This window comes from Aphis gossypii, chromosome 2 (assembly GCF_020184175.1).
Source record: "Aphis gossypii isolate Hap1 chromosome 2, ASM2018417v2, whole genome shotgun sequence".
In the NCBI taxonomy this organism is placed as follows: Eukaryota; Metazoa; Arthropoda; class Insecta; order Hemiptera; family Aphididae; genus Aphis; species Aphis gossypii.
This window is the reverse complement of record NC_065531.1, coordinates 86,983,335-87,228,420: the sequence shown is the minus strand read 5'-3', so window position 1 is coordinate 87,228,420 and position 245,086 is coordinate 86,983,335. Positions and strand designations below refer to the sequence as shown.

The window sequence follows — 245,086 nt, the reverse complement described above, 5'->3', positions numbered from 1 at the left end:
AAAAAATGTACAGTAATTTTCAGGGTCATGAAAAAAATAAAAATAAATAAATAAATAAATAATATATACCTAAAGAAAAACGATTATTTTTCAGTAAAATCTTTCAAAAATGTTGAATTTTTATCTAATTATACCTAAAAGAGTAAATGAACCAGCATTTTGTTTTTTTCGATAATTTTCAATAATTTTTCTTTTAGAAAAAAAACTTAGTAAGTAGGTTCAAGGTTCCTTAAAAGACGATCTATTTTATTAAAAAAAATTCGAACATAAATCCACAATTTTATAAAAGCATCTGAAGTTAAGATTTTTACAAAATTCGTCATAAGTACGAAAAATTGAAAATTATCTTATAGTAATTAAAAAGTATAGTTCACACTGAAACACAAAACATTTTATGATTTTTCAACTTCAAAATTACTTGCAAATTTTCGCGTTTTCGACAGATTTCGTAAAAATTTGAACTAAACGCTTATAAAAAAAAAATTGTGACTAACGATTTTTAATTTTTTTTAGCTACAATAAGAACAACTTATATAAGGAACCTTGTATTAAATTTTCAAGTTTTTTTGGTTATCCAAAATTTTTTTACCGACACTTCAAAAATAAATTCGCATAAAAATCGAAAATTTCAGTGGTCTATTAATAACTCAAAAAAGTCAACATTTTTTGAAAATTTAACTGTATATAGATAACACTAACATAAACATTTGGTGAAAATTTCAAGTATTTACAGTGATTAGTTTTTGAATTACAACCATATAAAAAAATCGATTCGGTCGAAAACTGGTTTTGTGTAAAAATTCCCGTTTTTCCGTCATTTTTTTTTTTTTGTTTTTCTTGATTTTTTTGAAAACTGTTGGAAAATGTTTATTTTTACCTCTATAATGCACCAAGGATATTCACTTTTCCATTGGAAACCACCCCCGAAGTTTAAAATTGAAGCATTATTTCGACTAGTTATGCTGTACACAGACACAAAAACAAAAAACAAAAAACATATATCATTGTAAAATCAATACATTCATTACTCCATTCAGAATCTAAAATTTTTAATATTTTAACTTGTTTTTGCTAGTACATATAAGCCAATATAGGTATATAACGGCGATAATTTTAGCGGAAAGTCCTAGCTATGATAAAATTGTTATCGACGATAATCGATTGTCGTGCTATATTATTCATAAATCGTACTGTGGGGCGTCGGCAGTTTGTCGAAAATATATTGTTAATCGCAACAGTTTTCGTTCATTTTATGAACAAATTGTGAAAAATGCATTTAAGGTTAATTTTGACAAAAAATTCAAAATAATAATTACTTTAAATTAATCAGCATCGCCCAAAACACATTTTATACTTACGGAGCAACGTTCTTAAACACTAAAAAAAAAAATCCCAGCCCTAGTTATAATAAATAAAAATGATTAGCTTTTAAATAACGAAGCATTTTTAGTGTGTAGTTATAAAGCAGCAGCTTTTTGTGATGGATACAAAGATAATATGCGATGATCATGAGATCAGATTTTAAGGTTAAATTTGCATCATCTGATTCAAAACCTCTCATAACTAGGTATGCTACCAGAAAATTCAGTTTATAAATGAATAATGGTCCAACAATCTCGACTATCAAATCTGGCAAAACAATCGAATCAATTTTTACGCTATATCTCGATAATAATGTTTAGTCTCGAAATTACGAATCGTAGCTATTTCAGTAACCAATTTATCATATGCTATCAAAACTACTATGTTGATTGAACAAAATTAAAATAAATTAATAGAAATTACAGAATTATAATAAAATAAAAATATAGAGTTTTTTTCTCTTTTTTCAACAAATCGAATTGTAATACTTATATTTTACTAAACGAAGGACTGTATTTTATGTTGTATTGAAGATTACTATAATGGGCTTCCAAAAAAATATTTATAAAAGATCAATAATTTTATTTTATTGAAAATTGATTTAACTTTTTGTTTAATATCATTCCTATTTTATTCGATTATAATTAATGTATGAAACTCAAGACTTTAAGAACTCCAAAATAACCATTCTTAATTGTATTGATTTACATAGATACTAGTACTGAATTTCTGAATGCCATGATTTCCAATAAGTCAGACAAATAAACACAAGAGATATTTAAGAGTTTCTTGAGTATAATCATGTAATTATTAAAATTATATTTAATTTCAATTATATAGTTATAAAAATATATTGTGTATACATATTAATATTATAAATATTATACATACCTTTATTAGCTTCAAAAACATTTGAATAAACACAGAACGTGCTTTATAATACTATGACAGTTTGTCGTTAATTATTCAAAAAATGCAAACAGTTTTTTTTTTTATTACATTTTTAATATTTGTTTATGATTTGACATTTTATTATAAAGCTTAATTATTTGAACTTGTATGATAAAACCCACTCATAAATATTATATTTTGATAGAACAAATTATTATTTTAGATTTTTATCTGCCAGTTTTTGTACAACAGTAAGGTGCAAACATTATTATTAATTTATATTGTAATATTTTTAGGTACAAATTAAAAAAAAAACAAGTGGGGACCGCTCTGCTATAGATTAGGTGCCGTGTGAATTACAATTCACTATTATATATAAAAGTGTTATTTGGATCCAATGATAGGTATCATTGCATACGAAAAACGATTCTGAACGGAGATGATTTGGCAGCCTAGAATATATATTTTAAATTGGGTGGTGAAAAAGGTGGTTTATTTTTTAATGATCTAAATACCCCAAAATAATATATTGTACAGAAAATTCCAATTTAAACAACTGGTGTATGTTTTAAGTTTCTACGATTAGTAATTTTTAACTATAACAAAAATCTAAAATTATTTGATATGAAAATAGTTATTTTACGAGTAAATTTTGAATTTCGTAAAAATTTAAACTTAAGATAAAATTTTTTTAATTGGCCAACATGTCAACGTTCAAGTTCTTTAATAGTTATTGTAAACCAAACTTATGGAAAATCTTGTATTCAATTTTTAAATCTAAAAAATTAATATATATATATATCATAATATTATTTATAGATTATATTATACAGAGTGTTGTTTGATAAAAGAATCACCCTGTAGATTATGAAATAATAGTAATATTATACCCATCGTTCAACGGCCAAATGTAAACTCCTACACCAATTACCTTTTTAAAATTTTACCTGAAAACCAAAGATACTGTAATTTCCTACATTCACGATTTTGGAATTGAAAAGCTCAAAAACCTAAAAATGATTATAACTTGAACACTTTAATAGAACGTATTTATACGCTATATGATAATTCTCAAAGGTTAAGTTATATCCACATTATATACTATATTATACGTTCATATCGGCACTTGCAGTACAAAATGTTTTTAAATAAATCAACGATAGTATGGTATCGAGTATCGTCGAATAACGATAAAACGTGATAGTCTCGTCTACATCGAACATTTCTGAACAAATTTGCGTTTATTGCTGATATCGTAGTCCGCTCGAACTGTCTCATCGTCAGTGGCGTATTTACGGGGGGGGGGTCCAGACCCCCCCCCCCCTTGGCTCCATAAATACGTATCTAAAGTCTAATTTATATAATACCTATATTATTATTTTCTGTGCAATTATAAGTTGTAACTTGTAACCACATAAAATACTATTTTTTACGTACCAAATCGGGGGAAAAAATGTTATCATAAATTGTTATGCATGGTTGACACATTTCGCCAGTTGGAAACAGGGTTTGAATGTTTATTTAGTTCAACATTTACTGATGCAGAAAAATATTATTTGAGAATATGGTTGAGTTTTATTTACCACCAGTGGAAAATGATAATGCTATGTTGAAATTAAAAATAGCCAGTCAAGACGTAAACTTCAAAAGTGGGTTAGAAGCACTTTTGAACTGCCCAAAGAATGACTTTTCTGAGTTAGTTTTTCAGTAGACACAAAAAACACATTTTAAATGATTTACTCATTACCTAATCTCACTAAAATGTAGGTAACTTGAAATATTTTTATTTTATGTAATTTGCATTAAACAATTTTTAAAACATTAAAATTCAATGTTTTTTGAATATTTAGTATTTTACATAAGATACCTACGCTTTATTTGACACTGATGTATCTGAGATAGGTCTTTTCACCTTATTGTTCACCATTATTTCAACATACATTTATAATAATAATTGTATTATACAGTTGTAATGTACCTACCTATTACCTAAATTACGTTTTATAAATACAATACCTATGTTTCATAATTTTTAATTTGACTGTGATCATAGTTTAAAATAATTATTCCATAATAAACCTAAAACCTGAATTTGACAGGATAATATTACAAGACCAAATAAAATATTATAAATTACTTTGTATAGTTCCTTTTTGTTTTGTTATGGTTGATTCTTTCAACTTTTTAGTATATATTATAAAAAAGAATTATTCTATATGTTGATGATAAATCGATGATATTAAGTGATAGAAAATTGAAATTTGTAATATAAATGTTGTTTTATATGATTAAAAATAAATAATTAATATCAAAATGGACTTATGTTAATTCATTGTAATAAATTGAATTTCTACATAGAAATATGGTAAATTTATTTAATAAAGAGTAATTTGGGGGGTCTGGGGGACTTGCCCCCTACAGATCTGTATTATGAAAATTTTCTGGACTCTCCCCATGACAAATTCCTAAATACGCCACTGCTCGTCATAACTGGTTAAATGTATTGTTTGAGTTTAGTCTTGTGAAACATACACGAAAAAGAAACTGAATACTTCTTTTCTATATACATAGATAGTAATGTATACATAATACATGTGATACATGGTCCACAACATAGAGAAACGAATAAAACTACTCACTTTCGAAAGGAAAGTCCACTGTCTTGTTCGACTTAAAAATAATGAAAACGAGAAAGGAAAAAATGAAGATCTGGAAGTATTATTTAACAAGCCGAATATTAAATTATTTCTGAAGACAAAACGCTTGGAATGGGTTGTTCACATTTGGCGAGCTTACGAAAGCCTTATAAGAAACGTCATAATCAAAAACCCATCAAAAAGTAACTAAGAGGAAGGCCTCATTAGAGATGGTTAGACAGGGTGAAGAAGGATATTTTAGATACCAACAACTCAAAACGATTGAATGACGCAATGGACCAGAATGGATGGAGAAACGTAGATGAAGCACGCAAAACGCCTTAAAGGTCAATATAGCATAAAAAAAAAGTAAAAAAAAACGTTGTATTATACTTATTATTACCACATTTACATTTTAACATACGATCGACTTAATCTATGAACTTTGTTATTATTCCGTTTAAATACATATCAGCAAATTGATTTTTTTTTCGTGTCAGGTGCATAGTATAATAGTAAAACAAAAAATAATGGTAAAAGTTGTATAGTATAAAATAAACAAATAAATAAATAAAATTAACTTTAAAATAAACATTACACAATATTAATAAATAAGGTTATTGGTGGATTTATATATTATGTTTGATGTTTTCGCAATGGAATCTATAGGTGAGAGATCGGTCTAGTGTTATTTCGAAATATTTTGGACGCTGTGTACTCATATTAGTGATTATCGTCTCATTCCAGTAGACGTTAAGGATACGGTTGACACATCGATTCCTTAGGTGGAAAGCACATACTTGTGTTTTGCTTGGATTGGATTTTAGGTAATTGCGTCTATAGTATTTTCCAAGAATGTAAATGTAATGCGAGAATGTTTTAATTAGTTTACACACACGATTTTTTTTATCTACCCTAATGGTTGTACCATATGGATTTCTTCTTCCAAAACTTCGTATATAAATGTAGTTTTTATATCAAATTGTCTTATTTTGAGATTTTCATTTGTTGAGATTTATAATATGATGGTATATGACGATGCATAGTGCATACCCATATATAGGTATGGTGAAATTATTTTCTAACATACAGTCGATGGATTATTTATCAATGGGCTCATAGTAAATAGGATTTAATGATTTTGTATTTAATTATTAATTGTATTATTATTATCTGTGTTTGTAAAATATAATGAATTACACAGGTTACATCTACCTAAACTGCAATTGAGTAGCTACTAGCTTGTATTTTATTGAACATATTTGAATTGAACTAAGATTATCATCCATTTTCATTTGCTACTATCAAAAATATTACTGTCAATACCCTGTATCTATAATAGAAAGAGTCATTATACCTTATATACATTTTGAAATACCTATCGCTTAATGTTTTATCTGCTGAGAGAAATGTTCGTTAACATAAACCTAGTATAAGTACTGCCAAAAATATAAATATGTAATTGTTTTGTTTTATTTATTGATCATCGATAAAATACAGCGAAGAAAAAATAAATTAGATGTTTTAAACTAGAATAAGTATTAAAGATTAATTTTGTTTTAAATTTAAGTTTATAAGGGTTATATTTTATGTTAATTAAACACTAAATTGTTAATTTGTAATTTAAAAAGGTTATATATTATAATTATTCAATGTCAATTTCAGTTGAATTTTTTTAAGCATTTTATTTTTTAAAGGTATGACGTATAATTTTCATTAAGTATTTTTTTAAATAACATTTTCACTTAAAAATATTGTTTTTAATTTTTTAAAAATGTTTATTAAGTTCCTATCTCCCCAATACTTGGTATAATAGGAATACATTCATAAATTACATTAGTGTTCCTATTCACCCCATCGATGGGTAAATAGGAACACGTTTTAGAACATTTTTTTAAAAAATAACTTTTGGACGTAGAGTAATTATTTTTTATCTCAAAACTGTCCCATTGTTCATCCCTTTCAAAACAACTTCCAAAAAAAAAAAATCTTTTAAACTGAAGGTTTTATTGCAAAAAAACCTCAAAAACCGTTCCTATTCGCCCCATTTTACGGTATGCGTACAACAAAATTATGGAATTAATAATTATAATAGCAAAGTACACAATTGTTATTAATATGTGTACACAACTGTGAACAATTGTCTAATTTATTGTTCAAATACTAAAAGGTAGCTATTTAATATATCATTTTTATTGACAAAAAATGCATTAAAAAATAAAACATATTATATTATTATTATTTATTGTATTTTATTTATATTGTATAAATACAATTAATATTATTTTTATTGTTTTTTTTTATATCTAAGCATTTTGATTAATGTCACTACAGCAGCTAGTAAATACAAATATATATATGATAATGTACATATACTTAATTAAATTATTTTATTTTAATTGTTTTATTTACTTCATCATGTTTTAATTACATATAATAAAATAATAATAAGAGCTGATATACGATACCAACTGAGCCAAGCTCGTAACTGGTATACGGAGTTCCTATAGAATACAGTAAAACCTCTCTATAATGGAATTGCTTAGACCAACAATTTTTTCCATTACAAAGAGTTTTCCGTTGTAGGGAGATAATATTATATTATATTATTTGAATCGGGACTATTGATATTTTTCGTTATAAGGAGGATTCCATCCAATAGAGTGTCCGTTATAAAGAGGTTTTACTGTAGTACAATAGATAATTTATAAAATTTCTTAAATAGTTAAATGTTTAATTTATTTTCTAGATATGCAATAACATTGGTTCAATTATAGGTATCACCAATATTAACACCAAAGTTTCTTAATTATTTATATTTACACATAACATATCTACTTTTTATAATTTAATTGATACACATAATCTCATCAAGGTCACTAACTATTTTACTAACTGTTTTTTTTATTAAATATTTATTAATTGTATCATTTGTTTTATTAGACTGATGCATGTAAAATATATAAACATTTTATTGGGTGTCGCCAGTTTCCACCGAAAATGACCTTTCCGTTTTTCACCAGTAAAAAATTATAGAATTTTAAAGTTTGGAACCCATACATAAAGATTTAATAATAATTTATTATATAAGTACCTAACTGACAAAATAAGTCAAACATTATCATTTTATTATAACACAGTTATCTTATACTGTTGTAACACATACTTAGGTTTACTATGGTTCAATTTTAGATATAAAATGTACCTAATTATAATATCTTATATAGTAAGTTTTTATCATATACTGTATACTAAAACTATAGTATAAGGTAATCTATGGCTTTAATACACTCTCACCTTTATCTTCAAAGAATATATTATGTATCTAATCCAGTGATCCAACCTTTTTAACAATGCGGCACACTTCATCTCCAACAAGTTTTTCGCGGCACACCAATCCATATAATATCACCGAATATCGATAATAATATTGGTAAATACAGACTTATACAATAATTAATAGATTTTTTGCAGCACACCGAATGAGAACCACTATTCTAATCTGTCATCTAATATCTGATATGAAATTTGTTCGATTTGCAGGAACTTATGTTATTTAATATTGATCACCGATCAGCGAATAGTGTGTAATGTGTTTTTAACTAAGGTAAGCTACAGTAATGTGTAACGAGAAAGAACGAGCACCAAAGTAACTGAAACTCTCTGATATACCGTTATACTACAAAACCTAAATCTCACGCGCATGCAAGCTCGAAGGCCTCGCGCTCTTACGTTTACTTTGAAGTACCACGACGCCACGAAGCCAGAATACACTCGATAAATAATACTACACGATATAGATACGCGTACACAATTACTATACGTTGTTAAGTGTGAATAAGTGTCGCCCGAAAACAAATAAATAATAACTAATTAAATCCTGTAAATAATTTACTACAAATATATATCCTTTTAATCATAAATAATAAATAATTAAATAAATAATCGTATATACCGGACTCATAAAAAATATAAAATACTAAAAAACTCTTAAATACAAAACCAAATATTAAGAAAATCATCTTACATCGGATCACACCCAGGTACCTACGGCTCGAAGATAATTCGGCCAAGGCCGATGGCCAGCAGTCAATATCGTTACAAAATTTTTTTCCCCGTTTTTCTTATAGTACGGGTCACGATGATACATAATATGAACAAAAGAATACCCGAAACAAAATTAGAAGCAAAAGAGACAATTCTTGAGATGTGAGAAAAGAAAATATATACAGAGTATAGTTAGAGATGCTGAACAAGGCTACAAAAGCCATAAATCAAGAGATTCATATAAAAACATTATTATGTCCTTGGTAAGGGTTTTAAACCAAATGAATAATTCTTGAGAAATGAAGATAAAACTCTAATAACAAACAGAGAAGTCATAGGTAGTATATGGGCAAAGTACTTCAGCCAGTTTTTGAATTGTGGGGAACCGCAGAACACATTCTTCTTTGAACAAAGAGAACCCAGCATGGTAGAATACCTGGAGCCAACAATAAAGGGAATTATAAAACCAATAAAAATCTTAAAAAATTACAAGGCTCCGGAGAAGATAAAATAACAGGAGAATTATTGAAAAAAATGACTGGTGATCTGATTAAATATATACACAGTACATAATATTACAATTTTGTCAACTTTTAAATACTACCTAAATAATTTAGGTAATATTATAAGAATAAAATTATTATTACATAAAAGTTGGATTTGTATTTTTTAAAGCGTGTTTGCTACAACTAGGATAGTTTTTTGATGCTTAGAAAGTTATTGTAAAAGAAATTGAAGTTGGTTCTCGTCATGGATGATTTTGCAATTAAAGTCTTAGATTAATGCAACTCTTCTTTTTGCCGAGTCATTTGTTACTCTAAGATTTTTTAAAATTTTCTCTGCTTTTTTGAAACTTTTAGACTTGTTCCAGTTTACCACGTCAGATTCTTAGAAAATGTCAACACCTAATTCTATTTTTTAGCTAAATCATGAAGTTGAAATTTTTCTACAATTGTTAAACATACGTAAATTACGACCCTGATATATTATATATTTATATATATATGTAAATTACGGCCAGCGTATATTTTTATATATTTGCTTACCTAAATATTTGTTATTGTTTTGTAAATTATGTCTAACCGTCTAAGAGTTACGAAATCAATATATTCCTTCCCATTTTTCAGACTTATGACTGGTAATATAATTGTATTAATATTAGTATGGTTGAAAATATTGGTTTTGGTGTTTTGTTTATAATTAAAAAATATATTATTAAAAATTACACAGTATATAACTATGATCATTTTTGAGGGACGATATTTACCGACTCCGGGTATTTTACCACCCTATTGCTTATATTTAAAAATAAAATCATAAATTCCAGTAAAAATATACCTTTTTTATTTTTCATTTTTGAACTAACTGCTTTTGCATTGCTTCCGCGGCGTCGCCATCGTTGATTTGAAACAAAAATAGATATTACAGATTCTAATAATGGTGAAAGGCGGGACAGTACCTGCAAATGCCCGTTACATTCTACAGATTACGATTACAATTGGTAAACATTGAAAGCATGTATATATGATATAAAAATAATTGTTATGTTGGCCGCCGTCGTCTTAGCGGGCAGACCGGATTCCGCCGGCCGGGCAGCTTCGTGCTGAGTGTTCGATGCCGTGATTGTCCGTCTCTCCTGTGGTATCATAGCTGGGGGATAAAAAATGGGGTCGGTGACACCTCCAATGTTTCACGTTTGCGATATCCGAGATGAAACCGTTCTCCATCGTGAATCCCAAGTAATCTGGAGGGTTGGGTGCTATCGCTCCGTTACATCCTTCAAGTGAGCTACTCAGACGCGAGCCTGTTCCTCACATTCATCCTTTTTTTAGTCGACAGGATTGACTAAAACCTCCGCGAAGACGGTTCTTTAAAATCTGGTGGAGCGAAATACGACTAGTTGTTGAGCCCTTGCCATTTCGGCCCGTTTTTTTGATGTCTTGTTCCCCTGTGCGTCACACGTTGAGGAAACTTACAGCATCTTGCTGTTGTCATCGGTGCCGAGCAGCGCTCTTTTTGAATAGGAATGAACGCCCAAGTTTGGCATCAGCCAGTAAATGGCCAGAAGCCTTCGAGAAGCCTGTTGGCCGTGTTTCGTAAACGTCAGTCAAAGGTAGAGCACATTTCTGAGGTATCGTATAGATCGCTTGACCGGTAAGGAGTATCCGTCGACAATAAAAATATAGTTAAAATAAATCTATAATATTCAATTGTGTATGCCTATATTATACAAGTATATAGTTGATATAAAACTTGTTTATTTTTAAACTTACTTTACCTTAAAAAAAATTAATATTATAATATTAATTGTTACATTATTTTTTTGTTCAATTAAATTTGATATTTATTACGTGTAATTTATGCTGTTGAATTATATGTATCTATATTTTACAAACTATAAATACTTAGATAGGTTAGTATTTATAACAACATTTAATTTCGAAATAATATAAATATTCGTATCCTCGAATTCCCCTGTAGGTTGGGGTTAGAATATACCTACAGTAACTAGTGCTTATCGTAAAAAGCTATTAAAAGGAGGTAGCGGAGGGAAGCAGTAACCACTACTACCGACCATTGGGGATTTCTGCAACAGAACTAACGGCAATGGAAAGAATTTATGAGGCAGCTTGAAGTTATTACAAGTACTGGCTCACCAATTGCGATGTGGAAGGAGGAGTAGTCCACCACATTAAAATTCCTAGTTAAGAAGTATGGATTTAGAAGTTACAAGAACAGATATACTCAGAAATATCAGTACCGCAGGGAAAAAACTAAGGCTTCTCAGGTCGTCGTCAAACGAAACCCTTGGAAAAACATCAAAACGTGGAATATTAGGACTTATACTAAGTACTAGCAAAGTAGATAATATTAAACAAGGAATTAAGAGATTAGACGAACACATACTAGGGGTGAGCGAAGTTAGATGGTCAGGAAATGGTGATTTTTGTTCTAATGACTACCGTGTTATCTATTCTGGTGGTGAAACACCAGGACGGGAGGGTGTAGAATTTATTATAAATAAGTAATGGGGCCACCAAATAGTGAATAAACGATAGGCTTATATTGACTAAGCTTAGAGCTAAACCAGACGATATTGTATTAATCCATGTGTATAAGTGTATTCCCCCCCCCACATCAGAGGTAGAAGCGACGCTATACAAGAGGTCTATTCCAGTATAGAAGAGCTCTGCAAATTAGCAAAATGAGAAGATAACTTAATAATAATGGATGAAATGCCAGGTGATATCAGAAGATATTAAATCGACTATATCATAATGAGGAAAAGATTCAAGAATCAAGCACATAGATGCAAAACATACCCAGGCACTCACGTGAATATTGCAACCATAATCTTCTCATGATGAAATGTGATGTAGTGTATAAAAAACTAACAAGAATAACTGAAAAAACAAGGAAATATGACTTGAGAATGCAAAAATATAATAATATAAATACAGCCTATACATCCTACACCGACGAAAAATCCGGCGTTACCGAGTGATACTACTGAAGACAAATGGAATAAAATATGAATGCTATACATGATACAACCAGAAACACGTTGAAAAAAAACTCACCAGAGCCTAAGAAACCATGGATAAACGATAACATTATAAGAGATATTGAAAAGAGAAGGAAGTATAAAAACGCCGAGTATACTCATGGAATACGGAGATATAAAAAGTTAAAAAACAAAATTAATAGAGAAGCAATATTTGCAAAAGATAAAAGGTTGAAGAAAAGTGCCAAGAATTGGAACAATTGCTTAGGAATAATAGGATGGATGAAGCGTTTAACACAATTAAGAAATTCTTTCGAGGAAAAACACGAAACTAAACAGTAAAATAAGAGACACAGATGGAAACTTGATACTGGATAACGACAAAATAGCAACAATCTGGAAACAATATCTTGAAGCCTTATACCAGCTAGGAGAAACAGCCAGTCTCAATAACAATAATAATCCAGATATGCAAGGGAAGTAATCTTAAGAGACGAGTTCAACAAAACTTTAAAGTTAATGAAAACATGTAAAGCAGCCGGTAAAGACGACATATCAATGGAGTTGATCCAAAATGTGAGTATAGAATTACAAGAAGAGCTATTTAAATTAGTGAATGAGATATACACTACAGGAAAAATATCAAAAGACTTCAAAGAAAGTATTATAATACCTATACCTAAAAAACCAACGGCTGATAAATTTGATGAATTCAGAACAATAAGTTTAATGGCACACGCAGCCAAAATCCTAGTGAAGATAATATGCACTCGAATTGAGAGCATAGTAGAAAAAGAGTTAATAGCGACGACCAATTCGGGTTCAGAAGGAACAAAGGTACAAGAGAGGCAATCTTAAGTTTAAGAATAAATAGAAAAACAAATAGAATTTAGTAAAGACACAGTTATAGCGTTTATAGATTTGGAAAAGGCTTTCGATAAGGTACCATGGAAAAATCTATTCAATACTTTAGAAGGAATAGGAGTGGACTATAGAGATAGAAGGATAATATATAATTTATACAAAGACCAATCACCTTCAATAAAATCAACAGACAAAATAGAGACAGCGATTATAAGGAAGGATGTAAGACAAGGATATCTACTCTTGCCAACTCTATTTAATATTTATGTCGAACAGTCTATTAAAGAAATTAGAGAAACATTTCTCAGAAATAAAAAAGGCATAAAAGTGGGTAAAGAAATAATATCTTTCTTAAGATTCACCGAGGATATTGCACTCCTAGCCAATAATGAGCATGATTTGGAATGAACACTGGAAGAAATGGCGAGATGTTTCCAAAAATATCATCTGATAATCATCTGGCAAAAAATTAAAGTTATGATGTGTCAAAAATCAGACCGAATTCGTAGAATTAATATCCAAACAAGAATTCAGCTGCTGGAATAAGTGAAACATTTTAAATACCTACCTAAATAGTACAATCAACCAAGACGGAAAATGCATCATGGAAATAAAATCCAGAATCGCACAAGCGAAGTCAGCATTTATGAATAAGAAAAAACTATTATTCTCCAATAACATGAGTATTAAAGTAAGGAAACGCTTAATAAAAGTGTATACATGAAGTGTGGCACTATATGGCTGCGAAACATGGATTCTAAATAAGGCAGAACAATAGACATTCGAAAGATTTGAAATGTGGTGTTGAAGAAAAATGCTGAGAGTGAGTTGGATAAAACACCGTACCAACGAAAGTATACTCAGTGAAATAGGTGCGAAGGAAGAGAGACACTAAAAAACATTAAAAAACAACGCTCGCGACTGAAATAGCTCACTTTCCACCCTTGCCACACAATATACTATTAATTACCTATTTTCTATTTGCATATAATGTTAATTATATATTAATCATTAATAAAAATAAATACAATTTATTGAAATAAAAAAAAAGTATTTGTTTCAGTATTTTGAATACTTTTAAAAAGTATTTGTATTTATAGGTACTTTTAAAAGGACATATTTGAATACGTATTTTAAATACATAAAAATAAAATACATTTGAAAAGTATTCTTAACAAGACTGCACCGCAGGCAGTAAATTACAATAAATGTATAAAATATAATCAAATTAATTATGGAATAAATTATAATAATGACTAAGTCATTATGTCTATTTTCTAATTTGTTTTTATGAATTTATATGTACACATCTGCAAACAATTGCTAAACTTATTGTTCAAATATTAAAAAAGTACATTTTTATATTATTAGCGATTATTATTGTTTATTAAGCGACAAAATGATATCACTGATGTGGACGTACAATTATATAATATACGACTCACAAGTTTAATTGGTTTTAATCCACTATAGCATTGTATTTTATATTTTAAATAATAAAATGAAAACTTTACTGATTAGTTTATTACATCTAAATATTTTGGTCAACGTCATTGCAAAAGCTGGTAAATACAAATTGTTATAACTTAATTATATTTATTATACTTAATTTTATGATGAATAATAAGAATACTAAATATAAACTAATAATGTATAGATCCATTTATAGATAACTTATTACCTATAAGGCATAGATAATCGTTATTTTTCATAATAAAATATAACTATATAAGGAAATAATTTTAGAAAGTCAATAGATAGTAGTTATATTTTTTTCTAATTATTACTGTAATATGTACTAGGTAGGTACTAACCTATTTACTAAATTAGAAACTTTACTTTTTTTGGTATTATAATATTAAGACTTAAAAGTTATAATTAGGGCCCGCATTTTTATGCATTTGCATGTTTTTTTATAATTGTTGTTTAATACACAATATGTAATATTTTGCTAATTTTAGTTAAAATAACGTAGGATTTATAGTTATATTTTTAGTCTGTGTAATTTGATAAAATCGTTTTCTTTTTTCATTCGAAAATCTTAAAAAAATTTTTGTACCTAGTACAAATGTACAATGTAATGCGAATGCTTTTGGTATGTTTAGTCACATAATTTATTTAATACAAATATTTTTAGTATTAATTTTTCAGATTGAAATTAAAATATGTTCAAATAACTTCAAAAAAAATAATATCATTTTATGTAAATACTTATATAAAAAATAATGTAAATAAAATACTTTTTTAATCGATTTATTTTTGCATAATTTTTATTTTATAGGGCATATTCCTACAAAATAAAAGCATAAATTCATATTTTTGAGTGCATATTCCTTAGGTTTTTAGAGCATATAAATCCGGGCCCTAGTTATAATTAATTAAACTTAATCATATGTTATTTACATATGATTAAAAAAATTGCAATATATTTTGTAACTCGAACTGTGTCCATTGGCTCTTTCACTGTAATTCATTCTTTGTAATCCATTCCCACTTGTTACATTGGTATATTATATCTAAATTTATCAGTTATCAAAATAATTTTAAGTTTGATAATTTTAATTTTTAACGGTACAAATGGTACAATTATTTCATTAAATGATTTGTAACATCTCATTAGACTCTAATAGGAACAATCAATATCTAATAATGAATCTTTTTTTATTAGGTACAGTTATGTTTGTTTATTTGAATATATTATAATGTGTTATTCAAAATATTTCGCTTCATTTATGGCTATTTATAGGCATTTGAAATATTCGTTTTTGATTAATTTTAATTTTTATAAATATTTTGGCTCAGTAAAAATACTTAGAAATTTAATACAAAGTTCTTCATGAGTTATTCTTATAGTGGTTCAAAAATTATAAGAATACATAGACACAATTTTTTTTTATTAGCTATTGAAGTTCAAATATTGAAAAAATCTGTCAAAATCAATAATATTTGTAAGTTATTTTGTAGTTAAAATAGTATAAAACATTTTGTATAAGTAGTAAAGACCTGCACGGGCCGGGCTTACCCAGCCCGGTCCGAAATTGGCCCGGCCCGGACGGGCTTTGGGCCGGGCCGGGTTTCTATAAAATGCAAGACGGGCCGGGCCTGACCTTTAATAGGACAAAAGTTACGGGTCCGGACCGGGCCGGACTTCCCCTAAATGGAAGGCGGGCCGGGCCGGACTTCCTTTACATCAAAGGCGGGCGGGCCGCCGGCCGGGCTTCTACATTAGAAATTCACCAATATAAAAAATTTTTTGTTTAATATTTTTAGGGGGGCTTTTAGGCTAAAAAATTATTTTTTTTCGGGAGAGGTGCTAAGCTCCCGTACGCCAGACATTTTGTATTAAATGTGTTAAATATCCTGGCCGAGCAGTTTTTAAAATTACGAACCAAACGTACATGGTTCGGCTTCCTCACCAAATGGAAAATACTATTCCTGGGCCGGGCCGGGCTTTCTAAAAATTTTAACGGGCCGGGTCGGCCCGGGCTGCCAAAGAATATTGTCGGGCCGGATCGGGCCGGGCTTACTCACAATAAACAATTCCCGGGCCGAGCCGGGCTGTAAATTATCGGCCCGTGCAGACCTTTAATAAGTAGCTATAAGAAATGAAAATGTAATACAAGATTTTTCTTAAGTTTGGCTTTTAATAATTAAACAAAAAGTTGAGCGTTGAACAATTATAAAAATGTTATCTAAGTTTAAATATTTGCGAAATTAAAAATGCATGCATATAATAACGATTTACTATCAAATAATTATAAAAATTAATATACATATTTAAAAATTACTATAGTCTTAATAACTTGAAACATACACCAGTTGTTTAAGATTTAAATTGGCATTTTTTGTACAAGATTTAATTTTGGAGTATTCAGGTCATTAAAACATAAACCACCCTTTTCAACACCCAGTGAAAAAGATATATACCTGCGAGGGCACTAGGCTGACAAATCAACTCCGTTCAGAATCGTTTTTCTTATACAATGACAGGTACTTATCGTTGTATTAAAATTTAATAAACTCATTAAAGTGACTGACCTACTCTATATCCGAGGTCAATTGGATATCTACTGTACAGCAGAACGTTATCAACTTGACCATCCTTTTTTTTTTGTGTTACAAAAAAAATATTGTAAATTTTTGATTTTGGCAACTTTAAAGTTCAAATTAAGTTACATTTTCTACATTTTCTATCTAAAATCATTCTCAAAGTTAAAAACCAAAGCGTTTTATCGACTACTTGTCGTGTAAATATTAGCAAAAAAATAATTTTAAATTATTGTAGAACCAATACACTTATCCTTTCGCTTATAATGTATAATATTTTTAATTATAATAGGGAAAAACGAAATATAATGATGTGATTTTGTGTTTATATTTTGGTTTTTCATGAATTAAATGACATTATAAACTATTTACTTTTTCAATCATCTGCTGATTAAAATGATAATTGACGATGGTTGATGAAACATGATGACTTTTTTGATAAGTTTATTAGACAAGTTCTCACTGCTATATTTATCCCAAGGGCAAACGGGGCACGAGTCCAGGGACCCTGAACTAATGAAGACTGAGGTTCCAAAAAACATAATTTACATCCTTATGTTGTAATACATTGACGCAACCTATCAACTAAATATTTGATCATCAGGTTTAACTAATATATAAGTTATAATTTAAAAAAAAAATGTAAATGCTATAAATACGACGATTACTTCTTTATTAATAAATTTGATTTATTGCAAGTTATTAACGTTCAACATTCAATGAGAGGCGGCTACAAGGTTATCTATTCATTATAATTCATTATTATTTAATTGCCGTGATAAAATAATATTTTTTGAACAATGAGGTAGATTTGAAAATATCGTTTTAAAACCCAAGTGTTTGTTATAATTTGAAAATTAGTAGGTAATGTGAAATTATAATTGTTTAGTCGTCGATACCAGTATGAATTTTTTATTTCAATCATATCAATATTATCTGCGTGTATTATCGTTATTGACGTATTACATTAACATTTTTTATTTTACTTCTTAAAGGGTCCCTAATTATGTGGGCCCAAGGGCCCCTTGCAATTTGAATTAGCAAAAACGACTCTGCAGGTTAGGTAAGGTTATATACTTCTTTGAATCATTTTAATTAATGTTTTTTAAAGTTAGGTCGATGATAAAGGTCGAGGTACTTGTACAACTTGTATTTTTTTGATTATGATACGGATCGATAATTTTGGTTTGAATAATAAGTTGAAGTGAATTTTCATGTTCAAGTTTTATATGAAAATAAGATACAATTATATTTTATTTATTTATTTTTTTTTAGATATTGGTTCATCGGCATGTGGATATAATGGTGAAACTGATACCAGTGGTGAGAAGTGTCAAAATCAACCTGTGAAACTAGAGTATATACCAGATGAATGCACATCATTATTTTATGATGGAATAACAATTGATAATGACTTTAATATTAGTCCTACCAATAAAGAAACTGATAAAAGTAAAAAAAAATATTAAAAATATAAGTAATTTATTATAGTCATTATTGTTAAGATATAAAGAATCTGGTTAAAATTTTAAAACTTTAAACTAAAAAATTGATAATATACAATCACTATAATTGATTTTAACCGTACGCTTTGACAATTAATATCAAAAATAGTAGTGGCAATAAGTGACCTAATATTGTAGCACACCAAAAGACGATTAAAATATGTTAAAATATATTGTACCAAGTTCGTTGACAAAATAAAAATTAATTGCTTACATAAGAGGAAACATATTTTTTACAAGTGGCTCACTAGAATAATCCACACTTCTTGACTAATATATTGTGATTTTTTGAGTCAAAAGCCTTCTTGAAATCAGTATAGATTACAACTACCCGAGCATGGTAAATAACCTGGTGGAAATCTATTTATTTCTTCCATCGTTCCATCGAAAATATTATATAAACATTTGGTTGAATGTATTTTAAAATAAGGAAGTTTTTGATATAGGCATGTAATCAATGCCAAGTTAAATAAAAAAAAAAAAATGTCTTCGAACTTAGCAAAGTAGAAAAATATTAACGTTTATATTCCCATCAACTTAAAAACGATCTAATGTATAGATTAATAATTAAATAAATAAGTTTTAAGGTTAAAAATATAGCATCAGACAATTTGTAAATATTATATTTATATTTATAATGAATAATGATAACAGCCATTATTTAATGAAGCTATTAAAATAAAATTAATTGTTATCATTTACTTTTATTATAATTAAATACCATTAACAAGAAGAAAAATATATACCTACAACAAGGGTGGTCAAACTTTTTTTGGCCATTATCTACTAAAAATATACTTCACCTTTGAAGATCGTCTTCCATAGAAATTTTTTTTATTATTGAATAACTATAATTATTAAGAAACATAAAGGGCGCATGGCCCTAAAAATAAATTCTAATTTGATCGACTTTGAAATTGCCCGCGATCGACCGTTTTTCCGCCTCTGACCACAATATAAAGATAAAAAGAGTGGTAACGCTCTGCTGTACTAACAGTAACCTAATGAGTGTGTTAAATTTTAATCTAATGATAGGCATCATAGTATACGAAAAACGATTCTAAACAAAGATGATATGTTAGACTAGAATATCTTTTTTCTCTGAGTGATGAAAAAGGTGGTTTATATTTTAATGACCTGATACCCCAAAATTAAATTTTGTACAAAAATTCCTATTTAAATTTTTAACAACTGGTGTATGTTTCAAGTTATTACAAATAGTAATTTTTAACTATATTAAAAAATCTAAAATTATTTGAAAGTAAATCTTTTATGCGTGTATTTTTGATTTTGTAAAAATTTAAATTTAAGATAACATTTTTTTAATTGACCAACACTCAACTTATTTTATAATTATTATTGTAAGCTAAACTTATGGAAATTTTTGTATTCAATATTTTCAATTTTCAATTCTTAGCTACTTATACAATTTTTTTATACATTTTAACAACAAAATAATTTGCAAATATTCATGATTTTGACGAATTTTCGTCAATATTTGAACTTCAAACACTAATAAAAAAATTTGTGCATATGTAGGTATTCTTATAATTTTTCGCTATAAGACTAACTCGTAAGGAACTTTGTACAAAAATTTTCAAGTATTTTACCTTAGCCAAACAATGTTTTCTCAATTTTTATAAAAAGAAACTTAAAGGGTTGTTTCCGATAATAAATTTAATATCATTTGTGCATTATACAGGTCAAAAGTAAGAAGTTTACAGCAGTTTTCAAATGCGTCTAGAAAAACCACAAAAAAGTGATGAAAAAACAGGAATTTTTATACGAAACTAGTTTTTGACTAAATCGATTTTTTTTATTGTTGTAACATTAAAATGAATCTCTTTGAATACTTGGAATTTTCACTAAATATTTATATGAGCGTTATCTATACACGTTTGAATTTTCAATATATTCTAGCTTTTTAAGCTATTTATAGACAGTTGAAATTTTATGCTTTTCTAATTATTTTGTTTACTATAAAGAAAACTTGAAAGTTATTATAAGAAAAAATGTTGCGACTTATGAGTGTCTGAATTTTAAATTTTTACGAAATCGAGTAACGATAACTATTTATTCTCAGACGAGTTTAATAATATTTGTTATTATTCATAAACTATAAGTCGTAATACTTGAAATTTTCATCATTTATTTAGATTGGCATTTGCTTATGAAATATTCATTTTTTTTTTTTATAAATATCGATAGGGTAACATTTTTTTAGCTAAGTCAAAATACTTGAAAATTTAGTACATAGTTTCTCATGAGTTAGTTTTGTAGTGATTCAAAAATTATAAGACTACATAAACAAAATAGCTAAGAATTGAAAATTTAAAACAAGATTTTCCATAAATTTGTCTAACAATAATTATAAAATAAGTTGAGCATTGGACAATTAAAAAAATGTTAGGTATTTAAAGTTTAAACTTTTACGAAATCCAAAAATCAGTTGAAAAATAACGATTTACTATCAAATAATTTTAGATTTTTATTACAGTTAAAAATTACTAGTCGTAGAAACTTGAGACACACGTCAGTCGTTTAAATTGATATTTTCTATACATGATTTAATTTTGGGGTATTCAGATCATTAAAACATAAGTCACCGTTTTCACCGCCCATTGGAAAATATATCTTGGGCTGACAAATCATTTCTGTTCAGAATCGTTTTTCGTATACAATGATACCTATCAACCTATCATTGGGGCATCACCGTTTTCCGCCAAAATTGACCTTTCCGTTTACCGCCAGTACAAAAATATATATTTCCTTTTACCACCACCACAAATTTCAGTTTCTATATTTTGGTAAACCCTTGGTAATGATTTTTAAAATAACAAAAATAATTAGGTAATTAATTTTTAATTAAATATTAAAAAAACAAAGTGATTGTTTCATCGATGACTATATGAGTGAGTGTCCGATCCAGGCGCGTACACAAGGGGGGGTTTTAGGGGTTCAACCCCCCCCCCCGAAATTTCAGGAAATAAGTTTTATTATTTATAACCTTAGGTTAGATTATATAAGAATAAAAATTTAAAACCCAAACCCCCCCCCCAAAATATTTTTTTGTGTACGCGCCTGGTCCGATCGATGAAAGACTACAAAAGTTTGCTGATTATTTTGTAGAAATATATATTTCTGAAGATTGTATTTATTTTCCAAAACTTTGGGCACTTGCATTTTCAGAAATTATGAATGTAATTTTGATTGCATAATAAGCAGCGTCGGTGAACAAAAAACATTGTGAAACCAAGTTTTAAGACGACAAAAAAAAACCAGAATTTAATTGCCCAATATAAAAGGGGAGAAATATGCCGATATACATTTGTTACGTTTTTTTTTTTGTAAAATCATATATTTAATTAAAAATTGATTACCTAATTATTTTTGTTATTTTAAAAATCATTACCAAGGGGTTACCAAAATATAGAAACTGAAATTTGTGGTGCCGGTAAAAAGAAATATGTATTTTTGTACTGGCGGTTAACGGACTTGGCGGTAAGCCGGTAAACGGATAGGTCGATTTTGGCGGAAAAGTAGATCACCCCTATCATTGCATTACAATTTAACACATCCATTATAGTGATCTAATCTATGTTCGAGGTCCACTCGGTACCTACTGTACAGCAGAGCGTAACCCATTTGACCACCCTTTAAAAAAAAAAAATTTCATAGAATTTTAGTACTAAATTATTTAATTTATTTTGATTATATAAGTTTAAGGTCCACACGCATGCATGAATATTGTACTTATAGTATATATTATATATTGTATAAACAACAAATATCACATTTTGATTCACAGTAATTAATGTATATTTATGATTTTTTACAGAACGAATTTCTATGCTTGTTGATGGTACTCGTCCAGTGATTTTATATTATAGTCGTGCAAACGGCATAAAAGGTTGGTTTGAAGCAATAGATCCTTCAAACGTTGATACTGAGGTTCAAAAATTGACAGATTTTTTTATTGATAATCCTATAGAAGGTTTAGTTCTGAAAGGAATAGATTACCGTTTTGGACTTGTAAGTACCTATCGAAAAAAATTTTACGCTTATTAAATGTATATTAATGATTGAGCATTTTATTGAAATAAGCTCATAAACTTTAACTTTGAACATTTAAGTATTAATTAATAAAATTGATGGCTTTGGAGTATTAGAATCCTGCCTAGTCCCTATACAATAGCATTGTTACTACGTAGTACATAGACCAAACAATTGTATGCTGTTACTGTTTAAGCGTAATATTTTTCAAAAGTTTTTCTGTGTATAATTTTACATTTGTAATAATGAGTGCCGTAATTAATGTTAAATGTAAGAGAAAATGTGTTATAGCCGAGTGTTTAGAATGTAGTAATAGATTTAACGATTATTTAAAAAAAAAAGCTCGAAAAGAAGTTACATAATATAAACAGGTAAATATGAAACATGTTGGCGTTCCTAAAAGCTCTTTCGAAAGTGCAACCGAAACTTCATGACATTTATCCAAACAGATTAAACTACGTAATATTATTCTGGCAAGTTTATTTTCATATTTGTTAATTGTTATAGATCATAATTGAATCCAATTTAAAATTTATAATATTAATATAGAAACAAGGATGTATTGGAGCATTTACTCATAACAACGTTAACAATATTTATAAAACAATGAGTAAATAGGTACACTAATAAATTCATTTTATAATCATATTATTTATATTGTATTGTGTATATTGTAAATTTAGGCAATTAGTATATTACTTAATAATAAAAATTGTATCTTTTATTTTATAAATTCTTGGTATTATTTTACATTGAGTCAAGTTCAACTCAGACAATATGTTATGTTAGTCAGACTAACGTTAAATCTGAAAGAATGACAGAATCTATATTAGACAACTGACAAGGTAAGAAATTAAAATACTATAAAATATATTATTATATAGGATTATTAGTTTATTATGCGTCACAAAATATATTGAGAGAAGAATTTTTCATATAACATTAACTATGCAGTGATAAATAAACTTTAAAATTAAATATTTTGATTTCGTTATATGTTGTGTAATTTATATTATGCTTATATACATAATATTTATCTAGTTTTGGTTAGTAGAATTTTATTTTTGTTTATATTTTATAAAAATTATTAATTTTTAGGTCAGAATAATACGTATATCATCTCAATCAATCTCCATAAAAGATTCAACGATTGTAGTTTACCATGATAAAATGGATGTAAATTAATCATTGTGTGCTGGTTAGTTGGAAAATATTTTTGCTGCAGATTTAAATGAATGTGGTGTAGTTTTATCTAAATTAAAAATTGAAGCATTACCAAATCCAATTATATTTATACCAGAGAGAGGTCAGATTCTTAGCAGAATAAAATCCAAATCTAAAGAATTTTTAAAAAATGCAAATATTTTATTAGAACAATTATCATGATCCAGGTGGTCGAGGGCCAACTATTTCAACTTCACAACCTCCAATGATTAAAAAAAATGAAAAAACTTGAGCTGCATTTTTCTTCTACTTCACATAAAGCATATTTAAACAACTACTACCAATTCATGACTAATTCAAACCACATTCGGACATTGATGTAATTTTGAACAGGAATAATAGAAAAGAAGCAATATAATTAGAGCAAGATCTGATCAACACTGATCACATTATCAAATACCAACTTAAAAAATGTATTTCTTCTGTTTAGCCATTGTTCAAATTATTTTTCTCAACCTTTAGATAAATCAAATTTACTCTTGAAAACATTACAAATTCTCTATCTTTATTTCCACTAAATAGTACAGCTTGTAATCTAAATATGTAGATTAGTCCAAACTCAATACGAAATATTATTTAACATGTTGCAAGATTATTCAAAAAATTTTAAATATCTAATGGAAAAGTCTAAAGAAATCAAACATATTTTACCATATGCCAATTTATTATGTCGTTTGGCATTGAATCTTCCGTTGGCTGTCGTCTTAAATGAGAGGACATTCAGTAAATTAAAATTAGTGAAGACATTTTTCAGATCAACAATAAATTATGACCGATTAAATTTCTTAGTATTATTAAGAATAGAAAAAGATATTGTAGACGAATTGGATATTAACAAATTAGTACAACAATGGTCAAAATTAAAAGACTATATTTTAAAATACTTTATTAAAATAAGTTTAACTGTTATTTTTTTTTTATGTAATTGTTTTTTAATATAATAGCATATATTATGAATTTTTTTTTAAAAGATTAATTTTTAATAAAAAAAAAACTTATTTTATGTTTTATAATATAATATATTTAATATGTATTAAAATATTTGTATTTGAATACCTGTCCATCATAATTGTATAGTACTATGTAATATCAACATAATAAATAATAATTTTATTTTGGTACCTATATTTGGTACTATTTTTATATGCTACCATAGTAAATAATAATTATTTTTGATTGAAATATTTAAAATTATAAAAATTTGAGTACTAAATAATAATAAAAAAAAAGTGGGCAAGTGAGTACCGCTCTGCTGTACATTAGGTGCCGTATGGATCATTATTATATATTATAGGAGTGTTAAATTTGAATCCAATGATAGTTATCATTGTATACGAAAAACGATTCTGAACGAAGATGATTTGTCAGCCTAGGATATAATTTCTAGTGGTTGGTGAAAAAGGTGGTTTAAAAAAACCAGCTTATATTAAAAAATATTTTGAAAATTAAATCACGCGAATTATAAATTAAAAACGCGAATCTTAATAACTGGTAAAATTTTCAAGTATCTACGACTTATACTTTTTGAATAATAACAAATATTTAAAATCGTTTGAGGATAAATCGTTATCGTTACGCTATTTCGTTAAAATTTAAAATTCAAACGCACTTAAAATTTTTCCTATAATGATGCTTCTAGTTTTCTCTATAGATACTTGAAGGTAAACTTATGGAAAACTTAGTGTTGTATTTTTAATCCTTAGTTATAAACACAAAAATTTTTATGATTTTTCAACTTCAAATATTTCGCAAATATTCATAATTTTGACGAATTTTCGTCAAAATTTGAACTTAAAATGCTAATAAAAAAAAATTGTGCCTATGTATTCTTATAATTTTTTAATCACTATAAGAATAACATATGAGGAACTTTGTATTAAATTTTCAAGTATTTTGATAGGGCCAAAAAAATTTTATCGACACTTCAAAAATATTTTTTCAGAAAAATTGAAAATTTCAGTTGTCTATAAATAGCTCAAAAAAAGTCAAAATATTTTGAAATTTAAATCACGTAAAGAAAACGCGAATCTTAATAACTGGTAAAATTTTCAAGTATCTACGACTTATACTTTTTGAATAATAACAAATATCAAAAATCGTTTGAGGCTAAACTGTTATTTAACGCGGTTTTTGTAAAAATTTAAATTTCAAACACTCATAAAAATTTTTTGTCTGAATCCGGTAGAGTTTTTTTTACAGATATTTGAAGAAAAATGTATGGAGAACTTTGTACCAAATTTTCAAAACTTAGTTATAAAAGAAAAAAATTTTATGATTTTTCAACTTCAAAATTACTTGCAAATTTTCGCAGTTTCGACAGATTTCGTACAAATTTGAACTATAAACTCTTATAAAATAAAATTGTGACTAACGATTTTTAATTTTTTTTAGCTACAATAAAAAAAACTCATAAGGAACCTTGTATTAAATTTTCAAAACTTTTTGGTCATCCAAAAATTTTTTATCGACACTTTAAAAAAAATTTCTCAAAAAAATCGAAAATTTCAGTGGTCTATAAATAACTCAAAAAAAGTCAAAATTTTTTGAAAATTTAACTATATACGGATACCACTGACATTAACATTTGGTGAAAATTTCAAGTATTTTCAGTAATTAGTTTTTGAATTACAACCATAAAAAAAAATCGATTTGGTCGAAAACTGGTTTTGCGTAAAAATTGCCGTTTTTCCGTCATTTTTTTTTTGTTTTTCTCGATTTTTTTGAAAACTGTTGGAAAATGTTAACTTTTTACCTCTATAATGCACCAAGGATATTCACTTTTACATCGGAAACCACCCCCATTGTTTGAAATTGGAGCATTATTTCGACTAGTTATGCTGTACACAGACACAAAAAAAAAAAAAAAAAAAAAAAAAAAAAACACACACCATTGTAAAATCAATACATTCATCACTTCGTTCAGAATCTAAAAGATGTAAAAAATATATTAATAATGTTTGGATTAATATTCTTGTGAATCTAGAAAATATTTTCATCGCAAAGCAAAGACTCTACGAGTTGACTATTATTCTATAGTGTCTACACCACTCCCCTAAATATTTTCCGGGACAGCTCACTATTGCAATAGTTGAATAAAGAAAAACAAAAAATAAAAAATAAAAGAATTGATTTAAATTTTAAGAGACAATGACTTGAAATCGATCGTGAAAGTATTAAAAGTCGTTTGGAAAACTAAATAAATTCATATTTAAAAACTAGGTACATAAAATGTTAAATGTTCTCTCACTTTTACCATTAGATACTATAATGTATTAAATTCTAACAACGTTCATATTATTCTTAATTTTTACTTTCTTTGGAATTATAATAAATTAGAAAAATAATAAATAGAAAAGTAAATAAAACATCTACCTATTAATATAAATTTTCAAATTGATACTTAAATGTATTTGAGATTTTATTGAGAACCCGTAAAATTATTTTTAATTATTTCAAGTCTGATTAAAATTTAATTATTATATACATAAACTATAAATATTTAAAACTAACTTTGTTATTCCTGATGGTATAATTAAAAAAAATAAATAAATTATTAAATTTAAATGAAAAATAATATTAATATAATTGATGTTAAATTATTATAACAAGTAATTGGTATAGTAAGGCCGTTTGGCGTTGATTGGTATTTATTATATTTGTGTGTATGTATGTATATATATATACAAATAAATAAATAGTATAATATAAATTATTTATAGTTAGTTATTCAAATACTGAAAATATTATTATAATAAAATTATTAAATATTATTAAAATTTCCGACTCAATGAATCGATGAACCATTGTAACAATACTGGGCCCAACTATATAATACGTGGTATGGGCCACCCTTACACCCCCCCTCATAAAGGCCCTATTTACTGTTAATATTTAAATGTAAATAGTTAAAATATACAGTAACCAACATTTACGATTTTATATAATGTATATTTTTATACCCCTAATTGTATATACCTGATTTATAATTACTTTTTTATTCGTAGGTTCCAGAAAATGAAATTCCTCAAAACTACTCTGAAAAAATATCAAATTATCTAAGAACTATAAGGGCTCAATTTCCAAGTTTGCAAATTGGAATGTATTTAGAAGCAAAAAGTTTGATACATTATGGCGAACTGAAGAGTAAAAGAGACGGAGGGTGTTCGAAGACTCCCACGGATTTTACGGATTGTAAGTGAATAAACTAATATTAACAACTGTTATGAGCTCAGTTGTTAGGAGCTCGTCTGTTAAGTTCTTTTATCGTTCTCCTCTAATGAATGATCAATAAATTATACATCAGGGTGGCCAAATTGCGGCTAACCTAACCTAATCTCATCATAGTTAATTGTGGCTTGCGTCTTATTTATAAAATCAAAATTTACTTTCTAGTTACTATTGTTATAAATTTTAATTTTTCGGTAAGCGTTTATAAAAATTTATCAAATTATATAAAATGTATTTATAAGTATTTTCGCTCTTGACATAATTGTATTTGTCTATGTGGCTCATAAACACGTTCATGTTGGTCACCGCTGTTATACCTATAGGTCCATATACTATTCTTAAAAATGCACGAAACCATTATTTATTATTGGTTACTTTTGAACATTTTTCATTTTGTTAAGTGTAATAACTAATAAGCAAACTAACATACATAATATGGGTTTAAAATTATTTATTAAAAAAAAAAAAAAAAACGTACAAATATTAATAAGTAAATAATAATAAATACATAATAAATAAATGTATTATTTTTTAAAATCGAAATGGTTCTAATTCAATCAATTTTGAATTTAGAACCATATAGTTGATGCATCAAAATTACTTTAAAAAAAAAAAATAAGCCTATCTTAATATGTTGTTTAAAATAGATGTTGTTATAAAAAAAAACATTTTATAACGAATAGGTAGGTACATGGATTGAAATGATAAGGTTTTTTAAATGTATTTTTAAATGTCTAAATGAGACGACAAAGTAGTATTTAAATGTAATGCTCAAAAATAATGGGTAAAGTATACCTAGTACCTACATAGGCCAGATAACGGCGCTTTACATATTGCCTAATAATCCTGATAATCCAGTTAGTCCGTAACATATGAATATCATATACTATAATATGTTATGTTTTGTATAAAGGGTTTAGTTTTGGAATATTAAATAACGTCGTGGATTTCTATCTATTTGGATTTGAAGAGTTTAATGAATGTAATTGTAAATTTTTAAAAGGTGGAATTACTCCTTTGGTTACACCAGATCCAAAAGATCCAAATATTAATACCTTAGTAAGATTCATATCAAATCTTTGAGTCAAAAATAAGATTAAAAATATTATTTTTTTTCAGGTTAGATTTTCTATTGCTTTAAAGGAAGCACCCATTCCGAAAACTAAAACTTATTTAGAATATTTAATAAAGCCTTCGCTGAAGAAAGAGGATGAACTGAAATTTCGTGGTTGTGAAAGATCTTATAACGAGGTATAATAATCTCATTATTAATACCTACTATGTATAAAAAGATTAGAACAATAGATTATGACTAAGGTATGAGATCACATACCTAGTTTATATTAGTATATTTGAATCTGATAAAACGTCAGGTGTCCCTCAGGCTGAGCATTTGTTTCAGGTCCTTTTAAATTTTTCTTTAAATCATGTTTTATTATTGGTATATTTACCTATTAGATTTTGAGAAAACCGACAAATATATTAGATTTACAAAGTATTGGTTTACTGCCTACCATCGTCAAATATTTTGATTTTCGATATTGGGGGAAGGTGGTTTCTGATTGGAAATTTTATTTATTTGTTACTTGTAACAAATAAAGGTATTCCAATTACAAAATACATTGTAATTTTCACAATATTTGTTTACAACTTTGATAATTAATTTATGTAAAGAAAATGCCAATCTAAATAACTGCTGAAATTGTCAAGTATCAAAGACTAATATTTTTTGAATATTAACAAATATTTAAAATCGTTTAAGGATAAATCGTTATCTTTACGCAATTTCGTAAAAATTTAAAATTCAAACGCACTTAAAATTTTTCCTATAATGATGATTTGAGTTTTCTTTATAGTTACTTAAAGGAAAACTTATGGAAAACTTAGTGTTGAATTTTTTAACCTTAGGTATAAACACAAACTATTTTATAATTTTTCAACTACAAAATAACATAAAGAGCCTTTTTTTTTCCTGTTTGAACCGACGACCGGGAGGGGACCGCTTTTGCATTACTTCCTCCCGACCGCCATCAAACATAAGGAGCCTTATGTGTTAAATGTTCAAGTTTTTTTTTGGGGCAGCCAAAATTTTTTATCGACACTTCAAAAAAAAAATATTTAGAAAAACCGATATTTTCATTTGTCTATAAATAACTCAAAAAAGCCAAAATATTTTGAAAATTAGGTTTTTTTTCCGTCCTTCCCTCTACCCTATCCACATCTTTTATTGAGATAAACATGATATTACATAAAAATACATTATATATACATAATAATGAAGGGCTCTACCCCTTCTAATTTCACCTTCGGTGTACAACGTAAGATTACTTAACTAATGGTTAACTACTTCTACTAAGACTTCTCTTTGAGCTTGCCTTTCTTCCTCTTCCTTTGTCCTCAAGACCTCGCCGACGAAGGCCTTCACCGCCTTCCAATTGCTTCTTGACCTTATCATTAACTTTATTACTGAGTCCACTTCGAAGTCTCCTCCTATTTTCACTTCCAGGTCTCTTCTTTTATTCCACCACCTATCACACACGAATATCGTGTGTTCTGCACTATCTTCCACAGCCTTGCAATCCACGCACTCCGGGCTCAGGCGTTTCTTGTATTTATACAAGTAGGAGCCGAAGCACCCATGTCCAGTTATCATTTGAGTGAGATGATAATCTGTATTACCAAATACTCTTGTTGACCATTTCTCTACGTCCTGGATTAATCTGTGTGCCCATCTGCCCTTTTTCGCTTGGTCCCAATCCTTTTGCCATTCTTTATATGTTTTAGCTCGATAATCCTGTTTATTTACCTCTTTTCCTTCTTTGGTATGTATGTACATCCTCTGTCTCTCCCTCGCCAATAAATGAACCGGGATCATCCCTGCGACCACCATTATCGCCTGGGTTGATACCGTCCGGTACGCCATGGCCACCCGAAGGGCCATTTGTCTTTGTGGTCCCAGCAGTGTGTTAACGTTGTTCTCGTATCCTAGAGCTCCTGCCCAAATCTGTGCTCCATATAGCAGCTGATTCTGGACCGTTGAAGCCATAATCCTCCTTTTGCATTGTCTGGCGCCTCTTACATTTGGTAAAATCCGCTGTAGGGCACTCGCAGTTTTCCCTGCCTTGACTGCTGCTGCTTGAATATGCGTACCATACCCAAGTTCTTTGGACAGTTCTATTCCTAGATACCTAAGACTCTCCTTTGGTTGAACTATGGTGCCATTGAGTGTGAATATTGGTTCCTTGTACTCTCTTTTCTTTGTTAACATCACGCACTCTGTCTTGTCGACGGCCAATTTCAAGTCATTCGCCTTCATCCACGTTGAAACTTTTTCCAGCGCCTCATTAGCTCTATCTTCCAGGATATCTGTCGTACGTCCAGTCACAATAAGTGTGACGTCATCCGCGAAAGCTACCAGTCCTGCTGACGAGTGTCCCGTTAATCCTAGACGTTGTGTGTTCAAGTCCATCTGTAAAAGGTCATCGTACATAATGTTCCACAGAGTCGGTCCAAGGACCGACCCCTGTGGTACGCCGCATGTAACTTTCCTCTTCTTACCTTCGCCATAAATTAGGTATCTGTTGTTCAGGTAGTCTTGTATAATATTTCTTAGGTACTCCGGGACTCCTTTGTTTCGAAGTGCTTTTACTATAATAGCCCAATTTGCCGAATTGAACGCATTTGCGACATCTAGTGCCACTAGTGCGCACAGTTCTCTTCTGCGTAAGGGCCCCGACGACGCTGAATCTACCAACTCCATGGCCTTCGATATGGTATCTATCGTAGATCTCCCTTTTCGAAAACCATATTGTCTTTCGCTCAGACCTTCAGAACGAAAGACGTTTGGTTACCCTAACCTAACCTAACCTAACTGTATATAGACAACACTAATATAAACATTTGATGAAAATTTCAAATATTTACAATGATTCATTTTTGAGTTACAACCATATAAAAAATCAATTTTGCAAAGAACTAGTTTCGCTTAAAAATTACCGTTTTTTCGTAACTTTTTTTTTGTTTTTCTTGATTTTTTTAAAAACTTTTGGAAAATGCTTACTTTTGACCTCTACAATGTACCAATAAGGATATTCAATTTGCCATCGGAAAAAAACCATTCCTTAAATTTGAAATTTAAACATTATTTCGACAAGTTATGTTGTACATAAAAAAAAAAAAAAATAACACATATCATTGTAAAATTAATAGGTAGGTACATTCATCACTTCGTTCAGAAAAAGATTTAGGTACCTATCTTGCATTTCATTAATAAATTGTAATAATTCATATTATTAATATATTATTTATAAATGTGTATAGTATTGTGAAAATCCTGATTATAAAAATTCGTGGTGTGCTGACAATCAAGATTCATTCTATGAAAAAGTAATACATTGTAATGCATATAATGATATGATTTACTTACATTTTATCTTTAATTTATAGGGTCAATTTGCTGTCACATATGCACGCGGATTCGTAGCTAAAGATATAGATTTAGTCGATCGTGATAATAAATGTGAATGTAATGATGATAAGTTTATAACTTTTTATATGGTATTAAGTGGTTATCGTGGAGATCCAATGATAACTTGCAGTAAAATTAGTGGTAGCTAAGTAATTCAATTCATTATTATTCACCAATACTGTAATATTTATATTAAATTATAATAAATTATTTAATTAAGTTATTAAATATTGTCTTTTACTGATTAGAACATAAAAATGTACATAATAAATAATATTTAATTTATTCCAATTTTCCATTTATTGAATGAGGATTTAAATGTGGATTGATAAAAGATGGGTAGGTAAGTAATATAAAAAACACAATTAGTAACAATAAATTATAATTTTATTATAAGGCGTATGCTTCAAAATCATTAACAGAAAGTCAATAAAATTTTGTGAAAATTGAAAAAGAACTTTATGCAATAATGATTAGTTGCGACCAAATTTCATAAATATTAGTATAGTCAAACAACTATTGTGCAAACTGATCATAAGGCACTAGTCACACTTTTCGCGAAATCTCTTTATTCTGTTCCAGTCCGTATCCTACTCATGATGCTTAAATTACAACCTTATGATCTCAAATTAACATTTATTCATTATTCCTGGTAGATTACTTAAAATTGCTGATACTTTATCTAGGGCTACAATTAATAAAACTGATATAACTGAAGATGATGAAATTATAAATAATGTAATTTTACATGTTCAAAATTTAATTCAAAATATACATTAAATTTGATAAAAAAGAAACATTAAATAATTCTGTATTTCAATAAATAATTGAAACCATAAAGAATGGTTGGCCAGAGAATAAAAATGCAATTAATGAAATTCTTAAACCATACTGGACTTTTAAAGAAGACGTATGTATGATTGTTGATTGATAACTTAATTTTTAAAAACAATTGTTCTCGTTTCCATAAAGTTTAGACCCGAAATGTTAAAATTAGTTAATGAAGGTCACATGAGTATAAGAGATGAAAAAATTTAATAAAAGATTTGATATTTTGGCTTTATACAAACTAAGATATAAAAAAATATTGTTGAAAATTGTGAGGCATTTATGAAATACAGAAATAATAATTCAAAAGAACCTTAAATTCCATTGATATTTCTCAACTACCTTAGTTTAAATTAAAAACTGATATTTTTCACTTTGATAACAACATTTATTTATTAGAAGTAGACTACTATTCTAAATTTATAGAAATAGCACATTTATCATTGGATTAAATAATACTTGTTTAATTGGGGTATAAACTATAGAGCATGTTACCTACTTCAAGTCCAAACTATGCTCTATCAAATCTGTTAGCAGAAAAATTAATACAAGCAATGAAGAAATTGTTTAAAAAAGTCGGTCAAGTGAGCGCTTTGATGTACATTAGGTGCCGTGTGAATCACTATTATATACTATAAGAGTGTTAAATTGGAATCCATTGATAGGTATCATTGTATGCGAAAAACGATTCTGAACGAAGATGATTTCTCAGCCTAGGATATAATTTCCAGTGGTTGGTGAAAAAGGTGGTTTATGTTTTAATGGCCTGAATACACTATAAAGTTTAAGTTATTTTATAACTATTGTAAGCTAAACTTATGGAAAATCTTGTATTAAATTTTCAACTCTTAGCTACCTATCAGTGGCGCAACTTGATAATAAGGGGCCCATGTGAAAATGTCCAGATTGGGGCCCTTACCTGCTAAAAAAAAAAAAAATAGTCATAAACGATATTAGGTACCTTATTTATTATAACTCTAAAAATATTGTTTTCTCACATGTCAATATGTCATATAATTATTTTTTTAAACTGTTTAATTATTTAAAATTTACATAATTTTTTTTATAAAATCAAGTATAAAAATTAATTTTTCTTGTTTTTATGGCAGCAAAGTCGTTAATTATTTTGTTTATATCCAAGTCAGCTGTTTTTTCTTTTTCTATGTTTAATATACTGATGTTGGAAAGACGATCTTGGCCAATTGAGTTTCGCAGGTAATTCTTTATCAATTTTAATTTTGAGAAAGATCTCTCTGCCGAAGCAACTGTTACGGGTAACGTTAAATAAATAAGACATGCACTTAATACATCACTGTATGTAGTGCTAAAATCATTTTCTAAAATAAATATGGCCAGATCTTTTATATATTTTATGCCTGAAATATTTGCAAACAATTCTTTTATGGATAATAATTGACGTGTAAAATCTGGACTTATGTCATCATGATATAATTGTACAAAATCATAAGAAGCTTTGACTATTTCTTCTTCTTTACTTGAAACTAATATTGATGGATGTAGAAAATGGAAATGGTCATTAACTTTTTTTAGTAATAAACTAATCCTATAATATTATCTGTCTTAATATTTAATATTATTGTCGGTTATCAATACAAGTATTCTATAAATAGATAGGTTTTTATGTTTTATTATCGACAGCCGTACATAAATTGTCATGACTGATAAGAAATTTCAATACTCTATTCACTATTGACTCTATACCCGCATTGTGATACCCACTACCGATTATAGATTACCATTACAGATTATAGTAGAAATATCATACAAGAGATCTCAGAAATTGGGGCCCCCAAAAACCGGGGGCCCCTGTGAATTGCACACCCAACACTCCCGATAATTGCGCCACTGCTACCTATATAAACATTTATATGAATCATACTTACAAAATAATTTGCAAATATTCACGATTTTGACGAATTTTTATCAATATTTGAATTTCAAATGCTAATAAAAAAAATTGTGCCTATGTATTCTTATTATTTTTGAATCACTAAAATAATAACTTATGAGGAACTTTGCATTAAATTTTCATGAATTTTGACTCAGCCAAAAAAAATTATCGATATTTATAATAAAAAAAAAAATATTACAAAAATGAATATTTCAAATGCCTATAAATAGCATTAAAATAAGTAAAATATTTTGAAAAGAAAATCATGTAAAGTAAATGCCAATCTAAATAACTGGTGAAATGTTCAAGTTCTTACAACTAATACTTTTTGAATAATAACAAATATTTAAAATTGTTTGAGGATAAATTGTTATTGTTACGCAATATCGTAAAAATTTAAAATTCAAACGCACTTAAAATTTTTCCTATAATGATGGTTTGAGTTTTTCTCTATAGTTATTTGAAGGAAAACTTAGTATTGAATTTTTAAACCTTTGATATAAAACAAAAAAAAATTATTATTTTTCAACTACAAAATTACTTGCAAATTTTCACAATATATATAAATTTGTAGGTTACATAAAAAATGTATTTTAGATTTTGAACAAAATGATGAATATATTGATTTTAAAATGTATATATGTATATTTTTTGTTTTGTGTACAGCATAACTTGTCAAAATAATGTTTCAATTTCTAACTTTGAAGGTGGTTTTTGATGGCTAAGTGAATATTTTTGATGGTTTATAGAGGTCAAAAGTAAGTATTTTCCAACAATTTTCAGAAAAATTCAAAAAACAAAAAAAAGTGATGGAAAATCTGGAATTTTTACACAAAACCAGTTTTCATCCAAATTTGTTTTTTATATGGTTGTAACTCAGATGAATCACTGTAAATACTTGAAATATTGACCAAATGTTTATATTAGTGTTATATATAATAATTATACAGTTAAATTTTCAAAATATTTTGACTTTTTTTGAAGTGTCAATAAAAAAATGTTGAGTGCTCAAAAAAACTTAATATAATATATAATAACACAATTAATATAATACATAGTTCTTCATAAGTTAGTCTTTTAGTGATTTAAAAATTATAAGAATACATACGCACATTTTTTCTTTATTAGCATTTGAAATTCAAATATTAACAAAAATTCGTCAAAATCATGAATATTTGCAAATTATTTTGTAAGTATAATTCATAAAAATGTTTGTATAGGTAGCTAAGAGTTGAAAATCTAATACAAGATTTTCCATAAGTTTAGCTTACAATAGTTATAAAATAACTTAAATTTTATAATGTATTAATGGCCATTAAAACATAAACCACTTTTTTCACCAACCACTGGAAATTATATCCTAGGCTGATAAATCATCTTTGTTCAGAATTATTTTTCGTATACAATGATACCTATCATTGGATTCAAATTTAATACATCAATTATAGTGACCTACTATACAGCAGAGCGTTACTCATTTGACCACCCTTTATTATAATATAAAATCTAAATTTTAGAGGGAGAATGTAATCCACTAAATTCCCTGTGTACACGATTCATAAAATCAATAATGTTTTATCAACAAATTAATTTAAACTGACATGGTCATTAGTTGATAATGTTGAAGTTTAACTAGTATAAGATAGGTTGTAGATGTATTAACCTTAAATTATTTAACACTAAATAATAGATAATATAATCACAATTTTGTTAAACATTTAACTTGGTTGTAAGACATTTACAAACAGCATGATACATAAAATATATTTCTATAATATATGATAAAATAAAATGTATAATAATCAATGTAACAAATTTAAACTCTAAAAAACAAATATTTAACAAAATATAATTTAAAGTTATTACGTAATAAAATTTTAAAAAGAATATAAAATTTGTTTTTTAATAATTGTATCATTTCGGTCAAAATATTGTACCTTATAATGTTCTCTATCAATAATTTGGTATTTATCACCTCTAAAGTTCAAAAAATCTTCTGAAAGCCTCGCTAGACCATCAAAATATATTTGTAATAACACTGGTGGTGGGTGTTCTACACCAGCAAATTTCGAAACTGTTGTGTAATAATGCATTGCCCACTTTGTTTTACCCAGTGCATGAAGATCCTTTAATCTCTGACCACTAGCCAATCGAGCCTCAATTTCATCATAGGTATCTTGAAGCATTTCTCTTTTATCAGGCAATTTCACACCACCTTCCAAAATCTTTTTAAAAATTCTGGACTGCAAATATTATATAAATGATAACCAAAATATATATTTTTAAATTGCTTAATTGCTCATAATATATATATATATATATATATATAATTATTTTAAATTACCTGAAAATCAAATAAATAAAACCCTGTAGTGTTTCTAGGTACACCAATAAATGCCATTGTTGGATATTCAATATTAATCATATGCTTAAAAAGATTTTTAATAACATTATTTTCAACATTTATTCCACATTCATTACTTAAAAATGGATATTTATATGTATATCCTAAAAAAAAAAATCAATAAGCAACACTGAAAAAAATAATTTTTTTTAACTTACCTGTACAGTATACTATAGTGTCAATTTTTTCATAAGAGCCATCTTGAAAAATAACACCATCTTCAACAATTTCCTTAACATCGGTCTTGTGAAAATAATTAGATGGAATTTTCAACTTCATTAATTGAGGATTATGATGACTCAAGAAAACCTAAAATTATGTTTAAATTATTAATAGATAAGCTTAAAGATTATTTTAAAGATTACCTTGTCCGCTACTTTTGATGCACCAAATGATATATCTAGGCCAGATGCACCACAGCCAATAACTAATACCGAATTTCCTTTAAATAAATCTGCATCTCTATAGCTATGACTATGCATGATTTTTCCTCTGAATATGTTGGAACCCTTAACATTTGGAATAGCAGGGTTGCTATAATTACTAGAATGTGAACAAGGTTAAATAGGTAAATTACATCAAAGTATAAATACATAGAATATATTTATACTTAATTTTTGCAAAAGATTATTTTTTATTTATTTTTTAATTAAATTAACTTTGATTATAAAAAAAAATAAAACATTACAGAAGGTACAAAACATATTACACATAGTGTGTATTTACTAAACAGTAATAAAGTAATTAAATTATAGCCAACAAGTTTAAATGAATAACAGTGTTGAGGAGTAAGTACATAGTTATCAATACCTATACTATATTAATTAATATGACATACCTAATATATACCTTACATAAAATACAATTCTTTAAAAAAATATTTAGGAACAAAGAAGATTTTAATTCAATTAATTATGATAATTATGTGTTTCAGTTAGGTATTTCTTAAATTTAAATAGAATACCTAAGATAAATTTTAAAATTTATTTATTTTAAAAACCATTAATACGTTTACAATTACTTACCCAACACATATCACCAATGCATCAAAGATGTAAGTTTCTTTACTTTGTTGTTGCAAATTGAGAACATTTACTTCCCATTGACTGTCATTGATAGGTCTTACTTTTTCCACATGATGATTAAACTAGACATAAAATACAACAACAATACTTAAGTAGGATAAATATCATAATTTTTAATTTCAGATAGTATTATTTGACTAACCTTAATATATGGTCTTAAATTAAAATGATCAGTAAAATCATTCAGATATTTCTGTATGTATGAAGCTGGAAAGTAGCAAGCATCCCCAACGCCTGTATGTGGAAATCCACTTAATTCCATAATTTCTTTTGGCAAATTTGACCTGATAATAAAGGCAATATGTTGAAACATAAGTACATAATATGACAAGTGTTACCTAACAATTGCAATACATTCACATATATACCTCAGGCTTTTGTACATGCTGGAGTGAACTGGTAAGCCATACTGATCTCGGTCGACATCATCTGTATAGACCCAAGTACCTCCTATGCTGGCAGTCTGTTCAAACGCAACGCATTTGAACAGTGAATCTTCGGCTGCAAAATTTTTTAAAGCCGCTAAACCAGATGCCCCGCAGCCAATGATTCCAATGATTTTTTTGTTTGTTTCTTTAGTACACGAAGACATAGTGGTTAACAGATGTGTTATTTTATTAAAGTATCACTATGTGCTAAAGACACTGAATATAAAAATTCTAGGGTATAGGTAATAAGTATGCGTCCGTTAGGCAGAGAGCTTTCGATTTAAATCAACAATAAAACAAACGAAGCGAGAATTGCCACTTGAAAGTCGAATTGTAAATCACACAATGAGATTATTATCAATTTTATCCATTTGAGTACTTATACTTGTTGAATTAAACTTAAACGCAATATTGCGCGACTCTCGACAAATGATAATTGATAACAAATAATAACGAATAATATTAAGATAATAGTAATTATATAGTATTTTCTAATAATTCTTTCATAGACTTATATTATGTCTATGAATGTGAAAATGAATAAAATATATAGTCTATGAAATATGAATTCCTCTGTGATAGAATTGATAGATTGTTCTGTTGTGATAACACTAGATTTTAACTTATATATTGAATATTCTACCACAGAACAATAATCTACCTAGTACCTAGGTACCTACTTTGTTACGTCATAATATTAACGCCTATATTTCAGTTAATGTCACAGACTCACAGCTCTTAAGGGGGAATATCCGTTAATTTTTTTTTTTTGATTAAATGGTTAAATTGAGAACATCTATAGCTAAAGCTTGGTTTAAGACAAAATTAAAAAATATTAAAAAAAGTTAATATTATTTTCATACAAATATTACTAATATTTGCAATCGTGGATCACGTCAAATTCAAGTAATTACATTTCTAATATTTAACTACCTATTCAAATATCAAAGCCGTATAATACATTGTATAATCGTAAAGTATTATAGAATAGTATAGAATACTATCTATATTCTAAACTTAATAGTTTATAGTGTATAGTTAAAGATTGTCAATAGGTACCTACATTAGAAAGTATTTAGCCATTCAGCCCATTTAGGTATCATTTAGATTTTGATAGGTACGCGTAGTGCGTACACGTCATCAGTGCGTCACACCCTAGAACAATGTCATAATGGTCACACAGAACTACAGAAGGTATAATATTACTTCCGATTTCAAATGCGCAAAAAAAAATTAAATAGATATGAGATAATCGTATAATAGGTAGGCGGAAAAAATTAACACGGAAAAAACCTAGAAAAAAATCTAACGGAAACAAAAGTCTATGCAAGTTAGTCGGCGTTTCTGAATTGCGGACAAAGTGACAAAAACCATGTGAGACGTGAATTGCGGACGAAATCTAAAAAGGTAACATACGAATTGCGGACACAAATATAAGATACTAATTGCGGACAAATGTCCAATTATTTTTTTTTATACAGCGATTGTAGACATTGGGAAATTATTGTTTGATATTAACGATATACCTATATATATATTATATACCTATATAATATAAATGACGATTGATATTATTAGTCATTGGACTAATTATTATTATACTAATAATTTAAAACGAGCAAAAAAACAGTCAAAAAGGTGGCATTTATTAGCAAACAAATTTTGCAATATTCAAGTGGTGAAATGAGTAGAATATCATTTATACAGGTTGTTTCAAACAAAAATTTGTCACAAAATTAAAACTAAATATAGTATAATATAATATTATATTATACAATAACTTTAAATAATTTAACAAAATTTTAAAAAGAACGATTGCTCTTTTGCTAGACACATATTTTTAACCTCACCTACCAATTTCTTGGTAACTTGTCCTAAGTCCTGAAAAGTGGAAATATTTGTGTCCACAATTCACGTGGTTTTTAATTTAAAAAAAGGCTCTGTACGCAATTAATATTATGACAACGAAACTCCTGTCCGCAATTGTTTATGTTATAATATTGACCTGAATAATTCGTCCGCAACTAGTATGTGTCCAAATCAGTGGCGTGCTCACGGGGGGATCAGGGTGTCATAATATCCCCCTTTGAATTTCTTGTAATGATTTATTACCTAGATGAAAAAAAAAATTAGGTTTAAAATTCAAGATTTCAGTAGTAGATTAGATCGCGCTCCATGATTTATCATTTAGACTCAGATATAGTCGAATAATATAATGTAGGTAGGTACCTATGTATATTTATAAAAATAATAATAAAGCAGAGCGCCGGTGGCCGATGTCGACCCGTAGTTTTTTTATTAATGTTGCAGATTGAAATCCTAAATTTAAAAGAGTTAAGTTTTAAGTTGAAGATTAAAATGCTTTTTCTAAGTTTTTCAGGAGGATAATGTAAATTAAAATATAAATTCAGTGGAAAGGGGTATAATGGGGTGAAGCCTCACGGGTCTATGACAAGTTCAAAATAAATATCCCCCCTTTCAAAAAAGCTGTGCATGCCACTGATGCAAGAATCATATAATATAATTTTTCGCTGTTAGGTTAGGTTTTTTCGCGGACCATCACATTATATCGATTAGAAATATCAAAAATGTCATCATTTTTAATTGACCTTTAACTTTTCAAAATTTAAATATTTTTATAAAAAACGCAGCGTCTTACCCTAAGAAATATTGTTAAAATTCAATTTTGTAATTAAGCCTAAAGGTACTCTAGAACCAAAATTGAGCGAGTTCTACTCAGACTACGTAAACGCGTTTTGTCTATGTCGTACGCATGTAAGACGAAGACAACATAATATGCGGGTATGACGACCTCTTAGGTTAGGTTAGGTTAGGTTAGGTTAGCTCCCCCCTGACGGGACCCACCTTGGCGTGGTGGGGGGGCTCACCAACTTCGGTCGGTGCCAAGAGGTTCCCATCTCCCAGGCTCAGACTTTCACTAGTTGGGGCTGGAGCCCTCAGAGCCGCCCCTGACCTTAACTGGTTGGGGGTGGCAGGTATGGTAACCACCTGCTACCGTAAGCAAAAGGACCCAGTAGGTAACTGTAAATCCCCTGGCAGTAGGTAAAATGCAAGTAAAGGAAATCACTCTAAAAACCCAATATGGAAGCTAACAACGGAGATATTGTTACCGCATCAGGGGATTCGGACCCCCAGATGCCGGCAGTCGGGAGTGAGCAAGCGGGCTCCCGGCGGTCGTCATCCCACGACCGCAGGACTCCAGGGGTGAACAGCCAGGCCCCTGGTAGCCCTAATGCTACTAGCGCTGCTAACTGCCAACCGGCCCCAGGTAAGCAGGAAAGGAGGGTCATCGACATAGGAACCTTAGGGGAAAATGAACTCTTGACCATGGCCCGAGGCTACATCTCCTCTATGTTGACCTTTGCGCAAAATACGAGGAACGTGCACAAAGAATTGAAGGAGACGCTCGCAAATACCAACAGGGTCATGGCGCGATACATGGCAGTCAAGAACCATAAGCCTGCCAACACACAGTCTGCTACAACACAGACAGCATCGACCCAGGCCAATCTGGTCAGAAGAGTGTGTGCGGCCACTCAAACATCGATCACCGAAGCAATGCACCAACAGAAACAGCAGCCAGAGCAGACGCCAGAGCAGCAGCCGAAGCGGACATCTAAGCAGCAGAAGCAGCAGAAGCAACCGCAGAAGCAGCAGCCGCAGGAGCAGCAACAACAGCAGAAGCAGCAGCAGCAGCAAAAGCAGCAACAGCAGCAGAAACAGCAACAGCAGCAACAACAACAGAAGCAGCACAAGGCGGCGGGGAGCAGCCAAACTCTCCCACAAAAACCTGGTGAGGCCACAGCCAGCCCGAGTAGAGAGAGCTGGGCGACGGTAGTGAAGAGAGGCGGCCCAAAAAAAGGAAAAAACAAAAAAAAGAAGAAGAAGATAGGCGTGCCGGCACGCCCACCGACCACCATGACCGATCGCCTGTTGAAACGGATACCGAAGACGCAGGCGGTAGCTTTGGGCCCCCCCGGTGAAGGGGACTCATATGCTGGCCTCATCAGGAAGGCGAAAGACGCCGTGCCTAACCTGAAAGAGTTGGGCATCGAGGTGGTCGGCACGAGGAGGGCCGCGAACGGCCAGGTCCTACTCGAGTTGAAGACGGCTGAGGAGGCCGACCTTCTGGCCTCCACACTCAAGGAGAAGATGGGTGCGGAGGCCAACGTCAGGCGGCCGACTAGGATGACCCCCATTCTGGTGATGGGAGTAGAAGAGTCGGTCACGACGGAGGAATTACGGGTGGCGCTGGGGGTAGAGGACTGCGATGTCAAGCAGTTCTTCATCAGGAGCAGCGCCGACGGCTACCGGACCGCACGCATCGAGGTATCCATGCGGGCGGCGGCTCGGCTAACCAAGGCCCGGGTCCTGAAGGTCGGATGGGCAACGTGCCGGGTGAAGCTGCTCCCCGAGAAGAAGCGACTAACTTGCTTCCGGTGCCAGGAGGAAGGCCACATGGCGGCTGCCTGCAGAGGGGAAGACCTCAGCGGTCGCTGTTTCCGGTGCCGGAAGGAAGGGCACTTGGCTCGGGACTGCAGGGTGCCAAGCGGAGAGGGGGCTGAAAACCCACAATGATCCGCTTCCTGCAGTCGAACCTCAACCACTGCAGAGGGGCTCAAGACCTTCTGAGCCAGGCAGTGGTTGAGAGGAGGGTAGATGTCGTCATCATCAGTGAGCCGCATCCGGGAACGGTCACCGGATCCCCGAGCTGGCTGCTCGATTCAACAGGAGGAGCAGCACTAGGGGTCATCAATAATCGGCTGACCGTCGGCGACGTCGAAGTGGGAGACGGCTACGTGGCAGCGAGAATTGACGGAACGTCGGTTTATAGCTGCTATGCGTCTCCCAACTCGCCGATCGCGAGCTACCGCGCCTTCCTCTCGAGGATAGAGGATAGCGTGCGGAGGAGGCAGGGCGACGTCATCGTGGCGGGCGACTTCAACGCCAAGTCCGCCGCGTGGAACTGCACGACCACTGATCTCAGGGGGGAGGAACTCTCTGCTTCGGCGGACGCCCTTCGTCTAGAAGTGGCCAACGTCGGAGCGGAGCCGACTTTTCACGGAAGAGGTGCGGGGTCTGTCGTTGACGTCACCCTGGTCTCGGAGTCGCTTATCCAGCGAACTAGCCGGTGGCGCGTTCTCACCGGAGTGGAGAACATGAGCGACCACTGGTACATAGAGTTTGAGATTGGCCGGCGGCCGGGGTGTGTTGAAGTGCCACGGTCGTCCGGTCGACGAGGCTGGATCACTACCAAGATCGACGACGATCTTGTAATGGCCGGACTGCTGCTCGCAGAGTGGACTAAGAGCAGCGGTCCCAATTGGGGGCCTGAAGAAGCGGCGGTGGAGCTGGAAAGGGGGGTCACCATGGCGTGCGACCTCGCCCTACAACAGAAGCTGCCGCTCCCCCAGGGGAAGAGGCCAGTTCATTGGTGGAACGACGAGATATCGTCGGCTAGGAGGGAGTGCGTCCGCCTGAGAAGAGTCCTCACACGGGCGCGCGCAAGAGCACCCGGTGTGGACGCTACGGCGGAGCGCGATGATCTCCGGGGAGCCCGCAAGCGGCTCAGCACGCTCATCAGGAGGAGCAAGGAAAAGTGCTGGGCCGACCTGACGAAGATGGTGGATGACGACCCGTGGGGAAAACCATACAAGGTTGTCATGCGAAAACTCCAGGGACCCCCGGCCGTCAACAGGCTGGAGCACCAAGTGCTCGCGGAGGTGGTGGACGGGTTGTTCCCGCAGCACCCGCCACTCAACATCGCTCAGACGGATGAAGACGGCTCGCTGGTGATGGAAGACTTCACCCAGGAGGAGGTGGATGCCGCAGTGGACCGGTTTAGAAGACGGAACAAGGCGCCGGGACCGGACTGCATACCCAGCAAGATGTGGGGTGCAACCCACGCCGTGTGCCCCTCCCTACTGACGGGAATGTACAACTCCTGTCTGAGGGCGGGGAAGTTCCCGGCGCGATGGAAGACTGCCCGACTCGTGCTACTGCGAAAAGGCCAGAAGCCAGAAGGAGTCCCCTCGTCGTACAGGCCTCTCTGCCTGCTAAATGACGTGGGGAAGATCATGGAGGAGCTTTTGGCCCGCCGGATAGACGAACATGTCCGGCTAGCAGGAGGAATCGCGGACGGGCAGTACGGGTTCCGCAGAGGCCGGTCCACAGAAGACGCGGTGAAGAGGATGGAGAGTCTGGTGATCCCGCCATGCAACAGGCAGGAGTTCTGTGTCGCCGTCAGTCTCGACATCAAGAACGCCTTTAACAGCGTAGGATGGAGGAAGATTCTAGGGGCACTCGAAGAACTGCAAGTGCCCCCGTATCTCCGTCGCATGGTCCGATCGTATTTCGACGGTCGGACCATCGAGTGCGACACGCCGTCGGGACCGATGCGGAGGGACGTCACAAGCGGCGTCCCTCAAGGATCCGTACTCGGACCCCTCTTGTGGAACATCGCGTTCGACGGCGTACTCCGGGTTCCCACGCCGCCGGGGACAAATGTCATATGCTTCGCGGATGACACCCTGGTGGTGGCAGAAGGGAAGACCACCCCGGAGTTGGAGGTACGCGCAAACGAGGCGGTCGAGACCGTAACCAGCTGGATCGAGCGAGCGGGGCTGTGCCTGTCGGTCGAGAAGACCGAGGCGGTGCTGTTCACGCACCGCTACAAGTACACCCCGCCGAGGATCTTGCTCAAAGGAGAGGAACTGGATCTCGGCAAGACGATGAAGTACTTGGGCCTCGTCATCGACGATCGTTTGATGTACGGGCCGCACTTGAAGAGCGCGGCCTCCAAGGCCCAGGGAATCCTGACGTCACTGGGGAGGCTCATGCCGAACTTGGGGGGACCGAAGCAATCGCGGCGCAGACTACTCGTCAGCGTCGTGCACTCGGTCCTCCTATACGGGGCGCCAGTCTGGAGGCGTACTCTCAAGTACGCCCCCAGAAACGTCGCCGAGATCCAGAAGGTCCAGCGGAGGGCGGCACTGAGGAGCGTGTGCGGCTACAAGACAATGAGCCACGTGGCAACCAACATCCTGTCGGGACTGCCGCCGATAGAACATCTAGCCAAGGAGAGAGAGTCGGCTTTCGAAACCAGGAGATCGGAGGGACGTCCGGCCTCCGCGAAGGAGAAAGCCGATTACCGGAGAAAGACTATGGCCAGATGGAAGCGGCAGGTATCAGAGTCCGAGAAAGGAGAGTGGACCAGGACTCTGATTCCCGACCTGGAACGATGGGTCGGCCGGGCGCATGGTGAGATGACGTATCGTCTCACGCAATTGATGTCCGGCCATGGGTGCTTCAACAAGTTCCTGCACAGGATTGGCAAAGCACCCGCGCCTGCGTGCGCCCACTGTTCCGACCAAGAGGATGACGATGCCGCCCACACGCTCTTAAGATGCGAAGCATGGCGGGAGCAGCGACGGGCTCTCCAGGAGAAGGTCTGCCAGGTGGACCAGGGCAGCCTCGTGGGGAAAATGCTGCAGTCCCCACATCACTGGAAGGCTGTCGAAGAGTTCGCCGAGGAGGTCATGGCCGAGAAGGAGGAAGCGGAGCGGCAACGGCAGCAGTTACCACCGCTCTGAAGGCCAGAAGAAACAATTTCTTAGGTTAGGGCGGGTGGTAGGGTATTGTCCTGCCACCTGCCACTAGGTTAAGCGCGGCCACCGAGGACTGTCGGTGGGGCATGTCCTGCCGATGGAAACCTCCGTGGTTCGCAAGTTGTAATTTTGTTCAATAAATGATGCCGGCCGGAGAGAAGCAATGCGCAAGCAGTCCCTCTCCGGTCAGCGATATCGCGTTAAAAAAAAAAAAAAAAAAAGGTTAGGTTAGCTATTCCCGCATATGTTGTCTCTGTCTTCTATACGCGTAACATTGTTAAAAACTGTTTTGCGCGGGACAACTTTACTCCCTCGATATATTTTATATCAAAATTACCAAAATTTTAAATCGCATTGAGACGTAGGTTAACCTTTACCTATATTGTAGCGTTTTGATAGTGGCTACTAATAAATTTTTATACTTAAATGAAAAAAACCTAAAGTTCTCAAACCGATAACTTTAATTGTATTCATTTTATCAAAAAAATTAAAACGCTATAGCGTCCTCTTAATAATTGCCTGCCAGTGACGAAACATCCGCGATTCAGGATATTATGTAGGTATTACCTAAACAACTAATAGTGTACACTAATGGAGTACTAAGTATTTCTAAGTACTAAAATATCCATTTAAATGGATAAAATACAGTTTACTTAATTTATATTGATTAGTATCCAATAATTTTGTGTCTAAACCATTACATAAAATTAAACTTACACAACGAAAAGGAAACAAATGAGATTAAAAACATAAATGCAATGTTAAGCAGTTAAGCTCAAATAAATAATTTTTTTTTGGGGGGCCTTTTTTTTAGTGAATCTTTTTTATGAGTTTTTTTTCATAGGATTTTCCCGGGACTTGTATAATAACCAAATAGTAATAACACCAGCTTCCACTACGTAATTACTAATTAGTATACAGAATGATCGATTGAAATTACAGAAAAACAGAATGACTTTTTAAGATAAACAAATTTTTTTTTCAAATATACTATTAAGTATTCTGTTTTGAAAAATATTTTTTTAAAAGTTCATATCTAGTTCAAAGTTAGATATTACAAAATAACATTTCTGAAAAGAAATTTTCTAACGTTGTCGTTTTAATATATTTTTCTTTTTGAATAATTAATAAGCATGCAATATACGTTTGCAATTTCATATTCCAAAGACCAAATCAGATTTTTCTGAAAATTTTTATTTACATAAATTTTATTTTTATCTAGTATTCCTAGTCAAATAGTTAAGTATAACTACAATTAAGTACCTACTTAAAGCTTGAAATATGATTGGGGTAGACTGACACTAGCACACTGCATGGGGTAGGTAATATGTATGTATGCAAAAAATGTTAATTAACAGAATACTCCACTCATATAAATTTACTTTAAAATTTAAATATTTATAGGCTTAAAGCAGTACTTAACTATTATTAAAATTACTCAATCAAAATTCGAACAACACAATTTTCCATAATACCCAATTTTTAAAAAACTATTCAACTTTGAAAAACGTAATTAAAAATGTGACCTGATATTCAAAAAATTTAAAATCCTAAATGTTGATAACAAAAAAAAAGTTATTTTATTAATTTGTGAAATATTAAATGTAAGAAAAAATATAGAACTATAAATGTATGCTCTATAGAAAAATAACTACTTCCTAGTAGATACGTAAATATAGGTACTGTTCAAAAAAATAAGTTCATCTGCTTTAAAAAAACTACTTTGTATACTTAATAGACGGTTACATCTATGTAGTATCGAAGGTACAGAGTGATCATCATTTCGCTTATTATAATAAGTTTCTGCAATATCGCATACCTACTTATATCCTATATAACTACATAGATAATATTATGATTTATAACGTTTTAATTTGTATTATATTAAAGATCTAATAACAAATAATAGTCTAATAAGACCCATTTGTATTTTTCGTTTAAATCAATACAAATACTTTTTCACATTTTCGATATGTTTCTGTTATATTTTCGTGGTCCTATTTTTTTTATGATATATTTTTCATTTTAAACAGAAATTCAAGCAAACAGTTCTTTAAAATACCAACACACTAGGTTATCTAATATATTTTCCAAAAACAAATAACTTCTAAATAAGTCGGTAACTACAATAACAATATATGTGACTCAACTTTGACCTTGCAACATATTACTATTATTAAGTAATTAATGGAAATTAAAAAACTAGGAAACAAAAGTACTACAGGCAATACACACCGAGCGGATAAAATAACCTTTAGTAATATTTGCAGTGAATTATAAACAGCTGTTGACTGTTTTTTTTTTTTTTTTTGAAGGGATTGAATATTGAAAGTTATAAATTCATAATATTATACCATTATTTTTTATAAATGTTTTCAATAACATTTAAACAGTAAGAAAATAAAATGTAAAGTACCTAAGTTTGGTAATTAATTCATTATACCTAGTTCATTATTTCTTTGTCAAGTTAAGTTGTTTCTATTTAAGTTTTTTAATTATTTACTTATATAAAAATTACAAATAATATACATCATAATACCTACATAATTATAAAAGAAAGATTTAATAATAAACTTACTATTACAATATTAGTTTAAAAATTAAATATTTAAAAATATATTTAAGAATATAACTGGAAGAAATTAAAAGTACTCTAAAACTCAAGATTGTTTATTACATGGGCGCTGACTGCATGGGTGCTCGGGAGCCGCAGTCCCCATTAAAAAGATTGAAATTTGAGTTTAATTTAAGAGGTGACAGTTAAACATATAGACATATAACTATATAAGTAGTCCACTTCCTGCGTCTCTACTCTTTAACCACATACATTTAAACTATTTTGAAGGGCAAAAATTAAGGATAATAATTAGTAAATTCAGCTCCAATTGGCATTTACAAAACTTGGCGCCTATGGTTTATTAACTTTCAAGTTAAAATTTAACGCTCTTACAATACCTATAACATCTATTCAATTTTCAAATATTGACTAGGTACGTATTTCGTACCATTCGATGTATTAAATTTTCGCGATTTTGACAAATTACGTAAAAATTTGAACTATAAGTGATTATAAAAAAAAATGTGACTAACGATTTTTGATTTAACTACAATAAGAAACCTTGTATTATATATTTTAGTTTTTTTGGCCATCCAAATTTTTTTTATCGACAGTTCAAAAAAAAAATTCTCAGAAAAATCGAAAATTTCAGTGGTCTATAAATAACTCAAAAAAAGAGTCAAAATATTTTGAAAATTTAACTGCATATAGATAACTTTAATATAAACATTTGGTGAAAATTTCAAGTATTTAGAGTGATATATTTTTGAGTTACAACCAAATAAAAAAACCGATTTAGTCGAAAACTGGTTTCGCTTGAAAATTCCTGTTTTTTCGTCACTTTTTTTTTGTTTTCCTCGATTTTTTTGAAAACTTTTGAAAAATGCATACTTTTGACCTCTACAATGTACCAAGGATATATTTTTCTATAGGAAAAAAACCACCCTTAAAGTTTGAAATTTAAACATTATTTCAACATGTTATGCTGTACACGGACACAAAAAAAAAGAAAAGAACACTATGTAATTTTACTATGTAAAATAAGTATATTCATCACTTCGTTCAAAATGCTAAACTTAGAAATTCAGTTAACTAAATGCAATACAAAATTGCATAGATCATTAGGTACCTACCTAAACCTTTAGCAAAATCATAAATAAAAACAATTACAAATAAAATAACAAGTTAATTAGATAATTAGTAAACTACATAATAATAAACCAAAATAATTCAAATTTGAACATACATAATATGTATATATAATTATCAGTATTATATATTGTATAATTATTCTTAATTCTTATTGTAAAAATTGATCGCGTTTGTATGACTTCATATTAAACAATATTTAATCATGAAAATAATTATCATTATAAATAATTTAATTTATTCTAAAATTTAGGTATAGGTAATACAGGTTGCCGGTATATCATACTACATTATACTATGTACGTTGTACACAAGTCAATAATCAATAACTGAATAATAATAATAGTAATATTGATTTAAAATAATATAAAAATAATTAGGGATATAAATACCAGACAGTGAAACGGGATACGATCTTGCGAGATGTAACGACATAACGACAAGGAACGACTGTTCCCTTCAACTGTCTGTTTACTTTTAATTATTATTACATGTATTATTACATGTAATTATTATATGTAGTTTATTAGATTTCTATAATAATTAACGAAATAAAATATACCCAGCAATACTTTAAACAAGTCGATAAAGAACCAATGTGATGCAATAATCAGTGTAAGTTACTAGTTATGTATAGGTATATGCTATATAAATCTCAGCGATTGTTTATATTTTATTGTTTATACGTTTTACCTATATGCGTCATTGATAATAATTAGGTCTAACTATAGTATTCGTTTCTTATTATTAAATATCTACTGTTATTTACGACTTTTATATGTAACTAAATCATAGTTGGAGTAATAATCTATTTTTAACTGTTTTAAATATTTTAATTAAAATAACAAATAATAATATAAGTACAGAATAAACACCTGTTATTCTACTATATTTATGTATATAACTTTATAGTATCATATTATGTTGGTCGAAATTCGATCGTTAAACCGTGTTAATCGTATGATCAATACATTCTAACACTCAATGTCTTATTACACAGTTTCTTATATACAGTTTGGTAACGGCGTTTATAAAATACATCATCTCCTAAAATTCTTCTTTTAATGTACCATTATGGGAAAACAGGTACCTATTTCGCATTTTAGTTATTGAATCTGCAAGTTATAATCGTATTATATGGATTTGAATTTTGATGTACATTTGAATAACAAACAATAATAAGCTAATTTATTATAAATATAAGTTAGGTTATCCGGTTTTTACATTTCATATTACCGACTACGCTCGATATAAATATGTATTATATACTTTTTAATTTTAAAGTTTTATTTTACTGGACTGGTGTATACACAGATACACTCTATTTATAATAATATTTTCATATTTTACTTACCTTAATATCATAACTCATAATAATGTGTTTAATTATATTTTTGAAAATCTACTCTACAATACTTTTACCTTCTTAATGACATAATTTTTTTACCTCAATACTATGTCTATAAATAGAGACTAGATTTATCTGTACAACATAATAGTGCTTCCATAATAGTATATTACTATTCATGTCTTTGTCTAATTATCGTTCAACTATCTAATAAACCATTATAGGTACAAGACAGTGTTAAATAAAAATTATTAAAATATGACTAAGTATAGAGTCTAACGTGTACCTACTTCCGCTAATTATATTCTAATATAATTACGTATTTAAATATATATTATTCGATGACACCTGATGATAACTTTAATTTGGCCATTTGCATAAAACCAATATACATCAAATTATCAAAAGCGGAAATGTTGAAAAACTCGCTGTTTTTTTTTTTACATATATAGCTATTTCATAATTATTGTCATAAGTTCAATAAATAAAATTTTAATATTTTATGTTGAAACAAACATCAACTTTTCATAAAATGCCATTGTACCATTAACGGCTAGTTGAAAGTATTGACGGCACGCAACAATAAACACAATTTTTAAACACTGCCCTACTCATATAGGTATCTATCAAAATCTCACTAATAAATGACTAATCTTCTATCATACTTAATCACTTAGGTTTATTGACTCTATACACTTTCATTTTTCATCAAAAATATTGAATGGACATCTTCAATACCACCTAGGTATTAAAAAAGACTGAAAAGAATACCTATACTGTGAATGAGTATAATCGTAGAGAAATATTGTTATGTGATTAATTACAATGAAAAGTTCGCTATAAATTGTACTGAAATTATATTTATGTACATATTATATCCATCATCCGTGGCGTACTTATAAGGTGAAATTAGAAATATTTCATCCTTGGCCTTTTTTTATGAACGAAGTTAAATAAATAGGTATGTTAATTTTTCATAAATTATATTTTATTTCTTAGATATTTTCACAAACTAAAAAAAAAAAATCACTCAAATAAACCTATTGTGTGTTTAGGATCGTCATTACTCATTCGTATTTCTTATACAGCAGAGGTGACCCAATCAAATGTCTAAATACGAACTAAGTCCCAATATAACCTTTATAACGAATCGAGTCTCGGATTGTTTTAGGGTATAATGGTATATACCAATACAATCCCTTGAAATGTTAAGTAGGTATAATACTAATTGAGTCTGTGTTTAATACTAGCTGAGTGAGTTCCATCAAACTTTAAAAAAAAAAAAATTTACAAATGTAGATTAGGACCTAAGACCTAACTTTAGGATTATATTAGTAAAAATGTATGTATTATAGGTGATGATAAAATTACCTTTTTTATATTATTAAAAATGTATGTGAATGTGATAAATATTCTTTATATTAAAATCAAGTTATTTTATTTCATTCAAAAAAAAAAAAGATATAAATAATATCACTCTAGTTGTTTCCATACCTTTAGTATAGTATTAAGGCACATCCAGACGGGACAGCTTTTGACGCGCGACACAGCTAACAGCATAATAAGTTTGATAGTAATGGCAAGCGGCGTAATTTTCGATGTGTCTGGACGATTAATTTTATATTTCACTCAAAATAATCCTCGGACTCAATTAGCACATTTTTAGTAACCTAGCACCGGACCTAATTAGTACACCCCAAACAAAATTATCTTTCTTGCAAACCACTTAAAAAAATAAAAATGCATTATAATCCAGTTGACCAAATAAAAAAATATGCATCTCCGTATTAGATTTAAAAGAAACATAAACAAAACATAAAAAAATAAAATTAACATATTTTGTAAAACTGTGATAAATCTCGTGAGCTGTAAAATTATTCAAAGAGGACTGTGTGTGGCCACGGATTGACTACCACTGCTATACAGTTTGTTATTTTGTCATGTCCGTTAATGGCTTAATAAATACATATAATAAACATTGCCTACCTTGTATTTGACTATGGTGGTAACGTCTTTGAGTTATATTTTGATGTTTGTTGAAATATATTCTTAAAACAGTTAAGATTGGAACCTTGACGTACGGATTCATGAGAACGAGTCCTAAAACATCATTTATATTTTTCAACATTTTTACAATTAATTTAATGTAGTATGTATATACTATATAGCAAGTGGCAAAGTTTATTGGTTCTATTTAAAATCACCTTCTCTGTTGGCAAAAGTTCAATTTGATTGATACGCAAATTTTTCTCCTTGTGTATTTATACAGTTACCTACAGTCTACATAAATTATTAGTAAACACAATGTAATCGATTACGATTTACGTATGTTTTAACGAATTCAAGTTACGATGTACATATACTTTTAACTATAAAGTAATTTTCAAATTTTCTTGGTTTTGACGAACTTTTTAAGATTGGAATTTCAATACAAAAAAATCGAACAGTTTATATCGTATCCATAATATTTTTATAGCTATAGTAAAAATGTACGAAGAACTTTGTATTTGTTTTTCAAGTTTTATAACTAAACAAACTATTATAGAAAAATATTTAAAGAAAAACCAAATTTCAAATATCGCTATAAATTGTTCAAAAAATATTTGGTGAAAATTTCAAGAATCTGTGGTAATTTGTTTTTCAATTACAATAAAAAACAATTTTATTTTTTCAAAATTTTAGCGTGAAACTTTCGATTTTTTTTTAATTGATTTTTTTCTTAGTTACCTATAAAAAAATTTGATCTCTCAAAAAGTCAAAAGTTATTTACCTATTAGATTCACACTTCTATCAAAAAAAGATATCGAAATTTAAAATCGAAGGATTATTTCTATTATAAATTATGTGTAAGTACTTGGTACATACATAAACACAGAAATAATTGTAAAATCAATACATTTGTCGCTCCGCTCAGAATCCACAATGATATACTATTAATTATTACTTATTAGTATAATAATAGGTACCTACCTAGGCGCGTGTTATTATTATTTTTAGAATTATTAAAATAAATAATTAATGATGGGTATTTTTAATTTATTTACTTTTTGTTTTTTATTTGAATATTATTTATAATTCAAATACATAATAATATAATAATAAATTACCAACTCCAATTTTTTACAATAATTTTTTTCATGTTTTAAAATTTAAATCGATTATTTCTAAATATTTTTTTTTATACATTATGAAGATTATTTGGTGGGAGGGCCAAGAATAACCCTCTCATGATTCAACAGCGTTAAAATAAAATTTAAAATTTAAAATTTCATAACTTATAAAATATTATCTTATTATATTATAATTTATATTCATTATAAATTTATAAACAATATAAACATAGGTAATAACATATTTTAATGACAACGTAATAAATGTATAAAAAAAATGTCAAATGTTGAAATATATATATATATAAGTATATTCTATGTAATTCTTTATATTATTTATTATGAAACAATAAGTAACGATATTATGAGTATATTCATATTAATCCACATTCCGCAATACAAATTTCCAAATTAAGTAATCATAAACATTCATATTACGGTAACGTCTGTCGTCTTTAAAATACTATATTGTTATGTTCTACATAATATATATAAAAATGAGTACATGATGTAAAGACTAATTGTATTCAGTACCTATCATTAATAGGTATTTAGTATTTAGATAGTCAGAGTCCTCAGTAATTGTTAACTATTATTATAAGTAATAACTATTGTGCAAATTAAATCTATCACGTGATATCGTAAAAATTAAAATTACTTCCTTTAACTTAAAAATGTCTAATTAATTATGTACTAAATACTAATGGTAGTAAATAGAAGCTAATATATATTATATTGAACTATACTGGGAATGGAAAGTCTATGAAAGTATATCAACATAAGTTTATTAATATACAGCATTAACTCACATTTCAAAATATAATAAAATTTTTTTTAACTTGTATCTAATAGTAGGTATGTTACTATTATTACTGTTAGATACGAGTTAAAAAAATGTTATTATATTTTGAGATGTGAGTCGATGTATTTCAATAATATTACGTGTATTGTGTATAGACGTACAGCGTATAACAACGTAAATGGGCATCCATTACCGTATTATTGAATATTTTACTACTATGACGTTTGACCCTACAATATTAGCTGTTAGGCTTATAATTAGTAACCGAACAAAGTTCAAAATAAATTCCAATCACAAGCAAGTAAGAGATTCGAATAAATAAAATATAAAATAAGAATACTATTACACTATAATTATACATAGTATTAAATAGGTTAGTAATTAATCTCAAATGCGATAAAAAAAAATGATTTGTGTTCAAACTTACCGGTGTGTTTCATTACTTTTTTTTATCAATGTATTATTATTGTCTACCACGTGTAATAATATGTCAGTTAGGGAATCCACAATATAATAACAAAATTGGTGAAAACATAAAAACATTGTAAGTAATAAATTAATTTTTTCGAGTAGTTTCTATCTAAATGTTTATTCTTTAATATTATATATAGATGTAATCACTAAATCACTCATAACTTATCTTAAAAAAATATTAAATCCATTCGATTCTTATACGCTAATTACTATTATACGGCAATACGAACTTGGCTTTTATCACGTGATTGTTTGTATCTTCTTTTAAAGTAGGTAGGTACTTCCCGGTTATATTAATTTAAAACTACTATCTTTTAAATCTCGCTTATTAAAAAACATGCAGACAAGTGGTGCGACCACGTGATAAATGATTATGATAATATACTTATTACGTAGTCACATATTCATACGTACAATATAACCCATAATTATTAATAATAGTTAGAACTCGTATATTACTGTTCTAAAAGTGTACTAAATTAAAAATATACCTAAACGCTGTTAAGTGTCAATAAAAATTAATTACAAAATAAATCAAAATCATAGATATTTACACGATTAAATATGTACCTACTAATTGTCCATCGAGATGTGATAATATTATAATATTATATAGGTATTTGAATTGTTTTATTGGATTATATTTGATTAAAAATTTAAATCAATATTGACGAATAATTGTATTTTTGAAATAATGAAAAATGATTGTTCACATGTTCTAGTCATCAATAAAAGGGTCACTTCGAAGTTTGTATTGAAAATGTCTATAATTGTGGCTGTGACAGCCCCCCCCGCCTTCAAATTAAATTTAGTCAAACCTGGCTTAGAATTTTGCGCAAATCTATGATTACCAATAAATATATTTAATATATACTTTTACACCTATATAAACTTTGTAGAAACTAGAAATTAGTAGGTATTTCGTCATTAGAAGAATGCAATTGGCGTTGTTTTACATTCAATAAACATAATATTATGTAGGTAGTAAAAAAGTTAGTAGGTAGGTCAAATATTGATCTGTTATTAAAAATTCGAAAATAATGATGATAATAAATTCTTTTGTTTTGTCAAACTTTTTTAAATATTTTAATATAAATATCAAATTCAGTTAGAAAAAAATATAAATATAAACATTACTACATTTATATTATATATTAATATTAAATAAGTTATTTTTAGATTCCTAGTTTATTGCATTATTATGCTACAAGTTGAAGCAAAAATGTATTGTAGGAACCCATGTGTATATAATTAAGATAAGTTTTGAGTTTATCAAGAATTTTGAGGTTGAGTAAGTATTTAAGTCGTTTGGTTAAATATGAATAGCATCCGGTTAATAAGTTTAATAATAAAGTTAACACTATAGTAATTATTTGCATAGATTTTAGCTAACCTTAACCTAGGTATACACTATACGCTTATATAGCCTATATAGCCGAGCTAAGAAAAGATTTTACTCCGACCCTACCCTAAGGGGCTAAATAGGGTAAATGTGTTTTTATGGTGTATCGATATCTTTGGAATTTTGAAATTAATGAATTATACCTCTTATATCCTAAATCATTTATACATAATATTATATATATATATACATTATACATTAATGAATGGTTTTCAGTTGGTACTTGGTTGTCCTAACAATATGAAATATAATTATAAGGGTGGATGAGGGCAATGATATTTTCGTTGGCCAGCTTTGGAAATAAAAACCAAATTCATAAATTTGAAATTCATGAAGATATCAATTGATACAACGTAAAAACATATTTACCTCATATTTACCCCCTAACTAAATAGAGTTGAAGTAAAATCTTTTCTCATCTCATCCTTACACTATTAAAGATTTTTATCACCAAAATGTTAACTCCTTAAGTTCAGTGATTTGGTCTGGGCGTTGATGATTAGTGAGAGAGTATGTATATCGGACATACTAAACAAATTATGTCAGGGTTATTAGGTACATTATTATGATAACAACCGCTATGCTTAAAACTTTTGATTCTCGATATTTTAATTTAATAATTATTGACTTTAAAATTATATATTTAATTTATAAGTAAAAACAAATTTGACGTTATTTAGCTTGTCGTTTTTGCCGTCTCGTTTTTTAATTCCTAGAATCCAACATAAAATATGTATATTATAGATGTATTAGTGATAACTGATAAATCAAAACTATTATGTAACTACTAACTTTACAGCCTATTCCTCTCGCTTTATGCAATAATTTGAATAATTATATCATATTACGTATTGTAGAAGCGGCCAAAAATTAGTAACCAACAACTTACTATATGAGATTTAATAAATTATTTTAAGCACCTACCTATTAAATAATACAATAACTTATTATTGCTTTTGCCTATTTGCATTTTTAATGGTAATGATTACTTTAATACAATAGAACATAAAAATAAAATTAAGTGCACATTTCATTTTAATTTCTTATTAGGTATATTAATGGTGTTATTATATGTGTATTATGATGATATTATATTATATAGGTACTGAGTACGACCTACGGAGTACGGATATACTCGTATAACTATATCTATAAATTGACCTTTTAGAAACATTTCGTCTAGAACATTCTATATAGGTACCTATATAATTGATATTAGTAGTAGTAGGTATTTACTATTTATAATACCAAACTCTCGGCCCTTATACTTATAGATATACTATAACTTATAAGTCTATAACTATAGTATCTACTACCTATAGAATTATGATTTAATATTTATAGGTAGGTATAAGGTATAACTCAGGGCTTGAAACCGTTTTTAAAACCGATTTCAGAAACCGGTATAAACCGTTTTAAAACCGAAACCGAAACCATAATCAAAACCAAAACCGAAAATAATTGGATACCGGTATTTAAGTCAAAACCGAAACCGGCAAAAATTGGATACCGGTATTATAATTTAAAACCAAAACCGAAAAAAATTAAATACCGGTATTAAAGTCAAAACCGAAACGTAAAATAATAGGAAACCGGTATCAAAATCAAAACCAAAAAAAGAAAAAATTGTAAACCGTTAATTTTTTTTTTAATTTACGTGTTTTTAAAATTTTAAATACGTAAATTCCATTAATATGTCCGTGAGATCGTGATTAAAATGTTGATAACCATTTCATTATTTGCAAAATTATTAGTTGTTTTATTAATAGTAATGAATATATTTCTTTTAATTGGTAAGTATTGTTTAATTTTTATCGTTAAGGTTAGGTAACCTAACTTTTTCAACTTTAATTTTATCTAAATCGAAACTGAAACCAAAACCGAAATATATAAAAACCGGTATACAAAACCGAAACCGAAACTTAAATTTTTAATACCGGTATTGAAAAATTAAAACCGAAACCGACACCAAAAAATTTAGAAATTGGTATACAAAATCGAAACCAAAATCGTACAATTTCAAAATCGGTATACAAAATCGAAACCAAAACCGAAATTATTTCAATCGGTTTCAAGCCCTGGTATAACTATCTATCTTATTAGTTAAACTTGGTTGCCTAATAATAACATGTACAGCGACACAGCGTAACGCATGTGGATAAATAGTTTTTGAGATTTCTGATTTGGTGTAGGTATAGATGTTATTTCCAAATTTCCAATACATCAATAAATTTTACATAGCTTTTCGCTCAGCATTGATTTTTTGAACCATTTAACAGCAGCATTTTTATAATAATAATTATGTTTTTTTTTGTTGAAAGATCCAAACTTGATTTCCTTTTCATTTTGGATCAAAAACCAACAATTCATAAAGTTTAAATAGTGCAAATCAAAAACAACGAAAAAGTTATGTAGGTACGTGTACTACAACTGTACTGTTATACTTTTATCAACTATATTTACTAAAATACTAATTTCTAATAATAACTAATAATTGGCCACACGGATAAAAAAATATTTTTATGTGCGTTATTGCCGATTATTTAAAAAATTATGAACTCAATTTTTCATTAACTTTTAGAAACGGAAATAGGCTCAAAACCTACTCCAGTATGTATTCTTTGATTTAAAAAAAAAAAATCAAAATAATCAGATGAGTAGGTCACGGTCAGAGAACATGCATGTACGTGACAAAGATTTCTATTTCCACATTTGAATGTACGTAAATAAAAAAATATTTTAGTTATTGTAACATAATAGGTAAAATCGGTAAGTTACAGTTATACATAATACCTACATTAATATGTAATACTCAGCGCCACAAAATAATAACATTGAGCAAGGCAATTGCACCGCTCACACGGATACGGGTCTCAAGTTTAAAAGGGACTCTTCTGTCTTTTAAATTGTATACTCTTATAGCTCATTTTAAGGATACTGTCAATTTACTTATCTTTATAAATCAGAGAAAGAAATATTGTTATCATCAATAATAATATTAATGGCAGTTGGTAAATTTGGTAGCTCAGTTTTTCTAAGAGGCAGTTGTATTCGAATGATAAAATTGTATTTTCATAATAACTATTAACTTTAACTTTTAATCAAAAATCGCGATTTTGAATATTATGATTTATGGTAGCTGTTATTAGTGTAACTACTTAGGTATCCATTGACCATTGATCTATATATTAAGAATCAATGATAAACTTGTTATTTTATTGGTGTGGAATCAGTGCTTAATATTAGGAGGGACACGTGTACTATGTACCTACAAAACAATTTATACCTCTTTACAATATTTATATTTTTTAGTGTACATAGCAAATTCTAGCAATTCTAGTCCAATAAATAGTCACCAGAATTATGATAAAAAAAGTAATTACTAATTACTAATGAGCTATCATTAGACTAACAAGAAACTTTTAGAATTGTAATTATTTTACAATATTTACAATATAAACTTGCCTATATATAGAAATTTGAATCCAGTAACTCTGAAAATATGAATATCTACGAAAAAAATACTACATTACAATGGAAAGAAGTAAAAATAAGCGGGTAAGTGGGTACTGCTCTGCTGTACATTAGGTACCGTGTGGATCACTATTATTTATTATAGGAGTGTTATATTTGAATCCAATGATAGGTATCATTGTATACGAAAAACGATTGTGAACGAAAATGATTTGTCAGCCTAGGATATAATTTCGAATGGTTGGTGAAAAAGGTGGTTTATGTTGTAATGGCCTAAATACACCAAAATTTAAGTTCTTTTATAATTATTGTAGACTAAACTTATAAAAAATATTGTATTAAATTTTCAACTCTTAGCTACTTATGCAAAATTTTTTATGAATTATACCTACAAAATAATTTGCAAATATTCATGATTTTGACGAATTTTTGTCAATATCTGAAATTCAAATGCTAATAAAAAAAAAATTGTGCCCATGTATTCTTATTATGTTTAAATCACTATAAGAGTAACTTATGAGAAACTTTGTATTAAATTTTCAAGTATTTTTATTGGGCCAAAAAAAATTTATCGACACTTAAAAAAAAAATTTTCAGAAAAATTGAAAATTTCAGTTGTCAATAAATAGCTCAAAAAAAGTCAAAATCTTTTGAAAATTAAATCGTGTAAAGAAAATGCCAATCTAAAACTAGTGAAATTTTCAATTATCTACGACTTATATTTTTTGAATAATAACAAGTATTTAAAATCGTTTGAGAATAAATCGTTATCGTTACGATATTTCATAAAAATTTAAAATTCAAACGCACTTAAAATTTTTCCAATAATGATGCTTCGAGTTTTCTCTATAGATACTTGAAAGAAAACTTAAAGCTAAAAATTACTAGTCGTAGAAACTTGAGACACACACCAGTCGTATGTGCATTTTCTGTACATGATTTAATTTTGGATCATTAAAACATAAACCACCTTTTCACCAGTCACTTTTCCACCTAACCTACCGGAAAATATATCCTAGGCTGACAAATCATCTCCATTCAGAATCGTTTTTTGTATACTATGATATTTATCTTTGGATTCAAATTTAACACATAAATAATAGTGATCTACTGTACAGCAGAGCGTTACTCATTTTACCACCCTTTATTATATTTTTCATTGTATGGTTTCAGTTTGAACTTTTGAGTAGGTACTTAATACATTTTTATTATTTAACATTTTTCTAGTCCAATCATTCAATTTTTTTTTTTTTTTGATGGGGCTAGGAGTGGAGGGATAAACTAAGGACAACAACTGTAGAATATGTGTATAATTTATCTAGTAAGTACCTATGTCACTTATATTATTATGAAAAAATCACAATTGTTATTATTTGTGTGTACTTTTTAAGTAGGTACCTAGATATTTATTTTATGGTGACCAGTGGTATTTACGTTTGGCAAATAAATGAATATGTATAAAATACCTTAAATACCTTAATAATAAAATATCTGACCAAACCTAACCTATACATTTTTTCTCCCGCTACTCAGAATATATAATATAGCTAGCTTAAAAAACCTGAGATTTATTTTACGGTTACCATTAATTACTCATAATTGCAAAATATAGTCCACTTAATTCATAATTCTAAATTTTTCCACTTCCTATTTTAATTTAACAACTTAAATTCAATTTAATAAAATACCACGGAATTATAAAAATAAAAATAAATTATCATAAAACAATATAAATTTTTTAGAAGGTACTATTATATTACAATATAATTTAAGTTTTAAAAAATATAATAATTATATTAATGGATATCTTATTCTATATTGAAAATTTATCTCTACAACATCGTTTATATTAATTTTATTGGCCACTTTTTTGTTCTATACCTAATTCTATACAAACCAGTAACCACCAATATAAGTCACTAAAACGCTGTTTGATTTTGATACCTATTTTTTTTTTTTTGAAATAAAACATATTAGCACAATACATTTATTTTTAAATAGGTCCTGAAAAAATATAAAATATATATAATATAAAACACTTAGGTATATTGACACTTATATTTATTGTTAGCAGGCCAAAATGCATTGAAAAAAAAAATGGTGTAAATACTGTAAATGTGCACTCTGCATCTCCTCTCCCCTAAATGACGACCCTGCATTTAATGATGTCAAATATCTTCACAAAAATATTAATAAATTTATAATCGCTCCTTTTAAAAAATATCGTTTAGTTGAAGTAATATGATAATCTAAATACATGAATATATAATATAAATATATAATATGTTTTGTATATTAGTAAACATGTTTGAAAGTATTTAAAGATAAATATTTTTTCACAAAAGAATTTCAACAACAGTTTAGTTTATTCATAGATTTATTTATTTATTGCTAAGTTTTTAAAATAAGTTTTTAGATAATTATCTTTGTATAATGATGTCATTTAAAAATGGTATTCAATACAAAATACTTCTAATAAATGTTATCAGGATATGCTAATAGGTATTAAAAACAACATAGTTTTACTTGTAAAAAAATTAATTATAATTAAAAATAATAACAAAAATATAGCTAGTACAAAATACCAAATAAAAATTTAATTTAATACAAATCAGTTCAATTATTTAATACAAAACTACTTAACTTAAATAAAAAGTTTAATAACAATTGTATTGCTATATTTTGCATTCATATAGACTATGATCATTTTTATAGCTAAATCGTAATCAAGTTAGGTATAAACAGAAACTTAATCTAAAACAATCTCTTGTCTCCTCATTACTGGTTCTTCTTCATTTGGAAATTTAACCATGTAATGATCTTTATCCAATAATTTGTATTTATCTTCTCTGAAGTGTGAGAAATCACACATAAATCTATCAATCCCATCAAAGTAGATTTGTAGTACAACAGGTGACACTGATTCCAATCCCGATAAAGATGCCAGTGAATCATAATAATCTTTTGATCTACGACCCATCATGTGCAGTTCTTTAGGTCGTAACCCACTCGCCAACCTTGACTCTACATCTAGGCGTGTATCTTCAATCATTTCTTCCTTACTAGGCAATTTCGCTCGTCCTTCTAAAAACGTTTTGGCAAATTGTACCTAAAGATAAAACTCAATTATAAGTATTTAACATATTATTATTTTATTTGATAAAATTCACAAATTTTGGAATTTTTAATTTGTATTATTTTCACAATTACTTGTAAATCAATCATACAGAAACCAGCAGTGTTAGTTGGAATTCCAATAAAATACATAGTAGGATGTTCAATGTTCAGTATGTGCTTAAAAAGAGGCTTTACATGATTATTCTCTACGCGAATACCGCATTCTGGGCTCAGGAATGGGTACTTATAGTTGTATCCTGCTCAAAGTTTAATAAATTATAAATACATTATGTGAAAATATAAATATTCAAGTAAAATAATATGTATAAATTAATTTAAAACTTAAGTTGAATTTAAGATTAGAAATAAAAATTAAATAACTAAAAATTATATCTTATTAGCTCTAGACCTTTGAAAGGTCATTCAAATGAAGAAAATCCAGTATAGTAACATGAACATTTTGATGATATGTGCCAAAATAGGCCATAAGATTTCTTTATAGCCATAGTAGGCCAATTTCTTTATTTTTCTAAAACAAAATAATTAAAATTAATTTTAATAGCTAATATTTTTTTATTTATTTTATTATACATTTTAATATTAATTGTAATTAATGAATAGAATTTGCTTACCTGTACAATATAAAATTGAATCAACTTGTTCATAAGATCCATCTTGGAAAACTATTCCATTTTCTACTACTTCTTTAATATCAATTTTCTGTACCATATTAGATGGAAACTTCATGTTTTTAACACGCTGATTGTGATGACTCAAGTAAACCTAAAATATTTATTATCTTTATTAATATTTGGAATGAAATAAAAAAATAAAAATAATAAAAATATTTATCTATTGTTATTACTTTTTCTGCAACTTTTGCAATATCAAATGAAATATCTAATCCTGAGGGACCACAACCAATCACCACAGTACTTTTGTCTTTAAATATCGAAGAATCTCTGTAATCATGGCTATGAATTTTCATTCCGCAAAATTTCTCTATTCCAGGAACTTCGGGAATTGCAGGATTACTATAATTACTGTAATATTAAAAATTTAATGAAAAAAATTTAAATAATAAATATAAGGCAATCAAATGTATAAATAATTACCCAATACAAATAACAACTCCATCAAATTCTAATGTTTCTACAATTTTTTCTTGCAAGTCAATTACAGTTACACGCCAACGATCTCCTGCTAAAGGACTAATTTCCTTTACATGGTGGTGAAACTATAATTGAAATTGTATATAAGTAATAACTCGTAATATATCTATCAATTATTATTTTTAATTATTACCTTGATATGTTTTTTTAAGTCAAAATGATCTGCATAGTCTTCCAAGTATTTTAGCATTTCATTGGCCGCCACATACGATTTGTCTTCAGGACCTTTGTGAGGAAATCCCTGAAGTTCCATAATTTCTTTAGGTAAATTTGTTCTGAAAACAAAATCATTTTTATTAAAAATGTAAATACTTTTAATAAATATCTATCATATACCTTAAACTTTTGTACATGCTCGAATGAACTGGTAAGCCATATTTATCCTTGCCTACTCTGTCAGTATATACCCAAGTGCCACCAACATTATCAGTCTGTTCATAAGACACACATGTAAATGGAGATCCTTCAGCTGTAAAGTGTTTAAGAGCCGCTAATCCAGCTGCTCCACAGCCAATAATTGCCACTGATTTTTTATTTTCTTTAAAATTTAATTCAACACAAATGTTAATAACTTAGGTATAAAATAAAATATACAATTTTCTATGGACTGTAATGCAATTTGTACAATTTATAAGAAATATTTTTTAAGTAATAAATTCATAAAAAATATTTTTACCATTTAATTTAATTATAATCAAAAAACATATTAAAGGTTGTTTAATTCCAATAAGTTATTACTTAGAACAATTCTAAAATTATTATTTAACTAATCATATACTTATTATCAAATATTATTACATATAATTATACTTAATTTTTACAAAATTATATAGTACCTAAGTATTGAATAACAAAAATTATTTTAAATAATTCATAAAAATATAAATATGCATCTGTAACATGTATTATGACAGATTGTGAAATATTTACAATATTTACATCATCATTACATAAAACAAATAAATACATAGTTGACATTATAAATATGTATAAAAAATAATTAATAAACTAAAAATTACTCACCAAGACGCATTGTTTCAAGTATAAGCACAGATTACAAAATAAAAACTGATGTTTAAAACACAACTAACTATTCATCAAGTACAACAATATCTGCTTTGACTGTTTCAATCTCTTCTTAAAACTTTACAGTTTTATAGAAAACTGTATGCCCCACTTTTTTTTTTTTATTTTACCTATCAGCTATTATTATTTTCATACTTCCATTTAATCAGATAGATTATTAATGACCACGTGATAAATTACTTGATCAAAGATTACCTATTACAGGTACTCATGTAGTCATGTCTGTATATTATAATATAATATAGGCAATTATTTAAATACATTTATATGTATTGTTACAATATATCCAATGGCTATAGTGTGTTAATGATATAATATGCATGATCACTGATAACCTATTATAAATACTCATGCCTACATATAATAATATAGTAAAATTATTAATCAAAACTAAATATATTGTTACAATGTACGTTATAGGTTAGAATGAGTTCTAAATTATGTACCTATTATAATATATAAACTAATTGTTGATATTTATCGATGTACTCCATAAATATTATTGTGCATAAAATACTATTAAGTATTAGGTATTCATAAGTATAATTTATTATATTATGCTTATTACCCGTTAGATAATTATTTTCTAAAAATTGGATTTTCTAGTTAATCATAATATATTTTATTTTGTATTACCTATACTTTTATTAAAAATAATTCAATTGTTATTTTATCTATTATTTAAATCTTAAAAAGTAGTGTGTATTGTTTTTTTTTTTATAAGGTATTAATTTTTATCTATAGATTATTTTAAATAAAATATAAATTTAAACTAGTACTTTTTATTTTCAACACCCAAACATTTAATGCATATGATTTAACTGTAAAAAAATTTTTAATTTAATTTTTTATAAATGACATATTATTGACTTTATTTAATGGAATCTTCAAATTACTTAATTATAAAATAATTGATCTAAGTTCATCAAAAATCGGAAAATTATAATATTAATATGAATATATATCTAATGACATTATAATTTATATATATATATATATTATATATAGAGTGCAATAGTTTGTAAATATTAAATAAAGAATTTCATAATATTATATAAGTATTTAAATTAAATATAATTTATATAATGAAAAAAATTAATATTATTTTACAATTAAGGTAATATAATTAGAATAAAATAAAATAAAATAAAATGATTTAGATTTTCCACTGTAAAAATTTAAAAGAAATTTGAATAAATTTTAAGTAAAATATTATTTTAATTATCATTATAATATATTTTAAAATTAAAGTTGTACATGCTAGTTAAAAATTATATGTATTTAGTTTCTATAGTTTTTAAAACTATTGGCTATTACTAAATGCAATAACAAATAAAAAATAACATAATAATAAATATATATAGTTTTTAGTTGGTTTAAATTAGCTGAATAACTGTTGTAAATTAACTTAAATAATAATATAATTATTTTATATGAAGACCTGATGGGTCACTGTTATCACAACTGGAAAATAGATCACTTAACAAATTGAGTACATATTTAAATAACGGTTTTGAATTGGAAGATTATTAATTTAATTGGACTTTATATTACAATTTACTGTAGGTATTATATTGCGTAGTATTATTTATTTTTTTTTTTTTAATCAGTTTTAGCAATTGATAATTTGTATATTAAGTTTAGTAATATTATTTAACAGTGAAATATCTAAACACAATATTGTAGTTTGTAATGATTCAAATGTGCAGTAATAATACAAAATAATTTTAATGAGTCTCAAATAGCATATTCAATTGGACATTAGACTTAATAATTATTATTTATTAATAATAAACAGGGTCAACCCATATTCACTGTCAGATTTCCATATATCTAAATAGTTTTTCCATTCTATTATATAATAAAGTCTTAACAGGCTACAAAAAAAAAAAAAAAAATTCTTAATATAGAGACATTTGTTAAACATAATAATTACATAGATACATTTGTTCATTTGTTCTTATTTGACTGTGGTTTTTAAAAATATTTTGTTAAATAGGAGTTTACTTTGTAGACAGTTCACTGTAATAAGATTTTCCAACATTTGAGATTCAAATTTAATTAACAATAAACTTTAATCTTTGGGCAAATATAAAATTTATACAACACAATACATAGAACCTCAAAATAAATTTTATTTAAATAGGTGAAAATAAAATTTAATGAAGAAATAAGAACAGCTGTATACATTGAAATTTTTATTAAGACATAAATGATAAGATATACAATACACAATATTTGATCCAACATCTTAACAGGTACAGAATTAAAAATTAATACTATTTGTTGTTATGAAAATCATTTTAATAAAATTTATTTATTTTTACATTAATAGTTATAAAATATTATATAAAAAATAAAATACTTAAATAATAGAGAATAGGTTAATCCTACGATCAATTCAAGCAGATCCGGTAGGAAAGTTAAAGGTTAGATAGTCCCAATTATAATAATTTCTTTGGGTTTGAAAGTAAAATACCCAACCAATAAGTAACACAGACCAAAAAATGAAGCCAATACCTGATCTCAGAACATAGCGCTTAAATTGTGGCTGTTCTTCGAATGGTTCCGCTAAATAAGCATCATTATAATGCCATACAAAATTTACCAACCAAAAAAATGGCAATAAGAAAAATCCGGCAATATAATATATACGACAGATAGTTAGCTTTTCATCCATTTTTATGCTTGTTCTCCAATTTGGAGGTGGTCTATGTTCAGTTTGAACTCCATCGTGCACATGATGATGAATATGAGGATTTTGACGAATTCTTACTTCGGGATACTGATTTTCAGTTTCATTTGCTTGTGAAGTTGTTGGGTTTGATGACACATCTGAAATTAAATTGTGATGTAATTAATTATCATAACAATATTCTGGATTATAAACAAAACAAAAACAATAGTTTTAATTTGACAACTCGATTTAATTTTTAAACAAATTAATACATTGGTCTTTTAGATATCAGGTATTTAAGATGGAATAATATAAAATGAGGTTTTCCCTATTATTAGGTATTATTCTTATAAGGACTATAAAAAAATATATAATTTTTCATCCTACATTTCATGTCTAATTAGTTATTAAAAAATTATTAATCTCAAATGTGTTATATTTACAATTTTAAAATGCTAATTAACTTGCCTTAAAATTAAAATACAAAAAAAAAACTTACTTATAAGGTGCCTTAGTTAACATTTTTAACTTTAAAATGGGTAATAAGTCAATTTATTCTAGTTTCTAGTATAAAAAAAATAGAGTAAAACGGATTCATCTGAGCGTTAAATTGTCTGTTATCCATTAGTAAGATGGAGACAATACATGCAAGTATAACATATTCTCAACACCAAACCCAGGTCCTTACTACACTGCGTTGAGTAGAGTTTAATATTATTAGTTGTATTTAACTTGTTAACAATATTTTGTTTTCTTAAGCACACTGAACACAATACGATACAGTGTAGAATAAACTTAGCTTGTTACTAAATTATTTAATTTGAATATTTATTATTGTTTATGAGTACTGATTAGATATACAGAAAACAATGACACGTATAATATTTTACAATAATTATATAATATAATAATTAAGTCTTTAGTACTATATTTGTATTGCATTTACTAATAAATTAGCAATTTTGTAGGATAGTACTTAAACTTCTGGAGTATGTCAATTTATGGGGGGTATTAAGTTTATCTTTATTAAATATGTATGTTAAATAAAACATACTGTACAATATTATGGTTTAATAAGTAATTGTGATGAATTGATAATATACAATTGTCTCTTACAACTACCTCTTGTATATAGTAAAAAATAATAAATTAATTGATAATAATGAATTTGAACAAAAAGTTGAGCACAAATAGCCAAAACTGAAAATATCAAAAATTGTTTATATTTATTAAGAAATAATTATAAACTCAATGAATTTAGTAGATAGGTAGGTACAACTATTACTTATTAGCATACCACTCATAAATGTTAACTAAAAAAAAGGTTAATAATAAATAACTTATCAGCTTTAAACCTAAATAATAGCTATAACTTTAGTAACATAGGATCACTAGATTAAATTTTATTTATCTTAAATAATAAAATAAACTTTTAGTAAAAATGTAATAACAACAAATAGGTATAACATTATTGCAGGTAATTATTTCTTTAACATTGTTACTGTACAAACTTAAATAAAAAAAAGTAAATCTTACCCATTATTTATGATGTAAATTGAAGTAATTACAAAATATATTAATACATAAATAGAGAATATTGACTAGAGCTGTAAAAATGAACTCTATTTTAGAATTTTAGATCATATAAAATAAAATTACAATAAAATTATAGTATATTAATTAATATTATTATATTATCAAGTATCAACCGTGATGGCATTAATTCGCATGTCGCATACTCGTATGATAAAACATTAAAGTAATCATAATGATATAATACATTTGTCATGATATCAATATACCTATCAAGTACATAAATCTTATCTATTTATTTTATTTTTATTTTTCACTATAAATGTTTATTTTATAGATACATCACACATAATAAAAAACATTAAATAATACAGCCATTTTACTATTGTCTATTATAGAGTATCTGTCGTCTATGATTAAATGTCTTATACATTTATGATTTATAGTTTATAGGTACCTATCACTGGCCAACGAATCGGGAACATTTTCCTCCCATTTTATTTTTAAAAATTTATTTTTTTAATACCTAGGTAATATGATATTTATTATTTATTATGAAATAATTTTTTTTTTTTTTTAAAGTATAATAAATTATAGATGTATATTCATTGAAGCACTCCAGCAATTAAATTTACAAGCAATTATTTAATTGTTAAATATCAAAACTGGTACAGCTTAAAAAAATAAATAAATAAATATGAACAAAGACTAACAAATAAGTGTTTAGAAATTACAAATCAAATATTTTCTACAAAATGTATCACTATACGTCAGATTTTAATAAGTTATTAATTATATTTTAAATAGACAATCTTTTAGCTACCTATTATAAATATACAAGATTACAATTACAATTATAATTTATTATATTTATAAAAAAAAATTTATTATATTATATTATTAAATTGTTAACTTAAAAAAAATGTTCATTTACCTGACCTACAAATGGTCTACATAATATTTTTAAATTTTCATTTTATTGCCCATACAAATATTATACTTAAAATATAGACATCTACACATTGATCTAACATAAGGTTATTTATTTATATTTATATTAGGTCAATGACTTAATTACGCTGTAGATATTCCATGGCTAAATATAGTATATTTAGCCGTGAGATATTCCCTACACTACGATTATAAGTTTATAATCTTTGTCAAATATCATGAACTAAGATATATAATATATATATTATATCTTAATTTATGTCAACTATCAAGCACCAGTCAAATAATTATTATTTATTACATTATGTTGCCATTGAATGATTTGTTGATAAAGTAATGTTATAGCACAGTCTGCACAGAACTATATAGGTACCTAATACAAATTTTAACGAAATTATGATTTATTATAATATTATATTTTTAAGGGTAAAGGGTTTAAAGTTCTGTTACAAATAATAGTAATTATATATTTAAATGTACAATAATTATTATATTTTTGTATTTTATGGCAATACGTTCGACAGACCACAGACGGTTGGATTTTGAATTTAGTTTAGGTAGGGCACTATAGATATAATATATATTATATTATTTTAGTGCCTTAGTTTAGACCATGGCTTAAGATAAACTATCTTTAGGCATGGTTTAGACTTTAGGACGTTTAGGTAGTAACTTAGATCATATACTATGGATGGAGCCATTTCCCGATATATTGAAGCACATATAACGACAAGTCTCTGACATAGATGTATGATGTGCGCATGCGCGAAGCAAACCGTCGCATATTTAGTTGCTGACCGCTGATTGATATTTAAAACATCGCGAGTGTTTCAAAATAAATATGCGACGGGTTTCTTCGCGCATGCGTATATCAAGCATCAATGTCAGAGACTTGTCGCTTATATGTGCTTCAAATTGAGTACACAGTCGAGATGGGCATGGCTCCATCCATAGTATATGATCTAAGGGTAGTAACTAGTAAGTAGTAACTAAATATTATCATAGATTCTATTCCATGAAGTAGTATCATTAAACAATATTATCATTTTCAAGTGGAAAAAATCAGTAACAAAATAAAAATTAAAAACAGATGTTTATCAGGGACCAGAAATTTGGTAACATTGCATTGCATTGTTTATTTGTTTATAAACAATTGGTTCATTTGGTTCATACTTCTGAGTTGTGATTATTCACTATTATAATAATACCATTGTAATATTGTCAATAATTAAAAATTAAAATAAATAGTTCTATAATTCTGTTTCTGTGTTTATTATAATTTATACTTTATAGTTGGATAGTAGTTCGATAACTTGGATTTTTAATACTCGAGACTTATATTGCGAATTGAGATTATTTTAATCTTTTCAATTGTTAATTATTGACAATTAGTATTTGATTTTAAATCTAGATATCAGAATCCTGAATTTTCTACGAGGATAATAATTTAATAGCTGTTATTGGATGTACTTCAAAAAAGAAGCTTTTTCTTAGAAAAATAGTAATTATATTTAAAATTAGATAGTTGTAGTTATGTATTATCATTGATAGTAAAATATATATTATAATATTATATAATCAATTGTATAATACAAAAATAAATATTTTTTTTAAAAATAATGTAGGTAGATGTTTTATTTTTTAAAATAATCTTATCATTTATTTTGTTTGATAACATTATAAATTAATTTACAACTAAATAAAATGTAAGTAATTAACAAATATATTATTTATTTTTAGATTTAAAAGTCGAAATAATGTCCAAGCGAGTAACAAATGATCGCCCTGATTATTCTGACCCCACTGATGATAGTGATGGTAGTGATTTTGATGAAGTGAAGAAAAAAACTATAATGGTAGGTAGTGATTATCAAGCACAAATTCCTGATGGATTGTCCAAGTATGGAGATGATCCACCATACCAAAATGTTGATAAACTTCTCTGGGACCCTCATAATACGACTGATGCAGTTATTGCAGACTATCTTCATCATATTCATCAAATTTCTCATGGTACAATTATATTACCCAAAGGTAAGCATGTACGAGATGATGAAAACGCACTATTTTTACTTTTGCAATGTGGATTTAATACTGAAGAAGCATTGCGTCGAGTTTCATTAAACGATCAAATGTTTGGTCGAAGAGCCATGATGGTTTGGTCAGAAGAAGAATGCAAAAATTTTGAAAATGGCATTCGTTGCTTTAATAAAAACTTTTATCTGATTCAACAACATAGAGTAACTACAAGAACAGTTGGTGAACTTGTTCACTTTTATTATTTATGGAAAAAGACAGAAAGGCATGATGTATTTGCTAGTAAAGAACGACTTGAAAAGAAAAAATATGCTCTTCAACCAGGTATTACATTTTATGAAGACGGAGAAAACTCTGTACTAAATCAAAAGACAAATCAAGTTGGTAATTGTTTAATTTACTGTGATCCAAAACGATTACAACGAATGGAAACATCAGGTGTACATGTCACTCTAGTGGATAACTAAAGGGTTTGTTAAAAATTAGCTTATTAATGTTAATATATTTAAGTATAAATAAGACGTTCCTCTAACTATTTACTATACCTAACTATTTGTTTATTAAGTTATTTAAAATGAGGATATACTACATTTTTATCAAGTATTAATATTTTAACTTCCAAATTACTATGTAATTTTTAAAATTAAAAAGCCATGTTTTATTTTAAATAGGATTTCTATATTATAGACATCTTAGTGGTTAGTAGTATATTAAAGGCAATTTTAAGCAAAATTTAATACCTAACAGGGTAAATTCAACAGTTTGTAAAACTGTAATTTATTTTCTGATATTTTAACTAGTGATTATTATCATAAGCTAATAGAAAACATTAATATATTCAAATCAAATATTTTTAACTGTTAAAATTGAAAAGTAATCAATATTTATTCCGTTACATAATTATTAACTAATTTATTTAATTAATATTAAGAAATCATAACAAATAATAAAACTATATAAGTACCACATATTTACTAAACATAAAATATGCTAGTTTTATTGTGTAAACAGTATAATAATTAAGAGTTTTTAAATTATAATTTAAGATAAATATCTAAATATTATTTATTAATTATTTTTGATGTACCTATATCAAATATATGTATGTATAATATAGGTGTATAATGTATTTATTTAATTTTTTTATAAAAATACCTAACTTTAAACATTTAATTGGTAAAGTAATTCACTTTATATTTAATTTATACCAGTCCTTATAAAAATATACTTCACACTTATTGTCTTAATATAATATTTTTATACATTTGCTTTCTTATTAAAATAGTTTTTTGTTAGTGGAGCGTTTTAAAATTCTAAATATTATGATTATTATGTTTAATCATTAATTCAAATTGTTGTACAAATAGATTTTAGGAATAAAAAATGTATTTGTCCATTATATTAGATAAATAACTCTGCAGGTAGTATGTTTAAAGAAATAAAATATACTATACTTACATTATTTGTTGTAAGATATCTACATTTTATTATCAAATGGTTAGTATTACTTTTTATATTTTTGGTTACAATAGAAATCACATTTATTTAGGAACAAATAATGTTAGCTAAATAGTAATAGGTATCTACCTATGTTGACTGATATTATTTCGACAAAATGTAAAAATAATTTTACTAAATATTACGCTTTTGACCATTGTGCTTTCTGGATTCCTATTTTAATTTCTTAATTCTTTACCTATGTCAATTTGAATGTTATAATTTTTTTCTATTATTCTTGTCTAATGTGTATTTATTTATTTTTTTTTTATTATGTATTTTATTTTACTATAAAGAAAATATGATTGTAACATATTTGTAAATTAAAAAACAACAATTTGTAAAGCAAAATGTACATTTTGTCTTCTATATTTTTTATGAATTATTTTTTACAGAGTACATACTTTTATTTTTTAATATAGGTATGATTTAAACTGATGTTAATCCATTTAAAGTTTATAATTTTGTTTAATAGATTTTATTTTAGTGATTAATAATAAATTTTTTTTTTGAATTTTTTCAATTTTTACTAACATTCAAAATGTACCACTCTTATTAATCTCTGTAATCCCACTTCCATTGAATTATTTATTTTAAGTATTTTAAATTATAACTTACAGTATTATACTTCAATTTTTTTGACATTTTAATTTCATATCAAATGAAAAATACCCACTTAACTCAAAATTAAGGCCCTAACTCCTAAGTTTATATTTCATAAATATATTTTCATAAAATAACTCATTTATACCTAACCATAAAGTCATTCAATATTTAGAGTCTACTGGATTATGATTGTGAAACATTTGATAGAAAGTGTTTTCCTTTAACAGTTGAACTGTATGTTGTTCAATGTTAAAGTATTTTTTTTTTTTTTTTTTAGAGTAAGCCTCGGCAGCGTTGGCCACTGGCTGACATTTGACACATAGTTATTTTACATTAGGAAATAAAATTTACAATTATACAATTTTTTTTAACACATATTATGTTTGCTTACAATAAATTTTCAATTTTAATTTCTTTAATAAATTTAACTGTCTGTTTGATAGTAGACATGTTCTGGCCTAGGGATTTGTGGAGAGATTCAGGAATGTTGTGTTTGGATCTTGCTGCTTCTGTTTGATTGCATTCGATGAGTATGTGTTTGATAGTCAGGTGAACTCCGCATGTTGCGCAACTGGGTTGATCTTCTCTGCTCATTAGTGTTAAAGTATTATGTACTTTTTATTTGAAATTTGGGGTTTATTATATTTTGTCCAGTCATTAATTTATTTGCTGAATCTAAGTTTAGCAAACGTATGGTAACTTATTCAAGTTTATGGTTGTTTGTTTTTGAATTACAACAAAATATTAAAAATTGAAAAAATATTAAATTATTGTACTGGTGAATATCCAATGTCGTAAAATTTTTAACTTAAATTAAAAAAAAAAAAAATATTGTAACTATAAATTGTTGATAATTTTTAATTGCCAATTGGTAAATGAACAACTTTACTTATGAGGAACTTCAAATTTAATTTTTAAGCACTTTTACCTAGTAATAATTATTTATTAGCATTTATAGAATGAAAAATAAAACAATTTCAAAATTTTCAATGTTAATTAATATTAAATTACTTAAAATTATAAATATTATCATAATAATATCATGTATTAAAAATGTAATTATAAACATTTGGTTAAAAATATAAATACCAACTGTAATGTTTTTTGAAACACAACAACAAACAAAATCGATTTAGTTGATTATTGGTTTTAAATAAAAATTCTCGGTCTTGTTTTTAAAAGTAATAAGAATTTTCTATACATTAGACTTTCCTAAGTACTAACTAGATCTAATTTATTACCAGAAACTATTTCCGAAATTGAAAAGTGAAAATCGAATCACTTTAAATATCAATAATTACATAAATTATGAATAACTAATCGCCTTGTATTTGTATTACCTTACCTCCGGGCTTCAATAATGAAATTTCAAAAGTCTCAGGACTTCCTTTCATAGTTTCATTACGATTTACGAATTTACGAATAATTTTCCGCTTCATATTGTTTTTAATAGTCATTTTATTTGATCCCTGTACTTAATTCCTTTGGAAAAAAATATTGTGGGATTTATTTGTGTTCGTTTTGCATTTTCATTAACTGATAATAAGTCAGTTTTGTAATAATAGGTATTAGGTAATTATAGTTGTACAATATTACTTTTGCGTAATATCATACTTGATATTTTAGTTGCGTGAGTTTTTAAGAACATAATATTTTTAGACTCATACCATTTTTCGTCTTTATTATTTTTGGAGAACAAAAAGTACAGGGTTGTTTTACCATTTAATACTAAATATGATAAATCAATAAAATAATAAATACATTGGATGAGGGGGATAGATTCCTTTCCAGAGCCTTATTTTACTAATATTTTGCAGTATTTATAATATTTTTTTCTGGAAGTTTACAGTTTTCTACTAAAATAATTTAGTCCTCAAGAAAAATTCCTATTCACGCCATAATCATACATCGCAGGAAATTCGCATTTTACACGACATTGGCGGCATTTCTAAGGTTTGCCCGATTTTGACTTAGAGTTTAGTGTTAGACCATAATTTAATACACATATTATGCAGTAGATATTTTTACAAAATGTTTAAATACAGTTAAGAGGTAAGCCAATCAATATACAAAAATCTAATGAAGAAAAAACAGTTGAGGCATTATGTACTTAGTAATTTCGTATTGCACATAATTTTGAATTTTATTACCTGATATAGGTAGTATAAATGTATAATATACTATATACCTATATTGTAAATTATAATTACACTATTTAGTATTAGGTATATATATTTTAAACAATCTGGTGAGTGGTGATGGTCGAATGGTTTTATCTCGTCTATTTATACATATGATCACTATGTGTTTTCCCATAATATGTAATATCAGGAATAAACTTATATAATAAAATATAATAATACAAATTATCAATAATAATAAATAGGTAATAATTATTAATAAATTGATGTTTATCTTATACTTGATAGTTGATACTGGACTATTTGCCATTTGTAATGTTGATTTCCTCATGAATCATGATTAACAATTATAAGTATCATTATTCATTATAGATTACTTATAGTAGTATCAATAGATCACGATTCAAGGTTTTTTTTATAGACGACTAAAATGTATGGAACATAATATTAAATGTAATGTGGTTGAAACATTAATTTTAAGTGGTACTTACCTACTTGTTCCTGTTACATTTTAATAATCCATAACAAATTTGTTGGTAAGTAGTAATACATTATTGGGTAGCTTCTTTTAGTTTTTAAGAATCAGTTCCTAGTTTATTTATTAATTTAATATACATATTTTGACTATATTTTTAATTAGGTACTTACTTAGGTATTTTTAAATTTGTATTTGTTAATTTTGCCACTTAATAGATAGATAATAATGTAATATTATTTAATTTGGCAGATTAATCAATAAACAATGTTGTATTATTTTTGATACCTATTGTGTTTCATTATGTAGATAGTTACTATTTATAAATTAAGTTCAAGTCCTAGGTAATTGTATGTCAATTTCATTAGCTAAATCTCTTTCAACCCTAGTATTTTGTGATTTGTAAGTTATCAAAACGCTGCTGTATGGTATAACTTTTTGTTCAATTCTTTGATCTTCGAATTAATGAAAATGGGAAACCATTTTAAATTACTTATTGGTAAGTGTTTTATGTGTTTATTTTTAATTATTTTTAACAGCTAATTACCTTATATCTGAGTATATTGTATTTTTTTTTTTAAATAAAATGTTCATACTTATAATATTTGGACATAAAATGTTAGGTTACCAGCTTAAAAAACAATATAATATTCTAAATTCATAGGTAAAATAATTATCATTCTATTTATCTTGTTTCTCATTTCCTCAAAATTCCGATCATCTTATTTTTATAAAAATTATTTAATTAAATACCTATTAATTAATCTACTAAATTAGGAAGGTACATGGCACTGTCACAAACCAATATACTTTTTAAAGTTTCTATTGTTGTAGTTTTTAATGTTTTTAATGTTAATTTATTTTTAAATAATAACATGACTTATATTATTATTGGTACATGTTGGTAAATAAATATTTAAATAAGTATAAAGTACAATGTAAATTAAAAAAAATTGTAGGTAGGTAGATACATTTTATCTATATTGTCATTATAGTTGTGGTATATAGTATGCCACTTCTACTTTTTGAATAATTTCATTCGTTTAGGCGTACTTCAAGTATTCTAATTCTATTGATAAATTATATTATTTTACAATTTTTTTCCTATTATTAATATTAACCTGGGTTTATAATTTAGTACACTAAAAATCAAAGAAATAAGTGAAAACAATTATAATAGGTTTGTACTAAAAAAAACTTAAACATTGAGTATCTATATAGAATTTTCTTAAATAATATATTCATTTACGCGTGAATAGTTTTAAAAAGTTTAATAATTATATAAAAAGTGTAATTCGTAAACATAAAATATTTTTTACATTATTAATTAAATTAAATTAAAAATTTTTTTTATTATTATTTGTTGTTTTATTGAACAAAATATGCGTTAATTAAATGTTGTGTAGTAGGTATGTATAAATATGCAATGATATTAAAATTAAAAATATAGTGAAGTCATATTATAGAGATTATTATTTTGTCTTACCTTTTTTTAACCTTTCTAGTTATTTATAAAATACTTGATAGTTGGTATACCTATCTAATGTTCAAACAAATACAACTAAATCCATTTTAAAAAAAAAATTCTTAAGACTTATATTATGTATACATATTGCACAGGTTTAGCATAACAACATTGATATGTCTGATAATAATCTAATACTTACCAGTGAAGTAGATGAACAAGAACCAGAACTACAAACATGGATACTTCCCAATTGTGGTATAAAAGATGTATGGGCTAATAATCTAGAAGAAGAATTTGCATCAATACGAAAACTATTGCCAAAATATTGTTATGTAGCCATGGATACAGAATTTCCTGGAGTTGTAGCCCGACCAATTGGTGATTTCAAAACGGCTGCTGATTATTTATATCAGTTGTTACGATGCAATGTTGATCTTTTGAGAATCATTCAATTAGGGCTTTCATTTTTTGATGAAGATGGCAAGACACCCACTGGCCAGTATACAACATGGCAGTTCAATTTTAAGTTTAATTTGTCCGAAGACATGTACGCTCAAGACAGTATAGAATTATTAACAAATTCGAGGTAATTGATCAATTGTTTTTAACTTCTTTTATAATACTACTTTCAAAAAGCCAAATGATATTAATTTATATAATTATAATACAAAATTTATAATTAATGTATGTCTTGATATCAATTTTTGTTTTATAGAATACAATTCAAAAATCATGAAGAGAATGGAATTGAGCCAATAGTTTTTGCTGAATTCATAATAACATCTGGCTTAGTATTGATGGATAATTTAAAATGGATGACATTCCACAGTAGTTTTGATTTTGGTTACTTAGTTAAAGTGTTGACTAATGAAAAATTGCCACAGGAAGAGTCTGAGTTTTTTGAGATGTTTTCTCTGTACTTCCCCTGTGTGTATGATATTAAGTACCTTATGAAAAGCTGTAAAAATTTGAAAGGTGGTTTGCAAGAAGTGGCTGATCAACTTGAACTGAAGCGGATTGGACCTCAACATCAGGCTGGTAGCGATTCCTTATTAACGGGCATGGCTTTTTTCAAAATCAGAGACATGTACTTTGAAGGAATGATTGACAGTAAAAAATACTGTGGTCATTTATATGGTTTGGGTATTACCACTTTGAACAATGATCAATTTCGATATGACAATGAAGGGTAATTTAATTTGTAAATAAAACTATTATATATTTTGTTCCATTGGTCATTGTTTATTTTATGTCCATACCAATATTGTAAGTTTCAAATTGAAATATCTAAATTAAAATTTTATGTTTTCTATTTATTTATTTTATATGAGCTTTGTTCACCAACTTTGAAAAATCATTGAAATATCTTTAGTTTAGAATAATTATATTATAAAAATAAAAATAAAAATGGTAAACTTAATTATACTTTTGTACTTTTTTTGTAAAGTAGGTACTTAAAAATAATGGAGAATTTTCTTCTCCAAAAATAAAATAAAAGAATATTAAGTATATTGGTTTTTGTAGAGGTTTGTTTATATATTACCAATAAGATAATATTGTTTTTCACAAAAGTTAAATTTTTTAAATTGTTGAGATATAAACAAATTAAATAAAGATGATGATTGATTTTAGATTTTGAGAGTATGATTGGATATAACGATTTTAAAGCTATATTTTTATTGTTATATTTTTTTGAGTGTTTGTCATATCTTGGAAAGTGTTAAAATTCTTTAAAGTTTGAGGGTGGTTTTTTGTAGAAAGTTGGATCTATTTGATTCTTTGGAGTATAGATTAATTATTTTTTTTTAAGAGGATTGTTAACGGTGATTGCCTTTATTTATCTAACACATGCGCAACATAAGAAATAAGAATTCAGATGTGTTTTTTGTCCAATGTACCGATTGACACAATAAAGCTATAGAATTCTGAAAACAGATTTGAATTTGTCGTCAAGTCTACTTGATCCAATGATAGGTATCATTGTATACGAAAAACGATTTTGTAACGATTCTTAATGGCCCGAGTACAGTATAAAATTTAAGTTATTTTATAAGTATTGTAAGCTAAACTTATGGAAAATCTTGTATTAAATTTTCAACTCTTAGCTATCTATACAATCATTTTTATGAATTATACTTACAAAATAATTTGCAAATATTCATGATTTTGATGAATTTTATTAATATTTGAACCTCAAATGCTAATAAAAAAAAATTGTGCTTATGTATTCTTATTATTTTTGAATCACTATAAGAACAACTCTTAAGGAACTTAGTATTAAATATTCAAGTTTTTTTGGCCATCCAAACTTTTTTTTTATCGACAGTTCAAAAAAAAAAATTCTTAAAAAAATCGAAAATGTCAGTGGTTTCTTAATACTCAAAAAAGTCAAAATATTTTGAAATTTTAGTTATGTATTAATAATAGTAATATAAACATGTGGTGAAAATGTCAAGTATTTACAGTGATTAGTTTTTGAGTTGCAATCATATAACAAAATCGATTTGGCTGAAAACTGGTTTTGCGTAAAAATTCACGTTTTTCCGTCACTTTTTCTTTGTTTATCTCGATTTTTTTGAAAACTGTTGGAAAATGTTTTACTTTTGACCTCTATAATGCACCAAAGATTTTCACTCTGCCATCGGAAACCACCCCTAAACTTCACATCATTATTGAATCAATACATTCATTACTCCGTTCAGAAACAGACTGGTCGTCCTCAAGTAGACTTGACGACAAATTCAAATCTGTTTTCAGAATTGTTATCGCTTTACTGTGTCAACCGATACATTGGACAAAAAACACGTCTGAATTCTTATGTTGCGTGTGTGTTAGACGAAGACACTAAATAAGAGAAGCTTGTTTTTTAAGTTGATGTGTTGTGATGTGAGTTGATAACATAGTACCTACTACCTAGGCGAGAGCGGTTATTTAAGGCAAGTATTTTGTTATAGGTACGAGTTTCCCGAGTTCGCTGATCTTGGTGTAAGCTTAAGTATAGGTAACGAACATTTTGGGGTACATTGTTGAGGTAATTTTTTATAGTTTATAAAATAAGAATAGATTTCACTACATTAAGTTCTATAATTTATTAAAATCTTTTTCTATTGAAATAAGTTATTTCAAGTAAGCAAATATTTATAAATCGTGTTACTGATTTCTTTTATGTGCTTTAAAATAAAAAAGTATACCTAGATTTTAAAGTTTAGCAAGAGTTGGGTATGAATGTATAATGTTATATTATGCTCTATATATTATTACTGTTGTAGGTTATTACTTATTAGGTACTCATCATACCAATGTTTTATGTATCTATGAATAAATCATAAAATTAATGTGTATCAAATATATTATGTAATAATATAAATATCTATAAGTATGTATTTTTATTACAAGAAAATTGAGTACCTGTGTATAAAATAACAAATGCAAAAAAAGTACTTTAAAACTATTTTTAGTTAAATAAAACAACAAATTATGTAGCTACACTATAATTTAAAGAAAATTAATATTAAATTAAACATTATATTAAATATAAACTCAGCTAGTCATGTTTATGTATAATATTATATAGAATATAGATACATATATAAATTGTATATAAATTGAATCTAAAACTACCAAATATGTTAAAATATTATAAGCAATATACTAATTTATTTGTTAAACAGTAAATTTTACAATTTGAAGTCAAATTATAATATATTCTGTAATATTACATAATATTAGTACATTACTTATTTTGTATATATATATTGATGATGTAGGTATATCAATATAAAATATTGTACTAGTACAATTAGCATTTAGCAATAACGTTATTTTTCATTTTTAAAAATTATATTTTATAGAAAAGAACTGCGAAAAAAAATTTAAAAGAAATTAATTATTGCTATAATATAATAGTAAAACGAACTAACAACAAATAAAATCATTATATGCGAATATAATTATATACCTATTATAACAATAATAATAATAATAATAATAATACGAGTTATACAACTTTAAAAATAATAACACAGCGTAAATTGATATGCTTGACTGCTTAAAAATACCCAAATAAAATATATGCACACGTAACAATGAAATTTTGTGTTTTCCATAACGCTCAATGTGCCACTAAACTTTGATTAAAATTTGCAATTTACAAATATACCCGTTGATCCATTATTATAATGTTGATAAACAATATTGAATTACAACCATTATTCGCAAAACAGTACAACTACACAAAGGCACTTATATATTACGATTATGATTTAAATGTTGTTGTTGTTTTTATAAATAAAAATGAAGAAAAGCGTAATAAGCTATGTTAATAATATGGCATAATAATATAGTACCTACCTAAAAAAATATTGTAAATATTAAATATAAGTGGTTCATTATACGAAGAACCGACAGGCATTATAAAACGCATTATTTTGTTTATAGATATAATGGTGTTAGAATCCCTTTTTTATAATTATGAATGACGTACACTAATGACTAATGAGTTGTGATTGCAAATTATTGTATGATAGTGTAAAATCGAGTTCGTTATATTAATGATACCTATTTATTTATTTATTTATTTTATTTTTATTTATTCTTCAAGAAGATAATAGACTATATGTAACCTATAGTTATATAACATGTATCATGTCATAAAATACTGTAAATACTAAATAGGTAAAAATTCTAAACGATTAAAATATCATATCAGACTATAAAAATCAAAAAGAGATAACTACTTTCCTAATAATTTAGTACAAAATATAAATATATTTTAGTTAGGCTAAGTCGCTAAGATGTAGGTAATCATTTACGAATAACGAATGAGTTGTGTAAGTTGTTTTGTATATGGTACCTACATAATTTAAATGTACTACTAAAATTAATATAGTAGGTATAGGCTGAAGTACCTACTTACCTATATTTTAATCTAATTTCATTAATTCTTTGTATTTTATTTTTATAAATGGTCTAATTCAAAATTGACGAACAAATATTATTTAATTTTTTCTCTCATTTTACTTCTTTCGTATAGATATAAAAATGATTTTTTACACCTTCTTAATCTTAGGATTAATTAACCAAATGTATTATACATTATGTAAGTAGGTAGGTAGGTATATTAAAAAAATAATATTTTTAAATTTAAAAGTAGGTTAATTAGATATATAAACTTATTTTGCAGTATAAAAATCAATGGTTAAGTCGGTAAAGTAACATAATTTCATAGTAAAAATGTAAAACCTAACTCAATTATTTTTCATCAAATTAAACCTAGCATAGATTGAAATAAATAGGATTATGATAATAATAAAAGAAATGTAATTTATCGAAACATGAAAATAAAATCATCATTAGGTAAAATCGTAAATTCCTAAAGTGTATTGAAATTTGAAATTTAAAATATTATTGGTGTAATGCTTGTCAATTTTGGAAGTAAGTATAAAATATGCATGTATATAGTAACTATAATCTTGAGGTAGCTGTAAAGATAAGTTACGACGATAACAAACTTCATACCACCCAAAGCCCGCGGCATAAGTCAACTTATAGCTACTACATCAGATTTTCGAGGATTGAAAATATTTATTTTAAAGTATTTTAAGACATATTTTGAATAAGTATACAATACATGAAACAGAATATGGAATAAAATGATTATAGGTAGGCAAAGGCGTATTTGAGGGAGAGCACATGCGGCCAGTGACCGAATTTTATAATTTTTTTAATTTTTATTACTGAGAATATTAATTTATCTTCACGCATTGGCGCACGGTTAGGTTAATTTGAATTTTTTGTATGTGCCTTCCATAATCCCACAAGACATTTCTAAATACACCCTTATAGGAAGGTACTTTTTCATAAAAGTTACTTTTCAATTGATATCTATATGTATGCAAGAGAGACAGTTAATAATTATTCCATATTTTACAAGTTACCTGCGAAATAATACAAGCAAGAGGGCACACATTTAAATTTATGATATTGACGAGAATAAATTATGTATATTATTGGTATGTTACTGAAAATAATTCACTACGGTCTTAAATTTTGTACACCCATCATGATGTAATAATTGTTGTATCTAATTAGCTGAATAAATAATAATTAAATTCACTTTAATAATCTTTCTAATAGTGGAAAATAGAAATAATATAACTTGGAACAACTCTCAATTTTATTATAATTACCTATTCATAACATTTATTTAGTTGCTTAATTGTTTAATTTTGTCACTTGAAAAAAAATCGATTACCTAAGATTAACGAGTATAAAATTGTATATATTTATATAAATTATAGAACAGGTAGGTAAGTAGGTACATATTAAAAATATAAAAATATTTTAATTTTAAATAAATAAGTGTTACACCTATAATTATACAAGAATGCTTTTATTAATAATTTAATGAAAACGATGTTTTAAGATTTGATTTTAATATGTTTTATATTATTGTATAATAGAAACTCAATAATTATGAAAATATAAGCCACGATGAAATAAATAATTGTAATACCTAACTACCTAAATCGTTAATGAAACCAAGTAAACAACGGCATACACAGAAGTTGTATGGCTATTGGCTATATTACATTTTTAAATTCTACATTTCGATTACGTAGATGGCTTAAATAGGGTATACAAAAATAAAAATTCAATGACTTTGAATACCTATGTCTTGTGTTTTTTATAAGTTATTTAATAATATAAAGGCCAAAAGGCTGTGATACCAGTTTTGAAGTAGTCAATTTTATAGTTTTTGTATTGTAATGTGTTAAAAATATTATAATATAATATGTAATAATGTAATATTTATGCATGCAAATTAGTATTAATTATGAATGTATAGTTTTAAGTTTTAAATCATAAAATTATATTGATTTTATTTAAATAAATCGTTTACAAGAATTTCGATGATATTTACTCTAAAATAAATTGATACAAACGAATATTTTAAGAAGTACCTACTATGCAATTTGCGTCAAGAAAATAATAAAGAAAAATACATAATTTGTGTCACACATAGAATGTGATTTATGTATAATGTGTCATGTGCGTCTTGACTGATAAAGAATATTTTAGACGTATAATTTACGACACAGGGTGCATGTAAATTTTATAGCTGTTGACCTTTTAGAGCCAAAAGTTCATTTTTCTTAAGTGATTTCTCGTGTTTTGAACTCGCGTGGCTCCGCAAATCGAATACCATATTATTATATCTCTTGAATTTCTGTGAAATGCCAAGTAAGGTAGGTCATGAGGTAAAAAAATAAAACTTGTTGTAAAACATGTACCTTAGTGTACCTTTAACGATAACAGAGCATGAAAAATAATTTATATTATATGTGATATTTAAATGAAATTAACTAATAAGGCAATAAATGAAATAATATAATATAAGACATAAACTATATGTCATTAAACGTATATTTACTTAGACAAAAAATATATTATTATTATTGTAATAATTTAAAAATTAATGATATCATGATTTCACGTATTTATTCAAAGTTTCTGGGTACAAAAAAAAAAAAAAAAAATACAGTTTTGTTTATATAATTTATAAAATATGATGTTTTACCTATTGCCAAGTTGATTTTTTCGTTTAATATGATTATGCATGTATTCGTAGTTTTCTCAAATGGCGCAAATTGCATTTATAGGTAGGTACTTAGTAATAAGTACTTTTAGTAGAGTGCTGTTCAAAAAAGAAGAACTTAATACAATTTATTATTATTAATATTATTATTATTATTTCTATACAATAATGTATACTAGTATTTTTATTGTTTTTATTAAAAAAAAAAAAAAAAAAAATCGAAATTTTATTTTAATCGAATGAATAAAAATTTGTGTTAATGTATACTTAATCTTTATTACTTACGTACTGAGTAAAATTAATAACATAATAAAGAATATTTTGGTGTATGATTATATTTTATTTAAATATTTTTAAATAAAATAATCGAAATTTAATATAAATTAAGCTGAAAATGAGTTCATTTTTCGATTATATTCCAAATTTTGAAAGATTATTTTGGTAAACAATTATAATTCTAACGTAAAATAAAATCAAAAATATGGAAAATTAGTATAGTTTGTGTAGATTGTATTAGCTTAGTAGGTATATTAGTACTAAATACTAATTACAGTAAGTACAGTGGCCACGCGTTTTGATGACAAGTATGTATTATTCTTCATTTATGGGTTTTCCAAATAAGGTAATATCTATTTAAACTTTGAAAGTATTGGATGTAAAAATATATACTAGACCCTGTACGTGAAATTTACGCTGGCATTTGGTAAATGTATACGTTTTAAACAAGGCGTGAATAAGGCGGTTTTAAATTATTTTAAAATGTCTAAAAAAAAATTTAGTATTTAGAATAATTTTTGATATAGTATTTACACCTATATTATGTATGCGCAGTGTTTTAAGTTACTGTATCGTTTTAAAATGGTTAAAAGATCCAGACGTACACAATATAATATACAAGGTTCTGATTGTCCGAAATCTTTAACAGATTGAAATAGCGTTATTAATAAAATCTTCATCTATAAACAACGGAATATATTATACCTATTTATATAGATTATTATTGAGCTATGATAATAAATGAAAAAATAACCAATAGAAATTGTAACGATTCCTTATTGGATCAATTATTATTATTCTATTAGAATACTGTATACATGATAGCATATCTATAATATTAATATTACTTATAAATTATAATAAAATATTTTGAAAAAGAGCCTATGTTTTACCTATATTATATTTTTCAACAGTACCCAACAATTAAATATAATTTTATGGTCCATGGCTATGTGACTATTGTCTATTTTAACACGAATGTGATCAAACATTTCAATTAGACGCGCTTCATCTTTACTTTAAATTTTTTTCACGATACTCATTTAAGGAATACAACGTTACGGCGAAATGTACCAAGATATGTATCTACGTCTTATCGTAACGGATAAACATTAATGAAATTTTTTATTATTTTTAGTATCGTTCGTAACTGATAAACCAAAAAATAAGGAACTTATCATATTTGGATGATAAATATTTTTTTGAAACTATGGTAAGTAAGCACTTTCATAAATCATATAAATATTATACAATAAGAATACACACTACAAAAAAAAAAAAAATGTTGCTATACATCCAAGAGACTATTGTTAATAATAATTGATACTTTTAAACAGTGAGACAGCAAAATGAATGATACTTCATACAGGGGAAATTATAATACACCGTATGCGTATTATAATTTAAAATCCCAAAAAGTTACTTATTGTCAAAAGAAAAAAAATAATAGTAGTAGGATAAAAATGAACAAATAAATGCTACTAAATGATCACATGAGTATATGACACATTGGTGTAAATTTACAATAAAATAAAATACGTGAATTATACCTCAAAGTCTACAGTATCTGTGTAGTTCACCTACCCGTAACTTAAACCGTTATGTACCTATTCACTTAGTTAATGAGGTCAATGCGTTCAATGCGTTGATATTTGTATACAATTGTCGTTTGGTAACTTCTGCAGTATACGATCACAAAAATACTGTACGTCTTTATCATTTACCAGCATACCTATTACTTTATAGTATTATATTTATTATATTTTATAATTGATATATTTATCGATTCCTAATGATTAAAAAAATTTGAAAAAATAAATCTTAAACAACGGACAAAAAAAAATCTTCATACCTATAATAATATATCGATATTATGACAATTTATTGAACTCATAGACTAAACGGATAATATTATTATTATAACATAATATATTATAATATATTATATTATAATATAATTATATTATATATTATATATAATATATTATTATGTCAGGTTTAAATTTCCTTACCAAATTTTTAGACGGGTTGGATTATTTTCCAGTTGAGTTTTATTTTCGTGGAGGTAATTTACTGTTTTTATAATTACATTTTTTTTCAAGTGAGTTCTGAAAGTATACTTGTTATAGGTATTGCTAAAATATATATTGATAGTTACATGAGAATTTATGAATTTAAAAATTCAATACCAATGTTACAGTTAAGAAATCTTTGTTAGTATTTTGAATAATAAAATTAAAAATTTTAAATATAGTTAATAGTCATGTTACTAGTTTTATAATTTTATCTAATTAGATGTATTCTAAATTCTAATGGATTTTTTATTGTATCTTTTGTTACGAACAATTAAAACGGTACACTAATATCGTATCGATATTTAATAATACTATTATATTTTAAAGATGTTTTTTTTTGTCCGTGATATGAGATTTTTTTCCTCAAGATTAATTTATTTTGTTTCTAAATCTAAATTTACTTCACTGGACCCTTGAATTTTTAAGTCCAATGTAAAGTTGTAAGCAATACCGGTATTGATCGTATTTAAAATAACATTATATCAAATTATTATTATATTGCTATACATAAACGTTGAGCTTCTTGAGCCACCCGTATAATACATAATAATATGCCTATTGGGACCAATGGCTTGGATGACTAGTGTAATGAATGAAGAAGAATATCAGAAACACTGCGTACGCCGTAGGAAATGTGATGCGAGCGATAACGTCGATTGTCTTAGCGATCCGTATCGGGTGAGGTGGCATTTTACGCTTGTTGCCGCCATTGCTTCGAATATTTTGTTCCTCCTGATAAAAAATAAAAAAATAATACCAACAATATAATTTGACTGTTTGAATAGTTAGTTATAGACATGAGATAGTTTTTTTTACATTTATTAAATTGTATTACTCATTATTATATCGTATGAATAAATTCATTAAAAAAAAAATTATGACTGGTTTGAAATGATTATTTTATATAGGTATGCATTATATTAATTTTTTTTTCAAGTAGGAGTACTACAAAAGTGCCATGTAATAGTGCTATTGATGGATAATTGATTGCAGCTGATATGGTACCAAAACTCTTTTACATAAAATGTTATTATTAAATATTTTTATTTATTTTAAAATTTAATTTTTAATTTTTACTTCCTAATGCAAAGGGTGGGTATTGATATTAAATTCTAGACATAGGTTTTTGAACATCGAGCTCAATACTTGAAAGCTCTAATCGGAGTTCGAATTCTATGTGAATACATATAAATGCTGTTTTAAAATTTTTTTAAATAAAAATCAAAACGGAGAAGGCTTTGTTTTATAAATAAGATGCGGGGAATAGAATTAAAACTTTCAAAGATTTCTTTTTAGGTATTAATAATAGTTAATAACGTGTGGACCTTAGCATGAGTGTCATGGACTCCAGGATTTTGTGGCTTACGGTTTAAAATTCTATAGAATAATCTTCTATACTAAACTATATAGAAATATAGAATAACTTTATTGTTTAGCTCAAAATAGTAAAATAGTTAATGAGGTAATACGAATAAAATTTTTTTTAGTAAAGTTCAAGTTTCATTCTCAAATGAAATACTATAAGTTCGTAATGTCATTTGGAAATTAGATTTATTGTATTTATTATTATTATCAACACAAGTTACAATTTTCCATCAAAGAAAGATACTTATAAACATTGATAAACAAAACTGTATTTTAACCTAAGGTATTGAACCAATGTATACTAATACAATGTCATGGTAAATTAATTTGTAAATAATATAGTAAAAATAAACCTTATACAGGTACCTAAGTAGATACCTAATATAAATAATAAATAGTTTATTCACCAATACTAATTACATACCTATATATTACATATATGTAAATTAACCATGACAGATTATTTAATAATTTAATTTAATATATCTGTTGTAAAAATAGAACAATATTTTTTGTTTAGGTTGAACTTTACATTTTTCTAATAAACGTTTTTATAAGCTTATTGTAAAAGTATAGGTACAATAGGTACATACTGTTTTTGATGGGCAGGTGTTGTGTAATAACGAATGTGTGCACGCCCCTTGCCCACAACTGGAACATTCCCCTTGGGTCTTGTCACTCTAAATAAAAATACAATAATGGAATGAATTATTTTTATACTTAAAATAATACTAACTTTTCTAGGATTTCAATAAAATATTTTATTAATATTAAAATATATTATATTGAATTTAAATGATTATTTTAAACAATTATATATATACAAGTAGGTGTGTAAATACAATGTATCTACATTATAACTATATTTATCTACTTCATAATTGCATATATAATAATGGAGACAGGTAATTAATTAGAAAATAGAAATAATTATATTTTAAATGGTTAATTATAGTTGCAATAGATTACTTTTATAATTCAGACTTCTATAATTTCAAACTCAATAATACTATTATGCCTGTAGTTCTTTAGCAATACGCCAATATTTATACAATACTTAGTTACTGGTCAGTGATCATTTTATGTATTAGTGTTTCTCTAGTTTTTGTAATGAAACAATATAATGTAATGTATACAGCTGCAACATTGTATCCATCTATTCATATTGCATTTTAAAACTTACTTAGGCAGTAAACGAACAAAATGAAATTGAAATAAAACTCTAATTCATCCTTGTAGTTCAAAATAAACTAACCTTACTAACCAAAAATAAAATGGAAATGAACGGAAATAATTTATAGCCATTTATTTTTTAAACGAGTATTACTGATGGGTTGTTTCAAAGAACTAAATATCGCATTTAAGTTTGTTGATTATAGCAGGTGACAAAGAATTATTTTAAAAGTTTGAAAGTACTGCTGTCAATTGGCTATTAAAGGTTTGATAATTAAATAAGCAAATTTATTATTAACAGCTAATAATATAGAAATATGTTTAGCCTAAACGGTTCCCATTTATGTGGGTCATGGGCGTATACAGAGTGATTAATTAAGGACTCACGCCCCTTTCCTTTCTTTAATAATGCATGGAGTTATTCAAAATCTGATTTTTAAAATTTTTAAATATACCTACATGAATATTATCATATTTTCGAGTACTTAAAATTTTTTTTTATCATTTAAGGATTATTCAGTGGAGATACAATTATCTTTTTATTCCATAAATTATTAAACGGATATATATTTTTTTAAATTTGATATATTTAATTAAAAATTTGAATTAAATGTTTCCAAGTTCTTAAAATATAAAAATATAACTAAAATAATAGTCCTTGAAAATTATTTAACATAAATATAAATTAGATTTAGTACGTATTATATCTATTTTTTATTACACTTGGACCAATTACCTATTAAAATATTTTAAAATTACGAATTTCATACCTAACCAATTTTATAAATATAAACAATGAACAGATTGTTAGAGCCCCAATTATAGACACGGATAATTATTTGTTATACTTAAAATTTAACAGTTAGGAAATATAACTATAAATGATTTAAAAAATTTCAAGTATTTAAAAATCTAAACATTTTATTTTGAATAACTTCGTTATTAAAGCGCCCGGTGCCAATGCGATTTTGTACACAAAAATACGCTCTACGGGGGAATAGGGATTCTGTTCTGTAGAATCAACCAAATTTGATATATTTTTTTTTAACTAATAGAGGGTAATATTCTACAGGCTACATCGATCTCCGTTTTCCAATATTTTAATCTCAAACTTTATAAATAATACAATTTTAAGCAATTTTGTATAAATTATATTTTACTATTATTTTGAATAAAATAAAAATCGGAGTTCGATGCGGCCTGTGGGAAGTCTTCTTCTTTTAAATAAAAATATAGTTACCAAAATCCGACAATTCTACAAAGCCTAAGGATTATTCCTGTGAAGTCATTTTTTTTGATATAATACACCCTATTAACCCCCCCCCCTTAAATAGGTATCGTGTAGTAAATTAGTAGAAAAGTACTACACAGATATTATTTAAATGTTTTATGATATTTTATTTTATACCTAAGTGTAATTAATTTTCAAGTTATTGAAAAATATTGTTCAAGTAAAAGAGATATGAAATATAAGTTTAAAGTTGTGAAAAATGCAAATATTTTAAGCACCTATGGTTTTATGAAATAATAAATAATTAAAAGAAACACATTTCTAAAATATTATGAAATGTTTTAAAACAGGTTTTAAACTTAAAAGGTAAGATATTTTTAAATTTTTTTAGATTATTTTAAATAAATAAAATCAAAGTTTGATGCATATACAATAAATATTATTTGTATTTAAAACAATTATCAGAAAAATACTAGTTATAATTTAATTATTTTACATATTATATCATACAATTACCTATACACATATTATTATATATTAGAAATAAATAAATAAAAAAAACATTTGAATATTTTTTTCTATCAAAATTAATATTCCTATGAATGTAAAATTTTTATTTTACACTATTTTATATTTATAGGTACCTTATATCATCTTGTTCATTTAGGTATGTACAAATTGAATTAACGTTGTTCATATAATGTAATGTAATCTAATGCACATAAATATTTTATAAATTCAATTTTAATTTAATTTATTTTTTAAATGCTGTATAGGTACTGTTTATATTTATAAATTTGTTACTTAAATAAATAATGATCCTTGATTTTTTATTTAATATACAATTAGATTTATAAATTATTGTGAAAAAGTGAACATATTTATTATTACATACAATACAACAAGTGATTGATTATCAATAAATTGTGGGGCTATAAATGTTGGCTATAAGTATATATATAAAAAAAATATAATTTTTATTATTGGCAAGTCATATTATTATCAATCATAATAATATTTGAATTGAAAATCACCAGTCCTTGGGAAATCAGGATGAAATGTAAAAATAAGACTCTGCAATAATTAATTATATGTATTAATCGCAGTAAGCATCTAAATCGTAAATGATTTTTATTCGTACAATTTATACATCAAAAACTTTATATTATAAAAGTGGATAATTTGTAAAATATAAACTCTCGGCAATATTTTAAGATTAGATCTGATCATTAATTAAAAAGATGCAAATTATTAGGGTAATACGAAGGATCGAAAAGAGTCTCGAAAAAACCTGCTAACAATATTGTATTTATACTTTAAATATTATGCAGATATGTAAAATCCACAATCTAAAATTTTTTTATTTTATTCGAATAATTTTACATGTAATACTTAATAAAATAAGTACATATGTTTTAAAAATGTAATTGTTTTCTCGTATTCTCCAAGTGTTTCGTTCATTATGCCCAACATCTGTTTACGATTTATATGATGTGTTTAATATAATATAAAATACTTCTAAGACAATAACTATAATAAGTGTTATTTATTAAAATTGTTAAGCATATGTATATAATATGTATATTATAAATTACGAATAGCTTTATTTAGCATTATTAAGGATGTATACCTTTGATATTTTAAATAAGCTTGCTAAACAATATACTGTATAATTTTTTTTTTTTAATCAGTTATTTCTACTGCAGATCAATTGTCATATACTACATAGATAATACGGTACATAAATAAATTGTATCCGAATTCCTACAATATTACTTAATTATTATCCAAAATCTTACGTATATTGAGTATTTTTCGTTATCCACATAACTTTCATAACTAATTTGATTTGCATCTTGTCGATTTAAGTAACGCTGTGGGAATATCGAGATAAAAATTATTTTATTTTGAGAAATTAAGTCAAGAGACATTCAAAAGATGTTTATGTTTTTAACATCTGTATAATTGTGTAAGTGATTTTTAGGTATAATATATAATAGATTTTGTAGGCTGTATTGATACATATGAATGCATGTTTTTAAATTTTTAATCGAATTACTTCAGAAACTATAACAATGTACTTACAGCATAGATCTTAAAAAAATAATTAACTATACATAGGTATTGACAATTTGTTTTTAAATTTATACAATAAATTCAATAAAGACTTGACCAGGCCTTCATGGAAAGGGAAGTCAACAAAAATTATTTATCTATTTCCCTATTGTGACATTGATGAGATGGATAGATGGTACGATATGCCGTTATTAATAACGATTTGATTTTTAGCATTAACTTTGTTATAAATAAATGTAATTAATGTTAAATGTAATTCAAATGAAATAATGCAAGGATGTCATACACTTATATATAATTGGTAAAAGTTTATTTAGTTAATAGGTAAGCAACAGCCTGATAACTAGAGAAAGAACTCATTCATGCATTTGAAACAAATTGTGAAATCATAATAAAGTATATTGAAAATAAATATTTATTATCAGTAGGCAGCCAGTTAGTAATTTAGATCATGACAGACTGTATAGACTATAGAGTACAATACAATTTTTTTCTAATAATTTGTAACGGGTAGTTTTATGAAATTACATAGGTATTTTAATACTTTATGGCTGTGGTAGTATTCATATTAAATTTATGTGCGAAGAAGGTATCCACAAGGGAAGCAGGTCCTCCATATTAAGAAACTGATACTAAATTACTGTAGAATATAAAGTATAGAGCATATTATTATATTATTTATTTTATTAACACTCTTTCGTATGTGTTGACCTTATTTGTTATTTGGTAAGAAATTATATTATTTATTATCATTTTTGTTTCTGATAAATGTATGAAATAATAATAATCGTAATACCTCCTATTAAAGTATCTTAGATTCACCTCTTAGTAAATAAGAATATTAATATCAAACCAAGCATCTGATAAATTAAGACTACACTGCGCTTCTGTAAAAAATATCACTAAAATGACTTTTATAAATGAAGATAGATGTAGTCTAATGTAATTATGACGTCCTCAGGTGTGGAGTTTATATTATGTACCTATATTGTGTATACATATTTTGAAAAACGTGTGTGCACAAATGTTTACTGAGGTGACATTATAAGTTTCATAAAGTTATTATTATGTCATAACAGGATAAAGTATAATATAACACACGAACTTTCTAGACAAGAGGATAGTCGCATATATAGCATTTTTATCACTTTTATATTAAAATGCAAATGTAATAACTTTATCGTATAATATTTTCAAGTCACTGCTACACATTCATTCTGGTACACATCTCGGTAGTTTTAGATTTGTTTATTATTGTTATTAATATTTCAAATTTAAGAATGTACTTACTAGGTTATAATATGAAAATATGTGACAGGTTCAATTTTATTTCCTTTAGTGGTTCCTTTAGGTTGAAATCAAATATGTTGTGAACATATACAATATAGGAGTTTTATAGTAAAATTATTGTTATTTTTAAATGGCAACTCTTCATAATAAAAATATATAATAATTCTATGTTCTTTTGAATCTTTTTTTTTTTTTATGAAATGTATTCTAGCTGATTTTCTAACCGCATTTCTTATCGATTAAAAAATATTTCATCAGTGTTTTGTGAGATAACTACTTGGATTGCTATATGCAAATACGTTTATATTATATCAAATCTAATATTGTGATTAGAGCCTGATGTTATATTTTTATAATAATTATACTTCCTTAATATTTATAATGACAGTCAACTTGAATATAATATTAGCAGATATAAGTAATAAATAACTGTTTGATTGTTTCATTCATTCCTGTAAATAGTCTTATAGTTAAGTATATCTTAATTTTTGTTTATTTTATATGCAATAAGTAATAGGTGAGGACTTATACCTTAAAATAAAGTAGTTAATAATAGAGAAATATAATTAAGTTATTGGTATGTAACTCTCCAGGGATAATGTATATTGGTTACATAATTATTAGAGCATTGCTATTTTAAAGAAGTTGACATCCACGTGATAATATCAGTAAATCACAAGAAATTAAAGTTACTTGAATATGATACGTATCTTACGATATATGTAATAACAATATAAAAATAAAAACTAAGTAAAATTAAACCTTACTTGCGTTATTTGTTTGTAGTCTTGATCTTTATTTTGGTATACAATGGGCAACGGCCAGTCTGAACGTTTTCGCCCCACGTAGTTTACTAATACGAACTCTAATAAACTGGCGTATATACAGCACATACATACGCCATCCCAAACGTTCATTGCTGTTAAATTTGATACCACTGGTAGAGTACTTCGGAAACCGTTCGATGTGGTGAAAAAATTCAACATTGTAGTTACGCCTAAAATATATCAATATAGGTACCCAATATGATGATATATTATAAATTTATAGTATAATATAATTATTTTATATTATATTATTAATATTGTAAAATATGTGTATTATTAAGTTGTTTGCGGTATTTATGTTTAAATTGTTATTAATTCAAGTTTCTAAAAATAGCTTAAGTTTGTTATGAATATATAATTTTATAAAGATTTAAATATTAAAAAATGATCTGTAAAAACTTAAATAAACATTGCAGTGCTAAAACGAATTGTTAAAAAATATTGGATTAAATTCTACTAAAAAATTAAATGTTCAAAATAAAACAAATTATTATATCATTAAAAAAAAAATGATTTGCGATCGAGTTTTTTTATGTACAATTTAATTAGGTACCTATGTAATATTATGTTGGACGCCATCTATTTGTATTATTGTAATACCTAATACCTATATTTTTTGAATTTTGTGAATGATTTTTCGGTTATATTTAAATGAAAATATTATGCTTTTTAACTTATTTATTAATTGAATTTATATATATTTAATATTCCACAAATATTTAACTTAATGATTGACATAAACTTCATTATTAAAAATGCAGGATACTTCATTTGGACTTTTGAATGAAATAATATAGTTACGGTAAATTAAAATAAAATACCTATCATTACTCTTGCTGGCACTGCATTCCATTCAAGAAAGAACGTGATGAATGATGAAGTCACCAATATTATACCAGGTATGAAAACCGTAGTAAAATAGAATGCTCTGTCTCTGGTAAAAATCAAATTCACTTCAAGGCAGCTATAGTTTCCTATAAATAATAAATATTTATCAACATTATTTATTTAAATATTACAATGTAATATAATAATGCAATACTTACATAACGCACAATATTTAATATTAAAAACTATCATACTTTTTCGTAAAATCCAAAATTATAATAAATAAATACTGATTAATAATACTATTTTACAAATAGATAGTAATTTAAAAATCGTAGAATTTACTTGAATTAAATAAATTATACTTGTATTTTTGTAACTTAAAATATTTGAAGTTCTATAAAATGTAAATATACCTAGCTATATATTGATTTGTTGTATATTAAGTCTTCTATTAAAAAATATTTTTGAAATTAAATGAATCAAATATTTAATTTGATATAATGAATAGGTTTTTGAATTGTTCATATTTTTTGTTTTAAATATAGTTGGTAGGTACTCGAGAAAAACAGTAATTATTTTATCATATTAATATGTGTAGGTATCTAAACATGTTTCGTTTAAAGTTTTTTTTTGCAATTATTTAGTTAAGTATAAGAAAATAAAAATGTACATTGCATATTTTATAGGTTTTACTTTAATTAAAAGCATACCGATTTTTTTCTGAAATAATAACAGCTATATATCGATTATAAGATAATTTGTAAACTTAAAATAAATAATTTTACCTCTCCAACTGCCAGTAGATGGACATTCAGTTGTATGATTTCGGTCTAAGTATGCATTTAATGTTTTTAACGATGGTGACTTCTTCAACGTGCTTTCATCATTTTTCCATACATATTTTATAGCTGACATTTCATATGATACTAAACAGAATAGATGACAATCAAAAGAGATAAAAAAAAGAAAGAAAAATGCAATTTCGTTGCCCGTATGTACAAAAATGAAATATATAAGTATAACATAACATTAATCGTATTTACGACTTTTTCATCTCATAAAAATACTTTTTATTAAGTAACACTTCATTACTTCAATGAAAACAAATCAATAACTTTTATGATGAGTCGTGTCGTAAAAATAAGATACAATTCGGATCGTTGTACCTTGTTTACGAAAATCAATTTGTTATTTTATTTATCACTTAATAATATAAACGTTATGAAAATAAAATATTTACTGCTTTCCATTGAAAACGTGCACTGCGGATCATCAAATGGAAATATGTTCAATATACCCTGGCATGACAGGATCAAATGTCGTCTGAAAAAATTGTGATTTTTTTCTATATGAACTGTACCATTGTAAAGTTTGCATGTTAAAAATAAACGATGGTCGCTTTTTGTAATTTTATAGTTGTAGGTAGATAAATTAAATTTACTGACTTAGTGGTTTACCCGCTTTGTCACATCGCTATGAAGTATTTAAGGCCCACGGGATGTCAGTATGATGTGTACCTACTAACATGTTTATTACTGGTCAGGATCTAACGAATGTATGGTAAACCCTACTGTATTACAACTATATGGGTATATTAACAACTACAGAACTTTACAAACTAGTCAGCTATCCCATTTTTGACCTTTGAAATGGGAACCTGTAATATATAGTTATAATAAATTACCTCATCAAATAATGGACACTGCCGTTCCTGTAGATCCTTAGTGAGAAGTGAACTGGTATTAGCGATGCCTTGAAATCGCCGTGCATGATAAAATACGTATCCGGCAACCAAATATCTCCATGATGGTGAATAGCATTTAGAAAATCATATCGACTTTGGTTTGAGTATCGCAAACGAGGGTCATACCATTGTTGTTGCAATAAAAATTCAACCTCGTACTTCTATATGAAACAAATAAAATATGAGCATTCTTGTAGAAAAATGAAAATAGTGTCACTGATGTACATATTATTATTAAAACGATCAATTTATATTGTATTTTTTTGCTTACCAAACTAGACTCGTCGGGCGAGGCTAGACTGAGTAACAGTACACTGACATTTACTAATAAAGGTCCTAAAAATTTATAATTTTATTATAATATGATAGCTAAGTTGGACAGAATTATGGCGCTTGGGTAAATACCTTTACGAATGGGATGTCTATTTGCTGAAGGAAGTATCACTCTTAGGTCTTGAGGTGTCTTCATCCCACAACAAAAATCTTGATCTAAACATGTATATGGTTTTTATATCTTCAAAAAAATTTGTTCTTCAAACATAATATCTACTTAATAACTACAGTACCTAATTATTTTAATTGTTTGTCTAAGATGATAGTAGTGTATTCGAATACAAAATTGAATTTGACATTTATTTGCATTTTAGATTACAAGATTACAAGTAGAGTGATGATTATACAATAATGTGTTTCTTTTTTCGTATCTCGTATTTGCAAAAATAGTAGAAAAAATGTACTAATACTTAACTTTGAAAATGATTTATAATAAAAAATTTAATTTGGTTGGTACTTTTGAGGGGTAAAAATTAAAAATTCTTTTTTCAAATTAATCGGGAGGGAAGGAAGGGCGAGATTTGTATGCATAACAAGTTTTTGACGATATTGATTTTATTTTTTTGGTAAAGGTAATTAAAAAAAAAATAACCATAGATGTTTAAAGTTTTCCTCAAATATTTGAATTAGTATTTCTTACATATGGTATAATTTTCAAATATTTTGACTATTTTTGAGCTATAAATAAACATTTATAAATTTTAATTTTTTTAATATTGTTTTATATAAATGTCGATAAAATTTTTTCGCATAGTTGAAAACCTTAAAAATTTAATTTACTGTTTCTTATCAGTGGTAAATATTGAAAACAAATAATCTAAAAAATATGTAAGCATTAAAAACAATTTTTTTTTTTTTTAGATATTGCAATTGAAAATTGAAAGAAATTCTATATTTAAATAAAGAATAACGATTTTAGTTATTTTGTTATAATTCAAAAATATTTTTCGTGGGAATTTTTCAATGTTATTTTCTATTTATATTTTATACGATTATACTGTATTATTAAGGGTAAAATAAATTACTATAATAATTAACAGTAATACAGTATATTTATATAATAATAGACCAAAAGACAGTCTTCGCTCAGAATAGTTTTTCTTATAAAATAATTTATTATTGAATTTAAATTAAACAGGTCCATATCAATTACCTATTCAATGCCGAGATACACTCTACTACTACTGTTCAGTAGATCAGTTATCTAAGTTCTCTCTTTTTTACGATTCTGAGCATTTCTATTTTCATTGTTAAATTTTTGTTTTCATATATCATGAAATAAATACCTAGGATATAATAGTATATAAATATCTTTTTAAACATGATTATGCACGGAGCTTAATGAAGTTAATTTTAGAAAATTATTTTAGTTGATCTTATTGTTTTTATTGGCATAAGTACATAATATTATATTATATTCATTCCCTGTATATTATAAAATATGTTTTGAAGTTTGTAGAACTGTGGAAGGTAGAAACTGAACCACACTTTGTGCATTTTAAGTATGGGAGACTGAAAATGAAAAATGTCTTATAATATCTAATAAAAATGAATGACGATTGGACTTTCAAGTCCGATAATATATTTTTATAAATTGTGATACTACTCATTTTATTTTAATTACTAAAATTATTTCGTTATTAATAAATAAAGAAAAGCCTAAAATTTTAGAATACTTATATGTTATGATTAGGTATAACTCTGAAATGTTACAAATTATAACTACATAATTATTATAAAATATGTTATGCTACTATTATAGAACCGATCAATGGTGATGCGAGAAAGTTATTATAAGATAACTGTATAACATCTAAAATGTGATAGCATGCAAGTATATTATAATTATAGTTTAGATTAGAATTTAAATAATAATTAATATTAATTTACAGAATAAGTAATTTTGTCAATGGATTTATTAGGTGGTTTTTTTATTGATTGTTGGGTAGAAAAATGCTATAGCATATAATATAATAATAAATGATAAAAAGATAAACTCTACTCATAAAAACATTCCAAAATTAATAACAAACAGGATTAAGCGATTACACTGTAGTATCATCAGTTATTACTTCAATTCCTATGTAGTATAATATTATATTAATAATTTGTGTTTTACATTTTTTTTTCGAAAACATGAAATATTTTTTTCATAAACCATTAAACATTTAAGCTTAAAATATAATGTAATCATATATATATATATATACGTATATATTTACTTCATAAATAATTATAAGTAGTTATTGTGCAAATTATGAGATTAAACAATTCATTATCATTGTGTCAATAGTATGTCTAGGGGCACCGGCAGGAAAATTCATTAATGAATTATTATTCAAAGGTCACATCCCCGGGTGACTATCAAAAGTATAAAAAATAAATAAACTTGAGTATAAAGTAGGTATTATCAAAAAAATTATGAGAGGAACGCAGGCGCCCGTAGGCAAATATATTTTAAAAAGCAAAAAAAAAAAAAAACAATTATAAAATTATGTTCTGATGAAATCGAAGACTGTAATTTATAAGAATTTTTAATATCAAAACACTATTAAAAATTAAGTTTAAAAAACATAAAATTATTCAGATATAACTTAAAGTTTGCCGGAAAAGATATAAAAAATTAATTAACTTGAGTATAAAATAGGAAATAAAAAAATAGTGAGAGGAATAGAGGTGTCCGAAATTAAATTAATTCTAAAAAGCAAAAAAAAAAAAAAATTAAATTAACTCTACAATTATGTTACGTATAATGAAAGCTGTAGATTGTATTCTGTTTTATATATAAACCTAATTGGTTAATACCTAATAAATCTATATTGAATAATTATTCTGATATAAACAATTTAATACATTTGATAATATGTGAAAAAATGGGATAGGGTTTAGAGGTACCTTATATTATTATTTTTTGATTTTTTTTTTTTAAACATGTGATTGAAATTGTGTACGTTGAACATGGTAAACATTCATAACCATCGTACTTACTTTAATATTATCCTTAATATTTATATAAAATAATTTTTTGCAAATTAAAAATGTCCATTAATCTAAAATAGGAGTATACTGTAATTTACCATTTCTACTTTTTGGTACCGTTTTTTAAATTAAATTTTTTACATAATAATCAATTAACAAAAAAAAAAAAAATCAAAAAGTAGTTTCTCAAATCATTATTAAGGTTAAGAATTGGTGGATTTTTAGTTTTGTTGATATAATTATTGTTTAGAGTGAATATTAATCGATTAAAAATTACTTACCATCCACTGGTGGCAATAATCTTTTGTCATATCTGTTTGGGTTCACCAAATTATCTAGTATCTCTTTGTCTGATTTTCCATTTTCAAACCTTAAGTGAGTTATTTAATAAATTCAAACAGTTTGAGTTATTAATAATAGTTATATAATATGTTATAAGTTGCTTTAAATTGAAACTTATTTAATACATTATAATATATATGATCTAAAAACATATACTATTATAAACAGAAAGTTAAAATCCTTAAATTGTTTTAAATTAAACATTAAAATAAACTAAAAAATATAAAGAATTCAATAAATTAAAAAAGTATGAATAACTTTAGTCAAATTGAAGCAAACTGATTTTAAAACTCTATATGTATAAAATTCACAAAATTAGAATTTAATTGTTCTAACAAAAAATGAAGGGATGGTACAGCTCTGTATTCAATTACATGTCTATGTGGCTGCATTTGATTTGCATTAAAAAAAGAGAATTATATAACTACTCGTGATAACCATGTAGTTGGAAATTAATTTTACATAAACCTTTTTATAATCTCAACTGATAATGCGACAGTGATGTTTTTAACTTTTAAAATTTATATTATTTATTATTTATTAATGAAAGCTATAATAATAAAATGTTAAGTGAAAGAATAAACAATCATACACTATTAATGTCAATAAGTTTGCTTTTAAAAAGTTTTTAAATATATGTAATTGAAGATGGTAGTGTTAAAAAAAAAACGAGTAAGTCTTATTTATGTAAATGATAGTTCTTAGCCTGTAAAAGTGTAATTGAAAATGTATAATTTTTAATTATAATTGGGGACGCACTTAATTTTGACCTATCGTGAAAGTTCACGAACACAACTCAGTCCTGACGGTGGACAAAATTATCCACAAAATCATGTATGCAGTTTGTTTGAAATATAATTTTTGGATGTGTTTTTAATGCACTGGTTTTAATGGATAAATAATTTGCAGGTTAATAAAAAAGAGCAACATTTTTAGTGTAAACATTGAGAAAGAAATTATAATACATATAAAAAGTGGTATAAAGCTCAAGTGACTATTAAGATTAGATTAGTTTTTTACTTTTTAGTAAATACATATTTATTGACCAAAGGGTCTTAGTTATGAATACGATAATTATAGTGTATTTTTTTATGATTTTACTTACACATCTGAGCTATTTGATAACACGTTTTGTAGTAACGGCACGAGAAAGGAAGCCGCTTGTAGCAGCCTCCATGTTCGTTCCATTCTATGGCATCTGAAAAAAAAACACTTTATAATAGTATTAATATAATAATAAACCATAATAGTTAAAAAATAATGTTTAACAGTAGTTGAAAAACAACATATTAAATTTAAGATGTTTTTATTGATTTATCAATATTTTTAAGCAATATTAACTATGTTAACACTTTTATTTCATGTTCATGGGACTTTTAATAATAATTAAAAATGACATTCCATAAAAATATAACAACGCAATTTATTAATTAATTTTTAACTAATTATAAAAAGTTGATCCCTATGAAATAATGATATTACATTTACTCATATGTCATAATAGATACCGTTTTATAATTATAAATCATTGTTGAAGATGTTATTTCACATTTGTACAATTTGAATATTTTTTATACTGCATTTTTAATATTTTAAACTTATTTTGCTTTATTAAACCATATAATGTGTATTATATTTAATAAAAAGTATTAGTTTAATTCTTAATGAGTATGTAATAAATATCAATAAATATCTATCTGTAAATAATTTTTTATTTATTTATGCCTATAAAATCATTTAATTATTACATAAAATATGTAGATTAATTTTAATATATCACATATTTATATTATCATGATCCTGTTCACACTGTTTTGCACTAAGGTAAAGACTCAAAAGTTTTTAAGTATAATGCAATCTGGTATAAATTTAAACAATATTATAATAATTAAATATTGATAATATAATAACTGCAATGTTTTCAGTTAAAATTAAACTAACTTACTGGAATATTTATATTAAAAATGTAATTTAATACCTGTAATATTAATGAAAATATACTTAGTGATATATGCTGACAGTCCGTCTCCGATTAGAATTGTTTTTCGTAAACAATGATATATCATTAAATTTAATGCTCCCATTACAACAGTGGTCCACTCACCATTTACCATACAGCATAGTGTTACCCATTTATCTACCTACCTTTTTTTTTAAAAAACTAAAAATGTGATGATTGTAACAATTGAGAAAATTTTTGCAGCATGTTAGTTGTTCTGTAGACGTTCGTTGTAATGTTTATACGTTCAATCCGATTGCGAATTTCATCAGTATAAATATGATTTTTAAATTCTTTGTGATCAGTTTTTGTTACATGTAAAGTTAGATTGCTCAATGAAAATAACTTAGTTAGGTATTATATAACTTATTGAACTAGGGAATAATTCACAAGCTAACATGGGATTTCGCTTGAATGAAGAATTTTAATAAAATTATACTTTCTAATTATTTTAATTATGACAAGAAGTTCCTATGTTTAAGGACTGGTTTTCAAAAAGTTTCCCTCCAAACTCTACATATCTTATTTACGCCTTTAAGGTTGATTTTTTCGTCTTTTTACAATAGAAACATTTTGGTTGTGGAATGAGGACAGAGACTCTGTTGAATGGTCAGGAGCGAAGAGTGTTATGGGTGGTATGAATTAGGTATGTTCAGGTCATTTGGGCTTTAAGGTTATCTTTGTTTGCTAGGTAAATGATGGGCTTCAGCGGACGCATCTTGTCATATAAGCTTACGATAAATCGATCGATTTATGCAACTACGGTGGTACTAATTTTCCAAGTATCGAGATAAATTCAGTTTTTGAACAAGTACTTTTAAAGGCATTTCATAAGCATTAAAGCATAGACTATAATTAAAGAATAATTTCACACTCGGAAACATCTATGAAAATGATTATCACAGACAACAGGTGCGACAATATGGTACATACACAATCGGTGACGACTCTCGGAGATTTTACCTCTACGTTTCCCGCACTTGAGTAAATTGATCATTGAGAGTAAGAAATATAAAAGAAAATGTGTTAGTACTCAGTTCCGAACAACTTCATATAACTGTATATTACGTATTGACGGCCATTACAATACATTTATTATATGTATTTTAACATGTAAGACACATGGCGACAATATAGTATTGTCGTATTATTGTTTTGATTAAATAAAAGGGTTTAAGACCATAAATTGTGTTAAATTTTATTAAAATCGCTTTAAGTTTGACGTTCTATCTTAGGAATTTACAACGACAAAATGTTAAAAATATTATGACCATAGGTATGAGTAAAGTCATACCACATAGTATATAGTGATATCATTAGTAAATGTATGTAATTTTATCTTAACTTAAGTTTAAAGAGCTGACCAAATTGAATTTTGGATTATAATCATTAGCTTAGACTGCTTAGAGTATACTAGTGTAAAGCGAAGAGTCACAATTAGCTATCGAAGACAAATACCATCATAAACAGGCTTACATTTAGAAAAATAATATGAGGTGAAAAAAAATAATAAATAAATAAATAATAATAAATAATGTTTAGAGGGTAAGCAGAAAACAATAAAAGCTAAAAAAAAAAAATTAAAGATATCAAACTTAATAGAACAAAAGGATTAAAAAATAACTTAAAATCTTTTAAGCTTGTATTTTAGTATAATTAATAGGTATATAAGAGATTAGAGAGCACATTTTCAAATTCAACACATTCATTACAGTGGTTTGATTGAACAGCAGAGTATTATCAACTAGTCCACCAATATACAAATTTAAATTTGCATAAATTATCATGTATTATACACGCAAAAAATTTAAAAAATCGAAAACGTAAAATATGAAAGGAATTGAGTAGAGGAAACCTTAATAAATTACTAAACATTTGAGATATTCTATTATGTCGTATAAATTCTTATTTAATATTTTTTTTAACATTTCTATAAGCCAATAATATTTTTGCTGCAGCTATAAAATTTGTCAATTTTGTTTTCAAAAGTCAACCCCTAAAATACGTAGATTCTACGATGAATTTATTATGTTTAGTTTATACTAGTTTAAAAACGGTATGTTTTTACAAGTCATGTCCCATAAATTATATATTTTTTATTAATAATTTATTTACTATCTTGTTTGAAAATATTAAATAAAATAAAATATTCTTATTATAGCTTCAATACATACGAAATAGATATATTTCTGCTCTAAATATTTATATGACGTGAATTATGATTTAAACTATGATAAAATATATTTTATATTTTTTGTTTATTATTGTTGATCATTTTGTTTTAGAAAATTATTTATACTTGTAATTAAATATAATTAATTTATACTTTTATAAAGAGTTTATACCTAACCTTAGAGTACTTTTTGTATTAAGTTTATCATTAAAATTTATAAATTAATAATTATAAATTTAAATGTATTTAAATTAATTAATTTGGTATAATTCGTAATCTCAAATAGAAAAAAATATATATAAATGATGATTTATATTTTTATGTAATGCCTTTTAAATAAAGCATTTTGATAATTAAGGACTTAAGACGTATCATGTACGTATCATGAGTTAGCATTTCTTAACTATACGTGACCGGTGGTATATTGATTTACCGCTAAGGTGTAAAACTAATCAAAACTAAAAAAAATACAAAAACACCTAACCTGTGGGTATAATAATTACAGCAATGTCCCAGGGGGTAAAAAAAATCACAGTGTGTTGTACTAGGTCAGAATTATACTATGTATAACGTTTTTGTTTTTTAATACATGAAAACTTCCAGGTAGGTATATTGTTATACGAAAACATTATTGTGGTTATAGAACATAATGCTGCACGCGATCGTAAGCATAAACACCACGCGTGATGTATGAAATATACGCAAAATTATTAATTTATTTTTATTTTAACAAAAATGTTTAGTTTTTTAATTTTTAATCGAATAATAAGACATGAAGTAGCTTAAATATATTACTTTTAGTTTTCCTCAAAGAAAATCATTACTACAAAGCATAAATACTCGAAAAGTTAGTTTCAATAAAAAAAAAAAAATAAATAAATCGATTGTAGTTTTGTATAAACAATAAAGTTTTATTAGACCTAATATTCTAAATAATCTAAATTAGAAACTAATAGTATGAGACAAACAAATAAATGAAAAAATCATGTGAACGTATATCACAGTTGATTGGCCAACCTAAGTATTCTGTGCATGAGGTGATTATGGCTGAAGGAAGTAGACAGAGTTGGAATGTAGTATGGACAGTGATTTCGAAAATTGTGAGAGGGAACTTTAAATTGGATTTTCGATAGTAGGTCTGGAGAGTCGATAGAGTTTTCGAGGAGAGAATGAATGAACCGTAAATCAAGAAGATTGCGGCGTGATAAAAGAGAGGGTATATTTAGAAAATGGCTAATATCAGAATAGTTATGATTAGGATTTGGTAATTTAAGTATAAAAGCAGCGTAAGAAAGGAATTTATGCTGAAAACGCTCAAGACGCAGCTGATCCTTAGCAAGGTATGGGTGCAAAATGACAATTCTATATTCTAAAATGGATCAGACAAGAGCAAAATATAAAGAACGAAGACAGATAGATGACGAAAAAAGCTTGGTATTACGTTTAATAAAACCTAAAACTTTATTAGCTCGACCTATAATAATATCAATGTGATGGTTAAAAGAGAGAGTGGTAAATAGTAGAGAAGAAAATACCAAGATCTTTTATAATAGATGCGCATTGCAGCAGAATGTTGTTAAGCAGGTAAGGGTGATGAATAGGATTTCAAGATCTAGTGAAGGATATGACATTACACTTACTAATATTAAGAGAGAGGCCTAGGGTGGTTAGTGGTTACCCAATTAAATTGAATAAGTTCATTTGATAATAGTAAACAGTCAGAATAGTTTTCAATTTAAAGGAAAAGTTTTATGTAATCAGCATAGAGAAAGAAATGAGCCTTTTTGAGAAAACTGGAAATTAAGTTAACATAAAGGCAAAACAATAAAGGACTCAAATGACCACCTGAAAAACATCTGATAAGCCAGATGAAACCGCATTTAGTTTAACAAACTGCTTACGGTCGGACAGGTATGAACGGAACAAGGAAAGAAGATGATCTCCAATATCAATACGATCAAGTTCATTAATAAGCAAGTTATAAGGAAAAGTCTCAAAAGCTTTTGAAAAATCGGTGAAGATTACATCAACCTGGGCGCCACTACTAAGTTAGTCACAAATAAAGGAAGAGCAAGAAACGCTATAAGAAATGGTACTTCTCCCAGTGCGAAAACCGTGTTGTTGAGGGATAAGAATGTGATTTAATTTTGGGCCCAAAATAGTTGAATATGATAGATTTGAATATTTTAGCAATGTGTGGAGATATAGAAATGGGATGATAGTTGGTAACAAGAGACGGATCAGAGGACTTGAGAACAGGAGTGACAGAGCAAATTTCCCACACTGATGGAAAAACACCTTCGTCCAAACACTTCCTGAACAAGAGATATAGAGGGAAGAACAAGGAGAGACGACACTGGAAAAGTAAGGAAGCTGAGATACCATCAGGGCCATTAGATGAAACACTTTTCAACTTATCGAGAGCAGAGAGGACGTATAGAACCAATAAAACCAATAGAACAATAATAATAAATGAAAATCGGCTAACTTTTACAAAACTTCTTTTGTACTTGGCTAACTTACCAAATTATTTTGTCAACTAATCTAAAGTTGCTAACTGTAATATCATAATAATATAACATGTTCCACATGATGTATCTATATTATTTCGTGTAACATTGGGAAACACAATTCGTTGAATAATGTATTAAGTATAAATTAACACGTCGCTCCTACGCTAGCTGTAGTGTCGTCTTTGGGATTACAATACATATGTACTTCGATTTTTTTAAGTGTCTAGAAATTAAATTGATTTACTCGATTAACTTAAGTTTGTACAGATACGTAGGTATTGCCAATCTAATACAATTTTGTGTTTTGAATATTTTATGGAATTTTCTAATGTATATATATATATATATATATATATATATTTATAGACTTAACTGTATTATTATTTGTGTAGTCCAATCGTTATTATATGAAAATACGTACAACAAAATTAAAATAATATTATGATAATTCAAAACTTAATGTTAGCTACTATAATATTCTACATTTGGTTATTGCAATTATTTTTATCGTAACTTTCAAAAATGTTTGTTTTGTATTGAAAAACACATTCTTAAATACGATCGATTTGCATAATTCAATTATAAAATTATTTTATAAACTGTTTATAACATATTATATTTATGCAGTCTTAAAACTTTATGAACTATATTTTAAATCAAAAGTGGGTACTAGTTTATATGATTATATAAATATTTTTATCATATATATAATATATATAATCATTTCCATCCAAGTTTGTTGTCAGCTAACTGTGACTCGGTACATTTAAAACTATTTGATTATATTGTACCTATATATATATATAAATAAATGGGTTATATTGTTATTTTTTTTAATTTTGTCAATTTTTAAACGATTGGTGTTAACAAATTCTTTTTTACTATCGTACAATTTTCGATCATTATTATTAGTTATTTACATAATAGTATTAATATGTAGGTAAAATGGTTACAAAAGTTTAATTCACGTGGAAACTTGTTAAAGTATAGGAATATTGTGTGAAATACAATATCAAATACTTGAATTCGTTTTATAATATCAAATAATAAAAAATTGCGTTTTGAATGATCACCGATGTAATACAGATATTTTGGAAGTTTTATGTTAAAAATCATTAAGTATTAATTTACATCACCGAAAGTGTGTCGACAGGCTGAACCTTAAAATAATATTTGACATAAAATGGCAACCACGCGAGATACAAAATTGTCATATATATATATCGATAAATAACAAGTATGTTTAGTTTAGGTTAGATGTTGGTACAAAGTATTATTTGTATAAAGCATTCATAAAAAGTGTATTTACTCTGGTGAAAATAAATTCGCGCGTGCATCACTAAAGTTATATTTTACAAAAACTTTATATATATACCTGGTTACTTGATAAATTAATGTGTTTGAACTTTTTTCAACATACATGTGGTGGTTTTTTTATTTTAAGTAATTGCAATTTGTCAAGTAGAGTCAAAAAAATTGTTTTTGAATTGTAGATATAGTTGTATGTATTAAGCTATATTACTCTCACAACTTGTGTATTTGACAAATATATAATATACATGTTATTTGGTTCATGTAATGTTACCGATAACAATGATAACCTATAGGAAAGTGGCACATGACGATTAATGAATACAAAATATCGAATATTCGTACAAGTACTGTGTTAGGTTATGCTGTGAGTATTGTTAAATACACGAGTCGCGAAAACCTGGTTTAATATGAAGATTATCATAATAATAATTATTATTATTTATTAATTTTAATAATATTTATAACTAATATTAATTGCATAATAAATTATGTAAGTAGTTATCAATTATGGTTACAATGATTCAAAAAATAATATAGGACCAAAAATCATAATGTGATAAACCGAAAAAAACCTTATTTTTTTACAATTTTGAATTTTATACACCATTGTTAAGATATAAGTAACATTTCCAAATGTCAATATCTGTAGTTTTAAAGTAAAATACTAAAAGTTTATTCTGTGCTTTCATTTTCATATCAACTATAACTTTTATATTCGATTTAGAATTTTCAAATTGATTTTAAAATTAAACATAACTTCGATTTAATCATTAATTGAACAATTTTTAAGTGACATGCACATGTCTAAGTTGAATGGAACATGTGCAGTTTTTAAGAAACTGACCAATAACCACAGATGTTAGTTTGACGTAGTGAGGTCAGCGTAGAGTCGGGTGTGGTATGAGCCTAACCGCTAACCATCACGGTCTTAAAAATATTAAAATATTATAGTTTGATGAATTAAATACAATTAATGATTGACACTCCATACATTTTTGTAAATAATATAAACAATCAGTATTTAATAATTTATAAAAATAGTCAAAATATGATAAAAGAATGGTCAAGTGAGTAACGCTCTGCTGTATAAAACACATATCATTGTAAAATAAATACATTCATCATTTCGTTCAGAATCTAAAATAGATCTAATAATATGTATATTATTTTTGTATAATAATTTTTAATGACCATTTTCATAGTTTTAAGATTTTAATAACTGAAAAACTATCCGTTAAAATGTTTAATTAGGCACATAAAAATATTTAAAAGAATTATCCATTAAGTAAATAATAATAAAAAAAGAGTTTTTATTTTTAAAACAGAAGTTAATATCAGACACTTCTAAGTAGTTACTCGTAGTACAAAATATCTCAAGTATTTGAAAAATGGCCTTTGTGTATATTTGAAAATTGAAATATATATATTATTAACTGAAAAATAGGGAGTGATCATGGATATTGAATCACACTGTATACGTACGTAGTCATATATTATTATATGCTATATATTCTAAGTCCTCCTTATAATGAAAAACTGTGTTAATAATAATGATGTAACCGCTATATCATCGTGTTAAAAATATTATATTATTGAAATGAAATGCAAATTATGTTCGTATTGTACTAATGAGGCATCGGAAAAATGAACCTATTGTACCATATGTATGTAAATAAATAAACACTTTGCGTTCATAATATTTACGAAATTCAAATGTTGTATAGCAGAAAAGTAGTTCAATATTCAGCATTCGTGGATTATTTTCTATCTATTTGACCTAGCTGGACGCGTCTGTAGTTGTGTGCTTATATTAGTAAATTAGCTTTTGTGTGTATGTGTATTTTTTTTTTATTATCATTTATACCTATTTACATTTACATTTATTTATATAAAATGCTATCATACTATAACGTATTTTTCTATCGTACATAACTTCATTCAATATATAACATGCTGACGCCCCCGTAACACGATATTATTTCTTTCTCAACTTGTCGATAACAATTTAACATTATTAGAAAATGTATACCTACATATTATCACATTGTTGTATTGTGTTTGTGGCTATTATATTATATTATATTAGGTATGCGAACATGATCGATAAATAACTGTTTAGTAAAAATATGTTTTAACTTTAGAATAAGGGTTAAAGTGCAAACGAGTGTATATTACTATTTCAGCGGGTTACACGATATTGTACACCATTATATTCCATATAAGTACAACTCATTCTTCAGAGTGATATTTTTAAACACAGATTGTGTGTTGATTGTATTTATCACCCAAATGAATACATATAATGTATTTTAATTCCTTATATTTTGTGATAATTACTATTACTGTTTTGATTGTCTATGAAAATATAGTCGCAGTGTACTGATAAGTATTTTTCAAAGAAGTTATACATGCACTGCAACTTGAAAGTCTATTAGGCAAAATTAAGTATAGATATATATTAAAAATAATTTTTAATCAACAAACGTTCATCAATTAATGCCAAATATGTTATAAAATAAAATTGTTTTGTACAAAGCACACGCAAACAGTAAAACACGTTTCAATGCGTATAAAACAAGCGATATTCTGTGGATGCAAGTTTAACTTATGTTTTTTAGTTGAAAATATTTCATACTTATCATGATTCGTAAGAATTTATTTCTCATATATTATACAAGCCTGTCTTTATTTTTGATGAAGCTAAGGGTAGTCTCATTATTTAAATAAAAACTATGCTCCTAAAGTATCATGTAGTCAAGGCTGTAGACTGAAAAAATAAATTTTTTTTTTGGGGGGAGGGGGAGAGGGGGTTAGAGTATAAATTTGTTATATTATGTAATAAAATAAGTAATTATAAAAATATCATTTAAATTTTAACTATTCAATCTTATTTCAAAAAAAAATTTCAGGGGGGGTATGAACCCTAAACCCACCTGGCTACGGTCTTGAATGTAGTATAAAGATATGATGAATAATTGAACATATGTAACTAACATTAGGTATTAAAAGAGAATATTATTTGTATTATTAATCATTATTAGTTCATCAAAAAAGTAAGCCTTTCAAGATTTGTGTTTTTGTGCACAGCTTAAATAGATAAAGTTTAAAATTTTGTTTTCAATTTTTACCATCATTATTCATTAATCATTACAATAATTTATTTTTGTTTTTATAAAACATTATTTATATGAAGATATGAGTAGAATATATATATAAATAAAAAAAAAATAGAGGTTAATAATAAATTTTAATTTTAACCTATTTTTAATATTTTAAATATACTAACATAGTATTTTTTGCATTCTACCTTATACTTGGTTTATTTTACATTTTGAACGATCCGTTTATGGTAAAGTATACTATGATGGTTTTTTTTTATTATTTTCTTTTTGAGCATTAAAAATGTTTGAACCATAAACTGTAAGTATGTTTAGTAGTAAATTAGATCTTATTAGTATTTTAAGGCTGTAAAAAGTAAAAATTATCAGTAAAAATTCTATGAGGGGAAGAGAAAAATAAAAAATTAAGAATGTTTAGTGTTTACGTTATATTAATTTTTCACAAAATAGATTTAGTTTTTTGTATAAATACCAAAAGTGAAATACTTGCATATAATTGAAATATTCAAAAAATACTTAAGTATTTTCTAAACAATATATCACTTTAAAAGTATGTTAGCTATTTTTATACTATAATATTGACAGATATTTTAAATTTTTAACTTTTTTTAGTTTTTTTTTCGATTCATGTACGATAACATTTTTGTTTGAAAGTAAACTAACGTTAATATTTAATATAATGTTTTGCGTAAGTTGGTTTTACAAAATTTAATAAATATAAAACCACATAAGCATCATAGTTTTTCACAAGCGTTTGAACTTTTGTAATTAAAATTTGTACGATACTGAATATTAAAATATATGATAACGATTTATTCCCCAAGAATTTTTGTGATTATATTGTAATAAAAAAAAAAAATATATTAATTGTGGGGGTTAGCATTTTTCACAATTATGTATATAACTAAATTTTTAAAAAGTTTAGATTAATTCTAAGTTATTTTTATCAAGAATTTATTCACGCTTTTATACTGTATGCGGTAGATATTAGACTTATAAGTTAATAACAATAATATATGTATGGTATAATATTATGATAATATATTCTATTTTTTAGCCAAAAAATAATTTAACTTCAACATACTGCACTAGTGTACTAATGTAATTAATTAATACTAGTATATTAATTGGAAATTAAGTTATAATAAAATATCCTGAGAAAGTGAGAAATGTAGACTATCACTCAACTCTTTCAAAGTAGTTTTATGTATATAGCAATAATTTATCATTGAACCCACAATTAACATAATCCACTATTATAGTAACTTACTCAATGACAATGTTTAATCGAAATCTGTTATACATTTGAGGGACTCTACCATGTTTTTAATTTAATAACTTGTAATCTTAATATGATAACTCTCGTTGTATTAAATATTAAACTTAACACCTATACCTACACTTCACTTTTATAATTTACAATATTGATTGCTAAATAAAAGTTCTTTCTATCACCTATTTATGTTTTTAGGGCCAAAACCTTAAAATCATTTAAGATATAATAATTGAATCTGCTTCTAACTAAATTAAACTAAATTTTGTTAAATCTATAGGAATTGTATATTATGTAAGTTTCTGATTGAGTATTGGTACTGAATATTTATTTTGGTTTTTTTTTTTTACGAAAATATTAGTATTTTATAATTTCTTACCTATATTATACATGCATACAGTAATTTCACAAACTTGAATAATGTATTCATCAAACAAAAATGAACATAAAATACACTTAAGATTATAAAAATTATTGTTTTGAATAGTTATAGTTGCTTTTATTATATTATCTATTGATTGAAAATAACTGTAAACATTTAGTTTATAGATACTCTATAGTACTATGTATTTTGGTATTATTGCAACTATTATGAATATATTATTAGACATCATAAAATCATAAATAATGACTTTAAGTTCCTAATAGTAGGAACATTATCTATTTATATACTTTTTATTAAATAATATATACATTTTCCTTATACTATTATTGAACATAATTGCGTTTTTGAAAGAAATAAAAGTTTTCATTAAAAAAAAATATTTTTATGCACATTATTATTTTATATAATAAGTTCGAAAACAAATTGTTTAAGAATGGACTGGTGTTAAATTTATATATTTTTCATTATGATTAAAATAATTTTAAAAAGGGTAATCATCATTTTTCACCAAGGTTTAATTAAACAATGAAGACCTAGTAAATGGACTTCAAGGTGTTTAAGCAATATTTATCAACGAAAAAAACGCTGTTTGTGATCTAAAAAAAAATAAATTAATGTTCTTTTTAATACCTTTAAATAAATTTTAATGATGTTTCTTTATTCTCATTATTTTTCTTTAATACGCTCCTTATAAACCTCAGTATATAATAAACAATTGTTTTTTATCGGTGTGGTTTATTAAATAGTTACAGTAATAAATAATATATGTATATTGTGCTATACTTATTTGTGTATTATATATACTATATATAGTACATTGGTACACACATATTGCGTACATATATTTTGGATTCTGCGACCGTTTACTATCCTGGCTCACCTCTTTTTTATCTAATAGAATGCAGTTAGTTAAATTAAATCAGTTTGTTTCTGAACCCATTCATATTCTCCCAAGTGTTCCTCGAGGTGATCATTTTTCACCTACATTATTTCTTTTATTTATAAAAAATATTAATACGATTATAAAACACTCAAATATTTTATTATTTGCAGATGACGCTAAAATATTTAAAAAAAATTGATTCTATTAATAATTATATTAAATTACAAGATAATTTAAGAAATTGGTGTTACTTAAATGGTTTGAAACTCAATATCAATAAATGCAAAATATTATTATTTAATATTAAAAAAATCTCATATTAATAAATTTTAATTATAAATTTAACAATGTTTCTATTGAACTAGTGGAATCCTTTACCGACTTAGGAATTACATTTGATTTTAAACTATGTTTTAATGGACACATTGATAATATAACTAATAAAGCATTTAAAAATCTTGGTTTCATCATACATATTTGCACACATTTTAATAATTTGAATGCCTTTAAAAATATATATTTCGCATTTGTCAGATTCCAATTGGAATATGTATCCCTTATTTGGTCATCTAATAACATAGTGGTTAATCAGTCTCGAAGCTATTCAGAATCGTTTCTTCATTTCTTAGCATTTAAATTTAAAATCGAACGTCCACGAAATTCGGATTATAATGGAGTATTATCTAATTTCAATATAAAATTGATTAATACTAGGAAAATTAACTTTCAATATTTATTTTTGATAAAATTATTAAATAACACTATTGATTGCCCTTATTTACTGGAACGATTAAATTTCCGAATTAATACCAAATCCACCAGATATCAAGAATGTTTTTTAATTAATAATATCTCTAAAACTTATTTGAAAACATCACATTAAAATATACTGATGGCTATAGGTAATAATATGGATATAAATTTTTGATTATAATTATTTATGGCTGTAAAATTATATACCACATAATATATATTTTTATTTTTATTTTAATTTGGATTATTAATTGAATGTGAATTTTTATTTTATTCGTACCTAATTTTATTTTATCTGTGATACTACACAGTATTACATATTGTTTTGTAAATGGAATTTTTCCGTAAACAAAGATAATAACAATAGTACATTAGTACACATATTATATTCCGTACATATATTTGTATTAAATGTGTGCGAATTTTTTCTGTTCGTAAAATGTAACAAAATATAGGTAAAAGTACAATATTAAGGCCTAAAGTACATCGTGTGTATATTTTTATTAAAAAGTTTGTATTTCAACGTTATATATTAATTTTTGTTAATTATTTTGGAATCTAAGCTGAGCGAGGGTCGAGTAATAAATATTGGTATTACAATAATACGTTTGGATAGATAAATTAAGCACCCAAGAGTATCATTTATGTATGTAGTTCTAACGGGGATCCATTTAAGTGCCTACACTCATTATTTCAGTTTTTTTTTTTATACATTTTTATTTTTTTGAACGACAATACATAATTTTATATTCCAAGACAGAATATTTTTCGGAGTACTTCAATACATAAAAATCGAATTTTGAATAGTCAACTATTGGATTATAAACTATTTTATATCATTCTTTTAAACTTGAAATACTTATAAGTATTATAAATAATTTTAAAACTGCTAGTTTTTAAATTGTATTTTATTTATCAAAATATTGTGAAAAATATTTTGCTTCGTAATATAAAGTATATAAAATTAAAATATATTTTCATTCAAAACTGAAAAACCTTAAAAATATAATTATATATATAGGTATATTATTTAATTATTACATAATAATTAATAATTAATGGTTATTAATTCAATAATAATAAATGTTAATCATTACAATTATTATAGATTTAAAACATTATATTATTAGTTTGTCCTTGGTCTTGTTAACATTTTGCAATTTCTATATATTTATTTTATATATATTTTAAACTACTTCATTAATATAAATTAAGTTTTATTTAAATTTAATTTATAAGTAGTTGAGTTGTATCAACTGTAACTATGAAATTTTGTAAAATAAATAACTTAAAACATAAAATGTGTTAATGGAAGTTTTACAAATCCTCACATATAGGCGTTGTGGTTTTGAACAGTATAAAATAGTTAATCAATAGCATTTATTGTAAAACAATAGCAATAGGGTATTAAAATGTCTTATACAATTTTATCAGTACTATTGTTTCCAAGAACTTGGGTAATTTAGTTTAGAGTTGGGTCGAGACGGTATTTTTCATATTTTCATATTTCTCCAAGTCATGCACACCACAAATTGTATACAGTTATATAATACTTACAAGAATGGAGACAATCAAATAATTATTTGTGTCACATTTCGTTAAAGAGTTTCTCGTCATAGGTTTTTGCTCGTCAAATGTCTACAACCTGACATAAAGTATATTTGAAAGAATAATGTAAAAAAAAAAAAAGTAAAAATTATTTCGTTGGTTTTTTTATGGTGATGGTAGGTGAGCCAACTGTATTAAAGTGTACCCCGTTCTTCCCACTTATACATACACACAATTGAAAGGTTTGGCACTAAAAGCATTTTGCTTACCTTTTCACAAAGCCCGGTCCGACTACGTCATAATCGATACGTGTCCATTTACTAATAAATAGTTACATCCATGAGGTCACCTGGAACAACAAAAGTCAATTCGGATACCGTATTACCGTCATCACTTGATACTTGTACGTTTCCCGTGAATCAATCCATTAAAAACATAATGTTATGGCGAATTATAAATGGTTTCTATCATTTATATCAATACTTGTGTCTTATATTTTGTTTTTGTATTCGTACCTTTTAAAATTTAAATGCGTGTCATATTTATTCATTTAATACGTCATATATTTGTTAATTAACATTGCTCGCAAATAAAAGCTTTTAGACGTGATTCCGGTTTAATAAAAGCATATAACTAATTTGCTGTAGTTTAGTAGTGGTTATTTTTTTATTTACACAAATGCGTAGTCCGGTAGTCAAGTATACATATATATATATTATTTATCCATGTGCATAAAATAGTATAAAATTCTAATTAGTTTAAAAATATTTTCGAAGAGACGTAATTTTTTCTTTACTTTTGTCTTAGATTTTTTGTAGATAAGTGATTATTTGTATTACTACGAAAAATAATTTAGTTTAGATTTTAGATTATAAAATATGAAATTTTTTTTTGGTGTACATGATTTGTTCCTAATAGAAAAATTATATCAATTTTAATCTTTAAAGGTTGTTTCTGGTAGACCTAGTTGTTAATTTTAAAAGGTTAAAATTGATAATTTTTCAGTAATTTTATAAATAATAGAGAAAAATAAAAACAAAACAAACAAAAAAAATTAAAAAAATTATCAAGAACAGAAATTTTTACGCAAAACTAGTGTTGAACAAAATAAATTTTGTTTTTCGTGTAACTCAACAAATAATGAATTAAAAGTACTTGAAATTTCTACCCTTATGCTTATATACTTATATTTTTTGTACTGATAACATTTTTTTAAATGTACAACTATTTTTAATTTATTTATAGACACTTAATATTAATTTTTTCCAATAAATATCTATATTTTACTTCTACTAAATCAACAAATTTGGAAATTTAATACGAAATTCCTCACAAATGTTCATTTATGACATTTAAAAATATTAAACATGGTTACATAAATTTTTTTAACATAGTTTAAAATAAAAATGTTTTCAAAATTATGAACATTTGCAAATTATTTTGTAGTTGAAAGTTTATAAATATTCAATTTTTATAATAATTTAAAAAAATTTTCAATTTTTATAGCTATGATATAAAATTTTAAAATTTAATTTTATGGTTTCTCATTATTAGGTATAATTAATTAATACCGAGACCAAAAAAAATCTAAAAAAATTTATTTAAACTAACTTTATTTTTGTATACATTTTAATTTCAAATTCTGACGAAATTTGAAATTTAAACAAAGAATAATGATTTTATTTATTATAATGTAGTTTAATATTTAAAATTATTTATTTTTAATTCAAAATTTTTATGTATATTATTATATTTTATTTATAAAATTAAATTTGTACATTTAGATAAATTAATATTATTCTATTGCCTATTTATAGTTCATATTATATTTCTAGTAGTTAAATAATTTACTATACTAATTTATATATATTATGTATTGATTATATAATAGGTTGATAGACGTCTCTGCTCAGAATTTTATTTTTGTTTTCTATGATTAATTATAAAATTCAAATTTAACATATACATTATAGTGACCTACATTATATCGAGTTGTACTCACTGAAATACACAGCAAAATAGTTACCTACCTATTTTCCTTATTTTTAATTTGACTCTAGCATCGTGCTTTTGTTTTCGATTTCTTTTATAAATACTTTGTAATGTTAGAAAATAGTTTCAAATGTTTCAATTGTATTATATGTCTAGGTATATAGTATTTGAGTATAATACCCAATAGGTAACAGTTTTAAGTACATTAAGTGTGTTTAACTACGGTGAGCATTTTTATTCTTGAATGGCCATTGTTATTTTCAGAAAATGTTATTTTTAGGAATATTGATTTTATGCAATACTATTTAAAATAATAACTATTATAATGTACTATAATGTAAGAAATAAATGTTATTGTTTATTTAAAAATATTGGGTTTTAATTAAAAATAAATTTGAAAATTGTTTTAATATTCAATATACAATATAAATATATATTGAAAATATTATTGTAGTTATTTTAAACCTCTTTATTAAATAGCTGTTGATATATTTGTAATGCATTGTAACGATCTATCAAGGAAAATAACATTGAATGTAAATGTTTACATAATTTGGTATTCAAATTCGGAGAACTCAAGGCTCAGGTTTTTCATATTTTTTTCATTATCATAATACCTATGATTAATATAGAAATCTAGTAAAAATTAGTTCATGACAGAAATGTAGCCATATTGCCTATCCACATCGCCGTGTTACTAAAAATTGTATTATTTAATTAATGTAAAATAAAATTATAAATGTCTATTAATATTCTATCTTTTATTATTATGCATTATTATTTATTATGTACTTCACGAGTATTTATTGTTTATACCTCTGCGAAATCTGTACTATATATTGTGAGGCTATCACTATAATATATTTTGTGGTCAAACTTGGTTGAATTACCATTTGACACAGGTTCGGTCACTCTGGTTAACGACGTGGACAAACATAAAATTTTTCACTATTATTACCGTAAATTTTCACCATAGTTTCGCTCTCCTACTTGTTTTTCCACCGTTTGGTGTCTACAAAAAGCTAGCCAATTGCGTACACTATTGTGAAAAATTTACGCAATGCTGGATTGTATCAAGTTTCTATGAATGATATATTTGAACGACAATAAATATTTCAGTTTTTCTTTGTTTTTTATAAATTCTAATTATTGTAAAGTACTGGGGTTTTTCTATTTTCATAAGGGAACATTGAATATATTTTTACTAAATTTATCGTTACTAAGTACACAAATTTGTAACAAAAACATCATTAAAATCAAATTGAAGAAAATTGGAAAATTTATTTTGCACTTAAACATTTTAACAGATACAAAAATAAATAAATGCACACTACCTATTGTAATTGGTACCAATACATAACTCGCTCTTCTTGTTATCTAAAATTTGCATCAAAATAGAATATATATTTATTGTATATATTTTAGTTGTGTAATCATAAAATTACTATTAAATATTACATATAATAGTTAGTTATATTAAGACTTAAAAAAAATATATAATAATAATAATAAAATTAGCTTAAAACTTTTAATTAAAAAATAAAAAAATATTTACAACTTAAGAATCTTTAAATGATGAATCACAAACCATGAAGTTATTTTATTTATTTACTTTACTTAAAGCTAAAGCATATTAAAACTGAACGGTTATGTTGATTTTTTTTAGATTTACATGTCAAAAATATCTCAAACCTCATTAGTAACTTTCACATAATTAAGCTAAAATTATTTTTAATTTATTTTAATTAACATAAAATTATTTAATCACATATAGATTAAAGTTTTCTTAACAAATTTTGTTAAACTTATAGGTATGAATTTACATGAAATGTGTACTTACATGATTAAATGTAGTAATTAGTTTTTAAAAAATATATAGTTATTTTACAATTGTAATAATCTTAGGTACATCATTGGAATTTGGAAATAAGGCGAATGTAGCGCGAATACAATAATATTGTTAGCAACCTAACAATAATATAAAATCAATTTTATTCAATCTATATAATTTGATTTTTCTAATACGCATTGTAAATTATAATAATTATTAGGTATCAATTAGATAATTTCAACAGCATACTGTTCAGCAATATGTTATGATTTATTTAAAAATAGTGTTTTATGCATGTTAAAATTATTGAGAGATAAAATACAGAACAATAATTAATAAAATTAATTTTTCAACAAGCAATAATTATATTATTTAGATTTTGAAATATCAATATTATTTCAGTTTTATTTAGCTTTGTTTAAATTTGTATTATGTCTTATGAGTCATTTTTACTATTTTAAGTTTTCTTTAGTATGCTTACTAAAAAAAATATTATAGATGGTCATAAAATTTCAGATGCATCATCTGTGTTCAATTTTTTCTCCCTTGTGTATAAAATGTTTCTATAGTGTTTATAATATGCGGTGAAATGAGACTCAAGGATAATACTGACAATGACAAATAGGTTATGTAGAACTGTAGATAAAAGTTTAAGACAACAAAAAATCATGTTCCCGAGAATATTTAAATCTTGTGAATTCTGAATTCTAAGTAAGACATCGGAGTTTTTATGTCAGAGTAAAAAATAATACCATTGTCGTTCGATAGAACTGAAGAAATTTATCGAAAAATCTTGGACAGGTGTGCACTGCGATAAAACCTGTAACGTGCGAAATGCGAAAACATATTATTATGCACATACTTGATGAATCATGTATTCATGTCCTATATATGGTGCGAAACATATACCTTTATAATCAAACGTAATCGACAATTGTGTTCTTTACCCCAATAGGATTATAGTATAGTCAAATAAATACATTTATAATCATTTATCTTTAGTCAGTTTGAACCGACTGAATACATTTAGGATACATACACATCTATAGAAAAAAGCGATCAGAGGCTTATAAAAAACTAAAGTAAAAAAATCGTATTTGAATTACCTTGCTATTCTAATTTTGTTATAAAATATTATGCATAAATAATATATTTGATGAGACAATAAGCTCATTGATCGGTTTAGCTTTCAAGACACGCAAAAAAAAATGAAAATCGCTTAAAATAATGCTTATTTGTTATTATATAACTTAATTATTCATATTTTATTATAACAACTATCCATCATATAATTATATTAGTATTATATTATATTCTTGTATGTAGAAGAATGCAGCAATGATAACTAAGATTGTTGTCAAAATGACTATAACCAAAACAGTTAAGTCACAATTTAAAAATCGAACGAATTCTTAAATTTACAACAAGATAATATTATAATATAAATATAAAACACAGAGAAAATATAGTATAAATATAATATTATTATTATCATACGATTCGACTTTTTGAGACAGTTGCGAGCTGAAATTTCTTGACCGGACGCGTTATGATGAATAGTATATACTATATAGTACACCATTTTATACTATACGGATATATTATTTTATGTTACGTTTTTGCTCTTTCATTGTACTTGTGTGTGTGTGTGTGTGTGTGTGTGTGTGTGCGTCGATGTGCACGTGACTTGTACACTATTGCTATCGATTGAAGTTTTAGCATTTTCACGGCGACCACGAAAAGAGGGTTTGCGCGGGGTAGAGTGGTAGTGAGGGTTGTACGACAGAAATTGGCAAACGAACGGCACGCAAGACGATCGTAAAAAAGGCGCCCTCACGACGACGACGACCGGTTCTCGTCTCGCCGATTGGGGTAGCGACTCACACGACGTCTAGCGACGTCTCATACAGTGTTTTGAGTATTGACGGGGGCAGTGGCGACGACCGTATAAATGTTATTATCGGCCGCTTCCGCCGCCGCTTATTACTGCATTTCGTATAATACGGCGCCGTTTTCTGATGTCGAGTCGGGTGATTATAGATCGTAATACTGTTTATTTATAGGAGTATAGAAATCAATGACCTTTAAGTCTTCAATAAAATTACCCAAATTAAATACAATAAGAGAGTGCTTATGGTTAGGTACATATTTTTAACACAATAAATAAAAGCAATACTTATGCCAAATAGTTTAAAAACCAATGTGTATGTATTAAGGGTTAAATATTTCAGCAATCTCTATTCAATCTCAAACTCTTCAAACTTCGAAACTTTTGTGTTTTTTGGCGTTTTAACGTTCAAGACGTGTGCTGTAAATAAGTTAACTGTTAATTAGAATAAGAGTCAAGAAATTAGCTTAAATATTAAATACGTAAACAAAATTTTATGATGGTCCTGAAAAATGAAAGTAATCTTTCATGGCAAAAACAATTTGAATGAAAATATTTAATATTTTTTCTTAGTATTTTTTTTTTTTTTTTGATTTTTCAATTAAGTACCTACTTTAGTTGACGGAAATATACTTTTTCAAAAGCAATTCTGTTAGGCGTATGTTTTATCGGTCGGTAAAATGTACTTTATGCCTGTATCAATATTGGATAACAATAGGTACATGTTAAAGTTAAAAACGCAGCATACAATAATATTATTATTTAGATAACTATTTAGATACTTGTAAGGAATAGTCAATAAATCGTGATCCAAAATATTGATCATAACTAACGATTAATTTTAAGACACTGATTTTTGCACATTCTGTTAAGTGTGCGTAACGTGACCGAAATAATAAATGGCCATCGGAATCGAAAGCCAACCATCCCATTAAGGCTGTTTAGACGTTAATAGATAAGAAGGTAGAACGACGACGATGCGACGCCCAGTAGGCGATCAGCGATACTTGCTCGATAGATAACCGAAACGGTACCTTTGCGTGATGGTAATAGTGTAGTAGGTATTGATTATTAATATTATTATTATTATATTCTGTTAATTTACGTATTGAAAACGATTATTGTGTACCCACTATTATCTAATTACCAATTCGAATTATTCATCTACAATCTACATAACATATTGCCATAATAATAACAATAATAATATGTTATATTACATTGTTGTATAATTTAGTGTAAAATGTTTTCATTTTTTGCAGATATTTTAAAAAATTCGTGCTTTGTGACTTATATGTTATATTTGTGCAAAATTATATTTTTGTTTATTGCATATACTCTCCGTTCAACTATAAGTCTATAAAACACCTTATGGTTAGGATTTATTATTTTTATAATACATCATCTTATGTTGGTGTTTTGACTGTTTAGTTAATGACTATAAAATACAGCTGCAATTTTCGTTAAGCAACCAAAATTAATGAAAAAAAATGACTTAGCATACACAGTATAATAAAATATAGTGCATATACATTATGGTTTTCAAGTGTGACTAAAAATAAAGTGAATATTTAAATGGCTCTAATACAGGTTAACGATCCAGATATATAAAATACTTATAGGTTAGATTAATATTATGTTCTATGAGCATTGTATAGCTTTTATGATTAAGATATTTGTTTAATTGATGGATAGGTACGGTTATTACAGGCATATTGTATACAGTTATTACGCTCAAACACATCACACATTTTTGAAGTTAAATTTAAATTCTATTTCCATACCCAAATAAAATAACTATTATTATTGATAAAACAGACAAATTATGACTATAATAAAGTTGCGATCATACGAGTAACTTCAGCCAACGATCATATTATAGAACGATATAATTTGAAATAAACATACGCTTTATTTATGAATTTACTATTCTTTCTCAAACTAAATAAAAATAAATAGTGAAGTTATCAGTGTAGGAGTTAGATCGACTATATAAAATAAGAATAAAACTAAGTTACATTAATACATATTGAATATTTTCGTATTAAGATTAAATCCCAAGTTAATTTTCATAGTAAATCATTAAAAGTATTACTTGATCTATATGCAAAATATGAATTAGATAACGTTTGTTTTAAAGAACTAAATTCAGATACCAAAAAAGTTATGATTTTCTTCTTTTTGTAAAATATGAACAATTAATAATAATGCATTTTTATGTTCTCTTTATTCTGTATATATACAGATTCAGATTAAGTAATAATTTATACATTATGAGGGCTGAAATAAAGAAGGGCCTAATTGAAAAATAGGGGGATGATGGATAAAGTGATTGCTGGAGACAAGCACGTTATGAGAATATGAGATTGTTAAATAGATGATACACTAGTTTATATATTATAATAAATACAAGAGTTTTGTTAAGGTCTATTATTCTTACTTAAAATATGTTAATGATTTAGAAATTTCTCATGTGAATTTGGTTATAGAATTATTATTATTATTTTTTTTAAATTACCTGCTTTAATAATTTACAGGAATAAGAAAAATATTTATTTTCAAAATATAAGTTAGTATTATTACATGATACTTTTAAATTTGTCTAATTAAAATCTAATTAACTGTAAATATGGTCCTTAATTATATTTGAAAATTTCAAAAATCAAAATTTGAATAAATTCATAATTAAAGGAAAGATGAAATGAAGTTTAGAAAATATGGTGAATAATTAATAAAAATCCTACTCTGCAATAATTATCGAATTATGTAAATATTTGAACACGAATTTATTCATTTAAATTTAAGTAATTTAACACATAATTCTCAAGTATTATGTTATATAAAAATAGCTAAGATTAAAGTAATGTTTAAGAAATGTGTATATAATTTTTATTTCAAAAACAAAAATGTTGGTTGTTATAATACTGATATGTCAATTGATATATAAATAGTTAATACGTATATCATAAATCATAATTCAATATTTTATGAGTGTATTAATATTTATGTACCTACGTATTTGCATAATACTTACTTTTTAATTTTAATTATATAATATACATTTATACATATTTCGTATGTAAAACACTGTTAATCATTTAAAAGCCATATATGGTACGATATTTCGTAATTCGTACAGTTAATACAAATAGTGTTCACTAATGAAATAAGTAATAATACACAGTTGTTGTCTAAATGTAGTTTTCAGAGTACCTACATAAGACGCGTTCTCAGTTTCATAATTACCTAGCTACTGGTTCAATAAATGTGACCAAATTAGTTTTTATAATTTGTATATTATACAATATATCTACTACTCACATTAATAATTTTAAAATTCTGTAAAAAGTGATTTCGAGTTCCGTATTATAGTTTCCATTATTTGCAGATGTCTACATATTTTACTTATTAAATTACATTTCTTTTTAAATTTTAAATTGTATAAGAACGAATCCAATTACATTCAAGTTTGTTTCGATACATGATACTTTGTAATTGTAATATTTTGTACATTTTTGATAAAATAATTCAAAGTCAAAGAAATATATAGTTAATAACTTAGGTACCAGTATTTATATATGCACAGATATATATATATATATATATTACTGAGTGACTAATAAAAATATATTTTAATTTAGACCGTTCGTTTTAAAAAATATTGATAATATTCGTCTAAAAAACGCTACTATTAAATATTTTAATCACTTTTAAGTTGCGAAATCATTTTTTTATATATATATATCAGTATTATTTAGTAATTTTCTAATGTCTCGTTTACTACAATTTATTTTAATATTTTTCGATTCTTACGTTTAATGATATCATATGTATATAAGTGATGGAAGTATTAAATAAATATTAAGATAAAAAAAGAATTTAATTAAAAACAAATATTATAAATTTTACAACCATATAAGGGTAATAAATTATTAAGGGTTTTGGTTAAAAGTATTTAGTGATTTTATATCATAATTTTTTAATTATTTTCAAAAATACAGAAATAAATCCTGACAAAATGTTTGCAATAAAATATAATGAAGTTTACGGAAAAAGTACAGTAAATAAACATAATGTACAGTTTTTATTTTGTGGATTAGTCTAGTGGTTAATTATTGTTATAACTTATAGTAATTTTTAAAATAAAATAACTAGTTCTTAAAATTTAAATTTTATAAATATATATGGATTTTAATAAAACAGAAATATATACTTTATGGAGATTGATAACCAAACATTACAGTATTATAGCTTAGCCACTAGTAAGCTTTTAAACCGAATAATTCCATACAATGAACAGTTGAATCAAGACATTTAATATAATATATTTAGTCTTAACATATAACATTACTGATGGAATTGTAGGGGGGGGGTGGGAATAAAATTATAACCTTGTGCTATTGATAGTATTCAAAATTGGGTTCATAAAATTGTAGTCAAACACGTACGAGTATTCATAAAATAGTATCGGTTCATAAAATAAAAAATTAAACATTTGTTTAATTTATCTTGAATTGTAATATAGAAATAGTCATATATTATTAATACTGTAATTAAGTAATACTTAAATTTTAAATACAACATCTTACTTGTGATATTGCGATATAATTTAAAAAATCTAGTAGTAACTTCTTCAATGTCTAAGTCATAATTTAAGTAAATATTTATCAGAGCCAATTCATTTAGTCTATAATATAGGTAATGTAACCAAAACTATTAAAATACTGGGGATTTTTTAAAACAATTCCAATGAGATGTAGCTTATCGATAGTTATTACTGTATTATCATAAAAGTGTTAGAAATCAAGCTTTATAAAAATCACTATGGTTTTACTAGTTTAAAGCTATAAACATTAAACAACGATAATATTAATAATTTAGTAACAGCGATACACGGTATAATAATATAATAATAATATTATTATTATGTACACTAATTAATCTCCCATGGTCATGTCTGTTAAAAAAAAAAGTTTTTTTTTCCAATGCGATTTTAACCGTGTAACTGTTAGTATTGTGCCTGGCACGCTGTGCTACCCTTAATCAGTTATACCATTACTGTATAACACGCCTGCTTTTAATATTTGCTCATGGGTCGCCAGTGCAATGATTTAGTGATTTTACTACCTGAAGATTGTGGCACAAATAAAATTTATATTTTTAAAGTGTATCCGGATATTATATGGATAAATGTACAACACAAAAATATACGTATATAGGTATAACGCGTATTAACTAATATTAACTATTTTTTTCTAATGCATGTTACTTTTTTAAATAATATTTTATAGATTTTACAAATTTAATATACTAGTACTTTAAATTAATTAAACATTTATAAATATTTTTTTTAATACACAAAAATATAAAAATAAAATTACTTTTTTTAAAATAATATAATACAGATTTCGTTTTATCTATTATATTTGATGGCAGCCCCAACTAATCCTATATAATTTAATATTGGATAATTTATTACCTTTTGATAAGACACGCGGTTATTCCGAATTAAGTTTCGTGTGCATTGAAGTGTTAAGTATTCTAGCAATTTATATGTAACGTATTAAATTAAATATTGATTTATTAAAATTTAATGGAAGCCCAATTACTGTATATCTTAAAGGGTTAATTGTTGGCCCAATCCTCGGCCGTCCCGGAATATCTGCTTTTATGATATTATGGAATATTATTATTTATTTATACGCCAAACTGAAAATTTTAAGAATACAATTATAGGCTATAGAATATAGCAGTTTTTATATTTATTTTACGTGGTAATATGGTTAATTTAAGAGAATTAGATTAATATCTATAAGAAAAAAAAAAGGAACCTTAAATTCTGAAAATTGATAGTTAATTTCTTTTACTTAATATATATTGGGCCATGCGATTATTTAAATAATGTATCATATGGTATAGATGTTATAATTACACTCATATGATGATGAATTGAAAAGGATATGGAAAGGGATGTGATTTCTAAAATAGAAGGACATGGAAATTGATATTTGAAAGGATACAAGTAATATGCAATAATCATTAAAAACGGAACAGACAAAGAGGTGATCAGTATCATGGTGACGAAAGCAGAGGTTTGATATATTAAACAAACTTTGTAAGAGTGACTAGCGTGCTGTAAATGATTAACATTAATTAAATAAGTTAAATGTGAGAGGAATTTATTTTGAACATGCTCAATCTATCTTTCTATATAAATATATATATATCAATGTTTTTTCTTTAATTCTATGGATTCAAAAACTAATGAACAGTCTTTAATAAAAGTTATATTAATAGATTTTTTGATACTTGGGTAGAGTTAGTAGCTTCGTATTTCAACCCCAATTGGTTTCATATGAATTTGGTTTCAGCTCATTTAAATGAAATATTTTTTTGTTTATATATAAGGTTGCCATTAGTTACAGATAATAAAATAGATATTATGATTGAATATATCCAAATAATACATATAAATAATATTATTATTATTTTGTAGTAGATATTATATAATATTTTTGTCATTTAGGTTTAGATTTTATTCATAAATGTAAAATTGAGTAACAGATATTATATGTAGGTAAAAATTAATAATCAAAGGGATAAAATGATTTATAAATCATTTCGATGCACATCGTTCGGTTGAAAACGATTTTAATTATTTTAGTCCTACATAAAATAATACTATTATCGCATACGACATAAAAAGTTATATTTTATTCTGTAATGGGCTATAATGAAGTTTGAGGGCTCTTCAAAAATATAATATTATTGACGACTATATGGGTCAGTAATTATATCATAATGGGAACATTTACGTTTGTAATATGTATAATAATCGTGAACGATCCTTTTCCGCCTCTAATATTGACATGTTTGGCACACACTCAAAATTATTGTATTGTGCGTATAATACATTGTACAGGAACAGTGGTCAATTATCGACTATTAGCACTAACGATCATGATGTTGGCGTTGTTATAATATAATATTATAATAACGAATGTCTAATGATTTCTCTGCCAGGGATCTACCGAAGACGTTTGCCCGCCGATTGCATTCACGCCGGTTGTGCAGTCGTGTGAGACCACATGAGTTTTGCTTAATGTATGAAATACGTGTACTGTATAATATTCAAATTATATAGTCTATACAATGTCATTATCATGTATCGATATGCGATATGCATGATGCATTTTAATGGACACATTTACTGTTTTAGTCGATGTCACGTTGACTGTTTGTATTCTGTAGAATATAACTGTATTGTGTAGAACACAACGATGTTTTTATCTTTAAACCATCGTTTATAGTAATAATATATTATCGTCGAATTATGTTCTGATATTATAATATTATAGGTAAATTAGGTATCAAACGTGGCAATACAATTTTGTTTTATCTGTATAGATTAAATAACTAATTTATGGATAGAAGTCTGAACGCCTGATGGGACCACTTCGGGCACACTATTATAAACATAATGCGAATAACTATAGATAGAACATTATTTTGATCGTGTATATTATAATGATAAGATAATGTGATAATGAAGGTAATCGATATTTGTTTGAACAGTGTTATTTGAATAATTCATAAACGTTTGTAATTTTGTATAGTGTAAGTAGGTATACCTAAGTATTTCAAAAACAATTCCTAACAAAGTCTCATAAAAAAAAAATAATAATAATATGCTCCTGTGCCAAGTAGATAACAAAACCAATTACCAAGATACATAATAGTAAAATATTTTGTTTTTACATAATGAAATCCACACACATGTATGTATATATATATTTATTAATCAAGTATAATATTATAAAAATATGTTAACCAGGACCTGAATATTGTTGCATTTAAATAACAGTCGAGTAAACACGTACTCATATGGTAAGTAAATAGGTAGGTAGGTACTTTATAAATTAAAATGATCAGAAATTAATATTACAGTAATGTGTTATATTGTTATAAAATACAGCACCACTATTATTCTATTTATCAATAGGAGTAAATTAATATTTTCATAAATATGAATGGAATCAGTATGTATTATAGTCAATTCGAAAAAAAAACCAGTAAACTCGAGTTGTATGATATTAAACTTAACTCTGTTCCTCATAAATAATTACGTCAATATATGGACATTATAAAAACGTTATTAATTGTGCGTTAGAAATTTTTAGAATTCACGACATTTATCGTTACCGTTATTATGTATATTATTTTTAAAATACTAACATGTACCTACATAATATGTATATTTTGTTATATAAAAAATAAAAATATATTGTCTATATAATACGACGTCATGTGATTATAATTTTACGACTGAAGAAATACGTTACTATTAATATTAATTTTGTAAAATATGAGATTCCGTATTATAATTATTTATTTGTAAATTTGTACGTATGCAATATGGAAATACATTTGACATTAATCAATATTAAGTACCTACCAAGAAATTTTTAAATAAAAGTAAGTGCTTTTATTAACTTATAAAGTTTACTATTAGGTATCGATACATAATAATATTTTAAATATTTTAAATCAATAAATTATAAGTAAGTATGAATAAATAATTTTTAAAATATTATAATTAATATTTCAAACTTCGATTTTTACTATAATCTAAGCATTTATTATTAAAATGTTCTTTATTTCTAAACGTTATAGTTTTGAATATTGTACATGTTACATGTTAATTTCTAGGTATTTACAATAGTAAATGTTTAATTTAGTTTAGTCTAAAAATTGAATTTTTTTTTATTAATTATATATACGTATTTGTATATTTTATATATATGTATTTGTTATGAACTTAAAAACATTTGTTTTAATTAAGTAATTTTACAATTGAATTGTTATGGATTAAACTAAGATGAGTACGTTTTATTGTTTTATGGTTTATGGTTTTTTGATAGTTTTTGACTAAATATAGTTTGTAACTGCCAGTAACAATTATTTAAAATTTTCTAAAATGTCAGAAAAATATTCTACATGAAATTAAATTTTAGGAACAGAAACAAGATACTTTGAAAGTTTTCGTTAAATATTTTATTCACTATTGTATAATTAATATAATAATAAAACTATTAAACTTTTCACTTTTAAACTGTTGAAGATAAAATTAGCAGTTTATTTTACAGTTAAATATATTGATAAATATTTTTAACGTATTGGTTTTGTAAACTATTAATAATATTAAGCTATATTATTCGTTACTATCATAATACAATAATATTATTTTCATAATATGTATTGTTATAAATTATTGTGTTCGTGTTAACACCTAAAAAAATTTTACAATCCATTTATAATTATTATAGATGTAGGAACCTCATTGTCAATGGAAAATATATTTATCAAACAAATAAAAATTGTAAAGCCCTTAAAATAATTTTTGACAGAATAATTGAAATCAATTTGAAGGTAAAAAAAAAAATGATGAAAGCCGTTATAATATTAATGTAATGAATCTAAAAATGACATTAAATAATTAAAAAAAAAGTTCAACATTATACATAAAGTTCCATACAGAGTTAAGCCATAAATTAAATTAAATTAAAATGGTTTATATTATTTATTATTGTTTATTGATTTCCGAAAGTTTATTTATTCAATTATGAATGAATGAATTATTCATAAACATTAAACATAATATTATAACGATGGTCGGATGGTAAATGGTAATTTTCAAGCAAATACATTTTTAATAATATTTTTTTCCCAATGATCACATAATATTATATACATTATGTTACATAGTACGTGTATTTACTAGTAGCATTTCTCAAATTTGTCCTGGAAGAAATAAACAATTAATATTTATTAAAAAATTAAAATTAAGTATAAAAATTAATTAATTCGGTACTCTTGTATTTGGTTTAGGTATAAACCTATTTGGTTTTGATTGGCGTATATTTGTTTACGGGCATATCGGAATTAGTGCATTTAAGGATAGACTTAACATATTATACCTAACCTTCTTGGAAACACAATATTACAGAAATGTATGATAATTCACAAAATCATAAATCATTATTGGAATCAATATGTAGATTACGCACCAGAAATCTAAATAAATCAAGTTAATTTTTAATTTTAAAAACGGAAAAATAAAGAAATAGGTTACAATTAAGAAAACTATTTTATTTCATTAAGGGTTAATTTTCTAATTTTTTGCTTTTTTTTACATAATATTTTACATTAAACCACGGAGAATGGTTCTTACCAATATGCTAAAATCTTGTTAATTACATATACATTTCTTAGATTTTTTGGTTTTCGCATGAGCTACAGTTGAGGAATATTCTATTAAATGTTCAAACTTAAGCTATAAAAATTGAACATATTTTAAATTTTTTACTGAGTACTATTGATAAAAAAAAAAACATAATTAATTTTAACTGGCATCGATGGTGCGTGTGCATTATTTAAAAGTTAAAATAGTATAAGGTTATTCACTAAAATTAAAAATATAATAAAACTTAACTTAGCAATTAAATAGGTAGGTAATACACATTTTCAATAATTTTGTAAGTAATAAATAATAGTTTAGTTTAGATTAATAACGATTAATCTAAATATAAATATAGCACTATAAAATTGTGCCTTATTAAAAAAGTTGCATGTGCCTTCGTTGCTTGAAAAAATAGATAAATAATCGTTTTAATTATAATTTTTTTTATGATAGGTGCATCATCTTTGGTTATCATTCATATAGCTTATTTTTTATTATTATTTTAACATATTATAAGATGTAAAATGAGTATTTACTGGTGAATATTTTTGATAGATTTTTTTACATTATTATATTCCACATGATTAATATATCTAAAATGATTTATATGTCCCTTGTTATACGACCGTTGTTGTTATTAATACTCGAACACATTATTAATCACGTCAATGTCTTCATTCGATACATAAAATCATCAATCTTTGAATGGTTCGGTGAAAATTTAAAACTATACCACGCATATGTATGTTATGCACTTAAATCCTATTATTGTAGCACTTCAGAGAAGTAAATGTATACAATACATATTATGTTGACTATAGTCCATACAGTGTACTATACATTAAAGTTTGCTCTTGATACATTTCACACGCGTAGACATACATTACGGAAACCCTTTTATAAGTTGGCTCTAAAAAAGAATAGGTATAGCCAGAATAGTGAACACTATAGAACTCAAAGACACTTTACTTTCATATAAATATCTACGCGATATTATGTAAGATTTACATTTAGATACATTTAATTTAACATTGGAAGTATGTCGTACTTTTAAATTATTATGATATACGATTATAAATCCGTATATTAGGCAGTCTTTATTGTTATACTGGACTTCGATAAATAAACTATTGTGATATTATCCTTGTGTCGTCCAGATATTGTTTTTAATATATTTATTTTATTTTTCTTAATGATCTTTGGAGATATAGAAATACTTTAAAAATAATTTCCAACCTTTAAAAAAAAAAATGCGAAGGACGCAACAATAATAATTATTGTTTAAATTTAAAATCTAGTTTGATTGTATTTATTTTTATATAAAAGAAAAATCGGAATATTTTTTCACTTTAAACAATAAACTTAATTGTCTGTATTAAGTACATTTAATTATTTAAGTTTTCTCTGGTGGTTTGATACTTTATAGACGATTAATATCTAGAGTACCGTCCATGAGGTATATTTTAAATTAAGTTCAAAATATTTTATTTATATTAAGTAAAATCTGATCACAATCTTATGTTTTTGTTGTTCAAAATAAATGTTATTATTTATTGTTTGTTTTGAAAAATACACTTAAATAAAATTAATGTTTTGTTGTCAAATTAACAATTTAAAATTATAATTTAATTAAAAATGTTACTAGAAGTGTATGTTATTAAAATTTATAAAAATATGAATAAATCAACTGAATCTGAAAAATAATTTATGTTTCATCTAAAATAGCCAAACTTTGGAAATTAATATTCAAATGAAATTTATCTATGCATTAAATTATTGCATACATTTATTACATTATGTCCAATAATATAAAGTTTAAACCTTTTAAGTTACTATTGGCTCATGTAAATTAATAGTATTAATAGTAAATAGCTTCGTCTCAATATTAATTAAATATTTGATGCAAAACATATGATATAATGTGTTACTTAGTAAAATAGAGTTATGATAATCCCATAAATTTTGAACGATACTGATCCAATATCGTATAAAATCGACAAATCAAACTTTTGATAAAAAAAAAAAATTAGATATTTTATATATGAAAATTTTAATTTCTAAAAATTGAATTCATACTAACAGTAATGAGGTACTAGGTATATATAAATAAGCCTAAAGAAATTAGATGTTTATTAAAATAATATCAAATAATGTATTTAACAATAAATATGATGCTTTTATCATAAGTATAGTAGGTACCTACAATTTAATTTGTTCAAATATACAAATATTTACATTTGTTTAAAGAATTTATGATAAGAATCGCTTATAAATTAAAAATGTATATTAATAGATTAAATAAATAGCTAGCTGTAATATAAGACATAAGATATTTTAAATCAATTTAGGAATATTTTAAACTAAACCTTAAATCATATTAAGTAATTATAGTGATTATAATTATCTAATTTAATAAAATGTGGAACAATTTGTAGTAATATTTTAGTATTAAATAATAAACAATAATAATTAGGTATACCAAAAGTTTTGTTGATAGTGATTAATTAAATATGACACGCATAGGTGGCAAAATAATTTAATATTTATTTTATGTTGCTCAAATATTATATAGGTATTAATAGAGTGATATAAAAAAAAAAAATGTTTTTCAAAAGTGTTAAACATTTAAAATTAGTGAGTTAGTCAATATATTTATTTTGTTTTTGGCCAAAACACTCTTTGTTTTGTTCCTAGAATAGTAGAATGTAGTAAATAGGTGAATAATTAAGGAATTTCGAAAAAAAAATATTATAAACTCTTGGAAAATGCTTACATGCTCGTTTCACAGTACGTTATTTTAATAAAATTTAAATAAAAATCTCAGAATAAATACAAAAAAATGAAAAGAAAAATTAGACACTGAAAGATGAATAGAAAATTCCATATTTCTCTATACAAGGATATGAAATCAAGTTTTTCATTTCAACACGTCGTTTTATTTCCCTAGCGTCTACGGTTCTACGTACACATAGAAAAAGGACGTATAGGTACGTACGACTAACTAAATATAAGCAGCATTGAAAGTCATTAGTTATATAATATCATAAATAATTGTATTATGGCGTACACTGAATTAAGTATTATTACAATAGAAATAAATTAGAATGAGCTCAATCTTACTCTCTTATTTTTATTACCGTTATAAAATTACATAGAAAAGTATTGTACTTCAAATTATTTAGATTTAAATTATTTTTAGTTAATTTCAAATTAGTAAAATATTATATGTGTGCATGTTTTTGTATATACCAATACATAAATTGCTGAATTTAAAATTATACTAGCAGCTTTTTTAGTGGTTTTATAATAATTAAAAATAATAGTTATTATAGTTATATATAGTGAAGCATATTCTCAGTTAAATTTTACGGATAAAAAAATGTGTAAGTGTTAGTAAAGTATGAGGTCTTATATTTACTGTATAATTAAGGTTCTGAAAGAATAGAAGTATCTACTATCTCTTATTAATGATTTTAAATTATTTAAACTTGACACGTTTTTTACAAAAAAAAAAAAAAAAATTAAATATAATACACGTTGTATAATTAAATTGATACACTATGTTCAACATTCATAAAAGCGAACTAAGAATTCGTATTCGTAGGTATATTATAATACGATAATAATTTAAATTTTGATTCTGAGTGGATTAGCAATGAATGTATTAGTTTTAAACACCATGGCGTGTGTGTGTGTGTGTGTTTTCATATTCACCATCGCATTTTGGGAAAATTAAAACACTTTAATTTTTAAATTTAAGAGAGGCATATAGTAGCAAATTGAATTTAGATGGTATTTTGGGAGAAGGGTGATAGATTTTCAAAATTAATGGACAAAAAATAGGAATTTTTCTTAGTACCATTTTTTTTTTAATAAAATCTATTTCGCTGTTTTGTTATGTTTTAAAAATAAATAAATATAAATTTTCATTAAATATATATATTTTTCTTTTAAAAATAAATTCTTGGTGATTGACTAATACTGACAAGATTAAATTGCATTTAGAAAACATAATAGAGTGAAGATTTAAAAATGATAATACAAAGGCTACTTAAATACTAGATGATGTGACAAGGTGCCATTAAATATTAGTTATATATTTATTATATACTATTATAGACATTTGAATTGTTTGACCTCTTATTTTAGTTTTATTTGTTATTTATACAAGAAAATATTTTTGTTTGTAGATGAACAACTTTAAAAGTATATTAAAGATACTCAAGGTTCCTCATTCAAGGATTTTTTTTAATATATATTCGAGGTTAAAATGTTTACACAATTTGATATAAAAACAAAAAAAAAATAATAATAATTTTGTTGGAATTCAAAAAATATTACTTGTAGAGGGTTGAATCTGTTTGCTACTTTGTAAAATGAAATTTTTAAAACACTTAGATTAATTATGACTGTTCTTACTTCTTACCATGGACCTTAACATATTCACAACTTTCTATGATACATTGGTATTTACTTATACATTAATAACAGTTAGTAATACTATAATAAAATATATGCAATGTGTTCATGTAATAAATTATTTCGATCTATTGTACTCATCATTATTAAAATACATAAATAACCATATATTAATACATGATAAAATATCTTTATAAATTTATAATATTATTAAAGAACGGTAGGTAATAATATTATATTTTTTGATTTCCGCGTTTTTTTTTTATCAATATGTTGAAAATGTAGAATTGAAATTAATTAAATTATATCTTTGAGGTGACAACATTTTAAATTCTTATATCTGTGATTAACTTGTTAAGCCGGTTTGGGTGCTCATAAATTAGTCATTTGGGGATGATCCAAATTAGAACTCTTCTCTGAAATAACAATCTCATTATGCTTACGATGAATAATTAATTATTGAGTTAGATCTCATCTTCAAAGTAGAGACTGTGTTAGGAATACCAAATCAATTAATGTAGGTTACATCCAACAAACTTGAATGTTATATTTTGTCACCTAAAGATAAGTGTATATAGGTATAACTTCATTCGACCAGGAGAATACCTACATATATAAACATATAATAACTACTAACTGATATAAATGTATTCGTCATTGCTGTAAATAGTCTTATTTATTGTATTAATTACACTTTTTATAAACTATAATATATTGGCTATATTACTATGCAATTTATTATAATATTATATTTTAACTGTTTATTTACTAATATTTTAAATAATAAAAAGAGATAAGTATAAATGTAAATAATTATTTAAAAACTGCCATACAAAAATTGATCAGTTGAAAAATTGAAAAATAGTATTATTTTATTTAAGTAATTGTGTGGAGAGTTATTTTTTAAATAATAGTTTTTTGTTTTGATTATATATATTTTTATTATTATTAAATATTGTTAACATATTTTAAACACTTGAAATGTTTACCGTTAAGGTTACTGTTTTTAACGTTACATTAACCAGATTGGGATTATATTTGGATATAAAAAGGATAAGGGGACAATCGTGAATTTATCAGATTAGATATTCAAAATTGAATATGTTAAAAAATAAGTGTTATTTTGATTTAGATGAATGCAATAATTAATATTATAGTTTGTAAATACATATTTAGTGCTATAGCTTCATTATACTATACATATTTAATTATAATTAAAATAATTTATCCAACATAATACGACTATCGGTATCATTATAATATCATATATTATGTATTCTTCGTTATTGATGTCTAATGAGGAAATCATGTTTAATCATAATATCCTAAAACCGCTTTTAGTTCAATGTTATTAAATATTATCATGCTAGTATACAAGCTAGATAGTATTATAATATAATAATATTATACCTTATGAACACTATTCTGTGCTAAGTTTATATGTTAAATTTATAATAATTATTTATCATACAAATTATAGTTAGATTTTCTAGGGAGATATATTGTCGTATAACTAAATTCAAAGTTTATTTTCTCACATTCAGTAGTATAAAGTAAACTTTTGTTAAATTTTATACATCTTCATTTATACAACTGATTATTAACTATCATCACAATCTATTAAACAAATATCATATAATATTAAATAATACTTAATAGTTGAAAAAAAAAATTTCTTGTTTATGACCCAGTGAAAGACGAATGGGTCATTATAGTATTGAAAGCGAGTAAAATAAAAACGTTAATATTGTAAAAATACTGAGAATTTGATTAATTAAAAATAAAGCTTCATCTGGTGGTCATAATATTTTGTTAAAATCATTTTTGGGATATATGATTTGATATGTCTAACGTAACAATTTTTGGATTGTATTAAGTAAAAGTTAACTATTTTATATAGTGCCTCGAATAATACATTTTCATTCTTCATTTCTATGTCACGTTCGTTTAATTAGCATAATTGTGCGTGCTGAAATAATTGTTGGTAGGGACAAGTTGAAATCATTAACTGGCCTCAATTGAAGAATCTGCAATTCTATACTGTTACACTCAGACTAAAATAAAAACAAAAACTAACTGAATTTTATTAAATGATTTTTATTCTACTAATTTTATTTTGCAAAAAAATTTATATTATATACAGTATTATTGTTTATATTGTTTTTTATTGTGTATATTTTAATTCATACAATCTGTATTATTATATATTCTTGTAAAAAAAAAAGTCACAATGGTGTAGAATGTAAATACAACGCAAAGTAAACAGCACTAAATTATTTATATTAATATATTTTTTAATTTCTTTCTGGTTTATTCATAATTTTAAAAATAAATACTGAATAATAATAGTTATATTCAAACAAAAACTATATACCTAATATAAAACTATAAATATTATGGTTTAAGAAAACAACACAATATGATTGTAATTGTTGAGTTATTGAAATTAACAACGAACCCTATTGAAATGCATACAAGGTCAATGATGAAATAACCCCGGTCTTGATTATACTTATACGTTACCAAATAGAAATTATTCATTTATTAAATTTAATTGATAAATATTAATAATGAATCAAACCAAAGGCAATATTAGTCGTTTTTGTTCAGTTATACATAGGCATATTACTATAATAGTTTTATCTTTACTGTAATATAATATATTTATGGTTAACGCTTCAATGTTTTTGACTTTTCGGGGACGTAATTTTTATCCCGACGTCAATTCTAAAACCTATTTCGGCCACACCTTTTATTTGACACGATTTTCGTTAAGGGAAACTAGGTTATACGGTTTCTTTTGTGAACAAATTTAATTTGAATACTAAAAATGGTATCACCACACTCACTATGCTGCTAGCGAATATAGGTGTACAAGACATTGATCGTAAGTTACCAAAATGTCTCCTGAGATTTTTTTTTGGTTTTTCTATGCATAATAGACTACAGACGCAATATTATATTATGTCTTATTCAATTTGTGTTTGTTCGTCTATTTGGTGTTTGAAGATTACTTTTGAAACGATAACGGTGGCATCAAAAGGCGTAACCCAGCTAAACTTAGTCAATTGTTTCTTTTACAATATTAAGGCATAAAAATAACATCCGTATTCAATGAATTCAAATAGCGATAAAATAGATTAGATTTGTGCAATTGGCGCTGACTTGTCTTGTTTATGAGGATTCTATTTTCTATGACTACCTAAATTAACCTCCTAAAATATCTCCCTATCTAAAATTTAAATAACTGCAATTACATATAAAGAAAATATTTCCATATTTAAAATTAAAATAACTTAACAATTTTTGTAAATGGTAGAATTAATCTATATTTATAAAAAATAATTTTAAAATACTTCATTTCAAATAACGTCAAACTGATTTTATTATTTGTGCATTTATTCTTTCTGGAACCCTACACACCCACTAAAACTCACCATATACAAAACCAAAGCGTTACTCAGAAGTTAATTTTAGATAATCTGTCGTAACTTATGCCTTGTATATATCGCCCTGTATATAGTGTGTGTATGAAATAAGGCAGATATTTAAAATTTAATTTTCAATGATACTATAAGTAGGCTAGGCTAGGATATCTAATCAAAGACCTAATTTTTTTAAGACCTCTCATACAATGCAGTACAAATAACATTTAAATGCATTGTTGTTGACTATCTAAAATGTACAAAGACTAAAAATGAATTTAATACACCAGACAATTTGTAAGAAAAAATTGAACCATTTTAAGATTTAAATAAACAAACATTTTATTCAATGAAAATTAATCTATTATAAATAATCTACTCGTAATATAAACTAATAAGTAATAATCTTGTAATTGACTTGATGTTAAAAAGTAAAAATAAATTGATGTCTATATTGTTTTATAATTTTAATATTGATCAGATATTCATTTCTTTTTTAACAGATAAAAAATTATCAATACAATACAAAAATACAACCAGAAAAGTTTTTTTTTTTTGCAAAGTATACGTATTATGTAGAAGCATTCGAATTTCGAGTCGTTTAGCAGATGCTATCTCTAAAGCCATAATATAAACGTTTTCGAGGTTTAAAAGTTTTCTTTACCTCTTATTTTTTATCGCTGTAATACGAATACGGATAAAAGCGTTTTTCTTCTTTTTTTTTTTGTCGCTACCCGAAAATCTGTACACTACACTAGTACAATACGATCCGACGCTGCTGCTGATAATAATAATGCACATTACAATAGAACAACCAAATTTGTTTATGTGAAATATCCACCCATTAGTTCACGTGTGCAGCTATTGTATAGGTACTTAATAATATATACTTGAATTTTTAAATTTTCAAAAATCGATTTCAATGTATGTTATACCTTGTGCCAGTCCTTTATGACAAAATACCATACATATATTCATCATACAGCAAACGAAAATTGAAGTAGACAAATTTCATATTATATATATTTTTAATATATTATTATTTTTTCAATGAATCGTCTGTAAAGTATTGGTAAGTGGTAATAATAGACATTATAAGATGGCTATCAAAACGCTACCCTAAAAATACTCTATCATACTTAAATCATTATTTGCTATCAAGATATCAAAGTTGTGTTCAGTATAACGAATCTTATGTTGTTATTTTTAATATGGTAGTGAACTAACCGATTATAAAATTTAGAGGTAAGAACATTATCTATGATCTCTCAATTTTAATTTTTAAGTAATTTATTAGTATGGGAAATATTTAAATATGATATTATATTATTATAATAATAATGTTGTTAGACATCTAATTTGTAAAACAAAGACAACATATTATGCGGATATGACGTCCTCTTAAACTAAACACAAATAAAGTAAATATATTTCATTTTCCGTTTGAGCAAAATAATCTAAGTATTGATTTTGTCATTAGTAAGCTTTCTTTCAATTTTTTTTTACAGGTCAATAATAATTTTTGCTTAACCTAACCTGAGGGGAGTTAATACTTCTTTAATCCTCATTCTAATTGCACTTGCGTGCAATCGTCGGTTATTAGTTATACAGTTAAAATGCAATAATTTATAAGACTATAATTTTTCATCAGGTACACAATAATAATGTTATTATGATAATACTGTGTATTATGACATATGGTATGGTGCTCTAATTGTTCATAAAATATATTTGCATTTTAAAGAAACTTTATGAATAATTTATGATTTTCATTGTTTGATATATATCGTTTGATCGACGTATACGCGATAATTTGACAGTATATAAATGAATTTAATTTAATTTATTTTCTGTCATAGTTTATCAATAGCTGAATAATCATTTTTGTAAGCTGTTAATTGAAATGTTTGACGTAATATTTATTATACACTATAGTAGGTATAATGGGTATAATATGTGAATTAGACAATAGGTTTTAACATTTTGTTTAAGCTATATGGATTTATTTATAAACAAAATTACTTATACGTCCCTATATAATTTCATATTATTTACCATGTCTAACTATATTTTTCTAGACTACCTCTACTTTAATGTATCTTTTTCCGCTACGTAAATAACATCGTTACATCACCCATGACCATAATATAATACTACAATAATACATCAATTGTAACATCCTTATTTCATTTTTAATGCATTTATTTATACGTACTGTCTAAAGTAGATAAAAAATTGTACAGAATGAGGCAAAACGTTAAAATAGGTATGTTTATTGCTTTATATTTTATGAGCTTGCTCCATTGCTTTTATGGGTTTTTAAAGAAATAAATGGATAGAAGTATTAAAATTGACGAAGCTTATATATATTACATCATTATAGTATTTAGATAATAAAGTTTATTTTGTAGACAAATGGTAATCAACAATTCAAAAAGTGGATTTTACGAAAATGGTGGAAATTTTATTTTGGAATGAATATACCATGGAAGACGGAATCTAATGGTTGAACGGTGTATAATATTAATAAGATAATACGTTATCACGAAATGTTTTTATTAGATTTGTATGACGTTATATCTCTGGGTGTTATTCTATCAAATTTAATTCTCACTTTCTTGTCACAAAATGAACTTTTTATAATTTGTTGATGGAGTCATAATACAACTGGAAAATTCTCTCCAAATAATTTCCGTAAGTACTCTTTTTCATATATCATCACTGTTTCTTAGATACAAGTAATACGAAAACGTATTACATAATTTGAACGTATTATGTAAAAATTTGTTAACCAAGCTTGTGAGTAATAAAATTGATAAAAATAAACATACAAAAAAGAATATTATGAAAATTACTCGTATAATCCGAGCTTGCGTTTACAAGAATCCGGTAGGAAAATCAGGATTTTAGGAATGAAATATTGTCATTGAATATTAGTTTGTATGCCTTTGAAAAGTAGCTGATATCTCTTTGTAATGATTCAGAGATATCAATCAACGGCTAAGAGAATATTGTAATTCAAACTAAGAGTATGAAAAATATGGTCCAATAGGGTAGAAAGAAAAAAATAAAATTCCTGTGTAAGACTACATTGTTATATTTTTCTAATAAGAATTTTCAAAAGTGGTCAATAGTAGCTGTAATTACTGTACGTATATCACCTTTAAAATGCTACTTCTTTTAGCGGGACCGTGAAATGTTTATGGTTTTACGAAATATTCATTTTAATTTAGCCACTACTATAGATTGGATTGTAACTATTCTTAATAATTATAGACCGATATAAACGCGATATTTCGTAAACTTTAATACCTTTAAAAAATAATTATTCATAACACAGCTACATAAAAATTATAGTATAACTCTATTGAGGTTAGATTAGGTTTATATCCAAAAATAAAATTGATATGCAAAGACTACCTACTACAGTCTTTGCCTGTAGCTATAGGATTTCCGTTCTATGACGTTTCATCGCCAATTGGTTTGTATATTGTCTATGGAGCAATAATATTAACAACAATCTTATGATATAAATTTATGATTTGATAGGCTAGGTTTTGCACAAGTTTGTTATATATTATTTTATATACGGTGACAAATTTTTCTAAAATTATTGTTGAAAATACACTATTTGCCATTTGGTTCGATAATCTTTCTTTTTACAGATTTTACACAAACTAATTAATAAACACTTTAAACTATACCTTCCACTCTTTCTCTTACTTTAAGGGTATATATATAATATATATATATATGTACACTGACATTATTTAGTAATGGATCGTTGTCGTCTATCGGTCGTAGTTCCTACCATGTCTTACGTATACGTGACAAGCCTTTCTATTATGTATTTTGTTATTCTGATTTTTACTACAGATCTATTTTTTTTTGTTATTCTAGTAAAGTGATCACTGTGTTTTTTTATGACAAATATAAAAAAAAATTATTCAATCAATAATTATATTTTCTGAATATAAAAATACATACATATATAGGTATATACACATATGTACGTAAAATGAAAAACGCTACTATTTAATTTAACTAATTGTCGCGGGAATACAATAATAAAATTTGTTAAGTTGGTAGGATACTAGAATTATAATAAATCTGGGGTCATTCATATTTTTCAAAAAATTAAATTGCGTTTAAATTTTGAGGATGTAACCATTAACGGTAATCAGTCAATAACCCGCAGTAATTTTACTTCTCAATTCCGGAGATATAAGACCCTTTAGAAACTAACATAAATCAATATATCAACTAGGTCAGCGATTCTCAAACTTTTTTTTTTCGTACCACTTAGGTGTATTATTAATCAGTCACGTACCACTAATGAGTAAAAATAAAAAGATCCAAATTGTACAATCAAATAATTTACTTTTTAGTTAAATACATTTATTTTAAACAATAAGGCAGTAAAATACTACAATATAATTGTTTTTATTCATTAGTTATTTAAAATAAAATATGAATTAAATAAGAAATTTTTAATGAGATTAGAATCGAATATTTATTTTTAATTTTTCGTTCAACCACCATTTGGCCTTACGCGTACCAAAGTTTGAGAACCGCTAAACTAGGTCATATATGTTTAAGTGAAAATATCGAGAATAAACATAAAATAATTAATAACAAAGATAGTTATTAATATAGTTTAAAGTATAAACTCAATTAAATGGATAGGTAGTAAATAGTAGATGTTGGAAGTCGTTAGGATTAAAATGTATAAAGTTGACTTTAAACAAAAAAAAAAAAATATATCGTCTAAGAATAAATTAATTACCTACATAAAAAAAATATTCTAACGAAATATACATAGGTAAGACTTTTACACAATAAATGAATAATTAAAATTAAAAAATGTCAATATATTTAATCAAAAGGAAGATAATTACTACTGTTGATAATAGTAGTATAATAAAAAATAAATTGCAGTTGAACCCGAAAAAGCTAATGATTACTTTTTCATTGTACAGTTGAAAATAATAATGATACATTTAAAAATAAGGAATATGTGCAATTTTGCTACTAAATTGAGTGTTAATATGTGTTCATAAAATTATTCAGTAGTGGAATATGAAATTAAAAATATACAATTAACATTTAAAAGTTGATAATAAAAAGTGAAAAAAAATATAGGTGACTTTTAATATTGTTATAAAATACTTCAGATTGTGTAAAAGAAAATATTTATTATTTAAAAAAAATACTTTTCGAGATATTGTGTCAGAACCATCAAGTATTTTATATTTCAAAAGAATATTAGAATTTTAAGTTATATGAAACATTCAAGTAGAAAAATAATAAATATGCTTAATGATATAATAGACCCTTCTGTAGTTTTTTCTTTCAAAATTATTGTACTCCTCTTTTTGCATAGATATTGTCATATAAGTATAACTAGTATAAGTAGTAAGTACATCATTATTATTATATGGTTTCATTTGAAATAAACAATATATGAGGACGACTCGGTGGCACAGAAATAGTCACACTTTTTCACACAAAATATTATGCGGATTATTAGTATACCTTCTCAAGAACCGTCTAATTTGAGGTTTTGTTTATTTTTTAATACAAAATATATCAATATTCACCAATCACTTAAAACTGCAATGTCGAATAAATAGTTTGGCTGTGAGGAGGACTTAATTATAAAAAAAAAACTTAATATCCCTAAGTTTTAAATAACCAATAATAATTCTACAAAACAAAATTTGAACTCAAATATAATTTCAAAATTACAATTTTTAGTTTTATAGAAAAGATGCAATGATCATAATAAATAAATGTAAGCTTTTAACAACCGTTATAACCTAACCTAACCAAATAGTTGCTTATAAAAGTATAAAGAGACATTTAAATATGTTTAAAATAGTGAATTTACTCCATAATTAATTTAAAATTATTGTATTTTGTTTAATATTTATTGTAAAATTATAAAATATAGGTACACTATAACCTATAAGAAACCAAATAAATAAAATAACAAATTATCGGATTTTCAAAATTAGTAAAATTTCTTATTACTCAACATACAAATATTGCATTAATAAAAACTATAGTTTTATTGATTGTCTATTCATTGCTTAAAATAATTCGATTTGTGAAAACTAAAATTGGAATAATAACATGTAGACAAAACCTCTAGAAGTTAGAAAATATGGTTTTAAAAATCTTAAAAATTCAAAAATGGTATTACAAAATATTATTTTAACTACCTATTTCAAAGGAATATTATATAATTTATCATTGCTAAATAGCATAATAATATTGTTTTTTCTACTCAAAGTATCTATAATATGTTAACTATGAAAAATAGATACCGTAGACACTTGACAGGGGGAGTATGAAAAAAAAATAAAATTAAACTATATTATAATATAGTGGAATAAAATTTTATATTTTTAATTATTTGAGACTAGGCGGTGTTCTTAGTCGTTTGGTTTAATATTTTGAAAATTGTAGTTTCAAGGTAACTTTGGAAAAAGAAATAGTACAATTTTGAGAGAACAAACGTTTCACGTAGGCTACCTCATTACAGGTCAGTGTGTGGTATTGTGTGATAGGGATGTGTGGTTATGTGTCCTACTCCCCCCACGCATTTGAATGGTTTGTTTGAGATAGATTGCTGCGTACGAGACACCATAAAGGATTAAGTCGTTTCAGTCTTATAGATATATATCATCTACATTCTACATAGGTAGTATAGGTTATAAATTATAGGTACCTTCTAATATATGATACGTGCCGTGGAGAAAAACGAATGTGAGAATTAAGTCCACAGGGAAATGATGCCATTTTATGTATATCCGATATTGTAACGATGAGAAGGAAACAAATCATTTGAACATTGTGCTCCGTTATAGGTACACTTAAATCGAACAAGGACAAATAAACGGGCGCATGTGCATTGTGCACCGTGTGGGCTTGGAACAACAGCAATTCTATTTTATTGTCTTCTGCACCTATAGGTATTCATCGTCTATGTATATATAAATAAAATTCATATTATAATATAACGTTTGTCGTTTTGTCATAGAATTCGTTGTTTGAAATTCAAGTTCAATCATTAAATAATTAAATGCTTGAAATTAAGTGGATGTTCATGTTTTGTTATTAATATACCATTCAAAATTATAGATAAATAATAAGTACTATTAAGACTAAAATCACTCATTTATATTTAATGTATTACTTGAAAAAAAATTTTCTATCACTATAATTCCGTATTATGCATAAATTTAGTACTATGAGTATATATATAAAATTTATTCGATTCTGTTTTCACTAATCAGTTGTCACTACGAAATACATTTTCAATATAAATTTCTCTTTAAGTTTCTAAATATAAATATTAGAATACCTAATAACCTTATTAAGTTTGTCTGTTAGTTACCAATACATAGCGTTATTATTGTTGATATTAAAATATTTATTTTCTGTCCATAAATACTGCATATAAAAATGTATGTAAAATTAAATTTTATTGTATTATACTAAAATAGGTTTAAAATTAGGAAATTTAGCATTTTCATAGTTTGAGTTTTCTAACATGATTAAAAATAAAACGAATAAGACATACATAATAATTTATGCCATTTATATATCATTTTTTCCATTAGATAGGTTATAAATATTGGAAGATAATAATATAATAGACATAGTATATTATATTATAAGGAAAAAATGTTTTTAATAATAAAACAATAAATATAAATATAATAAATAAATTGCAATGGTAATCGTAAAAAAATAATAATTTTATAACCATTTATCGTAATCTAACATAGTTTTACATGTTTTGAGACCTACACTACATTTTTACAGCATAGGTAAATTGCAGCTTCAACCTGATAGTTAAATTAAATAAATTTAAAGGAAGAATAAAAGTGACGGAAATAAAAAATTTCTTACTGTGGCAGGATATTAGATACAAAAATTAAAGAAATTTAATATACTAAAACTATGGCTTCGATACGATTGAGCATAAAAGATCTTTTTAGCAACACAATTGAGCAAATTTATCGGCGTATCAAAGGAAATTGATATACAAATTAACTAAATAAAACAAAACTAAAAACCAAAAAACTAAAACAAAATACCTACACGATTGAGCACAAACAATTTTGAAACGTTACTATTTTCAATTTTCAACTACAATATTACACAAAAATATTTATTCAAATAATTATAATAATATAAAATATCAAAAAATAACATGATTGCATAGTAAATAATATAATTACATTTCACAAATCTATTTGATAATAATAATAATTACGAAAATAATAAAATCAAATTATGGTACCCAGAAGTTTCAATCACATTACGTTTATCTAAATATGAGAATATTATTGCTGAATTGTTATTGTTGATACACTTTTATTTTAAAAGATTATCTTTTTTTCACTCTCCAATTAATTTATATTTGTACAAAATTCACTAGGGCTAATTCTTTGCCTCTTTTTGATAAAATAATTGTTATACTGTCTAAATCCATATCAAACAAATAAAAAACTATGAGAAATGAAAATATGAAGCGCACTATATATGGTGATAAAACACAGATATTACTTCTATAATAATTTTGAAATTGTATCTTAATTGTCTTATATTTGCTTCTATGTTAAATATATCGATAACAATATATAACGTTGATATTATTCGTTGAAGCTGGAATTCGCTAATAATAATTGGTGTAAAAATTAGTGAAAATAATAAATTAGAAAATTTCAGCAACGTCACCATAAAATATTCCATGCTTAACCGTGCTTTACTGATAAATATATATAAAAAAAAATAAATAAATACGGGCAGACACCCCTATAATAAACTACATCCGACATCAACCCTAGACATGCCACTGATAACAAGCATATCCCTGTGACCCTATACAGTGAAGGTGTGAGTATTTGTATTATAACTTAATTTATATGATCATTTAAGATAGTGAAGTTCCACTTATTTATAACACCATAGTAGACATTTATAGACAAGCGTGTACGATAGTTCCACACTTAGGTATTTATTAAAGTTGGTCAGGAATATACAATTAATAATTTCAAGTTGAAAACGATAAATGGAAGAGAATGGTACAAATTATTTTCAATATCGCTTATTATAACTTATAAGTTGTATCACTGGAAATCGAATAATTATGTTATAAATAACCAGAGGATTTTCTCCCACGACCGCTTTCACAACTCATCAACCTAACATTTTACATATACAACTATAAATAATAAAATTATAATATAATAAATAATATATTATAATATATTTAATAAAATTTAATTTATAATAATTATAACTGTAATTTGTATAATTTTTAACAATTTATTTTGTTCACCATAACAATTAAATCCACGGACATATAAATACTATTTTTATATACTTAATATAGAAGGGTTATTATTCCAGCTTAACGACAATTTAAGTAATTGATTTCAAAATTGTTTATTATTTTTTTTTTTATTTTTATTATTTATGTTAAAAATGATAATAAATTTAAATGTTAAAATTGAAAAATTGAAATCAGCTAAAACATAAAGCTTTGAATAAATCAATGATAAATTTAAAAAAAAAATTAATTTTATATATAAAATATATATGTTTTTTTGTTGTCTAATACCAAATACCGTTTGGTTTTTAAATACGATCATATTATTACTTATTATGTTGCCGTATAAACTATAAATAAATATTAGTTAACAATATGTTACTGTCTATATTCAATATTATAATATAATAATTTAGATATATTAAATACACGTACGTCGTGCAATTATTACGATTTAAATAATAAATATAAAACTTATTGCAATACATTTGTTTAAGCAGTAACAAGTTACTATTCATTATTTTTTTTTGTAATATCTAATAAATAAGTAATAAAAATGTAATGTTACGCCTAAAATGTATAATTATGAGTTTCATCGGCATTATTTACTTATAATTTTTAACATTATAAAATTCACAACATTCGTTCAATATGATTACAAATATTAACTTGTTTGTTTAATATAATATAATAAACACTGAAATCGACGAATGGCGAAGTATCTACATTATAAATATATACAAAGACTTTTGTGGAATTAAGTTTTAAAAATTAATTTTATTGTTGTGAAAAATCAATATAAATAATTGTCGACCGTATTGTGCATTTGTGTGCTAATATTGCTGGTTTAATTTGATTAGGTATTGATTTTTTGTTTACAGTCTTGGAAAATGTATTTAGTATTAGTAGTTTGTCTTTGTTTAAGGCATAATATATCATTTGACGCATTAAAAATAATGTTCGAATATAACCTTGGTATTTTTTTAGCAGGAAAAAAAATCATCATCTTGTAAAAATATTACATGCAATTTAAACAATTGGATCCGTAAACAAGAAAAAAAATAAAAATGTAGTAATGCAACGAATGCCCAGAGAAAATCTTTTCCAGAAACTTTTGTACATTTTTGAAGACTATATTTTTTATCTGAATTAATTCATACATATTTAATACACTTAAAATATTAGAAGAGTTTATAATTGAATACAATATCTTTGTGAAATTTTAATTAGAAGCTTAGGTATAATGTAAATAAATTTGTTAAGGTCAATGATAATATTTTGAAATTAACATAACCAAATCGATGAGTAATTTTTGTAATATACTGGAAAGAAACATAAATTCCCAAGATAACTGTTTACGTTGTAAATCATAAAATTAAATAATATACTTTTTAGCCAAAACTGAACATTAACGTTTCTGAGTTAATATTATTTGTTAGTGAATTACGTAAAAAACTAAAACCATATGTACATTAGTACAATTAAGTTTCTTTGATTAACTATTATTTATTTGTTTTTACAAGACATAGGTAGGTAGTAAGTGCTCTTGTGACATTTAAAATAACAAAATAACTCCACTTATTGACAAGTGCATTTGTTTGTTTGCTATTTTAGTTTGCATCTGAACTTTTGTAGTAACCTTAGTGTTTGTTAGAGACGCCACAGACTCTTCTCTCAGCGTAATTTATTCTTCTTTATCAATTTATTTAAAGTTATTGAAATTTTATTTGCGTGTAAAATGTGCAAATCGAGTATACAAATGTGTCAGAATGCCGTTTTAGCACCTAATTCAAATAATATATTATTTATTAGTTAAACAATATTATGTTTTTAATTATAATTTAAAATAAGTCTAGCCAGACTAGGTAACTTTTTAAAATGTACTGGATATAATATATTTTTAATTTAAATGTGATTTTAAGCAAAATTTAAAAATAAATGTATTTCTTATCATAATGTCAATCTGAAATCCATATATGTTTATTTTAAATAACAAAATTGAACCTATAAATAATATGTTTTTTGTTTATAAATGTATGATAAATTATCCTTTAAACTTTAAAGTCTATATTGTTACAAGCTAGATAATATGTACTCATTACCTTCAACATTGTTTTAGTTATTTTATTTTATAGATTTACTAATTTATTATTGAGACAATTATAGTTTTTGATGATGAAAATTGATTAGGGCTTACTTGAGTATTTTTTTTTTTTTAGAATTGCATTTATTTAGAATTTTAAATTCTGAGTGGAAGGATGGAGATAGTGATTTTGTAATGTAGTTTTTTTTTTAAATTTTGTATTTGATTACATTTTTTTTTTTTTTGGGTCTATTATTATCGTTTGAAGTAATAAAAATATTTTAGTTTTATTTCTGAAGGTAGTTCCTGATGCTAATTAGATCTAGTTTTTACTCTTTATAGAAGGGGTCAAAATTAAAATATTCGTTATCCAGTTTTTGAAAAAATCGAATTCATTGTTTTATTGTAAATAAAAAATGAATAATCTTACCTAGGTCATATTATATTAGCATTTAATAGACTTAAAATAATTTAAAAATATTACTATGTAACCAAAACACAATTCTCGAAAATTGTTGACAATGAGATCAGTATGAACAAGTAATAAGCTTAAAAGTATTTGTCAAAACGAATCATAAATTATTTACCTCTTTATAATTAAACACTTATGTAAACGTTGAATAAAGTGTAGCTATTAAGTAGGTCTATTTACACATAATAAATAATATGTGATTAATAACATAATTATTTTGTTAAAACAAATAGTAATAAAAATAATGTTTGTATATCTGAAATGTTTAAAGAAAATTTGAAATACATAAGTATAAAAAAATATTGTAAAAATATTATAATTTTTTTTAGGACACCTTAACCCCTTCAACCAAAAATCCTGTTTTCGTGACTGACGGATATATTGTGTACTTGTCAAATATTTATATATGTTTATTGTATACTTATAATTTAATCAACGTTTCACATAGACAGCATCAGTGGCCGTCAAGTGCTTGAAACGTAATACTATGCATCTACATACGACTTACTTTATATCGCAACCTCTATGAAACATAGCGTTTTACTGTTATTATTATCGTGTCGTATGTACAAGTGCGTAACTATATGCGAATTCTTACGTTGAAACCGTGACCTACATCACATTTTACCGGAAAATTTGAAAGGGTTTGTGTAATTTTCGCAACCGCGGGGATTACGAAGGTCGTAAATTATAACAGGTTAAATGCGCCCCGTCGTCGATGCGACCCCTTTGCTAGTCGTTTATAATATGAACACCATGCGAATTTACAAGCTTTAAAATAATATAATAATATTATTACTATTTTAGTTACCCAGTGATGGTTAATAATAACAAGGCGACGCGACAACAGTATAGTGGAAAATATCTTGCAAAGGCGCCCATGATTATTAACACGCCTCAGCTTTTGCAGTTACATAGTTATTGTAATATTATAATCATCATAATTTGTAGATCACAGACACATTTTTTAAGCGTTAGTCATTGACCATTGTCATTAAAATACCTATAATTGCACTGTTATTTAATACTCTGATGTAATATAATTAATAATTATGATTTTAGCTTTTTATTTTTATTACACAGAATTGGCATTTTATTAATTTTTACATTTTTAGCAGAACGATTTATATATTAGTAACTATTTTATAATGATGTTTCATTATTATTATTATTATTTAGTTAACTTTATGTTCTATTATTAACTTTTATAGCAGTAAAATTAATTTAATCAACAATTTGAGAGTACGTTTTTAGTCCACTGGATTAAATAAACTTGTTACCATCAAAAAATATTTACGTATTAGTATTTTCTATCCATGCCAAAATTTTCAAAATATTTAAGATTTTTTCAATCTATTTATATTTATAAACATTTAGGTTATTTATACATTTTTTAATTAATTGATTTGTTTAGAGTGTGTTAATAAAACTATTTCATTAAGTAAAAGAGCTTAAAAATTAAATGTAAGATTTTTTATTAGTTAGACTTACAGTATTTTAATAGTAACTCAAATATATAACCATAATTTTTTAAAGACACTTAAAGTTAAAATGTTGATGAAATTGGATGACTTAATGAAAAATAACCTTAAAATTTATAATGATTTGTTTATTTTATTTTTTATTTAGTTATAATTAAAACAATATTTCTTACAAAGACATAAAGTTTGTTACCATTTTCTATAGACTATGAGATTTTTAAAATGTTACTAAATTTAAGTATTTATACTATGGACACATTTAAACCATTATTTTTTTTTACTTATAAGTTAATAAAAATGTTATATGATATAGACAATATTCTAGTATTTTAATAATAAATTATTGTACAATACATAGGGTTTTTTTTTTTTTTTAAAAAATTAGTGTTAGTTTAACGTATCTTATTACTAATATAAATATAAATAAGTATAAAATATCTTCAGAAACTGACTTACTTGTCTTCACTCATAATCGATTTTTGTCTATAATGGTGTATTATTGAATTCAAATTACGTAGCTATTCTGCTCAATGGTGAGGTAGACACAAAACCTATTTAATAGCATAAGCGACATTTATATTTATTTTTATTGTATCAATTGCCTAAAAAAAATAATACACAACGGCTATCAACCTAGGTTCAGTTATATTTGTATATTTTTGGGTATTTTTTTATTTTTATGTCAGTTGAAAATTAATCAATCTAAGTAGTTAAAATAGGTCACCTGATTTCACTATGGTTTATGATATGATGATTAGATTAATATATATATATATTTATATTCATTAGGTTGAGCGACCTATTTTTATTTTATGCTCCAAGAATGTCAGTAGCTTATAGATAAATATAAAAATACTACTATAATAAATATATTGAGTAAGACTTGTATTCGAAGTTAAGTTGTTTTTAAATAGAAGATTTTTCCTCAAAATTAAATGTCAAACAAGTTTTTTAAATGCGTTATAGTCAAATTACTGCAAAGTTTTGGTGAAAGTTAGTTTAAAATGTCAATAATTAAAAAAAATAAAGCAAACTCAAGCATTAACGATAAAACAAAACTTTCAATGTCTTATTAGGTTATAATAAATGTTGACATTTTGGCAAATATTTTGATTTTAATTTTTATATGTCAGGTGGGAATTTTATAGTTAGTTTTTAGAAACTGATAAGTTGGTTTATAATAAAACAAGTGGAATAGTTCTTGATTAACGTAAATGAAAGAAACTGGAGAGCAAAGAAATAATGTCAACTTTTGTATATCAAATCAAATATATTAATTTAAAACATAGATCAAACTAAATCTTCAATACATTTTAAATATAAAATAAATGGAAATGTGGTATTAATGCAGAGAGATGAAAAAAATGTGCATTTTTAAATGAAATTGTATTAACGTATAATGTAATTCTAATTAAACAAAATCAACTTTAACTTAGCTTCTTTGAGAAGTAATACACTAATGCCACTTTCCTTTCCACTTTTGAAAATACTTGTGATAAGCACTCAGATTAGACCTTATGATTGATTTCCGAATTATGTTTAATGTAATAAACTGTTTAACAATTATGTCATCTCATTGATTTTAAATTGGGGAAAAAAAATAAATAAAATCGCATGAATCCGGGTCAGGTAAGTTATAAGTAAGATTATAATATATATGATAAATTTGAAATGGTACGATAAACGTAATAACGAACTTAATAAATAATAAGTGAATCGATCAGTTACTTTTCTTTGATTTACACGTAGGGTTACTAGTAAAATAGCAAAGATCCGTCTAGTCATTGACCATTACTAGTCATTATTACATTCTATTTGAAAATGCTCAATTTTAATATCCTTATTATTATAATTTAATACTGCATGAATACCACTTGAGCTTTTTTTTTTCATTCATTATAATTCTAGAATTAATTTTCTAATTGTTTGGACTTTTTTCAACCTTTATGCGTAATATTTTTATTATATACTCTTAAATATTTTGCTTATTTTCTAATAGTTAATCGATGATCATTTAAAATAATTTAATAAACACAAACAACGGTCTTATTTGTTTTAGAGATAGAGGTACCAGGCCATTCATTGTCTTTAATTGATGTTCTACCTCCTTTAAATTGTTTAAACCCCTCTAACACGATGTTTGTCTGTTTATTCTACAACAATGTGTTGTAAAAATTTAAAAGTTTCAATAGATTTTTGTTTGTAATTTATAACAACATTTCACACCATATACGTTGATCTCTAATTATTTGTATAACGAATTTTTTCATACGGTTACATAAAAACACTAAGATATAAAAATAAATAGTATTATTGATTTAAAACTAACGGTATAATTCTTAGAGTTTTTTAGAAGTTATTTTATCGAAAAAATCATTGAGGTTTCGATATCTGTAAAATTTTATTTACAATAAATTCATACACGTTCAAAATAAATACATTTTTTTTATTTCAATCAAGATTTGAACAAAGGATTAAGATTACACATAGTATTTTTAGTTTTAAACTTTTCTCTTGTTATTGCTCAAGAAAAAATTAAAACAAATCGGTTCAAAATTGTTTTAGAATGCGATTGGAAAATAAATCTCTTCAAATACAGCTGTTTGACTGTTTAAGTGGATTTTTTGCATAAAAGATACATTTTAAAGTTTCCTATGTTATGATATGAATTTATATCACTTTCAAAGAATTATTATAACATTTAATTTAGTTGTGACTTGTAATAGGTATAATTATAAATTGTATTCAACGTTTTATATATTTTTTTCTTTAATGATTTTATTTTTAATTAGGTAAAAAATAACTGAGGTATACAAATAAATAATATAGAACATTTTTAATAATTTTATTAAATGTATTAAGTTAAAATTTTGGATAATATTCATGGGAAACGAATAAATTATTTAAAAAGTTTTGTTTAATATATATAATTATCAAAATATACTATATCCCTAATGTCATATTTTAACTGATTTTTTTTTTTATATTCTTTATGTACTTCATAATATATTATGTAGTAAACGTCTATATATATATGTTTGTAATATATATAAAATATTGTGTAAACTCAGAAATAGAAAGATCAAAAAAGGATACAGTTAGTGGGTGGAAATACGATAAATAAATATGATGAAGCAAAATAAGTTCATAAGCCATTTTCAAAAAATCATATATGCTAAAGTCTTTGATCACATCACTTATTATCAACGTATAGAATACACAAACATTTTGAATATATTATTTGCTGCTGGTTTCGCAGATAGAAAAAAATCAATTATTTTAGAAATTCTAGCCGCGTATATTTAAATTTGATAAGTTTATGTTATCAAATAAGCTTTTACTGTTCTTGTTCAATTTAAGATTGCTGTTTTTTTTCAATCAGTCGTAATTATTTATTGTTCTGATCATTTGTTGTCATGTATTGTAATACTGTCTCTACTTGCTTCGTCTCTCTTCCGAGATCTTTGTGTATAAAAGTAAAAATTCTGATTAATTCAGTTAGTTTTCATGGATGATTAAAATTGCATTATCTTGCAACTTTTTAAAATTGCGTTTTATTTAAAATAATATAATAAAAATAACTATAAAATAATGTTTGTTTAATAAAAGGTCATATTCAACAAAAAGTTTAAGGACATTTTTAATTACTGCATTATAATCATATACTATTTTTTAAAGCACTGCCCATTTATTATTGAAAGTTATTTTTTCAAAATAAATTTTATGTAAATTATGATAAATTTATAATATAACTCAATGTAAATAATATTTATTCATACTTAGGGTAAGTATTATGATTTGAGATTACTTATGCTTAAATACATGTGAATAGTTGCATATTATATAAGATTAATTATGATTGTCTATTAATACAATTATTGTGAGCTTTAATACATATATTATATTGCTTAGTTTATTGAAATTATTAATTTTTATTAAGGTCGAGAAACATACACATTATGTATAAATATTGGTATTGAATTCATAAAAAAATTTCTACGATAACGCACAATGGATATTAATTATTAAGAATATTTAATACTTTAATGTTGCATTTTAGATTAATTATTTATTATTATAGTTCTATTATTCTATTGTAGAATTATATTTTTATTTTTTCTAGAGCTTAGTTTCTAAGCGAACTCTTGTCACATTATACTGCTTGTGAAATATATTTAAAAATAGGCTTTTTTAGCCCTATATCGGGCTTAATATTTTTTTTGTAAATTAACTTAGATAGTAAATAAAAAACATAGGAAACAAATTTTTTAAATATACTAATGCCAAGTAAATTTTAATGGTGATATTTAAACATAATAAAAATTACTTAAGATTAATGCTTTAATACTGGGAGAAAATTAAATCATATTTAATTATTTGAGAAAAAACATATACATTTTAGATTTTTTTAAATTTATTCAAGCTTTTTACTATATTGATAATTCAGTAAACTTTCCTTTGTTTCTTGGATTTCCTTTATATTATTTTGTATACAAAACAATACTTAACAAAAGATATATTCGTTTCGTTTCGCTCATCTCAGTCAAGGTTTTAAGTAGTGCATTATTTTTTTACGTATTATTAATAAACGTTTTAAATCAATGATTGATTATCTGATTATAAAAAAATATTAGGTATACCTATGATTTAATTATTTTGAGATTTCTTCAATATTTTTCCAGATTGCTGTTTCTATGTCGTACACTGAGGAAATTGAAATATTTATTCACAAAATTAAAAAATTGTAATTTACAGACTTTAAATTGTATATTATATTACCTAAATTAAGATACAGCTACAAATTAAAATGCAATACATTTACGAGTAACAGTTTAAAAATATCAAAAATATTTATAGTTTATTGAAATAATAAAGAACTAAAAAAATCATTCCCTCAAAATATTCACTTAGTTATAAACAAAAAACTATTGGTGCACATTTACATCTAATTGGACAAAATATATAAATTAACCTTACCGTCAAGTTTTATTTTGGATGCTGGCTTTATTATATAGTATCTTGTGATTTTATTTAATTAAATTATATAATCTGCTATTGTATAACTGTTGAGCTGTATTAGTTGTAACTTAAAGCTATTAAAAAAAAAAACCTACCGTCAAACAAATGAGCTTACAGTTTTATTCTGTTAAAATTTAAAATTGAATTACATTTTATTTTATTAAATATAATATAAACTAATTGAAAGGCATTATTTGGTATACGTTTTTAATCATGATTTGTGAGTAAAAAAAAAAACTAAAAAATATTCGAGTACCAAAAAACATTTGACGATATTTTATATATTTGTCTTCCAACTATAATTCTGATATAATATTTGTAAAGCTTAAATGGTTTCGGCATAGTGTACAAGCAATCAAAGATAAGTATTTGTTTTACGAATAAAACTTATTTTCTTTAGGGACATCGAGTATTTAAAAATTGATTTTTTCTTATAATAATATATAATACTGATAAGCACGTCAAAAAAAATTATATATAATAAACTTCGATTACTCTAATATATGCATTTGCATTGTAATTCACCAAGTATATCCATCCATTTTTTTTAATACCTAGGTTAATTTATCCAAATTCTAATTTTTGGATTTTTCTTAAATATTATTAAATACAATATTTTTAAATTTTTAAGATTTATTTTTACTACTTAAAAGACGTATTATGCAATGATATAAACTTCCACTTTTCAAATGACAACACCTCTTTTTTTTATAAATTATTTAGTGAATAATTATATTGACAATTTTATGAACTTAATTCCAGATGTGCACGATCAATTATTTAAATGTTTATCTAAGAATAATAATGTTTAAAAGAAATATAAAATACATGTAATATTAGAGTGAATGTTTATTATACTTGGACCATTTTTACTAACTATAAATATTGATTCACTTCTAATATTTTTAAGTTACCATAACCATCATATGGCCTGAATTCCTTATTATTGAACTAATAACTCAAGAATTACTCGTTAAAATTTCGATTTCAAAATTTTACTATCATTTTTAGAAAAATTATGCTCTATATAGGTAATTTATAGTTGAAAAAGATAATTTTTGTTTGAAAAATACAAGGTTGTGTAATGTGTATGCATAGAATACTCCTTAAGCAGTAAAAATCTTAAGAATTTAAAAATAGGGTCTAAGTTTTTTTAAAAGTTTTAAAAATTAAATTTTGAATAACTATATTATTGAGAAAAAGGTTGGGTATGTTTGGTGATCACTATATATATATATATATATATGTATAGTATATAATATAAATATAATAAAAACATTATTATAGTATTTTATAGTTTATAACTTTTTTAAAATATTATTTTGCTAAAAAATTGTTTTAAAATCGTTTCATTTAAAATAAATAGTTTTATATACATAAATTCTATATTGGCTTACAAAAATTTAGTAGCCATAAGGTCATGATGATACGATGTAATGTATGTATGCGTTTTTCTCAAGACCTATTGAGGTGACCCTTAAATCAATATTATTTAGTGTGTATATGTTTGAGTATATATTATCACGACGTGTATTGTGTATGAATGCACATTATTATTCTAAAATACAAAGTTCAAGGGCTTTTGATGTTTTACCCCAGTTTAAAAAGTTTTGGAACAATATAATTCGATAGTTTGAATAACTATAATAATGAATATTATGGTAAAAAGCGTTGTCCTTGTTAAAAATGTGATTTAAAATGGTTTCAAAAGAAAGTGATCGAACTATTTTTTACCCGAAGGTTTTTACTGAAATTTGTCAATCATTTATATAAAAAAACCAACAAGTTATAATTATACATTGAGTTTATCGAATAGCTAAATAAGTTAACTAGACCAAATTGACACTTCATTTGGTCACATTTATTTTTTTTTTTAGGGAATTTAACCACTTTATACTCTAAACTAGTTTCTCAAATATCATGCTGGTTTTCAATCTTTTCGAGGAATTTTTTCATACATTTTATTATTATTAAGTATTTGATTTTTAAAATAGTAATGAATTGTTGAAAAAATTAATATTATTTTATATAAAATTTGTTTGATAGAAGACAAATAATCAATAAAAATATGGGACATTTAAAATTTTATATCAACCTATTGTAGTTCAATATGTTTTGTACTAAATAAGTTATTTCTAATTTTTTTCACGAAGCATAACAGCAGAATTCCGAGATATACTCATGCATGCATTATCTGTAAAGGAAAAAATTAAATATACTGAATCTGGATTTTTATATTTGTTTACACAAAAATTAAATTGTACAATATGATGAAATAGATTTTTTTATTATTAATATTTATTAGTTTTGGAGTTATATATATTGACTGTTAACATTGTTTTCACAGTACGGCTAAATTAGTTAAAATTATTTATTAGAAGTGAAAATAATACTAATATAACTTTAAAGGTTTCGTTAAATATTTGATATATATGTATATATTTTTTTTTTTGGTTGTATACATACCCTTTATAATATAACCTTTATATTTATAATTAGGAATTTTACTTTTATGGATTTATTATTTAAATATTTACTTATACATATTTTTTGTGTTAGACAATATTCGCTACATTTCAGTTGATATAGTTGACATTGTTTTTGACATATAAGAAAATAATAGTTTAATACATGTTTTCAAGCGTGAAAATACTTGATAGTAGAATTCTAGTTCACCATTATTAAATTATTTTATAATAGGTTTTTTTTGTTTAATATGATTCGTTATTATATGTAAAACCTTCAAATTTTTTTAAATATAGACATTTTCTAGTGTTACTCAATATGTATTGAATCATGCAGGAATAGCAATACATTAAAGAAAAGATATTCCTTAAAAAAAAATAGTAAATTAACTATTATTTGAATGGAGAAATTTTTAAAATACAGTTTTATTTTTGAGGTTTATATAAACATTCAATTTTAGTTTTCGGCAAATAAGTAATTTTTAGTAATTGAATAGGATAATTTAGAGTTGTTAATGACATGGACATTGGACATGTACATAAAATAATGCTTTAAAAGTTTGAATTTTCAACTTCGCTTGCACTTTGACATAATACTAAATTTTGCATGTCAATTATTATCTTAGTCATGTCATATATCTACTAAGTCATAAAAACACATTCTTAGGAAATGAAGATCATAATATGGTGAAAAATGTAAAACATATCTTTTAAAATTACACTTTTTAATATTTGTATATTTTAGTCCTGCTTACAAAAAATAATTGCTTTCTAAATATTTCATGCGTGTTTAGTAACATGAATATTATATAATTCTTTCAAGCTCAATGAAATAATTGTTAAGTGTACAGTTGTTATTATTGTGCAATCAAAGATATTTCTCCAGTTGTCATGGGTATATCAAGATATAATAAGGAGACATGACAGGTTATTAAAATTCAAATGAGCTCTGTCCAAATATACTATTTACAGCGTTTAGTTCGAGTTTATTTCAATGCAATTTACATAAATGAGAATTCAATATGTCATGTAGCTATTCAAAATGTAGTACAGGTCACAACTTTATTATTGTAAAATTAAAATTAATGTATCAATAAAAATCATTATATATTAATTTTTCCTTATTAATTAAAAATAACTTCATTTCAACAGTATTCATACCTCAATGTCAAATAAAATTACAGTTGCCACTAAGTAAGTAGGTAGTTAAAATAATTATAATTTAAAATACAACGAAGTGAAACATTAGTTATAATAAATAAGTAATGTATATTGCATGTCCTATGCAATATGCATGGCATATATATATTTGAGCCAATAAAATTAAATGTTTCTATTGCAAACTTTTAATATGGAATTAGTTTCAAGAAAAAAAATCTTAACTTATGTTTAATGTTCATAATATATACTTATACTATAGATACTAATGTATTTAATAAATATTATTTTTCTTGTTTTTTTTTTTACATATTGTAAAAAGCATATTACAGCTATTATTTATCTTTTAGAAAATAAAAAAGTTTAATAACTACTTTATTACTGATAAGTATACTCAAAGAGCACGATAATAAATGGATTCAATACAGAAACTTTAGGAGAGAAGTTGTGAATCTTGTGATGGTGTCAAAGGCTGTACACAAGTTACAAAGCTAATGAAGATTATGTTGAAGACCAATTTAATACGACTTACGAATCAAGATCAAATAGCATAACTGCAAGTACCAATTAACACTTCTACAATTCAAGATAATATATTAACGTCAATTCAAACGAAACAAACACATACTGAAAAATGGATACATACGAATCAATTTCATTAAACCGTACTAATTGGTATAATTGTTACGGATAATATTTAAAGACACGTTTGTACATGAAATTGATTGTTATCCTTAATTTGATATTTATTATTTGAAATGCTCAATGCTCAAGATTTTTAATATTCAATTAAGTAAAGCTATAAGTTATCAAGCTATTATGATAAATAATAGTAAGAACGTTATTTTTTTAAAAATATTATTTTGTAAAATCTCAAATTATACATATAAGAAAACATATTTTCTAAACCGTTAATATTAAAAAAAAAAAAAAAATGATTAACTCAATTAAAAAAAAAATATTTTAACAATTTTATTTATATTACTATAAATAACTAATATAACTAATATAGATATTTTTAAATGAAATATTAATATTGTACAGTATACAATTTATATAACAAGAAGTCATTTGAACTTGAATAAATTAGATAGTTTCATAAATTAGTATCAATATTTTACAAAATTGACTTGTTTCAACACTTCAAAAGTTTATTGTTAGTATAATTTTAGGGGTACATTGTAAAATCTTAAATATACTTTATATTATCGGTATTAAAAAAAAAACAGATTAACCAACTTTTAAAATTGCATAATATATAATGGTGAAAAAATTGTACAACAACTGTTTATTGTATTAAAAATAATCAAATATTCAGTATATAGTAAATAATTCTAAGGAAAATAAATTTAACTATAATAAAATATTGATTAAAGTTACAAATTTAAAAAGTAGAAGGAAGTTTGTAAATGATTAAATTCGTTTTTATACTAAAAAAACCGCAACTTTCATATAGAATTTTTTTTAAATTATTTTTCAAGAATAACTTTATGGTAAATTATAATTATAAATTATTAAATACGCTAAATGAAACAGCATATGATAATCCAGAAAGTCATGAATAAGAAATTAAACACATCCTTCAAAAGTACTCCATACAAATGTGAATACTAAAAATGTCAATCCATGACAAGCAGTAAAATTAAAAGTTAACAAGAATTGTCAGAAACGCTTGTAACTATAAATCCCAAAGTTCAGAAAAAACTGAACGAATTGAGTCATGAGTAATGGAGTTGAGTGCAAAACTCAATATTTTTTTCTTCTAGATAGATATAAGTTGTATGGTATGTTTCCGTATTAATCGTCTGGCCAGTTAAATGTGATTTAGCAGCTTTTAAAAGACAGCAAAAATAGTTCACAGCTCAAAGAGTCGATAATTATATAAGAAATAATGAATCATAAAATAAAAGTGTCTTTATGGTTATTAATTGTAGTGTAACAATAGATGCACTGTTGTGGGTATGATTTGAATAGTTTTCTTAAGTATATCAACACTATATATTATTTATAGAGAAATTTCTCTGTTATAATTTAAGTTGCTGACGAATATTCTGATTAATATTTTGGAACAACTATAGAAACGTAACGTTTCATATACACAACTGAAATGTATTGAGTTATAATTTAAGAAAAGAAAAAAAATTATTTTCAGTTAGAAACTAGATACATACAATATAATATTATGCATAAATAAATCGCTCTAAAAGAAAAAACTCCCAACTTAAAATAACAACATACCTAAATAAATATACCAGTTTTGTAAGAATATACACTTAAAAATATCTACTATTTTTAAATTTATATAATTCTTACAGTAAGAGGTTTTCCTCAAACACGATAAATATTTTTTATCACATTTCCATACAAGAATGTTTTCATTTAATAGGTACTTCAAAAGATATACAATTTACTCAAGTAGTAAATGGTACATTAGTACATTAGTTAATGTTAAATACAGAGAATAATAGAACAAAGTAAAAAGTATGCATACATTTTTTTATTTACGTAGGTTAAAGTAAATATTTGTAGTTTATTCAATAACAGGTTGATAGTGAATTTGATATTGAATTTTTTGATAACTAATAGAAATAATTCATTTTAAATAAACATTTTGAATGAAGATTGAATTGTGGAAACATTTTTTTTTATCATTATTAATGTTAGTGACTATAGATTTGTAGACAAGATGTGTAAGACTTAAAAATAGTTATTACTTTTATTTTGTGATAACTTTGTTTATAGATCATCTAATTTTCATAATTGTTAACGATTTATAAATTAAATTATTAAGTGTGAATTTAGTAACTTCAGTATAATATTTCATCTATTAGGGTGTTACACTATACAATGAACATACATTTTCTTCTAAAGTATATTACAAATATTGTAATATTATAATATCATAATATGATAAAGTTAAAATTAAAATATTAAATTAAATACATTTAATATTTTACTAAAAAGTATATCAATAGTATTAAATAGACAAATAGCTACATATTTACTTAACATTTTTCTAATTACATGCAGATACCTACTATAAATTTAACATTATATTATTTTGAAACGCTGCAGATGTACCAGTTGCCCCACGGCGCTGCCGTTCAGCTAGCCGTTTCGTTACTAGTTCCCGGATGAGTGACCACATGGGAATTTTGGCAAAACACCCGCCATGGTCTACCTAACCATAATCGATGAGTTGAAAATTTTATCTAGCTAAAAAAATCTCTTTAAAAAAAAAAAATATATATATATATATATATTATATACTATGTTATAAATATGTTATAAAAAACACAAGCCTCTAATAGGTGCAGCACTATAATGACCTTGAAATATTTATGTTACTGAGTAATTATGATAGATGCGTAAAAAAATCAAAAATATATATTATCAATTACACAGTTATTTTAAAATCATCTATTGCCAAGGTCAGTCAAAATATATGAAAATTTACCTACCTATCCACCAAGTACAAAAACAGTATAATTTAGCGAGTATAGAGATAGAAATAAGATAAATAATTATTGGGGAATTCCACTATGTTACGAAAATACCTAATTTAATTAAAACCTATACGCCTGAAGACGTAACTGAAAGTTAGGTTAGACTTTTATTTTATTTCAATCCTCAAATGATTTGAAAAAGTCTCAAAATATCGCTGTAGTCTATTTATATAATATATTATATCGTATTATATTATGATAACCATATATTTTTATTTGATACTTAAATGGAAAATAACTGTCTGCAAATATTGATTTACTTACCTAAAAATCAATTTGAATAAATTAAATAATAAACCAATGATTTATACATTAGGTATAGTATAACAATTGTTTAAATATTGAAAATTATATACAGGATGAGAAAAAATCTATAATTTATTATAATACACTGCTACATTGACCGTGAGTTATTTTATCAATAGGAATCACATTTTTCTTTATTTTTAAATTAAAATAAATATCAATTGACTTTTTTTATATTTTTTTCCTTTTTTTAATGACGTGAAATATAATTACTTATTTATATGTATGTATCGTACCTACTTGTACTTCAGTTTTCGACGTGAAATCATTAAAAGATTTCAAAAATAACAATGATAGCTTATCAAAACTAGTGATATATAATATGATATAATATATATATCATGCATAAATCAAATTAAAAAATGTTTGTAATCACAGTGGAAATTGGAAAATTTATTTTTTGTCCATCAAAAATTAAATTTATTATTATATTTTACATGTTAATATCGAAATTATTATTAAACAACTATGGATTTATAAAGGACATTAATTATATAACAAAATATCGTTGATATACATTGTACATATAGTCGTAAATATACTTGGAATAATATTTTATCGTAGACTTGTATGTTAAAAAAAAAAAAAATTAAATACCTTGATTCTAGATAAATTATTTCATCGTATTTTACTAGTTTTATAAATTATAAAATATAAGGTTTTGTAATCTCTGTAATGTAGAGCTACGTAGTACATGGTTAATCTTGCAATAAAAATGGGTATAAATATTATAAATAAAATTAGCTGAGCTAAAAAAATAAAAAATTAAATAAGTGGTCACATTATATATGAGTACAATATATAATGTTAATATTCCGTATATATACATTTTAAATCATTAGAGGTATCATACAATAAAATATAATGATAATAATATAGATGTCTTAACTTTTATTATCACTTGTTAATATACGCAAATAATATTGCTAATATAATTAATATTTTTAAGTTTCAGCAGTAAATTGACTAAAAATTATAAACTTTATTTTTCATATAATTAGTTTTATACTTTTTGTAACCTATAAGCAAAATAATTTTCAATAAAAGAAATTGATTTTTTATACTGTAAAGTGTAACGGAAGTAGTAATTGTAAAACTTATAGTCTATAGTCTATACGTTTCACATTTCAAAACAATTGAAAAACTGTGGTTGAACTCAATTCAATTTTCTAAAACCATAACTCTACTATACTTCCTCCTGAAAAATGTTTTTAATATTGATATGAGATGATTTTAACTTATTTATTTTATGCTAAAAATTCTACTTATTCAATATTAGTTTGATTTTGTTTGGTATTAATACATTAACATAGTTGAATAAAATATCTGTCCAAGTATAATAAAACAAATTTAAGGACACCAAAATGATATGTTAATAAGTAAGGCCATAGATCGTTTTATAACATGGTGATTTTGCATTTTAAAAATTAATTAGATGTTTAATTTGTATATATCACTAGCAACTATTATATTATTGTATAATATTAGTTCTATGACATAATTCTCATCAATATAATATTTACCATTTTCTGATAAATAATGAATGAAATTAATATATATTTATAGTTTAGTCAAACGAATACAAGTTAATAATAACTAGGAATTTTGGTGAAAAAATGTAACTGCATTATACTCGTATAATAAATTATAATATACATAGTAAATTATATCTACAAATTTATAATACATTTATTAAACACATGAAACCAAAACATTTTAACCAAGTATCTAATCATCCACTGATAACTAAAATAAGTTTTTCTTATAACCTATCTTTTTTGAGTGAGAAATAAGTTAAATTGTCACAAATAAAATGCATTGATTTTCTGAAAATGATAAACAACAAGGTTTATTTTCCCATAGAAAAAATATAAAATAGTTGCAGATTTGAATATATTGGAAAATTAATCTGAAAACATGATTTTCGATTTATATATATGTTTATAATTGATTAAGAAAATTAATTATTGTTCTCATTTATTGGAATATGAGAAAAATAAATGAGTAAAACAATATAAATGTTACTGATCATTGATTAACAGTTACAGATTAACAGTGTCTGGTTCCCACAGCTAAGAAAGTCTTGTCAAATACGGTTATTATAATATGAATATTTATTATATTTTGTACCTATAGTATTGCTCATAGAAATATAAAACAATGAAAAACATTTACCTCGCACAACAGTATAAATAATCATCAATTATGTATCTAATCTTAATGTTTTTCTTGAGTAAACAAAAAAATATAATAATAGCTGGTTGAATGGGTCAATAACGAGTAGTTGTTTTTCTTATAAAATACCTGCATTTGATATACATTCTAATAATAATATTTCCTTAGGGTGCAAATTCTAGTTTGTATTTTCATAAATATTATAAGTAAAATGATAAATATAAAATATTTTGTCGTAGATATCTCAACTCATTCCCAGTAATGGTATATACTAGGGGTAGTCAAATTTGTATTGATCACCCCTAGTATAAATATACTTCATCTTTGAGGATCAATTTCCATAGATATTTTTTTTTTATTAATGACTCACTATAATTATTAATAAACATACTAGCTACAGCGGTTCTCAACCTTTTTAGTTGTGTGGACAACCAATTTTGTAAAAAAATCTTCGAGGCTCACTAATTGCACATCTATATTCATATGCATATAAATCTGATTTAATATATAATATATATTTATAAATAATAATTAATATTATATGGTTCACGGCCCAGTATCATGCTGCTCGCAGCCCATGAGTTGGGAACCGCTGTACTAGCATAAACCATAAAGTGTATTATACACACTTAAAATAAATTCTAACATGATCGACTTTGAAATTTCCACGATCAACCGTTTGCCCACCCCTGGTTGACGATAGTCAATACCATAAAATATAAGAAATACAAATCAAAAATTATATATTTTATACATAATATAAAACTAAAGATATATTTTTAAATTGTTTACGATAGTTGATTATTTAGTTGAAACTATCTGACAGGTTAACCCTAACGTGTAATTAAAGTTTTCTCAATTATTTCTCATTTGTAGCAATATTAAAATTATAACTATTTAAAATAACATAAGTAAGTATTTACATATATTTAAAATAAGTATTTGATTTTAAATACGTAGATTCAAAGGCACATTACTATATATTAGATATAGAGAAAGTTTTTAAAATTCATATGTACTACATCCTAATATTTTTTTAAATTTACTCTACTTAGGTACAAAAAGTTACATTACAAGATTATTCAAAAGTACTAATATCATATTTATATACAAAGACTTTTGAAAGTTAGACATCATTTTATTTATTCACTCCAACGTTAAAAACTATTATGAGAATATTTTTTGAATTTTTTTAGAAATTTAAATAATCCACATATGAAATTTCAGAAAAAAAAAGAAAGAAACGACGGACTTCACATTTATTTTCTTTATTTTCAAAAATACTAAATAATAATAAAATCCTATGAAATTTAAGTCTATTAGAATGACCTAATCCATCCAGTAGAAATAAGCAATAATATTATAGTATATTGGACTTAAACAAAATTTATTTGGATTGTGGAATACGCGAGACGTGTTCATGTCCAGTTGAAGTTAACTCTGTACCTGTAATCGTGTAATTGTGTGTATGCGCCTTATCACTTATCGGCAATAGCGATAATGTCTTCGATAACCTCTGCTACTACAGCAGATCCAGTCCTCCACGGTTCGTGGAAAACGCACTTCCGAAACTTAAATATTTTGAAATAATTATTTTTCGTATTTTTAACAACGGTAGGTACGACAACGATATTAGTAATAACTATAATAGTAAAAATAATAAATAACACAAAAAATATCGAATTCGGACACCAAGAATTTGACGTCAACGGAACCCCATGCGAATCGTCCACTGGCGTGTTGAGCGTTAAGCTCAGTGTCGCATCGAAGGGATACTGAACAATGAACGCCACCGCCGTCGCCGCCGTCCCGACAGGGATGTAAAACACGAAACAAAAACGAAACGCAAAAAAAAAACGGCAGTGGGCGGGTGCAAGTACGAATTCGACACGTACTTTAACGTCTGTGACCGCAAATATATTGTAGCTGTGCTGTCCACTATGGTACCTATAATAGTTGGTCAACGATTTTCACCTTTATCTGTGTACCTTCGTTTTACAACTCATCGAGTTATGTGGGTGCGTCGGTTAGGTTAGGCATCTTCTTAATAGCAATAATATAATATTATGTTATAAATATTTTAGTATTATATTATTAAATAAACATTTAAGTACAATATAATAAATCCAATATTTTTAGAAAAAAAGATAAATAAATCTACTGTAACATCAATAATACATTGCTATAATAAATTACTTTAATAATAGTAATATTAATAAACATATCATGAAATATACGTCTTAATGATGTAAACTAACAGACAGGCCGTCTCCGCTCAGAATCATTTTTTCGTATACAATGATATAGCATTAAATTCAAGTTCAACATTTTCTTTACAATCATTAAAATATGTAAATTTTATCATATGATTATAATTTATAAACATTTTAGTTTAAAATTTAAATTTCATGTTTTTTTTTTTTTGACAAAATGTCTATAATTGATTTTGTGTTCAATTTAATCTTATGATATATTGCCAAAGCCACCTCAATCAAGTGTTTACATTATTTAGTTAATACATTTATTTAAAGCATGTTATTATTATGTAAATAAATATTTTTTTAATATTCTTAAAATTTAATAACAAGCAAGTTTGAATACATTAAATTCATATCCTTGTTTTATATCAAAAAAGAGTCAATATATTGTATATTATATTATAATTGTCTTTTTGATTTTGAAAGATATGTATTTAATGTATTTAAATTTTTTTGGAGTTTTCTAGGAAAATTTTTTGCTCGGAGTTATCTGGTATTATTTTCAGCTCTATTATCATAATAGTATTATTGTATCATTACTATCGGGCACTTAGCTAAAAACTGTCACAAATCGTTAACTAATGATCGTCGTAAACTCGAAAATAATGTGTTATTTTTAAGGTAAAACATTTACATATACCTATTTGAGATTATTGGAAAAAAAAAATAGATCAGCAGGAAGTTAGTTGCAGTTAAATTTTCTAATGAATCTATAAAAAATATTTTTATATAAACTCAAAAAAAAAAAAAAAATACTAAATCAACGGTAAGATTACACATTTTTTCAGTTATTATGTATACTTATCGTTATTTAAACGACAGACTAATAAAAAAAAAAAATGTAAGATGACACAATATGATAAAAGAAATTTACATCCTTATAATATGTTGTACTATAACCAGATAAAATAACAAAAAAAAAAAACCTTTATATTTTTATCTGAATGAATAGAAATTTTTTCTATATAATAATATATCTCATTACTAGTTAGAAGAGAAAAGTAATAGTCAAATAAAAATGTCAAGTAGGTATATTATTATTATTAGATAAAAAAAATAATAAATAAATAACATATAGTTACTCTGAATTTTATGACGTTGGTACATATAATTTATTGAATAACAGTTCTTTAGTTCCTAACATGTTAACTTATTGTTAAACTACTAGAATAGGTACTATACTTGTATATACATTTTTAACTATTATAATTATAATTTTTGATAAATTATATTATCTACTATTTAGCATATCTATGTGGATAACACAGTAGTATTTTCCTTAGTAAATATACGTTTCAGGATTGGTTTACTACCTTATTAATAAAAGTTGATCAACATAAATACTTGTAGAATTTATTTTTCAATTAAATAAAGCTATTATTTAGAACTTTATTAAATAAAAATATGTTAATAATAAATTATTCATGAAAATGTAATATTGCATGTATAGTACGATTACATTTTAAACATATGGTATTCATTTTTTTCTAGTAATTTTTGAGTTTTATGTACAATATATGTATACGATAATATAATATTAAAATTGTATTAATACATATTTATATTGACAAAGTTTATTTTTGATTATATGTTAAATTCTGAATTATAATATTTTTCTGTAAATTGCTATGTAAAATATCGAATATTGAACCAATAATTTATTATCCATAAGCATTTAGAATTTATATAAGAGGTGTAATATAACAGGGGATGACCTTCGAAATTTTACTGCATTGCTTAGTTTCTCTAAACCTAAAATACTTATAAATAATAAACTAAAGGTTCAATAATCGATAGTGTGATGAGTACATCCATTTGTAGGAAAATATTCTTTGCTAGAGACGCTATAGTATAAAAAATTGTTGTTATTTAAAAATATAATAAACCATTGAAACTTGAAAATGGTATAATTTAGATATTTAGTATGAAAAGCTGAACCAGCTAATTAAAAATATTTTGACAAGTTAATTATAATAAATAGTGCAATACAGTCTCAAACAATTTTAATAAATAAAAATAAATCCAAAAATTAGGTTATGACAAATAATTCTTTATATTTTTGATACACTTACACCCTTTATAACAAGTAACTTTCGAGTAATTCGTTATCTGGTTGATGTACCTTCTTCAAGGTTAGGTTAGGTTAGGTTAACCTAGGTCCTTCACAAATCCTCTAGTTACTATAAACTGTGTAATTTGATATTATATCTCAACCTGTGCTCTATCATCTGCGATATCTTTTTTATAAACAATTTAAAGAATCTATCAATGACCCATTTTTTCTAAATTTATTTTAGATAATAAGTTCATTTTATAAATGTTTGATCTTCTTTTATTCAAACTTTTTTTATCATATCTTTTTCCAACATCAACTTTTTAGGGCTTAGAATAGCATAAAACATTGTTATAGTATTTTTTCTTTTATTTATTATCCAATTATTCCCCTCATTATTAAACCAGAATATCAAAAAATAAAAACTTATATTATATAAATATTTATATGAATTAATTAACTAAAGTATCAGTTTAAGGAAAATAGTCATTGAATATTAAATTATGTTATATATTTATATTTTTTTAAATGTGTATGTAATAATAGAACTTCTTTACATTAAAGTTTTGTGGCATATTCATATATATATTTTTATATATGTTTTTTCAATAATAAACAATAACGTGTGTAAATAAAATAAAATTATAGACTATAATTATTAAATTTGAATAAACTTAAAGTATTCTTGTATTAACTTTAAGCATAATGCATTATCGTTAAAACTTATAAAATAATACGAAACTCTATAAGTATATTCTAATTTAAAGTGATTACTATTACAATGAAGTAGAAATATTTTTAAAAAATTATTTTTCTAAACTCTTATTTAATCTAAAAACTTATAGTTTCTATGATATTATGTAAGAAAATAAAACTTAACTAGTTATAAGTGAAATAAACATCAATAAATTAACTTGGATTAATTTAAAACCATGTAACTCAACTGTATATAATGCTAATAGTTTTAGCATCTGTTTGTTTGCCTTAATTCATTCATATTTTTTATGTTCACATTTTGTAATATTTAATTTAATTAAGTCATAATTTGTAGTTATTACTTTTGTTTTCACAACAATTAACACTTGTATTTATAAATGTCATACGTTTACACGAATAATTTTTTCTTTACTTTAATAAAATATTTTTTTTAAATTACTTTTAAATACTAACTATTATTATTAATCGTTATTTTTTAATCATTGTTATAAATTATAATTATTTATTAATTTTTGATACCTTAAGTCTAATAATGTTTACTGCCTACTAATTGTTATAATATTGTTGTATAATAATAATATTATAGATGAAAAATTGATGTAAGTATGTATAAATATATTTAATACAAATTATCATTAACAGAATCATACATAAATGTGTATATATAATACATAAATATAAGACAAAGATTTTATTTATTACCTCAATTTTAAATTATAAAATATTTTTTTTTTTTGTAAACTATTTACAAAATATTTTTTTCCAGACTTGGAATGAATAAAAACATCACATAAATAGTCAACTAAAAAACTGTTGAGTAAATATAACAAAAAAACACGAAGAAGCTTGTTAATTTTGTAAAAAGCTTTTATAAAGCTAGTCTTGTACATACATTTTGTATTTCGTTTGAAAAAAAAAATGATGCCCTAAGTATGCCAATTATATGTGAAGCGTAATATCAATACGAGTTGTTTTTAATCTTGAATCATAAATTGAAATCTGAATATATAAGAATTCATTTTTTCAGTGCAGAACTGTTGTGATATAGGCTTTTGTAAGAATTACTATATCTTTCTCTAAAGAACGAAAAAAATATAATAATATGTACCGTTTATTACAAACCAAGATGTTTTTGTATTAATAATGAAGTAAATATTTACAATGACAGTTATTTTAAACAACAACTTAACTGTTGTGGCTTCAGAAATGTTCCATGGGTAGATTTAACAATATATATACATTTTTTATGTTATTTATTAGCTTATATTAAACTACTTTCTTTAGGTTATTTGATACATTTAGATATTTTTTTTAACATTTATATTTATGTACATCTGAAAATGGACCGATGGCTTCATGATATTTCTAAAATGGAGAATTCATTTATACTCTGTAGATGTATTGAGTCGTCGATAATGTATTTAACTATTACTTGTACATTGCACAATGGACATAGGTAACATATTATGTTCAGTCTTTGCCATCATACACTATAGTATTTCAAGTAATCAAATTCTGATCATGTTTTATGAAACTTTTTTCTTAGGGCTTAAACTAATAACTAATGAGGTTTGATCTGAGTGTAACAGAGTATTTTATTTATCTGAATTTTCTTTTAAAATAGTATTATATAACATTATGATAAGCTACGTATAATATTATGTCATGTAAGACGTTTGAAATTCAGTACAAATAATATTAATAGGTAACGTGTGATTAAAATTCATACTTATCTAACTATTTATGACATTCCAAAATATATCATTATTCATTAACTATTAATTAGGTGCGTTGAAGCACGTCAATTTTGGACAAATATGACATATTATTACCTCGATGCTATCGGATTACATACACTATTCCAAACGCATGAATTTCAGATCCGGATTTTATACTATAGAATTTATTTGAGGCGAAACACAGCAAAACTGTGTTGAGTATAGTGCTTAAAATGCATTCTGAACTAATTAAAATAATAAAATACTTTTTGGAAAATAAATCAAAATTAATGTAAGTGTACCATATTTTGAATTAATATCTGATCGTCACGAGGATTGTAATAATGAAGCGTACAAAAATAAATTGTAGTATTGAACACAAACTGTACTAGATTTTGAATGGTGTAGAAGTATATTATTAAGTTAAAAACTAAATAAAGTATTTTATGTACTGATTATGTTAGACACGAATCTAATTTTACAACATTATGCGAGTTAAAGCAAATCGCATACACTTTATGTAATTTAGGTTTTGTATCGTCCTAATGTAATAGACATATTTTATATATATACATATAAACCATATTATACTAGAAACATGTTCATTAAATTGTAGCTAGCACCAATCTACGGAGATGGGCAAATTCGCGTTGACATCATCAATTTTGTACGAACGCATAATGAATAAAATAAATTGAATCAGAGCACAAATGATTTGAATTTGGTATTCGTATTTTATTAACAACTATTATACGATATCGAATTATATATACGTTTTTTATGCACTGCGAACATCCATTAAGGGTATCTATTATAATTTTTTACTAGTAGTTGACTTAGTGCTTCTACTGGTGTATTGTCGTATTGATGAACTGTGGTAATCGACGGATATTTACTAATAATAACGAGAACTTAAAATATTCCGTTTCAATATCAACAAGTTACTCGGAACTGACAAATGCGATTACTTTTAGATGTTTTCCCTCCATTTATTTCTATAAAGTACGATGTAACTATATAATATTGACTTGAAAGCACTAAGAAAGAGAGAGTTTTAATGAATTCGATAAACGGTCCCCAGACATTTTTTCTACGGACGTCCGATCAAGGTGCCGAGTTGCAAGTTAGTCTATAGTACCGTATAAAAAGAATAAAAAAAAAACGGTCAATTCATTAGAATTCGCGGTCTCAATGCATTGTAATATTTCAACACTGTGTTTGGGCACATCCGTTTGATTTGTCTCTACATTATTTTCTGTAGCATTCGGTTCACGCACGTGTATATCTATACCAATAGATCCATCATGTAAAAAACAAATTATTAGCAATATATATTATTTTACTACATAAATAATTGAATACATCTACCGATCACAAGTGTAGGGTATTCGTTTCATTTAGTTCAACTCATAATCCTAATTGATGTAGTTTTATTAATAATATGCATTATATATAATTAAGTAGTTTTATATCAAATAAATTACAAAACCAAATAAAAATGTCAATTTGTATTCATTTTATAATATTGTAATAAAATAAAAATAACATTAAATCGTATTAATTATTAATATGAAAATATAATTATAATAAATGTTTAATTATTTGTAATTTTTAAAAATTTAAAACTAAACAATTGTTTAGTGATCGGGAATGTATATAATTAACACCATAAATTATCATAATTTAAAAAAGTATTTAATTATAATTATTTATAATTGAAGTTTTGATTATTCACGAACAAAATATTCTGATTTTCCAACGGCTTCTTCTACAAAACATTTTTTTTACATATAAATCACTAGTCATCCACGCCTTTTCATTTGACCGGTAATATTTATTAATGGTAATCTTTTTAACTATTTAAAAAAATCGTGACTTAGCTGATATTCCGATTATTGTCCGGTTCATTTTTTCTAAACTTGAACATTTGAATTATAGTTTACTGTTTCTTGTTTTGTCAAGTTTCTCTCAATATGTTTTAAATCGGGTATGCACTTAAAAAAAAAAATAAAAAAATTCACTTTTGTTTAATAAATTACAGTATAATACTTTTTTTAGAATATAAACTAGGTGATTCATGAATCATGTATGCCCTTATTTTTTCATTTAATTATGATTTTTTTTAGATTCTAATTTTTGAAATTTTTAAATATACTTAAAAGTAATTTTTTCAACTTTATTAGATTTTTCGTATTATTTAAGTTTCTTTGAATGTTTTGTAGAGATATAAACTTCAGTTTCTCCAATGAAAAATAGCCATTTTTTCTATAAATTGTTTACCATGTATATGTTTTCATGTTATGTTGAAGTATCTAATTCAATATTTGTGTGAGTAGTTTTTAAGTTATTAAAATATTTATATTTAAGATAGTAGTTCTTTAAAATGGTCTCAACAATTATAAAAAAAATGTAATACTGAAACTAGTATAAAATAATTGACGAAATTTAAAAATAATTGCCTGTTTTTATTTTATACACATACTAAGTATATTTTATGCCTTCGGAGTTACCTATTAGATTTTAGACAAAACGTCTACATTGGCGCTGTATTTTTTAGAATTTATTGTTCACATCAAGTTAATAATTAATAATTTAATATTCTGAAATTATGATAACAATACGTCAGTAATATTAAATTAATACTTATAAACATTCACTTATGAAAGCTTAAATCAATAGCATAGTTATAAAATACAACATTTTCAAATTAAAATAATATACACATTACATATATTACATTTAATAAGCTGGTTTAAATTGCTTACATGACATAATTTTTATTTATATTTGATTATTAGGAATGTTTAATTTATGTTAAGACATTTATATTATTTGGTAAACAAATTTATAGTATTATAAGTATATATATTTTTAACTTAATTGGTGTATTTATTTCACTATTTATAATCATTACAAAAAAAAATATTATATTATTTTTTAATAATATTTAACAGATTTTTTACGTGAAAAAATAAACAATTAAACGTTTATAAAAATGTATTCACTAGACAAGTATACATTATTATTTATTAATTATATTTATGTATTTACCTAGTACAAATTACTAAGCAAAAAAATTAATTTTGCGTAAATCGTTCATTTTTCAATTGAAACTTATTTATTGATAAATGATAATCATACACGATGTCATTGATTTAACTATACTAGAGTAAGAATAGACACGTATTATTTTTTAAAAAAAAGGTTATATAAAAATTATTATACTTGTGTATATTATTGGGGAGTTCCGTTCTTTTTTCCATGCATTAGGTGTTTAAAATAATAGTAATTTTATCGACAGTCTTTTAATTAAATAATCAATTATTTTCTAAGGCAGTTCATCAAACTTTTTTACTGGGTTAATTAAAAATTTTCAATGAATATTAATTTTTTAATTTTTTAGTTTCAAGATTATCTAACGGTGATTCTAGTACCCATGGCTTACCACATAATCAATACGTATCGTGAACGAGTTTATGTGTCATGTGGATACCCGATTACACTTCAACCTATTCAAGTAATATTTATTATGCATATACGCAAATATGCATTTATGTATTTTAAAATTAAATTTATAGTTTATATATTATTGCCATAATATTTTTTTTTAATTGTTGTAATTTTATTAGTAAAAAAAAATACAAAAAATTTAGAAAAATAAATGTATTACTGACCTCTTTCTCCCATTGGTAAACCACACCACTAATTGAAAGACTATAATTTGGTTTTAAATTAATATAGTAGCATCATCGAAAAGAAAAAAAGATGAATTAAAAATGACTTTATATAATGATTGAATAAAGTAAAAAGTTCATTGCTATGTACATATATAAAAAAAAACAAAATTAAAAATGGATTTTGATTGATTTGTGGCAATCTCGAGTATATTGTTCCTATTATACAGAAACCATATAAGTGTAATGTGTTGATTATTATTAGACATACAAATTTTAAAAATATAAATCGTCTATAAAATAAATATAACCTATATGTGATATACATTCATGGATAATGCTAAATAAGTCATTAAATATAATAAAAATAAATGAATATAAATTTAACTGAAAAAATATTTTAATCGTTGTTGAAACTTGAATATTACTAATTATACTATCGAATTTATGAAATATTTTTAATGGTTGAAAATAAAATGAAATATCAATAAGTCTTTAGAGTTCCAAATATTATATTATTTTAATACGCTAAAGTAAAAAATCATATTTTATTAAATAACAACACGAATATTTTATCGTGCATATATTTTTTTATTTATTTATTTTAATATAATATAATATATTATAGTCTACGCAACAATTTATAAATGAATAAAAATATTTATATAATGATAATTATTGATTATATATATTATGAAATTGACTGTAGATATGACACAGTTTAACACGTTTTCTTAAGAGTTCATTTTTTTTTTTTTGACATACATAATATTATAATGTTGTACTTAACGTTACTATGTTATGTAACAGAATATGAAATGATCCGGTTATTATGTACTGCAAAAGGAAGTTGCCGAACAATGAAACAGTAAATTTAATCTAGCCGTATACATCATAGGATTACGGAAATATCTTTTATTGGTGTTTTGTTATTATCTATACAAAATAGTTTACAGATAATACAAGCCGAATGAAATCAAGAGACCTAAGGTTCGGTGTCAATGTAACTAATTTAAAACGTGTATAGCGTGGTTTTTCGTAATGAAAAGCGCGCATAACTGTATGGATATAATTCAATGCTTATCCCTCATGATACAGTTATAGCGTCTATACTTCGCTGGAGCAGTTTAAAACTAAATCCCACGATTTGATTGCAATCTTTCCGTGTACTGAGACAGAGCAGTTTGTTCAGTTTCACTTTTTGCACAAAAAAAGTAGCGATTTTTTTTTCATTATACCTACCTGTAGCCCACTCGTGGCCTCAAACGTAATATTTTGTTGTACACTAAACATCACCGCTGGGATTAGAATAAAATGTTGGTTAGGCTGTGTTCACGTTACATTTTCAACGGTTACGCATTCTTTGGACGAATTATGTAATACTTTATACTTTCAGTCTCCGTGTTCTGTCCATAATTTGACAACCACGAAACAATCACATGTTCACTTACAATGGCATTTTCGAAACTTTAAGTCTGCAATCGACCATTTTTTTTTTTTTAAAAAAAACTACGTTTTGAACAGGCTTGTTGTTTCCACTGGCTGTGTTAATGTTAAACTTAGTGAAAACCACTAAAGAAAAACTTTTCGTATAAAAATACTGGCTTTGCGTGTTATAAAATATAGTCAGATTTTCTATAGCGTATAGCGATTTAAAGTAAATTAATCAGTGATTGTTGTACACTATGTATATTTACTAAAATAATAATTATTACACTCAAGATACAACCAAACAACATCATCAGCTACAACAATAGTAGTCACTAGTTAATATAATTTAAATTATGAATGTATAAAAATAGTTTTTTTTCTACACTTGAGTCTTACAATAGCCGCGAGATTTATTTATTTAAGATGTTCAATTTCAATATTTTTGTAAATTTAATAATATGCTATATATTGATTAATATTGTTATTTTACTGTAGGTATATGTTTGTCATGTGAATTATAATTTATTGAACCCGTTCATTGGCGATTGTTCTGTGGTTTTTAATGAACATTAATGTATGTATTAATAACCTATACTTAACTAGTAATACACGATGGGAACCTTGTAAAAATTATATTGATAACGAGATGAATTTGCTGTTTATTTTTTACTGAATTGATCGGGATAAATCACAAGTGCTCCACAGCCAAATAAAAAAAATGCTGTCCAACTAAAAATTGTGTTTCTTGATACTGTGGATTGTCAATGCGATTATTTTCTTAAAAAATAAAATACACATATTATCATAGAAGTATTATAATAATATAATAATTTATTTTGAGCATAAATAAAATCTTTAATTCTTTAAGCCAACAAACCGAGAATACCGTTTTTTTTTACGATTTTATGTTACAATATCATTATTGTTATTTTACCTACCGCGTGTGCGCATCGCTTTAGGCACCTACCTGCACTATTGGTATTCACGTGCATACAATATATTACCGTGGTGCTACGTCACTGTGATTTTACCACTACCATTGAAAAAAAACCAAATCACAACACCCCAGCGGTTTGTCGGTCTGTGAACCATTCGTCGCCGTGTAACATGTTTTCATCGTGAAATTTAACGTCCACGCAGTGCCCTCTTAGCCGTTGATCGTTCACGATGCGCCGATAATTCGTTGAACCATCGCAATAATAATACAACGATAATATAATATATGTAGTTCGATTCAGATGCATATCGATAATAGATACTATACGACCAAGCGTACATACTATTTGTCAAATCATTTTTTTCTCTTTGTTTTTTGAAATCATTTCATTTGCGACGTTTTTATTTACACATCATTTGTTCGTATAGAGCACATCTTCATCGTTGTTCGATTATACCAGACGAGAATATCGTAAAACGAGATCGCGTATATGTGAAGTTCTACTTTTGCGGATTCGTGGATTAACGACGGTTACCTAACCTAACAGAACGGAAAAGGTACGTTAAGTTTATTTAAAAATTATATATATTTTTTTTTTATTTGTTTAATACAGTGAATAGTAACGGGGCTATTTAATAAAAAAACATCGAATTTCTACGTGACGAGAAATTCAATGTACACCATACGCCGTTAAGTAGAAAATATATTATATACAATATTCAGTAATACTGACACATTTTTTTTCTAATAACTTCAGTACGTTATAACTAAGTCAGTAGTAATTTTATCGTCGATATTTCGAATTTGAATATCTCAAAGAATAACAATGAGTTTAAGCGTTTTTATATCTACCCCTCTTGCAAATATCTCTTCAAATGAATTTAATTGTGTAATTTCTAAATTAGAAAGTTATTTTCTTTAATAGATCAACACTTACTTGAATACAAAAATTATAGATAAGTTTGTATTTTACTTTAATTATATTTTAAAACAATGTATAACTACAGAAAAAAAAAAAAATCTTGTGATTTTTATGTGAATTCTGAGTAGTTGAGTATTTTTAAAAGCTTATATATGTAGCTGATATATTTAGAACATTTGAGAAATAGGTTTTATTTTTATTTCCATACAAGAATAATGTATATTTAAAACTTATCAGGTAGTTATTATCAAAGCATTTCATATAAGTTATTATAGTTATGTTTGTATATTATATTTTTTCGTATCAAAAGACACATGCTGATATTGTAACATTTTTTTTGTTATGATTTTACATTAACATGTGTGAGCGATCTCGCAACACGTGTGACAAAAACACAACATTAGTAAGTTATAAAATACTTCTACGGCTATAGTATTAATTTTATTATAGTAAATAATCAATAAAACAAATATATAATGAATAATCAAGCATAAAATAAAATTTGATTTTAAATTATTATTTTAATCGTGAAATTAAAACATTGGCTTATAAAATTCTATATATTCTGACCATGATTACCATATCCATGAAAACATGTAGTATATATTTTGACATGAATTATACATAGCTTCTTCTTAAAAATATATTCTTTTTTTTTTTGATTTCAATAATTTCTACATACTGTTTACTAAAAAATATATATCATACAGTTATAAACATAATATATAAAATCATTTTATAAGTATTGTTACGGACAGTATTATTGTACTTTTTTTTTTATTTAATTAATTAACTATTTCTGCTTCATGTTATACAATCACAATAAGCGTTGTATTTTATAATAATTAATATTCTATTGATATCAATAATAATTAATACAAAATGCTGTCTTTGTTTATTTTTTATATAGTTTTAGAAATAGGTTAAATTAATATTATCTGAAGTTATAAAATATTGTTTATATAGCCGAAACCAACTGATAATTGTATTATTATATTTTTTTATCATCGGTAATAATATGATTTATTATTACAAATTTTTAATACATTTGTATGTATATTTTTTTGTTCTTCGTGCCTTTATTCGATATCCGACCTTCAGTAATTATTTTTGTGTGTGTATTTACTATAAATGTTATTAATGAATACTGTTTGTTATATCCTAATATGTTTTAATTTATTCTTTTTTTTCAAAACATTTAAAATGTAAATTGTTATTAATTCTACAAAAGACCATTATTATTAGGTCGTAAGCGTTTTTAGTTTTAAATAAGGTACCTATTGCAATAATTTAAATTCAATGTCTCTGTTATATTGTATTATTATTTAATAATTTACCCATGTGTAGGTTAAAATCTAATCAATAAAATATATTCCCGTTTTATTTTAGGGTTTGAGTGGAGCGATGAATGTATTGCATTTTTATTTGTGTTGCACTAGTTGTTTTTCTTTCAATAACTATTTTATTTATTTTTCAAAAATTGTTCTTTTTATTGATATTATTTTTTCATTCATACAATAACGTATTTTGTTGATCTTAATTTTTTTTTACTTTCTTATTCCTATTAATGTTTTCTTACCTTAGCTTATCTGATATGATGCATGCATTATTCAAACTTTTTTATCCACTGCACCCTTGTTCAACAATAGATATACCTGGATTATTTATATCATGATCATCTTATAAATAAATCTGCGTTATATCGTTAAAAATAATACTTTTATATTCTTTTATAATAATATTATAGTTTACTATAAGCTGTATTTTTTAAACTTTGTTTTTTGTTATATTTATTATATTGTATAGTTTGTATCATCGTATTTTTATAGCATAATCTTATGCACTGTTTAATTTAGCTTATGAAAATTTTATAATTTTTACTGTTTTTATTTTTTATAAAATAAATACTATTAATATATAAATATTAAATAATCATGTACTGATATACTGGAATAAAAAATATATAAAGTGTATTACAGTAATGTATAAGCATTAAAAATGAAGCTGTATACCTATAAGATTATGTATAATAATGTATAAATATGATCTAACATATATTATAGTACCTGCGTAATTTATTGTTAATTGGTATACACTTAAAAACGACCACAACGGTGGAAGTCTATTAAATTTGTATTTCACACGTGTATCACTACAAAATTATTTTTCTTTTTACTAAAATAGATTTGAAACGTTATTAATATACTTAAAAAGTAAATTAATATAACAACTATTCAATATTTTAACAGTCAATAAAAAATTGACTCACAGCAGAATTTACTGCAGTAAATCAATATTATGCATTAAATAAGACATAGTTATTAATTATTAATTTTTGTGGTACATAAAAATGGAACATTTAGTTTAATATTTAGAACAATATATTAAATGCATACTATAATTTTATGTCATTGATTATAATTTCTAACTATTAGTTTAAAGGCTTGTCAGAAATTATAATTATAATTTATTAATAATTATAAACAATATAAGAACGTAGTTTTATTAAAAACAAAATAATTCAGTTTATTGTATTTTTATCAGATTTTGAAACGATTACCTAACTATAATCGATTGTTTCTATAAGTAAATTTATTTATAATAGATAATTTTGGGAGCTCTAAACAATTATAGTTTGTAAGTACGTAAGTAAATTTTTTTACAATTTTATCATGGTCTAGACTCTTGACTGTCTAGTAAACTCAATAATGAATGTTATTTATATTATTTTATAACTAGAATAATACGTTATAAATTAATATCAATAATAGTACGTACAATAATTAATTTGTATTATTTATTTTATTTAATTCGATCAATGTCATTTTTCATAATCTTTAAATTATAAGTATTTTAGATAATATGTATTAAAATACAGTTAATTTCAGTAAGTTACAGCCTTGGTTTTAACACGATTTCTTAGGATAATAATTCAATGAGATGTGAAAGCAAATAATTATTGTATTGATGTATTTGATCTAGTATTATGTATGAATTGGAAGTTACTTTTACGTGTAAATAAATACTGAGTGAGAACTCTTGAATACTTTTAAACGTAAAAAACTGGTTTCGAAATCGACCCATAATTGAATACTTCTATATAAAATTAGATAGGTAGGTATACATAGTTATATTGAGAGACAAACAAATATTATGTATTTATAACTAATAATATGTCTTTAAATTTTTATAAGTTAACTACCTATAATAAGTTTAATTTTATTTTTTATCATTATTCACACTATACATATATAATATGATACATTTAGTAGTTATTCAAACATTTTTAATTTCAAGGTTAACATTATATTTAGCTAGATCTTAATTTATCGTTGTAGCTTAATATTTCTTATTGTTATTATGGAAGATAATTGCACGATAAATAATGAATCATGTATTTTGTTGTGTCATCCTAATTGTAAATAATTACTTTTTTGTCGAGTTTCCAACGTATATTTGCGTATTCCATTTGCGGAATCATAGTGTATGCAACTTGATTACTCTTTATGTACGATGGAGCTATATTAGTTAGAGTATACAGAAATATAATTGGAATGATTGTAAAAATTGCTATATATATATTTTTTTTTTAATAAACATTCAAACAAACATTTTATCTTTTAGGACAGTCAAAAATTAAATAAGTAAATAATATAGGTAGCCGTCATCTACTTAAATTTATAAAATTTAAAATTATTTATAATGTGTAACCATAGAAAAATAATGCAACTCTAAAAGTAGAATGATTTGGTATGTTTTAAAACATCATCCCAATTACTCTTCCTTATAACGATGCCGATTGGATAAGAGTGCAGGTCGGATGACGAAGAGTGATCGGGATGAGGATGCGGGTTGGATAAGGAAGAGTTATTGGGATGAAGTTTTAGAAAATATCAAATCATTCTACTTCTAAACGATTAGTTGAAACACTTACTGAAATGGACGTCGGTATATTCACTGAGCTAATGCATTTAAATTAAAATAATATATTTTTAAAGTTTAATCAAATTAGGTGCACCGTTGAATGAAAATTTTGTGCGTACGTATATAATGTGTGCTTATAATTGGTGTGTGTAAATAAAATAACAAAAGTTACTATACTTTTCCACTTAATTTAATTTGAAAATGAATATGATAATATATGGTTAAGTATTTGATTGGTTTTAAAAAACATCGTAAAACAAGTTTTTTTTTAATCTAAATTTCATACTAACAATATAATAGGTGCTTTTAAATACAGATGATATGTGTAAGATATTTACCACAGTATTTTTTTTATATAATATACCTATATATTCACATAACAAACGCCATTAAACTATTGCGTTAATCATAATGTAAGTAAGTATTAATTTTTTTTTTTTAACACAATTTAATAGAAATTTGTTAAATCATAGATCACTTATTATAAGGGATATCCACATCGATAGATTATCATGTAACCATGAACCATGTGGAAACACCACGTATGTTGTTATAAATAACAATAATTAGATAACCCGAATCGATTTTTAAATGAATATAGCAGACTTTTTTTTATGAAAAAAGGCCCGTTTTTATATTATAGGTACATTCGAAAAGGGATATGGATATTTAAACAATTAAATATTCATAATATATACTATTCGTCCATTTGCATTTGTATGGTAAAAAAATTTTCTCCAGCGGTATTTAGTAATTTTAAATATGATAATATAGTCATTTGAGTTAATAAATCTATATAAAACCCAACCAGTTTTTGAACACATTTTAATAGAAAAAAGCTAATAATTTTTTCGAACTGTCCAATGATAACTTCTTTATTAGTAATATATTATTGATAAGATGTAATCTTAAATAATAATAAAATTGTTAAACGGTATACATAAAACAGTATATTTTATTGTGGGTGAAAAAAATACTAGAAGAAGTCTAAGGCTTAGGAAGAATGTTAAAAGACTTATGGGTTACATCTTAATAGAATATATACATTTTTAGATTTTGTTTGAAGTGACGGGGCTTTTGATATAGTTAGTTTTTATTCTTTAGAATATAGTTTTTTGGAGCAACAAAAATATTTTTTTGTTTTATTGTTTTGTTAGTAATTCGTTGTTAACATTTTAAAAATTTTTTGAGAAATTCTTAACTCATAAGTATGATTATAATATATATTTTTAATGTTGATAGCTTAGAATAGTTTTTCATATCTTAAGATTCGTTGAAAAATCCATAAGAGAGTTAAGTATACACGCAGTATAATATAATGCACTTCATCGAATTTTTTTTTCATTTTATTTATAAAACAATAATACTTATAGTAATATTACAAAATAAAATATTTAATATAAATTGTATATTTTATACTTATATCTATACTACCTACACTTATATCAACATCATTAAATATACTTCTAGATAATCAGCATAACATTTAAGTACTTACGTATCGTGTTAACTACACATAATATAACATATTTAAATAGTTAACTATAACTATAATTTCTACAGATTAAAATGTTATACTATCAAATCTTGTAAAATTTTAAATTTATTGCGAAGTAATCAAAAAAATATTATTTTAAATGGCTGTTAATTTAATGTAAATAATTTTACTACTCTGTAATTAGTAAATCTTTATAATGTTGTTCTGTATATACGTAGATACTATTTTCAATGGCCTTCAAAGGAATAAGCATAATTATCGTGATAATCAATGTGATATATATTATATATATACATATACATATACATTATACATTCATTTTTTTGTGTGCGTGTGTATATTTATAAGAATTTATAATTCCATAAAATTTGACCATTATAATATTATAGAGTTTGGCATGAGGATTTATCCATTGCGATATATCTTAAAATAATAGAGATATTGCAATTCTGTTTTTTTTTTAGATTTTAATCGAAGTGATGAATATATTGATTTTACAATAATATATGTGTTTTTTTTTTGTTTTTATGCCTGTGTATAATATAACTTATCGAAATAATGCTCCAACTTCAAACTTCGGGGATGTTTCCGATGACAAAGTAAATAGCATTGGACCTTGATGCATTATAGAGGTTAAAAGTAAACATTTTCCAGTAGTCTTCAAAAATATCGGAAAAAAAAGGGAATGAAAACGGAAATTTTTACTCAAAACCGGTTTTCGACAAAATAAATTTTTTTATATGGTTTTACCTTATAAAATAATCACTGTAAAAACTTTAAATTTTCACCAAATGTTTATATTAGTGTTATGTATCCACATACATGGTTACATTTTCGAAATATTTTGAATTTTTTTGAGCTATTTATAGACAACTGAAATTTTCAATTTTTCTGAGTATTTTTTTTTTTTGAAGTGTCGATAAAAAAATGTTGGGTACCCAAAAAAACTGGAAAATTTAATACAAGATTTCTCATAAGTCATTCTTATTTATTCGTAGTTAAAAACAACAAAAATCGTAAGTTACAATTTTTTTTATAGGCGTTTTAAGTTAAAATTTTTAAGAAATATGTCAAAATTGCGAAAATGTACAAGTAATTTTGTAGTTGAATATTCATACATTTTTTTATATTTATATCTAAAGTTAAAAAAATCAACACTAAGTTGTCCATAACTTTTCCTTTAAATAGCTATTGAGAAAACTCGAAGAGTCATTTTAAGGAAAAATTTTGTGAGCGTTTGAATTTTAAATTTTTACGAAATTGCATAACGATACCTAACGATTTATCCTCAAACAATTTTAAGTATTTGTTATTATTCGAAAAATATAAATCGTAGATACTTGAAAATTTTACCAGTTATTTAGATTAGCATTTTCTTTATATGATTTAATTTTCAAAATATTTTTCTTATTTTGAGGATATTAGTAGGTATTTGAAATATTCGTTTTCGCTTAGTTTTTTTTTTTTTATATAAATATCTTTGATACTGTACATTTTTTTTTTTAATTTTAAATAAAAAAAACATTACATCCTACGAAAAACGATTGCGTAAATACTAATAAAACAACTTTACTGTCTTATCAATATTTTTATGACATCAGAGATAAATGAGTGAGGACATAAAATAACTAAATCTCACAATTTTGATACAATTATTCGGTTATAAAACAAATTAAATGTTAAAGAGCAACTTATTCATTTCCTCATTTTCAAAAATAATTTTAAAATCACTTAACTGTGATTTTGAATTATATTTATTTCATGTACAAACAAAAGTTTTAAAGGAGTAGCCGTAGTATCAGATACTTAAAATTGAATAGTTTAAATAAAAACCAAATTATTAAATTTAAACTCTTGTCATTTAACACCAAAATAAGAACTAGAAAACACGCTTTAAAAATTCCAAATGATTTATAACGAAACATGGACATCACTTTGTATCTCAAAAGCGATATATCATTGGTGAAAGATTATTAAGCTGCTGCACCTGTATACGAGCTAATACGTCTTACTTTCCCAGACAAAACTAGAGTTACATTTTTTTTTAAAATAAAGCAAACAATATTCATTAAATATAATATGATTATTCTTTGTTTGGTGATGGATGCAACTAAATCCTATAAATAATTATGTTTTTCTCTTTAATTGATTTAGGATTCTTTACCCAGTGTAGATGATACGTGTACAAATAAATCAATAAATCATTCATATAGTGAGGATTCGTGACTATAAGAACTTGCGATTCACAAAAAATAAATAAATAAAAATTGAAATAGAAATTCGTGTCGCGAAAATCGCATTTGTGAAATAATGAAATTCAAACAGTTCTGACAGGACATAACGGCGTTACGGCACAGCCGTCATAAAATCGAATAATATAGTCGAGCACGTCGTTTTCTAGATTATTTTAATACGCTACTATATAATAATAATAATAATATAATGTTATATGAAAAAGTAGGAAAAAAGAAAGACACCACTAGAGGCATATACTGCATATTATTTTATGCAAAATCGATCACATTTATATATAATATAATAATAATATCGCAACAGCTGTCGACGAGTGCGCTAATTTTTAATTGAAATCAATATATAAATGAACTATGTTTGCATGTCTACATATATTTGACTATTAGTGTGGTTATGATTTATTATCAATAGACTTGGAACAATTTGGACATACACCTATCTTAAAATTATATCGGTATCATCACTTTATTTTCTTATATTACTCATATATTAATTATTGATACCTAGTCATAATCATTAAGCTAATGTTAGTACCCTTAAATTCCAAGGAAACAATAGTATTACAGCATTTAATTAATATTACCTAATGAGTTATACGATATACATATGTGAAAAAAAGTGTGAACAATAAATAATAATAATGTTATGAATATATTAAGATAATATAATAATATTGGTTTTCTAAATTTTAAAGAGTATAGGTACCAAGATAAAGAAGATAACTGAATGTAGAACATAATGTGGTTTTACAATAATAAGAAATGACAATTTACAATTTTAAATGCATTTGAATAAGCTTATGCTAAACTGCATTATATTATAAAAAATGACAGTAATATTTTTTTTTTGATTGGGCAAAATCAGTTCTTAATTTAAAAATTGATAAATTAGTTTTGAGTTTATAACGAGTACAATAAGAATGATTTGGTAGTATTATGGTGTATTTTTTAACAGGTATGATATATCAAAAATATGCTCACTTATTATGCTTGTTTACTTTTTGTTAGCACATTCAATACTGGTAAGAGAGTATAAGAGATTTTAAAAATCAGATATTCTTATACACACAATATATTTAGTTTTATATTTTTTGATAAATCATGGGAACTATAATTATAATATGAATAAACTCATTATAATATAATATATTATGTAATATCAATTTTTAGTATTTTGTCAATTTATTATGATTTTAATTCATAATCAGCATTTTAATTTGTAGATACTAAATAATGTATACACGGTTGGTATACAAAAATAAAAATGAAAAATATACAATGATAATTTTTAGATCAGCATAAAATCTATCTACTCTTTAATTTTAAATAACTACAATTATTATGAAAGTAATGAATAGAATGAATACATATACATATTAAAACTAAACAACGATTATGATTTAATACTAAGCATATTTTTACACACAATTAATAGCCAATTTATAAAAATAATTAATATTCCAATGGTTTTTGTTAAAATATCCATGAAACTATAAAATATGATTAATAATAAAATTATTATTATTATTTTTTTAAATTATGTTATTTTAAATTGTACAATATATTTTTTCATTTAGAATTTAGATTGACTCATACTTCGTATTGACAATAATATATTTAACAAATAACACTGTAACAACAAGATATTGAGTACCTATATTGATTTTACATTAAACTATGATAATATTGTCATTATAATTATTAACTATCGAATTATATATAGATACAAAAAAAGGTAGATGGATATGAAATTCGAAATCGTCATTTAAATTAATTTACTCACAAAGAATATTTACAATTATAAAGAATAAACATTATATTATTATTATCCACACATTTTTAATTATACTTTCATAGTTTAGGTATGAAGTATATTTTATATAATACGAGTATATGTTTGTGTAGGAATCTATGATGAAAAAAAACAGATTATTTTAAACTGATGACCATTTTATACGTTTCATTAATTATCTAACAAAAAAAATGCAGATCTTATATATTCATTTCGAGTTGAATGAAGTTACTGTCATCGGTAGATTTGATAGAAGATCAAATGAATAATTACAAGAATAAAAAACGAGATAGGTGAAGGGGTACTTAGTACTTAGGCCATTGAACTAGGTACAATTAAATAATCTTAAAAAATAGTAATTCATGCTTACTTCCTTCAATATATACATATATATATATATTGTTTTAACAATATTTTATGCTTACTATTGTTTTTTTATACCATCATACGGTTTGATAATAATAGTGTTCCTGATTAAGAAAATGGTATTTCCGCTCGTGTTGTCTTCAAACGTAAAGCACAGTACATTTGAGTTTAGCAGAATCTATTTTATGCTATTAGCTTTAATATTAGAGTCAATTTACCCATTGGCTATTATCAAACTTTAAGGTAATAATTTTATCCATTAGGCCATAGCATAGGTTTTATTGATATTTTAATTTTTAAATGAGTTATAGTTATGTAAAATATTTAAAATGTAAAATACCCGTAACTATATAAGTCCAAAAGCTCTCAACAATTTCTTAACGTATCTAATATCTATAATGAATAACCTATTTAATTATTGTAAAATTATAAGAGTTATTACTTCTATTACTTCCTACTTCCTAATTTTTATAATAAAAATAAAATTTATTAATTATTAATATGCTATATATAGGTATACCGATTTTTTTTTTTTTTACACTTTAACAAATGGATTTTTTAGTTACAGGAAATTAAAAAAAAATACCTCGTTTAATTTCCAGCTGTGTTAAATTTTAAAACCTGTGCCTATATATAGGTAATAGTATAAAACTTAATTTGGCCATTTTTAGACCTTGTGATAACTGAAAAAAAAAATAATAAAATCGTAAGGCCAATAAAGTACTTCACCCCATTCAGAATACATTAAAATTTAGATTTTAATAAAGCGATTCGTTTAATACTATAATTGTAGGTACCTATATCAAAACTGCTTGGATAATTTAAACAATAAAATAGTATTAGATATTTAAAAATTTTTCTTTAGATTTTGAGTAGAGCGACAAATATTTTTATATGTACAGTCAACTCGCGGTATAATGACATTCGATGTAACGAATAAAATTACCGTTCCCTTGAAAATATCGCGGTATAACGTTATATTTCGATCTAACGAAATTTCAATATAACGAATTTTTTTCTTGGTCCCTTGAAATTCGTTATATCCCGAGTTGACTGTATATTCTTTTTATACTTTTGTTAAGTACTTTTGTTTTTCATTTATTTTTTTTAACAAAGAAAACTATTAGGAGTATATTTTTCAAGTGTAATTTGTTTTGACATTTTTTTACCAGTTCTTGAAAATGCCTACCTACTTAACAATGCTCGTTATGAGTTATTCGGTTGCTCTTCAACATTACAAATATTTGTTTTACTCCTATGCATTAATTTTGTTGAGTATAACGGCTAGAAATATGAAGATTTTTCAAAATTTATTTTTAGCTATAAGAAGTTTTGATAAATTTAAAGAGAACGCAATTCTACTATTGAAAAAAAAAATGCTATGCTATATATATTTTTGTTAATCAAACACAATAATGTTTGTGTATCCGTAATCAATAATAAATTTATTTTTTAATATTTTCAATTAGTAATAACATAATAACATTAATAATTAATATTACACATAGATATTATTCAGATATTATATTTTTGTATAATACTATATAATTATTGATCTCGTAAATTGTGATAAACGATAGTTAATATCGTTATTAAAAATGAGATACATTAAATAAAAATATACACACCAACTGTATATTATGTAAATAACAGTTATTTATAACTAACTAGGTAGTTGCTATAAATTAATAACTGACAGTATGTGTGAAAAAATAAGCCAAATATAATATATAACATTCTATTTAATTACATTATACATTCAATAAAAATATTTTTATAACATTTTATTTTTCGTGGCTGATTTTATTTATGTAGAGTATTTGATGTTTTAAGTACTTAGTTGATGAAACATAGTAGGTACTATAAATAATAGACATTACCAATGTATTGAACTTGTATATGGTAGATTTTTTTACAAAGTGTGATAATGAAGTTTTAATATTCTAGTATCCGAAGAAAGTTCGGAACTAGACACGTTTATAGTCATACACAACAATAAAAAAAAAAAAAAACAATTAACCTTCATAAATTAATATTTATTAAGTATAAATGTACATTTCCAGAAGTTTTGAGGTTTTGAGGGACAGGTTATAAATTAATTAAAATAAATTATAATTATAATGAAAAATATTTATAAATTATTAAAGGTACACTATAAAAAAAGTCTCAATATATAGTTATACAATAAGGTATATTATTATTGTCAGATATTATATATTTAATTAAATTAGCAATGAATAACCATTTTAAATAGTGGAATGTTTAGCATGTAGTCATGAAGTTTAGAGTGCGGTTAATAATAATTCCCAATAACAAATAATAAATATATTATGGCAATGTGACATAATACGTTATGGTTTAACATACAATAATATTAAAAGCTACCTAATAAAATTAATATTCACGAATATTTTATAGTAATAGTAAAGTTGAAATCCAATTAATTATTTTTGGTTTTTTAATAACTTTTTTTTTTTGATTTTGTTAACGAAAAAAAAATTAAAATAATACAGAAAGCGAAATCAGTAATAATGTCGAAAACAGTTAAACTTTGTATGTCGTTTTAAGTACATTGAATACAAGTAAATATATCAGTACAGTACACACTTCGTGTATAAAATATTTCAAAAGTTCATTATAATGTGAATAGCGAACACAAAGAGTTTTTATACTTATTTCCCACTGAGTTCTCTTTTATCCAAACCGTTCTCTGCTGCGAATGGAATATATGCAAACATAATGTACATATGCACGTTTAACGATACAATGTTTAATGCATTTTTTAACGTTTGGGAAACAATTTCAATGAAAACAGTCATTTGGGCGTTGACTCAATGGATAAAATGAACGTTGGAAGCATAATATTATATTCACGCCATTTTTTTGAATAGCTTCTAAATCCGGCTAGGTAGACACTTTTATTTTGCACTGCAAGTGTAGTTATTGTATTAAACATGTATTTCTTTAGAAGTACAAAATTTATCGTCGATTTTATTAAAATGTTTCTGAACCACAATCCTCCACCGTCTAATGGAAACGTAGTATATTGTTTCTTTTCTTCTAAGTAATATGTTCTTAAGTGCAGAAACAAAAAAATTAGTTTTAGTGCTTAGATATCGGTATGAGTATACACTTACAAGTTATATTGAATATTGTTTAATATATAGTAGTAAGTACTTCGAATAAGCCAGGTCTATTTTAAAATGTATATTTAAGTATACATTTCATATACTTCCCATATAAGTATTTTAATTGGCCCGTAGTATTGTTTTTTTCGGATTTTTATGTTGGATTATTAAATGTTATTTTTAATCGTATTTGATATAATCGAAAATTTTTTTCTAGCTTACTAAATACGGATTATAACTTATAATAACAAATATTAAAATCATTTTAAGTTAAAATTTATGAACTTACCATATTTCAATTGTATTATTAATGAGGATAATGATAAGCACTAGACAGATGGTAATTATTAACTAATCATGCATACATATATTATAGGTGATTTAATGATTTATTTTTATTACACGTTTATTTAAAAATTATTATGATTCATATTAAAATTAGCCTATTATTACGATGTTTACAATCAATTATTAATGTATGACAATAGTCATATAAAATTCATAACAGTAATAATTCATTTGTTGACTTAATCAAAATACATTTGCTATACCCAAATTTGTAAATGTATGTATATGTTTATTAAAAAAAAAAACATAATACAATTAAATTAATGTCGATATAGTGTTTCATTTTATAATATATACATTTTAGTTATTGTTTAATCACAGCTGATTTGTTTTGAACAAATAATAATAAATTTGATATTAAACATAACGACTAAAATAAATATTGTATTGAAAAAATATAAAAATAAAAACTCGGTAATGGAAATAGATATTTTTTCAATCCTATGTTTATTGACGAAAAAAAAAATAAAGAATAATATATTCTTATAAATATCGAGTAAAATAAATTCATTCTAAAAAATCTTTGCCAAAATACATGAAAAATAACCATTTACATAGTATAGGAGTAAAAGTGACTGAAAAACAAGTTTAATAAACAACTTAAAATGGTAGTAAAAATGTGAGAGGATTAATTGTGAAAATAATAATTAATCCAGGCCAGAAATCGATTAAATATAATAGTTAAAAGATAACTAACATATTTTAACAATTAGTATTTTAATTAATACAATATTTTTTTCTAAAATATAAATCATGTTTATTTGAGGGCATATTTGTGGTGCTTATATTTTTGTGATAGTATCGTTAACATTCCTATAATTTTTAAATACTTTTCATGGACATAATCATTTGAGCGTTATATAATTATAAAATTTCAGGCTTAGTAAACATGATGTAAATGATTCTCATTATCAGTGTACCCAAACATTAATGAATATTTTTTTCTTCTGAAATTACACATGAGAATTTTGATAGATTTATTTTGAAATCGTTTATTTTACATCGATTTATGAAACGATGCTTAAGATATGGTTGTTATAATTTTACTTTACATAAGTTTTGTTTTACCTTTATTTTAGATAATCTGTAAACAGTAATATCTAACAGGGTTAATATACTTAGTTCAAAAAAATAAACATGATATTTAAGTATAGTTAACTAGTATAATTGGAGTATAATTGTACTGCAGAGATTATTTTAATTTCTTCTTAAATAATATTACTTACTTTTATAAATTCTGAAATATATGAGGTATGAAGATAACTAAAATAAAATAGGTATAGGTGTATAGACTTCTATTGTAACTAGTTTAGAAATTAATATTTAGTACCTAACTAATACTTTGTTTAGGTAAATGTAAGGTGTATTTTACTTAGTCTCAGTGTTTTTTTATTGTGATAATTAACGTTATATTTTCATAAGTATTTTAAAATTTTTAGAAAAAATCTCACATATCTATTTTTTGTCTGATTTAATTTAATTATCCTTTTACATACCCATCATTCTACCCAAAGCCAATCGATTTCGCAATATTAATGAACTGTGTCAAATCTTAGGATCCAAATGCTAAAACAATAACTACAACTATTCATTTTTGATACTTTTTAACTAGTACAACAAAAACAGTAAAAGGAATTTATGAAACCTAAATTGTTTGTTTTTGAATTAAAATATAATAGCAAGTTAAAAACTGTTATTGGGGAAATACTCACGTTATTTAACTATATGTTTTCAGATTTTCAACTACAATAATGTATTCCAAATGTTTTATATTTGATACCTCTAAACAAACTAGTTTAGTTTGTAGCCTCTATGAACTAGATTAAATTTGTTATCGCTCTTAGACCAAAGTTAAAAGTTTGTTATTCTGCATTGGGTTTTCAGTACAACGAAATAAGTGATGATCATAATTGGTCTTGGTCTTGCGGTCTCGTAAGACTTTTGCTGCAAGACTAAGACCAAGACCAAGACGATACTAGTCTAGCAAGACCAACACCAAGATTAGGCTTAAAAGAACAAGACCATCACTGTAAGACTCTTGCAGTCTTGTAAATTTTTTTTTTCCCCGAAAACATTAGTTATCTACTATCTAGATTTCATTAACTAATAATTTATAACGAAAATAATAAGAAATTATTTGTATTTTTATAAAATTTGATCAGTATTCGAGGAAATGGCGAATTATTGAAAAATAATTAGAAATAAATGGAATTAATATTACAAAATAACATAATGCTTATAGTTGTTTCACACTTAGCAAATATTGAAAAATTATTTATTTTTTTTTTCCCAAAATCGATTAATGATGTAGCTATGCACTTTATCTAAAATACAATGTTACTCCCTAACTTAGTTGATATTAAGATAATTAAAAACTTTTTGTAAAAATAAAATGTAGGTACCTAATAAGATTTACAGAAAAGATTTTTTATCAATATATTATATTAAAAGAAACTTAAATATTTAGTACTACTGTACTGGACATAGGTGAATAAAAGAAGAATAAAAATTTAATTATAAATAATACATATTATTATCATTAAAATGAATATAATTATTAAGCTAATTAATATTTGGAACAAACCACACAGTTTTTTTTTATTATTATTATTTGTTAAAGTGAACATAAAAAAAACAACAATTAAATTTTTATAAATATTATATAAACCAATAATAAGTAATTATTCATTCTACTGAATCACCTATTGATATTTATTATAAAGGTAATAGGAAGTTACAAAGTTAATTATGCTGGTAAATTGGTTCATCAAATACAAATACAAGTAAAATAATACAAACATAATATTTTAAATTGCAGTTTTAAACGAGAATCTATAATATAAATTGAATTGTTAGATTGTTTTATATTATTAATATGCTTTATAATAAATTGGACTTAAGTTTTAAATCATAGCAAAAAACCTAAACAGCTATAACAGGTAGATATTTAGTTTTTTTTTTATATTTTGTGAAAATAGTAAGAGTCTTGCGCAAGACCAAGACCAAGATTTTGAAAGTTTTGGTCTTGGTCTTGTTTTGATCATCACTAAAAGAAATAACAGATAAAAATATATACATATTTATATATATTATGTATCTTTGTAAGATCAATATTGAATCTAAAAAATATTATCCACACACAATCTAAAACAAATAATAACAGTTATACGATTGATTTACAATACTGTAAAACTTTTTTTCAGTAAATAAATTTTGAAGAAACCATTAAGCAATCGTAATTTTATTTACGTATTTTTATCGAGAAAGCAATATGGTGGTTGTTATTATTAGAATAAGTCATATTATTATCAGCCACCACTATATCTAAATAAAAATTTATTGAAGAGAAATAGACGAGATTTTTTCATGTATTTTAAAAATTAATGATCAAACAGTACTCATAACATTTATATTGTACAATTACTTAATTGTTAGCAGTCGCATATGCGACCCTTGGTTTATTCAGTTTATTAGAATATTGTGACGTCACGAGGCTCGTGGACCGTATATTTCATTACAATATAGTAACTGTGACTACAGCGATTGTATAACTAATGTAGAGTATTCTAAGCATATAAGAAATATGTTTAACCTCAACCGCTACTCTTCGAACTGTGCTATTATATATTATACATAATGTACAGGATATGTATTGTGAATCATTATGGAAAAAAATGTGAACATTTGCATTCGCTTGTGAAGAGTGACGGTTATTAACGAAAAAAAAAATGAAAAAACAAGCACATCAAAAGTCCTTTATTGTGCATCAGTGTAAAAATTCTAGAGAACGGCCGCCGGTACAGTATTTACGGGCTTTCGGTGGGTGTAATGAGCAATGAAAGCGCACGCAGTGTGGTCGATTTCAAAGGACTCTTTTTCTCCTTCTATAATACGTCATAATTTGAACGTTGCTCATTTCGAATGCATTATTCTTACACTTTCAACATTGCTTCGTTCCTAAACAAAAAGGACGATATTTTTTGAATCAGTGAACTATTGTGACTTAAAAATGTGATGAAACGACAAGGATATAATGATTTATATATTGTTCGAGAAAGAAACTGGGTCAAATGGCAAATGAAAATTAAACTAATACAATTTAAGCTTATATCTATATTATATTATTGAATATAATGCCATTCAGATTTAAAAATAACTATAACTTGATTACTTGAACATTATGAATTATGATTATAATGTGTGGATTTTTTTTAAAGTAAATATATATTATTTAAAGTTAACTAACGCTTTTAAAACTATTTTTTACAGCAATTGAAGTTATGAAAAATCAATTTTTTTTAAATTTTATGATATTTTTATATTTATTTATTTTTTAATTTTTATTTTTTTCATAACGATATGTATGCTTAATTCAAAATTTAAATAGTGTGTTCTACAATGACTTATAGAAATAGATTGATATATAAAACAAACATTTTCGAAGATATTTCTAATTTTTGAAATAACTATTATTAATAATTGTTAAAATAATACCCGTAATGTTATAGAAATTGAATTCTAACCTAACCTATCTTTGATTCTGAGTGTAGTGATGAATATATTTATTTTACAATGATGTGTATTTTTTGAGACTATTTAATATACAATCAATATATAAATATGTAAAATACTACACAATAGTAGTCAACAATGAAATAATTTTAATAATAATTTATAAAATGTATCAGGCTCAAAGATATTTGTATACAATTATAATTTTATTAATAATATGATGTATACACGTATATAAATACGTGAAAAAATATTTATTGAAGTATAAATAACGCTTATGAAATTGTGCGGCCGGTGAATATCAAAAAATAATATACCTAAATAGAAAAACACGATTATAGTACGCAGCGTACCGTAAATACGTCTGTCTTAGCCTTTACTCTTTACATAGCATATACCGATCTGTTATAGTTATATTAATTATTGGTATCAAAATATAATTTAAATAAGGTAAATCAAGAGCTTAGAGAGTAACTTTGTTATGTATAGTTAGTTGAAGCTTCTACACAGTGACCTCTCGTATTTGAAACAGACTGGGGGTAGTAAAATCCTGGGTTCCCTACTACGGGTTGAAATTACAAATTTCACTTTTTTTTGAAAATAATAGGGTAAAACAAAAGAATAAACAATTCATAATAAAATAAGGAAAACCAGAAATTTTACACAAAACCATTATTTGATAAAATCGATTTTGGTTATTGATATAATTTAACCTTAGATCTTGAAATAATTATCAACATTTTTAAATAATTATATTCTACACAAAGTATTATTTTAAAAATATTTTATCTCTTTTTGAATTATACATAGACATTTGAATATTTTTAATTTTTTTTAAAAATATTAATAAAAAGTGTAAACTGTAATAATAATGATTGAATATTTATAAAAATAAAACTAATCGATTGTTAATTCTCCCTAATAAAAAAAAATAAAAATTATGGTCATTTTATCATAATCGTCATTTAAAATTAGAATTTCAACTAAATTCGTCAAAATATTAAAAATTTACAAATATTTATTGTTTTGTAGTAAGTATTTCAAAAAATTTTCTTTTAATATCTTAGATTTTAAAATGTAATATAGGATATCTCATTAGTTCTCCGATCTATAATAAAAATAAAAAGTTTATAGGAAAATAAAATTAATTTTTATGACCGTTTGAACTTCAAATCTTTACGACATTGGACGTTCACTCGTAAAATAACTGTTTTACCTTAAAACAATTTTATTTTATTTATTTATTTTTTTTTTTTTGTTATTCAAAAACGAATAATCGTAAATATTTTAATTTTCACCAAATTCTTATGTTTACACGTAGTATATTTATACCTACGTTAACTCTTTTCAAACTATTTATAAATACTTTCAACTTTGAATATTTTTTTTTACGATAAGAAATTATAAAATTAATATAAAAAAAATTATTCAACCTATCGTAATACCAATACTTCGTCACTTTAATAAATTCTTTTATATCAATATCAATAAACAAATCAAGGAGTATACTAACTACTTAGACTGGCAGACAGACCGTCTCCGATCAAAATCGTTTTTCGTTGACAATTATTTAATATCATTGAATCAAATTCAATATAACAATTACAGTGACCCACTCGACACTTAAATTATAGCATAACGTACCTACTTGTATGCCTTTTTTTTAAAGTATAATTTGTTTACACAATAACGGAAGAAAATATGTTAAAAAGTTAAAAATAATTTGGATTTAGAGAAAAAGGGTAGCCAAGAGAAAAAATATAAATGCTAGTAAAAAAAAAGTAAGAGATAATACAACATAATGGTGCGTTAATAATTAATATTAAATCTCTCCGATAGTATGTACTCATAATCGGTTTTAAATGAATTTAAAGAAGAAAAACCAATATTTTAATGGATAAACTAAATGTTTGTATTTGTTATCGAATAATTGGCCACGATTAGTAGGATTATTAGTAGTTTCAATCAAAATTAAGTCATAAAATATAAAATATAAAAAATGATAATATGATGTATCATTAGAAATTTATAAATAACTACTAGTAAATATAATCGTCATAATTGTTAATGTTAACGAGCATTGATATGTCTTTTAACAATAATATAACTTTAATTATGCAAATTATTTTTTTCAAATACTACGTACCGACGTCATGTTATGTTTTTTTTTTATGTAAGTTAATAAGAATAATAAAGTCAGTGAATAATTTATTGATTGTGTCTCTATTAGATAATTCAATAATAATTATAATACTGCTGTGCAGTATTAATAATTAAATATTATAAAAAAAAATATAATCAAACAAGTATAGGAAACATAGATACAAACTCTAGTGTGAATTATTGTGCTGTCAATCTGGTGCAATAAAATTGGCCGATTTAGATCGAAATCGACCTAATATTAATCATGTGCTGATTTGTGTACCTATAAATACTACTTTCATATGTTTGGCAGCCAATTAATTAAAATAAAATACTTTTGTTCTATGACCATAATAATATAGTAATATTATAAGTGTTCTGATTTATTAATATATTCTGTGGTAATAGATAACACGCTCGATAAAAGCTCTAGCTATTTCTAAGAATTTTGAGCAATTTGTATGTCTAATAATTTATCGATAAGTGATAACTGATAATTTTAATATGTATGTCTGTGTATATAATATATATGTATATATTAATAATTAGTATAATTTACAAACGTGATTGGTCTATAAAAACGAAGTATTTCATACATATCACTATAATGTAATGTAGATATTCGTTTACCAAATACTTAATTAATAGCAAAGTATTATACACAATTGATCTGTACGTAAATGTTTTTTTTATTATTATCTTAGGACGATGAACTTCTCCAAAATACTGTATATATCTATACTATACGTATCAATATTGAAATATTCAGAATCGCTGCCGTCAAAAGAAGTACCATTTAAGTAAGTTATAACCTAAAAATTAATAATCCACGTTTTAAATTAAACCAATGTCTTAAAGAGGAGAAGTAAAATATAATTCTATTATTGAATGTAATGATACATAATATTTATTATTAACCAATATTCAGTAGATACATATAAAATAATTAATTAATATCGATAAATTACTAAACTTTAATGTTCTATAAATTTATTTATAATATTTAAATGTTAAATCATATCTAATATCATGCTACGATATTATAAACAGGCAAAAAAATTATACAATCATATAGTGAAATGCATAGAATGCATAGCAAAGAAAACATTCCAATAAATAGGGCTTAATATAGCCTGACTCATTGTTTTAAAATTTAAATTACTAGTGTATACATTAAAATAAGCACAGCGATCCTAAAAAAAAAAAAATAACAATAATAATAATAATAATAACCAACGAACACTTAATATCAAATTATAAATATTTCAATATAGGTAAGTACAAATCTAAATATTGTAATTTGTAATTCATAGTTTTTTTATTATTATCAGTTATAATTTATATTATATTAAAATGTATATATGTAGATACATAATACAATACAAATATAATATGATTAATATATTGTATTATTATGTTTAATTTTATGATTAATGTTAATTTTTCATTTAAATTTTATGTTAAATCAGTAAAACATCACTGATTATACTATGTTTTCTAATTCCTTATAACAATATTGCCCAATTCTTTATATAATTTTTAAGAAATTTCTGAATTTTCAGAATTTCTGTTCTTAACAAAAAAAAACTTTCAACAATTTATTGCACTTGGCCATGTTTCTTACATCACAATGGCGTAATGGAACATCACCATACCCAGTTTCCATTTCTTACAAAAAGGTAATAAATCTCGAATGTCTTTGAGCTTTATTACCACTACGATAACAATCTAAAATTGTTGACCATAACCTTAGTGCAATGAACTGGCTGCGTACGAGGTGGGTCCCAAATTAAAAATTGTTATACTAGTTGGGTCCGGGATTCTTCCTGGTACTACACTAGTTGGGTTCCTAATTTTCTTTTGGGTGAGTACTACACTGCAATAACATTTTTTATCTATAAGTCTTACAAATTTATCTTTTAATATCTATATGAGAAATTTGAAATTATATTTATATATATATCAATATGGCATTAGATCTATAGCAGTACTAATTCTAATGGTGTTTATTATATTTTCTTAGATAATAATTATTTGGCAATGAAATATTTCATATAGGAAAATAATAATAAAAAAAAATAATTGCTAAAATAACTAATAGTGGGTCATGTGAATTTAAAAAAATGAAAAGTGTCCATAAATGTCAACATTTTAAATATTTTTCGTTTGTTTTGTTTATTTACTTAAGATGCGTTGTTACCTCCTTAAAATAATCCCGGACCCAAATAGTGTAGTACTTGCGATTAAACCCTAGTATTTGGGACCTAATTCGGATACGCTGGATGAACTACTGTGTCTACACTAATTTACTTAGTACAGTTTCAACATATCTTATACAATATAATGTACTTATATGTTTTCAATAACTAAAACTTTTAAATTTTTAAACCAAAATATATTATTATTAATATTATATATTTCTAATAAAATCTAATGAAAGATATTTATACTTCTAAGCCAATAATTAAACACCACCCCAAAGGCTAAAAGTACAGAAAATAATTGAAGTGCAAAATTACCTTGAAATTAAAATTATAAGATAATAAAAAAATATACAATACTATGAAATAAAAAATATAGGAGTAAACTAATACATTTCTTATTTAAATTGTAAATATATGTTATACATGTTATATATGTTATACTACTAATTGAAACAAAATTACAAAACTAAAAAACTCTTAATGAAGTACTAAAGTATACATCTCATTAATGTGAGATAAAGATAAAATAGACGGAACAATTTGGATGATTAAATACAGAACAAAAATATTACATATATAGTTTTGATGTTAAATAGAAATAATCTATATTTAGAATAACGTTTCGTAAAAAAAAAAAAAAAAACAAAAAGTGTTAAAACTGAGTAATTTGAAAATTTAAAACTAATACAGTAATAATTTAGACAACCTATCATCGAGACATGACAAAAATAAAATATTGAACTGTATATAATATTTAATATCTTTATTTGTATTAAAAATATTTAAATTATTTTATTTACTATGCTAAATTAATATTAATGTAATAAAATAATACCTAATAATGATAAACGTACCATTTATATGTTTTACTTAACACTTTATACGCGTTATATAATCTGCATTACATATTGTATGATTAAGGACAGTGTATAAACTTATAGTGGTATTTTGTTATTTTATTTCAATAAATCTCTTACTTAAGAAAAACAATTTTTTTTTTTTTTGAAAACCATATTCGATTGAAACCACATTGATTAATTCAGAATTCTTCACCTAAGATCATCGATCAAATGTGTTATTAAAATGTGATTACTATCAAATGGTATCGAAATTTATATTACAAAATACAACCTACGCAATGTGAAAAACAAATTATGATGGATATACATACTTACATATCTAATCAAAACATGAGCTCATACACCATACCAAATATTCTCAAAATTGTCGTCATATATTAATTTGTTTTATAATATGATAAAAACTCACACAATAAACCCATTAATAGTTTTTTTTTTTGTAATATACCTTGTTACCTACTATTGAATATATTTGGATAAGAATATATATTCTTCTTTTTTATCTTATAAAACTCTAACTATTTAATGATTTAAGAATCGATTAAATAGTTTTAAACACAAATAAAATGATTAAAGTTTATATTTTGTATTTAGATTCGAAAATGGAAAATCGGACAAACATATACTTGATCATCTATTGAATACTGATATTTATGACAAGCGATTATTGCCACCATCTTATGGTAAGTAGGTATATGATAATAATTATATTAATTTACAGTTTTGAGCTTTGAAATCAGTATAAAATACACAAATTGCACTTAATATTCAAGTAACAATATTAGTTAAATTATTCTTTTAAATATAAAATTAGTTAGTTATGAGTAGATTGTGTATTTTAAATTCGGCCATAATCGATTTTCATATAAATAACTTTTAAATTCGTAATTTAGTTAAAGGGACATACATTTTTAATCCATTTCCTAAAATTCAAAATATATTATGGAAATGTATAAAACAATATCTACTATTATTCTGATACTTTTGATTAGGTACATAAAAAGTTAATTTTGATTACGAGTTTTAAAATTTAAGTTGGTATGTATTTTTACTACACAGAAATTATATTAACTGTCAAAAACTTTAGTTATATGCATACTTTATTTATAAATATTATATTGTAAGCATACAAGTTTGTATACCTTTTAACGAATTTATATAACCATTCAAACGTAAAGAGATGATTAAGTTACATCATATAATATGTGCAACTAACAGAAAACCGTTATAGAAATATGAAATATGGAGTAATATTAATTGTATTATATTATTAATAATTGAGGTGGATAACAGATTAAGTACCTACACCTATTTATACCTATATTTATCAAATATTATTGTTAAGTGTGTAGTTGTGCTGAAAATTGTATACCACCCAAACTGTTCACACTAAAGTTTTTCTCACTTGACTATTTCAAACACTTAGGTAGGTATAACTAGTAATTGATTTACTACGGTAATGTATATATATAGTGGACACAGTAATTTAACTAGACACTATCAAATTCAGATTATTACCAACTCAATATTATATCATGGTGCGATTATTTCAAACATAATACATAATACGATTAACCATTATTAATTAGATTTCTAAATTCATTAGGTACCTAATTGATGATTTTAGACAATATACAATATGGATTTCATAATGAATATAATGTATGAATATTATCTATCATGAAATTTATTTTTTATTTTTCACATTATAGAAGTGTTTAAAAAATTAATTATAGTTCTCATAAACTGAAAATGTTGTTTTTGTCCAAAAACAAATTTGCTAGCTTTAACAATTTAGCTTTAAATTTATCAGATGATTCTAAAAATAATATCCACGTATATTCAACACAACTATAAAGTTTGGTAAAAAATTAAAGTAATCAAAAATATCACAACCATTGCATACTTTATCTCTAAATTATTGTTCATAAATAACTTTATATTAAATTAGTTAACGGGATAACTACATTAATGTATAAACATTTTTTTCTAAATAACAAAACCAGCATATACCGACATAAATGAAAGTGACAAAAAACATGATGCCATGATGTATAATTGATTTAAAGAAATTTCTTAAACCATACATCTTTTATAATCCCTAGCTAAGTGTCACTGCTAGATTGATTTTTAATCGTAAAACTTTATGTACTTTTTCACTAATACATCTTGTTGTGTATATATAGATTTAATTTACTCTTAGAATAATCATATTTTATTATAAAATTAAAAATTATTTAGTAAATAGATTATATAGTATTTACTTTACATATATAGTCCACCAAATTGTCCATTTGAAATAATAATGCGTTCTTTATTTTTGTGCGTACAATAGGTAGGCAACTAGAAATTAGACATTATAGTATGCATTACTATGGCCATATTGAGAATTAATATATAAGAACACAGTATCTTTACCTAAAACTGTGGATGGAACGATTTATTGACCATGTGCTACCAAATAAAATAAAATTATAAAGTTTTAACAGCTTTATGTATACTTGTAAATTATAATTGTCTAATAAATATTATAATGTTACACGCTAATATTTAATTTACAATTATTTATTTGTATTTAAAATTTATATTAATAATTCAGTTGGATGCAGTGTAAGGTGGCCTCACTCTCTAATTTTTTCTTATTAAGGGCGTTATTTTTATTTATATGGCAGTCGATTTTTATAGTTAGGAGGCCCTTGTAATCTATTAAAATTTACAATGTTATTTTACCATACAAGTATTTATATCAAATAAAATAAAAAAATAAGTATGATAATAACTTGAAAGTTTTACAAACGAGAGTTACTGTTTAATTTAATTTTACAATATTAGTACTTAATAATCGTTTGTAGATCGGTGCTTTAATGTTATATATAGTATTCTGTAAAAAAAAAAGTATTATTATATAGGTATTTACTTGAAGTACTAATCCTAAAGTACATTACCTATCAAATAATTATAAATTAAATACTTAAAAACAATTTATTATTATGTATTATATATTTTTACAGGTCCTTCAATTGTCAATGTCAGTGTAGTGCTATTTACATTATCATCCCCCGATGAATCAAGCTTGGTAAACTAATAATTATTATTTTAATTTTTAATATTTATTAAAATACACGGTTTTGATATTTATCATAAAATTAAAACGTCAATAGTATATCATATGGTTGATGTAATTTTGTATTTTATTATTTTGCATAAATGAAAGTATAGATACTTACCATAAATCTATGTTAAATACCATATCAAATTAGTACATAAATTATAATATTTAAATGTAACCCATAATGAACCATTATAATATATAGCAATTTTAGTAGCTGTATTGTGAATATTAAACAATAATTTAGAGTTGTTATTAGAGTGTACTGTTATTTTTTTTTCTCATAATTTGTTGAACAGCCAATTACCCAGCTATAAATATTCGTTACCTAGTAGTTCGTTACAACTTTAAAGTTAAGTAGGCACATAATGTAATATCTAACAATAGAGATAAGATTTTTTTTTACTTATTTTTTTACTGCAGAAAAGTTTTCTTTGTAAAACAGTGAATTAGGATTACTTCTATAAACAATGCGAATAGAACCTATTATGTTCATGCTAAATTGTCTGTTCATAGATTGAGGGGGACTAATCGATCATCCAATTCATAGTCGTAAAAAAAAAATTAACATATTTTTTACAATATATGTAATATAATTAGTTAGTGTTTTTCATAATTCATTTAAACTATAGTCAAAACCAAATTTTATTTGTGAGAAAATATTCATAACTAACTTATATTATTGGACAGTTTCGAATAAATTGCCTTCCAAAATATTTTTGAACAGAAAAATAAATATACGATGGTCTATTTTAAGCTATAAAACAATATTATATCTCTAGAAATGAGTTTTTGATGAAGTCGTTTAGAATTTTATGACGGAAGAAAATGCTTACATACAATATTGAATATTACGTACATTCTGAATTAAATCGAAATACGACGTACATACACGCTATTTCTGTGTAAGTGCATAACTCTTCGTTTTAATTTCGTTCGACAACTATGCTGAGGTTGTGTAATATGTATTATATATTTCGGTGAATTCGGTGTTTTAACATTTTTCACAGCATGTCGGACAATGGAAACTTCTATAACATGCAGACATTAAACACTGATGAACTACTCGTGTATATTCATGTACCGTCACCATAGGCCAAAATCGGGCAATTTGCCAAGTATACTCGTGTTGTTTAGTGCGTTTTAGCACCCTGAGGATTAATTTACATAACGGCCCCGTCAGTATTATCATCGCATATTATACGTGAAGTACGTATATAATTTATACGTATAATATTTTCCGTTATTTATAAAACACGGCAGACCGTTATACTTATGCGACGCTTTAATATATACTTAGAGCAGGTATCGCGATTAACGACTAGCTCAAACTGCATATAAGGGAAACATAGCGTTTCACTTATAAATGGGAGAGACGTGCAGTAGAACTGAATTTTTCAGATATTTTTAGGTATCCCTATTTTCAATTTAAATGAAATGTTGCTTGATGGTATGTTGTTTTAACTAACAAGCTAAACGACACCTTTTTATAAAACTGTTAAAAGGATTTTAAAAATGCCACTTTTTTAATTTTGAAAGTATATTCGTTTTTAGAATTATTCAAATGAAAAATTTGGTACGGAAGTTGTGAAAAGCAAAATATGTTAACATAAAAACAGTTAACTTATTAAATTGATAAAAAATAATGTACCAATATTCTGTAAAAGAATAACGTTATGTAGTTCAATTTTTTTTGAAATTTTCGTCGTTTTGTATATTAAGGAAAGTGAAAGGTAAACTAATGTACTTAAAAACATAATTTTTTTATTACATTAGCAAAGTAGTATCAATATTATTTTTGTTGCAAGCTAAGCTCTAAGTATGCAAACGAGTATAATACAGTTATTTTAGTTATTTTTTTTTAATCCAATACCAAACCATGACCATAGTTTTACGGCTTAAACTATAGGTATAACCTGCTATTATTGCAGTTGTATCACGCAACATGTCATTTTGTTGCAGAAATATGACATCGAGTTTCTGCTGCAACAAGAATGGTATGACTCAAGGCTGCAGTTTCCCAATCAGACAGCTTTCAGCGTTCTGAACGGCATTCATCACCAGGGTGACATTTGGCTGCCGGATACGAACTTTCACATGCACGGTGACTTTAAGCCAACCCAGAGGCCCATACGGTTCACTCTGAATGTGTATGGCGACGGCAGGGTAGAGTACACGACTAGGTAGAGTTATAAAAATAATCTTTAAATGTACTTATGCTTGAATACATATAGAACTGAAATGCCTCATAAATCAATAAAAATAACCTAAACAATTAAAATAACTTAAAAATCTCAAAAAGACATTTAAAATTTATTAATAAGAACTTAAAAGAAAGATAAAAACAAATAATTTTTTAATATTATTTTCAATTGTATGTTTTGAATTATTCTGCAATAACAGACGAAATAAAAAAAAAAAAAAAACTAAAATAAAATTATTATTATCTTTAATTATTTGTTGATAAGAAAACAGAGGTTGATGAGTTTGCTGTACAGAATACTGCATGATATCTAATACATGACAACCATGATCTAGTCACTATTTACACGTATAAACTGGATATATTTTAATTATAATAATAAATAAACGCTCAACAGTATAACTTAATATTTTATTTTCTGAATGGAAAACCATTGAGTTATTTAAATGTTTTTAAAATTATGATTTAAAAAGTACCAAGATATACATTTTTTCGTAACCTTACGAAAATTCTGATTACTTAACGAACAATAATAATCATAACAGTGAGCATTGTATGAATGTAAAATATTTGGATGCGTCAAAAAATCGGTCAGAAAAAAATTTGTTTTATCCATCTCAAAAACATAGTGGTATTGTAAATTAAAATATTCAGTATCGACTAAAACACATAGGTATTCTACTCAAAGAACTACATTATAAGCCACATCACCTGAAAAAAAATAATGCAATATAAAAATCCCAATCATTATATATAATATATTATATTATACAGTCAAGTTTTCAACAATGAACTCGTTTGTTACTCAGAAAGATAAAAAGGTTATTGATATATATATATATATTTTAAAAGAAAAATATTAATTAAATTAAATATTTTTTGAAATCAATATTTAGTTTAAAAACTGTCATCGGTATTAAAGGTTTGATAAAAATATATTACTTTAGAAAAAACAATTCAAAAATAGGTTGAAATAATAACATAGGTATCCGAATTTCCAAAAAAATAAAATATGAGCAATGTAATAATGTTATATTAGAATTCTATTTACATACTTCAAATTGTTCATAAATTAAATTGAAATATATTCAAAATAACAAATATGTAAATTATATATGGGTGAATAGTTATTAAAATATTTGGCAGATAATTTAAAGTTTTATTATTTTTTAAATAGGCGTCATCTGATGTTATGTTGTGAAGGCTCGATGAATATATTTCCATTCGATCAGCCATTATGTACATTTTCTATGGAAAGCAGTAAGTATACTATCTATGTATTACACATATTAATAATTATTTATAAATTAATAAAACGCGTACCAAATAAAGGTATCCTTATAATTATTTATAATATATAATATATTTTCCTAAATTTCGATCGATCAACCAAACCGGATTATCATAAAACCTACAAAATACTATTCAATAAATATTTCAACCTTAAGGTGATATTTTATTGTAGTTGTAATTTATATTTTTGTAAAGTATTGTTTAAAATATCTTTGATAATCTTAGTTTTAAAATGATACTAAAAAAATACCTATTAATATAATACTTATCATATCATATTGTATTTTATTACTTATTGTAATTGAAAATAATTTTTACTATGCTGAGATAATGATGTTTTTTCTTGCATAAGATAAATGTTGTTGGGCATTGGTGATTTTAATCAATTAACAATAGGTAGGTAAGAATAAATTGCATTTTTTTAGAAACATTTTTTAAATTTAGAAACATTTTTTCACAGTATCATATGAAAAGTCTGATTTAAAGTATGTTTGGAAAGACGATAATTCAGTCTTAGTAAAGTCTCCTAATTTGAAAACTTCAAATGCTTACTTGGAGCGAAATCGAACTTATGAATGTGCTTCTACTGGCAGTTGGAGAGGTAATAATTTTTATTTAAATAGCATAATTTGCATATTATTTTGCATTATATTTTATTTCATTTATCCCTATCTTTTAAATCATATTTATTCATTTAATATTATATTGTATGTTGTTTTTATTTTGTATTTATGTGTTAATATTTCACTACAGTTGTATTTTAAAACTCTAATCAATGTTTTAAATTATTTTATTTTATACATATTTTTCAGGTAATTACAGTTGTCTACAAGTAGAAATGATATTTAGTAGAGATAGAACATTTTATTTCGCTACTATTTTCATACCAGGCTTAATTTTAGTTACCTCATCATTTATCACATTTTTCCTAGAATGGGATGCAGTACCAGCAAGAACAATTATTGGTTATTATTTTTTATATATTTTAATTAGAGGTATTTTATTTTCAATTGAAATTCTAAATTAAATATAATTTTATGTATTTTAAGGCGTTACGACTATGTTGAATTATTTTACGACTTCCAACAGTTTCCGTCGGACTCTGCCCGATGTAGCTAATTTGACTGCTATGAATGTTTGGGATGGAGTCTGTATGTGTTTTGTGTTTGCTAGTTTCGTAGAATTCGTAATAGTAAATTGTACAGGAAGAAGAAAAGTAAAATCAAACATTTCAAGTAACGCAGGGAATGGCACTATTTCAAAGGTAAGACTATTTGCTCATTATTTATAAAACTGCCACACTAAGTAATATCTGATGATGTATAATGTTAATCAATCTTTTATTTCTGTATAACATTACCAAAGTTGAGTTGAAATTTAGTACTAAGTATAATAATAACCACAAGTTTTACGGAAGTTAGCCTGTTTATAATAGGTATACTACCTATTGAATATTTTTAATTCTACATATTGTGATAGCCAAATTTCTAAGGGCTCGTTTGCTATCATTACAAACAATTATAAAAATAATAAATATATATGTATGGACATTGAATAAATAAATTTAGTTATAACTAATAACGATCCTTGGCCCGGATCTCGAACAAGGCGAGTAAGCATGTGCGGACAGAGGATTTATGCCTGTGGCAAATGAAATTGTGTTAATATTCTTCTAATGTATTAAGATAATGAGAGAGATTGTAAAATTCTTATATGTTATTAAACTATACAAACATTATACGTGTTTACTGTAAACATTTTATATCGTATTATCTACACGCGATCATTATTAAATATGCAATAACGCTTAATTCAATAACCACTAACCAGTCTAAAATTATAGTTTAATTCTAAAAGTTAGTCAACATTGTTTTGAGTTTTTATAGTAAGCCATTCTACAGTAGTAGCAATTCATTTTACTACTTATCATCGTTACCGATCTGCAGCTAACTAAATTTGCCAACTATACGCTTCTTTAACCGCGCAGATTCGTGATTTAACTTTACAATCCTCAAACAAGAAAAATAAATTAATTTTATTCTCTTCAATACGTTAAAATATAGTGAGAATCATACATGGCAATATATATATATTTTCTTTTTATTATTATTCAATGAATCCTGTCCATTGATTGTTATAGGGAATACAATATAAAGCATAAAACCCTTTATTATTCTGTATGAACTATAATATGAGGTAACGTACGTGAAAAAGTCTGGTAAATCAGACCTCAGAATTTTATTAAACTTGGCACGTATACATTCTTAATAACATGGAGTTGTCGGTTAGTTGGCACATAGACGTGTGTTTGTGTACGCGGTCACTATATATTTCGTTTAAGGGCAACGTGGTAATTTTCCATAAACCCCAATGCACAGCTACTTGGCGTAAAAAAAATGTCACGAATAAAAAGCCATTAAAACTTTCCCATTCTCATGGGAATAATATCATTTTTGAAACATTCTTTTATTCCATTAAAAATTGTATTAAATATCTGTTTAAAAATAATGTACCATAAGTACTTCAAAAACTGAGAAGCTAAAGTTGTCCCGAATCCATTACGACTAAAATACGAGGATAATTAATAATTATTCCTTAAACATTATATTTTATAGAATTTAAAAACATGATTGTTATAGAAACATACACATATAATGTAATATTTCATTACAAAAATAGAAATAATTAATAATTTAAAAAATAATATAAACTGTTTGAGACGTTTAACTTTCTTTTTAAAATTAAAATAATATTTTTCAAACTAAAACACCAAATTTTAATAAAATATATTGGAAAATAATGTTACCCTCATAAAATTATTAAATAATAACGTTATTAAATTTTTTACAAATTATGTCCTATTTATTCAAGAATATAATATTATAATATGATATTATACTTATCAATAACAATGAAAATATTGTTCATGTTACTTTATTATTAAGAAAATTCGTATCAAATAATTATTATAACAATCCATTTTAAAATTATTTAATACTTACTGTCAAACAAAAGGTTTTCTAAATAAAAAAATATATAAATTCTAATAGTTAAGTTGTTCATACCGCGCATATTCAAAAACGATTTTTTTATTCACAATAATCGAATAGAATTTTGTTTGTTTTAAAATTAATATTAAATGTAAGTTCGTGGAAAGAAGGAGCTGGAACATACATATTTTATTTTACTTCTACGAGAGATCAAATTTACTGTGTTTTCCAATAAAATATTATTATAATTTTTAGATTTTGTTATTTAAATGCAATAAAATTAAAAATATTTGCAAGAAAAGCACGTGAAATAGTACTCTGAAAATGTTCATAAATATTATTTCCAATTAATTTTCAAAGTATAGAACTCAAATTGTTCGTCAGTATTGGTATATACGACAGAAATAAAATGAAAATTAATTGGTGATGATGTAAAATCGGATGATAATTACGATGGTATAAAGCATGAATAGATAGATAATATAAACTTTCATGGGAAGGTAAGCTATGTCTAAGAAAAAAACTATTGATAATACGGTCGATCACACATTATATCAAAACCAATTTTAACCTTCAACAACTTTCAAGAAAAAGTATCATAATAATTCTGTAGAAATTTTGGAATTAAAAATATCTTGTTGGCATGATAATTTTATGTTTAAATATTAAATTAAAATTTTAAATTAGAATTAATAAAATGTTTGGCAAACGATAAAATATAGTTACAACCCAAAAAATAATATTAAAGTATCTCAATCATTGATACAGTTTACTTTACTTATTAAATTTGAATAAAGCTTTATTTCTGACACATTTTCAATAATGTAAAAATCTTTCCTCTATAAAATGGATGTAACTAGTGTTCAAATGTTATTAGCATTTCACTTATATTTTAATCTCTTATAAATAGTATTTTTTTAACGAGTTATTATGTAAAAGCTATATTTTATACGAATTATATTATTATGCCATAAATAACGCTGCACCATAAAAATATTGTAACAATAAGACTCGCAGGTTAATTTGATTGTCTATATCAAATTAATCATAAAATTGGTAATATTTTACAAAAGTTTGATCAAAATTCTTAACATTATTTTAATTTAAAATATACTAGAATATAAAATAAATGTTAATCACTTAATTATATTGTATTTTATTGTTCTACCTATATTTTCCAAGTATATTTTAGTAAACATTTTAAGTAGAATTACTGAGAAATATAATTAAATTATAGTTCCAAGAATTATAACGTTGGTAATGTTTATACATTTTTCTAAAATATATTTATTTTAATGCAACGTATAGTTTTAGATTTTATAATTTTTTATTGATATTTTAATACAAGATAAATACTCTATAAAATAATAATATTTTTTAAATTTTATTAAAATGTTTTATCAGAAATTTATGAAATATGTATAGTCAACAATTTACATTATTAAAATTCGTAAAACAGTTTGGTAGAATCATTCATCAAAATTATGGATTGTGTAATAATATAATAATATAATAATTGATAAATACATAAGATGACAACATCAATGCAAATGCTATAAATATCTAAAATCACAAATTTAAATAAAATGATAATAGTTATATACAATATGTTAATAATTGTAATAAATAATATTTTATAATTTTTATTGTTTAAAAGCATTTTCATCTACACATAACCAATGTGTGGTGTTTAAATTATATTATTATAATGTGTATCTATGAATTTTTAATTTAAATTTTTTTAAATAAATAATAGGTATACTGTTGGAAATTATTATCGATTTTATTATTTTTCATAGGATCTTATCAATAAAATAATTAATTATTTTGTTTTATTGAGTAAAACAGAAAGAGAATAATAACCATATTATAAAAAACAAAAAAACTTGAAAAAACATTCATACATAGTAAAAATATAATAAATACGTCATAACAAAAAAATGTATATATATATATATTATTATTTGAAATGTATGACATTGTTAGATATGATCTGAGTTAAACGAAAATTTCTAAAAGGTGATTCGAATAATATTCAATAATCATTTTTAGAAAATATTTTTTAAGTATTAAATTGTATTGTGTTTAAAAAACTCTTGATGGGATGTAATGATTAACCATTATATTATGATATGCTTTTCGAGTATATAAAGATATCTTACTTGAATATTAAAATATATTTAGTATCGTTTATTTGAATAAAAATAATATAAAAGAAAATGATAAAAACTATCTAAAACATTATGTTTAATCGATCGATTGATGTCAAATATGGAGATAAAAATACCCATATAAAAAGTCTGCGAATTTAGTATACACACAGATGCGAATGCGAATTATTCAAAAATCGATTGAACGCATAAAAAATACGTGATGCATTATTCTAACTTATAACTTATAAAGCAATAAAATATTTATTAGGTATGAGTAGAAAAAAGAAAAACACACATGATTATTATTTATTACGGATAGAAATATTTAAGTATTTAATAGTTTAATTTCCAGTTGAAGTTAAGGTTAAAGTTATTGATTGAAATTAACTAGTTTATAAAATATGCATACATTACTGACTTATAACGATCAATATTACATTAACACTATTTACACAAAAATTGGAATTATTTTATATTTAAAAAAAAATGAAACTCATTGTAAAATATTCACAATACTATTTTTTTTTGTCATCTGCTGCTTTTAGTATCCAGCCCAAATGGTTCACTAGTTTTCTTATACATAATCTACCTTCTTACTTCTCGAATATCTATATAATTGATTAAAGTTAGATTAAGTTTAATTAATTTTTTATATTAAGTACCTTGATTTTTTTTTTTTTAATGTTTATTTTTCCTCTTTAAAACCTCTATCATTTAAATATTATTATCAATATGTTCTCGTAAATCATTGTTGTCTTTCATATCACACGTGCAAATACATTACTATTATTCTTGTGCTAAAACTTTGCACAGACAACCAAAAATAATATTTATGACCTGAATGATAATAAATATAACACTTAGTTGTTAAATTCAAGCATTGATTTATACTATATTCGTGTAGTGCTGTTTTTCATTTATTTTTTATGCCCTTATTCGTATAAGTTACGATGGTTTAAAATTCCATTAGATGACGATTATAATTGTATATAATATCATAGAATTATAGCATATATCATTATAATGCTGCAATAAGAACTATTTCTAACCCGTATATAATTTATTCTTATGTATAAACAATTACTGATGCGTGACTACACGAATCGTATAGATCCATTGTATTTACCTATATTTAAACATTAATATTACTGGTTCATAATACATAAGAAAATATTTATTACTGAAATTAAAATAATAGTTAGATTTCATTATTAACTGTGACTTGTTATGAGAAATATTGTATTGCGTTGTAATACAAACGTAGTTGTTATTATTATTATTATTATTGTTATTAAATACAAATTATTTTATTTATCAAAAATATCGAGAATTAAATGCACAATAAATTAAATAATGTACATAATGCATAATATAATTAATCAATTATTTTGTGTAAAAATACTCATTTGATATTCAATCAAAAGAACATTTTTTGACTATATAACTTCAGCTGTTAAGAAAAATGAATACTTACTCTATACCAGTAATAAGCTTAAATATAATTGATCAAATACGTTTTTAACATTACAATGATAAATATTATAAGTTTTTTATTGTTAATATTACTACATTACTCGATATAAATTGAAAAATAAATACAGTTCACTGCCAGACTGTTGTAAAAACTGTCTTATACAATTATTTTTTATTAAAGTACAAGTATAACCGATTTAATTCATTTTAGAATGTGGGGACTCATTCGTAAAAAACAACCACTGTGTACAATTAGTCAAATGCACTAAATTAATTTATAAATACATTCTTAGTTATACGTTTTATAATTATTTTTAGAATAAATTTGAATTATAACTTTCCGTGAATAGAGGAAAAGAACCATAATGACATTATAATAACAATTAATAATAATCAGGCTAAAATACTCAAGTATAAAATGTTCAAGTACATTAGATATGTATTTAAACTAAAGGTTTATTTAAAAAATATTATTCATAATATAGGTAATTACAATATTTTGATGGAAAATGTTTATTTAGGGTATACTGAAACTATTTGTAGTTTAATTAGATTTCGATGACGTACAAATTTAATAACATAACTACATAAGACAAACACGTTATTTTTGTGTTTGACTAGACATTTTAACTTACCTAAAATGAGAATTATATTACCGAAGAACTGTCCTTATTTTTTTCTGTATACACGAAAAAAACCAAGAAAATGTTAAATTACAACATAATTATTATTGGTTTTAGAATTCTGTATTGTCTTTGATATTTATAAACAAACAATAAAACATTTATTTTGTAGTACAAATTAAATTTATTAATCAATTAAAACGACTGTACTGTCAGTTGACAAATATTAGTATTAAGAATTTTCTATTAACTTATATAAATTAACAATGTTAATATTTAGTTTAAAGCAATTAAATCAATACGTGTTATAAAAATATAATAAAAATTTGTCTATAAATAACTAGAAAGCATCCACGTAAAAATATAAATAAATATATACATCTTATATACCTACTACTACGTTTGAAATTATCATTATATAATTATTATTATTCATTTATATAATTTTTCATTATTTTCATTTAAATTTTAATATAATGTATAATAAAAATATATCTTATATATGTTTACAAAATAATACATTTTAAAATTTTTTTTTAAATTACACTTACCTATATATTTTCAAAGTTATATTGTCATAAAATTACAGTGTTAGGATCTTATAAACATATTAATATTTAATTAAGATTAAAATCAATTTCGTTCCATACTTAATATTCTTTTGTAAGTGTGTTTTTAGTGTTTTTACATATTATACTTTTCTTATAAAATAAACCTAATCACATATCAAAAGCCGTTATTAAAACTTACCAATACACAGATACATATACGTATTAATTAATTTGTCCTGTAACGTATAAGATAAAAAAAAATATATTGTATTTACGATACCTTCACTTTTTTATCATCAACATGTTTTTCCGACATTGAACAACTTCTAAAAGTTCTTATTTTTAAATATTGAAAGTCAAATAGATATCTATTTGAAAAAGGTATTTTTTTTGATTTTCTTTGTAATTTCCCTAAGCGCAAACTAAAATATTTACTACCTGCAAAATACATCGAATAAATATTGGTGAGTAAGGTCTTAAAATAACTCTCTTCAGATTCTCAGATTTTTTTTTAAAGTTTGTTAATTATTTTAAAACGGAAGAGATTTTGTTAATTTATTTTATATTATATCGCTCATATCATTCAAATAATGAGAGTATTTATTTTCAATAAAATTAAAATAATGTTTACATAAAAAAAATTGTATAAAAATGTAATACGTCAATGTAACGTACATCAATATAGTTTTTTAAAACTTTATAGATACAATAATGATGTAAGAAATTTTGGAATGATCAATTTTGTCCACTATCTATTTGGCAAGCTTACACGAAAATCTATTTTATTATTGTTCTGTAAAACCTGTGATCGAGGTTCTTAAGTTACATTTATATTCTGTCCTTGAATAACTATATTATGCAAAATTATAAGTGTGTGTGAATTCGCATTCATTAAGGTAAAACTCCACAATAATAATAATAGCGACGTGTTCCAAATCCACATTTCCCCTAGTTTCTCGTATTTTCTTGGTAACGAACGGAAGAAACATAATATACAGACAAGTAGACAACGTAGAACAGCCTGCTGGCTGCTATACATTATAATTTATAATGCCGCACTGCGTGTATAAAAATTATTTAAAAGGAAGAATCTATAGAATATATACATGAGGGTGTGTTTATATTCTATTCAAAATACCTTCGGTACAAAATATTTTTTACTCAATTCATTCAACAACAAGTTTTTTGAATATCATTCTATGAATTCCACGGACTACTATAATTTATTGGAGAGAATGCTTCTTATAAAAAATAACGTCTTTGTTCTCTATACAGCTATAATTACTTAGAATAAAAAATGCTTTACGTATATATATATATATATATAATATTATCGGAAAATAGGTGCATCTGTAAACATTTGACTTGGATTAAAAATATTATTATACAGCTAATATTTTTTGGCCACACATTATTTGAGCACAATTTTGTTAATTTTGACCTTTTTTTGTAAAATACTTGAATATCGTTTGACTTTTAGGTTATTTGTCGTTTGATCGTTATTTGTTAACCTTAGTCAAATTATCGTTTATCGTACATCATTTACGTAGTACACAATTGCGTACAATTTACCTTTTTAGAAACATATTTGTAGATATTGGTCGAATGACTAAGGAAACTTAGGAAACCCATAGATACGACACGATTATATAATTTTCAAAACTATATAATGTATAATTTTTAGTGAATTTCAAGTTTACGATTTGCACGTGAAACTTTGCATTTGATTTTTCCCGCCATACAATTTTATTTATAATAATGTTCATTTAAAATTTGAACTATTTTTAACGATCTCTATTTATTTATTGACTAGCATAACAAATTTAAATTTTGAAAATTTCATAATCATTTAACTTGCCCATCTATTGAATCAACTAGGCCAAGTCTGCCCTAGTTAAGTCTAACTAATTTTATTTAATTTTCCATGTTTTTTTATTTATTTCTAGGTATATTTTACACATTCAACACTACACGAAAAATGTCAATTAATAAAATCTACCTGTAAGGCTATAGGAATGATAAGTAGTATGAACTTTTATTACATGCAAGGTTGAACTTTACTAGTTAAAAAGTTTAAGTTTAGTTACTTTTAATTAAGTTACATAACAAATTAATTTTTTTTAAACTTTCTTTTAACTATACGAGTTAAAATGTGAACCATGATATCCCATGATCCCTAAAAAAAATAACTTTATATTTATTTACTAATTAACTAGATACGATTATACAGCTTAATGTTCAATTACTATAATAATTTAAGGTATAAAACTTTATTAATAGAGTATATTTTAATGATAATTTGTTAATTTTAATTGAGAAAATTATGTTTTAATCTTTATATTAAAATTGAATTTAAATACCTATTTAATTGCACTAATTCTATACATTCACTTTAATATCATTGTGAGAAAATGTTAAATAATTTATTACCTTTATTTATAAAACATATAATTATTTCATAAAACTGTGTAAATAGAGTTAAACTTTATTCTAAGAAGATAGATGAAATTACCTATACCCATTAAAATAAGACCCTTGGAGATTACATCCTTTACCCTTTGGTACTTCCGAGACTACATTCTCTAATCACCAATTTTATTTCTACTATTTAATATCAATTAATTCTTTATAAAGTTACGTTTTAGCTAAACCTCCTGGGTAGTACTTCCCTAAATAATATACTAGGCCATTGCCTTGTTCGAAATCTAGTTTCGCTGTCACTAAAAAAGCATCAATCGAAAATATATGACGTGATGGACATTTAGTTTTGTAATTTGATTTTGATATGAAATAAACACATATCTAATTAACCTAAATTTCAAAGACAAAAGAAAATCGTTTAAATTATGATTAATATTAGTCTAAACCTGTTTTATTTACGTTTTGTATCTTATTATTTAAATGCGCGCATATCATTTAGAAATAAATTTGCAGAGATTTAAAAATTTTACATCGGTATAAAAGTAATTGTATACCAAATTATTATTATTATACGTAAACTCATTTTAATCCGGTGCTATCCTATGCCTTATACGTGACCTCATCATGATTTTATGACAATGATATAACTATAAGCTCAAAATACATTTGTTTTTTAACTGAACGAATAAGTTTCTACCAACAAACACTAATAAAACATTAACTGTAACTTGCAAAAAAGACGCTTACATTTTATATCGAATTGTTTTAGGTTACTGCTGATTTTATACTTTTTTTTCTAAAACTAAGTTTGTAAAACGGCTGCTTTATATTTAAATAACAGTAAGTTTTAGTTTAGTAGTACAGGGAATATTATAAAAAAATATATTTCGTAAATAATTTATGGTTTAGTATTAACCATTATACATTCCTCATAATTAAAAAACTGTGTTAATATTATGGTTCTTTATATATTTACGTATTGTGTATAAATGTTATATTTTATACTTATTCATAATGTATTAATATATATTTTAAAACGTACCTAACTAACAAACAAATAGTTATGCTTTATAAGGAACTAATTGTCTTAATCTTATAAATGTATGCGTATTTAACTAATTGAGTTCAATTTTGATTATTTTTAATAAAATATATACATGACATTATTTGATAATTCCAGTTATATATCACGTTAGTAAATACTAAAATTATGTTACAGTTACACTTACTATGTATAATAAACATATTATTGTACTGGTTTTTTTATATAAATGTGTTTTTTAAATTATTTCGATTGTGAGATAGATAAAATGTTGGTCTAAATAAGTGGTTGATTCATCGAGTCTATTAAGTTTGATAATCTGAAGATTGATTAAAATAGTTTAGAAAAAAATTGTATTGCACACGCAGTAGTTTTAAAACGGGTAGTAGTACTTTATTCGTATTTCGAGTGATTCTAACCATATTCGTACATACTGTTAATATTCGTAGTTGAAGAAATACCTACAAATCTGAAATCACATTAATTCGACACATTATATATATATATATATATTATATATGTATTTATCGTGATAATAACTATTAATTGTGGTATATATTATAATAAGCCGTACATGAAATCGTTATATGGTTGGAATAATAATATGTTATTTTTGTCAGGGAAAAAAGTCAATTACGTACTGCAGATGAACGGTTAGAATAAGCGGGTTGTATTATGAATAATAAATTATGATGGACTAAAAACTGCTACAAAAGCCCTAAAAACTTTCAAATTTTACATTTAAGACGAAACATTAAATAAACTATATGATCAAGTGATAAATTTAAATTTAAAAATAATTCACTACTTATAAACTGCATTAGATATAATATGCAACTATATTAAAAAATGAAAATTGTCATAATGTTGTTTTAGCGTTATACAATAAAATAGTTATGTAGCATTGTATTGTATTTAAAAAAAAAGTTTTTACTCCTCAAACCAATATTATGGCATTAATAAACTTATGGCATTCAATTATGGGGTGTCACTAAACTATCCAATATTACTAAAACCCAATCATTCCAATCTAAATGCCTGCGGCAAATAACCAAAACCTTATACTATGTCTTCAACGACACCCTCCATAATGACCTATCTATCCAAAAGGTTAAAAACGTTGCCAAGATTTTCTACAAGCGCATGCACTTAAATCTCCACATTCATCGCAACCTCTTTATTTCAGAACTATCTGTTCCCACTATTCCTGATGACCTTAGAATGCGAACATGGTACCGTGATCTACTAATAGACTAACCTCCACCATCACATACCATGAAGTTCCATAAACGGATGGCCTTTACACTCAAGCCCTCAGTCTTAATTTATGTAAACAAGCGTAATTTAATATAGCTTACAACTGTTTATTACTTTGTTACTTAATTCAATGTTATTTTGTCTTTTCTATGTTAATTCTGTAATCGCTTATTTTAAATCATTACTTTACAGATTGTAAAATTTTGTAGTTAAAAAAAAAAATAGTGATTATAATTTTAACTCCGATATTATTTAACATTATTGCATTTTCACTTTATAAGTTCGAAATCACAATCAATAGGTATATACTTAAAAATTATGCCCGAATAATTAATTCATTCAGTACTGTGGTTGATCGAATCAAATTTAACTGTACCTAACTTAATTATAGTTAAATTTAGTTTGTGTGTACCGACGTATAGTGATAAATGATCCTGTTAAATATATGTATATACAACAAAATATATAATACAACCTTCGTCCGGTTCTGTTTGGCAAAACCGGAAACGATTGCACCTGCGGCAAATGAGCACGCTGCAGTGTAGTCGCTCGCGCGCAGTGAAATATGATTCGAACGTATCCCACACGGATTCACTGGTCGTTGACAGCTGTCGCCGGATAACCGAAACCGATTACAAAACAAACGTACAGCCGTGTGCTTTTTTTTTCGTTTCGGTATTTTCGACTCAGGTAATATAACTGATGGTATTAAAATTGCGAATTTCGTCGATTCCGGGCGTGGTTACTGCCAAACACGTTGGGTGGCTTTTACACAGCACTAATCCGGAGATCTATTTTGATCAGGCAGCGAGTGATGACAAATCGTAATTAAACCGTCACTATCCAACGAATTTTAGTAGTATTGCAAATATTAACTATTTTTTTTTCGTTCATTAATTTGAAAAATATTTATCAGTTTTTATAGATAATTACTACAATTGGTGAAAATAAAAATAAAACACATTCATATCTGTCATAAAAATAGATTAAAAATAATATAATTTGTATCTGTGTTTATTAAAGATAAAATTGAAATAATATTCGTAAACTACCTAGCTTAAAATCCATATAAATTACAATTATTCATTAAAATAGTAATGACTAAATTTAATGTATTTATTTGAATTAATGTCTCATAAGTATCTACCATTGATTGTACATATTATACCTACTATATTTTATACTATGTATAATCAATGGTATATATCTATTAATGTATACGTCTTTAGAATAATTACTTACAGTGCTACATACGTAATTAGTTATCAGTGACACAATTGGGACTGATGAATGATAATAAAGTAGATCTAGGGCCCTATAATTATTTAAGTGTTTTTAATAAATATATATTTTTTCATACATATATCTGATATGTTAACTGACTATTGATCATATTACTCAATTTTTATTTTACCAGAGGAATAAAAATGTTTACATGATATATAGTGTTAATTTATAAAAATTAAGCAGTATAAATTATTTAAAAACAACTGAAAAAAAAAAAGAAAATCTTCAATGAAAAAATAACTAATCTAAGTACTTATTAATTTGACTAAAACTATTATGTGTAAACATAACAATAAAAATCCAATATTTTTATTCTGCTCTGAAAATCTGGTTGAATTTATTAAATAAGTGCAATAAATATTATCATTTTTTTTCTTTTTAACCATAAGCATAAGCAGTTTTATTTTATAAATATAATCTATGACGTATGTTGTGTATTAATTCACAATAATCAATAACAATTTTTATAAATATTAATACTTTCGTAATTATTACATTTAAATTACAATATTGATTTAACTATAAGTAAATTAACTTCTCTGTTTTGAATTCACTTAACTGATTAATGAATTGGTCATTTATTATCTAGATTATTAGCTTATATTTTCAATACTTATCAAAGCAATATTTTATAACGATTTTACCCCATTAAATTTCTTAAATAGTTTTTTAAATAAATATTTTCTCTATTAATTAAAAATATTAAAAACCCTGTATTTATACTTGCATACTTTATAGTCAAAATAATAATATCAATAACCAGTTAATAATATTTTGAAAAGAAAAAAATATTATACTTATGAATGTTTTTTTTTTATTTAAATGTATTTTTATTATTTTTTTTTAATTGATTGAATATCAGAATAATGTCTAGAAGAAAATCTCTAACCTTCACTTTATTTTAAATTCTACTCTAATTTATTGTTAAGATAGTAAAGTGATTTATTTTTCGTATAATATTCTGTTTCCATAACTAAGTAAAACATATACGATTTTCATCATACCTTTATACTATTAATTATTAAATTTTTATTTATAATAAAAACAAAAAATATTTTAAATGAAACAAATTAAAACAAAATATATAATAATTACTAATCTAAAACTTGACAGATATAAGTTATAATAATAATATAATATAATCTATTATATAAATATAATTATAGTATATATTGTTGATAGTATAATACACCTGCCACATATTTTCATATAATTATAAATTTAATTCTAATGATTGACCTGTGCTTTTTGATATCTATATTAACAATATTTATCTAGAATATAGAAAATTAGCGCCATCACCGCTCCCACCCCCACCATAAACCAGTACGATACCATCATCTATCAGGCTGCTATTTTTGAAATATTTTCTCAGTATTTAATATTCATACATAATATTATATACTATGATGAAGTAAAATTCTATAATACCAATCAATTTATTATTACTTTGACATGCAGACTGTGCAGTGTTACACTGCATATTGATTATTATTATTATTCCATCAGTATTTCCATTTACCGAGTTCAAAATGTTGAATGATCACAAATTTTATTTGATTCTTTCGTGTTAATAAATAGGGCATTTATTATAGAGCTCTTACAGTTTACGTCATGATATTAGGTATCGCCATCTGCATCAGTTTACGGTTGTTGAGTCACTGTAGGTACATAATAATATATTGTGCTAATATTTATATTTAGTTTACCCGTAACAAACTTTATCGATAAATTAATTAATAGTTAATAGCTTGTGCTTCCAACTCTTTGAACCCACGTAACTTTTTCTTAGTATTATTTCAAATAAATTCGAATGAATTTTTTTGTATATTTTCACATCCTTCTTCTCCCCGTTCATATATTTTATAAAGCAATGATCTATGCAAAGACATAGGTACACACACACCTTCAAATTTTACTTATTTGAGAACGTGTGATGGGAAACGTATTTTAAATATTATTTTATGCCAGCAATTTGGAAAAAAAAGAAAAAAAGAGTAAGAAAAAGAGACAAGATTATCGCAGAGTTTTCGTGAGAATTTTAGTACAATTTATGAACGCACATTGAGGTGACAAAATCTATTCTATCACATATGAAAAATGAAAAATGAAAAATGCAGCGACGCTGTGACACCTTAGAAAATAATATTATGCAGTACGCGAACGTGGCGAGAAAAACCACGGATGGTGAATTCCCAGTAGTGAATAACATTGCCTTCGCAGTATTTATGTACGGAAACATAAATTACAATTATAGGTACCGTGACAAGAAAAAGAAGTGAATGTCTTTTAGTGCACCTTCGTATACACACGGTATACTGTAAATATTCCTAATTACGATGCTATTATATTATATTAAATTTGTGAACTTAAGTCTTAAAGTTTGAATATATAAACGTTAACAGACAATAAAATATAAGATATGCGTTTACTATAACTATGGTGTAAAAATCAATAAAATTTCCCATTTTGTATATGAACAAAAAAATATAAAAATTATAATTTATAAAAATAATAGCTTATAAGTTTACAACAATATTATAATATATTTTATTGTTATGATTCAAACGTTATTCGTGTTTCAATATCTAAATATATCCATTTAATTTATCTTTTGATCATTATCTGTTATAAATTAATTTTTTATGTACAAAAGCTATAACTTAATTTAAAAACAATAGTTTTAAGCATGATGTTGCTTTTGAGCTTTGTTTTGTAGGTATGACGCAAAATAGGCATTTATTACCCCAATTATAGGTGTAAATAGTAAATGTATGGCATCACATTATTATTTTATATTAGTTTAGAAGCAAAAACTAAAATTACAGTAAAATAACTTTAAGTATGGGTGCTGTGATTTACTCAACACTATAATATAGATAATTAGAATATATTAAGAGAGAAAAGTTCTACAGTTTTTTTTATCAATTCTTACGACATCTTGAAATGATAATGGAATTGAACTGGATAAAAATTAATAACGAATTTAAATACCTTGTTTTTTTAATATTATTGTACAGTTTTTTAGTTTGTCAGTATTATATAAAAATAAAGCAATAAAGTTACATGTTTATCGTAACTTATCGAGCATAAAATTTTGAAATTTTTTTTATTTACCTTAGCTTAAAACATAACAGTTGTAAAAAAACAAATTTCACTTTATAAATTTCAAAAGCTAATGTATGTAGCAGTTTAACACTCATTGTCAGAAATCTTCAATTAATTATTATTTTTACAGTTTAATTTCATTATAATCGATCATAAGTCATAAATCATAATAATATTAAGTATTTGAACCAGGGCTTGAATTTGAAAAAAAATTCGTTTTACGTTATTCTGAATAAAAACGTTACGTTCATCGTTATTCAGAATTTAAACGTCATTCAACTTTTGTGTTTATCGTTATTCAGATTTAAAACTTTTAAAACTTTTGCGTTTTTTTTTCAGAATTTAAATTTTAAGCGCAATTACGTACCTGTTTCAAAGTAACAGAGTAATAGAGCATCACTATTAGCTATTGGCAATACAATTATTCTATTAATAGTTTTTTTTTAATGAAAAACTAAACCATTTTCCTGAGAAAAAAAATAAATTATAAATAATTTCTAAAAACATAATATGTAATTCAACTGCGTCGATTACTTTAAATTATAATTTTAGATTATGAATAATTTCTGAACGTATGAAAAAAATATTATGACTCCCACGGGACGAATTTGTATGAATAAATAAAACGATTTTGTATTATATTTCATATTTTCTAACATTTGTTTTTGTAGGTTGATTATAGTAAAAAGTGTCATATAAAGTAATTATATTTTATACCGAAAATATAAAATTCAGATTTCATTAGTATTTGGTTGTATTTGGTTTATTTTTAATTAGCAGAACATTGCACCTGCAATATGTTGACTCAGTTCCTCGTGTATTCTTTAATTAAAACAAATTTGGAGCAAGTTATGAGCATTTAAATACTGTAAATTCTTTTTAACGAAAAATGTGGTAGTTTATTTTTTAGCAAGAAATCGACAACACATCTCTATTCCCTATATGACGTATTTTAAATAGAATTTTCAAGATAGTTCAAATAATAAATACTAAGATATTTTTTTTTTAGTACAAATATGAAATGAGTAACTAATACATACTTTATGAATTCCTTTTTTTTATATTCACTAAAAATATAAAATCGATAATAATTAAAAAAAAAAAAATAATAATGTTCAACAAGTTACTTTCAATCAACATAATATAATTTATTTAGTACATAATAACACTATTATAGTTAAGTTATTTTGCACAATATTGAACTATTAAGTATAAATATCTATACAAAGTTGAATATGTGTAATTCAATGCGAAACTGTAACAATTACCTTTTTAAAAAATTCTACGATTATATTATAATGTAATAAATTATGTCATAAAAATAAACATAAATTATTTCAATTCATCTTGTGTTCTTCCCTGAGAGTATCTTTGTTAGTCAGATTTTAGTAGTTTCTTTGTATTTAATCGAATATATTGTTTTATATTTTTAAATTAATTATATGTACCTACAATTTTTCTGTAGTTGTAGATAATGTTCGACTTCATAAATAAATATATTTATTTATATGTCTGTGATTTTTTTTTCGACTGTTGAATTAAATATTATATTATTCAATCCAAATTTACAGTGAATGTTATAAACAAATCAAAATATGTTCATTTATCTAAATTAACATAGTCCTTTTATTCTCCAATATAAATTATAACTATTTTGTAAACAAAATTTGGAAATGCCTTACATCAGAAAAAAATTACAAAAAGAATAAATTGCATATTTTTCCATACAGTATACATACTAATAATAATATTTTAAGACATACAATAATCAAACTTGAATTCTTGAAAAATATTACACAAAAGTTGTCATGGAAACGAAATTCGAGTAAGGAAACGTGTTTTGTTTTATGAATCATTTGCCATTTTATGATACTTAGCCTTCGGGATTAAACCACTGCAGTGAACGATGGTTTGTATTCACAGCATACAATATTATCATATGACCCATATATGATATATTGATATATATTATAATAAAGTCACCAATATTTTTAGTGACTCTATGACAATAATCAAAAATTGTATCCAAGAAAAATTAAGTGCATGGCTTTTGAGCTCAATAATAATAACTTATAATGTGCATTGTATTTAATTTATTTTAAATTATATAATTTGTACATAAATAAAGTACATATCAAATTAATAATAATTATAAATTAGCTTGAATATATGTTTTAATACTAATAAATAATGATAAATAATTTATTGTTAACAAATACCAAAATTCAATATTTTTTGCAGTACCTAAATATCTTACATATAATTTAATATAATTGATAAACAATTTAAACTTAAAATAATATTAGGTATAATTATATATTTAAAGCCAAGTATAATAACATGGTTTATAGAAAACAAAATATTAAATATTAGAAAATACTCAATAATAAAGCTTAAAAAATTTTAATTCTATACTAAATTATTAAGAATATAAAAAATGAAATATTTTGAACAATATCTCTTAAAAAATGTTTTAATGGTCTAAATTTAAATTTGTATACAAATTTACTTACATTATAACTTTTCTATGATATATTTTTTTCGAATAAATTTCAGTAAACTATTTTTAGTAACTATATAATATAGTTATAGTTATATAGAGTTTATTTATATAGAATTAATAGATATAAAATTTTATTTTATTCACCAATAAGTGAAGTAAAACAGTTCTAGCGCTGCGTTGGAAAAACATGAATAAATATTAAATGTAAACGATGACTTGATATGAAATGTATAATTCACCGTAACCGCATAATAACTAATAACACTACAAGTATTATACAAATTGTGGGTGCGTATAATATTATGATTTATGATTCACGATTTAATTTTTTCATTTCACAATAGAAAAATTCAAAGTAATCTGTGTCCTATGGCAGGGTATGCAAATGTTTTTTGGACACGTGAATGTTTTCACAAAATCAAAATATCATAATATTACCCGTGGTAATCAAATTCTAGATTTTAAATTCAGTAGCGGACCATGCACGCACTGGTTTGAAAAAAGGCATACAATTACAAGTGCATAGCGTGCTAGTGGATTTCGCGATAACGTTGTACCTACGTGGAGCCGCAACTGACTTGTACATAAACGCATGTACAGTATTTGATCATATACTCAAAAACGCCGCTCCAACTTGCCGTGTAAATCGTTGTCGAAAAAACATGCAATAATAATATGATTATAACAGTGCAAGTTAGCCAAAACTGCTATGTCCTGTCCCTCGAATCGCGCCCGACAGTCTGGTGCCAATGGATTTCTTCACAATCCAGTATTATGACGTTTGATCGAATATCCAAGAACCGTCTCTGCGTGTTTTTTCATAATCTGTGATAAGTCTTTGAATATAAAATGATTTCTATAACTTATAAATAATTGGAGTTAAAAAATATGACATCTATAGTTTTTATATTATATTAAAGAATTAAGTAAATTTCAATGAATAACATTTGTAGAGTATAAATTCTGTACATTGATATTGAAATAACTAAACTACTATAATAAAAAAAACTATTAGGTAAAATTAAAAACCCTCTAAGACTATAATTGAATTATGTCCATGAATCATTTTGTTTACAGTTTCATATTTTATATTAATTATTATATTACTAGGGGGATTTTCCTCGTTTGCTCTGGTCACTAATCTCACTAGTTCAGTTAAGTTATAATAATATTATTACACTAGGTATCGAAGTGTATATCATATTACGAACTTTTCTGAATTGGCTCTTAAAATAGGTAATATCAAAGATACGAATAAAAATGTTAGTGTTTCAGTGCAGTATTGTTGGTAGATAGGTCGTAAGTGCATAACTCTAATACTATAATATTAATAATATGACACAAGACACAATTAATAATGTTGAATATAATTGAATGATCAGTGAAAAATAAATATTTTTAAGTGCATACTATTTCCATCGCTTATTATAATATTACACCACAATAAAAACTAAAAATAAAGTTTTTGTTTTTAAATTATTAGAAAAAAAAACAATTTAAAATATGAAACGATTGCTTGAATCAATAGTAAACTACTATTAGATTACTATTATTAGATATTGGTAATTTAATTTTCGACAACATTTTATTATGTGGAACTTTTTTTTTTTGTACTGGAATTGGATTATTAGGTATATTGCAAAGGTACTAATTATTATAAGCTAGGTATTGGAAAAAAAAATCACGGTACCAAATTAAATGAAGCAGTAGAAAGTAATAATTAGTTATTTGGTGTACAGATAATCAATGCAGTTGAACGATAATATTTTTAATTATAAACCACCCTATGTGAATTTTACTCGTGGACTTTTAGTTTGTTTTAAATAATATTAGAAATGACCTGTGAATGGACACACCCTGCTGAGTACTAACAATAAAAATAAATGTATCTACGAATGATGACGATAATGCTCATGATAGTAGTAATAATAATAACAAAAACGATATTGATTTAAAAACTATGAAAAACACTATGTTTAATGCAAGCGCAGAGGTTAAACATAATTCATATTGATTTTTATTAATTGCAAATATTCGGTTTTTCTTTTCATTCTAAGCTACACGAAAACGCGGACGGCCGACTGTCGCAGTACCTACATTCAATTTCTTATATAAACACTAAATAAATATGCGTATAACTGTTTGATTTTAATATAATTTATTGATTAGTAGATAGTACGTGTAAGCGAATTACAGAAAAGACCCTAAAAAAAACTCAAGAGAAAATAAAACCAAGTATAAGAAAAATTCTGAAGAAAAAATTTTCTCCAGGAAATAAACTCGTATAATTGTTTTAATAATTATTAATTTTATTGAAGTATTTTTATACCTAGATAAATAATAAATAGTCTAATAAATTGTTATTTTTTTTTTTGTATTAAATGTTATTATAATTTTTAATTCATATACAATGAACAACATTAAGAAATATTTTTTAACTATGAAGTAGATGCCTAACAATATAAATTAAGTAAACTATATTTTGCTAAAAAAAATAAACACGTCAAAATGTTATTAATAGTGTAACTAGTTAGTAATAAAATAAAATTTATTGAAAGAAGTTTTCACTAAATTGTAAAAATCTTTCAGTTTTTCACTTATTTAAAAAACAAACCTGCCTAAAAATAAAACCTGTTTATATTATGTTGGATTTGGAATGAACAATGAACATGAGTATAATAGTAGAACAATTTTCCTACCGCTGAAGTTCCAAGAATGTGTGTTTTCATTTTCATATTTTTTTTCTTACTTTTTAATAAACTAATGTATATATTGTAAATAATATTTATTTATTTATTTAATACTAATCAATCAATCATGCTAATGAAAATTATATCTTCAAATTAAGATGGTCAATTATATTATGAATACAGAATAGTAAAGGTGTTACATAAATAAATATTACATAATAGTAAAACGTGCGCAATCGTGTTCACTCAAAAATTTTACCGACTATCCGTGGAAGTACACAAGTGTAGGAACTCAACAAATTATTGTGTTTTTGGTTTTATATATAGGGAGGACTGCTTAATAAGAAAATATATATATTATATTATAGCAATTATGTCGTCACGGTTAGATTAGGTTTATATTTAACGAGATGTCGGTAAAATCAAATTAATAAATGGTATTCATAGTTCCACGTAACGCTTTTAATGACGATAGAATTAATATATTCCATAAGAATATCTGTTGTCTCTAATCGCTATACATTATTATTTATATGTTGCGTTAAGTTTTCCGAGAATTTCACTTCACACTATCGATGTGACTAGATCTCGTTAGTAAAAAAATTTACATGATTAAAATAAGCTTGCAGCAGTGAAACCGTGTGATCCTTAAATAAACTAAAATATGACGCGTACCTACATTATTATTATTATAATAAATTGCAAGACGATTCCGTTTTACGCGTGGAATATACAACAACAAATGGTGGCGTAGTTAAGTTGTCTACACAATTGTAATGGCGATGATCAGATGATGATGATGATGATGATGATGTTATGGTTGTTATCATCAAGTACCTCGGTAGGTTTACAGTTGAGTGTACGGTCGGCTATAATAATATAACGATCGCACTGTCCCCATTGGTGAGACAGGCAGGTATTATTACAATGATGGAAATTGTACGTGAACTTGGCATAACTATACAACATAATATAAAACACCCAGAAAATTATAACATGCATATTTACATTTAAAAACCAGTGTGATTAACAGGTCATTTATTTGTTATGATTTTATGACTTCTGTTTTAAAACATATTTTTTAAAGTAATATGATTGATTTACAAATATGGACATAAATAATCAACGTTTCATTAAAGTTTCGTCGTTAAGATATTGAAAAACGTACATTTAAGTATTAAGTTTAATTTCAAATTTATCTACTTATGTGAAAAATTTTTCAATATTTTTGTGAACCAATTTGAACTATGATTATTTATATTTTTTTTGGCAACCACTGAAAATAATTTTTGTTTTTACATGAATCATCATCCCTGATAATAACCACACCACTGATCTTTCTTTCCGAAACTTTAAATTATTTACTAATTAATAAACAATATGGTTTAATGGTCATTCATAGTAAACGTTCAGAATAATGAGCTTTAATATAATATTATTAATTCAATCGTATCGACACGTACACCTATATATATATAAATACATATTTGACGCAATGAAACAGTCTAATTTTTAACACGCCGAGAAAATCAGAAAATCCATACAATATTATTCTCTCATATTATATAATATGTAATGATATTATAATATTCATCGTTTTACGAATAGGTATACAAACAGTACCGTACCTATGTATACTATATAATAGAATGTTCCTTTCGACATACGTAGACCGGAATGCATTAAACATTAGTCTATATTCCAAATTCGGCGACGAACAATAATATGTGTATGTGGTAATTGTATTTTCGGAACATTTCGACGATTTGGTAAACCGATAATTTTCAGCTCAATTTCTCTAGCTGGAACGTACGCGGATTAACTATTATTACATATTATATAGATACACACAACACACAGACGACTGATGTGCTGTGTGTATTTGTATGTGTGTGACTGTCACAGAAACTCGTTGACCCGATTAACCCATTCCAGAATCAGTCCCTTTCAGACGAAAATACGTAGGTACCTTCTGAATTACAGCTTAATATATTATATACATAGATTATGTATTGCGCGTGCGTGTGCGTAAATAACCGTGTTTGTGCATGGCAGACGTTTAATTTAATTTAATTCAATATCAAAATTATGTATCAATTCGGGAGTTTGTAATAAGTCGTCGAGGAAGGGTCATCAAACTTTGAATACTAACAACGAAGACTATCCAAGAACTATATTTTCTTCTATTATACTATTGCTTATTTAATATTAATGACAGAAGTGAAGATACCGAATTTTATGTTAGTTTAATATAATATTACATAGAACATGTACGAATATATGAGGATTATTTATGCAGATGATTCTGATGAACAATAAACAATAATCACTGACAGTTGGATAAAAGACAAACAGATCGAATCTATATGCCAATTTTTAGTTGCTTTCAAAAGTTTCAATATACAGTCAAAATTATAATATACATTTTATGATTTAATATATAAGTTTTTTAAAGTATTTCTCAGAACCTTTAAAGAACATTTCTAAGAAAAATACACGAATGATAAAAGTATGTGTTTAACAAAATTATTCAAGTCAATGCAGATGCATGTCTTGCATGTTATCATGTTTATTACTTATGTGTGATTCGTTTAGATAAATTCAAATGAAATTGTTTGTACAATTAAAAATAATTTAATTGTAATAATATGTTAATAGATAAACAATGTGGAAAAAACTGGTAATTATATACTGATGCTATTTTACAATATTATTCTTCATACAATTTTATTTTTTCTGAAAACGTCTATTGTATTCAAACCGTACAAATCGAATACCAAATTATACCAAATAGGTATAATACAAAGTTTTAGATTCGCTATTTTAAAGACTATAATTTCACCTCCACATATACCACATATACATATGATCTATGACGTAAATGGTGGCACTCCGAAGCGTAATCGGATATTGTTGTATAATTCAGTAACATCAATAATTTATTTAACAAGAAAAATAATTCATTTGAGAATGTCAATCACGTAGTGAGATTGATTATTGTAGCACTTGTCAAAAAGTGTGATTCATTGATCCCTTATATTTATCGGTATAAAATGTAATGCATACCTATCATTTTACAGTATTTTTATAAAATTTCGTTCGTTTGATATTTAATCTACCAAAATAAAAGTGATTTTGTTTTAATTATATTTGCCAACACTAAGCAACTACAGTTTCATAGAAAGCTCTCATTGTAGGTCGATTACTATACACACTGTACAGAAGGGCATTGAATTATTTATTATTTTTGTTTCAATAAATATTATAAATGATATTATAATACACTAGCTGATCCCGTGCACTTCGTTACCCATTTAAAATTACAATTCTATTATATGACTTAAACTTTATTTAATTTGTTATTTAATATTCGATTAAACGGTGTTCAAAATTTAGGTATTTTTATTAACCATTTTGAATCTCAAAAAAATTGTTCAAGCACTACTTTAAAATGCGAATTTCGTAAAATTCTTTCTTATTGTACACTAAATTTGTGATATGAATGTACTGTGTAAATTTCAAGCCTCTATCTATTTGTTCAGGCTCTACGTTTATCAGTCAGTGAGTTAGTCAGGTTATATTATAGCCATTAAGTTTGGCATTGCCCGTAAGACTCTCTTATGATTATGCAAGCAGTATATTATCAGATATATATATATTATATTATATATATTTATTTTTTTGGTTCAACAGTCAAAACAGACAAGATAACAATAAAAAATAACTTTAATAACTACTAGTTATTACATACAATATAGTTACACCATTAGTTATCGTTTATTGATCTTTTCGTGCAAGACACAGTTGAAAAATTATTAGTTGTAAAGATATTGGTTACAACTTATAATAACGTAGTTGAAGATGCTGGCATACTAAAATTAAATTTCATTTGACTCTATTGTTGCAGTTTGTTTCTTCTATATTACATTATAAAAAGGTATTTAAGCGGTATCAATTTTATCGTGCATTTAAAGGAAACAGCATAATACCGCAACAAATGACAGTTTTATTAGGTACCTAAAACCTATATTATAGGCTACCTTGCTACATGGCCAACCGTTTGCGGTTTTCGTATCATCATGAAACATTCAGGTTTAATGGAACCCATACCTACACCATGCTGACGTTGAAAATCCGTGCATAAGTTCATTCGTTCAATAATATACTGCCTGCTAGCAATTGTACGTGTATTATAATATAGAGCAGAATTTATATTTTATTCACAATGCAAATGTCCAAACTATATGATGCATAATATATTGCAGTCAATACCATATACCATGTATATTTCAACAAAATTATTTATACACACGTTTTGTTTTGTTTGAACAGTATTATGTACTATAATTATTATTGTTAATTATAATTCTACATGAGTGTATATAAATAAAAATATAAATAACTAATATAAACATCGAAATTATCAGAAACTAAAAAAAAAAAAACATTTTAAACTAAAAAGCTAATGAAAAACTAAAACATTAAATTACAAATTAAAAACGCGTAATAAACTATAAATTAATAAAATGTAAGTAAATATTTTATTTTTATTTGTTTTAGAAGAGTTCCAAAGAAATTAAATGCCCAGAATGCGCTCAAAATGTATGTTCACATTCGCTCCTAATAGATGTTCTTCCAAAAACGGTAAGTTTTTCATACTATTGGAGTATAGAAAAAATAATATTAAAAAAAAAATGAAAAATATAACATTTTTTTCAGTTTAAAATACTTAATATCGTTTATTAGGATCGATGTTTTTATAATAGTACAAGATTAGTATGATTAATTCACTAAAAAAAATTTAAATTTAGCCATCAAATGTCGTAAAATAAAACCTAACGACACTTTAGACGGTTTTTTTGTTTTGTTTCTCAGGATATCCTTTAGATGACCCAAAGTCATTAGTTAGATAAAATATTTTAATAACTAAAATATGATAACAATTTAAAACAACTCTCTGGGAGGTTCATTAATCTTGGTTTCAAATATAATGCTGGACATAAAAATAACACAGTTATCTTTTAAAAATCAAATATTTATAATGATAATAAACGACTTTTCACCATCATAATAATCATAAATGGTAAAAAACTAGTCGTTAAAACGTAAACTCGCATTGATAGTAAACAATAGTACCTACCCTATAACAATAATATATCACATCTAAATCACCTATAATAGAATTATGCATAAACTACAAAGCGGAGTCCGTATCACAGGAAAACATTATTAAAAAATCGGTATCACAAACAGTGCAACAACGATATTAAAAAAATAAAAATAAATCGTCATCACTATATTTGTTAGTGAAAAATAATCATGAAATGAGTAAAAAACATAACCGCATGTGGTTAAAACAATAAAATACTATTTTCTTTAAATAATTTAAATTTACAATTTTTATTAGACTTTTCTTTATAAATGCACTTATGTTTATATAAAAAAATGAATTAAAATCTAATACAATATTATGTACTCATAAGTTGTTTATAGGTATTTTAAAAAAAAATTATGATTAAATTTGATTCAATCTATAACTTTTTATAAATGTTTCAAGTTTAAATTTTGACAACATTGGATTTTTAATCATAACATAAAGATTCCTCATTAAACTGTTTTATTTATTTTGTTGTTTTGTTTTAATTTAAAAAGTATTTATCATTGAAACTTTGAAACATTCGATTATTGTTTAAATTATCATTTTCTATAATCTATGAAATTTTTAAAATATTTTAAACTTAATGCTGTCTCATGTTAAAAAGCTTTAAAATTGAAAACATGATCCCGCATATTAAATTCTTGTTATTGTAATTTATTTAATTATACAATACGGATGAATTTATTTTAGAAATATTCAAGTTCAAATATTAATGAAATTAGATAGTTACTTATTTAAATAAATAATAATGGTTATTTAAGTTATTTTATTGTAATTCAAAAATATTCATGGGGCATTTGAAAATGTTTATAATTATGTTTTACTGTTTCAAAGACATTTAAAAAAAATGTAAACTAGCTAATTAAAACCTCTGTCTATTTATATTTAATCTAGTATAAATAATAACTTATTGTCACTTATGATCATTCTTAAGGTTTTTATTTGTACATAGTAACTATTATTAGTACCTAGTAAATTTTACCGATTTATTAATTATAGAGTACCTATAAACTATGCCCGCGAAAGAAATAACCTAATTTATAATCTATATAATCTAACCTAGCTGGGCACTGATTGTATGATTTTATTTGAATTGTGAGGTAGCACAAAAACCAAAAACAAATAAATAAAATATAAATAACTTAATTGTTATTAAATAATATGGTGACAATGAAACAATTAATATGGCAACAATATTATATATTACGTGTTTTTGTTTCGCATCATTCTTGAAATACTCAAAAATAATATGTTCTATTAATAAAGTGTAAAACAATTACATTTACGTATAGTAATATTTTACTGCATACTATTATAACCTTGATCGCGTGTAGCATATCTGACATGTTGTAATATCATCCGACTGGTGACGTATTAATACTGTATTTTTATTATTCTATTTCAGTGGAATTTATACATAAGTAATACAAAATAATGTTTAATTTTTTTTACGATTTTAGAGTGAAAAGATCTCGACGAAATCGACTGACCCAGTCCATTTGGCCAAGACGATCGACATGGTGGCCCGGTTCACGTTTCCGTCGGCGTTCGTAATGTTTTTGGCGTTCTTCTTTTTCTACTACTCGGTGAATGCTCACAATCGTGGTATATCCGTTGGCACCGATTAAATCAGTTGTCGACTATCTCAGTGGAATGTACCGTGAAAGGCAATCAAAGCAACCCATCAACCCTTCCTCTATCCCATCCCTTTAGGTCGGCTTGATAAAAATAAGGCCCAAAACAGGGGGTTTCACAGTCATGGCCCTTCTTGTTGTAATTTATTTAAGTAAAATATACTGTTTTACCACGTTTGTCCCCTTCAAAATATTATAATTAAATTTAAATTAATATTTTTGAAAAGAGATCTCGGAAAACTATTATCATCTAGTCTGAGAGTCACAATTATTGTATTTTTTTTTTATCTGTTTATCTAAATTTTTATTTTTAGGATTGCCAATTCATAAATCTAAGAAGTGTAATTGTGTAAATATTGTAGCGATTGAATTGTTTATTTTTATTAAACAGTATTCAAATAGTTGTGTGAGTTCTTAAGCTCCTAAGAGACATCGTGTCTCAGATACCACTGTAGATCTGTTTATGCATATAATAATGTGATTCTATTTATACAGTGAACAATCATTGTATAAAATAGTAATATCTTTTGACATTTTTTTAAAAGTATTTTGCTTCAAAACGAGTGCTTACTAAAAAATATTCCCACTATACAATAAAATATGGTACCACTGCAATTATAAATACTATATTCTGTTTATTTTTATATTAGATTATTAAAACACAGTTTAGTATTTGCACACGAATCGATTTAGGGTTTGGTAAAACAACTAGTATTCGTATAAGGAACAACATTTTGTTATTTTCGATTTCTTTGTAATT

The 245,086-nt window shown here is 25.4% G+C and overlaps 8 protein-coding genes and 1 long non-coding RNA gene across 17 annotated transcripts; 5 read left to right on the top strand and 4 right to left on the bottom strand.

The window, feature by feature from the left end:
- The first annotated feature begins 14,679 nt into the window (after positions 1-14,679).
- On the top strand, positions 14,680-33,057 carry LOC114119891 (uncharacterized). Its single transcript, XM_027981625.2, has 8 exons — positions 14,680-14,870; positions 18,628-18,804; positions 22,696-22,889; positions 28,139-28,325; positions 29,275-29,420; positions 29,481-29,612; positions 32,682-32,747; positions 32,808-33,057. Exons 1-8 carry the CDS (start codon positions 14,807-14,809, stop codon positions 32,976-32,978), a joined length of 1,137 nt encoding a protein of 378 aa, XP_027837426.2. The 5' UTR covers positions 14,680-14,806; the 3' UTR covers positions 32,979-33,057.
- Positions 22,896-24,984, top strand: LOC126549619 (uncharacterized). Of its 2 annotated transcripts, none has more exons than XR_007603719.1 (3): positions 22,896-23,755; positions 24,009-24,216; positions 24,302-24,984. It is a non-coding gene; the product is annotated as an uncharacterized LOC126549619 (long non-coding RNA). The 2 variants fall into 2 exon arrangements; XR_007603720.1 differs by having other exon boundaries at positions 24,283-24,984.
- Positions 33,058-33,198: 141 nt separating the features above from the next.
- On the bottom strand, positions 33,199-56,669 carry LOC114119091 (senecionine N-oxygenase-like). Of its 3 annotated transcripts, XM_027980560.2 has the most exons (10): positions 56,508-56,669; positions 54,155-54,268; positions 39,427-39,631; positions 39,201-39,342; positions 38,999-39,120; positions 38,339-38,516; positions 38,132-38,282; positions 37,914-38,077; positions 35,531-37,812; positions 33,199-34,513 (listed from the first exon to the last, which is right to left on the bottom strand). In XM_027980560.2, exons 1-9 carry the CDS (start codon positions 56,518-56,520, stop codon positions 37,447-37,449), a joined length of 1,455 nt encoding a protein of 484 aa, XP_027836361.1. In that variant the 5' UTR covers positions 56,521-56,669; the 3' UTR covers positions 33,199-34,513; positions 35,531-37,446. The 3 variants fall into 3 exon arrangements, with proteins under 3 accessions (XP_027836361.1, XP_027836378.1, XP_027836369.1); XM_027980577.2 differs by lacking the exon at positions 54,155-54,268 and having other exon boundaries at positions 56,508-56,629; XM_027980568.2 differs by lacking the exons at positions 54,155-54,268; positions 56,508-56,669 and adding an exon at positions 51,213-51,302.
- Positions 56,670-63,950: 7,281 nt separating this feature from the next.
- Positions 63,951-66,905, bottom strand: LOC114119112 (uncharacterized). The gene is made up of 8 exons (XM_027980588.2): positions 66,743-66,905; positions 66,056-66,257; positions 65,853-65,994; positions 65,663-65,784; positions 65,413-65,590; positions 65,180-65,330; positions 64,641-64,804; positions 63,951-64,539 (listed from the first exon to the last, which is right to left on the bottom strand). Exons 1-8 carry the CDS (start codon positions 66,750-66,752, stop codon positions 64,180-64,182), a joined length of 1,329 nt encoding a protein of 442 aa, XP_027836389.1. The 5' UTR covers positions 66,753-66,905; the 3' UTR covers positions 63,951-64,179.
- Positions 66,906-68,165: 1,260 nt separating this feature from the next.
- LOC114120042 (mesoderm induction early response protein 1-like) lies at positions 68,166-75,938 on the top strand. 4 transcript variants are annotated; one of them, XM_050199284.1, is made up of 3 exons: positions 68,166-68,367; positions 68,952-69,063; positions 73,707-75,938. In XM_050199284.1, the coding sequence occupies exon 3, from the start codon at positions 73,724-73,726 to the stop codon at positions 74,468-74,470; it is 747 nt and encodes a 248-aa protein (XP_050055241.1). In that variant the 5' UTR covers positions 68,166-68,367; positions 68,952-69,063; positions 73,707-73,723; the 3' UTR covers positions 74,471-75,938. The 4 variants fall into 4 exon arrangements, with proteins under 4 accessions (XP_050055241.1, XP_050055240.1, XP_027837619.1 ...); XM_050199283.1 differs by lacking the exon at positions 68,166-68,367 and having other exon boundaries at positions 68,677-69,063; XM_027981818.2 differs by lacking the exons at positions 68,166-68,367; positions 68,952-69,063 and adding an exon at positions 72,812-72,944.
- LOC114119323 (gamma-secretase subunit PEN-2) lies at positions 68,991-71,234 on the bottom strand. The gene is made up of 2 exons (XM_027980838.2): positions 71,019-71,234; positions 68,991-69,640 (listed from the first exon to the last, which is right to left on the bottom strand). The coding sequence occupies exons 1-2, from the start codon at positions 71,020-71,022 to the stop codon at positions 69,207-69,209; spliced, it is 438 nt and encodes a 145-aa protein (XP_027836639.1). The 5' UTR covers positions 71,023-71,234; the 3' UTR covers positions 68,991-69,206.
- A 1,278-nt stretch (positions 75,939-77,216) lies between the features above and the next one.
- Positions 77,217-81,610, top strand: LOC114120081 (CCR4-NOT transcription complex subunit 7-like). Of its 2 annotated transcripts, none has more exons than XM_027981894.2 (3): positions 77,217-78,783; positions 80,343-80,776; positions 80,906-81,610. In XM_027981894.2, the coding sequence occupies exons 2-3, from the start codon at positions 80,364-80,366 to the stop codon at positions 81,381-81,383; spliced, it is 891 nt and encodes a 296-aa protein (XP_027837695.1). In that variant the 5' UTR covers positions 77,217-78,783; positions 80,343-80,363; the 3' UTR covers positions 81,384-81,610. The 2 variants fall into 2 exon arrangements, with proteins under 2 accessions (XP_027837695.1, XP_027837696.1); XM_027981895.2 differs by lacking the exon at positions 77,217-78,783 and adding an exon at positions 78,895-79,221.
- Positions 81,611-84,116: 2,506 nt separating this feature from the next.
- On the bottom strand, positions 84,117-173,940 carry LOC114120066 (glutamate-gated chloride channel alpha-like). The gene is made up of 14 exons (XM_050199279.1): positions 173,542-173,940; positions 120,559-120,638; positions 105,435-105,527; positions 104,269-104,357; positions 101,081-101,164; positions 100,947-101,011; positions 100,616-100,836; positions 100,172-100,254; positions 99,717-99,857; positions 98,922-99,074; positions 98,041-98,270; positions 95,707-95,781; positions 92,097-92,183; positions 84,117-90,870 (listed from the first exon to the last, which is right to left on the bottom strand). The coding sequence occupies exons 3-14, from the start codon at positions 105,515-105,517 to the stop codon at positions 90,694-90,696; spliced, it is 1,488 nt and encodes a 495-aa protein (XP_050055236.1). The 5' UTR covers positions 105,518-105,527; positions 120,559-120,638; positions 173,542-173,940; the 3' UTR covers positions 84,117-90,693.
- An 11,114-nt stretch (positions 173,941-185,054) lies between these two features.
- On the top strand, positions 185,055-244,727 carry LOC114119267 (glutamate-gated chloride channel-like). Of its 2 annotated transcripts, XM_027980776.2 has the most exons (11): positions 185,066-185,440; positions 206,472-206,567; positions 209,426-209,514; positions 211,843-211,907; positions 213,903-214,123; positions 215,321-215,403; positions 215,897-216,037; positions 216,249-216,401; positions 216,486-216,700; positions 242,095-242,178; positions 244,153-244,727. In XM_027980776.2, exons 2-11 carry the CDS (start codon positions 206,476-206,478, stop codon positions 244,318-244,320), a joined length of 1,311 nt encoding a protein of 436 aa, XP_027836577.1. In that variant the 5' UTR covers positions 185,066-185,440; positions 206,472-206,475; the 3' UTR covers positions 244,321-244,727. The 2 variants fall into 2 exon arrangements, with proteins under 2 accessions (XP_050056862.1, XP_027836577.1); XM_050200905.1 differs by lacking the exons at positions 242,095-242,178; positions 244,153-244,727 and adding an exon at positions 225,173-225,295 and having other exon boundaries at positions 185,055-185,440.
- The last annotated feature ends 359 nt before the right edge of the window (positions 244,728-245,086 follow it).

Coding starts and splice junctions, on each gene's coding strand:
- LOC114119891 (XM_027981625.2), top strand. CDS start 14,807: ATGAAAACTTTACTGATTAGTTTATTACATCTAAATATTTTGGTCAAC. Junction 29,613..32,681: donor GTGAAAGATCTTATAACGAG/GTATAATAATCT, acceptor AAATGTGTATAG/TATTGTGAAAATCCTGATTA. Junction 32,748..32,807: donor AAGATTCATTCTATGAAAAA/GTAATACATTGT, acceptor TTTAATTTATAG/GGTCAATTTGCTGTCACATA.
- LOC114119267 (XM_027980776.2), top strand. CDS start 206,476: ATGAACTTCTCCAAAATACTGTATATATCTATACTATACGTATCAATA. Junction 214,124..215,320: donor AGGGTAGAGTACACGACTAG/GTAGAGTTATAA, acceptor TTTTTTAAATAG/GCGTCATCTGATGTTATGTT. Junction 216,402..216,485: donor ACCAGCAAGAACAATTATTG/GTTATTATTTTT, acceptor ATGTATTTTAAG/GCGTTACGACTATGTTGAAT.
- LOC114120066 (XM_050199279.1), bottom strand. CDS start 105,517: ATGGAACGAACATGGAGGCTGCTACAAGCGGCTTCCTTTCTCGTGCCG. Junction 104,358..105,434: donor TTATCAAATAGCTCAGATGT/GTAAGTAAAATC, acceptor AACTCACTTAAG/GTTTGAAAATGGAAAATCAG. Junction 99,858..100,171: donor CACGTTTTCAATGGAAAGCA/GTAAATATTTTA, acceptor TATTCTGTTTAG/TATCATATGAAATGTCAGCT.
- LOC114119112 (XM_027980588.2), bottom strand. Junction 65,995..66,055: donor AGCATGTACAAAAGTTTAAG/GTATATGATAGA, acceptor TTTTGTTTTCAG/AACAAATTTACCTAAAGAAA. Junction 64,540..64,640: donor TCTGTATGATTGATTTACAA/GTAATTGTGAAA, acceptor TTTTATCTTTAG/GTACAATTTGCCAAAACGTT.
- LOC114120042 (XM_027981818.2), top strand. CDS start 72,848: ATGTCAGAGACTTGTCGCTTATATGTGCTTCAAATTGAGTACACAGTC. Junction 72,945..73,706: donor TGATCTAAGGGTAGTAACTA/GTAAGTAGTAAC, acceptor ATTTATTTTTAG/ATTTAAAAGTCGAAATAATG.
- LOC114119091 (XM_027980560.2), bottom strand. Junction 39,343..39,426: donor AGCATGTACAAAAGCCTGAG/GTATATATGTGA, acceptor CTTTATTATCAG/GTCAAATTTGCCAAAAGAAA. Junction 39,121..39,200: donor ATTTAAGACCATATATTAAG/GTTAGTCAAATA, acceptor TTTTATGTCTAG/TTTAATCATCATGTGGAAAA.
- LOC114120081 (XM_027981894.2), top strand. CDS start 80,364: ATGTCTGATAATAATCTAATACTTACCAGTGAAGTAGATGAACAAGAA. Junction 80,777..80,905: donor GAATTATTAACAAATTCGAG/GTAATTGATCAA, acceptor TTTGTTTTATAG/AATACAATTCAAAAATCATG.